The sequence below is a fragment of the Thermobia domestica genome, chromosome 4 (assembly GCF_964235325.1).
Source record: "Thermobia domestica chromosome 4, izTheDome1.hap1.1, whole genome shotgun sequence".
Taxonomy (NCBI): Eukaryota; Metazoa; Arthropoda; class Insecta; order Zygentoma; family Lepismatidae; genus Thermobia; species Thermobia domestica.
In genome coordinates this window covers 265,346,552-265,634,909 of record NC_137457.1, presented here as the reverse complement: position 1 = coordinate 265,634,909, position 288,358 = coordinate 265,346,552, and the positions used below count along the sequence as shown (strand labels likewise).

Here is a 288,358-nt window from a genome sequence, read left to right as displayed (position 1 = left end):
AACATACGAGGTCGTTCTAGTCAATCCGGGACTGTTTAAAAAACAAATAGAACAAATTTGAAAATGAGGAAAATGTTCCTAATGACAGATTACACACCCTTGCAATTACACAACAGGTTATGCGACGATTGTCCAGAATCAGCTGCTCTACGCGCTGAATGTTCTTAGGAGTGACTGCCGTGGGCTGTGATTCACCACGACCGGGATTGTCAGTAATAGAGATACGGCCATCTTTGAAGCGTTTACGCTATTCAAATGTCTTACTGTGACTGAGTGTCTCATCATCGTACTAACGAGGAAGGTCCATAAACCGTGAGAGTTGAATTTTGATGAAAATTTGTGACAAGATTCAGTTCAAGTTGCTAAGTAATGTAGTAATAGTCACTCGATGCGCAAATGCTTCGTTGAGCTGCTACACCGACGCCATCTTGAAATCCAATAGGCAATGTCCAAGAATACTCTTTTGACACAAAAATGAAAAAGCTTTTGATCGATATGACTTCAGTATTGTAAACCTAGGTAGAGCATCTATATGTGGGAGTACTTCCAGTGCATAAACGCCATCTTGAAAGGCGCCATATTGAATCGCAGTCAAATATGATAAATAGCAAGGGGGTCATGTGGGGTATCAAATAGCACTGGAATTTACTCCTGAATCCATTTCCGCAACCAAAGTTTACATATCTGTTTTCACTTCAGAGTTAAGAGGTCTCTTACACACAGGAATATATAAAAAATGTGCGAGTTAGGCTTGTGTTATGAAACACGTTCGTGCGAGCACTTGCAAGATTTTAACTAATGCAGTAGTTAATGCAGTATAATAGCTACTATAGCAATCAAATCTTGAGACTAGTAAGAGAAGTCGTTAATTAAATTGAAATGTCTGTAGTGAAAAATGGAATAGCAGCACTGTAACAAATTATACCTATTTCAAAGTGCGCTATATATATGAGTATATGTGTTGCGATTATGCATAGCATTTAAATTCTGTAATATAAGTTAGTGCAACGGCACATATGACTTTACAAGAATATGTCTTGAAGTTATTAGAAAATTAATAGAAAAATAATAGAAAAATTATTAGAAAAATAATATAAACTGGTGCACATAAGCAAGTATTAACCTACTAACCTTTTGCTCTTCAGTTGTAACGATGGAGATCCAAAACGAAGTGATTAACACACAGCATCATGGAACAGTACAAACACCTAACAAATTCACTTTCGTCACAATCTTCATGACCACAGACACTATTTTTTACTAGTCTCCAGAACATTTGTAAATGAATCAACTATTGCTCCTGTTACGTACCCACATTTCTGCCATGCATATCAAGCATTTCCTTTAGGACTGGCGCACAAAATTGACGATACACAACAGAATGTATTTTCTTTATGAACATTCTGCTATATAACTTGTACACCGAACAAGTGAACACCTGCTACAATTAGTTATTTATCACAGTTTTGATATGAAAACTAATCTTGCCCTTATTATAAGCAAGTGTTTTATCGTTAAAGGTGGAAAGATGCAGATATTTAATTATTTAATATTGTAGGAAAAAGCAAGAAAGAGGCCTGTTTTATGGATAGCAACTTGGTATTGAATCTTGTAATATTTATTGCCGTCCATTTTTAGCAGGTATGTATGTACTCTCTTATCACTAATAGCAGAACAGACACAAGAAAAGTAAATTCTAAGTTTCCGGGAGTATCTTCTTCTAAGAATAGGCTGTGAATTGATAATTTAAATCCACTTCATTGTTCAATGCGGCAGCAATAAATCGATTGTATTTAGGCAAACTGGCAAAAAATACATTAAAGTATTTTAACTTCGTAATATACACTGTGAATTATAGGTTGTCAAGTATGAGTATTGGAAAAGAACGCAATATTCTGCAACAATGATGGTCTTTGCCTAAGGTTTCAAGATTGGAGAAGAAAACTTAACACACTATAACGGACCACGTAAAATTGCCTAAAATAGATTTTTGGCTTGATACAGTTCAACGTCCCACACTTATGCCTGCTACGCTAAAGGAGACGTGGATCTATTGATTATAGTGGAATCCGAACCATTTTGGTCGTTCAAATAATATGCACCAGTTTATATCATTTTCTAATATATATCCGAACAATCCCTTTGGTATTCTCTGCTCGTCAGCACTATTTGGCATGTGTTTCATCGACCAGCAGTCTATTCCATCGCACTTTGGAATAGGTATAATTTGTTACAGTGCTGCTATTCCATTTTCACTACAGACATTTCAATTTAATTAACGATTTCTCTTACTAGTCTCAAGATTTGATTGCTATAGTAGCTATTATACTGCATTAACTACTGCATTAGTTAAAATCTTGCAAGTACTCACACGAACGTGTTTCATAACACAAGCTTAACTCGCACATTTTTATATATTCCTGTGTGTAAGAGACCTCTTAGCTCTAAAGTGAAAATAGATATGTAAACTTTGGTTGCGGAAATAGATTCAGGAGTAAATTCCAGTGCTATTTGATACCCCACATGACCCCCTTGCTATTTATCATATTTGACTGCGATTCAATATGGCGCCTTTCAAGATGGCGTTCATGCACTGGAAGTACTCCCACATATAGATGCTCTACCTAGGTTTACAATATTGAAGTCATATCGATCAAAAGCTTTTTCATTTTTGTGTCAAAAGGGTATTCTTGGACATTGTCTACTGGATTTCAAGATGGCGTCGGTGTAGCAGCTCAACGAAGCATTTGCGCATCGAGTGACTATTCCTACGTTACTTAGTAACTCGAAGTGAATCTTGTCACAAATTTTCATCAAAATTCAACTCTCACGGTTTATGGACCTTCCTCGTAAGCCTGAAGTCTTCTGTAAATTTCAGCAGGTTTTATGCCCTCGTTCACTAAAAATTTCATCACAACACGCTGTTCCACGTAGACGTTCACACTGTTTTCCGTCATCTTGAATAACGGTCTATCCAGAAACGCGGGAAATGAGCGCCGTCTACCAGTAACAGGATACAGGTGCCAGTTTCTACTGCGTTTCTAGCCTAGGCGTCCATTTAAACCTGGAAAGAAAAAAGTCTCGGATTGAGTTGAACGATCCTCGTAAGTTACAAAATGTATTACAACAACCGATATTGTGCAATCAGGTACGGTGCAACTTATTTCTTTCTGGTTTTATCAAATCTCGCGTAAACGCCAATAAGTTAACAACGTGAGTCTCATATTTTATAATCAAAAAATAAGAATATATATTGTATACTAAAATTTTCTTTAAAAATAATAAAATTTATACTATAGGTATGTCATTCATTGAGAAAATGAATCAAGCTCCCTCTTGCTAAGCGGTTAGCGTAAGTGCCTATGGCGTGGGAGACCCACATTCAGTTCCCGGCGGAAGCTCATTTGATTCGGATCCTACATTAAGCTGTAGGTCCACGTCTCGTATAGCCTCGCTTCTGAAAGGTACGCTAAACTGAATCAATCTCAATTTGAGAAAGTGAATCCCGTAGTCTTATGGACTATATTATCTGAAGACGGGCAGAAATCAAGGAGTTACTATGATTGTCTGAAATCCTCAATCGAGAAGTTAACTTCTCAGAATGTTTAATTTCTGGCCATGCTATTGTATTGAGAACAACGAAGAAGCTAAAACGGAAAGACGTAGAAAAACTGGTGAAAAGAAGGATCGATCAAAATAATTCAAAAGAAGATGAAAAACTGGTTAGGACTTTCTGAAAGGCACAAGATAATATGTGTAGAAGGAAAAACAGGGAGGAGAAGAAAACACTAACATGAATATTTCATCATCAAGATAAAATGCCTCGGGGCTGATAATAATGTGGTCAAATAACTCGACAGTAATGACAACATTCCTGATTGATGATTTGTATTCTCTATGTTTTCCGTATTTGATTTATTCTCGCTATTGTTTTGGCAACACTGGTGCCAACAAATAGTACAAACGGCCTTGTTTTGTATTCAAGGTAGGATACCAATCACTAGCGCCAATGACAAACAGGAAAATCAAGATAGGAAATGGATTAAACAAGAAGACTCTTGGACATCGTTTTAGGATTCGCATGGTCAGTTTCAAAATAGCCACACCGCACCACACCTCGGATGAGAAATGAGGAATGTAGAACGTTACAAGATGGCCGATATGAGGGGAAGAAGGAATTAGTTTTCTTGAAACACTTACGTCACAATAGTTGTTACTGCTGTTATCGTTGTTGTTATAACAAAGTTAAAAAAAAAGGAAAAGAAAAGAAAAATCTTGCTCTCAAATAGAGTAAAACATGTTATTAATCCTAGTTGGACAAGTTTTTTTTTTCCATCTCATCTCTTTTGATCATTTTTAGTTTCTGATTTGGAAATACCTATCTATTAGTTATATAGTATCCAGTTGTTTTTAGAATGGTGTTTCGTCGTAACGTAGCTCATGAAGGAATTTTTATGTCATAAAACTGTGATTCTAATTGCTACCTACAAAAGTAAGTCTTCTTCATATTTCTGTCAACTGGAATGTTCAGGACGTCCGTAACAGTTAAAATAAGAAGGAAACGAGTTGAGGGCCATGAGAATAAAGAAGAGTAGAATTATAGCAGTTTTTTTTTTTTTTAAGTGTAATTTGAGGTTTACAAGTATGTGGTAAAATAAAAATTTCTTAGCGCAACCCATTCATTCAGGCACGAATTTAACAATTATAGATAATGTGGGGGGAATCGACATTAAGATGGACGTTTAGAAATGGGAATTCAAATACAAACTGGGACCCAGTTGGCTAAGGATAGAAATTAAGATTCGTCCCTACCTGTAAGTAGTTTGAAGGTGAGCCATTTGATGGCGCAACCATCGCCCAATAGAAATATATTAGAAAATAAAGAAAAGATTCGGCCACAGTAACTACATTATTTACAGCAATAATAAAACCAAACTTAGAACACTAACGTACCTCAACAATTTTTAGTGCATTACGCATGCCAAATTTTGATTTCCTCATTATTTCCATTGTTATGAGCATTCCATTGTTGAAAACGCTGGCCACGATTTCTCAGTCAGTAATTCACCAATGGATGCCAAATCACGCAGACATATGTACTAGTACAATATCTAGTGCATTACGCATGCCAAATTTTGATTTCTTCATTATTTCCATTGTTATGAGCATTCCATTGTTGAAAACGCTGGCCACGATTTCTCAGTCAGTAATTCACCAATGGATGTCAAATCACGCAGACGTATGTACTAGTACAATATCTAGTGCATAACCCATACGAAATTTTGATTTCTTCATTATTTCCATTGTTGTGAGCATTCCATTGTTGGAGAGTTTTTGTCAGTGTGGTATTAAACTTCTAGATTTCATACCATGAGTAATCATTCATCTAAAAAGCTTTTAGTTGGATGATATATGTGGACAATGCCTCGGTTCCTATTGCTGTTATTCCTGGTTCTTTAGACCTGAGTTCCCTATCCCTTAATTTACGTTGATCCTCAATTAACTCAAGGAAAATTATGTGCTTCATAATGAACTGAAATCAGAACTACGTGCATTAAAAGCGTACGTACTAACCATTTCAGAAGCATCTTTATTATTTAAAAAGAACAAAAATTCCGACATCCTCAGCCTATGTGGTTACTTTGTGACTAACAACTGAACTTTGTGGTGAACAACCACCGTTTGGGTGGGTGTTCTCGGGGTTCTCTCGTTTCCTCCCACTTTCTTCATTCCACCATTTCATTCCTTTCTCAGCATCACCGTCTCCTTTAGCCTAGTCGGCATATGCGTGGGACATAAAACTTAAAGATTTCATTTAATTGTTATGACTAACTTTTAAAAAGAGGTAATGTTTTAGATATTTTAAAGAAAATAATAAGAATATTGGACAAATATCTTAAAAGTATAGCGAGAAAATATAACTTATACGATTGAACTTTTACAATATCGATTACGGAAATATTGTTTCTCTCTTTAGTGACTTGCTGCTGAATATAATATGTGAGATTGCTTTAAGAGTCTTCATCCCGGCGAAATTAAAATACCGCTAATTTTACAGTAATTATGTGATATCTTCAAATAGATAAAAGATAATTGAAATATGGAACAAGAGCGCCCTAGACAATATTATTTTGCGTGAGGTACCGTTATCACAAGTCACCTAGTGGCTTTCCGTTTTCAGCTGTTTGGAAACGCGAAAATAAATGCCGATTTTCAAAATGGCTCGAAATCGAAAGCAGATAAGTGAGTCGTGATAACGGTTTCTCATGTAAAATATTATTGTCTAGGGCGCTCTTGTTCCACATTTCGATTATCTTTTATCTATTTGAAGATATCACATAATTACTGTAAAATTAGTGGTATTTTAATTTCGCCGGGATGAAGATTCTTAAAAGGGTTGAGCCTTTGACATACGAGATGACATTAGTCTCTCAAATTGCATGGTTTGTGAGTCGCAGCTTGCAGCGAGTCAGAAAGAAAAACATCATTTGACAGCTGACAGTTGAGGCTAGTAGATGTGTAGAAAGGTTGGAATATCTTAAATCAGTCGTAAAGAATTACAGCGGAGAGATGAGTGAAGCCGCAAAACAGCGCTACATTGTATTTTACACTTTTTTTAAAATTTCGATAAAGGCAATGCTTTGCAGGCCTATTAAGAAATTTGTGTTATATATGGACAAAGATACGTTATCAAAAGCAACAACAGCTAAAAGATGGTTCAGTCGCTTTCCTTCTGGAAAATTTGATGTTCAAAATGCTTCTCGTAGTGGACGATCAATCACAGATAAAATGGATGATATTCTGGTAAAAGTCGAACAACATAGGCAAATAAGCAGACATAATATCGCCAATGACCGAACCATCCATCACTAAACAGTGACCGTACATCGTTCTTGTACCTTTCAGAGTTTTATAATCTTTATTTGGAAAAAAAGTATTTTAAGAAAATTATAATTTGATGCTTCTTATATAGAGATTAATTAATTTTTTGATTTGTTTATGTTAATATTGAATGCAAAATGTAGTAATTAAAATGTCTCCTTCAAAAGGATCTGTAACCTTACAGGATCTTTAGCTTATTATATATATATATATATATATATATATATATATATATATATATATATATATATATATATATATATATATATATATATATATATATATATATATATATATTAGAAAGGCGTACGACTCGGTTAGGAGAGAAACATTATACAACGTCCTTACAGAACTTGGAATACCGAGAAAGCTAATTAGATTAATTAAGATATGTTTAAATGAATCCCAAAGTAAAGTCCGGGTAGGAAAATTTTTGTCCACGAGCTTTCACGTCGAAAATGGCCTGAAACAAGGAGATGCGTTGTCGCCATTATTATTTAACTTCGTTCTGGAATACGCTATAAGGAAAATCAAAAATAGCAACCAGGGCCTAGAATTGAACGGTATTCACCAGGTTATGGCATATGCTGATGACGTAAATTTAATAGGTGATGATAGGAGAACAATAGAAAGAAATGCAGAGATCTTATTAAACGCTTGCAGGGACATAGGTTTAGAAGTAAATGCAGATAAAACTAAATACATGGAAGTGCGTCGGGACCGGAATACAGCAAACTATGGATGCGTTAAAATATTAAATAATACTTTTGATAAAGTGGATAGTTTCAAATACCTAGGATCAATATTAACAGAGGAAAATCATATTCACGGAGAAATTAAATGTCGACTAAAAGCAGGGAATTCGTGTTACTATTCGGTTCAAAATCTCTTGTCGTCGCGAATTCTGTCGAGAAATTTGAAGCTTAAAATATACAAAACGGTAATCATGCCTGTTGTTCTGTATGGCTGCGAAACATGGTCACTTACTCTGAGGGAAGAACATAGACTGAAAGTATTTGAGAACAAGATCCTGAGAAGAATATTCGGACCCAAGAGGAACGGGAATGGGGAATGGCGGAAACTTCATAACGAGGAACTACATAATTTATATGGTTTACCCAACATTGTGAGGGTCGTCAAGTCTAGGAGGCTTAGGTGGGCGGGTCATGTAGCTAGAATGGAAGAAAGTAGAAACGCTTTCAAAGTCTTGACAGGAAGACCAATCGGAAAACGACCATTAGGAAGACCTAGGCGCAGATGGTAGGAGAATATTAAGATGGATCTCGCAGAGATAGGAATACAAAGTAGAAACTGGATGCAGTTAGCTAAGGATAGAAGTCAGTGGAGAGCTTTTGTGAACGCGGCATTGAACCTCCGGGTTCCATAGGCCATAGAGTTAGTTAGAGTTATATATATATATATATATATATATATATATATATATATATATATATATATATATATATATATATATATATATAATAAGCTAAAGATCCTGTAAGGTTACATATCCTTTTGAAGGAGACATTTTAATTTCTACATTTTACAATTTTGTTTCCATCTTTCACTTTCATTTCCATCTTTGATTGGAATATATATATTGTTCCAAGACTTAGAAATGGAATTGAAAGATCAAAATAATTGATAAATAATTATTAATAGTTAATTGATAAATCGTTATACACTGTTAAAATATTCTTTGAAATAATAATAATCATAATTGTTTTTTGTTAACATGTGAATTATATTGGAATTGCGCTGTTCCAATACTTTAGAAGATATAAAAAGCCTAATATAATTTTTAAACATAAACTATTTGGTGAGCAAAACAATATATTCACATAAAAAACTACATACGTCTTACAGTTTCGCCAATTAACACTTTGGCTTCATCTGACACTGTCAGACACTGTACTTAATATAATTTTTTTATATATATCTTCACAGTTATTATCATTCAAGCAGTAAAAACCACGAGAGGCAAATATTTATCTTAAATTTTGAACGTATTTGTAAATAGAGTAAAATCTCTCAATAACAGACACTGATGGGACAAATATTATTTTTCGGTAAATGAGAGGTATTCGTTACAAAGAAGTTATACACATTTAAATTAGCTACAGGTCACATGCTATTTGCGAGTAGCATAGCATATAGTAATACCTTACTCGAAAAAGTAAATATAGCCTACTCAATGTTTGTATTACTAAGGAAGATGTCCAAGCAGGGTGATAGCAAAAATGTTCCTCGATAAAATTTTACAGTAAACTAACAGCTCGAAAAAGCTGCAGGGGAAGATGCCAGTCTCAAAGGAAAAACGAGTGAATATAGCAGGGAAAGAAAGCAATGCCGCATACAATCCTTAGCTACAAGGTTGATCTTTACGTTTAAAGGATGCCATACATCGACGTATTTTTCCGACGTAACGATGAAATTTCATACGCTAGTCTTGTTAGCCCAGATCGAAAATTACGTCAGTGCATGGCTGCCTTAATGAAACCCTTTAGGATTTTCAATCAAAAAATCATTTGTTGTGAACAAAGGAATTTCAACTTCCGATTGTGCTGTGTGATGGTAACCAGGATATTTATTTACGACAGACATTTTATGGAGAAAGGATTTTTTTGTTTGCTGTACTCTATCCCGCAGATTTATTTTCAAATTGCAGAAAGACGTTAAATATTGAGAACTGAAAATAATTCCTGTTCGTTACAAAGAGATTACTAAATCGCTGGAGATAAAACAAACCTGTTCATGTTCGCTTCTATACGTATTACATTTGTACTTACATTGATGTAAGAATTAATAGCAACTTCATGTAATTATATACATTTACAAGGTTTAATAAGAAATTTCTACAAAAGTAAGCACAAACATTCAATCAAATATACGTCCACTTAAAGGAAATTTTTACGCAGAATACAAATTAAGTTACAGAAGTTACTTATATCTGCAACAATGGGTCATACTACAAAATGTGACGTAAAAGAAACACAAATCAGCATTTCCGAATGTTCATTTCGTCACCATACTATCTTACTGTAAGATACGTGCTAGACTATTTAAACAACATCTCAATCGCGACGTGCAGTACCATTCTCCTATCCATTCTCGTTGTGCAGGTGTTCAGGGATTGTGCGGGATTACACAGGTGGAATGTTGAAGTTGTCATACGTGTAGTGAAACATGTCATTTTTGAATTTCAAATTTATACCCTAAAAATTCTGTTTTTTTTTTTTTCTTCCGTAAATGTTTATACTGAGTGCTTTTAGGAGAAAAATCGTGTAACTCATTTACAGTGGATATAGAATGTGGAAAAGATGTGATATAACACCGACAAAACCCAGTAAAATTCGAACATTAACTGAGTTGCAAAACCAATGCTGAAATTGCGCAAGTGCATAAATGCGTAGTAGGTAGGCACTTTGCAAGATTTGGGAAGCATGGTGCATAAAAAGTGGAAGAATTGGAAAATGGAAAAGGCGAATGCTCTCCTAGACAGAACAGTGCATTGCGATGATTGTATCTTGCAGACAGATATCAGTTATCACAAGATCTTGCAACGAATTGGCGGGAAGCATCTATGGAGATTGATCCATAGGTTTGCGTTCCCACAGAGCTGTCATCCGTACACAAATACAACACACAATGTGTGTGCGTTGGAGTAGCGAGCAATGGTGCGAAGTACTGTTCAGTGTTGAGACAAAAATCAACATTTATGGAAATGATTCACGTACCGCATGTCTGCTGAAGCACTTAGTTTTGCGTGTACTGCTAAATAAAACCTCGAAGTCTCATGATTTGGGGATGTTTTTCTTCCAGTGGGCTCAGTAGGATCCACATTTGTGATTGTGATGTTAAAGCACAACAAACACACAAAAACGATTCTGCAAACTAAAATTATGCTTCAGAAAAAAGATTTATTCAACGGTGAACTTCTTATTTTTCAAGACGATTCTACTCTTTGTCATCGTGTGACAGTTATAAAAGACTAGCATCGATTACCTGCTTCGCTGGGTTAAAATGAAAATTTAAATGCACAACTCTATATCTCGAATGTTTGGCACCCGTGAAATATTCTGTTTTCTTTCTTTCTTTCTTTCTTTCTTTTTTTCTTTTCTTTTTTTTTTTTGCATTGATTTAAACGGAATCGGAAAGACCACAGTTCATCTCAGTGATCCCGAAAATGATGAATTCGACACTAATATAGGTCATTTTCGATCAGTTTTATATATCTCCCCCTCCTCTATGTTGCGGAACAGCGTCACAAGTGTCACCGTTCATCTCAGCGACTCCGAAAACTATGAATTCGACACTAATATGCGTCTTTTTTTTAAATCAGTTTTATGTACAGTGAAACCTGTCTTCAGCGGAATCGAGCGGGACTCGCAAAAATTTCCGTTAAAGACAGGTTTCCGCTTAATGGAGATAGACCTTTCCGTTAAAAAAATATATATGCTTATAACGGACATAATGAGAAAATGTATTGATGTACGCAACTTGTTCAATTACAGTACTTTTTCCTTCTACGGATTAATACCCAAAAAACTTAAAATAAACACAAAATATGCTGTGCACACTTTCCTTTATTTTTCAAAATAGTCAAGCAGGATTTTTTGCATACATTGCTACTACTTGGCTGCGGTATACTTCAGGACACAGAAAAGCTTTCTCTGGAATGTTGAAAGTCCTCTGAACTCTTTCCTCCTTGTTTTCACGACACGTGATGGAGATATATAACTTCTGCTTTACCTCAATTCCTTTTTTCCAGAACTTTGTTTTGTCAGTTTTCTTCTCATTTTGGTTGGCTGTCGCTAGTTGCTACACAAGCGGAACAGATGTACGCCTACAAAGAAGACTGACAGCTGACATGCTACGTAGGACTAGCGAAAAATTGTGGGAGCTGAATATGAGTAGTGATTGACGAAGGTCAACACTGCCCATAAATATTTAACAAAAGAACGAAGTATTTATCGCAGACAGTATATGTTTACCCTCTCACAGGACGTTTAAAAATTTTCTAAACGATGTAGTCTGAAACTCAAAATTTTCCGTTAAAGGTTTATTTTGCTTTCCGTTGTCCGCACAACACAGTTTCCGCTTAATGAAGGGACTTTTACATGTCTTTTACTCCAAAATCCATGGGACCATGAAATATTTCCCTTTAAGACAGTTTTCCGTTTAATAAAAGGTCCGTTGAAGGCAGGTTTTATTTATCTTTCCCGTCCCCCAAGTTGCGGTGCTGAATTTGGATTTAATCAGCCTCAGAAGTGTCACTGTTCATGTCAGCGACCCCGGAAACCATATATACTACACTAATACCGGTCTTTTTTGAGCATTTATAAATGTTCCCCCTCTTCTTCCTCCCCTAAGTTGCACCGTTAAAGTGATATGACAACCATCTCAGGTCTCAACCTCAGCTATGACGAAAATTTCATCGAGATCGCTCGGGTGATTGAACAGTGATGAACTTAAAGAGACAGTTACTTTTCTTTTTATATATATATATATATATATATATATATATATATATATATATATATATATATATATATATATATATATATATATATATTCCTCCTCTCCCTCTCCTAAGTTGCACCGTCAAAGTAAAATAATAAAAGTCACCACAGACTTGAACTTCATCTAAGCTGAAAATTTGATCGAGATCGGTATATATATATATCACCCTCCTCTACCCCTTCGCTATGTTCTATGGATTTTAAGAGAAATTGCACTTAATTATGCCAAATATTGTATATTCATAAATACAGTAGGGGGGCCCACATGAGCTTTGGGGGGCGGGCCCCCCTGGTATCGGCGTCCTTGCTTACTTATGCAGGAACTTCTTATTAAATCTTGTAAATGCATAAAATTACATAATCAACCTAAAATTCGAAAAGAAAATAAATATATGTTTTGCCGGACCAAGAAAAATCTGTTTGTGTTATGGAGGTGTCCGTTAAGAGAGTTACAGTGTATTAGTATTTATCAAATAAATACGTCTGTTTGTGTGTGTTTTTTTTAAAGTGCATTTTATTTTTGGTACGTTTTGAACAACCATTTAAACCAGTGATGAAAATTTTATAATGCTTGGGAGTCAATAAGCGGCAGGACAAAACAAGAACTACAGTTGAGAGTCAGCCAAATTAAAAATAAATAGATAAATAACATTAAGCATATGAAACAAACAATTCATAAACCTATTATTATCACACAAATATTAAAACAAAAAATGTTTAATAAACAATAGTAGAACAACAAGCTTTTGATGTGAACAACAAAGTTTGACTTTTTTTTTTTTTTTTTTTTTTACAAGAATTTAATTTTTATTTCAGGGTCAGATGAAAAATACTCGCGGGCTGTCATTTGGCCATCAATGATTTAAGTCATTGCATTTGTAATAACTGTTGAAAATTACATTACTTTTGAAGACCTGAAAGTGAAAGTAAATTTTATGAAAATAATAGTAGAAAATTCTCTGATTTGTAGCTGAATCGAACTGCGATGTTACAACGAAAAGCACTTCCATATACGCCATAGACAGGTAGATAGTATACGAAATCATGCATTTGTTCGTATGTAATTCAAAATAATAGGCTATTTGAATCTTTTTTATTATGACGGCTGAAAAAAGAAATTTAAAAAAAAAACATGCAGGTGCTCCATAAACCCACATCATTTCCCTAACACACGAATAATTTTACGTGTGTCCCAGTTTGTCGCTTTTAGCTGGTATGTTCTACCAACACTGAAAATACTTTTTATTACTTCTTTTTTTATGTAACAGAAAGACGGAACTAGTAGCTATTATGAATGATAACCCTCTACGTGTAAGTGAAAGTTGACAAGATAAGAGAACATGCTTTTTTGTTGCATACTCAACACAGTGATGTTACGTCCAACTTAAGAGGTAAAAAAAAAAAAAAAAAATCTACTCGTGTCTGCCTGATTAGAAGTCGTTGCTGACATATTTTGAATTTTTGGTAAAGTAGCAGAGATAGGAAATACATAATTGCTGTTGTTGCACAATTTGATGCAATGCTTCTTGTATCTTTTCCTTAGAGTAACGGTGCTTATTTTTCCCTCCTTAGCTGATACTAAAATAGGTCTTCAACGTGATTATGATTAAAAGTGAAACCTTTTTCCGTGTTTAGTGATGAATGTTCCTTGATATGACTATACTTCTATTTTTACCGTGCTTTACTTTAAGGAATAATTTTGAGTAAACATTTTATTGTTTGTTTGTTTTAAGCTTTACATCATCTCAAACGCGCGTTTCAGAGACTGATCTAGTTAGTCTAATCTCTTCTTCACAATAAACCGAAAAAAAAAGTCCAAATAAGTTTAAGAGGACATTGATCAACAATTTACGAACATGTTGTACTAGATAAGAGTGAAAAAATCCACCAGAATTCCACAGCACAACACAGCGTAGAAACTCCGTAATTCCAATAGCAAGGAATTCTGCAATATTATGGATGACTTAAGTGATTTCGTCACTTCTGTTCTCAACCTGAGTGCAAGAGTCTATATTTACGGTTCCAAACAATATGTCTGCTACATAAAGAAAGCATAGGCCAGTAGATGTTTCACTTTATTCTCAAGTAAATAAGTTTTCCACTCTTATTTACCTTTGATCTATTTTCTCTCAGAAGTTCCCTCTTTCAGAAACGTAAACAAAAATTGTAGTTTTCTCTCTTTCATTATCATATTTATAAGTCAACCCCAGTTGCGTATTTAGGGTGTGGATACCGGGCTCAAGCCCCCTCCCGAAATCAATTTGTTATATACACAATTTCATTAAAATTTGTCGGCACCCAAAAGGAAAAATATAAATGTTTCTACACCTGATGTGCATATAACTCCCCAAAACAAAATTCTAAATACGCCACTGATCAATCCAATATATAATCATCGTAAGTTTTATACGCAGTTCACGGCTTTGGAACCCAGAAGCAAATAAATAATGAATATTGGTGGAGGTACGTCATGTGTAACCAATTGGTTAGCATCTTCTTTCTTGATTACACTAACCTTAGTAGTTACTGGATAGCATGTACAGGGCTCCCAAACGTCCCGCTTTAACCACAACTGTCCCAGATTTGCATAATCTATCCAGGGGTACCGATTTCTCTGTAAATTTGGGGGGTCCCAATCAGATGCAGAAGGCATAGATATGAGGATTTTAAGACAAATTGCATTCAAATTATGCCAAATATTGTATATTCATAAATGCAATACGGGGACCCACATGAGCTTTGGGGGGCCCGGGCTCCCTCGTTCCCCCCAGGATCAGCGCCTTTGCATCTATCCCCCCAAAAATAATTCAAAAATCCAAATGCTGACGATCAAAAATCTCGCCGAGTGGAAATTTGTCAAGACATTTTTGAAATGTGTGAAAATGATCCTCATTTTTTGGCGATGAAACGTGGATATTCCAGTACTACATTGCCGTCTCCTCGCCCCAAGAAGGCTCGCATGAGCAATTCAAAGATTAAAACCATTGTGCTTTTTGATATAAAAAAAATGTCCAAGTAATTTTGTACCTTCTGGGACAATCGTTAACTCTAAATTTTATGTAGAAATCCACAAGAGACTGAGAGCAAGGATTCGGCTACAGAACAATTGACGACGTCAAAGCAGCTTATGAAATGGCTTGAAATGCACTTCCTGAATAGGCCTTCAAGGATACTCTTGCAAACTGGAAATCCCACTGACAAAGTTGTATTGAGGCAGGACACTATTTCGAAGAATTTTAATGGACATGTATTTTTATGTAAATAAATATACTTCTCATACTTGTAGACTTGGGGACATTACTTTTCGGACAGATCTTGTGAACCTTTTGCCAAAAAATTCTATCAACTGTTGTAAATTTTGTAAAATGTTCTTAGAAAATAAAATGTGTAAGCTCATACATTGAAATTATGTAATTAAGGAATTAGGAGTAAAAGTAATTGAAAAAATGAAATCTTTAAAGTTTTACGTCTCACGGTTATGCCGGCTAGGCTAAAGAAGACGGTGATAATGAGGAATGAATGAAATGATGGGATGAAGAAAGTGGGAGGAAACGGAAGAACGCCGAGAAACCCCACACACACGGTGTTTGTCCACTACAAAGTTCACTTGGCGCGAGCTGGGATCGAACCAGGGATCCCTTGCACCGGAAAGTGAACGCTCTACCACTGAGCCATCGCGACCCCTAAAAGTAATTGATTGAAGGGTATCCAATACAGATGGTAAAGTAAGTAATAATCGTTAAATTGAAACTTTTAGAAACAATATCCTTATAAAATACAGCACCAAAAAGAAAAAAGAATTTTTGTGAGATGGAATGAAGAAATGGAACCAAGACTAGAACCATTGGGAGCAATTTAATGTTTAAGTGACGTGTTTATATTTGACCATAATCTCTAATATCCATGAAAACCATAGCCCTCAACTTTAGGAAGAGTGCCCAATGTTTGTCTGAAAACGAGATGAGAATGATATTTTCAAATTCGAGACGAGATGAGGAAACATGACAATTCTCGTCTCGTTTTCGAGATAATTCGTAAAATTTCTCGAGTCCTATGGGGCAGTGGCGTATTTAGGGGGATTCCGGCTTAACCCCCCCGAAATATTACTTACTGTAGTAAAGTATATGAAATATATTGCAGAATTTTCATATTTTCAGGCAAAGTCCCCCCGAAAGTTAGCAAAGCCCCTCCCGAAACAAAATCGTAAATACGCCACTGCCTATGGGCAACACTAGTTACTTAAATCTTAGATCTCACACACTGTTTCAGTGTTACATGATTCATCGTATAAAAACTTTAAATTGCTAAAATGTTTATACGAACACAATAAAGAACATTTATCAACATTTTAAGATACACAAGTTATTACACAATACGAGGTGTGTTCAAAAAGTATCGAACCTTTGAATTGGCAAAAACACATTTATTGATTTGAAAATCCGAAACACTAATCCCATTCAAACTCATCTCCTTGGTAATGCACATACTTCTCTCAGCGCTTCCGCCATTGTTGGAAACATTTCTGGAATTCAGTTTTTGGAATAGTGAGCAACCATACTGTCGCATTTCGCATGATGTCTTCTCTTGACTCAAATCGAGTTTCTTTTAGTGGCATTTTCAGCTTGGGAAGTAATCAAAAGTCACATGGAGCCATGTCGGGTGAGTAAGGAGCCTCAACACGACACACAGCAATGTTAGATTTGGCGATGAAAGCCTGAATCAAATTTCTCGGACACTCTCTTCATGCCCAAATTCTCGTTAAAAATTGAATGTACTGATCCGATTGAATGGTTTCAGCTTAGGTATCGCCAAACTTTTGGCAAAATTTGATGCAATATCGCTGCACAATTTTTTTCTGTCGTTTTAAAACAGAACTGAAATCCGACGACCGCTCAGTACACGTCTTCACTCATTGACCGATTTTCAGAGACTGACGCTTGCGAGCTTGCGACGACTGGGCATGAGAGTCCCCTCTACATCTACACTGAAGATCTCCCGCGCTTAATTGGGAAAAAATAATGTTCAATATTTTTAGAACATACATCGTACATTCCAATAATAAATATTTTTTAAATTTTGTTAGTAAATTATCGAAGAATTTTGATAATTTATAGATAAAATTTTTAAAATACGGGATAAATTTTATACATAAAGTCACAAAAGGAGATGATAAAATTTTCGAAACGAGACGGGAAATTCTTTCAAAGAATAGAGACGAGACAGAGATTCCTTTAAAAATCGACACATTAGTAAAATTTGCATGTGCCATCATTCTTTTTCGTAAACCACAATTAAATATTTATGCCATCCAATACACCTGTAATAATAATTACATCATACTGTGTGTTGTATAAATATAGATATTTTTTTTATATATATATCTAGCAACATCTTATTCTCCGCCTCCCTGATTCCCTCGGACGGTTGTTGCTGACCTGCTGAAACGTGTATCGCTGTACTGACATGTACAAAAGCATGTATAGCCACATGGTAGCCGGTTATTTATCAGAGAAAGATACGTAGATAAGAGAAAAAAGAAGAAATTTTGGGAACACCCTTATGTGACAGCTTCTGCCGGAAGGTGTACATCACAACACACACACACACAACTATATATATAGATACAAGACAGTAGCAAGCCTGCTTCCAGTCTTTTTTTTTTTATCTTGTTTTTATTTTATTTTCTTTGATGATGTAAACTTTGTACAAAAAAAATGTGGTCCTTGACCGCAGAATGGGTCGATTACATGTTTGAGACGACATATCATGTTAATGGACGGGCACTTCATAAGTTTATATATATTTTTGTGGTTTTCCCTTGTCTTGATTGGCGCCTTCCTTATATTAAAACTTGGAACCAATTCTCATGCACGCACAAAGATGTACATGTGTTATTTATAAATAATATGTGTAACACGCACTTTTAGTAGTATCACTATCACCATCATCATCAACAACTACAACAGGTATATAAGTGTTCTACCATCTGACTACTCACGTGCGTAGTGTGCGGTTTATGATTTCGCCAAATGGAGAATGCCTTTACTGAGTTTATATCTTAATAGCCTTATAGATAATCGTTTCCCCCTCCTAAATAATAAAAAGAACTATTCATAGGTAGGTTTCCATTAATTTAACTCTCGCCTACAATGTTTTTTTTTTAACCTATATACTTTATTCTTATAGTTGGTCATTGTTAATAACTTAAAATCTAACTACGACATTAAATGCAAACCAAACTCTAAGAAAAATAAGATTTATTTTCATTTACGTAAATCAGTTGAACACACGAAATGAATGAGCAGGTTTAATGAGCACACGGCATGAAGATACTGTTTCTTATGTTTAATGATCACATAAGATGAATGGAGATATTTTCTGTAGGTTTGATAAACACACGACACAAATTACATTGTTATTGTAACTTTGATTACCACACAAGATAAAAGACACTCTTTCTATAAGTTTGATGAACGCGCGAAATGAATGACTGTTCCTGTAGGTTTGATGAACACATAACATGAATGACACTGTCCCTGTAAGTTCGATAAACACACAACATGAATGATATCGTTCCTGTTGGTTTTATGAAGACAACATGAATGACCTGTTTCTGTAGATTTGAAGGGCACACAATACGGATTACATTTGTTCCTGTAGGTTTGATGAACACACAAGATGTATGATACTGTTCCTGTAGGTTTGATGAACACACAAGATGAATGACACTGTTCGTGTAGGTTTGATGACCGAATCACGTGAATGACTCTGTTCATGTAGGTTTGATGAACACACAAGATGCATGACACTGTTTCTGGAGGTTTGGTGAACACACAAGATGCATGACACTGTTCCTGGAGGTTTGATGAACACATGATATTGTTTCTATTGGTTTGATGAACACACAAGATGTATGACATTGTTCCTGTAGGTCTGATGAACACAAAAAATGAATGACACTGTTCGTGTAGGTTTGATGACCGCATCACGTGAATAACACTGTTCATGTAGGTTTGATGAACACACAAGATGCATGACACTGTTCCTGGAGATTTGACGAACACACAAGATGCATGACACTGTTTCTGGAGGTTTGATGAACACACAAGATGCATGACACTGTTCCTGGAGGTTTGATGAACACATGATATTGTTCCTATTGGTTTGATGAACACACAAGATGCATGACACTGTTCCTGTAGGTTTGATGAACACACAAGATGAATGACACTGTTCATGTAGGTTTGATGACCGCATCACGTGAATGACTCTGTTCATGTAGGTTTGATGAACACACAAGATGCATGACACTGTTTCTGGAGGTTTGGTGAACACACAAGATGCATGACACTGTTCCTGGAGATTTGATGAACACATGATATTGTTCGTATTGGTTTGATGAACACACAAGATATATGACATTGTTCATGTAGGTTTGATGAACACACAAGATGCATGGCACTGTTCCTGTAGGTTTGATGAAAACACAAAATGTATGACACTGTTCCTGTAGGTTTGATGAACACACAAGATGTATGATACAATTCATGTAGAATTTGATGATCATACAAGGTAAATGACATAGGGTGGGTTTGATGAACATACAACATAGATAACATTATTCAAGTAGATTTCCTCAATTTCTAGTTGGTTTATCAAATACACTAGCTGACTTAGACTGAATTAATTTTGTTACAGATATTTCACCATTGAAGTAATGCATTGGAGGTTTTTTTTCATAGAAAGATTAAAGCAATTTTGAAAGTGTTGAAACGTCAAAGTTATTTCTCTGGCCAGTTAATATTAAATACATGGCACTGAATTCATGTTCACATTCAGTTACAGAAATAGGTGAGATATAAACAGACTAAATAGAAACTGTATTTGTGTTTATAGACGAGAGCAACAAGGAGAAAATATTGGCTGCAAAAGAAGACAAATTTGCTATTGAAGTCATCATAGTGAGTTGATATATATATTCTGAAGAAATATGTCTTTTTAACTATGATTCGATCATATAAAAAGAACACTACGGATACCTTTAGGTTCAGTCTACTGCAAGTATGATACAAATAATAATATGACTTATATCTCTAGAGGCTGGAAAATAATTATTCATAAATTATTATTAGGCACCATGGTGAGGTACGCTAGGAGCCTAGTACGTTAGTAACACGTACATAAAGAGTCTGTCTATTTTTCATTTTTAAACATTTTGTCGAATGGTTCAGGATAAAAGATAGAGAAATTCCGCAATTCTTCTTTCAAACTACGCCTTGTACTTTCTGCCAGTTTAGAAGAGTCTATGCATGATGTTTCTCCTAAAATTTCACACTTTTGACTTAAGATTTGTTTCCTTTAATAACATTCAATTTCAACCTCCTTTTCGCCCTCTTCGACCTTTCACCACATCTTTAATGTCACAATTTATTCTTTAAAAATGTCTTAACCTATTTAGTATTTTCTCTCCCCAACTTATAGTATAGCGCTTGCCTCTCGTATGAGGAGTCCTTAGTTCGATCTCAGTCTATGTGAGTATGAGGTGGACAACATATTGTCTGTGGGTTATCCCGTCTCCTCCCACATGCTCGGTCCACCAATTCACTCATAATCATTCACTTACATTAATCATCTGTCTCATTTAACCTAAAGGGTATAACTGCTGGACATAATAGAAATTTAATTTCATTTCGTATAGTACATTACTACATAAATACAATTTATAATTGTTTTTATCAGAACTAACTGAACCTATGCTCTCTACACAGCGCATGATACACATATGAGCATGAATCTCCTTGTTATTCTTCACATCTGTACTTGTCCCTTTACAGACACAAGTGAAGGACGTCTTGATAAAAATCGGCAAGGGGTATCATAAAGGGGAAATTTTTCTATTATTTTTTCAATATCTCGCACCGTTTACAAAGATTGAGCCTACTTCCGGTTGGAGATTCTAAGGTTATCTAAGGAGAAGGATTTTAAGGAGAAGGAAATGGTTATCCTTCGTTTTTCATAATTTTTCTATGAAACAAACGCCTGAGAGATATACAACCCATGTATACAACTATATTGTGTTGGAATGTATAACTCATAGGAATTGGTGTATTTTAAAAATGTCAACACTTCCAGTGTACGTATTTCTAAAGAAATGTACTAAAGAAATAACGGCTACGCTTTTTTAAAAAAAGAAATATTCAATTAGAACTGGACAATCTACACAAAATTTGAAATCGACCAGCGAAAACGGCACGTTTCTAGTACTTGTGATTTTCGATATCTCATTGTCGAAAGGAATGGAGACAAACACAAACTTTTCATTGAAGACATACATATAAACCCAGCATTTTGTATAGATAATGACAAAATTTATAAACTAAAGTATTATTAATATGATATCATGTGTGACTTCAAAGTTATAAAGAGTATTGTTTTTTCTACAAGTTCTTCACTAGTAGGGATGCGCACGAGACAAGATTTGAGGCTGTCTCGTCTCGAAATTGTGCTGTAAAAGTGATGTCTCGACTCGAAAAATGTATATTTCTCTATTGGAAGAGCTCTGTCTCGACTCGAATTTTGAGAGGAAAACTCTGTCTCGTCTCGTCTCGTGCGCACCCCTATTCAATAGTATTACAAAGTTTGTATCTATTACAAAACAAGTGCCAACCTCGAAATTGTGCTGCAGAAGTGATGTCTCGACTCGAAAAATGTATATTTCTCTATTTGAAGAGCTCTGTCTCGACTCGAATTTTGAGAGGAAAATTCTGTCTCGTCTCGTCTCGTGCGGACCCCTGTTCATTAGTATTACAAGGTTTGTATCTATTACAAAACAAGTGCCAACCTCGAAATTGTGCTGTAAAAGTGATGTCTCGACTCGAAAAATGTATATTTCTCTATTGGAAAAGCTCTGTCTTGACTCGAATTTTCACATGAAAATTCTGTTTCGTCTCGTCACGTGCACATCCCTACAAGGTTTGTATCTATTACAAAACAAGTGCAAAATGTCCTGGTGATTTATTATTATTTATTCTGAACACAGGTAAGTGGACACGGTGGCTCAGTGATAGAAATATCACTTCTAGTGTCAGCGGTCCTTGGTTCGATCCCAGACACTCGAGTTTGTGGTGTTCAGCGTCATATCCATGGGGTTTTTAGAGGTTCTTCCGTTTATTCACACATTCTCATTCCACGATTTTCTCATAATCATTCATTTTCATTAATTATCCCTCTCCCTTAGACTAAAAGGCATAATCGTGGAAAGTTAAAGATGTCATTTTCTTGCTCTGGAATCAAAATGGTGTTTTTGATAGAAAGTCAGTCTTTTCCTGTGTGAAAGAAAACATTATTCCAACACTCGCTTGGTGGAACCGAAGATAAATCTTACAAGAACATGAGTCACAGAGGTCAGCTTTGGAATTCGAACCTATTGTTTTGTAATTGACAAGCAAAAACCATGACTACTCCCCTACTCTGTCGATGAATTGGGCTCCCTCGTTGCTAAGCTGTTAGCGTACACGGCTTTGACATGGGAAACCCGGTTTAGATTCCCGGTGGAAGCTCATGTGGTTCGGATCCCACGTTAAGCTGTAGGTCCATGTCTCATATAGCCTTGATGCTGAAAGGGGCCTTAAACTGAAAATCAAATTAAATTTTTCAGTGAAGTAAGTATTGCAATTCAGCTTTTTTTAAGTTCGTAACGTTATTGGCATGCTTAATAGGCCTTTTAAAAATTCAAGCAAACCCTTATTTTATAAGGACGGGGAAGAAGAAATAGCAGTTTGTAGCACAATCACGTATTCCTGCCAAAGTTGTTTAATTTGTCACATGCAACCACGCTAATTATTCTTGGGATTAAAGAATTTAATTGAAGGTCTTCTCTTGGCGGCCCATCCTTCCCATCATACATCACTCCAAGAATCAAGATTTTTGTTATTATTATTTTTTCTTCTTGTTGTAGTATTCGATTGGATAAGGTATTTAGCGAAGATTGTCTGTAAGTTTAGCTTCTTAAGAAGCCAACTTAGCGAATGAAAATCATGATGAAGGTCCAAAGGTCTTCACGATGCGTGTTGGAAAGGGGATGGAATATGAGTAACCATGCTTTGCATAATCAAAATTTATGACCTTTTGTACTTAGACATTGCAAGATTCTCTTCTGTTACTGAGCATATACTATGCCGTCACTCACTTAAACGTGTTAACCTAGGCCACAGACAGGTTTGACAGTACCCTATCTTACGATTAAAATTAAAGTGAAAATTTTCCAATTTTTTTCATACATTTTTTCTCTCTTAATATGAATACAAATTACGGCAGGAAGGTCTGTAGCCTTCAACTCATTTTTATGTATATTAACAAACACTATTACCGTTGGTTAATTTATAATTACTTGTAAGTAGGGTTGTTAATGATAACGGAACTGAAAATATTTTGGGTTATGCTACCAGAACCTGAATAAGTGTTTTAAATTCATTCTGTTCTGTGAACAGAACCGAAATACATTTCGACATATCGGTTCTGTTCCCGGAATCGAAAAACACAATGTTTTAGATTTCGGTGCAAGAACCTAAATAAAGGTTTTAATTTCGGTACGTTTTTGAATACAGAACCGAAATATATTTTGACGTAACGCTTTAGTTCAGAGTACAGAAAACCACTCTGAACTTTGTTGCGACAAGAGAACTAAAATACATTTATCATTTCGGTTTTGTTCTCAAAACCGAAAACCCAAGTCACATTAAATTATGTTTTTGAAACGGTTTAATTCAAATAGATTTCGTATTAATTCTTTTTCGAATTATTAATAGTGATCCCAGGTAGCGCAGTAATATTCTTCGAATGCTTGTTGAACATTAAAATCAAATTTTCAGAATTGGTCAGTTGGACATTTAAAGAATTTTCGGCGAATGTGGAAAAGTAATATTCAGGAAGCATTCGGAGAATTTTCGCCATCTGTAGGCTACTAAATGCCAGGATAGGTTTGGATATTAGCAACGAAGCGTGTCCCGGTGTCATAGGTTCGGTTCATGATTTCTGGCAAATTTTACCACCTTGTCGGTTTCTAGTTATTTCAGAGTTAAAGTGGGATATCACACTATAAATTAATATAACTGTATGTTATCTCGATTCCATGTCAGAAGAGAATGGACGATTGATTGATTGATTGATTGATTGATTGATTGATTGATTGATTGATTGATTGATGTTTAATAGGAACGTCGGCAGCGTGGCTATTTGTCCCCGTCACGATAAACACCACTGCTCAAAAGAGCCCAGACGAAAGAACAAAGACAAAAAGGTACAAATCAAAAGGGCGCTGGTTAAAACGGCCCCAGATCAAAAGAGACCGGCTCAAAACGTCACCGCATCAAAAATGATCGGATCAAAACGGCCTATGGTCAAAAGGATTTTAAGGAAGTTATCAAAAAGGCAATGTGTGACAAAAGGGCATAGGACCGTGTCAAATGGGCCCCGGTGGAAAAAGTCCTATTTCAGCGGAATCATGGTCAAAAACATACCGCGTTAAAGGAGTAAGAGACTAAAGTATCAAAAACGCCTAAACATATAAAAAGGGCGCGTGTTCTAAGTCCTCCAGAAAGATATTATTTAAATTTCAATTAAATGAAACATTGTCCTTCACTTGAAGTAAAATGTTAATATGAGTTCCCCGTGAAGTTAGAAGAAAATCCGAATATATAATTTATCTCAACCTTATAAACTAGTTTTCTATACTATCGTTTTTCTATAACTAACATATTTAAGATGGGAACCGAACTATGCGATTCAATTAGAAAAAAAAACACCCATTATTCAACTTAGAATAACAGCCGTTTGATGCTATATAAGCGTAATGTCTTGTATTATTGGATTTCTCCCCAAAATTTAGATTCCTCCCAACAAAGAACATCTGGGTGCACTCTTGGATCTTATCACTTTTCGGGCTTTATCCAAGGCTTGATATACCTATTGAAGATTGAACCTGCGAACACAAGTGCAGAAAATAAATGTTAGCCATTTATCAACTACGTACGAAGGGCCACATGGCCTAAAATTCTACGATGTTATTAGTGCTTAACATAAAAAAAATGTTAGTGTGAAACATCATTAGTGTTAGAAAATTTCATGAAAAGTTTAAACATGAAAAGTTCGCCGAAAGTTCGGCTCATTTTTTTAAATTGTCCATTAAAAAATCCCTGTAAAATTACAAACATTTTGGTATATAACATGGCTATATTAAAAATCGAAGTAAATTTATTTTAGTTTCTTTTTTCTCTTTCTAATAGTACATAATTTTCACATTTTTTCAAAAGACGTTACGGAGCGTTACAAGCATGTATTTCAAATTCCAAGCCTATATCATAAACCAGTATGTTTTCGGCAGAAACCTTTAATTTTACATGATGCTGACAACCGAAAACTTAAATTTGACTTGCACAAACAAGTTTATATCATAAACTCACGCATTACCAATACAAAATTAGTCATTTTGTTTAATATTTTTTTCTTTGTGGAAAGCACTGATTCAGTTACAATAATGTGTTTTACGTGTTTATCCATATTATGTATAATGTCAATGTGTGTCAGTCCATCTTGTATCATTAGCATATGGTGCAAATAACTATACTGTATAACACATAGCTAGCTCACAGTCATCACACAATGTTCAGACTAAGTTATTATAAAAATGAGTGTCGCTAATTTTATAAATAAAAGAAAGTAAAAGTTCGGGAAAAGTTGCTTATGAAATGTTCGGAAACGAACTTTCGAAAATGAAAGTTCGCCTGAAAAGTTCGCTCATTTACATCTCTAAACATCATACATAGTTTTCGAAAGAAATGAAGAAGACAAAATATTTAGTAAAAATCTACAAATTGACGCTGAACAGAAACTACGCCCACTTATTAAGATGAACCTGATACTGACTCATTAAGCTTTCCATTGTGACATTGGCAATTTGACAGTACGTAATATTGTTAATAGTCGATATTGCCTAAAATTACGACTGCATCTTAAATTTTGTTTTCTATTTAACCAAAATATTGTCCAAAGATAAGACCTATATCAGTTGATAGAGCACATTGACCTCAACAAAATGAAATGCTTATGGGTAAATTATGATGCGTAGTTTCCGAGAAAATTCATAGAAACCAACTTTTATGGAACTAAAAATAATATGTCGTTTATTGCCAATAATAATTGATAGTTCTACTGGAACAGATTGTTTATAGCAACATCTATGTACTGTAATTATACCTAGGTATATTAAAAAGTACTTTGTTAAATGCCAGATCGTACCTTCCAGACTTTTCCAGTTACATATATTCATATCAGTTACGAAATTACTACTTTAATATCTTGCAACATTTGGTTATACTAATTCGATTTTCACCAGTGTTCATGAATGTTTTCCAAAATTAGAAACCATTAATAAAAATTTACAAAGTATTAAGAATTTTGTCATGCAGGTAGTTAGGATTCCATAATATCCACCATTATAAGTTTTACATCCCACAGCTATGCCGGCTAAGGTAAAGGAGACAGCGATGATGAGAAATGAGTGATCTGGTGGAATGAAGGAAGTGGGACAAAACGGGAGAACCTCGAGAAACCCCCCCACACGGTGTTTGTCCACCACAAAGTTCACTTGGCGCGAGCTGGGATCGAACCCAGTACCCCATGCACCAGAGGCGAATGCTCTACCCCCCCTTTGATTAGTTCAAAAACATGTAGTTTAAAATGTAATTTACATATATTATAATAATATGACAACATAAACATATAAACATTGTGTATTCAAAGCAATAAATTTTTAGAACCATGTTCAGAATAACACAATTGAACTTTATATACACTTTTATATGAACTTTATGACATTAACAAGAAAGACTAACATATCATCTGAGAGGTAGCATCTCCGGCTGAGAACTTCTGCAACAGAATGGGCCATTGTCCATAGAACATCCAGATTTTATCTCGTTAAGTAACCGTCACAAAAATTATTACCCTTTTGGGTAGAAGTAAAAGAAAACTGATTTACAGTGTATTTTTCTACATTTACTTTAATTTCTGAGTTATACTATAGAAATGATTTAATTTTTAGATTCTGATTCACGAGAGAAGTTAATGATGATATGAGCTCCTAAGAAGCAAGTGTTTTTTTTCTGGAAATTGACAAAATGGAAAATGACATTGTAATCTCACGTTTTGATCTTTCTCATTCAGAAAAGAGAAGTCTGTGGGTTCTAAGCTACGACGGGCCTTGCTGGTCTGAAAGTTACATTGCTCCATCTACAATTTTCGGTCGAGCTCCCTTGTGGCTAAGAGGTTAGCGTACGCGTTTTTGACGTCGAAACCTAGTTCGATTGCCCTCGGGCGGTTGAGTGATACGGATAAAACTGGAAAAGGGGGGCCGTTGCCACAGCAACCACTGTTGCCATAACAACGAATCCTGTTACCGCTCGTCAATCTAAAACTGATTGAGGAAAAAGGAAGCTGCAACAAATGTGATGCACAGAATAAGTCGTGAGTGGGAACCCTTCACCCCTGGTGGGGATGTTCATGAAGCTATTAGCTTATGCCTAATTATATTGGAATATAATCTCCATTTCTTAATTTCTTAATTTCGAACATACTAGGTTCGATCGAAAAGAGAAAACCTTTTATCGGACTTCTAAAGAAAATAAAATCAAATAAATACATGACCGTGTTTATTACATATAGAATTCCCAGTCACGACCCCCCTTTCAGTTTTATTAAAAAGAAATTAGAAGAAGGAGAAGAAGATGAAGAAAAGAAAAAGAAGATAGAAGAGGAAAGATGTAAAGTAAGAAGGTGATAAAGGGGAAGCTTTTACTAGATATTTTGAGGAATATGGTAAAGGAAAGTGAATAATTATCTAATTGTGATCATTTCCAATAGCTATTGGGTAAATGTCTGGTATTAGGGTGATCAAAGGTAGACACATGTTAACCCATACATCCCCGATCTAGATCCATTTGACCCCAACTACCGAATTATCCCAATCTAGCTCGGAGATAGATGAGAAAGTTTAATTTTACCGCTTATTCAATATTTCCAGAAGTTTTAGACTAATATTCAATATTTGAAAAATGAACGACGAAGTTGATGGCATGTTAGAAACGACCACAGAAAGAAAAAAAAATAAATCGGAGTATCACATATGTGTCGAAGATTTTGACTTTCACAGTTCTCTCATGATGATCATTCGTTCAGGCTACTTCAGTCCTTTTTACTTCCTTCATAGAGCCAACTTAAGTTAATATTAACATTCAATGAGTTCAATTGATAACTACCAATAATTATAATAAATTACACATGTATGACAAGATAATTGGTGCACTTAATACTAAACCTACATTTCACTCACACACACATTCATACAGGACAATGTATACTTCGGGTTGTATTTGGTTGAATTAAACTAACCTAACTACAATGCTATAGACATTTATTACATTTCAATAGAAGAAGATTTAGTTTGACATAACAGAACAAAAAATTTAATACATGAAAAGAATGTTTCATAAACATGCACAGAAATTCGCTACTTGCAACAAGATCAAATAACACATTTCCCTTTTATATATATATATTAAAAGTTGAATTACATGAAAAGGAATTAAACCAAAGACGAAACAAGAAAAAAGACGAAAAAAAGAAAAAAACTTCAAGGGTCAAGATATATTTAAAATTCAGTGCAATGAATACATATCGTTGCAGGCAAAAGAGAAAAAATAATTGGTTAATCATTCAAAAAAAAAACTTTAGTAATATTTTATTGAGTCTTTGTCTCAATAGGAGACATATCGACAGTTTTATGAGTCTTTGTTCTCACGTCGATAATAGCTCCTTTTTTTTTTTTTTTTTTTCAACTCTCTTTACGCACTGTGGTTTGTGTCCATGAGAGTATTCAATTGGTTTTGTTTTAACTATAGACAACTAACTGCTTCATATCACATATATGTTTATATTTTTCACTTTGTCACTCGACGCACTTGATCTAAAATTTCAAAGTTTGTTAATATTAAAGAAAAATTATCAAATCCAGTCACAGATATTGGGAACATATTTCCATATTCCGGTATTCACATTAACTTATTAAACAGATTTCAGTTCGTTGAATTTAAGATCACTAATTTTTTCCTAGTATAGATCTTGTAGTTAAAAAATTCTAGATACTGAATAGTTTGGTTTCCGATCGTAGGGGAAGGATTTGTTTCATGGTTTACTGATGGAAAGAGTCGTTGGAGGGGCGCACTGTTTCGTAGGTTGCTAATTTCACTCGCAAAGTAAATTTGGGTAAGGATTAGGGTTATTCTTATTTATCTTACGACCCGCTACTTGTTTTATTCACATGCAGTATTTAACATTATATTCCACTCTAATAGTTACAGAAATTAATAACAACTCAACAAAAAGTAATTTATGACAATTTACGCGGTAATACTATATATATCACAAATAGTTAGTTAATACCGGGTGTCAAAAATCTATGGCAACCTAACAAGACCAGGGTAAATATCGAGCCCATTACATGCATACTCATATATATATATATATGTATTCATATTAATCAATACAATAAATTTCACTTTAATATCTATCTTAATATTTCGTCGACGTTTAAATTCTACATAACCATTCATATTCGACAAGTATTCATATTTTATAAATATTTATATTTATTTGGCTCAAAGACAAAACAAAAACCCTGACTATCAAAAATTCACTTTTTTTCCTTCATAAGGTTGCAACATTGTATTTCATATGAATAAACCCGATAATCAATAATCATTTTCAATTTACTAAAGATCCGCGTATATATACAAAAAAAATAGCTGGTGTTATTTAATGACATAAGAGGTGGAAATGCAACAAAATGAGCAGGCACGTAACTTTTAAAACTATGTAAGTACATATATATATGTATATACAAAAAAAAATCAATGTTATTCGAAACTAGTGGGCCCAAACTATTAATACATACACACTATATGACCAATCAATAGAAATAAAAACCAGAAATCAGTTGTCAATGGATATAATTTGTATGATCAATGAATAACCAAGGTTTCTAGGAATCTGAAAGCATAGTGTACCTTCTCGTCAATTTCTCCCGTGGTGGATTGAATATCGCGAAAATGGTCCTGAGTTGTGCTGCAATACCTCCACGAATTGCATCCCTCGATGTCTCAGTTAGTACATACGATCGAAATAAGTGAAATGAATATTGTATGTTTTATGAGTTTCAGAAACCGGGGGGGGGGAGGTTGAAATTTTAAAAAAAAAAATCTCGAAGTAATGAAGACAGAGAGAGATAGAGAAGAAGGAAGACGAAGAAATAGTGGCGCCAAAGACTTAAGTGGGAAATAACTAACGCTACAAAGACAGAAATCGAATTTCGCTCTCAACAAAATCCATAGCCAAAATATTCTTAACATGCCAAAAGGGTGGTCTACTCAAATACGTAGACTCAAGGAACGCCCTGCTGCCAAGGATGCAAGTTCTGTGTCCATCAGATCCCAATCCCACAAGTATTTGGTTGTAAGATTGAAATCCGATCCCCGTATCCGGCCCAAACCAGCAGGTTCCCGGAAATCGTCCGGAAGGTTAGAGTAGGCGTTGATTTAGAATTTCAAGAAAAAAAAAAATCATCCGACCTCTTGGAAACTAGAAGATTCCAGAATAGGGATGAAATTAGAGTAATAGCTAAGGTATCCCTAATTAGTAATTCGCCAAAATTAAAAAAATTAAATAAATAAACTGAATTTTGGATCGGTGATTTCAATTACCGAAACATCACCGATGGCTACCCAGCGCAGACATGCCACCGTCTGGGACGTCGTTAATTTCCCTCATCTAATTAAACTAAGAAAAGACATGAAAAATACTTAAGGGGACTAGGGGTCGACGTCCGGGTACGCTATATTTAGTAGCAGTTAATTTAATCGGATAGTCCGAACTGAGTTATATGAACACTGCACAATAAATAAATAAGGTAAGCAACAAAAAAAAAAATCTCGGAGAGGCTATGAATGTTAAAGGTACAAATGACCAAAACCTGTACTTTTCGATGATCACAGGATATAGCAGTTGGTTTTCTTAATTATCATTTTCTGTCATCCTTTAGAAGTAATTCCCACATGATACTACTCTATCTATTAAAAGGCTTAAGATCTGGGGCTGTTATTATGAGGTACATAAATGCAAAGTAAGACACAATTTCCCAACTACAATTTACTATTCAAGTAGCAAACTCGGTTGGATGAATGCACTGGTGTGGAAGTCAAAACGCGAGAGATTTTTTTTTTTCTTCGTAAACATATTCGTATTTTCACTATATAAAATTCACTAGGCCTATCCATTTAACTATAGGGGTCATCATCTCATTCATATTATATATCATATTATTAACATATCATTACATTCATTCATTATCTACTAATTTTCGCACGAAGTAATATTTTATAAACACCCTATTTCGTACATTTTACACGCAGGCCATACACATATTTACATTACGCAGTAATAAATATATATATATATATAACTATCACAATCTATCACGCTCAAACCACCACACGATCACATTCATCGAACCACGTACTCTTTATTTCGAAGCACCCAAATTGTATTTACCTTGCAGGTTTAAAAAAAATCATACATGTATTTACGGAAAGTTAAATTGTCAATGATTAATCTATTTCTGATTTGTTGATAAAACTGAAGCAACAATGGAATTTTTTACAGCCACGGGAAAAGAGAATTTAATACTACATTTTTAAACAAACAGTAACAGCATATGGGCTTTACTTCTATTAAGAAAATAGGTGTTCTTTATTTCAGCGGATTATTCATTAACTACTGGACCTAGCAAGCTGAAATTTTCAGTACAGTAAGATCTCATGCTATTTTATACGAAGGTATACTCATCCGAACCGAAAACCATGTCCACGGGAAGTAATTTGAGAATAACTGTCCAAAATCAAACAATCTAAATCACTAAGTCATGCGATGTCGTAATGTCAACAAACAATTGACTACCGAAAACTGACGCTATGGCGCTGTAGTGGAGGCATAATTTACCGTGTACTGAAATATATACTTGTACTCATTAATCAGAAATTTAATATTTACTCTGGTTTATTTATGTTAGAAAAATGGTACTAAATTAAAGCATATTTATACACTGTCCAAATCGAGAATTCACACACTCACACAAACCTACTAACTACATACACCACTGTTAGTACTATACATAAAGACAACTAACTAAACTAAACATGCACCATTTAGTTACATGCATGTTGACGAAAATAACCTAACACATTAGATTTAAAATACATTACTCCCTCGTCGATATATACAGTCGGCTCTATTTAATTTAAAGGGGGTCAAAAATGAGAAAGGTAACACTAGGTCTAATTGACCTGACCAATTGTTTACATAATGATTGCCAAAAATTGATGCCCTGGGGGCACCTTAACGAGGTTTGTGGAGGGACCCTTCCCCTGAAAGGGGAAAAGGCCCTAAAACGAACAATAACTAACCCATTCCCCCGCTAGAACCGGTTCAATTTGGAAAAGGGGATAGGAGCCCCTTTTTGTTAGCTTAAGCTGCCATTCCGAAAGTTAACATTGCAACTATGAAACCTACTGTGTACATGCACTTACTGACTAATAAAAAAAAAACACATTTACTATACACACTATAATATATGTACGAAACCAGGTCGTATTGTCCCTAATCCCTAACTGAGTTTTAACAGATCAAAAATCACTTTCCTATATTGTCTATTCTTTGGCTTGGATAACGAGCAATATGGCGTCTGTAAAGCTGGTTCCCATTTCTCCTTTATTTTTTACAGTTCACTTCACGAAAAATGTAAGTTTGTCAGCTCCTAAATCATTATACGGCGTTTATCAATGAAATTAACTGGATATTACCTTGAGATAGTTAGAATTTCCATCCTTTTACCGCAGATATGTAGAAGAAGAAATCACGGGCTGCTCCTCGTAGTGTGTCTTCGATTATTCTGATAATATTGCGCCGAAAAAGCCAGAGGTAGGAGAATTCCTCCAATCAGAACGGAAACTTTAGCCGCGGAAATTACAAAGCAAATAGAAATTTGGCAAATCCAGATATAACCGGATCTGAAAGTGACTATGGACTAGTGAGAGGGGGTGAGGGAAAGATTAGGTACCTGGCCAAAATCTACATTGGTCTGAAATTAAGGAAATTTATATCCAATAACGGAACTATGTTTCGGTATGACGTCAGAATGGTAAACCTTGTAACTATTCAAGTTATATATCCGAAAATGGGTTTTACACTTAATCAAAATATAAATAAATATATTATACAGTGGGAATATGGTTACTAACGAAACCTTTGGGTTCATCATATTTAATTCGAAGTAGAGAGAGTAAATAAATTGTGTAACTAAACCGAAAATGAATTAAAAAAAAATTACTAGGTACAGGGTGCGTAAAAAGAAAATTGCCATTACTTTCAACTGTAATGGTATATTACACGGATTCCACGTTAAGTTGTAAGTTCACGTCTCATATAGAGTCGCTGCTGAAGGGGACGCTACTGAAATAAAATCAAACTATTTTTTTGTTTCCATGTTAAATTTTCATTGTTTGAAAGTTATCATATTTTCACATTGGGATTTTTTTTAAAGTTGTGGGTGATTACTCAACATAAACTTCAAGTGCAATACATACAACGTGCTAAACCTTAAAGAGAGCACATTTTGTTTTTAAATGTATACACACAAACTTACAAGGTGGGAGTTTCATATACCTTCTTCTATTAATCAATTTCATCCCAAAAGCAGTAATCCTGATGGAAGAAACTTTGCTGTACCCACCCTCTCCTATACTTTCTGAATTTTAGTCAATAACTTAAAGATAATGGGAAACATCAAATTTATATATATATATATATATATATATATATATATATATATATATATATATATATATATATATATATATATATATATACCAGGAATCATTTTCAAAATACTATTCATGAGCTAATGGTTGATTTCAAGATTTTTCATACAATGCAGAAAGTTAATTGACCGACGATTTTGACATCGTAAACCACGCCAAACATAACTTTTTTTAAAAAAAAAAGTATAGAGACAATTATTATTAGTTCATTTATAGAAATTTTCAAACACTGGCTCATTCCCTAAATTTTCATCATTCATTTGACTTTTCCAACATTACTACTACTACTACTACTACTACTACTACTACTACTACTACTACTACTACTACTACTACTACTACTACTACTACTACTACTACCACTACTACTACTACTACTACCACTACTACTACTACTACTACTACTACTACCACTACCACTACTACTACTACTACTACTATTACTACTACTACTATTACTACTACTATTACTACTACTACTACTACTACTACTACTACTACTACTAATAATAATAATAATAATAATAATAATAATAATAATAATAATAATAATAATAACTGTGTGACAGTTTCGACAACTAACTGAACATGTTCGCTTCATCAGACTGTCTCATCATAATCAGATATGGTAATCCAGACAGTGTCTGATGAAGAAAATATGTTCACTTAGTTGTCGAAACTGTCACACATTTATTATTATTATTATTATTATTATTATTATTATTATTATTATTATTATTATTATTATTATTATTATTATTATTATCATTTAAATAAACATGCTTTGTTCAGTTATTTATTTTTCTACTTCAAGTTGGTATATCTTCCGTTCCAATATTAATACGAGTCACTGTACAATTGCCCTATTTTTTTCTCTCTCTATACATTATCCCATATAAAAGAAGGCATTTCGTAAAGATCCATCGTCTTACTAATCACTCCAGCAAATGTGAACAACGACGGAAATCTCATTACTTTGCTGTTGCTCCATTACAGTATGTACAACTTTTTTTCCTTGCTGTTTTTTTTTTTTTTTTTTTTTTTTTATAACCATGTAAGAATTATCGTGATTTATGTTTACCCATCGTATAAGAACTCAAACCTTCACTTCCTGAGGGTTGCGTGCTCATGGCCTTGTGTTGTGGAAGTTCTTCTCACGACCAAGAATTCATCTGCATCACGTCAGGAGAGGAAGATCAGGTCAGAGGCCGCCAACGTCCACACGCTTTGGGTGCAAAAGTGCAAAACCTACATTTTATGAAATACGCAACTAAACGCTTTGCATTTACAGTGCTCTTTTACTCCGAAATGCATAAGAAAATGTTAAACTACGCTTCTTTTTAACTTCTTACAAGACAATTAGTAGATAGAAATCATTAACTGAGTTGAAAGATTTTACAATACGGTTACGATCCGTTATTTTTATTTATTTATTTATTTATTTTTAAAGAACACGTTTCTTTCTTGTTTTCAAATACATCAGAAATGTTCTTTTGTAAGTAAAGCAAATACATTCTTGTCCTTTTTAGAATATAAACCAACCAAATGATTTATTTTACAATATCATACTATTTTTCAATAGATTTCTTTCCTATCTCGAAACAGGAATGTTTCATTTGCTTCTGAAAATAATACATGACTTGCTTACTATGCTATCAATAAGCATGGAGAGTCATAGAAAGAGCATGTCTGTACCTCTATGCAAAATCCTTCCATTTAGTACTTTTGGAATAAAATTCCCCCACTAATACCTCACTAAGGAGTGAACTATTGTGAGAAATTTTTCAAATTAATTACAATTAGTAATTCCTAATTAGCGTATACTTCATATGTAGTAAATGTGGCCACGTAGCTCCGTGGTAAAACGCTCACCTATGGTGTGTGAGTAAAATAAATCACCACAAGTTTTATGTATATACAACGTATTATACGAGGGAGAGTCAGAAACTAAGGTTTCAAGGTCGATATTTCTGGACTTTCGTCTGTTATAAAGAAACGAGAAGTGTGTGGTAACTCTAATACATGGAGTTGGCAACTGTGCAGAGTTTCAGTCACCCTCCATCTACGGTGATAGTTGTATGTAAACACAAATGGCAACTCATTTGCAAAACTGATCTCTCGAAGAAATCCGTCCGCTCAGTTATTCGATTTCTGTGGGCGAAACATGTAACCGCAGCTGAAATTCACCGGCAGCGGGTAGAGAGCGGGATCACGGACCTCTCTCCAAGCGACTTTCACCTGTTTCCGCACTTGAAGGAGCACCTAGAAGCAGGGGTACCCATCCCCCCCAAAGCTGATGGCGCACTCCCCCCCCAAAACTAATAATCTCTTCCCTCCTCAAAACTCAAGTCCTCTAAAAACAATTGCCCAGTGTAGCAGTAGTTTTTATAGTACTAGTAATTGTTATTTTTGTTGTTGTTTTTATTTCCTGTAGTAGTATTATAGAATGCTTGTAGTAGTAGTAGGGGCAGTAGTAATTATAAAAATGGCATTACTTTTATTAGTAGTCTTGGTAGTGTACAATACTAAATATGTTCTATAAGGATATTGAAGGGTATAAAAACTTCTATACACTGTGTATGGCACAGGTATACTTTTTTTTACAATTAGTAGTATTATTTTTTTCTTTACAAAATATTGATATAATTCCCTTGTACATGAAAAGTAAGACGCAAGTTACAAGTTATTGAGTTTGATACCAAAAAAAAAAAAAAAATGTTATCCTTGAAATTAGCCTACAAAAAGAAGTGACATCCAACAAAAAACATTCCTGTAAAAGAGCCAAGTACGAGTGGCCTTAAAAAGAATTGAAATCACAAAAATAGGCGCCAAGTTCTGGTGGACAACAGTTACAAACACTCACTGGCTCACTTCAAATTTAGATTTGAAACTTGGCTCAGGCACGTAGCCAGAATTTCGCAATAGGGGGGGTCCGTGACAAATTACTGCGGTTATCACACCAGGGCAGGGGTTCGATCCTTCTAAACTATTTTACTGCAAAGATATATTGGTTTGTTTAGCTAGTATTTCGTAATGTGGGGGTGTGCATGACATGAAATAGTCTGGTTACACACCAGGGGCTCGGTCAATCTAAACTATTTTACTGGCAACATACCCATATTGTTTTGTTAAAACTACTAAATTAGAATATGTTAGTAAGTATTTTAATAAAGAACTATGAAGAATCTCGAGTAAAAGCATATAAAAAGTATTGAAAAATCAATCTTCTTTCAATCTTCTTAAGTTCTCCTGAGAGACTACCTGATCGAATCGATTTATCGATCGTCATTTGTAGTCCATAGGATTATCATGGAGCTAGATGAAATTCGGAATGCTCCGTTATAATAATATCTAATTTCAACTTAACCGTCCCCCCAGTTTCCTCCCCACAAAGCTCCTCATATGAAAGAGTAACCAAACGCTTGCTGTAACTTTATATTTTTAACGCTGATTCTTCTTTTTTCTCGTTTCTTTTTATTTCGTCCTTCCTTAATTTTTTACATTTTTGGTTCCGAAGGGGGGGGTCCGGACCCCCCTGACCCACCCCTTGACTACGTGCCTACTTGGCTGTTGTCTGTATGGTTACCACTAGCTCACAATTATGTCAAACTACTTTATAATTTTCAACAGACAACATAGCCAAGTTTCAAATCTAAATTTGAAAGTGATTTCTTGAGTGTTTGTAACTGTTGTTCACCAGAACTTGGCGCCATCCTTTCATATAGCAACTTGCGCGGTACTTCATTCATAGAGTTTCTAAGCAGGGGGTAGGGGGATTCATTCTCGAGAATTAAAAAAAAAAAATCACATCGTGTTCCAATGTTATTCTGACGACAACAAAATTACTTATTAAAATTCTTCCCCGATTTTTTTTATTCCCCCCAATTTTTTTCTCGATGGCACAACTTGCGCCATTCATCCCTCCTGTGGGCGGCCCTTCTCTCTTAAGACGAACCAACCTTTCCTTTCATACGGCTACTTGCGCGGTACTTCATTCATCGAGTATCGAAGCAGGGGGTACGGGGGTTCACCCCGGAAAATTTTTGAAAATTAGTTCTCAAAATCGTGTTTTAATGCTATTCCGACAGTAAAATTGCTAGTTCGAAAGTAGAGTAAAATCCCCCCCAAAATTTTTCTCAATGGCGCAGCTTGCGCCATACATCCCCCCTGTGGGCGGCCCTGCCTAGAAGGCCGTCACTTCGCTTCAGACGAAAAGGTGAAACACGTAAGAATAGAATTTTTATTAGGAGGGAATCTTCAAACTCACCCCACGATGCGACAGGTGCCTCTACTGATATGGAGACTGTAGGATAATAACATAATGTATGTATTATATGTTGGCTGTATTGGTTGTATGAAGTAATATATACCCATTTCACTGCAGGTTTTGAAACTTACTTTTTGATCACTCCTAGTATTTGATACTATAGAGTTTTTTTTTTATATATATAAAATATTATAGGCATTTTCTTCAGCTTGTTCTATTATACATTATTGAAACATATAATCTATTCTTGGGAGGAAAGGGAGTAGTGTTATTGAGATTTCACTATGTTTATTTCAACATAAAATATTTTATCCAATAAGTTTAAATTAAATTTATTAAAAAAATATTTTCACAAGAAGAACACTTAATAGCAACAATTATAACCTAACACTTATTTAATTTAAAAGTGGTTCTATTTATTATAACTGTCCTGTCTAGCTAAATGAAATAATAGTTAATATAAATTACTCCGAGTGTTATAAATTATGTTCTATGTCTTTCCGAGTGTTTGATTTATTACACTGCTCTGTTAATAAATGCCAATTAACAAATTAAAATTTACTGCAGTTTTAATAACTGTTATAGTATAATAATTGAATTCTCAATGTATTATTATTATTATTATTATTATTATTATTTTTATTATTATTATTATTATTATTATTATTATTATTATTATTATTATTATTATTATTATTATTATTATTATTATTATACAAAATTAAAGGAAGGCAAGAAATGTGTTACAAGGTTCTTGAAATTTTTTCAAACATTTCGAAAAAGTGACAGAAGTTAGTGTACTATTGCTGCCGCTCGCTTGAATAAGTGTTTGTAGTTTAACGTTTGTCAAGTTCTGTTCCTGTGGTCGGGTAGAAAGCGAACATATACTTCTGGGTTTGATATCGGACAGGGATCTAGAATTTTCGATTGTGACCTAACACGATGAGACAAATCGGGGAGCATTTAACAGGGTAGCAAATGATGAGTGATGTAGAGAAAAAGAGATAGGCCCATCGAATTCTGCTCTAGAAAGTGAGGAATATCGGTAATGGAGGCTGATGTGCTGACCACAGACTTCTTCCAACTAAAAACAATCTGGATCTGTGTTTGCGTGTGTATATAGGTAATATGACGGATCAATAAAATCTGACAAGGAAACCGATTCAAGTGTGACACGAAATTGTGAATGAGTTTATGCGCCATCAGGCCCGCAACCAAACACAGAAGATTTGGGGGGGGGGCATGAATAAGATAGAGGGTCAAGTCATTAAAAATTCTCTTACAAATATCTAAATTGTGATTTTTGTATTAATAATAACATTTTGTATTGAGGATTGGAGGGGCCATGAAAAGTTTGACCCCCTCTAGTTGCGGGCCTGTGCGCCATCGAAGCTTTTTTGTGAACAATGAATTTCATTAGAGGGGAAAACCCTCTATCACAACCATTCCGGAGATATAGAGGGATAAGGGGAAAGCTGGAGCTCTGATATTTTGTGGATTTTCGGTTGTGTTGCGAGTGAATATGTCTGACAATTGCATTTAAACGTTAAGAAAGATGCATCAGAGCGAATAAAAGTAGTGTTGAATGTTGAGGTGAGTTGCGTAGCTTTTACCCGGGCCGGAGAAAGGGCTATGAGGAACACACCATTGACACGTAGAACAAAATTGTATGATATTACTTGCAAATATATCATGTCTTTAGTTAGTAGAAAATGAGAAAAGGTTATATGAAAATGTATTAACTATATTGCCAAAGGAACAGAGGCGTTATTATGTGAACAAAAATAGATCATATTCTGTCCAAAAGCGCTATAGAAAAACAAATCACATTTTGACACAGAGCTGGAAGAGACAAGTAGATCTTTTAAATTGCAAACGGCCGCCAGTTTGAAATTTTATTGTTGAATTACGCTGATGTTCCTAATCGCCTAAGGTATTGCAAACACCCATTTTTGTTCTACCTTTCATTTGTATCTGTTGATAATTGCGGAAATTGGATTATTTGGAAAGTTTAAACGACTGTCATTTTCATTTTCTTTTCGCTGGATCGTTCTGATTTTCACTTTCGATTATTATATAGTAAAACGCATTTTTTTTAGGGCATTTTCGATCCGATCGGTTAATAATTGTAGAAATTATAAGTCTTTCGAAATTTTGGACGGCCACCTTTTTTTTACATTTTTCATTCTATTTGACCTAACGATGCTTTTATTCGATTCAGCGTACCAAGAAACCTGTACATAGACACCTTACACGCCTATTTCATGCTACAATGGAACTCCGTTATTTTCGACTTCCCACACCAAAACATTCTTCCCCTAGAATTTTTGTGGACTTTGGTTTTGTAACCCGTACGACTAAGGCAATATATTACTAAGGTGGATTTCTTCATTTTTAAAAGTCCATTTTACTTGTACTATCGCTACATATTCAAAAATTCGCAAAATATCGAAGCCTCTTATTCCTCTATATCTGCGGAACGGTTCAGATCGAGGTGTTTACCCTCTAATGGGTTTAATTGTACACAAAAACACTTTGTCTTCGCATAAACTCGTCCACAATTTTGTATCACACTTGAAACGCTCTCTTCGTGAGTGTGCATGTCGTAAAAGTACAGCTTCCAGATAATCTTTTTTTCCCTGTTTCTTACAGAAAATAGTTGGTGATAAGAGAGACAAGGAGAGTGTATTACGGTACCACAACAGCATGGTGTATACACTGGAGAAAGGAATTTCCATTCTGGAAATGTGCATAAGTTTGAGTTACAAAATCACTGCGGCATTCTTTGCATAGACACATTCCTGTAAGGCATCTCGAAATAAATCAAACACGACACCTCTTCCATTCACGCCTAAAAGATTGGTGTATGATGTACCATGTCTAGAAATAGAATTTTCGTTTTCTTCCCCACGATGATCAACGTTATTTTACCTAGTCAGGGAATTTTTTGTTACTCTGACTAATGAGGAAAATAAATAGGCATTGTTTCAAAGAACAGTGCAACCCCTCATACCGCTTATTTGACCACGGGATATTTGAAATTGATGTTACTACGACGCATCATTTCAAAGTAACTGTGGCCACCCCGGTCTCCCGACTCCACTCCACCAGACTTTTTCTTATGGGGAAATCTGCAATTAGCAGCTTACAATCTCTTTCGCATACTTTGGAAGAACTGCATACGAAGATTCAGTGAACAGTAGAGGTTTTCACGCAACACTTCAGAGCTTGATCAGAAACATAATTAAAATATTGTAGCCTATTGTACAGTATGAACTAGTAAACAGTGGCCATAATTCAACTACGGGTTCGCAACATGAGCAGTTTATTAATTTTTTTTTAATGGCTGTCTTCCTAGACCAGAGGTTCGCTACTTCCTAATTGAAGTACTTTCCAATTGTCACTATCTTGATTCAATCATGAATCGAAGCCAGGATCACGTGAACCAAAGACACGTGCACTGACCACTGAGTTACTTGCTAGTAAAAGGATTTTTTTTCGTAAATTGAAAAAAGCAAGAAAGTGAGATGTGACCCTTCCTTCGAAAATAAAAGGTTGTTCATGTCATTTGCAAACACCCTAGGTTCACACACATGCTTTGTAAGCTTATTTACCAAAGACATTATTCTTTTAAAGGAGATCCTCTTTCGTATGTCGAAGTGTGAAGTGGTGTAACTGTGTCACCTTGTTTTGGAGAAGAGATGAAGATTCACTCCTCCCTTGTTATTCGGATGCCGTGTGTGTGTGTGTGTGTGATCCTCCTCCAGAGAACAGGTTTTGCCTGTCCTGCTTCAAAGAAAGGATTTGGCATGATTGGCATTGTTAAAATTCTTCACCACATAACACACACTCATATATATATATATATATATATATATATATATATATATATATATATATATATATATATATATATATATATATATATATATAATTCTCTTGTTTTCCAGGATGCAAGCTCTTTACTAGAGGAAGAACCATGTGTAGTCAACTACATGTGAGCGAAATCAATATTGTATACATGTATTAATACAGTGCGTATGACCTCGTTAGCCGGTGTTTTCAATTTGACTACCACTTAAGATCAACCTCATGCGAGTTCATGAACTCTGTACCTCACTCAACCTTAAATTTGTTTTATTTCATATTCTCTCGCTAATCTCACTCTTCAATGTCATTACTAACAATGTGGTTCAAGCCCGTAGCTGGGATAGCCAGAGGATTAAGCCTTGCAAACGATCACTTTCAGCATCTTCTGAAACATTCAGTTGTTTGTTTACCTAGATAGATAGAGATTTGTTCCAAAAAAATATGAAGTCAGTGAATTCTTATAGCTTGTATCCTTGCAAGCAAAAGAACGAAAATGTTTCGATTTCGTTGTGGGGCTAAATAGAGCCGTCTAATTGCTTCTCCGGGAGGAGGTTATAGTTATTATTATTATTATTATTATTATTATTATTATTATTATTATTATTATTATTATTATTATTATTATTATTATTATTATTATTATTATTATTATGTCGACTAAAATCAGGGAATTCGTGTTATTATTCGGTTCAAAATCTCTTGTCGTCGCGAATTCTGTCGAGGAATTTGAAGCTTAAAATATACAAAACGATAATCATGCCTATTGTTCTGTATGGTTGCGAAACATGGTCACTTACTCTGAGGGAAGAACATAGACTGAAAGTACTTGAGAACAAGATCCTGAGACGAATATTCGGACCCAAGAGGAACGGGAATGGGGAATGGCGGTAACTTCATAACGAGGAACTACATAAGTTATAATGGTTTACCTAACATTGTTAGGGTCGTCAAGTCTAGGAGGCTTAGGTGGTGGGTCATGTAGCTAGAATGGAAGAAAGTAGAAACGCTTTCAAAGTCTTGACTAGAAGACCAATCGGAAAACGACCATTAGGAAGACCTAGGCGCAGATGGGAGGAGAATATTAAGATGGATCTCGCAGAGATAGGAATACAAAGTAGAAACTGGATGCAGTTAGCTAAGGATAGAAGTCAGTGGAGAGCTTTTGTGAACGCGGCATTGAACCTCCAGGTTCCATAGGCCATAGAGTTATTATTATTATTATTATTATTATTATTATTATTATTATTATTATTATTATTATTATTATTATTATTATTATTATTATTATTATTATTATTATTTTAAACTTGATTGCTCTGCTATTGTGGGACTTGACAACGATCGCTTACGTCGCTGAAAGAGGGATAGATTTAAGCATTTCTGGTTTTCAGGAAATCAAGTGCTTAGTAGGAACACGAATTTTACTTTATTATATTAATATGACTGCTTCAATCTTTGCTTTTCCACTTTCCACGAAAGTTCGAGATGGTTTTGTCTTCTACACTGACAATCAGAAAAAAAAATGTAGGTGGCGTACTTAAAAAGATAGGTTACATGCGTAATTCCTTTAGTTTTTGGACTTAACGTACAGCAGACGTATAACTTGAAACGCATGTTTCATAATACTTCCTGTATAAGTGTTCCATCTATACGTACTTTCCATATGAAACAATGTAGGCGGTCAGGATCTCACATACAAATGAACGTATATAACATATAGCTGACGAAGGTAACATAAGTATATGCATGTGATATACAGAAGACTGTTAGATGTCAGAGCAAGGATCTTATAAATAGAGGATCTGCCCTTACAATAAAATTATGAAGCCATACGTCACAGTTTCGCCACCCCTACTCTGCCCACTCCGCCCAATAGGATCGCAATGTTTTGAGCCAACAAACATGGCGGAAACAAAAGTAGCCAATCAGACGATAACGGAAACGAGAGCAGCCAATCAGACGTGCCGATGCTCGGTTGTTTTTTGGCTTCATTATTTAATAGCATGAAGATATACTGTATATGGGGCAGATCCTCTATTTTATAAGATCCTTATGTCAGACATCCTACAACGGCATAATGCAACATCTAAGGGCAGTGACTATGTAGCATACGGATAACGCATGCACCGTACTGATTTCTGTTAGAAGCAAGAGGATACCGTATATTTGTACAATATACCGCTGTCCGGAGAACGGATTTTTCTCTGTGTACAGGCAGGCGTGCTTTATTTATTTGCTGTAATTACATACTCGTTTTGTAGTTATTTTTTTTTTTTTTAATTTTAAAGGAGCTGTATAAATTATATTAAACTCCCGATTGTTCAAGACGTTGCAAATGCTTTTGTTTTCACAGCTTTTATGTACTGATAAACTAATTGTCTTCTCCTCTCCCCCCACCCCAAAAATGATCTTTTCTAACACTGTCTTAATGTTTTGGTTACGGGACCGATTTAATTACCTAGGTAAATGAGGTCACAGATTCCAGATACACAATGATTGTGTGATTGTGTGAACAAATTCTATGTCTATAATGGAATTGGCATACGAATTGCACCAAGGTAATGTAACTAAAAATAGGGTTCAAGATTTTTTTTTTCAATATCATCTAAAAACTATTTACTGCAAATAATTGTTTATGTGGCAAATATTCAAAGTTCAAAGTTTAGATTTGAGGAAATGTGAATAGCAAAATTCTGTTATCGCAACTTCTATGGATTCTCACAATTTCTTTTACCGTGAAAATGGAACACTAATTCTTGTACAGTACTTGATGCTTTTGAAATGCCTTGAATGTTTGTAATACTAACGTACATCTAAGAAATTAACTACATATTACAGCGCTTTATCATTTCATATGACATAGCAGTCCGAAGTTTTTCAATAAGTCTATTTCATTATTACACACAACAATAAAATTCTTATAGCATGCGTCTTATTTCCCCTTCACCTGTTTCATGTACTCACAATACTTTGATTATTCCTCTATCTACACTGAGAAAAATCCGTTCTCCGGACAGCGGTATATTGTACAAACACACGGAATCCTCTTGCTTACTACAGAAATCAGTACGGAGCATATGTTATCCATTCGCTACATAGGCACTGCCCTTAGATGTTACATCATTCCGTTGCAGGATGTCTGATATCTTAGTCTTCCTTATATTACATACATATATGTATGTTACCTTCGTCAGCTATATGTTATATACGTCCATTTGTGTGAGAGATCTTGATCGCCTATATTGTTTTATACGGAAAGTACGTAGAGATGAAACACTTATACAGAAAGTATTATAAAACATGTGTTTTGAGTTATACTTTTGCTGTACGTTAAGTCCAAAAACTATAGAATTTACAAATGCAACATACGATTTTATGTGCGCCACATACATTTTTTCTCAGTGTATTAGATATGCCACTTGATTTCCTTTTTCCAGTCATTGATCCAACATTTAGGATTCAAAATCTTATCTGGACTAACTTCTATAGCCGAATTCGTCCGAGACTTAAGAGTTCTCATTTACTTCTCAAAAAGGGCGTGCGTGAGTCTTTCGAAAGACGCCCTAATAGGCCAGGTGGAAATAGTCATGATTATGACTTCTTTCAGTTGAATTATCTTGCGGACGCTAACAATTACCATTTATCGGGCGTAGGACTGACATTTAATTGTGCTGGCTTGTACTTACGTGGTTAGTTCAACAATAAATCTACGCATTATTATTTTGCGCAAATCCTCTCCTCTCTCGTCTTTACCCACCTTTACTTCAAAGAACTTTGAACAACTCATCAAAATCTACCATCAAAATCTGAACAAGATTGGATGAATTTCATTGATCACGTTTTGTGAAATGTCTTGAATTCTCTGGCCTAACCTGATCTTCGATGGCCAAACTGGAAACCAAAGCTCTGCATACCATAATATTACACATACATAATAACCTCATTAATGTTTACCTCTGCCAGCATGTCAAATTTAGTCAAAATCGGATAAGTTTCATCAATCACATTTTAGTGAAATTTTATAATTTCTCTGTCCAAACCCTAAAATTGATGGTTTAATAACGCAAGAACCCAAAATCTGCATATCATAATATATATTCATGTGCATTCTAATTTAGTAGAATTCTACTACCTTGGTAAGCTTGGTAAAGTTTGGGTGAGTTATATCAATTCCATTTTAGTGAAATTTCATGATTTCTGTCCGACCCTATATTTGATAGCCAATAACTGACGGACCAAAGACCTGCATATCGTAAATATTTCATATGCATTCTGACTTGGTCGAGTTCTAGAACTTTGGCAAACCTTGAAAAGATTGGATGAGTTATATCGATTATTTTAGTGAAATTTCATGATTTCTGTTCATATTTTAAAATTGATAGCTATAACTCAGGCTCGTTCATAAACGTATATTACCAGCAATTAAACGGGTTGAATTTGTCACTGACAGACTTTCTTTTATTACTCTTAAGGGACGGTGGTGTGATATTATTGTTTTAAATGTACATGCCCCAACTGAAGATAAGGATGACGATATAAAAGACAGTTTTTACGAAGAAGTGGAACGGATATTTGACCAACTCCCGCGATACCATATGAAAATTCTATTAGGGGATTTCAATGCGAAGGTAGGACGAGAGGATATTTTCAAGCCGATTATAGGGAACGAAAGTCTGCATAAGGAAAGTAATGACAATGGTGTTAGACTCGTAAATTTTGCAACATCCAAAAACCTAATCGTGAAGAGTACAAAATTCCCACATCGCGACATTCATAAATACACTTGGACGTCACCAGACGGGAAAACACATAATCAAATTGATCACGTTTTAGTAGATACAAGAAGGCAATCTAGCATAATAGATGTTCGGTCGTTTAGAGGGGCTGATTGTGACACCGACCACTACCTGGTAGCAGCGATAATACGAGAGAGGTTATCGTTGAATAAAGGTAATATTCATTGTCCGAAAACGGAGAGATTCAATTTAAAGAAATTAGAAGAGAGCCAGGTAAGAGAGAAATACCAGATTGAAGTTTCGAATAGATTCTCGGCTTTAGAAGATTCGGAGTGCACTAGTGTTGAGGATACCTGGATTGAAATTAGAGATAGCATTAAAATTTCAGCAAAAGAAAAATTGGGACACGCGGAAATACGTAGGAACAAACCATGGTTCGACCAGGAATGCATAAAACTAGCAGAGAAGAGAAAGCAGGCAAAATTACGCTGGCTACAAAATCCGAATGAAATAACTACACAAAATTTCGCAGATATCAGACGGGAAACTTCCAAAACTTTTAGAACAAAGAAACGCGATTTTCTGAAAGCTAAAATTAAGGGACTTGAAGATAATAGTAAAAATAAAAACATTCGAGACATGTATAAGGGAATCAACGAATTTAAGAAAGGCTATCAACCTCGTGCTTATATATTAAAGAAATCTGACGGTACAGTTCTCACTGACACGGATAGCATCTTAAATAGATGGAAAGATTTCTTTGACGATTTGCTTAACACGCAACCGAAAACTAGTGTGCGTAGAGAAAAGGAGATACACACCGCAGAACCGTACATCCCAGAACCCAACCGAATAGAAGTAGAAACTGCTATAAAGAAATTAAAGAAACACAAATCTCCGGGTGTAGATGAAATTCCGGCTGAGTTAATTTTAGCTGGAGGCGAAAAATTGTGGAACAAGATACACAAACTCATTCTCCTTATCTGGAACAAGGAAGAATTGCCACAAGAGTGGAAAGAATCAATCATTGTTCCAATTCACAAGAAAGGCGACAAAACTGACTGTAATAATTATCGAGGCATCTCTCTTCTGTCAACATCCTATAAAATTCTTTCAAATATTCTGTTAGCAAGACTGACCCCATACGCAGATGAAATTATTGGAGATTATCAATACGGATTTAGATGGAATCGATCAACTATCGACCAAATATTTACCATTCGCCAAATACTCGAAAAAAAGTGGGAATACAATACCCCGGTACATGAACTATTTATTGATTTTAGAAAGGCGTACGACTCGGTTAGGAGAGAAACATTATACAACGTTCTTACAGAACTTGGAATACCGAGAAAGCTAATTAGATTAATTAAGATATGTTTAAATGAATCCCAAAGTAAAGTCCGGGTAGGAAAATTTTTGTCCACGAGCTTTCACGTCGAAAATGGCCTGAAACAAGGAGATGCGTTGTCGCCATTATTATTTAACTTCGTTCTGGAATACGCTATAAGGAAAGTCAAAGATAGCAACCAGGGTCTAGAATTGAACGGTATTCACCAGGTTATGGCATATGCTGATGACGTAAATTTAATAGGTGATGATAGGAGAATAATAGAAAGAAATGCAGAGATCTTATTAAACGCTTGCAGGGACATGGGTTTAGAAGTAAATGCAGAGAAAACTAAATACATGGAAGTGCGTCGGGACCGGAATACAGCAAATTACGGATGCGTTAAAATATTAAATAATACTTTTGATAAAGTGGATAGTTTCAAATACCTAGGATCAATATTAACAGAGGAAAATCATATTCACGGAGAAATTAAATGTCGACTAAAAGCAGGGAATTCGTGTTACTATTCGGTTCAAAATCTCTTATCGTCGCGAATTCTGTCGAGAAATTTGAAGCTTAAAATATACAAAACGGTAATCATGCCTGTTGTTTTGTATGGCTGCGAAACATGGTCACTTACTCTGAGGGAAGAACATAGACTGAAAAAGTATTTGAGAACAAGATCCTGAGACGAATATTCGGACCCAAGAGAAACGGGAATGGGGAATGGTGGAAACTTCATAACGAGGAACTACATAATTTATATGGTTTACCCAACATTGTTAGGGTCGTCAAGTCTAGGAGGCTTAGGTGGGCGGGTCATGTAGCTAGAATGGAAGAAAGTAGAAACGCTTTCAAAGTCTTGACTGGAAGACCAATCGGAAAACGACCATTAGGAGGACCTAGGCGCAGATGGAAGGACAATATTAAGATGGATCTCGCAGAGATTGGAATACAAAGTAGAAACTGGATGCAGTTAGCTAAGGATAGAAGTCAGTGGAGAGCTTTTGTGAACGCGGCATTGAACCTCCGGGTTCCATAGGCCATAGAGTTAGTTAGTTAGTTTTAGCTATAACTCAGGAAAGAAAGATCTGCATACCGTAATTTGTCATATGCATTCTAATTTGATCGAGTTCTACAACCTTGACAAACTTGGTAAAGATTGAATAAGTCGTATCGACTGCATTTTAGTGAAATTCCATTGTTTCTGTCCAAACCCTAAAATTGATGGCCAATAACTCAGGAACCAAAGATCTAGATGTCATAATATTTCATATGGGTTCTAGTTTGGTCGAGTTCTATAATGTTGGCAAGCTTGGACAGATCTGTTTTGTTGAGTTGTTTTGATTACGTAAAAGAAAACTCAAATGAGGGACGAAAATAGACAGAGGTTGCAATGAAGAGCCCTAGCAGCACGTACTTTCAGGTTTTGCAGCGCTTTACTTAATTACACAGTACATTCTTTACGTCTTTTCGGAGGATTTCAAGTGTGACCAAACTGGTAAATTTAACGATTTTGTTCCATAGTTGTCAGAACATCAAATCTTCTGAGATTGTTTTCCTTCTGGCAAACAGAGGATCTTTGGTTATGTTTACAATAATGACTCATTGATACAAATCAAAAAAACAAAAGGGCGTGGAATTTCACACGTAAAAAAAAGAAAAAGAAAACTTCTTTAGACAAATGGCGTTTTGGAAGTAAACATTATTGATTCCGTTTTCTCTAGTAACCTAGTGCACGGGTGTGCAGTCAGCCAAAAATAATGAATTTTTCACTTGTCTCTGTTACTTGCTTTGGCAACTAATAATTAAGGGACGAAACAAAACGTGACCAAAACCCCGTCACGCGTAAAAATAACTAGACGCTTATCGTGTTAGATCGGGGTCAAAAACGAAGAATGAAGAGCCCGTCCATATTATATACATACACTGTAAGAGAAAACTACAAGAAAATTTTATAAAAGTGACCAAGAAATAGCTTCCAGTTGCTTGATTCGGCTTTCATGCAAATCATGTTAATCATATTACGGATTTTTTTTTAAAAAAATAAAAGATGTCTTAATCGTGCTGTTTATTTGGCGCGAATAATGTGTTGCTTTCGTTTGTCTTTCCTCAATTTCTTCCACTATATTTTCACTTCAAATAAGGCAATAAGGATTGCACTTAATATATTCTTTTATAAGCACAAGAGTAGGAATATAATTCTACATTATAAATAGCAAAAATGCACTGAAACGGAAAAAAATAATTCTTGGTTAAGATACTAAAATGAAGAACTTAAACTAAGACTAAAAATGGTGGGCAAGGACCAGTGCCGGATTTAAATTCGATTGGGGTTCTAAACTATTGAAAGGGGTCCTTTATAAATCAAGCTTTAGGGGCTCTTTATACGTCAAACTTTCTTTTTCAGACACAAAATGTCGTTTTTTCAGGTTTGAATATATGCTAAATGCTAATTTATGGACCTAGTGTATATCTAAATGGAAACAAAGGAGCCCATTACAAGCAGGGCTGGGAAACGGGGGCTTCATCATAAGCGGGGCTGGATAACAGGGGCCTCATTACAAATGGGGCTAAGAAATAGAGCCTTATTACTTGCTTCATAAAAGTCTAGTACGTAGCAATACAAAACAACATTATTGTATGTAAGTTTTACCTTATTTGCTTTTTCTTGCTATTTGGAAATTATATTACAATCAGTTTTTCCTTTAAATTTTTTAGGCCTCCAAGCAAGTCTAGCCCTAAGCTATAACTTGTTTAGCTTATATGTAAATCCGGCACTAGCAAGGACACTCATCTCTGGTACGAGGGATCTCTAGATCGATTCCTAATCACGTGATTTTTGCGGTGGACAGAATTGTGCACATTGGTTTTCTTGTCGATTCAGTAGATTCGTGGCATCTTTTCGCCCATATTAATGAGGCAGTTTGGCGATATTTCTGACATGCTAGCACTTGGTAATACACGGCCGGTTGACAGTTTGAGGAATGGATACACCTTTTTTCCCGCATACTAATAACACATAATGTATGCAGGTGCGGCCGGAGGTAACATGACACATAATAAATGGTTTCCGGTCAAAAGAAATGTTAATTGGACAAGCAGAATATAGAAAAAACCTTTTCGGAAATAAAATATGCAGATCACACACGTAGAACAAGGTAATTCATTAATATTCAGCACATGTTACGCGACAGCTGCTGCTGGAGAATATGCTAGAAATTTGGATCGTTGGTATGAGTGAAAGAAAGCACTAGAAGCTTCCAGATCTTTTTTCTAAGCTTATTATTGTTGGAATAGGGGAAAGAACACACTCGAACCTTCTGGAAAGATTTAAGGGCATATAAATACTGATGCATTTGCATGATGTGTACATTTAGAAAGAAGACAGCAGGAACATCAAGTGTTAACTTTGCGAAGAAGATATTTTACTACTAGGAGAGATTGGAAGATTGGTAAGTAATAACGTTGTAGTTTTTTTGTATTATACTTGTTCATTTTTATATGGGAAAGGGACATATTGTAATTGTTGGGAGTATAAGGGGACGGAACTGTTTGGTTTTATCGGGAATTGATTGCGGATTTTCCGGTATTGAAAAAATGATATGACTCGGTGTACTTTTATGGAATTATAACTTGACTAAGATATAGTATAATGTAATATGTAGGGAAGCAACATTAATGATTGCACCGGGAATCGAATGAGTATTCTCCCATTTGGAGAACCGTACGCTAAATTGTATGCTTGCAGTGTGAACTTATTACTTATACATAGCTATGAATTGTGTAAGATATAACACGAAGTGAACAGAATGCGCTCCCGGGAATCGAACCAGGGCTTGTCCACGTGAAAAGCCGTACGATAAACATTTTGCTTAGCAGATATTGTTACTTATATGTAGCTATGAATTGTGTAAGATATAACTGGTATTTAGAAAGTATATGGGAAGTTTTATTGAGTAGGGAGCCATGATACTGCCGGAACTCGAACCAGGGCTATCCCACGTGGAGAACCGTACGCTTGCTTGCACTGTAGACTTTTTTCAGTTATAAATGGTATATTTTACAATCTTATATTGGATAGGTAGTTAACAGAATGCGCCCCGGGAATCGAACAATGACTCTTTTACATGCAAAGCCAATATGGTTGAGCGTTAGTGTTACGTTGAATATTATATTTTGTAATTTGAAAAGTCGTAATACGGTAACTAAATGCATTTTTTTTTCTTTTTTGTTTTAGGTGCTGAAGCAAATAAGTGATAGAATCGAGAAAAAAGCAGAGAGCACGAAAGACGTGGATTTCAATTGGATTATCACTTAAACAGAGATAAACTATTATTCGGTAAGTATTATTATTATTATTATTATTATTATTATTATTATTATTATTATTATTTTCAAAATTTTGTTTGTTTTCAGGTTTTTTAGTCATTGTATACATATATTGATTGCACTTTTTTTGTCTTGTATTTTACAGAAAAAAATGGAGTTTTACTTTGAGGAATTTAACGTGATTGATGAAACCATTTTCCAGGGAAGACTGAGAGGCTTGGATAGTGCTGAACGTGTTTTACAGACTTGGCAACAAGTAGTGGACCTGCAAGCAGCAGGGTATGTTGGATCGTCTGAAATTGTAAGTGATCTACTATCGCTTTTGTACCTATATTATAAAAATAATCAATATATCATTCTGAATAATGTTCGCTCAGCAGCGGATATTATAGAGCTTTTTGACCACGGATTTTTCCGTGAAGATCGACTGTATGATGCGGCATTTATGTCATATTTAAATTATATGGCCTCTGAGAAGGGGCAGTTAGAGCGAGTGAGTGACAAAAGTGTATCCGCGTTCTTTTCATTTACGGGAAATCGAGAAAATGTTCATTCAGAACATAATGATGATGATGATGATGATGACTTATTACATATTGATTGGGCACTATTAAATGAAATTAATTTGGATGAACCAGTAGAAATTCAAAATTCCGAAACTGACTTTACAGAGATGTTGTGGCAAAAATTACAAGAAATTGAGGAAGAAAATGCGCGTGTTGATCGTCTGAATAATGCACATTATTCAGAAGATATGCGGCCCACAACTTCTCAGCACCCTCCATTGCGAGGGTATGGAGGGAATGAAAGAGAGTGTAATATGTTTGAAATTGTGGGGAGAAATGTGAGAGAGTACCCGCGTTTCAATATGAAAGGGGTGGAAATTATTGTAAAACCAACGGTACAACATATAATTACAAATCCCATGGATTATATTACGTCCATGATGGATTATGCGCTCTCTACCGTTTTGAGGGATACACGACCCCACGATTTTGTTGGTTTAAGAATAAATTCCGACCGAGATCTCCTGAATAAAGAAGTGTTTGTTCCATGGAGAAAACGTCAAAATTTGAATACCGATGTGGTTCTTAAAACGGTGGAAAACGTATTAAATAGCAATGAATCATTTCTTTTAGGAAATCAATTAGAATTTCGGTTTGACATCGTTGATGGATTACACGGACAGGGTATACCTAAACGCGCAGCGGTAAGAAAATATGCAGAAATGAGTATTTTTTTCAAGGATCATGTGGTGGCCACAAAGGCTAGTGATTTTCTTTGTCTGCCAAAATCCATAGTATATTGGATTACGAAACATGAAGAGAGTAAGCAGGCTTTATACAATATGACCCTGCCTACACGCAAAACCTGGGAAAATAAAGCACAACAATTGTGTAACGATGCGAAAATGTACGTTGAACGGAAACAGGGATTTGATTTGGAAGATGTAGTTGCTTTTCAAAATTATTTAGTGAAAAAGAATTATCAAATTGTAGTATATGAATTACCTGAAGATTCCAGAACACCTGTGGTACGCTACCCGGGAATAAATGCAGAAAAAAAAGATATTTATTCTGTATCAGAGAGGGGATACTGTGGGCCATTTCCAGCCCATTAAGAATATTAATTCATTTATGGGTAAGAGGAATTTTTGCTTTTCGTGCTTGGAAGGATTTTATGAAACACGTGCGGCTCACCAATGTCAGATGAGATGTTCGTACTGTGAACATTTTCATAGTAAAGAAACTAACGCGAAACTAGTACATTGCACACAATGTAATAGAAACTTTGCTGAAGGCATTTGCTTTAATAACCATTTAACACTAAATAAAGTAAAGAAATCCACATGTGATTACGTGAAATTGTGTAACGCATGTGGTGTAATTTATGATGTGAGAAAAAGAAAATCAGCTCATGTATGCGGCGACTACTATTGTAGTCTTTGTAAAGTGCACGTAACTGTTGGCCATCGATGTTTCGTTCAAAAGTGTAAACTAAAACGCACTGAACGATTTTTGTACATTATATTTGATGTGGAAACCATGCTATTAGCACCAAATGAGAAAGGTGAACGGGAGCATGCCGTAAATTTATGTTGTTGTTTGAATGTATGTTTCCACTGCATAAATACAGGAGTAGATAGTTTGTGTTTCAAGTGCGGAGATAAAATATCCGGGAACCGTATGTTTTCTTTCACAACCATGGAGGCGTTTATTGAACATGTGCTTATGGAAAGGCCAGAGTATCAGATTATTGTGGCACTTGCTCACAATAATTCGCGATATGATGGCCTATTTTGTGTGCGCACACTTATTGAGAAACAAAAAATAACTCCACATGTTCTTATGCACGGTCAAAAGATATTTCAAATTAGTATTAGTAATCGTTTTTATTTTCGGGACACTTTTCTTTATCTTGGTGTAAAATTATCCAAATTACCGAAAACCTTAGGATTGAATGTTGAATTGAGAAAAGGAGATTTTCCATACCTCTTTAATACAGAGGAACATCAAAATTATGTTGGAGAATGGCCGGCATTGCATTATTATGACCCAGACTCACGTAGTACGGCAGACCGGGCAGAACTTATGCTGTGGCATGAAGAGCGAGTACGGAATGGTGATATTTTTGATTTTCAGAAAGAATTGTTGGAGTACTGCCGGAACGATGTGCGTATATTGGCGGAGGCAGTAATTAAATTTACCTCCATGATTGAAGAGAAAACAAATGGTATTCAATGTTTTATTTCCAGCACGACGATCGCTAGTCTAGCAATGTTGACGTACCGGTGTCATCACCTGATTGAAAACACAATTCCAGTTATTCCTCCAAACGGGTTCCAACTTACTCAACAACAGAGTATTAAAGCATTAAAATGGTTGAAGTATATGGAACATGTAACAAAGAGATCTATTGTTACTTCGAATAATGCGTTGGAGGAACGGTTTGGCAGATATAAAGTCGATGGTTTTGACGCTAAAACAAACACTATATATCAGTTCATGGGATGTTACTGGCATTCCTGTAAAAGCTGTTATAAAGATAATAGAAATAGCATTTTATGCAAAGAAAATGGTGCGTACAACACTTTTGAAAAGAGATACGAACAAACAGTGCACTGCCGCAACTATTTGAAAAAATTAGGTTATAATTTAATAGAAATTTGGGAATGTGAATGGGATGCAATGGTAAAACGTGATAAACATATACAGAAGATCCTCGAACAACGGTGCAAACATATTCGTGATCCTCTCATTCCGAAATCTGCCTATCAAGGAGGTAGAACAGAAAATTTTAAGTTATATGTAGATTGTGCAGAGGACGAATACGTAGTTTACGTAGATGTCACCTCGCTTTATCCCGCAACAATGTGTAAACGAGGCATGCCTGTGAATGTACCTAAAGTACACAATGGCCCCAATTTCCCCAATGTGCGAAACATTCAAGGACTTGTAAAATGCAGTGTTCTTCCACCCTCCGATTTATATTTTCCAATCCTCCCTTATGTTACGGGAGGAAGATTAATCTTTGGATTGTGTAAATCGTGCATGGATGAACAAAATGATGATGAATGTACGCACATAGATCTTGAACGTATCATTACCGGTACGTTTTGTACCCCCGAACTGCACAAAGCATTAGACAATGGGTATGAGCTAATTGAAATTCATGAAATATGGGAGTTTGATTTATTAGTCCCGGAAAAAGATGTTTGTGAAGGATTATTTGGGTCATATGTGAAATCCTTTTTACAAATGAAACAAGAAGCTTCAGGCTTTCCTGCAGAATGCACTACAAAAGAAGAGCAGGAAAAGTACATTCAAGAATATTTCAGGCATGAGGGAATACAGTTAAATTATGAGAACATAGAATATAATCCAGGCCTGCGCAGTACAGCGAAACTGTTTTTGAATTCACTGTACGGGAAATGGGGACAAAGAACAGACCTTTCACAGTGCACAATGGTTGATACAGCAGAAGATTTTTTAAAAATTTTAACAGATCCTAAATATGAAATTCAAGCTGTAACACCAGTTGGTGAAACTCATTTAATTGTTCAATATAAAGACTGTGAGAGTGAAAATATCCCATTAGCATTTTCAAATGTTGTGCTGGCAGCATTTATAACATCATGGGCACGACTGTGGTTGTATGATCTACTAACAAGTGTTGGAGAACAGAATGTAATCTATTGCGATACGGACAGTATCATGTTTATACAAAGAAAAGATGAGCAACTCCCATTAAAATTAAGTTCGTATTTGGGTGGGTTAACAAATGAAGTTCCCGAAGGTTGGGAAATACGTAAAGTAATAGCATTAGGTGCAAAGAATTACGCCTACGCTTTACGCAATGCTAGTGGGGAAATGAAATATGTGTATAAAATACGTGGAATAACATTAAATCACAGAACAAGTGATAAAATTAATTTTGATAGTTTTTATGATTTAGTGACGGGGAATCGGGAGGCAACTGTAATCGAAATGCCATCCAAAATTGTTCGAAAACCAGATTTGCGCATCTTTTCTCGAAGAGAACTAAAGACACATCGAATGGTGACCAGTAAACGCAGACGAATAGACGCTGACAATGTGACTGACGTACCAAAAAGTGTTACTGTTCCGTATGGCTATAGATCTCATAAATGATTGGCCAGAGACTCGTTTTTTGGGGAATAAAAAGCAGAGTTTCTATCACATTGTGTCATTTGCAACAAAGATGTTACGTTTTAAACATCCGTGCACTATTCTCATAGCCGGCCCTTCCCGTGCTGGTAAAACTCACTTTGTGAATCGATTAATCAAAGAAAGAAATGATATGTTTAATGTTTCCTTTAAAGAAATTGTATGGTGTTATGGCGCAGTTATACCAAACTTGGACGTTGATGCAAAAATACGTTTTCTGGAAGGAATCCCCGATATAAATACTTTTGATATAAGTGAAAATTCATTACTCATATTAGATGATTTAATGTCAGAAACAAATGACGATGTGGCCAAATTATTTACCAAGTACGCTCACCACAAGAAATTAACCGTAATATTTATTGTTCAAAATTTATTTCCAAAAAACCGGCATGCTCGAGATATTAGTTTAAATGCACATTATATAGTGGTATTTAAGAATCCACGTGATAAGTTACAAATTGAATATTTAGCAAGACAAATTATGCCTCGTGAAAGCAAACAACTCGTGAATGTCTTTGAGGAAATTACACAAAAACCGCACACGTATTTATTGTTTGACCTTACACAACAAACACATGATGCCCTACGACTGAGAACAAATATATTTCCCGGAGAAATAATGCATGTGTACAGTAGTGTTAAAAACGCGGCCACACCGTTTTATGTTTAGTTAGCATCAAGATGTTGAAGGTAAAACATCATTACAATACGCTCTGCACGCTTGCGAAATGCAAGCCATCCGATCGGAAAGTTATTCTTCAAAACGCACCGGGTGATTTGATTCGTACCATATCACAAGTAGCAAAAAATACTATAAAAGGAAATATCCCCATATCATTAATTCAGAAGCAAAGGCTCCGTAGACATAAGAAGATCTTACGTGCTCTCTCCTCAAAACTTTCTCTTAAAAAGAAAAAGAAATTATTACTACAGAAAGGTGGTGCATTACTTCCATTAATTCTCGGGCCACTCATTGGTGCCTTAGCCTCAACAATTTTTGGAAGATAACATGTCGGAATTACGTAAAATGCTATTAGTTCCAGAAAATGCACTTCATAGAATACAATCTAATTTAAAGACGCATGAAGCATATCAATCAAGACTAGATAAAGATATGAGCGAAATCTTACAACGTACAGATTTGAGTAGAGAACAAAAATGGAAATTGTATCAGCAAGTATTACATCAATATTTACATTATAAATCGAGTCCCACACCGGAAAATCCTATTGCCCTACCCATTGTTGACTCAGAAAATGCAAGTAGTCGTACAGATAGTGGTATTTTAACTCTTGTACCCGATATATTACAATCAGTACCAAAAACACTTCGAAGGAAAACGGATTTATTACTTAAACAACTCATTAATTCACAGAAAATCTCGTGGGATCAAACAGGTACAGTAACTATCGATGGAAATATCATTCCCGGTTCCAATATTATCGATTTAGTAAATGATGTCGTTCGTACACGAAAATATTCAACACAACCAGTAGGATTACAGCCATTTAAAACGTTATTGGATGATATTAATGTTCCTCGGGAGTTTATTAGTTCACGTACACCAGGACCGCCTTCACCTGCTTTTACAACCCCGAAAGTGACTGGCAGTAAAATTCGAAAACGGCATTCTTCTTCGACTGCAGTATCTCCCGCAATTGCAGCTAACGTATTTCGGTATTGGAAAGAATATAAAATGTAAATAAGAAATGACAAAATTATCAAAAATCTATTACAAGTATTCAGATCCTGCATCTTTATCCAGTGTTAGTACATTAGAACGTAAAACAAAATTATCCCGAGAGAAAATTAAAAAATGGTTAGCATCACAAGATGCATATACAATGCACGCTCCAATACGAAAAACATTTCCAAGGAAACAATATTATGTTAGTGGTCCTAATGAAACATTACAATGCGATTTGGCGGACATGCAAAATATTGCAAAGTATAATGACGGATATCGCTATATTTTATGTGCAATTGACATTTTTTCGCGGTACTTGTATTGCATTCCTGTGAAAACAAAGAAAGGGCCTGAAATGGCTAATGCAATAACTTCAATTTTAAACCAAGTGCCATTACTGGTTCACGTTCAAACTGATTTAGGGTCAGAATTTTATAATCGCCATGTAAAGAAAGTGTTTAAAGATTTTGGGATTAATCATTATAGTGTACATTCGGAAATGAAATGTGCGTTAGTAGAAAGAGTAATTCGTACCATTAAAAGTAAAATATATCGTTATTTTACTGCAGAAAATACGTATCGGTACATTGATGTGTTGGATCAAATTGTACACAATTATAATCATAGTTATCATTCAACTATTAAAATGGCACCCGCAGAAGTAAATGATTCAAATATCAATCAAGTGTGGAATACGCTGTACGGAAAGACTGTACACAAGAAGAAATTAACTTGTAAATTTCAAGCAGGAGATTATGTTCGTATTACTAAATATAAACATAAGCTTGAAAAAGGATATTTGCCCAATTGGTCTCGAGAAATATTTCTCGTTGATAAATGTATAAAATCAAATCCTGAACTTATAAATTAAAAGACTGGAATGGTGATGAAATTAAAGGAATATTTTATGCTGAAGAATTACAAAAAATATTTCTAAGCTCAAACAAGACCTATTTAATTGAAAAAGTTCTTCAACGTAAGAAGGGGTGGGTTTTCGTAAAATGGTTAGGCTACCCAGAAAGTATGAATTCGTGGATTCGAGTATCTAGTATTCAGTCTGCATAATGAATTCGTCATTGAAACACGGTTTTTACGTGACGTTACCTTCCAATGCAAGTAGTACACTTTTTGATAATACAACATCCTCATTTCGAGTAAAACTTGCAAGGGCCATAGATTTAACGGACGGAGAGTGGGTTGTGGGCTTAACACAAATTAATATACCGTGGAGTTTTTATAATGTTGGTCCGGGTGAACAAATTACAATCGATACATTTATTGATGGTGAATATATTCGATATCCTGTTAAAGTAACAGAGGGATATTATGCATCCATTAAAGCCATCTTAAATCTAATTCCCGAGAAAGTACGTATAATAAAATATAATTATTTTAAGAATCAAGTGTATATTCAACATTCCTTCCGGTCACGTGATCGGTGTATTCTAGACATAACAAAAGGTTTACAACATATACTCGGTTTTATGAATGAAAATTCAAATTTTTATAATTCAGTGGTGTATATAAAAGATCAACATAGGGAACAATTTCTGGCTCCTCAGGGAAAATATCCCTGTAACCTTGATTATAATATTCCAACAGAAGTTAACGTATGTGTGGATATTGTAAAACAACAAGAAGAAATTGGACCTTTACTTCGTAAAATTAGTATATTTTACGAGCGGTATGGACGAATCAAAAATATTTTATTTCATAACCCGCAGTACGTGAAAGTTGAAAAGAAATATTTTGATACGATAGAAGTAAACTTAAAAGATGAACTCGGTATAAACTTACCATTTCGTTTTGGAACTTCGAACTTGACACTTCACTTTAAACGAAAATGATTTCTGAAAGCATCGAAGACAGTTTCTACATTACACTGGTTTCAAATGCAAGTACAGACGTTTATCCTAAAAATAGTCCAACCCATTTCATTAATAATTTGAAAAATACTGTACGTTTAACAGATACGGATTGGTGTGTCGGATTAAGTGAAATACATATTCCTTTAACGTGTCATAATGTCACCGAAGATGAAAATATCGTTTGGTACAAATTAGAAGGTCATGAAATTATGAAAAGTAAAATTACTCCTGGATATTATGCAAACATTGAACACATACTGGAAGAATTAAATAAAGTTTCAGAATTTATACGATTTAACGCTTCCAATATTATTCATGTTACTTCTGAACCAAACGTTGAATTTATAACACTTTCACCTACTTTGGCTATACAACTAGGTTTTCATGAAAAAAATGATCTCATTATTCAAAAACAGGGATTTAAACAACCATACTTAGATATTGGATATCCTTTTCAAATTTTTGTGTATACTGATCTTATTGAATATCAATTGGTGGGAGATACGCAAGCTCCCTTACTACGTATTGCAACTGTTGGCAATATGACTTATGGAAAAGTTCAAACGTTACGATATCAAGATATTCACTATATACCACTCTCTAAATTTTGCTTTAACAGTGTTGAAATACTACTAAAGGACCACGCAGGACGAAATTTACCATTTCGTTCCGGGACATTGACAGTGACACTTCATTTTAAACGTTCTCCTGGAAAATGAAAAAGCAACATACGTATTATCAGCGGGGACGTGGCCTTCCCTTCTTTTCAGGTCCAGTTTATCAACGGGGTCATGGGATTGGTAGTTTCTTTAAAGGTTTATTTCGTTTTGCATTGCCTTTATTAAAACAAGGTGCCAAAGCTGTAGGCCGGCAAGCGTTACAAACAGGAATACAAGTTGCAGGTGATGTACTAGAAGACCGTCCATTTAAAGAATCCGTTCGTGCTCGCGTAGAAGAAGCTGGAGAAACATTAAAAACTAAAGCTGCAAATAAACTTAGTCAGTTGTTAACCGGTAGTGGTAAGAGACGTCCACGAAAACGTAAGGCTCCTGCTATTGTACAATTCGGTCCTCCGGTCAAACGTAATCGAAAATATTCCGGTGATATATTTAGTTAATCATGGCTTTACTCAGTGGAAGTAGTCCTGAATGTTGTACAAGTGAACTTGATTTGTTTACTATTCCAATGACTCAAACTGCTATTGAGTCATCTTCCACTGTTGAATATCGTCCGGTTTCTACTTTATCGTCAGAAGGACCAATTGAATTTGTTGTACCTGGTGAAACTGGTGATTTTATTCACACTGCATACTTGTATCTCTATGTAAAATGTAAAATTACAAAAAACGATAATACAAATTTAGTTGCGGCGGATATTGTTGCACCTGTAAATAATTTTCTTCATTCGTTATTTAGTCAAGTTGATGTTTTATTAAACGATAAATTAATTAGTTCATCATCTGGTTCATATCCGTACCGTGCTTATATCGAAACATTATTAAATTATGGTAGTGATGCCGCTCGAACCCATTTAACTGGGGGATTATGGTATAAAGATACTGCAAACCAATTTAATGTATTAGGTAATGCAAATACTGGATTTACAAATCGTGCCCAGTATGTTAGAAATAGTGCATCATTCGATATGTATGGCCGTATCCATGCTGATATTGCCGGTGTGGGATGTATGCTTCCTAATAAAGTAAGCTTACGTGTAAAATTACATCGTACAAAAGATACGTTTTGTTTAATGTCTGCTGAAAATACAGCATATAAAGTCAAACTTGAAGACGTAACACTTCACGTGCGGCGTCTAGATATTGCTGCCGACTTAGCTATGCAAATCAATGCTGGCATGGAACACATTCCGGCCAGCATACCTCTTACTCGTGTTGAAACTCGTACCTATACCATTCCCGCAGAAGTAAGTTCATATAATCTCGATAATTTATTTTTGGGTAAAGTACCAAAAGGTGTTGTTATAGGTTTTGTATCAAACGCTGCATTTAATGGTCAACCACATGTAAATCCTTTTGAATTTCAACATTTTAACGTTAATAAACTGCAATTACAAGTTGGTTCAAAATCATTTCCACCGACACCCCTCACTCCTAATTTTGAAAATGGATTATATGTTCAAACATATTCCACTCTGTTTTCCGGTACCGGTATATATTATCAAGATCATTCACATACAATTTCCCGTGAAGAATTTCGACATGGATACACTTTGTACCCGTTCATTCTATCTCCAACAGGAACATTAGATGATTCTACGTGGGATGTCATACGTGATTCCCCTGTCAATTTAAAATTATCATTTTCTCAACCTCTACAAAATTCCATTACATGTATTGTGTACGCTCAATTTGACTCTCTCATTCAAATCGATAAAGACAGGAATGTATATACTGATCATACAATGTAAAATTTCGTCATTTGAGTGCCATGAGGGTTATTGTTCACTTCTCCGCGTTCAACGATAATGATGATCATATTATTATTAAGGAACTTGCAATTGTAAATCCTGATATCCCCTTTGTACAAAGCTGGATTTTAAACCACCATATCCATTACATGAATTACGTGTGCCGCTCATACTTTCGAATAAACATCTAGTACAACATGATTATGGTATTGACTGGTACAATGGCGATGTAGATTACTCATTGTTACCTACTATATTGAAACAATATTGTGCTAATACCTGTACCTTGTATACTTATGGTAAAACACGTCAGGACTATCTGCAGCAACTATTGGAACGGACTGTTGTGAATTTAGAAGATTTACAGTGCCCAAAAGCGTCTTCCTTGGGATTTCATGTTTACTCTTGTGCTTATTTAAAACATAGATTTGGACAATTTAAGTGTTGTGTGCGTGAAGCTTTATTATATGCCGAATACTTAAAAGTCTATGGTTATGTTTTATACGTAAATCCAAATAGTGCAACGTATGTTCCATCAAAAATAAAACAAGAGGAGGAAAGTAAGGATGAAATAGACTAATAAACATGTATAGTGATCAATTATTACAAGTGTTACTAAAGGACTGTATTACCGGTGCACATGTGACTGGAATTTATCCCATTGATCGTTTACCTATACTTGTTCAACACCCTGTAGGACTGATTATTAATTTGGACAAGTCTGATTTACCTGGTAGCCATTGGGTAGCGATCTATATCAATAACAATAAACATGGATACTATTTTGATTCTCTGGCACAGGGTGTGCCTAAACTAATTCAACAGTTCCTACAAAGGAATTGTAAACTCTATTTTGTAAATACTGTACAAGTTCAAGATAATCATTCTATCATGTGTGGATATTTTGTATTATATTTTCTATATTATATGATACGTGGTGTTTCATTTGACAAATGTATTGCAATGTTTAATCATAAAAAATTAAAAAATAATGATAAGCTTGTCAAAAAACATGTAGAAAACATAATGAAAAAGAAAAAAAGTAGATGTTTGTAGATTTTTAGAAATAAATAAATACCAATTTTTTAAAACTTTTATATTTTTATTTCTCCATAAAATATATCTTCCTTACAATAATTTTAAGATTACAATGAAAACATTAAACTTGCTATGCCCTTAGTAAGGGTTGTGGATCGCTCATTTTTCCACCAATAATTCAATTGTTGTGCATTTCGATATGCACATGCCGATTTTGATTCTACTTGCTTATGAAATGAACAAATTTCATTACAAACGGTACCTTGTAATTCTGCTAATGGTGGACAACCTTTTCTTTCCAGATCCACAACGTTTGCTAACGCAAAGATTTTCTTTATCCAAATGGATTTTTCCCCACCTTTACAAAGGAAAGTTGCATCTAATGCACAAAATTCATACATAATATTCCGAATATGTGATACGAGATAGCCAGTCTTACTAGACCATGACAAGCCATGCAAGTGGTTTGTAAGCCAATCGATTTGTTTTTGGCAACCTATTGGTAAATCGTTAAATTCGCATGGTACTTTTACTAAACAATGAAAATTTAAAGTATCATCACACGCAGTAAGACAAAATTCACGTATCACAAATTCATTCGGGGAAATCTTAAATCCCTGTATGTCTACAATATACATTTTATGGCAAACTGAAATTTCACACGAACGTTCCATGACAACTGGAATAAGTTGTCCAATAAATTCAGTATTTTTTAAACATTCACCAGTTTTTAACATAAAGTTTGTGATTGAAATTTCACGATGCCGTTCATGAAAAATTTCAAAGAGTTCTACTAAAGTCTTATCATTCAACAAGTGCTTTTCAAGAAAAGTTCCAGGATTATGCTGCATACCACTTATTCCATTTGAGCGTAAGTATACACTTATCGTTTCTAACACACAATTTTCACTAATGTTTTGTCCACAATTCTCACTATCACAATACATGATTACTAATAAAAGGAAATCAAACAATTAAACAATTTACCATATGTCCACGTATTTCCCATAATCTTTTTCTAGTAAAATTTTTAATAGAATGGGTCTGTATTCAAAGTCCCACACAAGATCTCGGAAACGTTCAATGAAATTCCATATCATCGCAAAAGGCTGTCCATGCTTTTTTCTGTAAATTGATAATAATTCTTCACGAACTTCAAATTTCGTTATGGTTTCTATAGCTTTCCGTTCAAGAGATTCCGTATCCAACACCAAACAATCATGTGTCCATTGACTGCCGTCTCCGAACCCGCAAGCAAAACAAATACAAATATCGTCTGGTTTCCAGTATATTATACAGTCTTTTATACAATCCAATGATGTACGTTCCACAGTACACTCACATGGCAAATTCAAAAATTCTTCCAACTCCCAATTCTCTACCGGGGAATTACTCACTGTTGGTGAAGGTGTAGGGGGATATTCTTCTATTTCATGATCCACATCAAGTAACGGGAAAACTTCTGTTTCCAGTGGCGGAGATTGCGGGCTCACCACCGGGTGGGATAAAAATTCTGTTCCCGGTAATACATCCAAGTTGGCCGGGGCAACTTCTGTTTCCAGTGGCGGAAAGTGCGGGCTCACCAGCGGTTGGGATAAAAATTCTGTTCCCGGTAATACATCCAAGTTGGTCGGGGTAACTTCTGTTTCCAGTGGTGGAAAGTGCAGGCTCACCAGCGGTTGGGATGAAAATTCTGTTCCCGGTAATACATCCAAGTTGGTCGGGGTAACTTCTGTTTCCAGTGGTGGAGGTTGCGGGCTCACCACCGGTTGCAATGTCCCCGGCAAAGATGATAATTCTGCGAGATCACTTTCACCTCTTGTACTAAGATCCAACGGTTTCATTGAATCCATGCTTTAAAACCAATCTATAACTCCTTTTCACTAAAAAACACTGGCTATTTAATATGCTTCGTCCATCACGTGATATCCCATTCCGACGATCCAAATTTCTAGAATGTTCTACAGCAGCAGTTGTCGCGTTACATGTGCTGCATATTAATGATTTACCTTGTTCTACATGTGTGATCTGCATATTTTATTTCCGAAAAGGTCTTTTCTGTATTCTGCTTGTCCCATTAACATTTCTTTTAACCGGAAACATTTATTATATGTCATGTTACCTCGTTCATTTACAACCTCAGGCCGCAGGTGTATACATTATGTGTCATTAGTATGCGTAAAAGGGTGTATCCATTTTTCACACTGTCAACCGGCCGTGTATTACCAAGTGCTAGCATGTCAGAAATATCGCCAAACTGCCTCATTAATATGGGCGAAAAGATGCCACGAATCTACTCGATTCTCCCGTTTCCTCCCACATTCTGGACCGAATTTACCACTACGCCTGGGGCTAGGGGCGCACGTTAGACAAAAATTTAATAAGCAAGACCGAAAAATTGCAAAAAAAAAAAAAAAAAAAACTTGAACAATAATAAAAATTATTATGTATTTTGTTGGAAAGCAAACCCTTGGTGATGGGTCAATATCAGCTATTAATAATATTGAAAAATGTTATGATAGGCAGGGTTTGAGAGCCTGTGATCATTATCAGTTGATATTCTTGTTTATTAGTTACAAGATAGATTACTACTTTTGGCCATTATCGTTAGAGAGTTATACTCTTAAATAAAAGTAGTAGATATTATATCTACTGTTATATATATTAAGGTTGTAAATGTGGAATTTTAAACTTCTGTTTCATAATACTCCTTCTGTTTCATTTACTTTTTATTTTAGTCTGAATAACTGAATATATTTATTGTATTTATTGTATATATATTCCTATTGTATATATATGTATGTTCCTACTGTATTAATATATGTATTAATTATATTTATTGTATATAATGGATCTGAAAAGGTGTCATACATATTCCTATTGTATATATATTTATATTCCTACTGTCATACATATTCCTATTGTATATATATTTATGTTCCTACTGTCATACAAATTACTTATATTTATTGTATATAGTGGAACTGAAAATGTATTATTATATTTATGTTCGTACTGTCATACAAATTCCTATTGTATATATATTTATGTTCCTACTGTCATACAAATTAATTATATTTATTGTATATAATGAATCTGAAAATGTATTATTATATTTATGTTCCTACTGTCATACATATTCCTATTGTATATATATTTATGTTCTTACTGTCATACAAATTAATTATATTTATTGTATATAATGGATCTGAAAAGGTATTATTATATTCATGTTCCTACAGTGACAGTCATACATATTCCTATTGTATATATATTTATGTTCCTACTGTCATACAAATTAATTATATTTATTGTATATAATGGATCTGAAAAGGTATTATTATAAACAATGATTGTATTTCTTGTAATCAAGATAATTAATTTGTATGACAGTAGGGACATAAATTGCATCAATCAAAACAATTTTCCTATTCGTTTTAGTAGTATTTTTAGTGTTTGAATATTCATACTATTACGGACGAAAATTCAAAACAAATTTCTCTTATTATTACACTTGTGCATATTTTACAAAATAAAGCTAATCATTATTTTGACTGTAATTTTACTTTTTTGAAGCCTAAATTTGTAACAATTCAAATAATTCTTTGCAGCAGATTTAAAATGAAAATTATTTAAAATTTATACAAAAAAGTTGAAATAAAGGCATCATCAGGAGTAAAAGTGAGGGGGGAACGCGTGGGATGTCGTCCCCCCACTTCCAGAAAATATCTGTGGCGTCCCCCCGATTTCTGAAAAAATACAATGGACAAAGATAGGAATGGGGGACGGCTTGACGTTAGATGTTCCCCTACCTTTTCAGATCCATTTTTACTCCTGGGCATCATAATACAAGTTTATTTATTTATTTATTTATTTATTTATTTATTTATTCCCATTGTGTTAAAATTTTATATGTCGTAGTGCGATTCGTGAAAAGCGGTAATCACCTTTCGGACCAGGGGCGGAAAACAACATTAAATCTGACCCTGCCTACATTCTCATTCGACCAGTTTTTTCATTAATCATTTATTCTCTTTAGTCTGAAGGAGACGTAAAACTAGATATTTAATTTAATCTCTCATTTAGAAGACGAAAATCATTAGGTGCCATTTAATGTTTAAGTGCAATTTCTATTATCCGCCATTATAGATATTCTCTTAATTGTGGACATGTGATAAGCATATCGCATAAAGGATGGGTTTTGTTGATTATACTGGGTTACAGCGAAACACTTCTCTAATATTCATTAAAACAGTCCTAAACCTCAGGAACAGCACCCAATTCTTTCAATCTAATTATCAGTCTGATTTCTTCATTTTACACTGCTATAATTTTACAAACCTACTGTTTTAAAAAATGTTTTCACGGTTATTATTTATTGATCTGATTCATTAGTTTGTGTAGTTCGCAACCAATGGGTACATTTCCTGTTTGAAGGTTGAACCAGTCAGACAATGGATTACTGATGTATTTCCCCTTTACTGTTCACAATACCTTTCCATTTTCCTCTCACTGTTCACAATACGTTCCCAATGTTCAGACAGTTTTTGGATGCATATACGCCATCAATGAAATTTTGTACCATCTCTTGAGATGAAACAATACTATAGATTGCAACCATTATCAAATTGGAAAAAGAGCCCACAGATATTAACTTATTGTATCTATTAAAATCTGTGTACATTTTTTACGGTATCTATGTGTAAATAGTATGTGCTAAAATAATATCTGAGTAAGTGTAGTAGTAATGTTTTTGTTTTTGAGCTGTTTTGTCAGTCAAAGCTTAAAAATGCTTTTAAAACTAGTTGCGACTTGTAAACACAAGAGAATACACTAACTTCCATTGAAATATTGTTAAACATTTTTTTGCTTCATGATACGATATTTATAATGACGAGTCAAATGAAAATGAGCCAAATTGATGTTGATAAGAAAAACATCATGTAGCATACCAAAGAGAAATGTACAAAGTAATTGTTCTGCAATTGATGATTAGTAATATGAACGTCACAGTTAGCAGAAATCAAACAGTAATAGATATAGTTTGCCACGTAACAGAGTATGCTTTTTCATATTAGGTACATAAATATTATTATTATTATTATTATTATTATTATTATTATTATTATTATTATTATTATTATTATTATTATTATTATTATTATTATTATTATTATTATTTCCAGTAGAATAAGAACTATCAAGTGCATCAGGTTGGGAACCTAAATCCAATTTTGTCAATTTCTCGAAAAGTGTGCATGATAATTTGAGTGGCTCACGAGAACATAATTGCAAGCGTCATTTCCAGTGAAATTGAGTTATTAGATGGAATGGGTCTGGACCGAAACACAGAATAGTAGGTACGTAGTTTAGTAGAAACAGCCAATTTTCGTCGCATATGACAATCCTGTTTCAGGAAATGCACATCACACTGATTTTGCAGAAGTTTTCGTAACGCATCCACTCTCCGTCTCCTTTGTGGTTAACTCGTGTGGCAGAATGTGGTAACTCCGTGATTACGTGAAGTTTCCCCGAGTTCATGAAGCTGACGCACTCCAATGGGCTGGAACATACCGAGTTGATTTGACAATCGTCGTGTGCTAGTGGATAGATTTTCCTCTATGGCGTGTCGTATCACCTCAGAATCTATTACTCTGAGGCGGTCGTACATTGGCTGATCTTTGGCATTTTTACAACCTGAACGAACTTTCTGGAACCAACAAGCTAATGTGCTTTGGTTGACTGTATCTGTCCAAGATCGAACCCATACATCAACAGCTCACGTGTCAGATGATGTTGAGTATTCATTGTCACTACCATTAAAAGCTGACTGAATGGATGAAGTGTTAAATAGCTCGTGTTGACCTTGTGCTATGGTCGATATACGCACGACGTATATACGCACCTGCTGTTTAGATTATAGAAATATTGCAAGATTTATGACTGACCCTTTTATTATTGGCCTATGGAAAACGACAAATTGACCTTGGAAGACGATGCATTAACAACGCATCATCGGCTGAAATGAACGCCATATGGTTGGCCACAGTTCATCACTAAAATAGTGATGAAGTTAGCTAGCAAACAGAAGGAATTACTAAACTCAACTCTCTATAAACATACCACATTGACTTGACACCCTGTCTTCCGTTTCAGGCGCTGCTATCGGCTGAAGGAATTCCACTTTCTTTCGTTGAGGCTCTCTCGCTTAGCAGCTGCTGAACCCTTATTGGCTCAACGCGTGGGTGTGTCGGGGTGTGAGCTTTAGTTCGCATTTTTGCCACGGCTCAAGACGATGCATTAACATATTTTGGCAGCACAATAGCACTACAGCCCATGAAGGACTGATGATTAGGCAAACTGTACATATTCAACTAGGTCATGCGTGATCAGCAGTTCGGCTGCCGGATGCCATTATTTCTGGTTTTCTGAATCGGAGTTCTCTACCTCTTAACTCAATTCTCTTTTCAATTGCCTCATTATAGACTACTGAGTCAAGACCGGAAAATGTTAATGTTCCCAGCAGGAATAGAAAAAGAGAATGCACACCGAAATCAGGTCCTCTAAGATCTCGACAAAATAGAACTGGAGTTATATACATATTAAAATGAACATTAACTTTCTTTTGGATGCTCTCTATTTGCACTCGGAGAAAGTAAATTTTGATACATATACGATTGAGAAAGCTTAAAAAGACAAAGAATGCAGTACATAACTAATTTACTTAACTCTTATGTAGAATTAAAAATAGAAATCCTAGGAAGATTTTTTTTTTTTTTTTTTTTTACATAACAAGCTTGATTTTTGTGATAAATTATACACAATACAACATTTGCAAGCAAACCCAATTCATTTCTGGCATCACTGTACTAAACTGACAGAAGCTTCAGCCAAGTCATCCTCCCCCACCACTGCTATGAAATTGTTTTTTTTTTTTTTTTTATTGAAATATAAAATATTATTACTACCAGTGGCGTATTTAGGGAAGTCTTTCGGGCTTAAACCCCTCCCCGAAATTTTATTTACTATGTTAAAGTAAATGAAATATCTTGCAGAATTTTCTTATTTACAGGACTAAAGTTAGCAAAGCCCCGCGAAACAAAATCGTAAATACGCCACTGATTACTACTCACATACATTATCTGGCTTCACTACTTCGAAATTCTCCATAAACAACATTCTTGTAAGCCTACTTTCAATATTTACATCTTATAAATTTGTTAAGATTACTTATCCTGTTTCTTATCTCTGCTTATTATTTCTTCTTCTATTTTCAGTTCCACGAAACCCGCAGGACACGCCCGTAATTATGAAGACACTAAATCTGTCTCTGAATGAAGCATCATCTACATATCTTTATTGCTATCAGCAAATGGAATAAAAACATGCCACTGTTTCATTGAATCTTCAGTTACGCATTAATTTTATCAAGAATTCCTTGCCTCGCCTGTGCTGCCTCCTATAGCTGAACGAATGAATTAAAAAAATAAATTGAAGGAAAAAGAAGAGTAGCGAAGATATTTCTGGGCTGAAATCAACGAAGCGTTCTTTCTTAACGGTAACACGAAGAAAAACATAGGTAATTACACGGGTCTACTTGAGGTACTCATTTGTTTTATGATTATTACGAACCGCCCCATGATTCCATGTAGGTTTTCGGGCTTGTAGAACTGGTTAACGCCAATGTTTGTCGCACATGGTTTTTCTCTCTGCAATGTTTGCCATCGGACAACGATTGTGTACTAGACACTGTTGTACAGCATATGAAAGCAATATAAGACTTATCGGGCAATAATATTGAACATTGCTGGTTTTCTGAAGGCTGAAAATTTGCTCTTGGTTAATTTTTTACGAGTTTACCTCGACGCCAATAATGACGCTATATATGATGTGGACCTATAGAGCAGCGTTTCCCAACCGATGTGTCGCGGCATACTGGTGTGCCGCGAGGAAATCGAAACGAATTATTAATTCTATAGCAATCAGATTGCAAGACAAAGGAAAAATGTATATTTGTATTTCACATTACTATGAACCTCTACTATGAATCTACTATTTTAAGTTTCATACCGTGTTACTTTTCTGTACATTTTTAATATTGAAAAAAGTATTTGTTATCATTGTTATGACTATTATTGCTTCTTTATTGCTGCAAACTATTTCGTAACTTGAAATTTTAAAATATCATTCAATCCTTTCGACAAAACAAACATGCATTGCATACAAATTACCTACATTTGTGTTCTAAAACTAAAAGAGATTTGTTTGTTCGTACGTTATTTAGTGATCTTTCTTCATGAAAGGTTGGATACAGTTTTCGGAAAAGAAAGTGTATTTTTAAAAACGTGAGTCCTATATGTCACTGCAATTGTTTTCTATTTTTAAATTAGAATGAAAAATAAGCATAATGATTTACAACGGGGTAAAACCAGTGATCGAGCATTCTTCTCTGTGAGGAGGAGGTCAGTAATCACAGAAAAAAATATCACGATATTTTATATTTATAATAATAATAATAATAATAATAATAATAATAATAATAATAATAATAATAATAATATCTATGAGTGTGCCGCGAGAATTCAAGTTACACCTGTAGTGTGCCCCAAATTGAAAAAGGTTGGGAAACGCTGCTATAGAGTAAAGCGAAATGCGTTGTTCTTATTTGTCCATCTCACGATTATGCACCGAGGCCAAAGGAGACACTGTAATAATAGTAGAATAAAGAAAGGCGGAAGGAATGGAAGAACCCCGACAAAACTCACAGACACTGTGTTTGTCCACCACAAAGCCCAGTTGGTGGAAGATGGAATTGCAGCAGAGACCCCATTCGCCAGAAAGTAGCTAAGCGCTCTGCCACTGAACCACAACACGCAATTTGAAAAACAATATTTCTGTTCTCTTGAATCCAGTGTTTTTTTTTTTTTTTTTAAGATATTTCCGGGAAGGGATGAGCACTGGTGCCAATTTATGTATAACTTTTGTGGAGAGAGAGAGACAAGGGCGCAACCACGCAGGGTTCACCGGATATGAATTTTTGCTGTCGAAATCGGTTTTTGAAAAATTCGAAAACCGGTTTTTGAAAAAAGTGAAATTTCATAAAACCGAAATATCGGTTTTGAAAACCGCATTTGCGGCTTCGGTTTTGAAAACCGCTTTTGCAGTTTCGGTTTTGAAAACTGCTTTTGCGGTTTCGGTTTCCAAAACCGCATATGCGGTTTCGGTTTTGAAAACCGCATATGCGATGTCACTTTCCAAAACCGCATTTGCGGTTTTCGGTTTTCAGAAAACCGGTTTTCTCAAAAACCGAAAATGTCACAAAAATTCGACAGCACTAATCCAGACCGCCCTGAAACTTCTTAGCTCGACATTCATTTGTAGATTTTCTTAATAAAGCTATATTTATGTAGCTGAGATATGCTTGATCCAGCATAAAGATTTGGTTTTACACTCTTCATCTATGCTTTTTCTTCTTTTAAAAACAATCTATTTCTATATTCATTTCTGGGAATATAGGTGGCAGTACATTACAATTACTTACTGCCTTTAGGGGTTGAATAACACCATTTCAATACTACATAAAGGTACTACGGTATCTTGTAGTATTGGACCCCCCCAAAAAAACTTCGGACCCCTCCCAATAAAAATTTTTGTGTGCACCCTTGGAGAGAGGGATTCAGGTTTGCCAGATATATTCTAAAATTACATCAATCAGGATTTCAGTAGGAATTGTAGGGCCGAAAGTCCCCTTGACCCTCCAGGTTTGGCACCTACGAGGGAGGAGAAACCAAAAGCATTTCGATGTTGATCGCCATTCCTTCTTCTCGGAGATTCAAAAATTTGTATTGTGATTATATGTCATTCTTGTATAGATCATCCTTTAACAAACAGAGTATAAGTATAGCTGCTTAAATTTTGTTTTCTCCCCCTTAGACAAAATTTCTAGAAGAAAGCCTGTCTGGATATTTCCGTCTGTAAAGAAACGAAACTATCGCTGGGGGTGAATATATGGCCATGTACTACAGAATATGCGGTACTGTATGTGAGGTAATTTTATCCTTAACCACATGTCATTCCCCCAGTAAAAATCCCTTAATACCCACACTGATTGTACTAAAAATAAAAGTAATGCAGTAAGAACATGTAACATCATTATTAAGGTCCTGCAGAGACTTAAAAGATTGTATTGTTAGTGCGTCCGTCCGTTACTCCGCACGATAACTCGAAGGGATGCGATTTTTTAGTTATGTTTTTTGACAATAGATAGTTAGAGCAATTGAAGGGTTGGATACAAGAACCAAATAAGTCCACTTTTAGAACTTTTACTACAGTTACCTACTTCTTGCTCTAACTTCACGATGAAAACTGTATGTAGGTACCTCCTTCCTTTGCATCATAACACTGAATATAATCATCGGATCAACATGATTTTTTGCACACAATGTAGACTGATGTTTTCCTACTACAACGTGTGAAAATCTCAAATTCGCTTTTAAAAAATGGACCTACCTGGTTCTTGTATCCACCCCTTCAATTATGACGGTCGAGTTCGTTAATTGGGTCAATCCATTAATAATTAGCAGGTAACTAAAACTAACTAACTAACTAACTAAGTCTATATGGCCTATGGAACCCGGAGGTTCAATGCCGCTTAAAACGCATTGAAATACAGTTGAGCTTGAGTATAACGACACCAATGGGACCTAAAAAATAGTGTCGTATTAAACAAGAGTTGCTGTAACCGAGATGTGTAATTTTAGCATCAGGCAGTGAGGGCTAATGTAAGAGTTGCAGCGTTGCGCAATGACCAAAGTATTATAAGAAGAAAATATTAGCAGCAGCAGTAGTAGTAAAGAACAGAAAAAGTACTTCTTAATACACCCTTATAACCTTTAAATAACATATTGTTTTACTTCTATAACCGTTTGTTCCGTTAATCCATTTTTAAAAAACGAAAAACAATCCGTCACAGAGTCTCTAATTTATGTGTTGCAGCGAGCACACAACGACCAGATTTATACAGCGCGAGAATTGGAGCGAATGTTGTCTTCTTTCCCCTTTCTCAGTAGTTAAAGGCTCTGGTCGTTGCAGTGCTTCTGCAACACAGCACGATTTCCAGTGAACGAGAAGGATTTTCGCGTTTGTTCAGGTTTCTGAATTTTATTTCACTACCAATTAACAAATGAAATTTATTTTTATGAATTCATATTTTTTTTTTTTTTAATTACGGGTCTATACTGAAGCAAACCAATATAGTGACAATTAAAAAAATGTGATTGCAAAATTACAAAATAAGAAAGAAAATATATAGTAGAGCAGAAAACAAATGAAAGTAAACAGGCATTTACAAGTTAATTTTTAGCTTATATAGATAATGAAGGTTTCTCGTACGGTAATTTGAGAACCAAATATTAATAAGTAAATATATAAAATTCCCCCTCTATGGATACTATTTTAGTACATATATATTTCTTTTATAAAATAAGTGTATTTTATATTCTTGATAACTTTCTACATAAAACTGTATGATGGGAAACGTCACATTGAATTTCGGACCAGTTAACAATGCTCTGGGGCGCAGCCACGAAGGGGGGTCCACCGGGTCCGGACCTCACAAAAATTTCGAAACTCGATAACATTTGTAGACTTTCTTAACAATCTATACTTGTTTAACAGAGAAATAATTGATGTACGCTAAATATTTTATTTTACCCTTCATAATGTACTTTCCTTATAAAAATTATCGTTCTATCATTTTTTCTAAAATATAGGTAACAGTAATTAAGAAATACTTATTGTCTTTTCGGGTGCAGAATAATACAGGTTCGATATTACAAAGACGTATTGGACCCCTCCCAGCAAACATTTCTGGGTGCAGAACTGGCAATGGTGTTTGTTTTGACTTTTGGCTTCCGTTACATTCTGATCCTACTTTTGTCGAGTTTCAAAGATTGCTTTCCAGAACATATGACATTGGTAAGCATTGTTTCGCCTCATGTAGAAGTATAGTGTTCATCGTGCGTTGCTTACAATCAAGACGGATGATTTGGAATGTAGTTTTTCTTTTACGCACGTGTGTGTGTGTGTGTGTGTGTGTGTGTGACATTCGAGATTCATATACCTCTTTTGTATCAGCATTTTTTATTTTAGTTATTAGATTTACTTGTATTGTGTGTGCTCTAATTCTGTAAATAACCTACAAATTCTGAATTAATTCTATATCATTTCTGAAATTTACTTACAAAAAAAAAAAAAAAAGCAATTTGCCCAGTTCTCTACTGAGAAAAACTTGCAATTAAGGTTTAGACAAAATAAGCAAAGGGCAATTCAGGAGAGTGTTCGAAAAAAAAATCCGGTTTAAATTCATAGGATCTTATGGCAATAATTTTATTTGTACTAGATATACTTCCACAATTTATTTTAAATTTTCCTACATAAACTGAATAAAGCGTGTTCAATCTACATTTTTTTTATAACGCTAATCTCTGCCATGAACTGTCTTCAGCCTACTCTGCAGAGGAATTTGGATCACTGTCAGCGATTGGGTTTACAAGAATGAATTGTTCGCAATAATTTAGAAAAAATATTTGGTGTATCTACAAAGCTTATGAAATTAATATTAACTGTACCTATGACGTCAAGAAAAGAAGAAAGGCTTTTTCTATATATATTGAAAAGAATTGACACTTTCAAGGAATTGAATGTCCCAAGAAAGGTTATCACCACTGCTTACCTATGCTTTCCATCGAAAAAGACATGACAATAAGAATGCCAGAGTTCAACCAGCATGTATTTGGCAGATTTGCTCCAATCAAGGAGAGGAGAATGAACTTACTAATTAGATAAGGTGACTAATCGGATAAAATGTTTTGCATCATTATTTTTTATTTTTTAAAATATAATTTTATTTAATTACACATGTCACATTTGTATTTAAAGTTATGCTAATTAGTCACTGAGTCCAGTTTATATCTTCCGTCTCTCTCCGATCGTTCATACTGCAACACCCGAAACCAGAATCCATCGGCCGCCACTGGCATCAGGCATCGTAGATTAGGTATATAAGCACTCGATCAAGCCTATATTGAAGATTCAAATTTAAGATATGTTGTATACTAGTTTGATGCATTTGTACATGTTGTGCAAAGCATGGTAGGAAATCACTTGTGATATAAGGAATTAGTTGGTCCCACTGAATGTTTGAGCCAATTACTGCAAGTTGCTGTAACAATTTCAACTGTATGTAGGAAACTCATTTCTTGTTTTAATAGTCTCAAATAGTGACGAGCGCTAGATCTTGGTCTTGCAGTCTTTGCAAGAGTCTTGCATGCAAGACCAAGACAAGACCAAGACCAAGACCAAGATTCTTGCGCAAGAGTCTTGCACAAGTACCGGCTCAGTGGTAGAGCGTTCACGTTTGGAGCTGGGGTCCCTGGTTCGATCCCAGCTTGCACCATGTGAGCTTTTTGGTGGAAAGAGACCGTGTGCGTAGGTTTTATCGGGGTTTTCCCGTTTCCTCGTACTTCCTTCATTCCACCATTTCTCATCATCATCATCTCTCTTAGCCTCAGTGCATAATCGTGACACGTAAAACTAGGTATTACATCATTTCAAAACATATTAATTGTGCTCTTCTAAAAGTAAAGAGAAATGTAGTATTGAAAATCGGTAATTTCGTACACCATAGGTGCCGACTATATGGATATGGCCTTGGTTCCAAGGATCAAGTATCCGTTAGAAATTTTTAATGTGTGCTCAAAAAAATAATTTCGAAATAACATTTTCATGACATTGACAAAAATTTGTGTATGTGACCGCAAGTTTGATTTCATGGGCGGGTGCTTATACGTTGAATAATTGTTTATCAATATAACTTTTAGCCTCCTCAGGTATATGACACACGAGGATTGAGCGATATAACATTAGGCTATACAACAATAAATAATCCATATTCATAAGTGAGAGTGATTTTGTAGTTATTTCAAATAACTTGGAGTTTGATGCTGTGTTTTTGTATTTGTAATATAGGTCAAAAGTATTTGTATAAGTTGAATTTACACAAAAGATATGGACAGTTGAGTCGTTTTCAGTTTTTACTCAAGTTGCACTAAAATATTAAGAGGTTTGATTATAATCGTTATTATTTTAATTTTTTTCTCTCTTTTTTGGCCAATTTTGCTAACATATCATCATAGCTATTCTGCCATTATTGGCAGGTCACTTGTTGCAAGTACTTTATTTTAGTTGTGTGAGGCCATGTTTGTTAACAATTTGTTAATGTGAGTAATTTTATACATTTTATTTTCATAATGATTTTGCATCTCTTCGCCCATTTCTCAACTTTTTTTTCCCCTTGAAATGGTCCAGACTCATCACGAGGAGGTGGCTGCAATTCGAGTTCCACCCACACCCTACACAACTCTCCAATCAATTAGGGTACGCTAATTTATGTTGATTTAGTCAAGGATGTTGTCTTAAATTCATATTTTTAAAATTAAATTTTGGCATTGTGAGTCTTGAGAGCAAAGTTGCTCTATAGCCATCTCTGTTTTCTTGTCCGCACACTTGTCCTGCAGACTCTGTAACAAGTTTGACATCTTTCGACTTCCTGAGTATGGAATGTAAAATTTAAGAAGTCAAACTCATGAGCAGATTTGTCATGCATAAATAATAAAATAGTTTATGTTGTCAAACTTTCGAGCACTGGAGGGGGCGACAGCTTACATTTTCTCCAATCTATCAGCTCACTGTAGTCCCTGACATCAAAATTTATTGAAGGTGTCATAAAAGTTCTAATAGAGCATTTCAGACAGGGCAGTGCGCTCCAGATGTGGCTATAAGAGATCCTGGACCTCTCAGTTACTTGCGATGGCTGACATGTGCAAACCGGGTCTTACGATTGTACATTTCTCAAACAAATCGTCCAAACGAACTCAAAATGCTTGTAAACTACATTATAAAGACATATGCTCTTGTCTGATTCGACATAGAAAGATATCAGTCAGTGAAATATGGACTTAAACGTATTTTGAAGGTAGTTCAAACAATTAGACATTTGCTAAACAACATTAAAAGAATCATCCATCCTGTGATTGAAGAGAATCGCGTTCTTCTGTTATCCAGAAACCATATTGTTGGCTATGACAGTGGATGAGGGACAATACGTAAGAGAGTTGGGTTACAGAAGAGTGCTAAAGGCAAGAAATCAAGATGCGAAGGGGAAAAGGGTTTGACTTTTTAAATTTAAATTTTCCATACCGTACTCAGGAAATTGAAAGATGTGTCAAACTTGTTACAGAGTCTGCAGGAAAAGTGTGCGGACAAGAAAACAGAGCACATTAGCTCTGAAGACTCACTATGCAAAAATTTAATTTAAAAAATCTGAATTTAAGACAACGTCCTTGACTAAATCAACATAAATTAGCGTACCCTAATTGATTGGAGAGTTGTATAGGGTGTGGGCGGAACTCGAATTGCAGCCACCTCCTCGTGATGAGTCCTGGGCCATTTCAAGGGGGGAAAAAAGTTGAGAAATGGGCGAAGAGCTGCAAAATCATTATGAAAATAAAATGTATAAAATTACTCACATTAACAAATTATTAACAAACATGGCCTCACAGAACTAAAATAAAGTACTTGGCCGTTATAGAAATGAAAAAAAGTACTCTGTATATTTCTTGCGTAAAGGTAAGTTTTGGTGTTTTTTTTATCATTTTTTTTCAAACTTTAGGCCTTTGCGAACTGAATATCCAAAATGTGATTATTTTCGTTATTTTTCCATTGATTAGCACACAAATACGCAACTTTAGAGTCCTATTAGAATTCGATACTAGAAAATCTGAGTTTTTCGCATAAAGATAAATTTGGGTGTTTTTGTCTTTTTTTTTTTTTTTTTTTCAATTTAGGCCGTTTACGCGAACTGAAGATTCAAAGTGTGATTTTTTTCCGTTATTTTTGCATTGATTAGCATGCGAATACGCAACTTTTGAGCCCTGTTAGAATTCGATACTCGAAAATTTGATTTTTTCGCTCCACCCGAATATATATACACATTTAGCACATAAAAATCTTTCTGCAATTTGAAAATAAATCTTCAATTAGTTCCTTCAACTAATCCTTTACTTACAAGCAAATTTTAATTTCAAATGAAAATAAAATAAATTCTTTCAGTTTAACATTCCATAATTATGTCCTTTAGGCTAAGGGAGGTTATGATTAAGACAAGTGAATGATGATGGAAGAATTGATGGAATAATAATAATATGGGAGGAAATAGGAAAACCCCCGAGAAAACCCACAGACACGATGTTGTCCACCACAAACATAGTTAATCACGGATCGAACCAAGAACCCACTTACCAGAAATAAATTCGCTACCACTGAGCCACCGTCAAAACTAGTGTTTCGTAGGATTACTCATTTGTAGATTTTCCCCAAGAAATTCAGAAAGTGTCATTATTTAGTTATACCTATGTGATTCAGTATTTACTAAAATCTGGTAAAGACCGGAAATAGGATCACGCGAAGAACAATCTTACACAAGACCCACTAGCAAAATTTTAATAATACAGGACAATGAATTTTTTTGCTGTAAGAAAAGCTACATATCCTTTATCATGGGCAACCAACAGTTCATCATCGCTGTACAGGTTGCATAGAAAATAGGGAATATCCTAGATTTTAAATGATACAGTACGTTAGAATTACCGTTATCCTTGGAGATGTTAACGAATTAATTCCATTAACGAACCTGGCTGAGATTACCTTTCTAGCTATCTATTGCTAAAAACCGGAACTAAAAAAAAATCTCTTTCGTTCAAGAATTATCATATGAAGTAAGATTTTTTGGTTTGAAGATAATAATAATCTAAGGCGTAATCCTCAAATAATCTTTGATGTTGTTGATTGGTTACTTTTAATAAAGTTAGAAAGCGATTTAAGGGACTTTTCATAGAGGTATGACTTGCTCTTGAGGATAAAATTCATGCGTAATCGCTAATACTCTCGTCTTTAGTGCGAATGGACCCGGGTTCGATTCCCGGTGTGAACACTTGGACGAAAAAGTGTAAAAGGTTTCTCATGCCAGCCATTCTGAGTGAGGTCCTCATTCACACCGGGCAAATGCTAGGATGATACCTAACATATAGGTCCCAAGCCGTTTCCTTCTTTCCCTTTCCTCGAAGAGTATGATTGCCGAGGGACATATCATCCCTCATCCGTGACGGGCTAACATGGCCATAGATGCCGAAAGCCTAGAAATCTAATTCCTAATCCTAATCCTAGTGACATGCTAACGTGGCCATAGATGCCGAAAGCCCAGAAATCTAATTCCTAATCCTAATCCTAGTGACATGCTAACGTGGCCATAGATGCCGAAGGCCCAGAAATCTAATTCCTAATCCTAATCCTAGTGACGGGCTAACATGGCCATAGATGCCGAAAGCCCAGAAATCTAATTCCTAATCCTAATCCTAGTGACGGGCGAACATGGCCATAGATGCCGAAAGCCCAGAAATCTAATTCCTAAACCTAATCCTAGTGACGGGCTAACATGGCCATAGATTCCGAAAATCCAGAAATCTAATTCCTAATTCTCATCCTAGTGACGGGCTAACATGGCCATAGATGCCGAAAGCCCAGAAATTTAATTCCTAATTCTAATTCTAAAATTATTACATAAGAACTATATTTTGCAGTTCATACCCATATAAACATTTTTTCAGTGATATTTCAGTCTCTTTCTTGGAAAGGAGGGATGGGTGGGATATTTCTCGTCTCCTAATACTTCTAATATTATGTAATGAATAGAATATTACAATATTAGCCTATATTTACTTTTATAAATAGTGTATTTACAATATACTGTATGCAATAATCGCATAACCTGTGAGCAGCGTAAATTTGAATAATCTCTCTGAAATGAACAAACAGTAATGCTCTATTGGTGTCCGTTATTGAGAGATTTACTGTGTTGCAGTCAACCAAAAACTAAAGTTTAAGAGTTAATCATCATTTTGGGCTATGTCTCATTAATTATACTGTCTTCAGTCTTCAGTAACTATACTGTTGCTAGTGTCATAACGAAATCCTTGATTAGTACATAGCTGATTCGGTTTCAATTTCATCTTAATGGGTTATGGTACAACACAATTTTTTAAGTTTCAGAAAGAAATCGTTTGTAGGTCAATGAATAAAGATTTAAGAAAAAGACTCATAAAATGCTTCATATGGAGTATTTTGCTATATGAGGCAGAAACATGGACATTCATTACACAAAAATTATGAAAAGCGACTGGATGCTTTCGAAATGTGGATATGGAGAAGAATGGAGAGAATTAGTTGGATCGAGAGCAAATGAATGAGACGGTGTTAGGAATGGTGGAGAAAAAAGAACAGTTTTAGATATTATTAAGAAGAGGAGGAGAAACTGGATGGGACATTGGCTAAGAAAAAACTGTATCATGAGAGACGTGCTAGAGAGTATGGTGGCAGGAAAGAGAGGGAGGGGGCGAAGGAGACTTCAATTGATGAACGATACCAAAATAGAGAAGTCCTACTTGAAAACGAAGCGATTAACGTAAAGACCGTGGATCATGGAAGCTTGAGAGTTGGGTAATTGGCCTACCAATAATGGCAGAATTTCTGATGATGATGATGATGATTTTCTCAAAAACTACGCATAATGATTTACACTCATCTACATCATTTCGTTCAGATAAGTGAGATCGATCGATTGTTATGGGTTTCATCTTTGAACATTCTTTTCTCGTTAAATGCTAATGATATTGTCGAGTTTACACTGTAAACATTTCAAAACGAGAAGGGAAAGAAAAGAAAAGAAAAAGACTATATTTTTTCCAAGTGGAAATTTATGTCAACATGACGCTTTTATTAACAATTGACATATTTGTCACCAAATCGTGACCAGACATTCGCCTTCGTGAGAATGTTTACATAGGTAAAAAAAAAGCAAGAAAGAAAAGACTGTGAATATAGGATATGTCTCATTTTCCATCTGTTAACTCTTATGTGGATATAGTTACGTTTAATCATGCAATTCTGACTGAAAAAAAAATAGAAGGAAAGAATCATGACATGTTATATTCATATAAATTATGCTACTTTTTAATTTTCATTTTTTTTAAAAAAAATCTTTCGTCACACATTCTCAAATACAAATCCATAAACATCTATCCTTTCTAATTTATTTCGTTCTGTTCAGAGTCCTTGAATATACGCATTTAGTAGAAAAAACTTTTGAGGATTTAGTATTATTATTATTATTATTAGGGATACATTTAACATTCTTGCTACCCCAGGTTATTAAAAATAATGCCGGTCTGTGTCGATATCAAATATCGGCTCTATTTCTCACGAGTCTAGCGATGGCCAATTCTGGAATTTTTTTACCATCCGGAATCCGAAAATTGAAATCGGAAAAATTACGGAGTTCAGAAAAATTTTGGATTTCGAAAAAATCCGAAATTCGGAAAAATTCCGGAATTTAGAAAAGTTCTGGAAAATTCCGGACTTCAGAAAAATTCCGGATTTCGGAAAAAATCCGTAATTTTTCCAAATTTCAGAATTTTTCCGAAATTCGGAAAGTGAAATTTCTGATTCAGAAAGATAACTTTTCCGGAATCTGCATTCCGGAAAATTTTGGCCATCCCTACACGAGACTCAATACGAGAAGTTTATTTTCAAATTCAAGAGACGAGACAAACAACATGACAATTCTCGTCTCGTTTTCGAGACAAAAACCGAAACAAGAGGAAAAAAATCTCGAGTTTCGTGAACAACACTAGTTCACCCAAGTTTTGGATCTCAAACACTGTTTTAGTGTTACCTACATGGTTCGTACAAAAAAAGATATATATTGATAAAGAAATTACATGAATACAATAAAGAGCATTTTTCAATGTTTAATGAGAAGCAAGTTATTACACAATACACTCCAATAATAACTATGGTTTACATCTTGTTATATCATACCCTTCGTTGACCTCTCGCGATGCAGAAGGGTGCTGATAACTTGAAGGTAAAGTTAAGAAGAAATTCAGGGCATAAATTTTAAAAATTCGAGACGACATGAGAAAAGCTACAAATATGCTCCTGATGGCTCTGGCGGACGAGAATAGGGATGCGCACGAGGCGAGTCGAGACAGGATTTTCCTGACAAAATTCGAGTCGAGACACGGCTCTTCCAATAGAAAAATAGACATTTTTCGAGTCGAGACATCACTTTTACAGCACATTTTCGAGACGAGACAGCCACAAATCTTGTCTCGTGCGCATCCCTAGACGAGAATGTTCTACGGTGGCTTTGGATATGAATTCTGATAATGCGAAAGTGTACTTGATTAAGGGTGAGGTCGAAATTTTGCATGCTATGAATAACAGTTACAGATTCCATTTCGTTCAGTGCATCTTGGTATCAATTCCAATTTGCTTGTGGAACTTAATAAAGTTGTTTTTTTGAAGTTGTATTTGGAGATTCAGAAATTCGGAAATCCAATTGTATCAAAACTGAAGTGGAGCACGGTTGGTGGCATCAAAAATCTGAGTATGATTACAAATTATCTGGTCTAGACATTTGGCTATTTTTTCATTTATTAGTGATCGAAAATACTGTAATTCTATAGGTTTATTTAGTCTGCTATATATAGTAGCAAAAAAGTCATTCATGACACAGTTACGGAAATAGAAATGGACATTTTTGTATTTATGCAGACTTAGGCTGGAGGATGGATGCAACGTGGAAATTTATTTGGTATCCCAATCAGTGATGATTTCAGGGGGTACTCTGGGGGAATTTTCAACCAGAGCCACGAAATTCTCCCTCATAACCTGCCGAGTTCAATTTGGATTCCTAATATTTTCGTAATACTACTTTTCACTTCCAGTGTATTGAAATCCCCTTCCCCGAAGAGAATCGGAAATTATTACTGATCCTAATTACTCGGCTACCCGTCACATTAAATAAGATAAATAAGGGATGTTCTGCATTGTTTAACATGTTAAATAATGCTGTACGTTTCATACGGTAAAAGCATGGATACATTCTTTTACAAGTAATAGTTGTTAGTTTCTGCTCACTTGAATGAGTTTTAAAAAGTGAGAGAAAGAAAGAGGAAAGAAAAAAATGAGTACAGTACTCGAAGCTTCAATGAATTTTCAACGAAGCCGCTAACATATAACAAATCTACACTTCACATTATAAAAAGTTCCATTTTGCGCCGCTAGATTGCAGAATCGCTCTACTTACTTTCTAAACAGTAACCATGAATGTCCTGCCATCTAGCGAGAAGCACGACACGGAGGCAATACATTCTGCTTTCTGTAGCGTATTATTAATAAATATTATTTATTTATTTATTTTTTAAAAAAGGCTATCTTTTGCGTAACAAACTGCTAAAAAATTAAATTTAGATAGCTATTTATAATTTTTGTATTGCATTTTCGGCATCGAGGAAACATAATTTATTGCTACTATATTTTGCCGTTTTACGTGGAGAAATAACAATAAAAACAAACAAGTATGATAATGAAATCAAAGTAGATAGATTAGTTTATTTGGAGTTTATCTTCCTGTTCAGAACCGAGGCTATATTTGACGTAGACCTATAGTTTAACATTGATATTCAAGCAGCGGCATCCCGTGTGCTTGGGTTTGCTCGGGGTTCTCCCGTTTCCTCCCACTTTCTTCATTCCACCATTTCATTCATTTCTCATTATCACCGTCTCCTTTAGCCTAACCGGCATAACCGTGGGACGTAAAACTCAAAGATTTCATTTCATTTTTCAAGCAGCGGCATCGATTTCTGATAACTTTGGGGAGGCAACGATCAGGTTTGTTTGTTTCACACTGACGCAAATCCCGGGGGAGATGAGGGGGACATACCCCCTCAATCTTGGAACAGGGGGAACGCTCCCCCCAATAATCCGATTTGAATTTTTTTTAAGGGAGAAATGTAATGATTTGTGTTCGACTGCCACTTCATCGACATCACCTGATATAATATATATATATATATATATATATATATATATATATATATATATATATATATATATATATATATATATATATATATATATATATATATATATATATATATATATATATATATATATATATATATACAATAGGTACTTCTCAGAAATTAGATTCATCTGCCTTTATATTAAACTCATCTCCCGTCTCCCCCTGAATGACTCAAATATGCCCACCTGCAATGTTGAAAACAACTTTGCTCCCCAGATCCTCAACAGCATTGTTTTTCAACTTCAAAAATATTTTGAATATCGCTTAAAAAAAAAAAAAAAGTCTTACCCTCCCCCCTCCCAATGTTGAAGACAGATTTGCGCCGCTGTTGTTTCATTGTCACATATCCAAGCAAAGATCCAAGTGAATATATCTAGATTCTGGTGGGCCAATTAGTGATAAGCGGCAGTAAATAGCGGCATACGAAAAGCAGATAGGTGAATTGTGGTAATGGTACTATATGTAAAATCGTATTATCTAGTTCACTACGTTTCTGCTTTTCGAATATTTTTATTTGTTTTGAAGATATTACAGAAAAACTCTAAACTTAGCGGTAGTTTAATTTCGCTGTAGCGAAGACCCTGAATATTCGTCCAAATAGTAGACATCAGTCAGGTGTCCCATTTCATGTCCCAAGTAGGCCCATCTATTGACACGAAATTAAATTATTCTCTTGAATGTTTCAATCAACCAGCGTTCTGAAGAGCTGTTAAAGTAGTTTATGCACATTTAGCAGTAGTTTATCCAGAGTTTATAGTTGGGAAGGTGTTTATTTTTTTTTTTTGGGGGGGGGAGAGGTATAAGCTTCCTATCTTTTGAATATATATTTCTTCGAATGATGAGGTGTTTCTGATGTATAATCGGGAAAGATGTTGGAAAATTTGAGAGGTGGTGAGGATGCCAAAATGGATGTTATTTGAAATAGTATTTAAAGAAAATAAGGCAATTAATTACTAATATGTAAAGTTTTATTGATTGAATTTTGTGAGAAATTACAACATAGTAAAATTATACACTTACAGAATTTTTTTCGAAAAAAAAATATATATATAATTTCGTTTCAAAACACAATGACATTGAAGAACAGAAAAGAAAACATACCACAAGTCAATATATAGGTAACTTAGAAAGTAATTAACATTTTCAAGGTAGTGTTCTGTTCTTAAAATTTTGCTTATATTAACATGGAGGAGGTAGCTTCTTTTATTACGCACTATAAGAGTATTTCACTGTACAATTCTACTGCATAAAATTAAAACAAATATGTTTAAATAAATCAGCATTACTTTCGGTTTATTCTTCCAGTATTCATAGCTTGAATCATAATCAAATCATTCCATCTTCTAACCATTTCTGCTTAACCATACTGTGGAGGCTGTGGAGGCTGTGGATGCTGTGGTTGTCCACCAAAGCTACTGCTTCCTCCTTGAGGGGAGGCGCTACTATAGCGGTTCGATGGTGGGAATCCGTAAGCTCCATGACCATATGGGCTGTAAGGGGTATTATAGGCTCCATAAGGTCCAGTGGCGGCAGCCGCACCAGGGTAACCGCATTGGCAACCGTGTTGTTGACTGTATTGATTGTATGGGTTATACGCCGCTGGAAAGATTAAACATAACATCCACAATAAGAAATTTAGTAATAATATGTAATGAAGAACCTAAGTACATACTCAAGTTATAAGTTTTGCCAAGAGTAGCCATTTCTGGTACGTGCTAAGTCACTACATACATTTAGATTTTGAAGTTCTCTAAGTTGTTGCTAGACATACCTACGTAGTGATTGCTAGCCGAATTATTCGTTATAAAGATTTATGCTAAAGAGATCATTATCAAAATGAGCGGTAGTTATATAAAGTTGGACGGGATATCCAAGACTTTTATAGCTGTTCTGTATAATGATTTTTTTTAATGAAACTTTTTTTATTCATTCATAATGGCGTAAAGTTACAGCAAAATCTCCCTTATATTTTCACCAACTTCAAAAAAAGTAGATGATTTTCAATTCGAAATGAAAATAAAATGACATGTTTAAGTTTAACGTCCCACTATTATGCCCCTTAGGATAAGGGAGATGATTATTAAGGAAAGTGAATGGTGACGGAAGAATTGGTGGAATGAGAAAGTGGGAGGAAACGGGAGTATTATCCCGGGAAAACCCACGGACACCGTGTAACTTACTTTGCCGGAGACCGAATCAGGGACTCTATGCATCAGACGTAAGTTTTCTACCATTGAGCCACCTTGTTCCCCACATTCTCAATTCGAGTTAGACTATGAAACATCTCAACGGGTATAGCGTGAAAACCGTAATTAATCTATAATATATGTATGTGCAGGCATAATTTTGACAAAGATAAACCGATGGGTTTTTTTGGGGGGGAGGGGTAATTTTGTTTGAAAGAGTATATATTGCTAGTGGGTTTATGTAAACTTCACGAGGATCTAACAATAGTCTTTGGAGCAAGACGATGAAACTCCTCAACGGCTGTCAGTAATTTTCTGTATAATCCTGCACAGCATAGGTACATCAGTTTTGTTGATTTACCTTTTGAAAGAGCATGCTTTCCAAGGATGTTATAAAATAGAGGATCTGCTCATACGTATCTTCATCATATGAACTCAATGAAGTTAAAAAAACAACCGAGCATCGTCTGAGCCGGCACGTCTGATTGGCTACTCTCGTTTCCGTCATGATTGTTGGCTCGGAACATTGCGATTTTAGTGGCTCGGAGTGGGCAGAGTAGGTGTGGCGAAGCTGTGACGTATGGCTTCACGATTTTGTTGTATGGGCAGAACCTCTATTTTATAACATCCTTGATGCTTTCACAGTGATTTCACATAAATTTTATGAGGATCTAACAATAGTCTTCGGAGCTAGATCACGAAACTCTTCAGCGGGTAACAATATTAATATCGTGATTTCGGTGTCTGCATGTTCACGTGTAATTTAAACATAGATGTACCGATTTTCATAATTCGTTTTTAGTTTCAGAGTATAGTTTCTCGTGGGTTCCGTATAAATTTTATTAGGATCTGAGACAGACTTTGAGGCTACACCATGAGACTCTCAAACAGCTGATAGTGTTAATACCGCATGTATGTTCAGGTATAATTTTCTAATTCGTACACCAATATTTAAATATATATTTGTATATTACTGTAATTGTACTGTGTAATTTGTATATACAAATATACGTAATATAGGGTCATTCAGGGAGATCTCGACACTTTTAAGGTCTGGCAAATCTAGTGATCATACACGCACGCGAGAAGAAATATTCTAGATTAGTGACAAGTTGCATATGCAGAGGAGTTAATTTTGCCTGTTGCAAAAAAAGCAGAAGCCTCTAAAATAGGTGCATACAGCTTTCTTTAAGAAAAAATATCCATGTTATAAGTTTCAGTAAGTCAAAAATAAGGTACAACTGTAATATATGTTAATGAAAGGAAGCAAAGGATTGGTATTATGATAGAGGCTGTGTATCAGGCTGACACACATTGCTTGTTACAGTGACAACTTGTATCAGCTTTTGTTGATCAATGCATTTAGGGGATAAGTCGACAGTGATTGTGGGGAGATTTCGACATGTAGTTCCTTTGTTATAAGGAAAGTCATCAGACAAACGGACTACCATCTGGTTCATCTAAATGTAATCATAGGTTTAGGTTACATAACAAACACGCTTTCTCAGCTTCTGGATCATTTAGTCCGGTATAAGCCTAACGGTAAAGTATCTTTGATTTCAGATTAGCACAGTAAATGTGTCAAAGAGCCTGATATATTAAAGAAGGCCTCTAATGTTCCCATTACACAGTACTCAATATTGTCAATCCTTACTGTATCTTTTTTCCGCAGTTTGAAAAACAATTTCAACTTATCTTACGGCAACTTTGTTCGTGGGAACCCTGGCAAAATGTTGTGAAAGAAGACTATGAGAAAGTCAGTTTTAGTTAGAAGAAATCAGCCTCTATTGGATTTCTCGAATATGAATTTCGAAAATCATTGTGTTAAATTGTGATTTTCGATTATTGATTATTATGCGTAGCGAAATATTGAAAGCAATATGTTGCAAAACAGGTTGAAAACAAAGTTTGTTATTAACAAATATACATTGTTTCAATGTTATTGTATTTCAACTTAGTTATAATGAATTGCAGCAAAATTTGCAAATAAGTCATATGTAGATAGTAGAAACCTTACATCTAGTATTTCATTACGTTTTATGTTTGTTGTAAAGGACACTGTTTTCAAAGATGTGAAGGATTTCATTGTTTATATAGAGTCAACATCTATCAAAGTAAGTGTCGAGTTCTCTCGCAAGACTTCCAAAATCTACTTATTCGCACCATTCCGTTTATGTGTTCTTCCATTTGCAATACTACATCCAAGAGGAAGATTTTGTGTTTTATAGCTAGGGCAAGGATTATTGTCAAGTAATATCGCTTTTACAGAATAAAATTATCGTAATTTTCAGAGTAGTGTCGCGTTGTTTCTTAACGTGAAGAAATGTCCCTAAATGGCCCTATATATATTCTGTATATTTGTCCACGCATGATTCGTAGGCCGATCTATTTTATAGGAAGTAGGGACGCGCAAGAGACGACTCAAGTCGAGATTTAGGACTGTCTCGACTCGTCTCGAATTTCGAGTCGAGACAAAATATACGAATAATAATACTGTATATAATTAAAAACAACATGTAGGAAATTTGCAACATTCTTATTAACTTGTAGCAGAGCTCACAAGTTATGACAAGAAGCAAATGACGCTTGGGCAAGTCAACAGATAGTTGATGGGGCACCATTTTTCTGTTTTTTAAGCTGACCGACTTTGAGGCAGGGCCATAACTTGTGGGGGGTAGGAGGGGCAACTGACTGGGGCATGGCAGTGAAAATGAAATCTTTAAACTTTACGTCCCACGATTATAGTGGCTAGGCTAAAGGAGACGGTAATGATGAGAAATGAATGAACTGGTGGAATGAAGAAAGTGGGAGGAAACGGGAGAACCCCGAGAAAACTCACGCACACGGTGTTTGTCCACCACAACTCACCCAAAGAGTAAACTACCCCTTGTGGATATTCTCATGGAAGTGATTTATGCATAAGAATAATAATGAAATATTTATTTATGAAATATGAACAAAATGAATTGAGTTGTTTTTGAGATAATCATTTGAAAAAAGGCCATCAAGAATAAAATATCCGTCGTATGTTTTTAAAGAACAAATGAGTTATGCAATATTGTCAGGATAGTAATGAAATATTTATTTACGAAATATGAGGAAAATCGTCTGAAGTCGTTTTTGACGAAATCGTCCGAAGAAAACTCTCACCCAAAAATAAAATATCTCTGATAGAGCTTTCCAAGTCAAGTGATTGCCAGGTTATTGATTAAATTTTTATTTGTAAAGTATCAACAAAGTCGCCAGGGTGGTGTTGGAAAGAATCATCCTCAAAAAGATCACCCCCAAGGATAAACTACCCCTTTGTAGATTTTTCAGGTCATAAGTTATGCCATATTGTCTAGTTACTAATGAAATATTTATTTATGAAATGTGAAGAAAATCGCATGAGTCATTTTTCTAAAAATCTCGTTTTAAAAACTCATCCCCGAGAATAAACAACCCTCGTACATTTTTTCAGCACAAATGAGTTATGCTATATTGTCAGGCTATTAATGAAATATTTATTTATGAAATAAAAAGAAAATCTCATGAGTCATTTTTGAGAAAATCGTACGTAGAAAAACTCACCCCAAGAATAAACTACCCCTTCTTTACTTTTCCAGAGATATGACTTATGTTACATGATGGGGTTATTTTTGGAAATTTGAGTTGTGATATATTAACAAAATCGATAGAAACGTTTTTTGAAAAATCACAATTTTTAATTTTTACCCTTAAGTAAAGTATTTTTAGGGGTAGGAAGAAAATTTGAAAAATCCTTCTGGAGCACCATATAAAAACCTTAAGTTTAAAATTAGGTTGATACATGGGCGTCGATTTCCCTGTAACTTTGAGGAGTCCCATTCAGACGTGTATTTAGTTGCAGACGAGGGTTTAAGAAGGCATATATGAGAATTTTAAGACAAATTGAATTCAAATTATGCCAAATATTGTGAATTCATAAAAAAATGCATATAACAATAAAAATACATATAAAAACACATATTCATAAAAATACGTGGGTGCCCACATGAAAATTAGGGACCTTTCCTTGGATCGGCGCCCTTGGATTGAGATATGTGGAACGGTATGACCTCTAGGTGAGTGTATACCAAATAAATTAATCTGTTGAGTGGTAGATCATATCTGTTGTTTAATTTTCTCTAACACTGACATGCAAACTCCTAGCAAAGATAAGCACAAACTCCTAACAGTATCATGAGCTCCTTCGTGGCTAAGCGGTTAGCGTACGCGCCTTTGGCGTGGGAGACCCGGGTTCGATTCCCGGCGGGAGCTCATGTGGTTCGGATTCCACGTTAATCAGTAGGTCCACGTCTCATATAGCCTCGCTGCTGAACGGGACGTAAAAACTCAAAATCACCTCACCTCCTAATAATATCACATAATACGTACGAGTAAACTGAAACTTACCCAATGCTGGATTATATCCTTGGAGAGAGTTATAACTTGCTGGCTTATCTTTACCAAACACCTGAGCATCCACAGTGGAGAGGGCAAAGATTGCTAAAACAACGATAATCTGCAAAAGAAAGAAATAATTATTATTATTATAGTGACGACAGTACCTAATGGTAAAATTGAAAGATAATTTTTATTGTAAAACAATATTACATTGAGAGGGCCGCGGTGGCTCAGTGGTAGAGCGTTCACTTCTGGTGCGTGGGGTCCCTGGTTCGAGCACAGCTCGCCCCAAGTGGACTTTGTGGTGGACAAACACCGTGTGCGAGGGTTTTCTCGGGGTTCTCTCGTTTCCTCCCACTTTCTTCATTCTACCATTTCATTCATTACTCATCATCACCGTCTCCTTTAGCCTAACCGGCATATCCGTGGGACGTAAAACTCAAAGATTTCATTTTATTTTTCATTTTAATATTACATTGAATTGAATTAGCTAGCACTCGTCGCGTCGCCATGCATTTGTGTCGAATCATACAGTTCTTACCTTTCGGCAACGACACCGCAATATAATAACTACTTGGGAAATAACAGAAAACGGAAAACTAATTATAAAACTCTTTTTTCTTTTTTTAAAATAGTTGCAATTTAATATTGACAATAACGGAATTATTGACAATATTAAATTAGTTTTAAACACATTTACTTCGTAAAGTTTCTTATTGAAACTAAGTTAGAATTGAGTACGAATTTCAACTACGGGGTTTGCAATTTCGAATCCGTTAAATAACTAGATTTTTTTTAAGATTAGTTAGTTGAATTGCAAAAATAAAAATGAAATGAGATATTTAAGATTTCATGATCTCCCAATTTCACCGCTGGTACATGTGGCAATACTAGGAGAAAGAAAAGCAGTATGCTTGGGAGAGAGAGAGGTGATACACTGTCGGCGATATTGGTTAGTTTTTTAAACGGTGTGAGCATCTTTAATACCTGCACCGTTCTCACCACAAAATTAAGATATGGTATTATTTGATATTCTTAATTCTACCCATAACGAGCACCTCGAATTACCTTACACTGTAGTAAAAAAATAACTTCCTCACTTAAAAAAAAAAGGAGAATCTGTAGGCTCTATAGCAGGCCCTAATGATACTCCATTACTCTCCACAGCTTATCTCTCACTTTTCAATTCGTGACTGCAGTTGAAAACTTTTCTGGAACTAGAATAATTATATGACAAAAGTTCCAGTAGTAAGATCGTATCCATGAACAAATGTGAAAGAGATTAGTTATTTAAAAAGCAAACTTATGACAGTGTCTTCTTGATAGACTTAAAATGCTGTTATATCCAATATAGATTAAACTTAAGAATTTCGTAGGTTAGAATTCAGGCTCTCAATAACTATCTCTGGGCAGGGTTCTTTTGGGGTAGTTGGCATGGTTATCTTATTTATTTTAAAGGGAAATCTTAAAACTTCATAACTCAACATAGAAAATGATGCAAAGTACTTTATGAAAATACTGTGAAGAAAGAACTTAAAAAGTTACGTTAGAAACTTTAATTTAGTTTTGTAGATTTTTGTTTTCAAACCTGTTTTAAAAAAATCGGTTAAAGAAAAATTGCTATAATATTTCATTTTATTTCATTGCTAAGTTCTGAGTACTCACTTTTATTGAACTCACATTAATGTGACCTCGTTCATTGGATATTTCTTTGAATAATGGTTACTTATAATTACGATGGACGCCCTTTTTCTAGAATGTAATAATAACTTTTTAAAACTGCCACAATTCAATCATCTGAGTTTAATGAGCATTGAACATGAAATATTACAAAACATTAAAATGAAATGAAATCTTTGAGTTTTACGTCCCACGATTATGCCAGTTAGGCTAAAGGAGACGGTGATGATGAGTAATGAATGAAATGGTAGAATGAAGAAAGTGGGGAGAACCCCGAGAAAACCCACGTACACGGTGTTTGTCCACCACAAAGTTCACTTGGCGGGGACTGGGATCGAACCCGGGACCCTAGCACCAGAGGTGACAAAACATTAAGCTGGAAAACCTAATACATGATTTTGCCATATTATAATGTAGAAAAGTACTTTTAAAGCTAATGTTACTTGTGTTGCGAGGATGCGTGTGGGTAGGCAGGAATGATTTCTCGTTATTTTTTGTTTTGAATATTACCTTTCACATTCACCAATAGAATTACATGGAATTTTAAAATCCATAAGTAAATTGTTATTATTATTGAACATTGTGAAATACAATATTTTTTACTTATCCCGGCTGGGCTCCAAGTTGTTAATTTGGCCCTGGATTTTGGGCATTGCCTTACAGAATAGTTGTGCTAATTATACATTAATAATATGTATCGTTCTTCGTAATCTACACTGAGAAAAAAAGGACTAGGATTTCCGTGTGGATACATCGTATTTACGCGGGTGCGCTCCTTAAGTAATGTAATTTCATGTATAGAAGTACAGCAAGTGGGAACACCATGCCAAGACTGGAGTTCGGCGTCGAACTAGACTCGCTGTAATTGGATAATTTTATTCACATGATTGGTTTTGCGTTAAAAACTATTACTCTCGTAAGGTAGGGAGTCACAGATTTAGAAAGAAGCAGGAGGGAACAATCGTAGGAAGGTGGTAACAACATTATATACGTAAGTTACCATCGTCGGAATGGGTATGGCGTTAATTCTAGATTTGAAATGGTGGTCCCCCAATACAAAATTTTCGCTGGACGGTGGTGTAGACAGTACTACGGATGAAACAACATTACTTAATGAGGTGACGCGCGTAACCTGGTAAAAACAGCATTTACATGCCGACTGGAGTATGCATTTCTCTCAGTGTAGGTATTCCGTAAATATGGAACGCCAAATAAATAATTAAAGCAGTAAATCGAATTATAATTTTACAGCTGTAGTATCTATGCACTCTGGTAGATAGTTTAGAATACTGGTTCTCAATCGGTATATGTCGCGACACACTGGTGTGTCACGCAGTCCCTCAAGGTGTGTCTCGAAATTTTAGAATTTAAAAATCATGAAGAATATAATAATAATTAGTTAAAATCGAGACAGATTGTACCAGTCAACACCTCCAGTGGCAACAATAATGCTCAGTGCAACATGGAGTCATTATAAAAAGTAACAGGCAAGAGCGCCCATCAGGGGGGGACAAGGTGGGGCGCTCCCCCTAGAGGAAATTGTGCTTCGGAAAATTGAATACCCAATAGATATTTTAGAATAGTGACAGCAAAATTTGAGACTACATTTGAAATGTCGCTTATACTTGGCTCCCCTTGGAAACCACAACATGGGCGCCCTTGGTAACAGATTTCACTATTATAATATATATTATTATTATTATTTATAATAAAAATATCAAACAAGTGTGTCGCGATCGATGTACTGGGCATTCAGTAAAATATATATCGTTAGTCAAAAAAGGTTGAGAACCACTGGTTTAAAATATCACTCATTTCAATATCATGTTATTATAAACAATTAACACTTCTTTGCTACTCTGTAGGTCGCATAGAAACTAGGGGAATGTTTTAAACGAGATGACGTGAAATCTTTCAGTTTTACGTCCCACAAATATCTCAGCTAGGCCAAAGGAGATTCTGACTATGAAAAATGAATGCAATAGTGCAATGAATAAACTGGGAGGAAACGGGAGAGCCTCGAGAAAACCCATGAACACGGTGTTTGTCCACCACAAAGTCCACTTGGGGCGAGCTGTGCTCGAACTAGGGACTCCACGCACCAGACATAAACGCTCTACTATTGAGCCACTGTGGGTCCCTTACTTTAAACGGGATGTGGGTAGCAACCGTTAACGACCTAGTTATCCAGATTAACATCCACTAACAAACTCGTCCGAAATAATTGCTCCAACTGTCTATTACAATAAATAAATAAATAAATAATCAAATTTCGCTTTCGTTCAAGAGTTATTGTGCTTAATAAATGGATGGACGTAATAGTATCTTATAACAGCCGCTGGGAATCTAATAAATATGCAATAGTGTAAGTCTTGTTGAAGTCAAAATATTAATGATTCTCATTTAACGTATAAACCATACTCTATATCACTCACCGAAAAGTTGGCAACCGTGCATCAAAACTTTTATTTTATTATTATACAAGTTGTTCCTCCGAGCTTTCGGCTCGTTGTACACTGGTTAAAATGGCGCTTAATTAAAAACACTAATTGTTTACGTTTAATAAATTTATTTATTTATTTTTGAGTTTGCCTACAAACCACCCGAAATTCCATACCAATTTATGCAATTTTACAAGATCTTCTTTATACAAACAAGGATATTTGATTTTATAGTTTGGCGTTCTTTCAGCAGCGAGGCTATATGAGACGTGGACCTACAGCTTAATACGGGATCCGAAGCCACATGAGCTCCTGCCGGGAACCAAATGTGGTTCTTACACGCCAAAGGCACGTATGCTAAAAGATTAGGCACGAAGTATTTCTACAAGAAAGGTGATATTACAGGTAGTTGCATCTATTAGCGTCAGGCGTGCAAGTGATAGCGCAGGTATGCGACATCTAGTAGCTCAGATAAGCAAGTGTGAGCGCAGGTAGCGACATTTAATAGCGTGACGCACAGACTGAAACTTTGACGTATATTATTAGGATTTCTAAATTTTGTGTCAAACTGTATCAAGCAGACTAAAAGTATTGATTTAAAAAAAAAAATAAAATTTCTTTGTTTCATGGGTTTTATAAAAAAAAACAAAATTCATAATTTTTGACTGGTTTTATCCTATTACAGGGTGTTTCATAATGAATATCAGGATATTAAGGCTCTCTACTATTTAGTACAATAAATTTACAATTGTAAATAATACATAAAATGAAAGAACAACTCAAGTAGTTTTATACACACGCTTGCGCATGCAGTTTCCTCTGTCTGCCGTTAGAAAGCGATAGTAGCAAAGATGGCGACTAATAGGCAGAAAGAGATAATGAAAATGTAACTGGTGCTTCTTATCTTGATGCGCAACAACTATGGCTGTTTCTTCAATTGAAAGAAGGTTAACCAGAGAACTTCATTTGGCAGCAAGATGGTGTGGCTACCTCACTGGCATAACGAAGTACACGATTGGTTAAACGACGTTGTTCCCGCCCGCTGGATTGCCCACAGGGGACTGAATGACAGAGCTTGTTTCGCATGGCCTCCACGTTCACCAGATCTGAAGCCATGCGATTTTCATCTTTGGGGATTCATAAAGGATCATGAATATGTGCCTCCGCTACCAGCTCATCTACCTGACTTAAGCAAGAGGATTGAAGCAGTTGTTGCAACAATTACTCCAAACACATTGATCAAGATTTGGGAAGAACTCGCCTATCGACTTGATATGTGCCGTGTGACGAATGGTGTTCACATTGATTTGTGGTGGACAAACACCGTGTGCGTGGGTTTTCCGGGGTCCTCCCGTTTCCTCCCTCTTTCTTCATTCCACCATTTCATTCATCTCTCATCATCACCGTCTCCTTTAGCCTAACCGGCATAATCGTGGGACGTAAAACTCAAAAATTTCATTTCATTTTTTCACATTGAACACTTGTAGCAAAAACTCTTTAAGTTACATTTTTATATTTGAAGTATTATTTGTAATTGTACGTTACATGTAATAAATACTACAAAGCCCTCAAACCTCGATATTCATTTTGAAACACCCTGTATTTACGTTAGCTTCAAGTCTATTGCGTGATCTGTTATATGTTGATATTAATATTTATATACGGTTTGTAGTAAGATATTAATATTTATATACGTGATAGAAACACTCCAAGGTAAATTCCATAACTCTGACGTCTGACGTAAAGAAAATTTACTACTAGCATGGAATAAGTGTATGTGACAGTCATGTAGACACTAAAACAAAATATTGCTTGATCTTGTCTTAAACCCTTCATGTCTGACAAATAGCACACCAGTAGCAATGTTTAGTTCACTGTTTCACAAGTAATGTTTCACGAAAGATTTAAATGATTAATTCCTACGAAGATTTACTAGTTTCTAGTAAATCTACTAGTTTTTTTTAAGAGTAAATTTACTAGTTTTTCATACCTAGGTAGTTGATACGCATTTCACTTCTTATTTATTGTATCACTTAGGCAGACTTTCTTTCTTTGTTTTTTTCTTTTTCCTATTTTTTTTAACTGTCTGATAGGAGACAAAATAAAAATGTGAGAGAGCTGCATTGGAATGTGGACACTATTGGCTACTTAAGGATGTGTAATGCACAACAACCACATATAATAGCAATTAAATTTATCTTAGCTAAAGAGAGGTGGAGGATAAAGCCACCCCGCAAGCAGGGGCTTCGTTTGAGAAGGGCAGGGGAAAATTATCCCTCCTGAGTTTCAAAAGTCCATCCTTTTTAATCGAATATATACTAACATAGTAATAAAATATCGAAACTCTAATGTCGATGGATCACTTTGCCCCCCTCTCCGTGGCAAAATCTGACATGATGCTACTGCCCGCAAATATGCATGAAAGTAACATTGCACTTAAGTGTTAACTACGTGTAAATTCTTTTCAATTTCCAGTGTATTTAGTTAAAAGTCATTTCAATTTTCAAATAAGTTAGGTTTAGCACCTAAAATTGTGTTGCACTATAGTCCTTCCCGCCCGTTCAAGAACTTCCACTTCGGCTATCTTTATCACACACCCCCTTCAAATACCAATTTGACAGAGAATGAGTGAATGCCGGTAATGTACTGTATATGAACAACCAGGAGTACGTTGTTACACAAATCGCTTAATCGGTAGATGTTTTAGCAACTGCGCCACGATGACTTTAGAATAAATAAAAGCCAAAGAAGGAATGAGCGAGTTCCGACCCAAAAATTACACCATTAAATGTTCGTAGATGAATCTAAATACTTATTTTATACTGTTAGAGGCGTTGTGGTAAGTGTAAAGACTCGACTGTGAGTAAAACTTTCTTTTCAATGTATTTTGTAAGGAGCGCCAACATTTATAATAATTGAATCCACTTGAAGAGATAAATAATCAAACTTTGTCCAAAGACCAGAATCAATAATTAGAGATTAATCCGTGCGTTTATTATTATTATTTTCTTTTATTCATTGTACAGAGCATTTAATTTTATCTTCAGAAGCATAGCATGCTTCCAACGATAAAATTCTCCCTCAATTGTGGGGGGCGCGGTGGCTCAGTGGTAGAGCGCTCACCTCCGGTGCTTGGGGTCCCTTGTTCGATCCCAGCTCGCGCCGTGTGGACTTTGTGGTGGACAAACACCGTGCTCGTGGGGTTTCTCAGGGTTCTCCCGTTTCCTCCCACTTTCTTCATTTCACTCATTTCTCATTATCACCGTCTCCTTTAGCCTAACCGGCATAATCGTGGAACGTTAAACTTAAAAAATTCATTTTTTCTCTCTCAACTGTGCAAGCAATTTGCCAATTTAAAACTACTAGTATTGATACGCAGTAATAAAATGCATAGTGGTTATTTTTGTTGAAATGTTGTCTTCAAGAATATTTTACAAAGTTATGAGATCAAAACTATAAAGTATTGCACCAATGTACGGTAAGTAGAGAAACGAAAAATACTTACAGCTGTCTTGAAGGCCATGGTTTTATTCTTCAACCTTAAGGTAAGAGGAGAGTAAGTACTATATTCGAAGATGTTAAGAAAACTTGTATCAACATTAATGACTTCGCGTATTTATATACGTGAAAAAATTTGCTACTACTATTACAAAAGTGCAATTACTTGGAATTGTTTATTTTTTTCTTTTCCAGGGATTCTCCCAAAAGTTTTAGCTCGTCTGTGTGTTAATTTCTTCCGGATACATAAGATTAATATCCATTTATTTAAAATTAGTTTATTTTTCATAGAAATAAGAAAAAAAAAAATATAAGAAAAGCAGAATCTAAGATGCTTCTTCTGATCGTGTTCTGGGAAATTACTTCAAAGTACCAATCCCCTAAATCGACACCCATTCTTCATGGACAGTAAAGGAAGAAGAAAAAGAAAGAAAAGAAAAAAACACATTATCAACAAATGTTGCCAGTGCACGGAACAAGATTTTTTGAATATGTTTTTTAAAGTTATTATTATTATCAAACCTTAACGATCTGAGGCTAAACGAGGGGGTGAGGATGTAATGAATGATAATGGTGGAATGAAGGAAGTGGGAGGAAACAGAAGAACCCACGCACACGGTATTTCTCTATCTCAAAGTTCACTTGACGAGAGCTGGAATCGAAGCAGGAACCCCATGCACCAGAGATGGACGCTCTATCACTAACCCCTTAAAATTGTTTTTTATACATATTATATAAATGCGATGGGATTATAAGACACTACGATTTGGAATATGCACAAGGACCTTATTCTTTAATGGTTTGCGTCAATGCAATTCAAAATTTGTTTTACTTTCTGATGTTCGCTATCACATACCAGTACTTATTTTGCGATGTTACATCAGTAACGAAAATTTTGCGTTTAGGAATCATCTACCCTTCTCAATAATTTTTTTCACATCTATATTTACCACTAATGAAGTTCTTAACAGGTATTTTGCGCTTCAGCGCGAAGATTGGAGACCCATGTAAAATTAAGCAATCGGTATCGAAAGACGTATTTAAAAATGAATAAATTTCTGCGGGCGACACGAATAAATATTGATGAATATGAGAGAAAATAAAAAAAAATGCGTATGTTCCATAGAACAATGGGCGGTATCCATTGCAGCAGATGTTAAAAGTTTTTATTTATTTATTTATTTATTATTTTTCTAATAATCTTTTGGAAAAAGGTTTGCGACGAGAGATTACGCTCATTCGGTACGGAGTGAAGAGAGTGTCTACCCACACTATTTATGGTCACCATCAAGAGTCACCGTATAAGGCCAGATTACTCTTTTAGCAGACCCATGAAGTGCTTATAAGGGACTTAGGAAGAAATCGCCTGCACTGTGTTTCCCCAGTATCGTTTTTCACTCAGCTCTTGCGGTCAGCGGCCTCCGTAAGAAGTAAGGGCCAGCATCATATGCGATGATGGCACCGAGCGTTATAAGGCAAGCCCGTCTCTCACTTGGATAACATAGCCCAAGTTAGATATGACCACAGTCCGGCAAAGTCCAATCCGAAACAAGAAACCCTGGGATGGCCTGGGGCCTTCAATCCTGGCCCCGCTTACCTTCTCGTAGTTCAACGAGCGTTTAGAGGTACCAAACATACGCTCAAGCAATCACCTCCTGGACCCCAAAATTGGTGCAGGTGCACCACCGACATAAGACTCACGTTTTGTACTAGTATATTAGTAGACAATCGATTAAAATATGTTTTCCTCCAACTCTTGGGAGTAATTGCCCCCTTCTGTCCCCTAAATAACGCCCCTGCCCAAAACACGTCTTACTCATCCATTTGGGAGGTATCCCAAAGGCTTTCCTCCAACGGTATGGATGACAGGGGTCTAACCCCTGTTTAACTTATTTTCCTGAAGAGATATGCCGTACACAGAGAAAAATCCATTCTCCGGACAGCGGTATATTGTACAAATATACGGTATCCTCTTACTTACTATAGAAATCAGTACGGAGCATACCTTATTCGTATGCTACATAGGCACTGCCTTTAGATGTTACATCAAGCCGTTGCAGGATGTCTGATATCTAACAGTTTTCCGTATATCACATGCATATACTTATGTTACCTTCGTCAGCTATATGTTACATACGTCCATTTTTATGTGAGATCCTGACCGCCTACATTGTTTCATACAGAAAGTACGTATAGATGGAACACTTATACAGAAAGTATTATAAAACATGCATTTTCAGTTATACGTCTGCTGTACGTTAAGTCCAAAAACTACAGGAATTACGCATGTAACCTATTTTTTTTTTTTTTTAATTACAATTTTTTCTCAGTGTACATTTCCAGTGCGATTTCAAAGTTTGGCCACTGCAATCACCTGTAGTGAGACATCTTCAAACTCAAATTTTAACTAGCTCAGAATTTTGTCCAATTTTGTCCAACCAAGGAGAAATTTTGTACCATTCAAATAAACGAGGGAGGGTCATTTCAAAATTTCGGTCACTTCGATCACCTGTAGTGCCACATCTCCAGGTGATCGAAGTGGGCAAATTTTCAAATGGTCCTTCCTCTTTTATTTGAATGATACAACATTTTTCTTGGTTGGACAAAAATGAGCAAAAATTGGAGAAAATTCTGAGCAAGCAAAATTCTGAGCAAAATTCTCAGTGAATTTGAAGTTATCGCACTACAAGTGATCGAAATGGCCAAATTTTGAAATGACCCTCTCTCGTTTATTTAAATAGTAAAAAAAAATTTCTAGGGTAGACAAAAATGGACAAAAATTGGACGAAATTTTGAGCTAATTAAAATTAAAATTAGATATCGCACTGCAACTAAATGGACCCACCTAATGAAAGTAACTCATCACACCTATAGTAGGTGCCAAAACGTTTTTCTTCAGCCACATATCTTTAATACAGAATTTAAAAATCTTTTAGGCATTTCAGACCATAGCGTTTTGTTTAGGCTTTCTTTTCTGAGATTTAAGAAACAGGCTAGAAAATTTAGTCTGGAGGGGCAAAATCAAAAGAATGCTGCACTGGGATACTATTTGCTGAAGGACATGATGTCCTTAAGAGTTATCTGTTATTCCAGTTTATTTTAGTTTTGGAGGGGGCAGTTGATTAACTCTGGAGGTGCAAAACTTTCCTGGAATAACGATTGGAACATTGGTAACAGGGCACGGAACAAGTAATGGAAGGAAATTTAGCCCCCTTGGCTACGAACATGTAACAAATTCGAGAAAAAATGATTGTTTGCAAGTTCTGGTAACCCTGCGAAAGCATCGTAAATCTCGTGATAACTTTAACACTGAAAGTGACCAAGTGACCCCTTCCGTAAATAACCTGTTTATAATGCAATCACCGAATTTCAGCCTTGAAAACGGAAAGAAAGAAAAAGTCTCATTAGGGAAGAGATTTCTGCATTGTAAAAAGATCATCTTTTCCAACAAAAGAAAGGAACCCATGGCCAATCACGACTCGGACAATACGTCGCCTCTAACGATAATTAAGTGCACCTTATCTAATGGGAATTATTTGCGAGAGTAAGATGGCTCTAGATGCGTGTTGTTCATTCAAGGAATATACAGCAGTTATGACTTTTAAAGTTACATAGACGCTTATCAAATGTAAATCTCTTTTTAATTTACACAATTACTCACTTCCTTTGGCGAATGCAACCCACGAAGAATTATACTTGATCAGGGGATGCACGTTCAAGTGGATAATAGTATATGAGTCCAGCAATAAAGCTGACATATTTTTTTCTGTCTTTCTACATGGAATTTGCTAGTTATTAACTGAAGTAGCTTCCCAACTGCTTCATAATACTAAACTACACTGAAAAATATGTGTCTCCCCTGGGGAGTCGAACTCATGGTAATAAACTTATCCTTTTTCCTCCGCCAAAGATTGAGGCGCGACATGTAAGGTTTTTTTTTTTTCTTCTTTACTTGTAGTTCTTTGATTTGCTTTTATTGTCGATCGTTTGTTGCTATCTTCCAAATTAAAGCTCTATCCGGGTGTTAATTCCAGGGTGATAAAGCTAGGAATTGTCAGATTTCTGAAGTCAAAAGGAATAAACTTTCTCTTTTCACCAATAAACTATTCTACGAAATGAAATTAAATTAAATTTTTGAGTTTTACGTCCCTCGGTTATGGCGGTTAGGCTAAAGGAGACGGTGACGATGAGAAATGAGTGAAATGGTAGAATGAAGAAAGTGGGAAGAAATGGGAGAACTCCGAGGAATCCCACGCACACGGTGTTTGTCTGCCACAAAGTCCACTTGGCACGAGCTCGGTTCGAACCAGGAACCCCAAGCACCAGAAGTGAACGCTCTACCAGTGAGCCACCGCGGCCCCACTGTTCTACGATTGACCCTATTATATTATATTTAAAAAAATCTTTAAAACAGAATAACAAAGGTAATATAGAAAGAACTCAGCAAAAGAACGAAGGTTTCATTTTACTCGTACTTTTTGATGCAGCTTGTTTGATTAAACCCTTCTCTCTAAAACTTATTACAGCTTATGTTGTGGCACACAAACATGTTTCAGATACATATCAGGATCACCACCACTTAGTTCACAATTTGTACAAGTTTGAAGTTTCTGGTTTTATTGTATTGAGTCTATTTCTAGTATTTATCCACAGAGAGTTTCTTTTTAAAAATATTCTCCCACATTCGATGTTGCAGTTGAATATGGAAAAATTATGGAGGCTATTATTATTATTATTATTATTATTATTATTATTATTATTATTATTATTATTATTATTATTATTATTATTATTATTATTATTATTATTATTATTTATAGAAGTTTAGCGTTCCTTTGCAGCAGCAAGATTATATATATGAGACGTGGAAATGCATTTTAAAGTGGAATCCGAACCTAAAAATGAATTAGAACCATCAATTTTACAGTGCGAATTTGACAATGCTTTGGAGAAAATGCAACATGGTAAAGCCCCAGGAATAGATCAAATATCAATGGAAATGATTAAGAATCTCGGAATAGCAACAAAGAAGAAATTATTTAATCTTATTAATGAAATGTACATCTCGGGAAAAATAGCAAGAGACTTCGAGAAAAGCATATTGGTGCCCATCCATAAGAGAAGAGATGCACGGAAATGCGAAGAACACAGAACGTTAAGTTTGCTTTCCCATGCATCAAAAATACTGTGCAAAATTGTCGCACAAAGAATAGAAGGAAAAATCGAAGAACGGCTATCCGAGGACCAGTTTGGATTCAGGAGGAAAAGAGGAAGAAGAGAAGCAATACTGAGTCTACGATTGATCATGGAACAACACATAAGAATAAACATAGCAATTGTGATAGCATTTGTAGATATAGAGAAGGCTTTTGACAACGTAGATTAGAATATCATGTACAGAGCACTGAAGAATCCGAAACTGAATTACAGACAGAAGAATAATATACCAACTTTATAGGAACCAGACAGCTCTTATAGGAAGGGATCAGAAGGAAGCAAGAATAAATAAAGAAGTAAGGCAAGGATGTGGACTTTCACCTCTCCTGTTCAACGTCTATATAGAAACTTTATTTTAAAAAAAAAATCTTTGATAAAAACAAGAAAGGCGTAAAAATAAATGGCCAGGTTTTCAGTATAATAAGGTTTGCTGATGGCATAGCATTAATAGCGGAGAACGGTGAGGACATGCAGGAAGCACTTTCAAACTTGAACGACCAACTGGAAAAAACATGCAAAATGAAGATAAATAAGAAGAAAACCAAAGTGATAAAATGCACAAGAGCAGAACACGAAAAGGCAAACGTATGGCTAGATGGAGAGAAAATCGAAGACGTTAAGACGTTCCTCTATTTAAGAAGACAAATATCCTCAGAAGTGAAAAAGACGTTAAGTTCCAGAATAGCGCAGGCTAAACAAGCATTAAATAGGAAAAAAGGACTACTAACATCAAGAAATATGTCGTTGGAGGTTCGTAAACGATTTATTAAGACCCTGGTATGGAGCGTGGCGCTTTACGGATCAGAGATGAGGACATTGAGAAAAGCTGAAATATGCAAGCTGGAAGCATTTGAAATGTAGTGTTGGTGCATAATGATGCACATATCATGGACCGAAAGGAAAAGGAATGAAGACGTACTAAGGGAAGCTAACGAAGGACGACAGATCATGAAGATAATAGGAAAAAGAAGAAACAGCATGCGTGGCCATCTTATTCGGCACTCCGATTGAATCACCGTGCTGATAGAAGGAAGGGTAGAAGGAAAACCAGGAAGAGGAAGACCAAGGATAGAATATCTAGACGCAGTTAAGAAGAAGAGGCCTTATCAAAGTATAAAACAGCTCTCTCAAGCGAGAGAAAAAGTTTTAAAATGTCAATGTTGCCCACCAACCTATGGTTGAGGTGAACAAGAAGACCAGCGCGAATCGAATCCAGAACCACGCACATCAAAGGGGTGGGCTATTTTAAAATTTTTGAAGTTTGTAAAAGAACGTTCCTTAAAAATGAGCAGAGACTTTTTTTACCTTTGATGTCACTTGCTTTAACCTCTCAGATCTCCCTAACCAAACAATATCCATCATAGGATTCAATAAATTTTTAACAATAATTATTTTTAAGTCATAAATGAGAACAAAACACCGTCAAGCTTACTTATAAACGAGGGCATCGATTTTTTTTTTCTTTTCAAAATATGACGGTTGGGCTAAAAGCCGAGAATCTGACAACACTAAGCAAAACTCCAGACTTGACCAACCGCGCCTCAGGAGCTGAGATAAATTGCGAATACATGTCACCCTTGTGCAGGACACAACTTTTAGCAAGTGTTGTACCAATATAACCGCTTCCATTTTTCCCGAACTTTTTTTTTCTGAAAGAAAGCCTGAACGTATACTACTTAAAAAGCTATATAGATAATACACATTTCATGTAGTATGCTGATTTCCAGTTCTCAATACTCCGAAGTCCTAACATTACGGTACTTAAAAATAATAATAAAAATAATTTGCAAGTTTGAATTGGGTGGTACTCCTCTTTCAGAAATGAAATGAAAGCAGTAATAATGGGTAGCCTGGGATGATTCGTTTGAACCCAGTCATATTTAACTTTTTCTCTCTCTCTCTTCAGTATGAATAAAGACCGGTATAGAAAATTTGAGTCAGTAAAGTGAATAATCAATATTTGAGTTAAAGTTGAAAGTTTCAGTTAATAAAATTACGCTTTCTGATGGGGAAAGGTGTCGATCACATTGTCATAATCTGGGTTTTTCAAAATATCACTTCCGATTCAAAGAAGAGAAAAGTAGTATGAACGATAATGAATTGGAAAGAGAAGAAGGAAGACATGTCTTAATTAATTGCAATGATGAAAATGAACGGTCTCCCGAACTGTTGAATGCAAAGGTTTGGGATGCGCACGAGACAAGATTTGTGGCTGTCTCGACTCGAAAAATGTATATTTCCGTATTGGAAGAGCCGTGTCTCGACTCGAATTTTTTCAGGAAAATCCTGTCTCGACTTGTCTCGTGCGCATCAGTGTTGCCAACAGGTTGATATAAAAGTCACTAAATGGGAGATGAAATGACTTCCATATTGGGTGAAAAGTCGCTAAAAAAAAATATTCGTGCAATTTTTTATATATAGGTCTCTCTCTCACACTGTGTGTGTGTGTGTGTGATCAATTCAAGCCATAATACTATCTACGCTACAAAAACGTAGATGAATCATATGTAACTAAGAATAATTTTAATTTCACTTTTAATACAATATATTATATTTTTGACTTTATATAAAAATGAGTTTAGAAAAACGAATAAAAGTAAAAGTCTACAAAGAAAAATCTTACACAGTTCACTTTTACTCTCCCTTCTATAGTTAATAAGCTTGCTATCGCTAATGTATTATTTGTGCCTCTAAACGAAAGCACATTAACTAAAGAACATTAAAGCAGGTACCCGTCAGCTAAAGGACATTAAAGATTAGTGTTGGTTCCCATTATTGGGTAAGAGATAATAGCAATCAAAGCGGGAATATGGAGTTAAATGCTACCTGCGCTAAGTCAAATAAGCAAAAAGAAAATAAACATACTGAACTGATTCAAGCTAATAATACTTGATTACAGGACAAGTTGTTCGCAGCACAAAATGTCGCTAGATTTGTAAGAAAGTCCCCAAATTGTCATTCAAAAATCACCAAAAAAGTCGCTAATCGGAAAAATTATTTTTCGTCGCTTTCCTGGAAGTCGAATCCCCTAGATTTAGCGACTTTTCCCCAAAATTGGCAACACTGGTGCGCATCCCTAACAGAGTTGGACAGAAACGAACGCAAGCTTATATCTAAGTATATATATGTTTGCCGAATCCTTTTGCTAAATCATGGATTTAATTCATTGAATGTTTTTCTAGGGGGAAAAATCTGGCAAACTTAGTAACAGGTGACAGCGTAGGTGAATACATTTTTAAAATAATGTTTTATCTAGATCAGGACTATAACGTAAACATAAACTCATAACTAAAATAGGAAGCACAGGGGCTCAGTGGTAGAGCGCTTATCTTTGGCGCGTGGGGTCCCTGGTTCGATCCCCGGTAACATTGTGTTCATGGGTTTGCTTGGGGTACTCCCACTTTCTCATTTCGCCAATTCATCCATCATCATTCACTTGTTTTAATCATCGTCTCCCTTAGCCTAAAGTGCATAATCGTAGGACGTTGAACTCAAATATTTCATAACTAAAATGTTTATTATCTGTTTCTAAGCAAACAGATTTTTATTACTTGCATATAATAATAATAATAATAATAATAATAATAATAATAATAATAATAATAATAATAATAATAATAATAATAATAATAATAATAATAATAAACTGTTATACTCGCATGCGAGTGCACTATAAATCTCTGAAATTTCCAGAACTAAAGTATGAAAAAAAAAGATGGTCTTACAAACTTTGCCGCTCCAAACTGTGGCTCATATTAAAATGGAAAATGGTAGAAATATATTATTTAAGGGCGCCGATCCTGGGGGCCCCCTCCCCAAAGCTCATGTGGGCTCCCTATTGTATTTATGAATATACAATATTTGGCATAATTTGAATGCAATTTGTCTTAAAATCCTTACATATATACCTTCTGCATCTGAATGAGTCCCCCCCCCAATATTTACAGAGAAATCGGCGCCCTTGTTCTGGGTTGGATAGAGGAACAACGACCAAGACGGAATCTCCTTTTGGACGCTGAGTCCATATCAAGAAACAACTTTTCGCTAAATCATACATTACCTGCCTTGATCAGAGCCGTTACTAGGGAGGGGCAAGCGGGACAATGAACCGGAGTCTCCCGCCGTAAAGGCTCCGAAGAACCCAGTCGTACTTACAATAATTTTGACTTTGAGAATTGAATAAAGGATAATATCTTTTTTTTTAAAAAAAAAAAAAAGGAAAAAAAAAAAGAGTGGTTTAGTAGTAATCTGAATCAATTGTCATGGGTACTGCAGTCTTCTCTATTTCTATCCGAAAGGAGAAGTGACCCTCGATGAGATGAAATCGGCTTTGGGTTATTCAATCAAGAATTCCCTTCGTTTCTTTCGGAAATATAATTTCGAACAACTCTTCAATCGCTATTCTCTCTCTCTTTTTTTCACTTTTCCGCCTTTGTCTTCTTTCTTTACTGCTTCATCTTTCCTTCTCATTCTCATACGGAGAGAACTAGAAATTACTGCAGCAAGGGGCCCCAAGTGGAGACATCCCTACAGATCCAACTGGGGAACATAAAAATCAATTCAAGAGAGCGTTATTGTTATGCAGGGGTGTAGCCACGGGGGTCCATAAGGGCTAGGCCCCCTAAATGATTTCCTGCCCCCCCTCCAAATGAACAGCTTTAAAAACATCATCGTAAGATTTACCTCGCTTCAGTAATTTAAAAATAACAAAGTTTACATATAAATAATAATTTACGGTAAAACAGTATGGAAAAATACTATTTTACCATACTGATCGAAATGAGTATGGTATCTCTTCCTTACACCGATCGGAAAATAGTAGGCCTACAGTATACTTCTCTGTGACAGCAGATTACACAATTTACTGCAATTTATATTTAACAGTTTGAATACAAACATTTTACAAGGTACTATAAACAGGGCCGTAACTTGTGGGGGGCAGGAAGGCAGGGGATAACTGCCCACTCAGGGAAACTCCTCGCTGTTCGACGGGGACCTATTTTAAGACAAAATTTTCTTACTCAATATACGATATGAACATTAAACTAAAAGTGAAGCATCAAATAGGTTCACTACATTACATAAACAAAACAGCACATAAAAGTTAAAAAAAACAAAAATGAGTCGTGGGCCCATGTCAGTAAAAAAAAATGTCTACTATTAGAGGTCCTAGTAATAATATTTATTCGCATAGCTTTGGGAATAATCAATATTGTCTCCTTAATTAATTTGGCATGTATGGAACGGGCTCAGGGGCGTAACTAACGGCCCCGCAGTCCTTGCCGAAAGGGCCCCACAGGCTCTGGGGGCCTATAAAGAGTAAGAGAAAGATGGAAAAAGAGGGCCGAAGGACTAGAAAAACTTTTTCTAGGGGGCCCAAATACGCGTATTAATGCATGCCCCCCCTCCAGGAAAATATCAAAGTTACGGCGCTGACTGTAAATATAAAGGTAACCAAGAAAGATTTGTCGCTTTTTCACTCACCGCCTTCGAACATCAATATGTCACCTAAGACGTACCTGGAAGATCAAAATTAATCTCCATCAGCATCGATGATCTTCTGCCAACGTTCTGGGTGGCCATGGATTAGGTGCCGTGAAGCGAAGAAGGTATCAAGTGCATTTTGCACCTCTACTAGGGATTTCAACTGCGTCCTCTAGGGTGATTGTCCAAAGAATGATACAGGTGATCATCGGACGGTGAAATGTCCGGAGAGTATGGTGGATGAAATAGTGTTCCATCCAAGGCGTAGAATGGTGTTCCGGGTCATCCTAGCCACTTGAGGTTTAGCGTTGTCCTTTGCGATTCAGAAGTGCTGGCTCGAGAGTTTTGGGTTTTTCTAGAACATGGCTCAACTGCTAACAGTACAGAGTCCCATTGATGCTCTGACCAGCTTGTAGCAGTTCCTGATGATGCACGATGCCGCGAGCAGTCCACTAAAACACAGTAGGACCTTCTTCTGGTGCAATGCTGGTTTCGGATGTTTTTAAACCGGTTCATGGTATGCTTACCAATGACGACGGGGCCGTGGAGTTTCGTACAGGACTTCAACAGCCTGTACAGAAATGGCTCCTTCCTCAGACGAAACAGCAAAGAAACACAGGTGTCTGTTCGCGTTGTCTTCTGGCCCGGAGTCAACTCATGTGGGACTCTCGACTCAACTTGTCGTGGTTCCCAAGTTGATGGAGGTGCTGCCGAATGGTTTCTTCACTCATACTTAATTGTAGTCCTAGTTCTGCACATGTATGGCCACTGTTCGCCTCAATTGCTATGTACATGTGTTGGTTTTCCGGTACGTGGTGCGTCTTCTAGTGTTTCGTCACCGTCATTAAACATGTTGAACCACCGCTGCACTGTCCGCGTAGTCACGACACCCTCACCAAAGGCCTAACATACCTTCTGCTCCACTGTAGCGGCGTTTGACCCCAGTTTGAATTCGTACAGCATACAGGCCCTTATGATGCTCTTTGGAGGTTCCATGTTCACTCTGTCCTTACGCAAGTTCACAGTGTAACTGAACTGCCACAACCAGGTAGTATGTTGGATATACCCACACCAATAACTGACCTTCGCCTTATCTTCATTCGCATTCAACTCGGGGTGAGAGGGGCCAATTGAACAAAGACCTCTTCAAAAAGCGACAGAACTTTCTTGGTTACCTTTGTACTACAATAAAACAATAGCACCTAACTAATTAGTAAGTATATTATATTTTTATATGCTGTAGCTAGTATTTTAAAAAACTTTTTTTATCAAATGGAAAATTTGGAGAAAAACGTTTTTATTCAGTTTTCAGTTGGGATTTAATTCCCTCTTTTTATTGCTACTTGGTGTAAAGCAGGAAGTGAGATATACCGGTTAATAAAATAATTATGTTTTTAGTTACGAATAATACATAAATATTTTTTCAGGAAATCTTAAAGAAATTAAAGGCAATTTCAAAGAAAATCAGTCTTTATGTATAAAGATAACCAAGAAAGTTCTGTCGCTTTTTGTGGAGATATGTGTTCCATTGGTCCTCACACCGTGAGTTGAATGAGAAAGGAGATAAGGCGAAGGTCAGTTTTGGTGTGGGTATATCCAACATACTACCTGGTTGTGGCAGTTCAGTTACACCGTGAACTTGCGTAAGGAAGAGTGAACAAGGGACCTCCAAAAGGCGTCATAAGGGTGTGTACGCTGTACGAGTTTAAACTGGAGTCAAACGCCGCTGTGGGGGGCGGAAGAAGGCCTTTGGTGAGGGTGTCGTGACTACGCGGACAGTTCAGCTGTAGTTTAACAAGTTTAAAGACGGTGACGAAGCACTAGAAGACGCACCATGTGCCGGAAAACCAACACATGTACAAAATGAAGATCTACAGGCAGCAATTGAGGCGAACAGTGGTCAGCTATACGAGGAACTGGGACTACAATTCCGTGTGAGTGTAGAAACCATTCGGCAGCACCTCCATCAACTGGGGAAACACTATAAGTTGAGTCGAGGGTCCCACATGATTTGACTCCGGGCCAGAAGACAACGCGAGCAGACACCTATGTTTCTTTGCTGTTTCGTCTGAGGAAGGGGTCATTTCTGGACAAGGTGTTGACATGTGATAAGAAATGGGTCCTGTACGAAGCTCCACGGCTCCGTCATCATTGGTAAGCATACCATGAACCGGTTCCAAAACATCCGAAACCAGCATTGCACCAGAAGAAGGCCCTCCTGTGTTTTAGTGGACTGCTCGCGGCATTGTGCACCGGGAACTGATACCAGCTAGTCAGAGCATCAATACAACTGTGTACTGTCAGCACTTGAGCCGTATTCTAGAAAAACTCAAAACTCTCGAGCCAGCACTCCTGTTACAGGACAACGCTAAGCCCCACATTACTAGGATGACCCCGGACACCATTGCATCCGCCTAGGATGGGAAACACTATAGTATACTATAGTATACTTCCCGGACATTGCACCATCCGATTATCACCTGCTCCATTCTTTGGTTAATCACCGTAGAGGACGCCAGTTGAAATCCCTAGTAGAGGTGCAAAATGCACCTAATAAAAGATTGTCGATGCTGATGGGGACTATTTTTTTTATCTTCCGGGTACGTCTTAGCCCCAGGTGGCATATCGATGTTCGAAGGTGGTGGGTGACTTTTATAGATAGGGTGACTTTTTCTGTGTACAAGGATTTAAATTGAAATAGTTATGCACGAATGTATATTCTAATGTTTGGTCCGAGGCAATAGTTCTTGGTTAAACATGATAAAAACTAGCTGGAATATAATTTATGGAGAAAAATCCATAAGAGCAAATAAATAGATAAAAAATAATAATAAATAAATGAAATAATAAAAATAAGCCAAAAACAATGTTTTTAGTATTCCGGAACTAAACCAAAATTTTCCGGTTTCTTGAGGCCTCAAAAACACTAACTGAAACACTTTTTTTTTGTTTTGTACATTGCAGTTGCCCCCCTTAAAAAACGACGGGCCCCTCCTACATGAACCTGCTGGCTACACCCCTGCTGGCTTCTAACTTCGACTGTTAATCCCTACCAGCGAACAAGTGCAGAGGGTTGGTTCTGCAACTAAAATGTGAAACATCAATGTTACCAACCGGCTAACTTGTAATTAATCCAGGGATGTAGCCAGCAGGTTTGTGTAGGGGGGGCCCGTCGTTTTTGAGGGGGGGCCAGCTACAATGTACAAAGCCAAAAAAAGTATTGCTGCTAGTCTGCAAAACTAAAAACACTATTTTAGCTTATTATTATTATTATTATTATTATTATTATTATTATTATTATTATTATTATTATTATTATTATTATTATTATTATTATTATACATAAATTATATTCAATATAGTTTTTATTATGCTTAATCCAGAACTACTGCCCGGGACCAAACGCTATACTTTTGTGCATAACTATAAAAGTAACCAAGAAAGTTCTGACCCTTTTCGTGGAGGTCTGTGTTCAATTGGACCTCACATCGTGAGTTGAATGCGAGTGGAGATAAGGCGAAAGTCAGTTGTTGTTGTAGGTATATCCAACATACTACCTGGTTGTGGCAATTCAGACACACCGTGAACTTGCATAAAGACAGAGGGAACATGGGACTTCCACAGAGCGTCATAGGAGCATGTATGCTGAACGAGTTCAAATGGAGGTCAAACGCCGCTGTAGCGGGACAGAAGATATGCCAGGCCTTTGGTGAGGGTGTCGTGATGACACAGACATTGCAGCGATGGTTTAACAAGTTTAAGGACGATGACGAAACACCCGAAAACACCACGTGCCAGAAGACCAACACATGTACAAAGAGGAACTGGGACTACAATTCAGGGTGTGGAGAAACCATTCGGCAGCACATTTATTAACTTGTGAAGCACTACAAGTTGGGTCGATGGGTCTCTCATATTTTGACTCCGGGTCAGAAGGCAACGCGGCAGTCGCCTGTGTTTATTTGCTGTTTCGGAGTCATTTCTGGACAGGGCGTTAACATGTGATAAAAAGTGTGTCCTATACGAAACTCCACGGCGTCGTCATCATTGGTTAGTGTCCCATGAACCGATTTCAAAACAACCGAAACCAGCACTGTACCAGAAGAAGGTCCTTCTATGTATTTGGTGCATCGTGCATCGGGAACTGCTACCAGCTGGTCAGAGTATCAATGCAACTGTGTAATGTCAGCAGTTGAGCTGTGCTCAACAAAAACTCAAAACTCTGGAGCCATCACTTCTGAATTGCAAATGTGTCCTCGTTTACGGGACAACGCTAAGTCCCACGTGGCTAGGATGACTCAGGACACCATTTTTCGCCTTGGATGGGAAACAATATTGCAACCACTATATTCCCAGCGTATTGCACCGTCCGATTATCATCTGTTCCATTCTTTGGACAATCGCATTAGAGGACGCCATTTCAAATCCCTAGTAAAAGTCCAAAATGCACCTGATACTTTCTTCGTTTCACGCCCACCACGTTCTACCGCGATGGATTCCATGGCCTTCCAGAACGTTTTCAGAAGGTCGTCGATGCTGATGGGGACTATTTTTCATCTTCCGGGTTAGGTGACATATCGATGTTCGAAGGCGGTGGGTGAAAAAGCAACAACACGTTTCTTGGTTACCTTTATATTAAAATTTAAGACATTGTATACAGAACCTATCTACACAAGATTGATTTTCTTTGAAATTTCACTTAATTTCTTTACGGTTTCCTGACAAATATACTTATTTATTATTCGTGACTAAAAAAAACATAATTATTTTATTACACTGACGAGGAAACGGTCTTAAGTGTAAACAACCGATTTGGCTGGGGTCCGGATATGTGTTACGGGAGATCAAAGTAGGAGACACGTATTTTGGCGTTTGGGCCCATACGCAGAATCTTCCGAAATTTGGGACCCCAAAGTGGCCCTACATGCTATAACTAGGAAGCGAATGACGTTACTTGTACACAACCGATTTGGCTGGGGTCCGGATATGTATTACAGGAGACCAAGGTAGGAGGCACGTATTTTGGCGTTTGGGCCCATACATGAAATTTCCAAAATACGGGGGCCCAAACTGGCCCTACATGCTATAACTAGGAAGCGAATGACGTTACTTGTATACAACCGATTCGGCTGGGGTCTGGATGTGTGTTACGGGAGACCAAGGTAGGAGACACGTAATTTGGTGTTTGGGCCCATATGCAGAAATTTCCGAAATACGGGGCCCCAAAGTGGCCCTACATGCCATAACTAGGAAGCGAATGACGTTACTGGTACAGAATGTTGGCTTGGGTTGGAATGTTATAATATATCCAGAAGTATGAGACTTGTGTTTGTTGTTAGGTCCCACAAAAAGAAATGTCGAATGTACAGGGTCCGATATTGCTAGATTTTCAATAAGGCCATGAAGTTGGCGTATGTGGTACCCATGCGATTCTGAACAGATGTTCAGCTGGCACGAGCCATCGAGGGGGATCTGCTGACCACAAGGGTGTCAATGGAGCGAAAGAATGTTTGCGTTTTTCACTTGTATTTCTAACTTCATGGCCTTATTGAAAATCTAGCAATATCGAACCCTGTACATTCGACATTTCTTTTTGTGGGACCTAACAACAAACACAAGTCCCATACTTTTGGATATATTATAACATATTCCAACCCAAGCCAACATTCTGTACCAGTAACGTCATTCGCTCCCTAGTTATGGAATGTAGGGCCAGTTTGGGGCCCCGTATTTCGGAAATTTCTGCGTATGCGCCCAAACGCAAAATTACGTGTCTCCTACCTTGGTCTCCCGTAACACACATCCGGACCCCAGCCAAATCGGTTGTGTACAAGTTACGTCATTCGCTTCCTAGTTATAGCATGTAGGGCCACTTTGGGGCCCCGTATTTCGGAAATTTCTGCGTATGGGCCCAAACGCCAAAATGCGTGTCTCTTACTTTGGTCTCCCGTAACACATATCCCGACCCCAGCCAAATCGGTTGTTTACATTTAAGACCGTTTCCTCGTGAGTAGAAATAAAAGAGAGAGCGAATGAAACCCAAATTGAATAAAAGCATTGTTTCTCACCAAATTTTCCATCCTCTATGTCTTTTAAAACACTTGTTAAAGCATATAAAAATACACTGTACTTACAAATCAGTTTAGTACTTTGTTTTATGGCTGTATTTGTAGTACCTTGTTAAAACGTTTGTCTTCAAACTGTCAAATATAAATCGCAGTAAATTGTGTAATCTGCTGTCACAAAAAGTATCCTATTTTTCGATCGGTATAAGGAAGAAATACTATACTATTTTTCGATCGGTATGGAAAAACAATATTTCTCCATACTATTTTACCATAAATTATTAATTGTCAATAAACTTTGTTACTTTTAAATGAATGAAGCGAGATAATTTTACTATAATGTTTTAAAAGTTGGTCATTTGGGGGGGCCAGGAAACCATTTGGGGGGGCCCGGCCCCGATGGGCCCCCCCTTGGCTACACCCCTGAATTAATCTATCACAGTTCTTGCTGTCTTGTTTACCACTTTACGCATATGTTCAAGTTAAGATATATACACTTTCAAAAGTTTTGGAAGTTATTTCCAGAACATTTTAAGTCACAGGTTGCTCCTGTTTTAAAACGAAATCGAATAATTTTTAGACAATCTGCTTAATGTACAGTACAAGCTCACTGAATTGTCAATTACTTTATGCTATGTTGTTTTTTGCATTGGTAATTTCCATGCATATATTGCTATCCATGACTACAGGAATGGTGAACTATTCCTACCTTCAATAACTACTCTGTATATATTTTATGGTGCAAACAGATTAGGCTGCTTAGAACATCTAAACTGCAACTTTGAAAAATCGTTGAATACATTGCAGCAATGATACTCTTCGGTCCTCTGTCCCACTGCACTTGCCCAATAACTCTGGTAAACACAACACCAGTGCCCCAGCCCAAATCAGCACTGCTATCCTGGTCAGGTAATATACCTTTAAAATAACTCGCTGTTTGGAGGGACCAATAAGTATCTACTGTACCGGTACCAACTCCGTTATTGGTGGAAAAAGGTAGGAATATGTTGTTGCATCTGGCCCCAAAGAGATTTGTTAACATCATTGGCTCTAATACAATTGACACATAGACAGACGGACGGACATAGCCGTCCTATAAAGCTTTACATACTCATGCATAGCATGATCTATAGAACTAATAGGCAAAAGGCAAACCATCAATAAATAGTACCTTCACGTAAGGAAAGGAAATCCTTGAACACGTGCAATGAATACCCAAGTGGCTATTCTTTTTGTTTCAATATTGACTTTCAAATAAGCAGCCATATTGGATTACAGAAACCACAGGCAAATCTAAATATCTACTGTTGAAACAGGATGTTTGGAAATTCAAATGAGAAGCGGAAAAAATACCTGTTGAAATTCAAGCAGTTGTTGACTCAGCTAAATTTATTATTTCTTTAACTCTTCAAATAGCAAGATGTTGTCAGCAAAACACTACAACTACAACACAAAACAGGAAATGCATGAAATTTTAAATTTTTATGCTAATATAAATTACGATTTCGTTGTATAATTTTGATGTTTATGTGGATTATTACGTCACTGTTGTCACAGATTATTTCATTAAAGTGCAAACAAAAATTGAACCGTACGAAGTATTTCTTTGAGGGCCACATGTAAACGCTCAACCATTTTCAAAAATATAGCTTCAATTCACCCTTGTAGTCGCTTGCTCTTTTGCAAATTTAGGAAGTGGACTATAAAAATATTAGGTGAGTATACTAGCTATACGTCTTATTGCATCCCGAAGGAGGCTCAATGGCAGAGTGTTCGTCTCTGGTGTGAAGGGATCACTGGTTCAATCCCGGTAATGTGAGTGTGTGTGTGAGTGATGGATAACATTTTGTCTGTATGCTTTCTCGGGGTTCCTCCATTTCCTCTCACATTCTGGGCGGCACGGTGGCTCAGTGGTAGAGCGTTTATCTATTGTGTGTAGGGTTCGTGGTTCGATTTCTGGCCAAGTAAGTTTGTGGTGGACAATATCCGTGTCTGTAGGCTTCGTTGGAGCATTCCCGTTTTTTTCCCAAAATTCTCATTCTTCCATAATCATTTTCTTGCCTTAATCATTCGTCTCCCTTAGCCTAAAGGGCATAATGGGGAAAGGTTATCCTCCCACATTCTAATTTCACAAATTATTCCATAATTATTCACTTTCATTAATCATCCATTTCATTTAGCTAAAAACTTGGCTCTGAAACACAACAAAAATGCAGAAATTTGATAGCGTCGAAATGATCCCACACCTAGCATATAGTCCTGATCTTGCTCCTTCGGATTACTACCTGTTTCAGTCCATGGTGCACTTCCTGAAATCACGATGTTTCACCAACCAGTAGGAGGTGGAAACAGAACTTCTCTTCTCTAAGGGGAAGACGACATTGGCAGAAAGGTGACTATAGAAATTCAACACGAGGAGCTATACTTTAAATATTAACCTGTTTTCATTGGACTGTAATAAATACAGGTATGTTGTGTACCAGAATATTGCAAGACTTATTACTTAACCTTATTAATAATGATGCCTTGTAATTCAGAAATATTTCCAAACTGCATTGCTGGAGTTGTTTTGGTTGTTTAGCGCCTCTTTTCAGTACCGAGGCTACATAAGGTGTGGCAGGCCCATAGGCATCCCAAAAATGTAGGGGGCGGTAGACGTTAGAGGGGACCGATCCAACCATATTAGATATAGTTCATCACCTTATTAGACCTATAGTTAATTTGCATGACTACCGTGAGAATTTTAGGGGAGTCAGTAAAAAGTTAAGGGGGCGGCCCCCTGTGGATACGGGCCTGAGGTGTGGAGCTATAGTTTAAGGTGGGATCAGAGTCACTGTAATGCGTTCAAGCTTCAAGGCTTTCTTACCGGGAGTCGAACCCGCGATCGCCTTAACTACTTTTTTCTCCGCAACCGGGACATGTCTCTCTTTGGTCATCCAGTTAAACTCTTTCCTACTTAATCCACTATGACAAGGAAAAGCACACAGACACTCTAAGAACAGTTTTTTTAAAAAAAATCCCATCATCTTCAACAGAGACTCGAATCCTCAGTTGATTAGGTCTCATAATCCGAACCTCAACGCCCGAGACCATCCGGCTGTTGCCACTGTCTGTAACTTGACAAGATTGGTTAAAATTGTTGCTAGGTTTAAGAAATATTGAAATACCACTTATTGGATCGTTCTTCTCTTTTGTATATAGTAGAATAAGTCTTTGTCTATAATTTTAAGGCTTATTACAGTAGAGAAAAAGGTTAAAATAAAAACGCATAATCAACTTTTAAAAGAATGAATAATCGTAGAGCATTATTGCAGATTTTAGACCCCCCCCCCAAAAAAAAATCATCAAAATTTACATCCAATGAACCTAATAAAAATCTCCCTACACATCACTAGATAAAAAGAAGGCATAAGGCACTGACCTGAAATCGGCTTTCTTTTTTCTTTTTAGGAAATGAAATTCTATTTTTAAATAAAGGAGATAAAATTGGAAACATTTCTTGCACATATTTATTTGATCTTTTAGGGTTATTGTAAAAAAAATATAATGAAATAAATAAATCATATATATATGTATATATATATATATATATATATATATATATATATATATATATATATATATATATATATATATATATATATATATATATATATATATAATAGAAATTTACTTCGTGTGTAGGACCTCAAACGTTTTAGCTGCTAAATACAATATCTCTTGTAATTTTGCATTGTTTTGGTTTCAGAAGCAATAAAACAACAAAAAAATAATAATTTTCTTCATATTGAAATTCATACTAGGAATTTTCTTTTTAACGAGAATATTCATTTGTTCTCTGGAAACAGCTAAATTAGGACAACGCCCCATTTGCACGATTCAATTATTATGCGTTGTTGCGTGTGCGAAAGGTTTAAAATGGTATTTTTCTTCTTGTTTGCTGAAAGAGATGAAAAGAAAGGGAAGTTGCAAAAATATACTGAATTCAGCAAATGACCACTTTCGGTTGATGATGATACTTATCCTTGTTACTGACAACAACTACTTTCTATTTCTGTAATTTGATAATTTGAAAATGATGCAATATATTTGTTTATTTAACTGACCACCTATTACAGTGCTAAGTTTTGATGTTAGCCTTCAAGAAAAAAAAAATGTATAGTGTAATGCGCCGCTAAACTAAACTTGAACCTAGCGCGTTACAAGATTTTGAAAAGTGACAGTTCGATCTGTACCTCCGGATGTTGAAGCGGGATTTGGTCCGTATCATATGATCTTAAAACTTAAAGTCTAAGAAAACTTTTCCTAATCGATAGTAGTAAACAACCGAATTGATCTCATATATATTTTACAGCTTGCTAGATACGAAAACGTAAGTTTGTGTTTGTGATCGGTAATTTAGATTTAAAAAAAATGCGTCTGTAAATTAATTAAAGCCTCGGATCGACATTCCAAATTCCATCTCTATCGTAGTAATATTTTCTTTGATACCAATATGCAGTTATGAAGATAGGTGAGAAACAATATTTTGTGATTTTAATTACCGGTATATCGAATGTTTGACGTTAGTTTTGAAACAAACCATATAAAATCTAATGTTATTTAATATAATGAAATATAAATTATTTTAATGTAGTGAAATGGTATACTATGATAGTGGATGTATAATGGATATTGAAAGATAATAATAGTAATAATACTTAAGAAATATGTGCTAGTGTAGAATATAATATAGAGAAAGAGCTGTTCAAAATTAGAAGGAATTCGATTAAAGAAAAAATCATTCATATGTTTTCGTATGCACCTATACTACCTATAATCGGATTGATAATTCATTTGACTTCATGCTTAGGTTGACTATCTTTTCGCTGGTTAAGTCCCAAAGTTGGTCGATGATATTTCCTAGCAGGCTGGTAGCCAGCCCAAAAATGTAGGGGGAGGGGGGCGATACAACCGCATTATAGTTCATCACCATATTATAGTTGATTTGCAAGCCTACCGTGAAACTTTTAGGGGGTCAAACCCTTTAGAGGATAAATGCCGCCAATTATCAAGGGTAGCCTATGTATCAAATGGTGTAATCCTGTACTTTATTGTTTGGGTTTCTCATCAACACACCGAACCTCCAAATTTCTTTTATAATGGTGAAACACGTATCAGTGGAAGTAGGTGTATTTCAATAGTTTCTGCGACAAAATAATAAACATTCTTTATTTTTTAAAATAAAATCTTTAGATTTAGATTTTGACGCCCGCAACCAGCCACAGACGTTGGGGGTGGGGGAATAAATAGCATAGGGGGCCAAGTGATTAAAAATTCTCTTAAAGTGTTTTTGTATTAATAATAGCATTTTGTATTGAGGTCCGGAATGGCCATGAAAAGTTTAGAAGGGGCCAGGCTTCCTCTAGCCCCCTCTAGTTGCGGCTTGTCTGGAGACCTAGAGACTTGGAAAATGCACAAAGTGTCATAGGCCTACCCAGTATTATACACACAGGGAGATTTGGAAAATGCAATCTCCCCAAAACCTTGTAGGTACTAAATCATTCGGTTCATACTCAGGGGCGTACGCAAATGGGTGCGGTATTTTAAGCCTCTTCTGAAAAAAGATTTAAAATTTACCATAATAAAATATGCACGAAAATCCTGAAACTGTATAAGCACGAATCTTTTCCTCTTAATGAAATTCTGCATACCCTGACAGTGTTGAATTCAGAATTTTGCACAGAGGAAGAGGGGACAATAAAAATTTAAGGGGTACATTAAAAAAAATACTTCCGGATTTGTCCGGCAACGTCATTCTAACTCAAATTTTTCCGAAGAATTTTCTTAGTCCCGAATGAAGGAATGCTTAAAAAGTACAACGGAAAACCCTCACATTACACCTCCATGTGAGAGACTATCTTTTTCGATTATTTGCTTTCCTCCCTTGCTCCCAACAGTGCAAGAAAGCTCTAAAACAGCACATCCCGAAGCTTACGCAATACATTAGTATGTGAAGAATGAATCAGGATGATGAAGGTTAATTTGAACCTTGTGCGAGTCTGTTTTATTTTGTTTACCAAGAACTTTCTATAGTGCTTCACCTCCCAACCTTTTTATTTCAACATTTCATGCCAATCCTAGCTCTCCTTCCTCTCTCCGTGCTATATTTATAAAAAAAAAAAATGACCTCCCTAACTAACATTGTAAAGCGTTTGTGTGCATCTGCATCTAATTTTCAAGTTTTTATTTAACTTCGACTTTATACGAGAACGCGGTTTTATAGAAAAATTAGGTTGGGCAAAAGAAACTAATTTTCTTTTTTTAAAAAAATAATATTTGCTTTTAAGACTCTTTTTAACCAGAAAAAATATTCAATGCATGTATATATATATTCTAGGGGGTCTGAGTCCCCTCTTGAACATGCCTGAATACTGCTTACTGACCTCATCTTATTTTTGTCAGTCAGACAATAAAAGCATGAATTTGTATGGACAAATGGTAAGGAGCATTCCTTTGATGTGAGTTTTTAAGCGTCCTTCTGTTTTGAAAATGTTACATGAAACAAAACAAGCGTACTTGGAGAGTAAGTAGATTCTTTTCTCCTACTCAAAACCGTATGACATAATCAAGTGAAAATTTTCATCGGTAGGTACGGCTTTCGTTTCGCACTTGTTCATGTGAGTGTTTTGCTCTGGCCCTAGAATTAGCAGTGCCCACTTCTCTGTTCCAGCCAAGGTGTTCTGCTTCTGCCTTCTGCTATGAGTTGCGTTGGTATAGTGTCAAACCTATTTTTTCAATGCGCAAAGTTGAGAAGTTCAAAGCTAATAAGGAAAGTATGGATCTTGCAAGAAAGACGCATGTCTCAGGCTTTTTTGCTGGAAGAATACAAAAAGGCTTTACAATTATGCAAATGTGAGTGTTTCAGAAGGTAACATAGAATGGTTTATAATCTGATCCTCGAGTAATTGGCAACGTTCTAGAATGCCGGGCCGCACATATAGTTGAAGGTGGTAGACTAACCAGGTTGTTTTTTCTTTATCAAAGCTCAACACTCAATTCACATAGTAGTGTTAAACAAGCAATAGTGAGTAAAGGTGAGTTAGTACCCAGGTTGATTACTTTCTTTGTTACGACTCAATTGGGATGCGGTCCAGGATTCTTGCCGAATAATATCAAGTATGTACAAATTCTATTTATGACTTTGCCACAGTTTCTCGTTTGTTACTATATTAAAAAAAATAATAAAAATAATGCAAATTGCGTTTAATTTTAGAAGAACATTTGTGAGAACAAATTAACTCCAGAAATATTTATTTTAGAGTTTCGCGTTCTCGGTATTCTGCCCTTGGACCCATGCCCTGGACGGGATTCGAACTTGTTATAGTAAAATAAAATTTTATATTTCACTACGGCAATAATATATTAACGACTGAGTTGTTAGAAGGCTTTAATTTCGTATAGATTAAAAGTATGGGAGCACATTTATATAAAGAAACCTGGAAATACTTGTAGTATTTCTTCGTGAAGTAGTGTCCTCATAATCTCTCATATTCTTACTTGACACATGCCAATACCCGCTCGAAGTAGGTAAAGTTGATGGGGGCCCCCCATAAAGGGATATAATCTAGTATCCCTCCCAATCCATTGACAGCTCCGGAGTCGGTACTGCGATTTATAGTGAGCCGTTGTAAATGATCTCGTTTATGCGTATACCCACCATCGCTGACGCGTCTGGTCTCTACGGACGAACCTCCTCGCTGACTGCTCAGGACCCCCTGCTGGTTTCCCGCCCTGACTTGGTTAGATAACATTCTTGCCTTTTAGTAGTCATCAGGCCCGTATCCAAGGGGGGCCAGGCCCTCTCTGAACTTTTACCGGCCCCCTAAAATTTTCACGGTATGCTTGCAAATGAACTATAATATGTTTGGATCCCCCCCTTACATTTTTGGACGCTGCCGGCCTAGTGGCCATCCACCACAAATTGATTTGTGTTCTATGCGCTGTATTTATACTCATCTCAATTTCAAATAATGAGCTCTAATCACTACTATCATGAGCTAGAGTCACTGTCAAGTATTTTGAAGGAGAAACTTAATAATACCTCATCAAGAATTGTTTATGGGCATTTATTCCGAAATTGGTCGTCCGCCTGATTTTCGACAAAAAGCATAATAACAGCTAAGAAAACTTAAAAATCATCAATTTTTAGTACCGCTTTAGAATAGTATAACGGAGTAGGATAGGGTAGAGTAGAGTAAGATAGGATAAGGTGGAGATAAATAGAGTAGGATAGGATCGACTTAGCTTAGAATTAAGGAAGTTTGGACCCATTTTGCTAAAATTAATAACTAGTGTAATTTTTCGTCTCTTTGTGAGAATACTAAATATACCGTCTCTGCACACTGCAGCCATGTTCAAAATACAAATGCTAGTTACTTCCCCATTATCCAGCTATATGGTCACCTAGCGCCAAGTAGTTCCCTACGTTTGCCAAATAATTCCATGTTTATAACCGCTTATAAAAAGAAATAGAGTATAAAACTTCCACTCTTCTTACATATTATCAAGCACACAAACGAGCAAATCATCCATTTCTACTCGATAAATTTTCAAAATTTTCGTTGAAACGGACGACCAACCTTGGAACTTAACCCTGTTCATGCCTGTCCACTAACTATATTGATTTAAGTGCAAGTTAGGAATAGTCCGTCAAATTAAATAAATAAATAAATAAAAATGCTTTCCTTACTTTAAGTGATTCCCTAAGAACTTTAGGTTATTATTACTCTGGCGCATGCCCAAATAGTTCCGTACAGATCAATAATCTGCGTGCAAGTTGATGTGCCCTGGAAATGATCACGTTCCATCCTATTATATGTAATTATTTCGATATGAAATTTAGTATTAGTGGACAAACACCGTGTGCGTGGGTTTTTTTCGGGGTTTCTCCCGTTTCCTCCCACTTTCTTCATTCCACCATTTCATTCATGTCTCATAATCACCGTCTCATTTAGCCTAACCGTCATAATCGTGGGACGTAAAGCTTAAAGATTTCATTTCATTTTCATTTTAGTATTAGTGGCTTAGATATTATTTCTTAGATTAGGAGTTCCATTCATAGGTGCATATTAACTTTACGAGAATGTCCCCTTACGGGTATAAATACGTTTCCGGGTATAAATACATGTATCATAGGAACAACTTTGCAAAAATGCACAAAGGTGCTGTGCTAGGTATACTCTGTTCACTATCCTCTTATACAGTTTCAGAAACTCAAAGGCATGGTCCCTTCCCCCCAAAAACCGCAAAACAGCACTCAAATAACGTCAGCGGACAACTCTCCCGATGGCAAAACCGATCTATCAATGCCTGTACGACGTTGCCTTATGTCTTTTCAAATTTTCAAGAAAGGGATGGTCAGTTACTATTTTTCCTTTTTTTTTTTTTTTTTTTTTTTAAATTCACAACACACTTTTCTTTCACTTTCCCGTAACTCAGATAAAGTAAACATTTTCCTGGAAACTAGAGCAATGTAACACAATAAGCATAAATGTCTCCCTTGAACACTGATTAAATACTATAGCAATAGAATATAAGCGTTATATAAATAGCAACTATTGACTATAGGAAAACCTAATGAACGTACTGTAATAGACGCACTCTCCAATGTTGATAAACACTGAAGCCTATTGTGTAACACAGTTCGAATACTATTACCAATATAATAAGAAATATGTCTGATATAGTGGTGTTCACGAGTCGACACGAGAAATAGTCTCTCCTTATCTCAATTTTGTAAGTCACATCTCGTCTCTTCTCGAAGAATTTTTTCCTCTAGTTTCGATTATCGAAAAAGATGTCCTCGTCTCGTTTCATTTTGTAAATTCACATACAAAATTTATGACCTGACTTTTTAGATTTTCAAACTATGCTATGCATAAGTGTCGGATCACAGTCAAAACAATAGGAGATATCGAGATGCGGATTTTGCAATCCATTCAGCACCCCAGAAACAGGTCGTGGCTTCTCCATTAACCCTCTATTCAAATCAGAAGTAATTAAAAATAATCATTTCGGGTTTCAATATTTATCGCCATAGAACAAAAATAGTAATAGACAGCGAGGAACAGTTTTCTGCAATCGGTTCATGATCTCAGGAGTATATATATATATAATCACAACCTGCAACACTCTATAGTACTTCAGCTTTCAATAATAATTTTCATAGAGCAAGAGCTGGAAAAGATATTGAGAAGCACTTCTTTTGCAATCTATTCAGCGTCCCAAGAATAGATTCTATACCCTCCCTTAATCCTCTATTCAAACTGTAAATGATCCAAATTAACGATTTTTGGTTTCAACATTTCGCCGCTGAACAAAAACAGTAAGGAATAGTGAGAAATGTTTTATATATATGGACTCAGGAACAGGTTCTTTCTTTGATATTATTCCTCTATTACATCCAGTAGAGTAACACTCAAACCATATTTATCATTGGAGTATATGGCGTAAGACTTGCGTGTCTATAAAAATGATAAATGTTCTACACTGTGTTCGTACAATCATTCTATCAACTTATGCTTTTATGTTATGATTCATGTATCAATAAAATAAAGTTTGAGAACTAAGACTGGGATAAACTAGAGTTGCCCGCCAGACTCGTGAAATTTATCGTCTCGTCTCGATAATGAGACGAGAATGGTCATTTTTCTAATCTCGTCTCGAATTTAAGAGATATTTCTCATCTCGGGAGCAACACTAGTCTAATACTATATATCCTAACAATAAATTACGCTTAATTACCCGTGTAGGAAAGACATTGAATTAAAGCAACACTAGGAAAAACTAGGAACTAGTGAAAAAATATAAAATAAAAAAGTTCCAGTAGCATTTGGCTGAAATATAAATTAGAAATGAACATCTGCGTGAATTCATGTTATTGTGCTTTTGTTATTATTATGAAGGTTTATTTCCTGGTTTTGCACAATTCCAATTGCTTGTTTCTTAAAGTCATTACGGATTCACTAGTTAATAAAAGAATCATATGTGCTTATTTAAAATCTACTTACGGAATCTGTAGGACAAACGTAATACTTCAATATGGATAATTATTATTATCAATCGCTAACCACTTCTCTATATATTAGCAGTTTTGCAACCGTTTCCTCGTATACAAAATTCTTAGGTATTATGTTTTAATGTAGGTTTTTTTTTTTTTTTTAAGAAAAAGACCTCTAGAAATAACACAAAAGGGAAAATGTGGCAGCAATAGATCTGCCACCCTCACTGTCTTTCCTTCGACCAACCACAAATAAGCCCCCATACTAAGTTTTGTGACATCCTACACCACCCGCGGTGTGTCGGCATCGGACAGCAACTGCATACCAGGATAGGGGACGTACTATATCAAATAAGAGCGAGAATGCTGTCTAACCGAGTCAGGTCAGAACGCAATGAGAATCCGCGCAGGAGTGTATCCATTGGGAGCAGGCGCGTCAGCGACAGAGGGTATGCGCATAATTGAAGATAGTGCAACAAACGCTTAATATCACACTCATTCATTTTTATCTTATTAGTCCTTGTAATGGTTTGACAGTAGTAACAGTCGTGTAAACATAAAATACTGGTTTCCTACGTTATGCAGAAATTCTCCAACAGTGAATATCTAGACAATCCTCTTTTATGTGCATTCATTCATTTTAAGAGTTAAATTATCATTTGTGTGAGGTACTATCTATAACCAGTTCCCAGATTTGTATTGTGTCTGCAAAGTTATATGCCATTAGTACGACTACTTCTGATAAAAGCATGCACCAATGTGTGCTAGGTAGTCACTGCAAGCTAAGATTGCTTCTATTTGAATAGAAGTCTGAAAGAACCGCACAGTTGCGAGGGTGCATCCTTAGGGAGCAGGTACGTTAAGGAAGGTGGGTACACATAAAAGACAAGTACGAAAATGACTTACCATCCTGTGGTAGATGTTCATTTCAAGCTAGTTTTGCATAGTAATGAACCGCACTTTTTAATGTTGTTTCTTTGTCACAGATAATTTACTTTTTACCCGCGTTCATAATTAAGTTCCTTACTCATTACTCTTCCTTCCTAAATTAATAGCATTTTATCTGTAAATTTTGATACGAAGTGTATCCATATTTTTAATCTGAACTTTTCGGCGAGAAAACGATGCTTCATTCATAGCTTATAAGTTATGACCTGGAGTAATGATTGTGGTTAGGCGAACCAGTACTAGTCTTGTTCGCTCGATTACATTACATTCAGTTCAGTGTTCTCATCAACCTGGAAATACTGGAAAACCTGTAAGTCATGGAATTTTAAGTACTGATTTTTATTTTCTCTCTCTTACCCGGCTATTTGGTAGTGGATATTTTATAAAATAAATTATTCTGTTTTGCAGAGTTTCTCTACCTATACACATCACATTATATATCCATCCGAAGTAGATGAGGAACCCCTTGTTTGGGCTTTTTTATATTATACGTAGTTGTTTCATAAATACTGTCAGAGGTTTGGAAATTAAACAGAAACATAATGTTGACGATGTATTGATATTCTTTTGAAAGATGATACATGAAGAGCACTAATCAGTTTTCAAAATGTCCATCTTGAGTCTGGATGCAGAGCTGGAGTGTGGCGGGCCACTCATCAGTGGAATAACGAACAGCGTCGATGCGAAAGTGGTGGGCTGCCATGACCAGGGTGCACTTGAATGAGTCCATATTAGGGTGTCTTTTCTTGCAGGCCATTGATTGAGACACTGGCTGTAGTTTATAGTCGAGTAGGTTCAGATCCACGTTGCTAGAAGGACAGTCTGTTGTGGACATGAAGTCTGGAATATTGACTAGTAATCATTTCCTGTGTTAACAGTGCGTTGAGCACGGGAACAAAATACTGTGGTTGGAAAACATGGTAGTACTCAGTAGTTTCACAATGGGCTTCAACACTGTGGTTTGGGACCTTGAAAACACGTTCAACAGTTTGCACTGATGATGCGCACACATGGTCATTTTGAGCATTAAAGGGCTGCTCAAATGTGAACAACTTCTCGTCGGAAAAGAGAATTGCCCTCTTTCACCACTCTTTTGTGGCGTAACGTATCAGTCAGGAAGTGACCTGTACATTGTTTGTCTCCCACCACGCTACCTGTCATTGACACTTCTCGTTTCATTGTAATGGTGGATGGTGCGGTACATAAATCGTTCACTGATTTGCAGGGGTTTCAGAATGGTGAAGATCCATGGCATACTCACCTTGTGTGGCGTTATAAGGGTAACACGATTTCCGTAGTTATACCACTTCATCATCGCACGTTCCCCACGGCCACGCCTTTCATCATGGAATGAACAGTCCAGGGACTCGCTTCGCCCATGATACACAGATGGCAGCACTCATTCATACCCAATATAATCAAACGGCGGTAAAGATCTCTTGACAATACTTATAAAATAACTCGGTATATAGACATGGTAATTTATAAATTGTAACCTGTAAGTTAAGTAATTCGTGCTCGCCAAGTAAGTAAGGACCTCGCATTATGTATAGGTTAAGTTTAAGGAAGGTACCACTAACTGTTACATAAACACTCCGGGTCTTTTGTCCTTATGTTATCATAGAAACGCAAACTAACTTCTACGAGATTGTTACTAGGAGTGCGTCTACAGGAGTTGAGCGCGTTGGCGATTATTATTGTGGATTCAATTAGTGGATCTTATTTCATAGTTATATCCTTATTTTTTATTAATGCTAGAAATTTTTCACTCTTATAGTTCTTCGCTTCTACCACATATATTTCTTGTGCCCCCCTTTAAGCGTATCTACATATTTCTGACTATCATTACAAATAAACGTTTTTTATACACACACACACACACACACACACATGCATCTCTGATTAGGTAGTTGCTTTTGTGTACAGTTTTAATGAGCAAATCTGTTGCAAACTTGGAATCTATTCCTACATACACACACACACAACTTAAAGTACCATGGAACTCTCTAGCTTTTAGCGACTGCCACATATAAGGAAAGAAATAAGACAAACAGGTTCTTTGAATCATTTTAGCCTTAAGCGGATTTTTGCCCTGATAGATTGGTTTGTGAGTAGTACCGTACTCTGGTACAGCGGTATAGCCAGCAAGTTGTTCCTAGCGGGGGAGAGAAAGAGTTTATGTGTGTCAGTGTGAGTGAGAGTTACATTCTAAAAGTGAATCAGGGATCTTCTTTCAGAGTACGAAAACTAATAAATCACCATATATCTATATGCATATATATGGAGAAAAGAAACATTGAAACTGGAATAAAATAGCGTATGAGAGACTCTAAGGACAATAATTTAACCAAGCGGTTTCAGGACTTTCTGAATACCTAAATGAGTCTGAGCATTCCATAAAACAAACCAATATTTGTACAAAACTTCTTCAGTTATAGGAAGACAAGTATGTGAATCTCTTTCAATTACAACCAAGCACTCTAAATTAAACCTGAATAAAGAAAGCCCTGACACACAATGGGACTACAACATATATTATAAGCATACAATAGATTCTTGTTTGCTATAGCAAACAATATAATCAGAATACGTAGTGTTACTGCATCGAAATTTCCACAGCATTTCAGTCAATAAACTTCACAAAACATTTATCTAGTATAACTTTGAAAACACTGTTGTTTCAAAATCCTGATGCTGATATTTTTAACCATGATAAATTGTTCAGTGTATTTTATTTTATTTTTTGAGTTTAACATCCCATATTTATGTACCGAGACTAACGGGGACAGTGAAGATGAGATAGATGATAATAGTGGAATGACGAAAGTCGGGGGAAACAGGAGAACCCCGAGAACCCCCCCCCCACACGGTATTTGACCTGCACAAGCCCACTTGGTGGTGAACTGGGATCGAACCAGAGACCCTACGCACCAGAGGCGTTCCGTGTGCAGTTGTCAATTCTAAGAAGAGGAAGAAGGGCACACAAATCTATAAATTTCTACCTTAAGTCATTTTTCTCAAACGCAAGAAAAAGAAGAAGAAGAACTAAGAAGCATTGAAAAAGAAATTCAGAGATTAGTATTGCGTAAGTGAACAATGAGGTTTGCGAAATACTGTAGAAAAATAATACCTCAAGACGCAGCGCACAAGTAACAATATTTGTTCTCTTTTATAGCATTACTAAGAACATTTTGAAAAGCAATATATTTAATTTTTAAAAAATCCTAAAATGTTGGTGAGTGTATCTTCTCGACAGTATTCTGTAATTTTCATAAATCATGTTCTTTCTGATAGGTTGAAAGTTGTACTGAAATCATTGTGCATACAGGGAAGCGTGTGTCAAAACAAAGTATTAATCTTTTAACAGGTGGTGATTCATTTGGAAAATATTACAGTACAAAAATAATGTGCATCGTATCCGTCCTGGGGCCACCGAAGGAATATGTTCCAAACTCATATTTTGGTAGCATATACACTGGTTAGATACGTGACGGAAATATACAGCCCATAATTGCGGGAGTGGAAGCAAATTCTAAGAGTGGCATTCAGAGACCTCTGGGACAATCTTTGGAACTGTTTATATTTGCTTTACTAAATGCTAGTACTTCAGCAGAATATGTCAAGCTTTGTTGAGCCAAAATGTATAAATTTTATTGATATATTTCGGGCAGCCATCGTCGGTTAAGCGTCGAAGATAGCTGGCCAGCTTATATAAACTGCCTTAAGACTAAAAATTTCATGGCAAAAGTGCAGATTTTGTGTTTAGGCATGAAAACGTTACATATATCATTGCATTTGTCTTGAAGATTTGAATCTATTTCAGTCACTTCCGTACATGTCCAGATTACAGACACACTTGGGTTTAGCCATGAAAACGTTATCAAATATACACGATATTATATATAATTGCTTTCGTCTTGAAGAGCTGAATGCACTGACTCATTTCCGGACATGTCTGGAAGTGGCTGCAATGGATTCCACTCTTCAAGACGAATACAATTATATATATATATATATATATATATATATATATATATATATATATATATATATATATATATATATATATATACATACACATAATAGGTGCGTATCACATTTATTTACTAAAAGATGTGTTAGACAATAGAATTTTAACGTGTACTACAAATTTCAAATCGGACAGGGGCGTCATTTCAGACTTCGCTTGAGGGGGGCAAGAACAACACAAACATAAGACTTTCACGTTTTGTACTAGTGTATTAGTAGACAACCGATTAAAGTATATGTATTCGTCAAACTCTTGGGGGGGAGCAATTGCCCCCTCCTGCCCTCCCTAAATGACGCCCCTGAAATCGGAATGACTTATTATTCAAGAAACCTTTTTATGTTTGGGGCCAAAGCGTAGCTTATTTGAAATTTGTAACACCGTGTATTTAGACAACTTAAGGATGAATTTTATTATTATTATTATTATTATTATTAGGATAATAAATGAAATAATTAATTTTATTTGGATATTTTTGACATCACACCACAAGCTATCAGGACTCGAAATGATTTTAATTATAAGAATCTACTAAATCGTAATGACATAGAATCTTAACCATTATGAATATCTAACATCGCAAATAGAAGTAATACTCACTGGTACTTTAGTTTTGATGATTTTCAATTGATTTTTTTAAAATATGCTAACTTAATTCCAACTCCCCAGTTTGCTCTCCGTACTAAACCAGCAGAATCCCTTTCCGGGATCCAGACACTTCCTGGTTGTAGCATAGTGCTTAGATCAGGTTTCCTTATGAAATGCCTTACTTCGTTATTTCTGTATGGGAAAACTTCCTATAGCTGTGATATGATGCCTACGTTATCTATTACTTTTTTAAAAAACAAATAGTTTGAATATCTCTTCCTTGTTTTACAATAAACAAAATAAATTCACAAAATACATGTTAGGGTTTACAATATTGCGTGCGTTACATATCATGCCACGACGTAAACTTTCATACTCAGTAATCCTACAGGTAAATTAGTTTTTCCTCTTTCTTCCAATCAGACCACACTATTACTTTCACATCGGTTAATATGTTATTTTAAATATTATTGAAGTGACCTTTTGCCATTTGACACACCCTGCACCATTCGAATACCAGTTATTCGATGGTGGTTGCCATAAACGTGGAAATTGAATAACAAAATTGTTATTTGCCTGGAATGCATACTTTTACTTATGGTCAGATATATATATTTCATTTTTATACTATTCTGTGGGTGGCCAGATAATGTTCGAGGAATAGCATGAAAGCGAAATATAGTTAAGGGGGCGCGGTGGCTCAGTGGTAGAGCGTTCACCTCCGGTGCTTGGGGTCCCTGGTTCGATCCCAGCTCGCGCCATGTGGACTTTGTGGTGGACAAACACAGTGTTCGTGGTTTTTCTCGGGTTCTCCCGTTTCCTCCCACTTTCTTCATTCCACCATTTCACTCATCTCTCATCATCACCGTCTCCTTTAGCCTAACCGGCATAATCGTGGGACGTAAAATCTACAGATTTCATTTCGAAATGTAGTTGAGGATAAATTATACAATATTATTGATGAAAAAAAAATGTCCAAAGATGAGCTCATACAAATCAATAGATCTTATTGGGTTGAACAGGATGATATGCATGAGTGTAAAATTTCATTTGAGTAGTTTTCGAAAAAAAAAATGGTTTGTAAATCTAAAGCTTAATGCTATAAGTGGCATGCTTCTGGTACAGAATGAATTTTTAGATTTAAAAATAACTCGAAAACTACGCATAAGGTTTGATACGTATTTTCCGTTGAACGTTAATAATATTGTAGAATCAACAATCCTTATCGTAGATTAACGGATTTAATGTGAACTTTCGGTAAATTTATGACTTAACATTACAATGCATGGACATTTTTGCGATATAATTGCCATTTTAAAAATTAATTTTGTGTTTCATTTTGCCACAACTGCCGGCCTTTAAGTAATAACATACATTGCTAGTTGGTCCTTCACTCATACGTGAAATGGCGATCACTCTATTAGATCAATCAAAAGTCAATAGGTGATCTAGGTTAGAATCCTGATTGATTCTCACCTTAGTTTAAGTAGGTGATTTTTCAATGACATTGAAGCGTCTCTTTAGCAATCCCTTGAGACTGGCAGAATTGATTACAATGATGAGAGGGATCAATTAATGGCTTTTCCGTGAGATTGAATAACGCATAAGCACTCCAGAAGAAAATGTATAAGTGATCGTTTAGACCTGTGTAATTCAGCCAAGGTTAAGCGATTTTTAATAATAGAATGTTGAAAGAATACACTCCTCGTCTCAAGGCAAAACTTACAAATTATTGATTCAAGATTGAAAAATTCACTTTTTTGTCGAAAGAGAAGCCTTAATTGGAAATTAATCATGCCTCAAAATCGTAAACAGACCCTTGCTACGAAACATAATCTGGCGAGGACTATATGCAACGCTAGTATTAATATATTTGGAAACCCCTCTGGAATTGGAAACATGTCAGAGTTGGCAACGGTCATGTCGCCCTGACCATTAGGGCAAACCCCGTACTGCGAGAGAAGCAGTAGAACGATAATATGCACGGGACTGAGTAGACGCTCCTCCTCATCATCGTAGGTATTTTGTCATAAGCAGGTAACTTGCCGCAACTGAGAAGCTTCAATACTCCACGGTCTTCTGTTAACCTCTTCATCCTCACCTACGATTTTTCTGTTTTGATATCGTCCATCAGGTGAAACCTCCTTCACTCCTCCTCTCTTTTCCTGCCACCATACCCTCCAGCACGTCCCTCATGATACAATTCCTTCTTAGCCAATGTCCCAACCAGTTTCTCTTCTTCTTCTCAATAATATCTAAAACTATTTTTAATCCCCCCACCAGTTCTAACACACTTTAATTTCTTTTCCAGTCGACCCAACTAATTCTCTCCGTTCTTCTCCACACCCACATTTCGAAAGCTTCCAGTCGTTTTTCATCATTTTTGCGTAACGTCCATGTTTCTGTCCCATACAGTACAGTACTCCACACGAAGCATTTTATGAGTCTTTTCTTCAACTCTTTGTTCGAGGTCCCACGAAACAAGACTTTTTATTCCTTCTAAAGGCTTCTTTCGCCATTCTTATCCTTGCTTTTATTTCACGTTCCACTTTATTTCACGTTTATATCATCACTAATAATATTACCCAAGTATCGAAAACTAGTCAATTGTTCTATTTTCTTCCCTCCTATTTCTATATTTGAAACAGACCACTCGTTTCAATCAACATTACTTTTGACTTTCTAACATTTATTTTCATCCCATATTCTTCACAGCTCTTCCTCAAGTTTTCTAACATCTTATTGATCTTCTTTTCAGATCCTGCCACAAGTACCATATCATCTGCAAACCCTACATTTAATCATTCTACCTTCTTTATTATGTGGAGTCTTTTTCACTATCTCTTCTAGATAGATATTAAATAATGTTAGAGTTGAGACAGTATCCCCATCGAGCTCCCCTTCCAGTTGCACTTTCTTCTACATTTCCTCCCCTGTTGTAATACTTACTTTTTGGGTCATATATGTTATGAGTTCTCGATTTTTCCATTCTAACCTAACCTTTCTTAGAACCCCCAGCAATTCTCAATTCACGCGATCAGAAACTTTTTCTAAATCAATAAATACAACATACACATATTTCCCTTTTTTCTATAGACCTTTCACTGATCATCCTTAATAATCCAATTGTATCTCTTGTGTCCTTACCTCTCCTGAACCCGAACTGTTCCTCTTTAACTTTTTCATATGTTCTTCCATAGAACCTTCTGTTCGGTATTCGAAGCAAAATTTTCGCTGCATGAGATATTTGACTAATAATTTTATAACCCTCACATCTCTCTGGATTCGATTTCTAGCCATTGGTATCATGATCGTCTTCAGAAAGTCTTTGGGCCACTCTCATGTTTCATATATTTCATTGCAGAGCCGAAACTATGTCTTTCCCTTATTTCCCTTATTCTTGATGAATTTGATTACTATATTATCTGTCCCGGTTGCATTTCCATTCCTAATCTCGGCTATAGCTTTTCCAAAATAATCCCGAAGAATACTAAATTTTTTTTATCATCCTTGCGTGCTTTATTTTCTACTTAAACATGTAGGCACGCAGTCCTACTCTCATATAAGTCCTCAACATATTTTCACGCGTAGCTTTACCGGAGTTTGAGTCCGGCCGGAGTCAAAGCTCGGTTCAGCTGAAAACGTTATAGATGCAAGGATTCGTCTGTTGGGCCGCCTAAATATTACTTCACCTCCTACTTCACTCCAAGATCGACCCCTTTCCGAACGGATTCTAGGGCTTTGGAGAAAGGAAAGTCTTAAAAGTGGAATTTAAAGAAAATGTAAATGCTAAATAAAATATCTTGCTCAGTCTTCTTTCACATACTGCATGGCTGAAATATAATCACGCTAATGCTATTCGATTGGGATAGCGTAGCTGACCATCTCTCAAAAGCAAGTGAATTCTTAGAGATTTAAAAATTCAGTTGCTGCTTGATCCAATTTTAAACTTTGCTAAAAGTATTTTTAAAAATTATAATAAAACCTAGTATTTAAATGAGTGATTTGGGTGAATGGCGTTAGTCATAGTCAGCTCAACTATCTCCAAAAACACTAATACTATCGAGTCAAAAAAATAAATAAATAAAGGATTACTCAGCTAGCAAAGGCAAAGAAGTTACAGTTGTTTTACATAAATGACAACATTTAGGAATTTGATAACGGAAATAAACTTTTAATGACTAAAGAGAAATTTGAATGTGAATATTAAATGAGTTAACAATAATTTTAATTTCCTCTTTCTTGAAACAACAACAAAACAAAGAAATTTAAAGCTAAAAAATATGATTACATAACAGGAATTTTGTTGTAGAAATAATTATTGTGATTTTGAAAATGGTAATAATTACATTCTTGCAATCTTTTTGTCTTATTTGCAAAGAAGGATGAATATTTTATTTTGTTTTAGTACAAGAATATTATTTAAATACATTCACAATATCAAGCATTAAAAATCCTTTTTGACACCTTATTGAATTAAATTTACTTTGATCGACCTTTTACGAGATAGCACATTGATACACAGATAATCGAGTTACACGTAAAATGATTTATTTCAAACGAATACCATTTATTTTAAAAAGAAATATATTAAAAAGAGAAAAATGATGAAAGGGGAAAAATACGTGAGTAATTTAGAGGTTGTGGATACCTCTGAATTTCTATGCAGTCAAGACTTGCTAAGTGAGCAAAAGCTCTAAAATATATTAGGGATAGATAGAATAGAAGTGCACTTACAAAGTTTAAAATAGGTAACGTTAAATTTGTATATGATCATATAAGTAAATACATCTACACTTACATATATATATATATATATATATATATATATATATGCAAAGCACTCGATACACAAAACTACGTATAATAACACACACAGAAATATTTATACTTGTAAATAAAAATATTGAAGTTTCTTTATTACTTGGTGATATTTATAATATCGACATTTATTTAATGAAAATTGACTCGTACACAATCTTTCGTGAACTTAGTCCTGGTAATAGGCTTAACGTTGTATTTTCCTAACAGTAAAAAGATAATTGTTATGAATACATCTGATTTGATGTCTGATAATGATATAAATCATACGATATTAATTGCTACTCTGATTATAACAATCTTACAATTAGATGAACTGACCATGGTATTGATTTTAAGTCATCAATGGCATGAATGAAATGAGTGATAAATAAGGGAGCGGTTTTACAACATTTGTGAATATTATTTTACAAATGGTCTCAATTTTACGAAATACATATCTGGTATTTAAATTATAGCCACTAGCAACCCTAAATCATTAGAACACCGATGTAAGTAACAACTTAATTTGATCAAAAAAGTATTGTTTTTATTATTATTAAAATTTGGTCATCTGCACAGTTTTTATTAATGGTGAAAATAAAGTTTTAATTTCGCCCACACAGCGCAAAAATAAGAGTCATTTCTTCCGGGAACTAAATATACATTATTGATAAGTCTCCAAAGTGACGAATGTTGAAATTAAAGTTCATTAGGATTCCCCCAACACAGAAGCAATGGACAGAGGCAGCAAAAGGTAATGAAATGGATGATAACCACAGTGGCCATGGAACCGTGATCCATCGTACATCCAACAATCTGATTATTACTAAAAGATTTAAACAGCCTACCTCAGTTTTCGTGTGTGAAAATCCTCGATCTTTTACTTCACTGACACACTCTGGAGATTGGATAAAGAGGCTGGGGGCTGAGTCCTCTCCTTCCCTCTGCGACAAGCAAGCCGTAAGTTCTGGTACTGACATCTCGTTGAAGCTTACTCGCCAAGCCATGCTACTACACGCCAATACATTGTCCAACACACACATCTTCGAAATGAGAGAGAATCTAGATAATAAAGGACGTTCGGCACATTGACGACGACGGCACTACGGTCGACAAATTTATCTATGCATGATGATATTTAAAATGATACAGAAACAAACAAACAAACAAAAAAAATTACGAACGAATAGAAGGCGCTATCCACAGTGGTGTCTATTCCAGTTCTATCGTACAACTGCCTTAGTTTTTAAAATTTTGTCTTTCTCACTCTTCTGTTAATTATTAAATTTGTGTGTGTGTGCGTGTGTAGTTCGTTAAGATGGCAAGGATTTCTTCGGCACCCGAGAACAATAAATTATCCTAGTGACATCAAGGGTCCCTGTTCGATGCTGAGCGCGATGACCACTGCCTAGTCTCGCAAAAGAAAACGTGGACAAAAAAAATATATAATAATAATAATAATAATAATAATAATAATAATAATAATAATAATAATAATAATAATACTTCCAAATTTAAACAAAAATAGAAAAACAAAAAATACAAATTTTTATTTAACAATGTAGATACAATTGTGGGAGGTGACGACTGTCATAATATTCTTTCCATCTTCCTAAGACTTCAATTCTCTCGCTGACTACCATCCCATTCTTATTTTCTTCTGTCATCGTAACACCCTCTTGTTTCCTCCAAAGTTCCATAGATTTCACCTCCTTGTGCATTTCCTCATATTTCCCAACTCTTCTCTCTCTTCGCATTTTCATTTGTAAAACTCTTCTGTTGTTCTGTCTGTTTCTCTTCGTAACTCGTTGTTTAACTTGCTGTACATCTTTCTGCTCTCTTGTGTATCAGCCTGTTTCCACGTCTTCCTTTTCCTCATTTTCTGCAACATCTGTTCTGTAACTCATGGTTTCTTAACCCTTTTGTGTTCGCAGTAACCTACTAATTCTTGTGCTGCCTGCTGTATGCAAAGTTGAGTAGACGGTAGTAGTGTAAAATCGGTGACGTCGCTGATTTCCAAGGAGGTAAAGTTGTTAGCGCTACGTTATGTGTTGTGAGCGTAACGAAAGTGGTAAGTGTTGGCTGTAACGTGAGAAGTATTGTCCAAGCTGATGACAGCCTACAAAACTCACGACAAAACCACATCATTTCGTCGGTCAAAACCTCTCAGTGACAGGTTCTGCCGAGTATTAAAGCGGATTTTCACAGAAGCATCGTGGGTGGAACTGAAGTAGAACCTTCGTAAGCTTGTATCGATAATCATAGTCCGCTACGAGGTACTTGAAATGGACATAACGAGATAGAACTACAAGGGTGAAACCACCGATAAGAGACTCAACGCTCTAGCACGGCGTCAATGGTGCTGCAAACATGCAACGTGGACTGCCCATGACTGGAAACTTGTTGAATGGTTGGATAAGTCATCATTCATCATATTTCAAACTACAGCCCGTGTTTTTGTGTGGTAGAAGCCCAAAGAACCGTGGGATCCGCATTATCTCCGCTAATCACGAAACATAGTAGCATATCTCTGATGCTTTGGACCGTAATATCCTGTGCTTATGCTTACCGGTTACGTCACTCTCCGTAATTTTGTCGTCATTTTAAGGGACATGTGCATCCTATAGTCTAGATGTTGTTTCCGGAAAATGACTACAAGGATTATAATGCGCACAGTCACATAGGTGAAGCGGTTGTAGGTCAGTTTGAGGAACATTGGAATAAAATTGAACTCTGCGCTGTCTACCCAATTCCGGAACCTGAAAATAATAGAACGTCTCTAGTCCGTTTCGGAGGGACTAATCCGGCTAAAATTTCTGCCTCCGTGCTCTCTCATGGAATTAAGTGATGCAGTTATGGTTGCCAGGTTTTTCAGAGAGAGAAAGAAAGGAAGATTTTATGATCTTTTTTTGGGGGAGGGGAAAAGATGGTATATCGAACCAAGTATATTCCACAAATCTTCGTTCCCTTGTAATCGTATATTAAGAAAGGCTTTGCATCTCTTAACAGTTCTACATCTTTTTTTCTATCTGTACAAATATTGTTGCATTACACACTGAAATTCACAAACATTTGAAGTTTGGTATTATTAGTTCACAGTAGGGTGTCCCCGCGTGTCGTAGTTGCTAACGCTCTCGTCTTTGGTACAAGCAGTCTCAGGTTTAATTCCCGGTGGGGACACTCGGTTGAAAGGTGTAAAAGCTTTTTCAGGTCAGCCATCCTGGGTGAGGTTTTCCTTATTCACCCAGGCAAATGCCGGGATGGTACCTAACATACATGTCCCAAGCCGCTTCCTTCCTTCCCTTTCGTTGGATAGTGTCATCACTGAGAAACGTCATCTCATACGTGACGGGCTGACATGACCATATATGCCGAAAGCCCAGAAATTTAATTCCTAATCCGGTTTCTCAGTGGCTTCTGTTGCTGATATCAGTATATCACGATCGATCGAAATTTCGATAAGATCGATACAGTGTCAACAGATGAAGGCTAGGATGTGTAAACCAAATTATTCTTAATAATAAGGTTTGTGCGCTGGTTAGATAGAAGATAAAAACGCAACCTGTTGCATTTTCTCTCTGAATACTGAGTTACAACATTGAGTTACGTTCTTAATAGTCTATCAGAAATCATTTGCTCTAATTTAATATATATTAATTAAATTATATATTAAACTAGAATTGGGACTTAAACGACATCGGAAGTGTCACTATTCATCTTAGCGACCCCAAAAACTATGGATTCAACATTAATATCGGTCATTTTCCACCATTTTTATAGATCTTCCCCTTCCCTCTTCCCTAAGTTGTACTGTCCAAGTGAAATAATAAAAACCATCCCAGGCCCGAACCTCATCTGTGTTGAAAATTTTATCGAGATCGATCGGGTGGTTCAGGAGTTAATAAGTCACAAACATAATCACCTTCATTTTTGTATATATAGATCCCTGCAAATACGTGTATAATACTAATGTTTCAGAAGTCACCGGTACCAGCGAAACGAACGCACCACTAGTACTTAAAGGAGTATTCGTATACTTCAACTTCCTTTTTACACTTCCTTTCACCGATAACGGAGGATGGTAAAACATGGATATTTAGATAGAGAACATATTAGTTCCTGTGCAATTCCTTAAACCTCTTGGGATAGGTCCTAAGTTAGGGAGTTTTGGAAAATGATTTTTCGAATTTTCAATAGATCATAACTCTGAAAGGAGGCATTTTTCGGCCCATGTTTATTAGAACTTTTTTCTTTCATTTCGTGTAAGGAATTGCCTCCCAAAGTTTGTCGGTGGAGTTACCTACCACCCTGTATATATATATCTGGTTTGCAAAAATTGGAGCATTGTGTGAGGAAGTGTATTGACTTTTGGGTGTAGTATGTAGAATAGCTATAAAATTTCATCATTCCATGTGCATTCCTGAGTTCGGCTACGAACTTTTCAGGAGCCCCTCGTACTTTCCGACGGTTAATGTTCTTCGTACCGTAAGTACTAAAACTATATTGCAAACCTAATAACTGTAATAATATTTAACGCCTCTTTAAATTTAGCAGAAAAAATTATGTAGAACTCCCTAAGTGGATTCCAATCACTATAGTATTTATCATACACGTTTAATAAATGCATAGGTTGACCGTATACATAAATAAGTTTGTTAAACGTAATAAAGATTATGTGGAATTCCCAATGAATGTGACTGACAATTTCAGTCCTCGCGGTGAAATATCGGACACTCCCGTTTTCACATTATTTGGATTTGTTTGTACGTTTTAATTTGTTAGATTAGTTTGAGTTGGAATATCTAAGGAAAGCCAGTGGCTGAATATATACAAAGTTAATAACGGCAAGAATCCTTATAGTAAACTGCAATTATTAACTCTAGTAATCATTGCTTCTAGGCAAGTTCGTAAGTATAACTAGGGAGAAAGAAGAAGAATGAAAACAAACAATTATATCTCGTATATTAAAGGCAATGCAATTATTGTAGATCAACACCAAGATAAGAAGAGGAAAAAACATATATGTAGACAAAAAGACGGTAGATGTTGTATAAGAGTTTGATTATCTATGAAGTGTTCCTGAGAAAAATAACGGATGTCTCGCGAAAGTAGAAAGAAGTATAGTACAGTGAAACCTCCCTTAACGGACACCTCTATAATACGGACAGATTTTTTGTCCCGGCAAAAATATTTAATATATGTTCTCTTACGGAACAAAACCCTCCCTTTTACGGACACACTCAGATACGGACGCGGACAGTCCTTTTTTACCCCCAAACGTTTCAATAACATCTTCATAACGGACAGGAATTATTCTTGTTTCTGCGATATTTGACAGTAGACAGAAAAATCTTTTCCCCATAAGTGTATCTATCATCAAACAGAACAACTTCAAGCTGAACTTGAAATGCTTCTTTTTTTCTGCCCGCAATAAACTGTTTTCTGGTGGAAATCCTAGGAAATCCTAGAAATAAGCACTAACACTGATGCTGGATTAGTCGTATGGTCAAGAATTCTATGCGGATCTTCCCTTCCCTAACAAATTTAGTGCTTTTTCCTCTGGGCCTTGCATCTTTCCCGACAATTTCATAGATAACAAAAGAAACATTGTTTATTTTGCGATAACATTTTTCAACGAGCAGTTTTCTCTCTTGCTTTTTTGGAAAAGCAAAATTTTTCTTTTGTACAAATTGGTGTGTCAAACAGTTGAACAGTGAAAGAAATTTGCCATTAATCGCGGTGAAATAGAAGTTCTCCAATTGATCCAACAATTGCAAGCAAATTTCGAACAAAAACTAGTGTCCGTAGGATGTACACGGCAGACAACTACTGCAGACTTTTCCCCAAGAAGTTTGGTGAGTTTCTTCTCCACATTTTCAGTATTTAATAATAATATTGCATACTTTTTTATAGCTATTTTTACTTCTAATATAGGCGGTAAGTGAATTAATGGATTTTTTACAGGGTGATGACATGTCCTTAAGAAAATTACCATACACGCATTATCATTTGCAGTATACGAACATATTAACACATTCCCCAACAATAACATTATTTAACAGAAATGAATTTCTCCTTCATCCGTCCCAGTAACTCAAATACGTACTAAATAGAGTATTTTTGTATTGAATTTTACGTATTTACGCTCATACATAATGTATTTAGTGTATATTACTGCATGCAATTACCGTTGAGAAAATTATTTTTTTGTATCTCTCTGTAACGGACACCTCTCATTAACGGACAAAAATTCCCGTCCCACTGGTGTCCGTTATTCAGAGGTTTCACTGTACTAGCAAAATTTGCTTTGCTTTGCAACCCAAAAGAAATCATCTGCTGAACGACCACGTTGGCATTGAAACAAAATAGTAGTTCCTAAAAGCCTTTGTGTATAATGAATTAACCTATGGATATGATATATGAGCATTAGGAAAAACACAGGAACTAGACTTGAGGCGTTGGAGATGTGGTTATGGAGAAGATTCACAAAGTCCAGTTGGACAGAAATGAAAAACAACCAAATAGTGCTGAATAAAATAAAAGAAAATAAATATCATAAAGAGAAGGTTTCTTAAATTCATAGAATATTTAATTAGGCACACTACTTTCGTGCAGAAAATCTTAGAAGGAAAAATATTGGACAAATAAACTAAAGGATGACCAAGATCTTATCTAGAAAACGTGATCAGTTTTCCAGTTACATAATAGATGAAACGGACAGCTTTTAAAAAAAATAGTTTGTGGTACGACAAGAGTTTGTCTTTAGATCATGAAATGGAATAAAGAAATACCACAGCGAACTCAGATTTCATATTAAGCAGATATGTAGTAAAACGTGACACTGTAATTAGGAGTGTCCAACACGACTTTATGAGAAATTGACCATAGCTAGCACCAGTAATAAAATCGACAAAATTAAAATACATTGAAAAAAAACTGTTAACTTCAGTTTCTTAAATTTTTTAGTACACTAGGTCTGTGGCTAAATAACTAACCCGCGACTGAGTACCGAAAGAGAAAGTTGTTGAATCTCAAAAAGAAAATTGCACCTTCACACCATGATATTTTCTTCTATCCCCGGTCGTATTCATGGTAATTCTCTTTAATAATTGCATGTAAGATGTCGTCTGAGACTCGATAAATAATCCATTCACAGTTCGGAAAAGTACAGACCAGTATACTTGTTTTCACGAATCTCTTCGTAACTGTATTACTTTTCTAGTCTGATTGGACTTCGGCCTCTTCCATGAGGGGAGGAGGGGTAATAATACTGTAATTTTATTTGAAACTTGGCCCAGTTATTTGAATCATTCTTCTGGACATTTTTACTGTTCCCAGCTGGACGAACATTTTAGATTTTATACCAGTACGTATTTTACACTGCAGACACACTGTTATTAGTAGCGTCTGGAAATTTAAGTGGTGTAATCATTCGTCTTTTTCTTCCAAATCACCTTATCACTTAAGTTCTACCTACTCTAGTAACTCCCCAACTCGCATTCTGATTGGTCTACCATATGTAAAAGTTCCTTACTACTGTTCTTAAGAAAATAAACAGAATATACTAAATTCTGTTATTATATTTTAAATTGAATATATTATTATTACTAATAGTAGCTAAATAAATATTAAGTAACGGACCTTTATTTCCCTCTGTGTTCCTCTGTCATTGACAAGCAAAGCTTGTTCTGTCGTCACAACTACAGATCTATATCTGTCCAGACTTTTTCTTGTGCCCAGTAACGCATCAAACGATATTCGGTTTTGTTTCATTAATGTTTTCACATTAATGAAAGATATAAAATTACCTTATTTGAGAAAAAAAAGGAAAAATTTCGTCTCAAGATTGATGTAAAATAAAATCTAATATATAACATAGTTGTCTTTTACAATATAATAGGGTAGTTTGGAATAGATTTCATTTTCAGGTAATGACTGACCCGTCATTGATGCGTAGCCTTTCAGATATGAAGACTGTCCAGGAGGAAACCAGACTTTCATTAAATTGAAACTGACCTTGACTTTCTGCTTACCAGCACCGCATAGTAGGATTCTTCCCAAGCATTTTAACGATAATTGCACCATCCTACTTTGTGTCATTGTAAGACTGCGTGAGTTGGAGTAAAATAGTATTTCGTCCTTATTGCGATTTTGTGAGATTTTGGAAAAACAGAGAGAGAGAGAGAGAGAGAGAGAGTGAGAGAGTGAGTGTGTGTGTGTGAGAGAGAGAGAGAGAGAGTGAGTGAGTGAGAGAGAGAGAGAGAGTGAGTGAGTGTGTCTGTGTGTGTGTGTGTGTGTGTGTGTGTGTGTGTGTGTGTGCGCATCAAATTTTGTTTCAAATTCGACAAAACATTTACAAAAACTTCGAAAATGTTGCAGGAAGTGTACGTGGAAGAATGTATGAGCCGAACCAAGTATTATAAGTGGATTTAGCATTTTAAAGTTGGAAGGACATCCATCGAAGACAAGGGAAAAAAACTGGACGTCGATGAACTTCATGTGATCACGTGAATCGTGCGTATGAAGACGATAGTTGATTGGAAAACACCATTACAGAAGATGAGACTTGGATCTATGGCTGTGACGTTGAAACAAAGGCATAGTCATCCAATGAATGAGAAAATCTTCGACAAGGTCCAAAGAAAGCATGCCAAAATCGTTCAAACGTTAAATTGATGCTTACTGTTTTCTTTGATTTTTGTAGTGGGAGTATGAATATTCCCACGTGGTCAAACCATTACCAAAATGTATTATTTAAAACTATGGGGTGTTTGAGGGATGTTGTGAGAAAGAAGAGGCCGGAAGGTTAAAAAAGGAACATACTGTTAGTCATTTGGCGCTCTTCATTAGAGAGTTTCTGGCGAAGAACAATATGACTGCTGTACCTCAACTACCATACTCACCATTTGATATCCATTTGACACGTGCGGACTTCTTCCTATCCCCAAGTTTAAATCCACCCTGAAAGGTTCCCGTTTCCAATCCATAGAAGAGAGGACAAAAAATTCGCCACGAGACCTCTAGACTATTCCAAAGGTGAGTTCCAGCACTGGAAGACATGAAGAAACAATATTAGTAGTGGAACGAGCTATTTTGAAGGAATAATAACTTTCACAAACGGTAAGTATTTAGGAAGTTCAGTTTCTTTTGGACAATCCTTGTAATTCAAATGTATTGCTTTCTATGTGTACGATTTTTACTGTATCAATTATGCGTTTCATTTGAAATAGTCTTCGGATAATCCTGAAATTCCATTTTCATTGTTTTAGAATTCCTGCTGTGTTCTTTAATTTTACCTTTGCATTGTGGTTTGGGCTTATTTTATCCCCCCCATCGTGATTTCGTTCACGGCTGCTTCCACATGCGGATTTCAAATGCTGTAGCGTTATGTTTGCCTCAATTCTATGGTATAGAAAAGGGTAAGATGTAATTTATTTACTTTCTACATGTGAGATATGAAAGAACTGGGTCGGTCCATTTTGCACCTCATTCTGTAGGAAGTGTTACTACATTGAAACTGAAAGACATAATTTTCATTATTTTTATCTAATTACATTTTTAAAAATAAATATCAGTGAACGATGGGAAAATTTTGTGTTACAATTGTTAATCTAGCTATGTAATGTCAATGTAAAACTAATGTTTTGTGTAATTTTTAGAATATAGCTGGGTACAAAATGGACTTCAATCATATTTATTTGCTATTGTACACAGTAAAGTGACGGTTAATTTGAATAGTCTTTTTGTCATGCCTATTAAGATTTATTTTAAGATTGGGGGCCGCGGTGGCTCAGTGGTAGAGTGTTCACCTCTGGTGTTTGGGGTCCCTGGTTCAAACTCTGCTCCCGCCAAGTGAACTTTGTGGTAGACAAACACCGTGTGCGTGGATTTTCTCGTGTCTCTCCCGTTTCCTCCCACTTTCTTCATTCCATAATTTCATTCATCTCTCATCATCACCGTCTCCTTTAGCCTAACCGGCATAACCGTGGGACGTAAAACTCAAATTTCATTTCATTTTTTTCTCATGGGATGGAAGTAGAAACTTTACGAATATTTAATAGGTGTAATTAGAAAGGATTTAAGTATGTTTTGTTCCTAATTTAAAAATATATTTTGTATATTTTTTTTTCTTTCTGCAGCAAAGAAGCTCCCACCTGACGTAAATGTAAGAGGCGTTTTTGCATGTAACGAACTGGATTTGAGAGAGATCGATGTCTATGGCTTCGACTATGACTACACGCTATCTTCCTACAAGTCGTCAATGGATTACTTATTATATAATCTTGGAAGGGATAACCTAGTGAATAATTATAAGGTAACGTATTGCTTTGGAATATGTAAGGTATTTGGCTATAAGTTGCATCTATGTTATCCTGTTGGGTTATTCATATGTCATTACTTTGCTGTTTTGTCAACTTTCCGAATTAATGTTATGAACTCATTTCAATATATTCGTTGAAACATCGATATAATCAAGAGAATCTTTTAACACATATACAGGGTTCCTAATGATCAGAGAAGTCAGAGAAAATTGTGCAGGTCAGGGAAGCACAAGGAAAAAGACTGGAAATCATTGAAATTTTATAAAATGTATTTTTTCTAACATTAATTATGCACCAATTTCAGAGTAGCCAACCATTATAATACCTATTTTGTTTTTATTGCTGTTTTTTCTTCTGCATGCAATTTTGTTTTTATTGCTGTTTAATTTATCTTCTACATTTTTTTTTTTTTTTTATGGGAGGTAAGTGGTGTATATGTATGAAAAACTGATTACTATTTGTCTCTGTAGAATAAGTGTTCTCATATATTCACCGTAGTGTGATTCACCGTTGTTTATTCCTTATTTATATGTCAACATCATCCAACACTTTCCGTGAAAGTCAGGTAATTTCCTGCCAAAGATCAGGGAAAGAAAGGGAAATAGATTTCTCCAGATCAGTAGGAGCCCTGATATAGTACTAAGTATTACCATAAATCTGTAGCTCAGTGCGCTCATCTCTGGCGCGAGAGGTCTTTGGATCTATCCGAGGCCATGTGAGTTTGTGGTGAATATCTTGTCCGTGGGTTTTCTCGGAGTTCTCTCATTTCCTTCAACATTATCATTTCATAATCATTTACATTCGTTAATTATCAGTCTCCGTTAGCTTAAGGGACATAATCGTGGGACGTGAAACTAGAAATTTCATTTTCATTTGTCGAGTGGTTTTCAGGAGTTAAAAATGTATGAAGTTGTAAGCGGCGGATATTGATATATAATTAAGTTTAGCGCGTTTGTATTTAACATGTATATTTTATACTATTACGGCATGTTCCTTAGTGGTTCGTACGCGTGGTGTTATAAATAAAGACTGTTACTTTGGACATTACTGAATAATTATTACGATTGACTGATAGGCTTAAGTAATAGGGCTCTATTATACACTGTACTTAAGAGGCCTCATCCCGGCGAAATTAAAATACCGCTAAGTTTACAGTAATTGTGTGATATTTTCAAACAGATAAAAGATAATTGAAATGTGGAAGAAGAGCGCCCTAGACAATATTATTTTGCGTGAGATACCGTTATCACAAGTCACCTAGTGGCTTTCCGTTTTCAACTGTTTAGAACCGCGAAAATAAATGACGATTTTCAATATGGTTCGAAGTCGAAAGCACATAAGTGAGTCGTAATAACGGTATCTCATGTAAAATGATATTGTGTAGGGCGCTCTTGTTCCACATTTCGATTATCTTTTATCTATTTGAAGATATCACATAATTACTGTAAAATTAGCGGTATTTTAATTTCGCCGAGATGAAGACTCTTAAGTTTGTTAAATTGCTGATGCAACCACTAATTTTGATACCATGGCTATTTGCACGAGGCTTAGTACTTAGAACACATATTATAACTATATGCAAGAGAGAGACGACCTAAACACTCTAATAATTCTATAGTTTCTAGTAAGGTATAAACCATATTTTGTCGTACGGAAGTAAATAATAATAACAATAATTTGTTTTTAAATGTAGGATACCTAAAAATGTTTCGAGAAAAGGTAACATAAAGCTATCCTATATTGAGCGTACTAGTATAGGATAGTGGAAAATATGTAACGATCCAATTTCGTAAATTGACGAAGTAATTTACGACCATGACGAAGAAGCATAAATAGCTTGGTTTTAAGGTTGTACGAACCTCGAAAAAAAAAAAAAAAAATTTTTTTTTTTTTAGAGAAATCAGAAACTTCTAATGTCGGAACTTCATCAGCAAGTGGGAAAAGATCATTTTCATGATCGGTCACGTGCACAAAATATTCACAGAATCTTTGCTTGATTGAATGAAAGAAAAAGCATTAATTTCAAGGGAAGTGCACTATCAAGGTTTTTTTTTTAACCTCATCATTGTTTATTGTGCATATGAAATAGTACAAGATAATATTCTAAGAAGAGAGATGAAATCTGCAGAGAAAGGTATCAGGAAATAGAGAAACTGTGCTGTTAGTAGAATATTAAGTATTTGACACAGTAAATAAAAGAGTACTTTTACAAAATAATTCGTCCAGCGTTATGTGAAACTAATGGGGGAAAAAACCATCTTGTATTGCATTGCTTAGTAAATACTCTGTTATGTGACGTGCATAAATATCTACTCCAATGGTATCCTGAATAATTATTATGTTTTATTTATCTATTATTAACGTAAAATTATGTAGGCGCATGAAAAGATGGTTCAAATTAACAAGAAATTGGTTTCTCACTAATATATCCTCCCGTAAGAAAACTAAATACTCTTCAGGAGTATTGGAACAAGCTAGTTTCGTCTTTAGTGGTAAAGTAAAGTAACAAGGATGAAAAGTGATAAGAGAAATATGATGTGGGAACAGGAATACATACCACCAAATGAGAACGTAACGTTAAAAAATAGGTACTGCAAAGAATAAGCAAAGCACAGTGGAAGAAAGGAAGAAATTACTATGAAAGAAACGTGGTATCTATGCTACGTCACTGCTGCCAGAACCAAAATGTACCTTTGGTGTGTATTTTGGTTGCAGTACCTATTTTTTCACGTTACCATTGATTTGGTAAGTGTTTCTGTTCCCATACCATATTTTTTCTCTTATTCGTTTTTATCGCTGTTACCTTATCACTGAAGAGTCAATCCATTCTAAGTGATCAGGCATGTGCCGCTCGACCATCTCCAAAAAATATAATTTTTTCATTAATGTTTAACCCATATTAGGGTACTTCAAAACCACAATTAATTATTTTTTTACAACATCCCATTGCGACACAACGGCTGCTGCCATTTTTTTTTTTCTATTTTAGTCGTTTACGATGTTTTGAATATCTCAGTATGTATTTGTCCTACCAAGTTGAAAATTTGTGGACGTCTCCAACTCGTGCAGAGCTAAAACTTTGATCTCTTAACATTTTTGCCTAAAACCACTTAAAGGGGGTGAAATCAGGCTTTACAGTAGCAACATTTTTGGATATTGAAGACATGTTTGGGAAGAGGAAACAACTGACGTAGAGGCCTGAATTTGCGTGTTCATGTAGTCCGGGGTCATAATTTAATACATAAAAATTTACAGACCTGTAGCTCCTCCCAAAGACCTGAAAAAAAATAATCGTAAAGTTGGGGAATTATGCGAACTTAGCATGTTTCACTGTCCAATATCTCCAATGGGTCCGGATGAAAAAGTCTGAAATTTTGAGAATAGTTAGTCCTTTAGTATATCATAACACACAACAAAGTGCGTTTTGTGTTTTTGAGCAGAAGGGAGTCAAAGTATTAAGTAATGACATACTCTAGGAGGTGTTTTGTTCATAAATTCAACTGGAAATTTGTTGTTGTGAAGTAAAACAAAGTAGGATGAGTGGTTAGTCCAGTCAAGGCTCTCAAACTTGTTTCTTTCCTCTAGTTGTAACACTGTCTTATCATACCCACAGCAGCTCTGGTGAAGAATGCCGCTAACAGCAGAAGGCGAGGAAAATCAAAATGACAAAAAAGTCCATAAGTACTCCTTGCTCTTGCTTGCTATATCAATGATATTCAATCATGTTTATTCTTGTTTTAGCTGTCAACTCATGCAGGAGACTGTTGTCCTTTCGTTTGATCTACATTCCCAAGTCAGTGAACACACCCGCTGTGAACACTGACTGCGGAATGTAGATCAAACGAAAGGACAACTGTCTCCTGCATGAGTTGACAGTTAAAACAACAATAAACATGATTCAATATCATTGATATAACAAGCAGCAAGAGCAAGGAGTACTTACGGACTTTTTTGGTCAAGTGTGCAGCGTGACTTTCCTCGCCTTCTGCTGATAGCGGCATTCTTCACCAGTGCTGCTGTGAGTGTGATACGACTGTGTTACTAGAGGAAAGAAACGAGCTTGAGAGCATTGACTGGATTAACCATTCATCCTACTTTATTTTACTTCATAACAACAAATTTCCAGTTGAATTTATGAAAAAATCACCTCCTAGAGTATGACATCATTACTTAATACTTTGATCCCTTTCTGCTCAAAAACACAAAACGCTCTTTGTTGTGTGTTATGGTATACTAAAGGACTAACTATTCCCAAAATTTCAGATTTTTCATCCAGGCTCATTGGAAATATTGGACAGTGAAACATGCTAAATTGGCATAATTCCCCAACTTTACGATTTTTTTACAAACCTTTTGGAGGAGCTATATGCCTGTAAATTTTTGTGTATTAACTTATGATCCCGGACTACATGCACACATAAATTCAGACCTCTACATCAGTTGTTTCCTTTTCCCAAACATATTTTCAATGTCCAAAAATGTTGCTACTGTAGACCCTGATTTCAACCCCTTCAAATAGTTTTAGGCAAAAATATTAAGAGATCAAAGTTTTAGCTTTGCACGAGTTGGAGACGTCCAGCAATTTTCAATTTGGTAGGACAAATACATGCTGAGATATTCAAAACAACGTAAACGCCTAAAATCGAAAAAAAAAAAAATAGAAAAAAAAACGCAAAATGGCGACAGCCGCTGCGTCACCATGGGATGTTGTAAAATATAATTAATTGTGGTTTTTGAAGTACCCTGATATAGGTTAAACATTCATGAAAAAATTAGATTTTTTTAAAAAGGTCGAGCGGCAATTTTTCTTTTTTCTCGATCACATTACATGAATTGACCCTGAAGACGTGACTAGCTTGTTCCGATACTTCTGGAGAATATTTAGTTTTCCCGTGGAAGGATATACTGGTAAGTAACCAATGTTTTATTAATTATCATTAATATACTTTAACTGCAATATAGCGATCTGCAAGCGTATTTAATAAAGACATTTCTAGAAGATAATTAGAAAGTTTAGAGCATTATATTCTTTAAAATTTCTGAAGCAATATTGTTGACGTCGAATTGTAGATATTCACGTAACCTTGTTATACTATCAGCCAACATGCCATGTAGCAAATAAACGAATGTTTCAACCTTTGGCCAAATAATACAATTTTCGTTCTCTTTGACTGAGGGAAACAAAAATGGAACACGACGAAAGAATTGTGTACGAAAAAGATTGCAAGTAAGGATGCGCATTAGAAGTAAAGCAAAATCAAAGTTGGAGCAAAAAAAAAGTTTGTCTTCTCCTTGTTCTCTTTGTGTAGTTTACTGAGAAAGAAGCAGCAATCTATAACGTCACAGAGCATCCAGTTAGAAATGACTGGTACAGACGAACAATCATTATTGTTATTACGGTTAAAAATGTTCTAATTAAAGAAAAATTGAATGTAATTAATCAGTTTTCCCCTTATGTAATCTATATATATAAAAATGAAAGTGACTATGTTTGTGACTTGATAATTCTTGAACCACCCGACCAATCTCGATCAAATTTTCAATATAGATGAGGTTTGGGCCTGGAATGATTTTTATCATTTCACTTTGACGGTGCAACTTAGGGAAGGGGGACGGATGGATATATATATATATATATATATATATATATATATATATATATATATGTATATAAAACTTAATAACTCCTGACCACCCCACAGTGATCCCAGTTACCCTAAAGCGCGGACAAAATTATTTTCTGCTACATTTCGTGTTCTGGTTAAATATGTTCTAATTCATTACTTGTAGTACGAGATAAAAACCACGTGAAACCACATAATGAGATACTTACAAGTGCATAAAATCTCAGTAGAAGATAGGCATACCTGTTTAACTTAGTCACTGTCATCGCTGTCAGTTTCAGGGGTAGATGGTTTCTTCTGTGGCTGGGTTGCTGGATTTAAAAGACCAATGACCTCTTGAGGAAGATTTCGTCTTTTTAGTTTCATCCGTAGTTGCAACTTTAGTGAGGAAATCATGGGGTTTGATGTTTTTAAGAGACAATATTTGATATCAATATTGCTTATGTCAATGATGTTAATATTTGTTGCCTCTCTTGAAGTTTTCCAGGAGTTTGTTTATTCCTGGCCTCTTGTGCTTCTTTGACATCTGTCCTATGGGGAACACTGCTTGACATCTGTCCTATGGGGAACACTGCTTGACATCTGTCATATGGGGAGCACTGCTTGACATCTGTCCTATGGGGAGCACTGCTTGATATCTGTCCTATGGGGAGCACTGCTTGACATCTGTTCTGTGGGGAAACAATGGCTGCACCGTGAAGTAGAACTTTGAAGACAGAGGCGGGCATATAATACCAAGAATATAGGGAAACGAAAAACTTGGCTGTTTCTTTACAGTAATTATTAAACGTGTCAACTTTGATGGAAAATACACTTGATAATGGCATAATATAACACTGAACTTGTGAATCAATTCACGATCTATTCCAGTAATTTCAGCTGATCTTTTTCAAAAAATGTCCTGGCGGCATTATCGTCATTTGAAAAACCACTTCCTCCAGATTTTAGTTGGTCAACAATGATATCTTGATCTCTTTAGAAGTATTTTTCTGGATTGTTTTCGTCTGTGAACTATTTCTTTACGTGTGTTTTCTCTTACTTGCCACTACTTGACCTCCAGTCTATATGAAACATGAAGTAAACATTCAAAAAATCTTATCCAAGTATGGAGAGTGGAAAATTCAAACCTGAATGTGAATGTATCTATATATTTTCCTGTCAGAATATCCAATTAGTTTATTTTCGGGGTAGCTCCGCAAATATAGCAAATTCTGGGTGGATGTTGAAGCTATAGCACTGCATATTTTTCCATCTACCATCGTTAATGGAAGCTGATGTTCTACTTGTATTATTTTGCCATTAATTGCATGTTCAGTTTTACTGAGATTCTTAATTTGCCGTCCGAAGTTGGAAGCTCCTTTTCTCACGAGGTTCTGGGACTCTTAGAAACTGAAATTTAATAGATCGACAAAAGTATGTGGAAGATGGTTTAAGATTGCGCCATATTACTGTTTGTTCAAGTTGGTCATTCGTGAAGTATAGTTGTAGTGGGACTAATGACGTCAAAAATATGTCGTTATCTGAAGTCATCTTTTTCTGCCCCTTGCTTGTAGTGTGACTGGCCACTACTCCCATCAAATACCCACTTGGACAAAAGTATCAGTGATTCTAGATAGTTTCTTGGGATTTGGTCCAATACTGGCTCTTGCACTTGTAGCATTCGATGTGTAGTATGATTTAGTAAATCTTGAAGATTAACTTCAGAGTGTTCTGACGAAGTTAAATTTTAGTAAATAACACCACTTTTTAGCAACCAGAATTCTTCTATATGATGGATAAATGTCAATATTTAGATTTTTCGCCCCTTGCCTATGCAAAAGATATGAATATTTTGTTTCACCTGCCTCGAGGAACAGAGCTAATGCGTTATCTTCTGTGTAGCTCCTAATAGAGCGGTTTTTCGAAAGAGACTGCCAAGCTCTCATAGGCCATTTCTGCATTTTGTCAATTAGTTTTGCAGAGTCTATGTTGCCATTTTCTCTTTGCCTCGTAACTGCTGCAAATGTTAAAGATTCTGTACTGTACTTACGGATTCGTACTTACATCGTCCACAGTTTTCGATCCCTTCGATTTAACAGTTCTCTCATTAAAGTCCGCTCGTGGTCGTCCTCTCTTAGAAGTAGAAGATGATGGAATTTCAACAATTATTTTGGAAGTAAAGTCTTCGTCCAACTACTTTGCATTATTTTTCAGAAATGTCTGTGAATTCCTACCCCCCTTGTCCAGTTGGCGAAATAACTCACTACAAAATCGCAAAATATCCTTGTCCGCTTCTTGTCTGAATCTTCTATCCCTGTTTCTTGTATTACGGGGTTTAACAATAATGCCTTTTGTTCCTTTCTCCCATCTGAATGTAATTTTCAAATGCTGTCGCAATGTTTCTCGTCGGCATCGATATTCTATATTCAACCTCAGTACAGGAAAATTTACTTTAATATATTGCTGCAATACTTAATTTTGAACAAAGACAGTTTGTATTCAATTGGAAACGGAGTATAACACCCGTACTTCATAAAAATCGATAGAAATGACTTTGTTTGTTACTACCGAGTTCATCTCGTTTTCTGTTTCATTTGGCATAGGTAGATACTATTTACAGTATTATTTAAAACCGCAATTTGTTTTCTAGGAGATAAATCTAGAAGAATCACAGAGTATATAACAGTAAATTTCAGCATCGGGAAACACCGGGAAAATTTTATAGCTCTGCGTAAGTACAAGAATAGGACTTCAAATTAAATTAGACACGTTGCTATGTACAGTGGAGTCTCTTTAATTCGAAGTCCAAGGGGACAAGAAAAAAAATCGAATTATCCAAAATTAGAATTAACCCAAAACTCTCATTTTAAAGTAAAATCAAGGGAACAAAATAACTGTACTGTATATGAAAAACTAATTAACATGCAATGTACCTTACGTATAAAGCACCACATTTTCATAAAGAATTAGAATAGGCGCCGCGATGCGACAGTCTGCATAATGCACGCTAATAGATCACAAAGGAATCTGCTTACCTTTTTGTCACTGTTTTAGTTTAGTTAAAAAGAATTGCACAAATATCTCGTTCTTGCAAGTCATTTGCTAGTGAAGGACGGGGTTCAAGGTCATTGACATTTCTACAGAAGGGATGGACACTTCCAGGTTATTGAGGAGGTGGAAAGATGTGTACCAACCATCTTCTGCCGGATTCTCTATAAGGGAGGGAGTCGAGCTGAGCTGGTATCAACAAAATTTCTCTTTCCCGTGGTCGCTTCTGGATAAGATAACAGATAAATAATAATAATAATAATAATAATAAAAACAGTTGAAATTACATTGTTCTATTTGCAATTTATCGAACACTGCAAATTTTTTTACTGTAAATACTTCGAATTATCCAAACAGGAAGTTCAAATGTTCGATTTACCCACGATTTTTTTTTTTACCATTGTTTTTAATACAGTTTTCAAGGGGAATAAGCTTTTGTTCGAATTATCCAATAATTCGAATTATCAAAGTTCGAATTAAAAAGAGTCCGCTGTATTAACTCATCCAGAACCAATTGTATACCTTAAAATGTATTGCTTTATGGATTTAACAAGAGAAAATATACAAGTCAATTCACATAATACGTTGCTTGCCAGAAATAATAACCACAGATGACAATATCTTGTATTGAAACAATGGATATTTTACCACACTAACGCTGCAGAGCAAACCACACACACACACACACAACCTACTAGTTCCAGCTGTCAGCGCCCTCTGGTAAGAGACTTATCTCTCAATGGTGGTTTTATTATTGTCACACATACTAGAGAAAATTGAGGATATTCATACTTTAAAAATTACAATTTTGTCCCGGTTTTGGGCCTGTTAGAACCACTGTGATCCAACCGATCTCGATCAAATTCTCAGCATGGATGAGGTTCGGGTCTGGGATGGTTTATATCATTTCACTTTGACGGTGCAACTTAGGGGAGGGGGAAATACATAAAAATGATCTAAAATGACCAATATTAGTACCGAATCCGTAGTTTTCGGGGTCGTGAGATGAACAGTGACACTTCTGATGCTGTTTAAATCCAAATTCAGCCACAATAGTAATATTTAATACTTATTTATATGTTTTCTTGGTTTCTATTGGTTTGATTTTTTTTTAACCCAACGAAGTTTGTAATTGACGCTAGTAATTCTTAAAAGTAATAAGCAAAATTTTAATAAACCATATATCATATAATGTAAACCGTAAGATTAGCAACCCTGCTTGTAACGTTAAATCAATCGAGGCAAGTGACAATGATTGCTAGAATGCAACTAAGTGAGAGAAGAGGAAGATTCTACAGACTTTATTCTTAAGACGACAGTTGAATGAATGAGTTGAAAAAGAAATACATTTCAGAAAAACCTCAACCGTTTGTCACTGGGTGGAAAAATAAATACATTATAGCAACTTGTTCCATTTTCCACTCATACGTTTCAGCAGATCTCAGTATATAGAAGCTAAAATTAAGAAATATGTGCCTTGTTCCTCTCACAGGGTGTAGGGATTTATAAAGAACAAAATAATTATCTCAGTTTAGCTTTCTTATTTGGTAAAATATGTATCTTTTTCAACTCGCTCATTCAATTCTGAAGTAATGTAGCTATAAGGAACGCCAGTATAATGAAATGTTGAGAATTTCAAAATTACTTTTACGCTTTTTCTCTAATATGTGTTATAACATTTCATTGCAACAAATTTCGAACATTCAGTGTAACAATTGAAAATTTCTTCCTTTTGCCTACATCTAACTTTTATTTTTTTAAAAGATAATTGAAATTCATCCTGTTTTATAATACACTAATAACAAAATTGTGGGACACATTATGAGTGCTTAAAATTTTTGTATGAACACCCTTGTGGCTATATGTTTAACTTATGCATATGTGGCACAGGTGACCCGGGCTCGATTCCTTGTAAGAGCTCGTGTGGTTCGGGTCGCTGTAGGTCTATGTCTTATATAGGCTCGATGCTGAACAGAACACTAAATTCTAAATCAACCAACCAATACATCCTTCCAAGGATGAGGTGGAAATGGAAGAAATGGCTCAGAGTGGTTGGCACAGTTTGACTCCTGTGAAGGCAACGAACGTGACACACAGTCTTGAAATTTTTTTTTCTGTTACGAAGTGATGTGACAGAATCTGCGTTAAATTCAAGTGTGGTATTTTGAATGGTCTTTTATGTCTGCGAGTGTTCAGAAGAAAATCAAATGAAAGTCCAGAACACAATATAAAAATTTGGTAAGGTGAAAAATTTCAGAAATACTCATACAGTTACTGTACATCATATTACTTCGTGTATATATCACCATATCCTCTAATCTAGTAAATATTAAGCTTTGTTGTAGTAAATTTACGCTGAAATAATGTAGATTCTGCAGTTGATATAACAACAGGCAAATTCTTGAGAATTGAATTATTTCAGTATAACAAAATTTTACTGTATAAGAAAGCACCATCGGAAGCATATTCTCATATTTTCTCTATAGCCTGTATAACTAGCAATCAAAAACTGTTCAATTTTTCATTATTTACTTATTTATTTATTTATTTACTTTCGACAGTATCCTGAAGAAATATGTAAGCTGGAGTATATTCCTGATTTTGCTGTCCGAGGGCTGCATTACGACATCGAGAAGGGTTTACTAATGAAAATTGATACCTTTCTTCAAATCCAGTTTGGAAGTGTTTATCGAGGTCGAACTCCTGTCCCAGATAAAGAAGTATTAAAACTTTACAAGCATCGAACTTTACCTCTGGCTTATGTGGAATCTGAAATGCGGAACGGACAGGTAAATTTTCAAACTTTATATTTCACTGTCTATAAGTTCAAACTTTCGTCAAATCAGAAAAATAACATTCTTCAGACAAATTATTATTTATTCAAATGTCATTTTCAGCATTTACCTGGTGTAACTGAGGAAAACTAAACTGTAGTAATGGCTAATTTCAGCGGTACTAGTGACGTAACCTGTCATAAATATAACGCATGAAGGATTTACGAAGTATTTTCGAGTGTGACGGTATCACGATACAAGTGTGACCGAAAAAATTGTTGAAACTTAACGAGGTTAGCAAGTGTTTATTAGTTGAAAAGGATGACAAGCTATAAGGTTAAGTTTATTTGGTTGGGGGTTAGTTCTGAGAATATTCCTAAGATGGACTGAGGAAAAGAAGAGAAGGTCAGGATACGAATGGCAAATTCTATCGCTGCCAGTCAAAAAGTGTCCTATACATATATACGGTAGTTTAGCATATAGATTTACAGTACATAAGCATTCTTTCTTAGAATTATGTTATCTCAAACATCTTATAACATGCTATCACTGATTAAAATATTATAGGAGCGATATTGAAACTTTAATAATTAAATTTGTATTGAGAGTTTATTTCCAGATTCACTATTTCATAGGTAACTTCCCTTAGGATCTTATCATTTAAAAAAGAAAGAAAAGTACTACATATTTTAATTCACAATTATATAGTAAAACTGAAAAACTGACTTTCTTTTAATAAACTTTTTTTTATTTTTTATCATTATATATACACAGGGCTGCCCAAAGTAGGTATACAGTCTCGTACCGTCACTGCATTTTATATAATTTCTTATTGTCATCTATAGTTCCTTTATTATTTGTTCTTAATGTTTTTTACTTATATCTTAAGCTCGGAACAGCGAGCAAATAAATCTATAAGCTAGAATATTATACCTGATCAATACAGGGGAGTATATCTACTTTAGGGCCACCCTGTATTGTTTTTCCTATGAAAAACTCAATCGGAACCCGCAGCGTGGGACGAATTACACGGAAAGCACGTTTTAAAATGTGACGTTCCTTATTTCTTCTGGCATGCCCTTTTATATTTCCAAACTATGTTATACATTAAGTGTCGGAAGTCTTATAGAACGTCTTTGTCTGTCTGTCGACAGGTATCAGAGCAAAAAAACGGTGAGAGATACTGAGATACGATTTTTTGGAATCGATTTAGCGTTTCAAGAATAGGTTCCATCTCTTTCATTAACTCTCTATTCAAGCTGGAAGTAGTTCAGATCAACCATTTCCGGTTTCAACGCTTATTCACCATAGAACAAAAAAGAAATAGATAGCGACAAGCGGTTTTCTGCAATCGATTCGGTCTTAAGAGTACATACATACTATCAAACCCACAACATTCTACCAAAACCGGAAGTGGTTGAAATTTAATACTTCTTTCGATTTCAATACTGATTTCCGGAGAGCATAAACTGTAAAAGATACCGAGATGCAGTTTTTTTGCCTCCGATTCAGTTTTACAAGAGTAAATTCTATCTCCTACCTCAACCGTCTATTCAAACCGGAAGTGGTTCAAATTAACGATTTTCGGTTTCAGTCTTTATCTCCATAGAATGATAAGGCATAGCGAGTAATGGCATTTTGATATTGAGTCAGCGTCCGAGGAAAAGATTTTATCTTTGATCATATTAATCTATTGTAACCTGTAGCTATAGATGTACTACTACTTGAAGTTTGAGGATTGAATTATCATAGTTTGGAATTCTACTGTAGATTCATACTGCCAAACGAAACTCACTTGTTTATTCACTGTATTGTGTTCCAAATGTATATTAAATGTCTCATGCATTAACAAAATGTTTGATCATTATTGGTTTGTGAGACGATGCCTTTCTTTAGAAATTCCTGTAGCAGTTTTATAGATTTCTTATTTGAGTAGTGGTAAACAAGTAAAATTTCGTGTGGAGGGCAATAATTTTTATAGCAAATAAGAGTTGGAGAGTTAGAAAGGTTATGTTTCCATATGTAAATGGTAGTCTATAACCTTAACGTGTAAGATGGGTTGCATAACACCGATTTACAATTTATCCGTTCGACCCAGCTAATTTTCTTCATTCTTCTCCACACACACGTGTCGAAAGCTTCGAGTCGTTTTTCATCATTTTTGGGTAATGTCTATGTTTTAACCCCATACAGAACAATACTCCACACGAAGCATTTTATGAGTCCTTTTCTTAACTCTTTATTCAAGGTCGCACAAAATAGTAATTTTTTTCCTCCTAAAGGCTTATTTCGCCATTCCTATCCTTGCTTTTATTTCACGTTTACACTTCATATCATCACTAATAATACTACCCAGGTATTGAAAACTGTTCATCTGTTCTATTTTCTCCCTTCCTACTTGTATATTTGACACCGACCCCTTCGTTTCATTCATCTTGCCTTTTGTCTTTGTAACATTTATTTTCGTTCCATATTCTTCACAGCTTTTCCTCAAGTTTTCCAACATCTTATTGATTTTCTTTTCAGGTTCCGCAACAAGCGCCATATCATCTGCAAACCGTATACATATAATCATTCTATCTCCTACCGAACAGGGGCGGATCCCAATCGCCCCCCCCCCCCAGAAGAGGAAGTTTTCTTATTTTATATATATAAATAAAACCCATCCCAAATTTTGGAGCCCTTAAAAGTAGCAGTATGACAACCCCCCTCCCCAGAAGTCGGTCCTGGATCCGCCCCTGCTACCGAAATACCTTCTTCATTATGTAGGCTCTTTTTCACTATCTCTCGTAGATAGATATTAAATAATGTAGGCAAGAGAGAGTATCCCTGTCGAACTTCCTTTCCAGTTACACTCTTTTCTGTCGTTTCCTCCCCTATTCTAACACTTACTTCTTGGTTAATCTTAAGTTAGTTTCTTATGAGTCTTAGATCTTCCCTTCCAACAGTGTAATAAGAGCACGTAAATATCAGTCGATTGACAATACTATTCCGGCTACATGTTGATTAGCTGATTTTAAAGTAGTGAATACTATAGTATTATAGTAATATATGTATCTCTTAAACAAGACACTCAAAGGTTAGTATATTATAAAAGTATAGGGTCTTCAAGTTTATCTCATGATAAATTTGACTTCTGTCCATGTTCGATGGAAGCCAAATTATGAAAGAAAGATTCTAATTGAAGGTTAAATCAAATTTAAATTTGAGTTCGGGTTCGCCAAAAATTCGTTATAGAGTGTATGCACATTGAATTTGCATAGAAGTTTTCTGTCAAACAAGATGAAGCTTGTCACGTGATTTTTTGGCTGAGTAAAATAAGTTAGGGTTCGGGTCCACGAGGTTCGAACGTCGAATATCCAACCCTAATGTTAACGAAAACAATAATAATTTAAATTCGATTTAATCCTATTTCTCCGCAGTATCTTTAGTGCTTTGGAGAGGTAGGAACGTAATTAAGTAGAAATAATTCACAATTAGTATAATATACCTTCCACAATACTTCAGAAAGTGCATAACTGAAAAAGGAAAACGTTTCTCTAATTTGGCTTTGCAGACTTTCACTCTCGTATATAATTAATTCAAACAGAGAAAGTGTAAACAAAATAATAATAATAATAATAATAATAATAATAATAATAATAATAATAATAATAATAATAATAATAATGAAAATTCGATAACAAAATACTCATCTGGCTTTCATTTGAATATTGGGCCGCGGTGGCTCAGTGGTAGAGCGTTCACCTCTGGTGCTTGGGGTCCCGGGTTCGATCCCAGCCCCCGCCAAGTGAACTTTGTGGTGGACAAACACCGTGTGCGTGGGTTTTCTCGGGGTTCTCCCGTTTCCTCCCACTTTCTTCATTCCACCATTTCATTCATCACTCATCATCACCGTCTCCTTTAGCCTAACCGGCATAACCGTGGTACGTAAAACTTGAAGATTTCATTTCATTTGAATATTAACATCTTATGAGCTAGATTCCCATGGAACAATTGTAGCGTTACTCCAAAATTTTCTGTTCTACTTAAATTAGGGTGGGAGGTGGTTTACATTTAATCTAATAAAAAGATAATACTGAATTTGAGTAACACTGGTAGAATTTTTAGTTTATAAAAAGAATAACGTGTAATAAAATCTGACGAAAATATCAAAATTCACATATTAAGTAATAAAAGTATGACATGCTTGTTCTATTGGACCTTCACTGCATCATTCTGAGATTAAATTACTACTAATAATAATAATGGACAGTAATGAATTTGATATATTGATGTTAAAATTAGCTTTCTGACTCTGGAAGATTTCAAATTTACATATTAGTGTTCATGTAAGCCTCCCAGATCGATAAGGGCATGTATAAGTTAATGATATAAAACAGCATTTCTGAGCCAAATCACTTTTGTGTAATTAAGGTTGGTGTAAACAGATAAGTTTTGCCAATAGATGCCACTACAGTCCTCGTATCTCTCTCTCTTGTATTTTTTATCTTTCACGAAAATTCACGATTTTTCTTACAAATTTCAACTTACAGACTTCAAATGTTTACAGAAGGGACTTCATAAGCTATCAAAGGCAACAATCCGTGCCGATTTTTTATTTAGAATTTTCTTCATTGTTGAAACATTTCCATTGTTAAAGGTTTGGGTATCCATTTTAACAATCAAGCCATTTCAATAATAAAGAAAATTCTAAATAAAAAATCGGCACGGATTGTTGCCTTCAATAGGTTATGAAGTTCCTTCTCTAAAAATTTGAAGTCTGAAGGTTGAAATTTGTAAGAGAAATCGTGGAAGATAAAAAATACATGTGAGAGCACTAAGAATGTAGTGACATCTGTCGGCAAAGCTTGTCCCTTTAAACCAACCTTAACATGCATAATTTTAGCAAATTTTAGTCTACATGCAATTACTATAATTTTATCTGACAATTTGGAACACGTTTGTTGAAGTATACGTATTGTTTACATTGATAATACAAATTACTGAATGTTTGCAGAAATCTCAAGTTAGTTAAAAGATAGAAAGTTTCTTTTAAAAAAAATTACAAAAGGGACGTAAAAGTTTTAAAGAAGTAATTTAAGAATAATAAGATAAAATATTTACTAATTGAATTTAATGGATCATAACCTTTAATTTTGAAGTGTTTAAAAGAAGAACTAATGGTGAAAAACGAATGTAATTAATGCACATTTGGGATTTATAATATCTGTATTATCTCCAATTATTTGCTCTATATGTACAATTGCAGTTGCTAATAAAAACAAGAGAATCACATGATAAACACCGTCATAAGACCACACAGCGTTCGAATACATAAAAACATAGAATTCAATAAACAGAAAATATGCAAACTATACGTTCATATCGATCTTTCTTGGTCAGTGTTTATTTACAATAGATTTCCGCTTATCTAAATACTTTAGGTCTTACACACCCATTTTTCTGGTTACTCCTAATGAAAATCTAAACCCTATGTTAGAAAATATGAAACGCTGCATACTCTTGCGTGTCATCATTGCGAAACATCTTCAATACATAGGTTAATAAACCTTCTTTTTTATTGAATAATTTCCGTGTGAGCATTCTGTAGGCAAAATAAAGGAATATTAAGATGAATCCAATAACTCATTACTACTGATCTATCTTCTTTTCCGCTAACATTTGGGCAACTCTACATATGAAGTATTTCTGAATCAGATATTATAAGTTATTCTATTTAAAAAAAAAAAAAAAAAAAAAAAAAAAAGCTACCAATATTCATACGAAGATTCTGAGATTACACGTTACTACATGGAATTCAAAGCGAACTTCCTAGATATACAAACTAATGATTCAATATTCTATATAAATTTTAATGAACTAGGAACCATATGAAACTACAGACTTTTTCACACATATACTACACACATGCCTATAAATATTGAGTGTATAGTCGAAAACATATTTATATGAACAAAAAGTTTATGCTTAAACTTCTCTACATAAAATCACACACGTATAAGGTATATACAACGTTGTCATTCATCTATATATATATATATATATATATATATATATATATATATATATATAGGGTGCTTCAAAGAAACACCGACAACGTTTGGGAGGTGATTCCTGACAAAAGGTATAGACCATCGTGGGTGCACAAATGGTTTCTTTCGGAGTTATAGGCTGCCGAAAACAAGACAAAAATGGACTTCAAAGGTCCATAGCTCCAAAACTATGAGACCTACCGTAGTCGGGTCAAGACTTCACTTAGGAACTAGTATGTTTCCTATCCAAATATCCAAGTGTCAGAATCCTGTGGTACTTCCGGAACAAGTTTTATAGAGGTAGTTGGAGAGTACTTCAGATTATATGGCCGTAGCCAAACTCCCTCTATAAAAATTGCTTCGTGAGTACCTTAGGATTCTGAAACACCCTGTACATATATATATGAAGATTCAAAGTTGTAGGTTGTCTGTTTTTCTAAATAGCTACAGAGGTTTTTTGTTAATGATAATTTTATAAATAAACGAGATCTACCACGATGGAAGGGAAATTTGGCCATGGAGAGGGGATGCAATCTGCCGAAACAGTTTATTATCGCAAGTGAACACCAAAATTAAAATAAAGTTTCAGTTCTACCTTTCCGAAGTCTTTATTGCCGTGTCCTGTACGTTCGGTTTTCTGACGGTGGAACTCCGATAACTACCGCACGATTTGCAGACCACTTTTCAACTCCAGGCCAGGGGCGACGCCTTGCGTCTAACTTCTCTGATTGCGGGGCGGAGTTTGGTTCTCGAACTACTCCCTCGGGCTGGTGGAATCTTATGTGATTCAAATTCTAGTCTCCCAATGATTACTTTAAACGGCAGTAAACAATTTTTCAACAACCAATCAACAAAGATTCCAGATAGTGTATCTGATTTTAATAATACCGGAGTTCAATATTTAACTTGATATAATGAGCTATCTATTTTTTTTTTTATATATTTTCCTGGATGTTATATAGAGAACCACCAGGTCAGCAGTTGTAAACACTGTTAAATGGTTAAAAGATAAAGGTACTGATGTAGATGACAGTTCATTGTTTAATGAAATAGTTCAGATCAATAACTAATGTCTTAAATAAGATTGAAAAAACAAACAATTTCGGAGTTAACTCCTGGCACATATTTTTTAAAAAATAAAGAATTGTGCTTACTCATTTGATACAATTTATAGAGAATTCTTTAGCATAGCACAGTACCATTTCTCACTTGTAGCACACAATATAATACACTGTGTGTGAGTTTTCACTGTTATTTCTTCACAGTGCACAGTTTACTACTAAGAGCATCATTTACTACACATTAATATGTAACGTTGCAACTGTTACAGCATGGTATCAGCCGTCCTGATTATCATGTACTCTAGTTTTCCTCAGTTACTCTAGGTGAATGTCTGAATGATGGTACCTTAGGAGTTACGGTGGGTCAGAAGTAAGATTTTTATCTTTGAAGCACAGTGTTTTGTGTTCACACTCAAGGGTTTTGTGGTGGATAAGTATCATGTATTAAGTTTTGTAGGATTGCTTCTTCCGTTTCTTCATACTATCATTTCATCAATTACAGCATATTTTGTAACTACTCATTTCCACTTATTATTGTATCCGTGGAACGTTAATTTAAGATTGTTCTTTACGCTCCGTTCCTCCCACTTTTAAATTTAATTAACAACGAAAACACAGCTGATGGTACCAATAATATACCAGATATTTGAGATAAAAGGATCAGTGCTTGAAAATCACAAACTTAGCAAGATAACAAAATGTCAGAGGTTTCAACGAGTGGGGCGCTGCGTGCCCCCATGACTTGCTATCGTGAGGCACCTGGATCACTCGAAAACTTTAAAAAGCAAGATACGAACAAATAACTTGATATATTATTTGATCACTCGAAAACTTTAAAAGCAAGATATGAACGAGTAATTTGATATATTATTAAAAAGATAGTGCAAAAGCAGACAACTTTCCTAGGAAATAGTTTTTCGAATGGAGATATGTTTCAAAAATAACCACCATTGAATTGTGAATTATTGCACAGTCAGATAAAATTCACAGTTTAGTGTTGGCCATTTCGTAAAAAGTGCCCCATAAGAAAATCTATTTCCTACAGTAGCTGCTTGTTTTCCATGAGCTTTTCAATGATGTATGACATGATATACCTTTCCATTTAAAATGTTCTTGCGATCCCTCAGAGTCTCATGGCAGAAGACCCTGTGGGGCAAGTATTAATCGATCCACCTTTTGGCATCCTTTTATCTCCAGTCTTTAGTGATCTACAACCACAAGAAATTTTATCTGAAAGACCTGCTGTAGTCTTCTAGCACTTACTGGACTTACTAACGTGCACTAATAGATAGCTTCAGGTTTTCCTTACAGCCCAGCTTTCTGAAAACGCAAATTTATCAAGTAATACTTTTTGAACTATAGCTCTATGCAATTCTTGAAGCATCTTTTAATATATTTGATAGCATTTTAAAAGTATTAAATGGTTGACTTTCCAAAGTTACGTTGTTCTTTGCTATTGCGTTATTTTTAAAAATATTAAGTAGCCTACTTTCCAGGTTTATATTGTTTAATGCTGTAATTTTGAAAGTTATACGGGGTGGTCCAAAAGTCACGAAGGGGTTATAACTGTGAATAACTTTTTTTTTTATTCATCATTAGTTTCCATTGATATTTCACAGACTTAAAGATCAAGGATGGGAGATTGTTTACTGTTATGTGTGAAATAAAATCTCAGGTTGATATCCGCCATTATGGGCCTGACATACAGGCCTTGTGTAGCATGATTCATGACAGACAAATTGTCAGTTTCGGGGCAGTGAAAACCTACGCTATGCATGAGCTTGAACTGCATCCTATGAAGTGCACTGTGTGGTGTAATAATGACGTCAGAAACGTCATTGTGGCATATTTCTTTGAAGTTGAAGCCATTTCAGAAACAGTGACTGGTGATCGATATCGAATTGAGACTATTGTGCATCCTGCAGTGAAGAATATGCCTGATATATATATGGTTTCAACAAGATGGAGCCACAGCACACACGAAAAGGGCTTCCGAGAACTATTTTAGGCCGTCGCATTATCTCGAGAAACACTGACGTAAACTGGCCCTCCCGCTTGCCTGACCTCACTCCCCTTGATTATTTTCTTTATGGCTATGTGAAGGACAAAGTGTATATGAACAAACCACATACAATACAGCAGTTCGAGGACAATATTCGGGCACCCAGACTAGAAGTGTTGACCTCTGTCATGAATCATGGGCTATACAGGGTTCGTACCTGAGGTTATATTCCACACATAAGTGTAAACAATCTCCTATCCTTGGTCTTTAAGTCTGTAAAATATCATGGAAACTAATGATAAATAAAAAAAAAAAGTTATTCACAATTATAACCCCTTCGTGACCTGTAGCCCCCCCTGTAAATGGCCTTCTTCCCTAAAGTATAATGATATTGCTATTGCGTTATTTTAGAAGTATGAAATGTCCTACTTTTCAAAGTTATATCATTCACTGTTATTGCATTGTGTATAAATCACCAGGAATAAGTGGTCAGGAGCGTAGCTAGGAACCTTAAGAGATCCTAAAAATTAATGTCTGAATGAAATATTAACTGACTGTAGTTTTTTTTTTTTTTTTTTTTTCAGTTAGCCTCTAAAAACTACCATTTTTTGTTGATCGTGATCACAATTTTAAAACTGTGTATGTTATTTCTGTTAGTTTGGTATATCAGTTAGTTTGGTATACATATTATTCTTAGAGATTTTTCGTATCACTCTTTCACGATGTACCAGTCTGTTCCAAAGTTTTGCATGTTTTAATTATTTATGATTATGTAAATTATTAATGTTTTTGTAAAACGCATGGGAATAATCCAAAGTAAAATAAGTTTGTGTATGTAACGGAAGTTATTATTAGAGCCCGGATTTCTAAGCCAAATACTTATTTTTACCACATTTCTAAAGCTATAAAGAAATGTTGCACATTGTAGTATACACCATGGCAAGCAATTTTGACCATGATTGATGGTGTTTAAAATACTTATTTAGGATATATATATATATATATATATATATATATATATCATATGGCCGTATTTAGCACCCTGCCCCTTCATTGTAAAGATACACTATCTAACATGAGAAGCTAATAGAGAAAATAGCAACATTTTCCGAAACTTTCTGCCATCATGTTTTCGTTTGGGGCTTAAAGAGAGCAGAGCTTAGCAAAAGCAATAGTTTAACTCGATTTTCTAAAAGTTAAAGGAGAAAGATTCACCAAGCAAAAGAATATAACATTTGTCAAGTAGGGAAGAAAACAGAAGCCAGAAAGAGAGAACATTTTTTCCTGCATAACACTTGTGACCCCCTTTAAAATACTTCCCTCCGTTCTATGCATCAGCGTTGTCAGGGGTAAAGCATATGTCACTTTGACGAGTTTGTGTGATTGGTTATTGTGGTAGTTATTGGTACACCCCCCCCCTCAGACAAGCTGGATCCGGCCCTATATATATATATATATATATATATATATATATATATATATATATATATATATTGCTTACTAAGATCTTCAGATTATTTTAAGATTACTTATTTTAAGATCTTCAGTTAAAATTTCATATTTTACTCACATATATTACATTAAAAAATATTACTCTCGTATACATTGCCGTTATTACGACTGATTCCATATTTTCCATATTACATCCATAACTACTTCTCCAAACTACCCGATTGTATAAAACAATTTGAAGTTCATAATAATTTCTTACAACATTCACTTTCTCGTGGTAGAATAGGTGTCTATCGGTTACGAAAGTCACGAATGTCACGAAAAAGTCACAAAATCAGAAAACGGTCACGGAAGTCACGAAAAAGTCACGAAATTTAGCTTTTGGGTCACGATTTTTTTTTTTAAATGTACAAATGGAAGTACATATTGGAAAATTTTGTTTTATAAAACGTCAAAATTCACCACCAAAAATGTCTATGGTCGTCTTTACACGCTACCAAATCGGCCTAATTTGCACCCAAATTCGCTCTTGAGAATGTTAGGAAATTGTGTGATTTATTAAAGAAAAGGTCATGAAAAAGTCACGAAATTTTATTTTGGAATTTTAGTAGACACGCTGTAGAAGAAATTTCAGTAATATTGTCTTCAGAGAGTTATGGTAGTGTTAAAACTGCATTCGAAAACAGTGCAAAATTTCTAGAAAACTTGCCGGTGAAGAAACCGATATTGAAGAAAAATTCATCGAAGAAGAAGTATTGTATTGCTTTCCGCTGCCCTTGTGATGTCAAGCAACTCGTAGAGCGAACATTTTCACTGTACAAATCATTTCAGTGACAGACGCAAGAGCTTCATTCAAGAAAATCTCAGGATGACCTTATATATTGTAAACCTTCTAGGATTTCACCAAAACAAAAAAATATTTCCTTTTGATTTTCGTGAATTTGTTTTCGCTTATTTTGATGTTTATTTTTTCAATTTATTCTGAATATTTGCGTGCTTGTTTTGTTGTTTGTTTGTGCTTATAAATCCTGGCTCTAGTTATTATAGTATACATCACGTCATTTTTAGTAAGCGTTTGGTTTAGCAGTAAAGTCACCTTGCTGCTTTTGTTAAAGACACTTTAAAATAGTACGAAAATGAAGTAAATGTTTTGAAGATGATTTTACTTTATATTTCAGGAAATATATAATTTGTTGATATCTGTTATTAACTGTAGAAAGAGAAATATAAAATAGTAAGGAAGATAATAGCTATACACTAAAACGTAACTACTTCGTGATATTTTTTATGCTTGGTTGATTGTTTCTTCAAAAATCTCTGTAGATATTTTTGTATTAGACAACTTTTACATTTCGTATTATAAAGAAGTATCTATTTGTTAATAAAAATTCTCGTGCCCTAAAACATCAAAAAGACAAAATCTGTGAACAGTTTCGAGGCATTCTTCACTTCTTCTTTGCCGCATCGTAAAGAAGACTAAGTACTACATAAATCACATGATGCCGTTAGTATAATGTTTATACTTTCGTTTTCAAAGGATTGTTCGAAACTGTGGATTTTAAAATCAGATTGAATTTATAACGATACAAGAAGAAGAATTTGGTTTTGATATATATCATAATCTGATCTTAAGTTGTTCATCGTTTTGAAATATCTGGTTCTGAAAAAGAGAATATGAAACTAGTTGAATTCTAAGGACATAACAAGTTGGTTCATTGTTTCTATGTACAGATTCTTATCACACAGTAAACACTTCTTAAGTATTTAAATGTTCTAAGTATATTAGAATATCGTCAGTGCGCTGAGTGTTTGCTAAAGGATTTTTCATTACACAAAATCGGGAGAGAAGAAAATCTTACTATCAGGTTTTAAACTCATCTCATTGTTTCTAATCTATAAGGTGAACGAATAGAGAATTTAATACATTGTATCTTACTGTATAGCAGTAGGTTTCCTTTAGATGCACCGAGGAAAATATAAGGAATGTCTCGATCAAATTATTATGTATTTTGGATGTTTTAAGTTACGAGAATTTATTTGCATTCCTACACACGTGTCACTTAGTAATTTTACACCCCATTGAGTTTGAAAATTCTTCGTTTTCTATGTTTCTAGTATTGTGTGAAAGATGTAATGAGTCTGTAAAACATTAAAACTTTTTTTTTTTTTTTTTTTTTTAAGAAAGTAAATTTTCATTTTGAAAGTCAAAAGCAATTCATTTAACTTAGTTCCTAAATTTTCATGATAGTATCATTAAGAGGCTCTTTAAAGATAAAACTTGACTGTACAATTTCATAAAAGTGGAATCAACTAATCATTCATTAATTCTACAGAGGCTGATCCATTTCCTTTTGAACAACTGGTACACACCAATACTTGTCAAGCTGAGTTTACAGAGCAGCAAAACTATACGGTTATTTGTGTCAATCTTTCAGCTGTTGTGTAACAGAGTAAAGGTATTATAAGGGCTTGGGTGGTTTATTTTTGGAAAGGGCACGTCATAGCTCATTCCCATGCAAATTTTAATATTTTCTGCATAGTAGAACAGTCCTATTAAAATTATTTTGTAATAGGACGGGGCGTTGTTTGTACTGTAATTAGTCTTTAGCACAGCAGCTCTCTTCCACAACCCACATCACCAACGAAATCGCATTCAAAGAGGGCATCAGTGAAACTCATAAGACCTGTACCGAAGAAAAGGCAGAATATGGTAGCTTGTGGATGCCTATAAGAATCCATTACCATAACGTGTTACGGCCAAACGGTTACAAGTGGTCCAATCAGCAGTGAATCATACAGTCCTTCACAAATTAAGGCTGCAAACTATCTGCAAAGCCCGCGTGAATGTGTTAAACAGCACGGAATGTCGCGTAGCAAAAGAACGAGTACAGAAGACTGCATGAGCGCCACCTAGCTGGTGACCTTGTGAAATTTGTTATACAAATAGATAAAACATAGATCTAAGTGACCATTGTAACATCTACAGAGGTATTACATGGCCTAGTGTGTCAATACAGAAAAATTTTTCGAAAAGTTAATGCTTGTTACGAGTTTTACAAAGAAAAACTCAAGGCTGATAATGTCGAAAAATGTCAAAATCAAAATCAAGTACGTGTGATATCCCCAGTTTACATAGACGAAATACCACCATTATATGGCGATAATACCCATCGTTTGGAACTGCACTAGGACAAAGCTTCAAATCACACGGTCAAGACATCGCTGTCCTTCTGCAGACACATGGCAGCTGCAGCTGCTATCCATGGTATTCCGTTCGAGGATATTTCCATTAAGAGTCCAGATGTTAATTTCATAGATTGCTTTGGTTTTGGACTTCTCAAACAACTTCTTTCAATACGTCGGATTCGCGTGGTAACTATCCTCTGTAAAGTCTGCAAGGAGTATACTCCAGTTAGTGCTGCAATAAGTGTGCTGCAGTGGAGACTGCAATATCATGCAATAGTACAAACCGGTTGCCATTACATCGAACATGATTGATAGTGGGAGTGTGGAATCTGTTAGGTAAGCAACAGCTTCAGTTTGTTCGGATAAAGACGGATCAGCCTCTGTAGAACTTCCTCGTAGCTAAGTGATTTTTGCCTTTGAGTGAGAGAACGTATTCAATTCCTCGTGGGAATACATGTAGTTCGGATTTCGTATTAAGCTGTAGTCCGTGTTTTATAGACGCTTGAGTCTGAAAAAAATGTCTTGAAGAAATCAAAAATGATAGTAATAGTAGTTCTAAACAAGCTATTCGGCATGTCAATCTACTTAAGATTATATTACACATATTATCTTCTTTACTTTGACCATTGTTAATTTTTCACTTGTGTTTCCGATTTCTTGCTTTTCGAAGCAAGTAGCAAAATATGTATGTTGATAGATGTAATGTTGCAGTTAGTAATGCACATCCTTTTATTCATGAATGCAATTATGACGAGGTGCTTTTTTCTTTCGGAAGAGGTACAATGAGAAGGTGAGACGGACATTTTGTTTTTCCGTCATGTAAATGTTGTGGTGTTCTGTTCATGCTGTGTGGAAGATTGCTTGATATATAGATTAGTTACTTGAAGCTTATATTTTTTGTTTGCTTGTGTTTATTTGTTTGGATTATAACACCTCTTCAATGCTGCGCTACAAAAGATGGTTTTATCTTTATGGTAGCAAAGTTCACATTGTTCAAAAGTTAGAAATTCTACCTCTCTCATTTATACAAGGTCCATTCAATAAATAACCAGCGGAAAAGTTGTTAAAAAAAAAAATACAAAACTTCGACAAAGCTTGTGCTGCTTTGTTATTTATTTGGTGGTCTCCTAGAACTATTGTCAGATGTTCCTTGCACACCTGCCTCGTGAATAGGATGCTAGGAATCAGTGAAGCAAGGTGGCGACACCCTTGCAGATTTGCGCCAACGTCTAGCAGCGGAGTGTCTTTAGATTTCTGTAAGCTGAAGGGTTGAAACCAATTGAAATTCACCGTCGGATGGCAATGCAATATAATGAAAGTTCCTTGAGTCGAACACAAGTGTACGAGTGAGCAGATTTGTTGAAACGGGGTGTAACAAGTGTTGAAGATTCGCCACGCCAGGACGCTTTGTCTGTGTAGTCAAATGTTTTGGAACCCACCTCTCACACACTTTCTTGAACATCAGTACGTCATGCCGTCATGAACAATATGGTGGGCTGATCCGACACTAATGTTCGTCTTTGCTGCAATACCACTCACCGTAATATCCTGTTTCCCCATATAAACTCACCAACTCTCCATGCTGCTCCACGTTGGTGCAAACCTGCAAGGGTACCGCCATCTTGTTTCATTGATTTCCAGCATTCTGTTCGCGAGGCAGGCGTGCCAGGCTCATCTGATAACATAAAGGTAACCAAGAAAGTACTGCCCCCGTCAGCATCGACGACCTTCTGCCAACGTTTTGGATGGCAATAGATTCCATCGCGGTAGAATTTCGTGGGCCGTGAGGCGAAGAAGGAAGTGCATTTTGCACCTCTACTAGGGATTTGAACTGGCGTCCTCTAAGGTGATTGTCCAAGAAATGGAACATGTGATAATCGGACGGTGCAATGTCCGGGTAGTATGGCAGATGCAATAGTATTTTCCATTCAAGGCATAGAATGGTGTCCTGGCTCATCCTAGCCATGTGGGACTTGGCATTGGTGGGCCGAATGGATGTCCTGTAACAGGACCCCTTTGCGATTCAGAAGTGCTGGGTCCAGTTTTGAATTTTACTTAAACACTGCTCAACTGCTGACAGTACACAGTTGCATTAATGCTCTGACCAGCTGGTAGCAGTCCTCAATGCACGATGCCGCGAGCAATCCACCAAACACACATGAGGACCTTTTTCTGGTACAGTGCTGTTTTCGGCTGTTTTGGAACCGGTCCTGGGATGCTAACCAATGATGATGGCGCCGTGGAGCTTCGTACAGGACCCACTTCTCATCACATGTCAACACCCTGTCCAGGAATGGCTCCTTCCTCAGACAAGACAGCAAAGAAGCACAGGTGTCTGCTCGCGTTGCCTTCTGGCCTGGAGTCAAATCGTGTGGGACCCATAGACCCAACTTGTAGTGCGTCCCAAGTTGATGAAGGTGCTGCCGAATGTTTTTTCCACTCACAATGAATTGTAGTCCCAGTTCCTCACATGTCTGGCCACTGTTTGCTTCAATTGCTGCCTGCTGATCTTCATTTTGTACATGTGTTGGTCTTCTGGCACGTAGTACGTCTTCGAGTGTTTCGTCACCGTCCTTAAACTTGTTAAACCACCGCTGCACTGTCCGCGTAGTCACGACACCTTCATCAAAGGCCTGGCATATGTTCTGCCCCGCTGCAGCGGTGTTTGACCCCAGTTTGAACACGTATAGCAAACACGCCCTTATGACGCGCTGTGAAGGTCCCATGTTCACTCTGTCCTTACGCAAGTTCACGGTATAACTGGACTGTCACAACCAGGTAATATGTTGGATATACCCACACCAACAATTGATCTTTACCTTATCTCCATTCGCTTCGCATTCAACTCACGGTGTGAGGACCGATGGAACACAGACTTCCACAAAAAGCGACAGAACTTTCCACTGAGTTTTGTATTTTTTATACAACTTTCCCGGTTATTTATTGAATGGACCTTGTAGTAAACTAGAAGAACAAGCCTAAGGAGCAAATATAAATTAAAATGAAAACTGAGACGGATGATTGATGAAAGAGAATGATTGAAAAAGAATTGGTGGAACGAAAGTGTAGGAGGACACTGAAGAACACTGAGAAAATTCCACGAACACAATGTTATCCACTTCAGACTCATGTAGGTTCGGATGTTGCCAGCTACCCCTCACACCAGAAGTGAGTGTTCCACTGAGCTACCAGGAGGATACGAGAAACCTAGCTCTGAGAAAGGCAGTAGTGACAGGAAAACAAGAAAATCAATGTAAAAAAAAAAAAAAAAAACTGTTTTCACCTTGCATCTTGAACATAATAATGATAACCTCAGGTAGTTTCAGCACTCCTCTGGCCTCTTGATCAATATATATTCTACTACTAGACTGTTCATTAAAATATGGTTATAGTTTCTTTCCATCCGTAAAGATCTGTATAGGATCTTTCCATCGATAGAAAACCTTTGTAAAGAGAAAAAAGTTAGTTCAATTCACATTGTTGTGAAAATTATTTTGGTTAATGATGTAAACATTAGATCACATGGAAGGTAAATTATAAGCCAGTGACGTGTTTTACATCTGGTAACCAAATAATCTTCACAAATTGTGGATTAAACTAACTACTATTTACCTTTACAAAGGTTTTATGTAAAGCATGGATTTTTACGAATGGACAGAATTCATAATCATGTTTTAATGTGCAATGTAGAAGGTACATTGATAATAGGGAAGTCCTGAAACCGTAAGTTGTTGTGATTATCATGTCCAGGATGCAAGATAAGAACAGGCTTTTCGAATACGAAGTATACATCCAATAGCTTCCATAACTAAGAACATCAATCAATGGTTTTGTAGATTTCACTACTTGTAGATCAGTGATTATATGTACAGTGTCAACACCTCTACACCTTTCTCCTGCCTGTCATCTTTTCTTCCTTGCGTATTCTTTTCATCATACCACAGCTGTGACGATAAAGGATGCTCCAATGTTTTTTCAGGGTAGGCAAATGCCAGGATGGTACCTACCAAAATAGGCCCTGATCGATACCTTCCCAAAATCCTTTCCATTCTTGTTGTTGTTGTTGTTAGATATCTAATATAAAATGGCCTCTGAGCTGTATCTAATGATTGTTAAATAAATAAATATAGCTTAATGATTTTGTATGTCACCATTCGTGGATCCATGACTATACATTGACTATACTTCTCTACACATTTCTCTTGCCTGCCCTCCGCTCCTTTCTATCATGTTTCCATGTTGCAGCTCTTATTGTAAAGGATACTCGAAGAATAACGTCAATGATTTTGTAAATTCACTACTTGTGGATTCGCGAGTTCTTGTATACTGGCAGTATTCCCCTCCACCCTTTTCCCGTTTTACTGTTTTCCCTCTTTGCCTATTCTGTTTCCGAATCGCAGCTCCTACCATAAACAATGGCGTAACAAGAACATCAGTGTAATTCAATAAAGTTGATAATTCACCCATATTTATTTTATTGAGCTAAAGTTTCAAAGGCATTTGACTGCCATTATAAGCAGAATTGTATTAATTTCGAAAACATTTGTGTAATCGTTTTCTGTTATAATTTTGTTACATTTGTGTCTTTCAACATGTTACAATCAAATATTGTTAAAATTTTTAAATTTATAACTTTGACCGCTTTATCATCATTATTTCTTTTTCTTCACTTTATTATTATTATTATTATTATTATTATTATTATTATTATTATTATTAGTAGTAGTAGTAGTAGTAGTAGTAGTAGTAGTAGTAGTAGTAGTAGTAGTAGTAGTAGTAGTAGTAGTAGTAGTAGTAGTAGTAGTAGTAGTAGTAGTAGTAGTAGTAGTAGTAGTAGTAGTAGTAGTAGTAGTAGTAGTAGTAGTAGTAGTAGTAGTAGTAGTAGTAGTAGTAGTAGTAGTAGTAGTAGTAGTAGTAGTAGTAGTAGTAGTAGTAGTAGTAGTAGTAGTAGTAGTAGTAGTAGTAGTAGTAGTAGTAGTAGTAGTAGTAGTAGTAGTAGTAGTAGTAGTAGTAGTAGTAGTAGTAGTAGTAGTATTGTAATAATTAGATTAGATTTAAGTTTAGCGTTCTTTCAGCAGGGAGGCTGTATGATACGAGACCTACATCTTAACATGGAATCCGAATTACATGAGCTCCGACTGGGAATCGAACAATAATTATTATTATACGAGGGCCGATCAGAAAGTAAGGTTACAAAGCCTGCAGTGAAACATGTATATATTATTTCATACAACCAATACAGCCAACAGGTAGTGCATACATTAAGTTATTTTTCGACATAGTCTTTATATCGGTTGAAGCACCAGATTCCCTCGTAGTAAAAATCGTGTCGTTGCGTGTTCAGCCACAGTATCACGAGATGTTTTACCTCCTCGTCTGAAGTGAAGCGACGGCCTCTTAGGTGTTCCTTCAAGTGCAGGAACATCAGATGCCATAACGAGATCCTTCTATTGTCCTGAATCAGATCCTCCATGCGAGCTTTCAAATCTGTTGATGCCGTGTGGGGTCGGCCGCTTCGCTCCTCATTTGAGACGTTTTTTGTTCGAGCCGCAAACTTTCGACATCATTCTGCGACATGTTGACGAGACATTACAGTCTCTTCATAAACTTCTACCAGCTGCCGGTGAATTTGAGCCGCGGTTACATGTTTCGCTCACAGAAATCGAATAACTGAGCCGACTTCTTCGCGAGACCAGTTTTCCAAACGAGTCACTATTTGTGTTTACCCATAACTAGCACCGTAGGTGACTGGTTGAAACTGCACAGTTGCCAACTTCATGTATTAAAATTATCTTACACTTCTCATTTCTCTATAACAGACAAAACTCCAGAAATATCGACCTTGTAACTTTAGTTTCTGATCCTTCCTCGTAATAAATAACGATATTATTATTTCTCAAAATCTTATCTTGTACCCCTAACGTCCTTTCGTGTTTGTTATAATCCTCACAATATTTTGATCCTCTCTGGAATCATTCTCAAGCGCAGACATGATGCTAGCCGGATTTTTTTTTTTTTTTTTTTTTTTTTTTTTTTTACATTATTGTATATCTTCAAAACGTGTAAACAGAAAAATGGGCACCAAGTGTTCCACGGTATACTTCTGTAATTCTAATCACCGCTTCTGAGTATTTGTGCAAACAAACCTTTTGCCCTAACTTCTGTCACTTCTTTTTGCCCACCGTAAGTTATTTAAACCTATTTACAGGCTATAAAATAATGGAGTAAATATCACTCATCCTTTGTGCTCTCAGAGCGCTGAAAATCAGCTGAATAATTTTTGTTTTAAACCACTTTTATACATAATAAATATACTCCATGGTTCTGGATAATCACAATAACATTTTTAAACAATTTCTGACCAGAACAAAATGAATTATTTAATAACGATACGATTTTTGTTACAGTTTCAAGGACCTAACGTCCTCTTCATCAGACATTGAGAAAAGACAGATAACAGCAAATCTTATATCTTCCTCAGCCGTTAGTTAGCACTTGATCCTTTCACCTTTGTTACTATAATTAACAGTCTTTTTCTTGATTTTAACATTGACACTTATCAATTTTTGGTTTAATTTTGTATTTTAGTGTAATAAGTTGTATTAATTATAATAGTCCGTAGATATGGAAGTTTGCGTGCTATGCACTGTGAGCATCAGCTGTAGTCAGATTGTAGGTGAAATAATATGTGTGAAAGTGGAGGATTTCATCATAAAGAAATTGGGAGACAAACATCATTATTGAAGTGGCAACGTTGATCTTCATAACCAGTACACCGAAACCATAATTTGAGACATTTTCGTGAATAGAAAAGAAATTATAATTAGTTCACTTATAAAACTAAAATACAAAATCAAAATAATAATCCATAGTATCAATGTTAAAATCAATAATTATAGTAACAAAGGAGTAAGGATTAAATATGAATATTGTATAAAAGTGATTTAGAACATAAAAATTACTTAATTTACATTTTCACCGCTCTGAGTGTGCAAAGGATAAGTGACATTTATTTCATTATTTTATGAGCCCGTAAATAGGTTTAAATAACTTAACAGTGGTGGACAAAAAGAAGTTACAGGTAAGAGATTTGTTTGCACAAATACTCAGAAGTAAAAATAGAATTACAGAAGTATTCCGTGGAACATTTGGTGCCCATTTTTCTGTTTACACGTTTCGAAGATACATAATACTGTAAATTAAAATAATAGAATACCACTCATTCTAGCTTTGAAACTTCTTGTATAAATTAACAGGCAAATTCTGACCAAAGCATATATTAACTAATAAATAATAGCGTTACAGTTTCGGCAAATTAACTTTGCCTTCATCAGACACATTGTGAAATACAATTTCTAAGATTATAGTTGATATACTTCTTAAAATGAGAGGTCATTCCATGAACCAATCATATTCATCCTTTCCTTTAACAATTTTTAATTAATACATAATGCAACTGTTAATGATCAACTTTCACTTAAGAGCTAAACTTTTAATTGACACACCTGTGTATGAATAACTTTCACTTTTGAAAAACATAAACTTTTAATTGTCTATCCGCTGTTCAATACATCTGTTTTTACCTCTTCTTTCTTCTCTGTTTTATCCAATATCTTTTATCCAACATGATGTATGGAGAAAGATATTGGATATTGCAACGTAACGTTATATAATATTCTTTACACTTATACAACGTTGAAGATAAAGACAGTCAGATGCCTTTGAAACGTTAGTTCTAATGAAGTAAAACACAAATAGAATATAAAAATTACTTATTGAATTACAAACATCTTCGTGAAAATCATGTGAAATATATAGAGAACATCAGTGGTTTTGCAAGTTCTTACACTCGTGGATCCGTGACTAGTTGTACACTGGCAAGACTTTTTTATACCTTTTCTTCCCTTTGGCTTATGTCTCGTCCTCCCTTTGGCTATTATATGTCTGTGTCATAAGTTTGGCAATAAATTATTCTTCAACAAATATATCAGTGGCTTTCGCAAATTCACCACTCTTAGATCTATGATTAGTTGTACACTGTCAACACTTTTCGCCTGCTCCCCTCCATTGTTTTCTTTCTCTGGATTGTTGTTCTGATCGTAAAGATTGCTCCACCAAAAACATCAAATAATTGGAAATAATTGCAGGAGTATTAATAATAGCCAGAAGATTTCAGATCCAGGTTACCCTGTTACGAATCCAGTAAGAATCGGGTACCCAGTTCCTGAATCGAATACCTGCATATCGGGCACCCGGATCCATTATTACCCGGTATCTGGGTATTTCAGAATCCGCTTCTGGTCATCCCTATAGCGTATAACCTGGTAACACAGATGAAACAGCTGTTTGGACTGATAAAATATTTTATAGAATTATCGTACAGATGGCGTTAGCATAAAGAAAAACAATAACGACTATTAACTTGGGTAATGAACTGAAGTTTGTATTTATTCTTTAAAATTAAAGTGTTAAAAGTTCGATTATGAAACCCAAAATGATAAGTTTACCATAATAAGATTATTTTAGAAATATGACTAATTTCACAGTGGCGTCATCTGTATGACAATTCTGTCAAATACTTGAAGCTTGCACACACTGTCCAAATACTAGTTATGTATCTAGGTTGAGTGTAGTGCTAGACAACATACAACTTCTTACTTCCTGCAATCTTATTTCTACTACATATGGACGCACTGCTGCCTATTAATAGTTTTCCTACTTGTATGAAACAACCTTTAAGAAAATATATAACATACATATGAAACAATCTTTTAAGATTTGGGCACATCCAAACCACATGGATTCATTCATTTAAATGGAATGCCGATGTAGTATTCAATTCGCAACATTAGCACCAGTTGTAGTAAAAGTTCCTTTGGTTTCAAGCGAACAGTTTTAGTTTAGAAAACACAAAATATGCTGTTATGCTATCTAAATAAATTCACTAACAATTTATACGGAAAGACAAGAAATATTTGCTAATAAAACTCTTGGAATATATTTTCCAATGTTAATCTTGTAGTATTCATAGTATTCTGAAATAATTTCCGATATTTCAGATACATTTAGCGAGGATCCTTTCTCAAGTTCCCCAGCCGTTCAAATCATATTATGCAGTAAAATCTTCACATGCTTAGTGTTTCAACATCAATTGAAGTTTTTCACTTTGTATAAATGGTATATTGTCACTTCGTATTAATATACCAACTTATACAAAGTGAAAAATTTCTGCTGATATTGAAACACTAAACCTACTTCTGGCGTAGTATCAAAAAGCCATTGTTCGCTATCTTCTACTGTATTTGCTCTATGGAGTTCAATATTAAAACCAAAAGTAGTAATAAGTTTCTATCATTTCCGGTTTTAATGAAACGTTAAGGGTGGAAATGGAATCGACTCTAGACGCTGAATCGATTGAAAAAACTGCTTCTCGATACTTATTAGCATATTTTGGAAGTCTTACAAGCAAAATATGATGTGATATTTTTTAAGAAAAAAGGATTTGACCAAAGATGATTAGTGATGTGGAAGTCAAAATACAATCTTTGTAGTCATTGTATTATTAATGAAATTCCTTGTAGTAGTTTTTTTTTTTTCTCGCAAAATACCTGAGAAGTAAAACCAAGTCATTTACATAATTTCACTTAACCACTGTTCTATAAACGCCCTATTCCAATGATAAGAGTGTGAATTTGACAAACCTCGATACCAGTTACTTCGAGAAAGATGTATGGAAACGAACAGCACAATGAAGTCACTGGGTAAAAGAGATGGAGAAATTCGTAATGTGGAAAAACGAAAAAATGAAATTCTGTGAAATAATGATTTCGTGTAGTGCTTTGTAAATTAGTTGAATAAGCTTGCCAACTCTACTGTATATATCTTCGTTAAAATATGAGGTTCTTAGTCTCTTTAGTTTGTTTTATTTACTAACCCAATCACTGTTTCTTCTCCTTCGAAGACATACTTAGGTAGTTCAGTGATAGAGCGTTCGTCTCTGGTGCGTGGGGTCCCTGATTCGATCCCAGTTCGCGCCAAGTGGGCTTTATGGTGGACATACACCATGTGCGTGGGCTTTCTTAGGGTTCTTCCGTTTCCTTCCACTTTCTGTATTCCACTATTTCATTCATTTCTCATGATCACCATCTGTTTTAGCCTTGACGGCATAATCCTGGGACGTAAAACTGAAAGATTTTAGTTCATTTAAATTTTGAAGACGTGTCTGTAGTCCAAAGAAGTTTTCAGTGACTACATGTATTTTTCTGATACGATTTAGTGCTCCAATGCAATCTTACAAGCAGGAACCACAGACATGTTTAAAGAAACTGTTGCAACAGCCCTTAGGAGGCCAGAGCCTATTAGCCGGCTTGTAGTATTCATCCCTTTGGGGTGATGTGTGACCAGCACATTGTCTCTCCTCGGTCATTAATGCTGGATTTCTAGATTAGAGTTCACTACTTCGTTCTTTCAAGTAGCTGCCCAATTGTCTTCACGAAGCTGGGTGGACTCCGCGATGCCAACACCATCTGGCAAATACAAACGGTCAGCCATCTTTCCTCTGACCAAACCTGCCACTGTTTGACTTTGCTGATCTCACAAGAAGTTGTATTCCAGTGTGGTTAAAGTGTTGGCTACTGAAAATACAGGATGTACCAGAAGTAGTGACCAGTACATTTCGAGTGATCAGTACATTTTTATTATAAACAAGAATGACATGAAACAAAATTGTAGGTACAGAGAAATAATGTGAACATCTAGTGCTTTACAGTATCTAATCCCTATTCTCCATTTGGAGGTCCACCTGGCGGCCATTAACATCGATGCATGCCTGTATCCGGAGACGCACATTTCTGTACGCATCTCGTCACACATCTGAACTGGAATATTGTTGAAGAACTTTGGTGGTCATGTTTAGTCTCCCCATTTGAATTTTCAGGACGCCAGTACACACAGTTGACGGTTCACTGACCCTGATACATGGAACTTTGCCTCATTCGTCCAGGCCATATGGTTCTCGAAGTCGGGACTTTCCTCCACCGTCCGCACTTACCACTCAGCAAACTCGATACGGCGATCGAATCGTCCTCATTGAGTGCACGCAGCAGGTGATGATGATCTTGAGAATCCTGGCAACCGATGACTTCAGGATATTCAGGGTGGGGGACAACCGTGGAATCGATTTCGACTTCTGCGGTGACCTTTCAAGTTTCGCTTGTATCTGAACCGTATTTGCGGAATTGTTGACGGACCTAAGCCTACCCGGCCTTTTGGCATCAATTACACTATCAGTAGTATCGAAGGCTTTGTTTACCCTTGTTACTATCTTCCGCTTGGCGCAGAATCACCGTACATCGTCTTCATTCTTTGCTGGACTTCCGTAACGTTGTGTGTCTCAGAAAATAGGCGAACGCATTGGACACGTTTCTCAAGCGTTAGGCGAACCGCTATCTTATGGTCTTGCGAACTGAAAAAAAAACAGGAAAAACACCATTACATCATAACACAAACAAAACAAGAAATAAACAAACATCAGTCATACAATCTAACCTACTGCACCTAACAAGTGAGTCACTACTTCTGGGACACCCTGTATATACACCACACGGTATCAAGTACATTATAATGATTAAACTATAATAAATCACTATAATACTCATTCCTGAAGATGGTAAATTGTCCTGAAGACTGTAAAGTTGGCAAGAGTTATTAGGATTATTAATACACAGAACCTCAGTAAATGTAAGCTTATTAAGATGGAATAACATCCTTTTATTTATTTTTATTTTTTTAAACACAGGATTGATGATTTATAATAGAAATATAATTACCTATATTTCTAATATAAATCATCAATCCTGTGTTTAAAAAAAATAAAAATAAATAAAAGGATGTTATTCCATCTTACTTTATGAACGAGGTTGTATTTACTTTAATGCAAGTTATAAAGCACAGTACATGAATTAAAATAATAATAATAAATATCCATTATAAGTTGTGGGACCCAATTCATTTTCGGATCAGTGTTTTTCGGAACTGAAGAATACATGTATCGTGATCACATTATTTCTTTCAATGAAAAAACTAAGCATCATTGCAGTTTGCATGTAATATGACAAACTGGAACCTTTTACACCATTTTGTAGACATTGTTTAGGGAATACAGGGCATGATTTAACATTTTGCTAAGTAGTTTTGTAGTCGTTTGCAATTTTTTTTATTTTAATATTTTCATACACTGTTCATAGTACTAGTTTTTTAAAAAAAACTTTTTTAACATCTCTGTAAGTAACACGTATTGTGTCTTGTGTATAAGTCATTGTTTGTGTTGTGGCGTAATTAATTAAATTAGCTTTTTTTTTTTTAAAAAAAAAAAAGTGGTAATGTGCTAGTGAGATTATTTATTTGCTATAGTTTTACAAAAATAATTTTGTATAATTATATTATCTTCTGATGAGTTTGTTGTTGGTAAGGCTGCGACGTTGCGGATATTCAATTTGTTGACTATCCATATACGGAATCCAAATGGCCATTTTAAGTTCATTTCTGTATAGCTGAATGGTTAACACATGTTTGTTTGCGTATTGTTGCGACTTCAATTCTGAATACAGGCTCCGATTTTTTATTTATTTATTATTCAGAAATTTCTGGAAATTGTTTGAATTAATAGGTAGCAAATTCCGGTCTTGAAAGCCAAAATTTAATATTGTTGGGAACTGATCTGTTTGCTGACTACACATCATTCAATTGAACTTGTGTCACCTGGGCCAATGTACTGTAGTCTTTCTTGGAGTATAGCCCGAAGTTCCACTAAAAAGTGGCCATCTTAAAGAATACATGTATTTTCTGTTATTGATTGTAACACACTAATTTCTAATACAGTATGCAATTACACAGGCCTGCGAAACTGATGTTTTTTTGAAAGATATAAGAGAAGTTTTCATTGAGTTGTATGTGATTTGGTGTGCTGATTTCGAAAATGATCTCCATTTTTGTCCATCGCGTCAGGATTTTTTATAAAATCGATATCGATATTTTTTGCGAAAATCCTATTTGAAAAGGAATTCTCTCGAACAATGTTGCATGTACTATCTGGCAATAGTGTTTTTTATCCATTGAAATCTATGAATAATAAGCGATTCTTGGTGAGGTAAATTGATTTGTCAGCAGTCGATTTATGATAGGGTAAATGGATGAAAACTATTGTTGACAGATAGCCTCTCGTCGAGAGAAAAGCACTAAATTCCCTTGAGTTTAAACTCATCGCCATCTTTTGGGATAGCCTTCACAAACCGCTTCATTACACTTAATTTTATATGCAAAGGGGGTAACAACACTTTTTTCTTTTAAATCAACTAAGCTGTTCCGAATCAATTCTTTGTCCCTGGTTCAAGAGTTTGTCTTTTTGGTCAGTCTTTTTCACCCAGTGGTGAGTCTTATCACGGCTGTCCTACTCACAAATGAAAGATGGAAATTTTGTATATCAGCCTTGTTGACCAAGAAGCGTGGAGATTACTTTCAAATTACTTCCAGATCCCTTTCAAAACACGTTTTACGGTAAGTGTTCATACAAATCTAAGTAAAATTAAATTTTTCAAGAAAACGTGATGTGATGGACATTTTACATTATTTTGTTTTAAATCAGCATCAAAAACTACATTAAGTTCAGCTATCACTTCTCGTGTATTTTTTTACCCTCGCAGGCCTGTGTGATCTGTGTACTCGTTTCTAATTATGTATATACTCGTAAAATGATAAAACGTCATTTTATTAATTTAAGATTCATCTCATAGCATCTGTCAGTAAATATCTATGTACTAGTTCGTATCTTATAAATAATATATAGCAAAAATTACTTGTGTAGTATATATAAAAAAAAAAAAAAAAAACAAGTAGTAGTTTTACAGTATACACTTCTTGAAACAGTTTAATTGACAATTTAGTTTTGTTTTAGCGTTGTATTTCACGGATAGATTAGTATTTTGCGTCCTGAACTTTATACTAACCCGCTAACCTCAACAGCATTGCAGTTAGTCTGTCAAGCATTAATAATATCCGTAATTACAATCATACGAATACATGAGTATTCGATTTTTGATTGTCCATATCTTGGGATCAATTGGATGGATCATCACCATCAGCGAACTTGATTCCTGACTTTCTGACTTTCTACATCTTAAACCAAAATTGATAGTGAGATTTTGTGTCTTCTGGACGGACACACGGACAGAGTAAATATACACGTATATAAGGGAATTTTGATACATCAAACTCCTTAAAGATATATTGCACATAACAAATACTTAACTTAAAAGTTTGCCATTCGCACACTAAGATTTAAATAATGTAATTTCATAATGATAAATACCTACTTAGACAGCTTAGTTCATAAGATTATTTTTTAACATCTGCTCGCACAACAGATAGATCATTTTATTCTTTAGAACGACAGGTATGTGAGTCATATGTCATGTCTAGAATGGAAAAATAGGTTTTTAATGGTAGTTTGGAAATAAGTCTTGTTATGACATTACATGATCGTGACATAAAGACTTAACCTAAGTTGCGTTCCATATAAATTTTTGTTGGTAATAATTCCGACATTGTGGTCTCCAAATTTTAATTTTGCCCTTTATTTAAGTGGGTAATTAAAATGAATAGAATTTTACCTGGAAAGATTTTTTTAAATATATGTAAGATGGTAGATAGTTATCTGGAAATATAAAGTTTTGCTGTATTTTGGTAGACATCTGTCAGCCTTGATCGCAAACATAAGATAAGGTGGTTCTATTAATTAATTAATTAATTAGAATGAAAAGACAGAGAACGAAAATGGAGACATTAACTTCTCCATTAAAAAAATTGTGTAATCCCTGAGTGATTTGCGATGAAGATGACTGATAATATTCAGTGTTGGCAATAAATACCACTGTAGTTATTTAGTAAAGATATTCACATTTTGTGTAAATTTTATTGTTCAAGTTTGATTTTGGATGTTCCATTTTAATAATAATTTATTCAAAAACATCCTTTTCCGTGTTTATTTTTCTCAATAAATATGAAGTATTAATAATGATAGCCAAATAATAAATAACTTTCAGCAAAGACATTAGATAAAATATTTGTAACTTTATTGGTTAATTAGAATTCACACAATAAAAGTGAGCATGATAATTGGAAACTGAATATAGACATTAGATAAAATATTTGTAACTTTATTGGTTAATTAGAATTCACACAATAAAAATGAGCATGATAGTTGGAAACTGAATATAGACATTAGATAAAATATTTGTAACTTTATTGGTTAATTAGAATTCACACAATAAAAGTGAGCATGATAGTTGGAAACTGAATATAGACATTAGATAAAATATTTGTAACTTTATTGGTTAATTAGAATTCACACAATAAAAGTGAGCATGATAGTTGGAAACTGAATATAGACATTAGATAAAATATTTGTAACTTTATTGGTTAATTAGAATTCACACAATAAAAGTGAGCATGATAGTTGGAAACTGAATATAGACATTAGATAAAATATTTGTAACTTTATTGGTTAATTAGAATTCACACAATAAAAGTGAGCATGATAGTTGGAAACTGAATATCCTACAGTCATGTCCAATAGACATCGTTCATGAGGATTAATAATTTTCTCTGTGTAAAATATTAAATATTTATTTAACTAGCATTTTCTTTCAATCAGTAATCAAGGCTGACAATTTGCAGCAAAAATATTGATAACATATCTTGTACTTTATCTTCAGTACGTATAACGAAGACTTGTTTTTCTATTTATCTTAATCAAATGACATAAATATTATATTCTGTTTCAGGCTGGAAAGAAGAAGATGGTTCAATTAGCAGATTTGTTTTCTGTGCCTGAAATATGCCTTCTTTGTAATATAGCAGAATATTTTGAATGCAATGGAATAGATTACCACCCAGAAATTCTATTCCGGGATGTTAAGGTGAGTGCGCTATATTTTGCCATAATACAATACTCAGATGGAATCTTTTATAGGTCTTGGATTTAGGTTATATTGGTAAAGCAAAAACGAAGTTTGTAGTAGTGTGTGCTGTATGTGATATTGCTATAAGAGATTCTTACTTTTTTGAATTCAAGAGAGTTTGTTTCAGGTTAGTTTGAATACAATTAGTAGTAAGATAAGATTTATTGTGGGAATGTCTAAAATAAAATTATATTGCTTGGATTGTTTTATGCTCAGGTGCGTAAACAGTCGAATTACTCGTTCAGGATAAATTAATAATAAAACTACACTATGTGCCTTTATATTTATTCAGTGAAATATTTTAAGAACTATTCTGTTCCCCTTCACCTGTTCATGAAAAGCTAACACCAATACATAATAATCAAATTAAGTACATGTTTCACCGTGCATCATAACAGTTAAAGGAAACAGAGGACTTCGTGAACTATTTCACTGGACAAGTATGCAAGCATAAAAACTCAGTTTTATTATTAAGTTAATACAGGGTGTCCACCAGTCTGGAAAACATGGAAAACCTGTAAAAGTCGGAATTTTATAATTTCTGGAAATTTCAGGGAATCTTCTGTATATTCTGGAAATTTTTGGTAAGTTTAGGTTTATTTCGTTGATTTTACATTTTATGTGCACAATATTTGGAAAACAACTTTTCGCTGCAGCATAAGTCATCATACAATGAAGGATTTCTGAAAGGAGTTGGCAACCCGTGCGTCTGGAGCTCATGGTTTCTGATCTCGACGTTAAAAAATGATCCTCATGTCCCATGGTGTAGCTAGGCTATTGCAACCGATGTCCCCCAATAAAGTCCTAAATAACACTTGTTCTGATCTTGTTGATTTTAATGTAGCTATAAGTTAGAGCCTAATGCGTATGGCTAACTCTAATTTACTTGGGGCGTTCAGAAATGATTGGCACTACAATTAATTTGTTTTCACAGGAACCATTTATTGAACAAACGATTTCAGTTTATTTTAGAGGTTTTCCCCGGCAATGTCTATGCACCTTTGCCACCGTTCTGGAAGCTTCCTTATTTGTGTAGCAAACCATTATTTGGGGGTATCCCTCTGCCACTGGCGGACAAATGCGTGGAGTTCATGTTTTGTGTTGAACTTTTTACCTCTCATGTCCTCTTTCATTGTATCGAATAAAGCATAGTCGCTAGGAGCCAGATCCGGCGAATATGGAGGATGCGGCAGTACACTAAACCCTAGTTCATGCACTGTGGCAATTGTTTGGCGACTGACATGTGGCCGTGCATTGTCGTGTTGGAGAAGAACGCCACGGCCCCATTTTCCTTGTTGGCGTTGTTGGATGCGTCGGCGGAGTCTATGCAGTGAACTGCAGTAGCTCTCACTGTCGATGGACGTATTGGGAGGGAGCCATTCCACCAGCAGTATCTCTTCCTGATCCCAGAAAACGGTCGCCATTTGTTTCCGCACAAATAGTCCCATCCATGCCTTCTTGGGACGAGTGCTTCCAGTATGCCTCCATTCCATGGACTGGCGTTTCTTTTCTGAAGTCTCGTAGAGGAACCAAGTTTCGTCAACGGTGACCAGACGCTCAAAGAACTCGGTCGGATTTTCACTGTACTGTTGCATCAACTGCTGGCAAATCTCCACATGCTTTTGTTTCTGTGCAACGGTGAGGTCATGAGGTACCCATTGTGCACACACCTTGTGCAGCTTCAAATCCTCATAAATGATAGTGTAGAGGGAACCCCGTGATAGACCTGTTTCTTTCTCTAGTTCATCAAACGTGATTCTTCTGTGCTCCATTATCAAATCATTCACTCGCGCGGCATTGCTTGGTCTGCCTGCAATTGCAGGATACCCAGTGCTTTTGTTTTTTGCAGCACTGTCTTTGCTTTCTTTGAATTCGGATACCCAACGAAACACGGATCTGCGACTTGGTAGTGTGTCCCCACATACGGCTAATAATCTGTTGTGGATGTCTGAAGTATTCACTCCTTCCCTCCAGAGAAACCACACTGTCCACCGTTGCCCATGTGTGCCTGCTTCCATGCTGTCATTTCGCTGTCCACCAGCGTCCTGGGAAGTTGGAACAACTGCTGCTACAATGTGCTACCTACGGAAAGAAACAAAACCATTTAATGGGGGTTTGATAGTACTATAGTCTATCTTAATTCATACATCAACATACATTTCAAACTGCTACTTGGCACCAGTTATAGGGAGAAGTGCCAATCATTATTGAATGAACTAAATATATTATAGTGCGTACCTGCAGTCATTAGATTTAAAACTCCTATTCTATTTCCTCCATATTCCAATTTCGTGCAGTTTGGCGTTCCGCGTGTCTTTTGCTATGTTTATTATTATTTTGCAAGTAATTTTTGTGAATATCTTTGGTATGCTTGTAACTTTTTAATAGCAAGTGCTCAAATTTTATAGAAAACATAAATGTAGTAGACAGAGCTCAGCGATTATTACCACACGTGAAGAAGTTTGTCAATTCAGTTTCAGGCAGTAATCGAGAACCATCTTGTGATAACTTTAAAATTGTTATATCATGTCTGAAAGATTCTTTGCTTGGAGCTAAATTAGCTTTCCTCCAGACTGTTGCTGCAAACATTCAGCCTCTTCTTACGAAATTTCACTCGGACTCATCAATGTTTCCTTTTCTTTATGGCGAAATACCTAAACTTCTGAAGTCCCTTGTGATTAGATTTGTGATCCGTTGTGATTGAAGCAGTAAGTTCTGAAGACCTGATGAATGTTTGCCTAAAAGATAGTAGTAAGGATTTGTATTCGGCTAAGCAGGTTAATGTTGGATTTGCAAAACGTACAGCATTAAAATCAGAGCAGTTATCTGAATTGGATATCCTTCGTTTTCGAAGGGATTGTTTGCATATTCAATGAATTTTGTACTCAAGATTCAGTTATCACAAGAATGAAGAATTTTGACGTGACTAAGGATCGTTTAGATCATTTGTGGTTCTTCATTCTTGACAACACTAACACCTAGTGTTATGATTAGTGGTGGGCACAAAAACCGGTTTTTCGGTTTTCTTCAAAACCGGTTCGGTTTTTCACCTGGTCCGGTTTTGGTTTTCTTCAAAACCGATTCCGTTTTTTTTTTCAAAATTTGTTCTATTTCTGACCAGAATGGTGTTTCGTTGTTCTCCGGAAACCGAATCCATTTCCACAGAAATAGTTTTATGTGTTTTCGAAAAGTTTTCACCGAAACCAGTTTCGGTGAAAAACCGAACCGGTTTGGAGAAAACCGAAATGTCGGTTTTTTGGCTTTCGGTTTTTATAAAATACGGTTTTGCCCATCCCTAGTTATGATACGGAAACGTTTCTGTTGAACGCAGTTTTTCATCGAATAAAGAGTTTCTTATGAATAATCTAAACGTAGAGTCTTTAGTTTCGCACTGAATAGTACATAACGCTGTCACGTTCCACGGAAGTGTTCAGACAATGCCAATCTCAAAATAATTAATTCATGCGGCAAGAAATGCAAATACCGAATGGAAAGAGGCTCTCAGACGGAAGCAGACAACAACTGAGGCAGAGAAAAATTGTTAGAAAGAAAGAAAGCAGCTGCAGAGTTGGAAGAACTGAAGAAAAAGAAGGAAAAAAATCTTTGAGAAGGCAGCAAAAGAAATCAACGAAGTTGATGAGCACATGAAAAATCTTAACAGAAAATCTAGTAACGTGATCATAATTGGAAATCTCATGTAGATTTTAGTATTCTAGTTATAAAAATATTCTACATAAAAATACTAAATATAGAATACTTTTATAATGTAGAATACTGAAATCTATATGATACTGAATGTTTGTCAGTATTTGTATCTTGCAACAACATTCTTGTTAGTATCCATGTATCTGTGTATATGGTCGTGTTTGTATAAACCGTACTTCATGTTGTGGAATAATAAAAAATCTAATAGAAGTAAATCACTTGAATAGTGCAGTTAATGTAACTGAGTGTACCTCACAAGTACGTGGTGTGAAAGGTAAAATTTTTATACGCATTTTTGTGTATTATTATGTATGTTTTGTCATACACACTTTGTGTATTTGAAGAAAAATATATATTATTTGTATTGAAACAAGGAGCGGAGAGAGGTGGCTATAAGGGAATATGGGAGACAATCGAAAAATACATTGTATTTAACAATACTATTCTTGTCAGGGATAAATAGATACTTATTTAAGCGTTGTTCATATTTTTATAACAGCTATCGCAACTAAGAGAACAGATATTATAAAACCACAAGTATTTAGAGAATAGTGGTTACTTAACTTCACTAAAATATAGTTTGGAAAATTTTCTGTTTTGGTCCGGAAAACCTGGAAAAGTCAGGGAATTTTATTTGTCTGAAATAGTAGACACCTTGTAATAATAATAATGTGCCAGTCTTCTTCTTGCTATGCTTGCTTTTAGGAATTACTTTCAATCTATGCGTTCCCGATGATCGTTTCGATAGTTTTTATATTAGCGTTTTTAAGGTATGTAAACACATTATATTCTCAGTGTGTGATATAATCAGAGTAATTGTACGTGTCATTTTACTAGGATATGCTCTCTTTTCGGTACCTATGTCCAATCAGATTTCTTAACACACACACAGTGAATAAATGAATTACTGGACCGCGACTCGAACCCAGGATCTTCGGCATATCATGCCAATGCGTTAACCACTTCGCTACCGAATCCGCTTCCCAGAATAACACAAACATTCTTGGACTCCCGAAATCGGTGCTCTCCACTCAGACCACATGACAGATCTAGTGGTTAACGCATCGACACGGTATGCCGAAGATCCTAGGTTCGAGTCTCGAACCAGTTATTCACTTGTTCACTCTTTGTATATTATTGAATTCGCACCTATAGAGGATCTGGTAGGTAAAAAATTCGGCTGTCAATATATAAATTATCTTTTCTCCAGGTTTTGTAACAAAATTCAGTTTTTAGAATAAAATGAAATATTTCAGTTGAACGCCCCACAATTGTGCCTTTTATTCTAAGGGAGACTATGATTAAGGCAAGTGAATGATGATGGAAGAATTGATCAAATGGGAAAGTGGGAGGAAACAGGAGTACCCCTAGAAAACCCCGATATTGTCCACCATTCAGCTTTTACACTGTCAACATATGGTATGCATTATGGTAAACCTTATACAACAGCTGTGTCCATCCTCTATCTGTCGACAGGTATCAAGGCAAAAAGAGTAAGAGATACCGGGAAGCATTTTATTTTTGGAGTCGATTCAATGTGTCTGGTATTGCATCCCCTCCTTTAATTCTCTATTCACGCTTGAAGCGGTAGAAAACAAACATTTCGGAACAAATCAACAAATAACTGAAAAGCCTTTCTAGTTAGTTAAATATATCAATACAATCTACACTTCAATGCCAGAGAAGCAAAGGTAATGTTATGAAGATTCGTTGTTAAACATACGAGGCACTAGCTTTTTGGTGGTCCTTTCTAGAAATGATCACAAGAAAAAGAAAAAAAAAAACATAATAATTAGAAAGCCAATGCATTTGCCGCCAAATTGATTTCTTGAGGAGACTAAACTTAATCTTATAGGTCTGGCCCTTCTTGTTTTTTCTTGTTTTTTTTCTGTTTTTTATTGTTGATAAGTTTCGTTGCTCTGACGTGAATCATCATCTTCTGTAAATGCAAGAGCTTGTGGTAGCTCGTTGATTTATTATACTTTTTTTTTTTTTTTTAAAAAAATAAAGTTCAAAAACTGTTTTGTTGATTACAAAAGATTGATTGTTTTGAAACCAGTTTTGAAGGAAGATCTCTATAATGGTGCATATTTTAAAACTGTAAGTAAGATTCTAACTTAACCGAGTTCGCTGTTTATATCTTTATTTATTATTATTATTTTTTTTAAAAAAAACAAGAAATTAGGTAACAATCTGTTGAAAGTTAACGGGTGGCGTGATTTTTTTTTTTCTCGTCTACTAGGTCCTTTGTATTGGCCTTGTCGTTTTCAGGATTCCGTTCAGAGCTGTCACCCGGTGATGCACTCAATTGTGGAATCTAATGCGTCCGAGTATTTGGAAGAAAACAAAGAATTAGTCACGTTCTTTGATAGACTAATTAAGGCAGGGAAGAAGCTTTTCCTGGTCACAAACAGTCCTTTCAACTTTGTGTAAGTAAGTTACGAATGAATTGCATGAACTACAGTCCATACTAATCCATCTATTTCATTACAAAGCATGATCGCTGTTATACTTTTTCTGGGGTATGCATGTATAATGTTCTAAGGTTTGGTTGGTAAGTAATATTTACATTCAAAGTGTGGTGTTCGTGATTTGGAACCCCATTGTTTTCGCATGCCCGGTTAACATAGTTTAGATACGTAGTATGCAGCATGAGCAGGTAGCGTCCCTCTTAATTTTGTGTGTTAATTTTTGCACTTGGGCTGCAATATCTGTGGTATACCGTATTAATATATTTGCATGTTTCATTTGAACACACAGTGCGTAGGGTTTCGAATTCTGTCCTATGTTATGGAGGCTGCGGTGGTTCAGTGGTAGAGCGCTGACTTCTGGTGCATGGGGTCCTTAGTTCGATCCTAACTCGCGCCAAGTGAACTCTGTGGTGGACAAACACCATGTGCGTGGGTTTTCTTGGGGTTCTCCCGTTCCCTTCCACTTTCTTTCATTCCACTATTTCATTCATTTCTCATCATCACCGTCCCCTTTAGCTTAGCCAGCATAACCATGGTACGTAAAACTTGAAAGATTTCATTTCTATCCTATGTTGTCATGTTAGCGTTTATTTGGTCAGATACAACTATTCTTGCTTTCATTATCATTAATATGAAGTCGTCCTTAACAGAAATTTATTTTTAGATAGAAAAAAAATCATAGTTAATTTTCTTCAATATAACCTCAAAATGCAGTACAAGAAGCTTCAAACTTACTCTCTCAAGTAAATATATCAACTAACAGAAATTGTATTTTATATATAAACAGACTTCATATATATATATATATATATATATATATATATATATATATATATATATATATATATTCATTTATTAATACGTGGTTACTTCACCGTTCATACATAGTTAATGTGAATTGTAGTCTGTGCGCACATGACTGGAGTTGGTTTCAATAGATATATTTTCATTGAAACTTCAGACTCTTCGTTAAATGTTATAATGAAGCCTCAAATGTCTTATTAATGGGGAGAGTTCTTCACATGGAGAGAATACATTTCATTTCGCGGCATCGGAAGTGTCACTGTTTGTCTCAGCGACCCCGAAAACTATAGATTAGACACTAATATGGACCATTTTCGATCATATATATATATATATATATATATATATATATATATATATATCCTCCGGAAGTTGCGGGGCTCCTAAAACTATGCATTTGACACTTAACATCGGTCATTTTTCGATCATTCTCCCTCACCCCTTCCCCTAAACTGCACTGTCAAAGTGAAATGGTAAAAATCATCCCCGGCTCGAACCTCATCTGTGTTGAAAATTTGATTAAGATGGGTCGAGTGGTTCAAGATTTATTAAGTTGCAAACATAGTCACTTTCAATTTTATATTTATATATATAGATTAAAAGTTTCATCTTCCTGTTCCGTGGATTGTTTTATCACTCCCGATATTTCCCTCACATTTCTTCTGCGGACTTCGTCTGGCAAACAAATTACTTATGCAGTTAAGTTCATCTTCTCTTTAAATTGTACTTAAAATTATTTTTAAAATATGCATTTGCACTGAAAACATTGAAAAATATTGCTGACTACCACTACAAACACCATGTAAAATGAGCTTGTCGTTTAACGCTTTCAAACTTTTTTTTTTCTAATCGTTAAAAAGAAAGTATTTCTGTATTTCAGGGAGTTAAAAAGATATGTAAATAACACAAAGGAGCAAAAAAATCCTTGAAAATGTTTTTATTTACATTTTACAGCATATCCATTCCAATGTAGGGCTCAAAATACTTATTTATGTAAATTCTTAAAGCAGTATTGTTCTTGAACAAAACAGATGTACAATGCATTTTTAGCAATAAATATGGATTTTTATATATATATATAGTATCCTGCCATTTTTCATCTAGAAACTTCTTTCTTTTAATCTAATGCTGGCAAATGGTTGGTTGAATCTTGAGAAAGTCTGATATTTCGTATAACTTGTAATCAAATAAAGCCCTTTGAAAGAACTAATTTTTACTTTATTTGTATATTTGATGACTTACCTGACTTCAGGGCAGCCAGGCTGGTAATTCCAATCATACTTACACAAAAATCCGATATATATTGTAGAAAGTAATCAATTGGATAAATCTCATTTGCTGATAACTGAAATTAATCCTAGTCATTTGGTGGAATATTCAAATCTAGAGGAACAAACGGTTTCTTTCTCAATCAGATATCCTTTTTGTCAGAAAAAATTAATTCAGCTAGTTTGTTATTTAACGTTTTGCGTTAACAGCTGCTGCTGTTGCTTCTTCGTCACTTGTGACGTCCTTTCCATGATGTCTATATTCTGACCATTTGTGGCTAATATCACCTGAAATATGATGGAGAGGATAAGTATGAAATTGCCGAGAGTAAAGATAATTAAAGAAAATTAAAACGACTCCCATGTGAATTATAGAAATAACTTAGACATACAATAGTACAGAAGCAATAATGCAATTAGTTACCAAGAAACACGAAACTTTCTCTAATCATTGTCTTACGAAAATTCTGGTGCTGTCAATGTAGCGTTAATTAGCATCTAGCTATTGAAAATTTTTCTACTTTCCTTCGTGTCGTTTGTTATATAGAATGAAGTTATAATGCAACGCGTTATGAGAAAAAATAAATTTTTCTGTAATCACCTCTTGAAAATTTGTAGTTCTGCCTTCTGTTTCAGTAGGCTAAATTAACATATAAGTGAGAACATTCCTAAAGATGGTAACTTTACTGCGTATTTTTTTTTTTTTTTTTTTTTTTTTTAAACTTACGTTGAATATTGATGGTCTATGATTGTCATAGAATATAAGTTGTAATTGAGTGTCATGAAATGCTTTCAATTACTCTTCGTTCGAACGAAAAACTAATAAGTACGAAATATGTATTGCTGAATAGGGATTTTTAATGAAGCCATTATCAACTTTTTCAAGCATATAGATTTCAGTGTGACCAACTACCGGAGCAAATAAAGTCTGAAAATTGCTAAGACAAATAAATAAAATAAATAAATGTATATATTTTGCCATCTTCGTTTGTATAGATTTAATTCGTAAGGTTGCAATTTGCTTCCCTATACTAAGGGGCTATCCGGTTGCAATGATGTGAACAGACTTTGGGGGAAATAGCTGAAATTCAGCTCAAATGTAGAAGAGACTACGTAGATTCTATATTCAAAAAAAAAAAAAAAAAAAAAATCCTAGAATGGATGGAACATAGTAAAAAAAGCACGAAACATTAACATTAATTCAATGGAAAATCAATGAAAAACAAATAATTCCTCCGCTTATCTCAAAAATGAAGAGGGAAATGGCTGAAAATCAGCTTAAATATAGAACAGACTATGTAGATTCTACATTCAAAAAAGAAATTGTCCTAAAATCACGTAACATAAACACTAAAGTCAATGGAAAATCAATGAAACAAATGAATTCGCCCACATATCTCAAAAACTATGATGGTTGATGAAAGCTTAAAGAGCTTAAAAGCGAAGTGTAACACGTAAGGTAAATAAGGGATAGAACATTGTCAAAAGTCAAATTGTTTGAGTAAAATCAATAATAATGATAAAGTATATGCATCTGCGAATTACTCAGGGCACCCCATGTGAAGGTTACGTGCTTGAAATCTCACATCTGGATTTGAAATATCGAGACTCGATTTAGCACGCAACGTGACTTTTGACCGGTATACGGACAAAATCTCGCCGGCCAAAACCTCGCGGGACAAAATCTCGCCGGCCAAAACCTCGCGGGACAAAATCTCGCCGGGCCAAAACCTCGCGTGGCCAAAACCTCGCCGCCCAAAACCTCGCGTGACAAAATCTCGCCGGGCCAAAACCTCGCCGCCCAAAACCTCGCGGGACAAAATCTCGCGTGGCCAAAACCTCGCCGCCCAAAATCTCGCCGGGACAAAACCTCGCCGCGAATGAAACTTTTCTTTAAAATTTACCCAATGTGTTTCCTAATATGCAATTCCACATTACAAATAATAATAATATACAAAACATCGTGTGCGTGGGCTTTCTCGGGTTATTCCCGTTTCCTCCCACTTTCTTTATTCGATCATTTCCTTCATCCTGGTCATCTACGTCTCCTTTAACCTATAGGACATAATCAAGGGACGTCGTAAAAACTCATATATTATTTCATACTTTCATAAATATTATTAGATTTTTGTTAAAATTTTAAGTTTTTGGATGTTCCAAAGTTCACGAAACTAACCTCGTTAGTTGTCATTACTTTCCATATGCAGACTTTCTTTCCCTATAACCAGTTTAAAAACATCCTGTCGCCCTACCTTCACATTGAAATCCTCTAATACAGAAATATAATTTTCATATGGTATCGCGGGACTTGGTCAAATACCCGTGATACTTCTTCTGAAACAGCGTCTTTTATACCGTCATCCTTATCATCTGTTGGAACATTTACATTTTGGTCAGGCGAGATTTTGTTTATGGCAATATTTTGGGGCGTGAGGTTTTGTTCCGGCGAGGTTTTGGCCCGCGAGGTTTTGGGCGGCGAGGTTTTGGCCAGGCGGGGTTTTGGCCTTGCGAGATTTTGTCCCGCGAGGTTTTGGGCGGCGAGGTTTTGGCCAGGCGAGGTTTCGGCCTGGCGAGATTTTGGGCCGCGAGGTTTTGGTCCGCGAGGTTCTGGCCGCGAGGTTTTGTACCCAAACCCTTTTGACCTGATACGTGACAATCTGGTTCTTGTGGCAAACTGGATAGGCCTTTACATATCCTCGTTTAAAAATAGTGATTGTATGATAAATATAAAATTTTCTTGCGGTTTATGAAGTATTCACTAAATACATCCATGAAATATAAACACTATGTCTGAAAGACAAGGCTTCAGCAATCGAGAAAAATTTATCGTCGAGTCCGTCTATTCAGTGGCGGCTGTTGAAAGCAGTAATACAAAGGAAGAGTTGTATGTTATTCGCGGCTAAGTGATTATCGCCCGTGCTTCCTGTGTTCGGGGTTTCTTCTGTGGGGTGGGGAAAGAGATACTTACCTTGGATAAAGTTCCGAGTAATTGTTCGGCTTCTTGTACTGAAGAAGGGCGTTAAAGCTTAATACTTAATTGAAATAACACAAAACGATCAAACTGATCTTTATACAGAAATTCTTGCTCCAAATAATTCGAAAACTGCACAAATCAAAGTTTTTTTTTCTTCTTTTTCGTCAAATAACTTGTATAGTTGATGAAGACATACGTTGAGAATAGACACACAAAGTGAAAAAGAAATCTGAGAGTTTGCATGCACGGAAATAGCTTTGCCGGTAGGTATAGCTTTATAACATTTTAGAATTTAGCTAGTATTAGCTCTCGGAAATGTAGAATGAACACGCAGAAATTGTTTGACTTTACTGAAATCTTCCGCTTCATTTCATTTGTTTTTTAATGTGTAGATAGGTACTAATAAGTATTTAACACAAGTTTCTAATTGATTATCTGCATCTAATTGAAAGCATATTGATGAGTTCTAGAAGAAAGTTTTCTCAATAGCAATGACATAATTAAAGCGAAAAAAAATGTATGGATCATTACATATTAAATTTAATTTTTAAATATGAAAGACATTGAAAGTAAAGTATCTAAAAGCAAAATCGTTCTTATTGTGTGGGCGTGTGCAAATGTTGTACTAACCAGCATGCGTGGACATAAATTAGAAGGTTTCGTAAATGGAGACTTGAGAAAAATGTTAGAAGTGAAAAGGAAGGTCCAAATCAGTAAAATCTGAATACGAGAAGTAAGGATGAATTCCATAATATACTAACTAACTAACTCTAAGCTTAAAAGACGGAAAATTAATACCTCAAAATCGGATTCCGTTTCTGTTTCAAGTTGATTCAATCAAGGTGTTATTACTTATCTCTCGAATGTTCTGGGGCCGCGGTGGCTCATCGTTCACCTCTGGTGCATGGGGTCCCGGGCTCAAACCCTGCTCCCGCCAAGTGAACTTTGTGGTGGACAAACACCGTGTGCGTGGGTTTCCTCGGGGTTCTTCCGTTTCCTCCCACTTTCTTCATTCCACCATATCATTCATTTCTCTTCTTCACCGTCTCCTTTAGCCTTGCCGGCATAACCATGGGACCTTAAACTCAAAAATTTCATTTTTTCTCTATAATGTTCTATTTTATATTCTCTTTACTACAATTTCCTCGTTATCTACCCAGACACTATTCCTACAGGCTTCTCAATGCTTCTCTGTGTGGTCTCCTCGTACCAGCAACTGTCCTGCCCAGTTTAGACTCTATCTTATCATCCTAGATGAATGAAAATAACGATAGTTTATGTACGTGAACAAAAAATGCTTTTATTTGAGAAATTAGCCTTATTTATGTATTTCGACATGTACACTCATGTCCAAAATTATCGTCGCATGTCTATAAATATGTTTTTCTAAGAGTATAATTTGATAACGAATCCGACCGGTATTTCTTATAATGATAGTATGTGTATAATCGGGAAAGACATGTATGTGGCAATTCATGTCAAAAGAGCAGTAAATAAGAACAATAAAACGAAAATAAAACTTTCTTGTCAATTTAGCAACATTTTGTTTTATTTCTTCTAATTTTCGTATTTGTAATTCTTTTTCTATGAAATTTACCACAAATATACATTTCAAGATTATACACATAGTATCAGTATTAAAAGTACCCTACAAAATCATTATCAAATTATATTCTTAAAAGAAGACAGTTATAGATATGCGACAATCATTTTGGACATGAGTGTACTTGTATTTTTTAGAGTTTGTTTATGAGAGTTACAAAAGTTCTAAGCCTATCTCTACTTATGAACAGAGCAGCAGAGAGTTTATGGATAATGTTACTTTTCATCATAGTCTTCCCAAAAGTCACCATATTTTGCCCATTGATGTTCAAGTGCGTTAATGCCGCTTGTAAAAGATGATTTGTCGAAGGCGTGTAAAATTTCATCTACAGCATGCATGGCGTCATCGTCAGTGTCAAAAGGAGTACCTTCCAACTTGTTTTTGAGCTTTGGAAAAAGAGGAAAGTCAGAAGATGCCAATTTAGACGAGTAAGATGGAGAATCTGTAGCCGCAATCGTGAATTCCTGCCATTGCAATGACTGACTTGTAGCTAGCGGCATTGTCTTGATGGAGAAGTACACCTGCTGTCAGTTTCCCACAACACTTCTGCCGAAAAATCACGCAACTGTCATAAAAGACCAGCATAGTACTCCCCAGTCACCGTTCGTCCCTTTAGAAGATAATTCACCATCACTATTGCTTCCGAATCCCAGGAAGCTGTAGCCATCACTTTTTCAGGTGAGGGCGCTAACTTATTCTTCTAATGGGGGGAGTGAGGGATGTTTGCAATGCTTGAAACTTTGGTTGGTAATTGTGGATCCAGGTTTCATGTACTGTTATGAATCGATGCAAAAGGCATCTGGATTTGCCCGAAAGAGATGAAGATTGTCCCTTAAAATGTTGCGTCTGATGAGCTTTTGATCAAATGTAAAAAGTTTTGGCATCTATCTCGCGGAAACCTTGCTCATTCCTTGGTGCTGGCTGATAATTCGGTCAACGCTTTCAGTAGATAAATCCACTGCCTCAGCAATCTGCCTAATGGCCATTCGTTGATCATTCATGATGATTTTATGCACTTTGTCGATGTTCTCTTCGGTTAGTGCCTCCACAGGCCTTAATCGAGTGTCATCTTCAATGCAGGTTGTTCCCCCTCTTAAATTCTGCTGCCCATTTCTTCACTGTGGCATATAAAGAAGCCTATCACCTAAAGTGGCAACCGTGTTGGTGTGGATTTCCTGAGGCTTTAAACCTTTCTTGTGGAGATATTCAATAACAGCTCTCGCCTTCAATTTCTCCATATACTTTTCTGGACCTCTAACAACAATAAATTAGATATTAACACCAAATTTGGTATGACATCGGAAGATTCAATAAATATGACCTAAAAGTATTTTTCTAATATTTCTTGGTTAGGCTTAGAATTTGTGTAATAATCCTCGTATAATGACGATGCTTTAAATAATGAAAGTTTAGGATGAGTTCCCAAAATGTCACAAATAAATGGAAGTTTAGGTATGTTCGTCCTTGATAGGTGTTGTAAAGTAGAGAACCTTTAGATGTTCGTCCTTAAAGATTGTAAAATGATAAGCAGAAGTGTGGAATTCCAAGTGGTGTGATGGACACACTGAAATACAATATAAAATATTGTATTCGAGAAGGTGCACATAATAAACTACTTATGATGGAAGTACTTGTGTTATGTAACCTGATGTGAAATCATAGTATGATTGTGTACGTATATAATGTGAGGCCCATAAAAATGAAAACTCAGTTTACTGTATTTGCTTAACGATATTTTGGATGTGTATGTTTTGGAAGTCTAAGTTAGATGGTAAAAGTTTATGTTAAGCAATTTGGTAAGTCGAATGGATATTGCGTTATGCAAAAGTACGGTACAGGTTAACTGAAAAAGGAAAGTGATACAGCAACAAAGCAGCTATTTTAAAAGGTAATAATTTTCTTTTCCCATAACAGTAGCATTTAATTCTAAATGTATATTATGAAGTTCCTTATTGTATTGCACGTGTTCATACCAGCAAATATTTAATATGCATATTAAGATTGAGATTCTTAAAATAGAAGGGATACACATCTCTTGGATTTTTAAGAAATGTATCTAGATCTAGTTGCAAGTCTTGGGAGAAAAGAATTGGGTAGGCTAAGAATGACACCAGTGAAAAGTTACTGTTGTATATGGGAATTATAACCACCCAGATTGGATTGACTTAATACAGGATAGTCCTTTTAAGAGAATATTTAGAGGATAATATAAGGTTTGTCTTTGGGATCGGATCCAATTACTCTGATTGGATTGACTTGACACAGGATAGACTTCTTAGAGGATAATATAAAGTTTGACTTTGGGATCGGATCCAATTAGTCTGATTGGATTGACATAAAAGGATAAACTTGTAAGAGGATAATGTAAAGTTTGACTTCGGGATCAGATCCAATTACTATGATTGGATCGATATAGGATAAGCTTTTTAAAGGATAATATAAAGTTTGTCTTTGGGATCGGATCCAGTTACATTCCTTGGATTTACCTGACAAGGATTGTTACGACCTGCTTTTGGTAAAAAGCAAATCGTATCATTGAAATCAATCTTAAATATGCTTATTGTTAGGTATGAGTTCGTTTATCTTGGCGCGTTTAATTATGACCTGCACTTAATATGTTATTTATTTGGTGTTTGTATAATGTTGACCTCTGTTAACTAAAAGCTGTTTACTTGTGTGTCATTAATGTTGACCTGCGCTAAATGACTATAGAAGTAAATTCTAAGTATAGTGCTAACATATTCAAACCAATGTACGCAAATTCCATATACATTTTATGTCATTCGAGTAAATAGTCCATGGCTTCAATTGAACGAATTTATTTATACTCCATGAGATTTCGTATTACCATAATTATACTGTTTGTGACAATAGAAGAAGTGCAGTTAAGAGGAATATGAATTAATGAACATAGTTCGTCGTCTGGCCCGGAAAATCTAATTTTTAACCTCAAAAGGAATATATTTGGACTCAATCTGATAAAAGTTGATTTCGATATTAACAGTGTTTTTTGGAAATTTTAAAGGGCCAAGCGTATGATGAAGGTAATATAAATTTAGATTCAGGGGAAGAAAGTCAACAGTCAGAAGAAATGAAGATCGTCGTCTTTGGTAATGTTTTAGAAAGGACCTGTTTCTAATAATTTTAATTTCGTAAAATTAAACTAGAAATTCTTCACTATAAATTCTTCATTAGATGTGTTCCTTTGGAAGTTTAAAGGACGTATGTGGTGCTACTATGGCTAATTAAGTTACATTCGCGGTCGCACATATCTGGGCAGACTATAAAAGGGGACATGTCTAAATTGTTGCTTCTTAATTGATAGGCCTAAATGTCCTATTACTGAATTATAATAAGATGTCGCGATATATATAATCTAGCAAGACCAAGTCAATATAATCATGCGGAGAAAGTAACTAACATAGCACACAAGCTGTTACATATTTAAATTATTTCAATAGAATAAAGATATTTACCAAACCATTGTTAGGTCGAGTTAATAGTTCGCATTTGCAGCTCGTTTCGTTGGAGTAGTTTTTTTTCAACTCAAGTATTGATAATTTGTTATTAATCAGTTATGAAATCGAATTTTAACATTAAACTAAGAAAATATCACATCTTCTTATTTGACTTTTAATGATATGTATACGAGGATGATTCATAGGATCTATGCACTGGTTCTCCAACCTAGAATTAAGTGTTAAGGGGGATAAGATCTTAAGATAAATCGAGTCGGGACTTCTTTTATCAATGATAAATAGGTTAAGTTAGCTAGGTTAGGTATAGTATAGGTATAGCGTTTTAGACTAGGGAGGTTAGTTATTAATTGTGTTACTTTTGTGTTAATCTTATATACTAAAAGGGTGACGAGGAGATATGAATTGTGATAATAATATGGAAAATAGGTAAAGTTGAGACAGAGAGAAATGTAATGATAATCAAAAGTGAATGTGCATATATTGTTCCTGTTGAGAATGTGCACATATTGTTTCTGGCGAATGGCGATAATAACATTATGTTGGAAGCAGTGTAAGTAAGTTATTCTTATTTAAAAAAATCGACATTCCTGTGTTGCTGAGCTCTCATTATTGTAAAGCTTTATGATCTAAAAAGAGAGTAATATAAAATGTATTTTGTGTTGTTGTCATAAATTGACGAGGGATGTTCCTGATTGTTCAGTCATAAAAGAAATAAACATGGAAAACCAGGCATAGATTCCAGCGTATGATATAGAGATATTTATAAATTGAATAAATAAGCGTGTATTGGAAACAGAAAGTATTTATTAGACAGATTAGCTACATAACTGAAAATTATTATAAATTGTTACTGTGATTCATGGTAAAGCTATGTATTAAATCTTTAATCATGGATATAAATTATCCATGGTTTTGTAAATTTGCTAATTAAGTTCGTTGTTATAAGCTGCATCATGCATCTGAAAAATAATAAACGCCAAAAGCTATAGATTTTCAGAGATATGCTTTATTTCCATTTAAACGAATAATAATATAGACTAGAAATAATAATATATATACATATAAGCATTTTGTTCACTTAATAGCATAGTATGTAAGATACGCTGAGGTTTCTTGTTCGGAGTGGCACTGCTGCAAGTTTCTGGAATACTTATTTATAAATTTGAATAAATAACCGTTGCGCTTAAAACAATTTAGACTTTAAAATCGTAAATTAAAATTTTTGAGTATGTTTTAAAAAGGATGGCTAAAATAGCCAGAATTGTTTAGTTTAAATAAATGCGCCAAAATGAGTGCGTTTTAGGATAATATAAGATTTTTAGAGGAAATATTGAGTTGATCTTTGGGATGAAAATTATAACGATTCTGGTTGAATTGACGCAGGATAGGTATTATTAGCAGTGAATGTTCAAGCTTTTTAATGTATAGAGTGAGTTAGTTGCCATTTCTTAAATATACTTTACTTAATTCGTCATTATCTTAACCTCTTTGTTGTATAACGTAAAAATCAATCGTATTTGTGATTTCCATAAATAGAAAAGCAAAGTTATGTATCTACCTAGTTGGTATTTCTTCCGCTAAGTTGAAAAAGCAGAGTGACTAAAAGTTTGCTGATTCAATAAATGGAAACGTTTTGTTGTTCTTCTTTTCATTACCAAAATTACATTTATTATTTGAGTTATTAGAATTATCCAGTACAAGAACAATGAATTCCACAGCACGTCTATTGCACGAGGAATGTAAAAGTAATTAAATCTGTATCCAAACTTTGAAGTAAACCTTTTGGAAGAAAAACTGGAAGTGCATGCCAGTATTTTAAAATTATTATAAAATATATTCGTTGATTAGAGCGAGATACTTTCAGCAGGTCTGGCGAGTTAAAGAAGTGCTTATTTGATGATCTTGCAATATATTCCAGTTTGATAAAGGGGTTTGAATTTTATGCAATACTTCATGCAGCGAGCTGAGTTGTGATTTCTCTTATTCTGCACAGTCGTAGTACAAATTATTTTATTTGTACAATCCGCAGCAGAAAACCTGCAACATGAGGATGTAAGTTTATTGTGAAACTACGCCTAACAGCACAGGGAATGAACATAACGTCTAAGTGGAACGAATCATGCCAGGATAAACCTCGGCCTCCTCCCGTGCACACTTATTTTGGAGCAAAAGACTTCGTCATTTCACAATAAACTTATATGCTCGTGTTGCAGGTTTTTTGCCGCGGATTGTACAATCTGAGTTATAGAAACGTTACTTAGAGTATTGAGAACCCTCAGATTCTTTGTTGGTGGTTTTATTATAGTTGTTTAGTGTGGAGCAAAAGTATATATCATGCGACAACAGTTCGTAAATACAGGTGTGCTAATAAGCTTTTAATTACACATAATTTTCATTCTCTAGTTCTAGTTTTAGTTATCTCCCTTTCGGGAGATTTATAAAGAAAGTCCCGGCCTTATAGCCCAGTGGACTGCTTCACTAAATTTGTTTTAATTATTTTTGAAAACGTAGATTTGTTTAAAATGGCGCGTTCGAATTCGCCTGTTCTAAGTAAATTTGTTTTCACATTATTTGTAAAATTACTTGGGAGTTAGAGGCTCACGACATATAAAAAAGGTGTAATAATATATAAAAATTGTAAAGAAACTAAATTTTGTCAAACTTTAAAATTATGTATAAATTCACAATTGCACAATTGAAAGAGCATGACACTCCATGTGTAAAGATGTCCGTCGCCATCTACTGGCTCCTTTCATTCTCTTGTTGAGGTATTTCACAGCTGTCTCATAGACCCATTGTTATTAGTAGTTATGGAATCGCTACACGAAAGAACAATGCATTATTATTGTGAAAACTTACTACAAATGTTGGACAACTTTCATGGAAACAATTTACAAATTACGTGGCATACAGGAATTGACCATCGAAATCATGCCAGTTGACATTCTGCGATTTCTTCGAATTTTTGTAATATTTTCATGCCTATGTTAACAAATCAACTACAGTTCGTCAGTTAAAGATCCAGATTGGATGTATCGTTGCAGAAATTGAGCCGCAATTATGCGAAAATATAATCAAAAGCTTCGGCAAAAAAAAAGTAGGTATACCCACATCAGATAATGTTTTCTTCATTTAATCGCAATATATATATTTAGTTCCATGTCCATCGTGCATCCATCCTAAATTCCCGTACTGATATGTCGTTTCCACTTAAAACCTTTTAAAACACACTCGGGGATTTTTATGTGTGTGTGGCCTTTGTTGAATACAAATTCTTGCATAAATTCGACAAGTATTATGCAAAAGTTTAGTTAATCAATGGTTTGAATGTTTATACTATTTTTTTAAGACTTCTTCTAAACAACAGATAACCCCTAATAAACAATCTGATTAAACAGAAGTGAACTACATCTAATATTTTATTCTGAAGATATTGACTAGAAGTTCTGTAGAGTGATATTTGTTCTTGGTCATAGCTATATAACAATATGTGTACGAACTTGGCAATTATTGCTTCATACTTTCATGTAAATAAAGGAAAAAAGCTGGTAAAAGCTTGTCTTGTTCAACTAAACTAAAAACAGCCTTAATTATTAATGCACCAGTAAATTACTACATTGTAATTTTTTTTTCCTATAGGAATAAAGGAATGGAATTCCTTGTAGGGCCGGATTGGACAGATCTATTTGATGTAATCATTGTACGAGCAAGGAAACCGCGTTTTTTCACAGAAGAATCAAGACCCTTCAGGATATATGACAAACAGAGTAAAATGCGATTATGGGATAGGGTAACACAACTCCAAAAAGGAGTTATATATTATGAGGTACGTATGCTTAATTATTTTATTTATTTTTTATTTATTTATTTATTATTCTTTTATTTATTTATTTATTTTTATAAATCTATTATAGCACGTAGAAAGTTAAAACAGTGTCTGAAAGACGATGTGATACGATTTCAGTTAAATAAAACGTCTTGGTTTTTCATTATTGTAAGCACTTGAAGAGCATTTTTATATATAAACTCAAAAAATGCCGTGCTCTTCTTTACTGCATCAAAGATTTATCGAAGAAGCCCCAATCGTCATAAGTTTGCTCCTCCTTTGTTAGTAGCACTATCACATTAACGTAACAACTGACCTTTTCTTTATTTTATTATTATTATTATTATTATTATTATTATTATTATTATTATTATTATTATTATTATTACATTGGAAAGTAAAATGGTTACAGCACGAATATCTTCAAGAAATGGTTATATCAAGTTGAAATGAAATTAAATCTCTAAGTTAACGTTCTACGGTTATGCCCTTTAGGCTAAGGGAGATGATGATGATGAAAGAATTGGTGGAATGAGAAAATGGGAGGAAACAGGAGTACCCCGGGAAGACCCCACGGACACGATGTTTTCCATACAAACTTACTTGGCCGCGGATCGAATCTGGGACCCCACGTGCCATAAGTAAGCCGATGAGCCACCGTGCCACCCATATCAAGTTGAAATATCGATCAAAACTGACAATACCAAGACAAAGGAAACGAATAGGCATGAATGTATTTCATTCGGTCTCAAATTACTGAAAGTTCTCAGGAACATTTCACGTGACATTAGTGTCCCCAAAGCAGAGGGGAAAAAAATAATCAGAATTCAAAAGTTCTAATCTAATGGATATGGCAAGTGTCTATCAAGTACGTGGAGTGCCTTTGTAGACATAACGAATAGGAACTCACATATTAGACTAAAAGAATATAGCCATGATGCTAAATAGTCCGATGGCGTAGATCTTCCAAATCACCTAAAAGATATGAAACACAACATTGATAAAGTTCAAATTATTACAAAGTATTCATTGTCCATAGAAGGAAAGTACATAGATGGGAACTTTTTCATTCAAACGTAGTAATCAAAAGTAAATTACAACATGGGCATGTTGTGAGTAGAAGTTAGAATATCATAATACAGTAATCACAAAAGAAGCAGCATTACAGAACAACATACTGTGAAATAAACTCAAAATTGTTGTTTACATAGTTGTTAGTAGTTAATCTCTATTAATGACCCCCCTTTTTTTCTTATCTACAGTGTCTAATGAAGGAAGTGAAATCGGCCAAAGTATCATTGACTCATAAATTCGTAACACAGTAGAGAAAACCATCTTTTATAAAAGAACACAATCCTTTTTCCTTTTAGAATTCCCTTGTAAACACCAGAACTATAACCTTTCTACATTTTTGTAGCAACTCCATTATATTGAAGTGTGTTATATAATGATGAAATTTGTATTCCAGGGTACAGTGAAACAACTGCAAGATATGACAGGATGGAAAGGACAACAAGTATTATATTTTGGAGATCATCCTTACAGTGACCTTGCGGATGTTACTTTGGAACATGGGTGGAGGACAGGAGCAATTATTAGGGAACTAGGTGTAAGTAATATCAGTTTCTTCCCCTTTCAATTTGTACAGTGCAGCTAATAGTCCAGTCAATAAAGGGGAAAAATAAAGGGTTTTGTCGGGATTAATTAGTGAAAAGGTGAAACCTTGCCAGTTATTACAACATCGTAAGGGGAGTATTTCCTCAAAAGTCTCCAACCCTCCCCGTTTTGCTTTCCTTCCCACGGCCCTAACCATGCAAATTTGCATATTTACATTGAAATGTCAATAACTTGATTACGCCAGCTCGTATCAGTATGATTTTCTAAAGTTACGTTCTTTAAATTATGTCCTTAATGTGTTTTTAGCTAAAGTAAGTATATATGGCGCTATTGAAATAAATTACTGAAAAAGTAGATTTTTCAATATAATGTTCAACATTTTTATTATTATTACTAAAAACCTGATAACGCTGCAACAAAATGTTTCAAATAAAACTTTTAGCTTGTTTTATTAGCTTTAAAATGAAATACGTATTAATAGGCTTATAGGAATGGGAACGATATCCAGTGAGTCATCCTGCCGGGCCTGCTAGGCGCACACTGTACCCCACCTTTGACACTGTCTACTTTCATGCGTCAGTTTCAGTGGGAGATTTATGAAGTTAGTATGTTCTAAGTGATTTTGTGCAGTGGAAGTGAGAAGTACTTAGTGAATATCTAGTAGGTTCTTTTTATTTTTTGTATGGTTTTTGGTTTATAATTTGAAATGTAGGTATATATTAGTATGCCTTTAATATTCTGATTTGTTATATTTAACTAGAACATAGCATTTTATTTACTTGCTCATAATCAATTTAAATTTTTATCTTTTAAAAAATCTGCAGACAAGTTTACGTTAGGTTTAACTGGAAAATAGCAGTTTTCAAGCGCAAGGCAAACGGTCAATCCATCTGAAGTGGTCCAAAGATTGGGAAAATGGTTGCTCGACCATCTCCGAAAATTATATAAATTGAAGTGTGATGAACCTTGTGTATGAGAAAATCAAAAACATCATTTACGTTGTTGTATGTACAGTCCGCAGCAAAAAAACCTACAACATGAGCATGTAAGTTTATTGTGAAACGACGAAGTCTTTTGCTCCAAAATAAGTGTGCAGGGGAGGACGCCGAGGTTTCAACTGATGTGATTTGTACCACTTAGACGTTATGTTGATTCCCTGCGCTGTTAGGCGTAGTTTCAAATAAACTTACATGATCATGTTGCAGGTTTTTTGCTGCGTACTGTACAAGTGTTCCTGATTGGCGGTCATCTTTGATGTCGGTGGAATGCCATTTTTTGCATTTGCAAGCGTTTACGAAAACTACAGTTGCTCAGGATGTACGTATCAGACGAACTCCAAACAAAAACGAATGTTTAGAGGAGAGACTGAGGTACACGGAAAACATATACTCTTGCTTCTAAATAAATATGCAGGATTGCAAACCAATACATGAAATCACTAGAAAAAGTACGGAAAATTACACTTTTAAAGAGGCTGTAATTTGAAATGGAATAAAATGGGGGCTTCGTAAGTTTTATGCTGAACACTATTGCATGTAAACAACCTGTAGAAATATCTACAGCTATGATACTACTGGCATCGTAGATTTAAGGGGGACCGAAAGTTGAAGTTTGTGATTTTGATGCCATATTTAGGGCGTAATACCTCAGAAGGGCCAAGTGCTAAAAATTGCTGCTTAGGCCACAAAATAATTCTGTATGTGCATGAACTATTGCAATAATAATAATAATAATAATGACTGATATTACATGAAGAAAAAGTTAGGTCATGCTGAAAACGCGGAGAAAGCAGGTGTGTGACGATGGTCGTAGCCCGGAAAAATTTAAATGTTTTTATATGTTTCATGCTAGATTTCAAAAACTACGCATGGTTCAACAATTAGGCCCGCTTTTGTTTGTGTTCAGTTATACAAAAGCTTATAAGTGGCATTCGTTCCACCTTTTTAGCTCCATTATAATTGCCAAGTCTATATGGTGAGGGGGTTAGCTCCCCTTTGCACCCACGACACCCATCGTCGAATTGGACCGCGGTATTAAGGCACTTAATGTATCAGCAAAGTATCATTGAAATCCAATTCCAGTTACGGAAGTTAATATGTTCACAAGGTTGCGTTAGACCTATCTATCCTATCCTGCTGAAAATGGCGTACTTGTGGAAAATATTTAAAATCATTGTTGTTTCCTTTCTCTTCTATAAAGCATTATAACAATAGCTTTTAGTAGTTGTAATTGCAAGTCTCGCAATTACACGATTTAAGCAGTGTTGCAAACTTCAGCAATGTTTGATATATTGATGGTGGTTCGTGATGATGTTATCACAGTACAACGTACATTATTTTGCATTTGAAGCACCTACTGATTGTTTCCAGTACAGGACATGACGGGGGGGGGATCAGTGGTAGAGCGTTCACCTCCGGTGCTTCAGGTCCCTGGTTCGATCCCAGCTCGCACCGTGTGGACTATGAGGTGGTTCGTGGGTTTCCTCGGGGTTCTCCCGTTTCCTCCCACTTTCTTCATTCCACCATTTCATTCATTTCTCATTATCACTGTCACCTTTAGCCTAACCGGCATAAACGTGGGACGTTAAACTTAAAGATTTCATTTCATTTTTCCAGGACATGACGGGTCCATAGGTAGTGGATAATGGAACGGCATTTTTCCAGGACATGACGGGTCCATAGGTAGTGGATAATGGAACGGCTCTGATCTAAGTTAGGAATAATTCCCCGAACCAAAATTGGCCATATTAATTAGCAATAATACAAGTAATAAAATATAATAACCAAAATTTGTAATAACCATTATAAATATAAATAAAATATTAACTTATGTGCATATATGTACGTATGTATATATATTTTAAAGCTAAGAGTTATATTTCGTTCCGTTTGCCATATTTTCCTGGGATATTAGAAGGGTAAGAGTGCTGTTACTGGATTCGATTCTCCGAAAATATCTCATTTGTATTGTCAAACAGGAAATATTTTTCCCCTCGTAATTCTACGTATTGTAACGAAATTTGGCACATACATTATATATAAAAAATAGTATTTTTCAAGGTAGCTTATATTTAGGCACCTGTAACCGGTATCGCTTCAGGGGTCCCCAAATTTCAAAAAAGGGATTTTTGAAGGGAAATTTTCATATTTATTCCAAAATCTTTTTCTTTTGTACATTATAAACACATACGCATGGTATCAGTTAAAATCTTGTTTCATTCTGGAAAGAATGACATATTAACCATGATAGTTGGATTTATTTGGAAACTTATTTTATATGTGTGTTCCACTTTTCCTTATATATGAAATTCGGTATTATCAAGCAGGATTGAGAAAGATTATATAGAAGTCACTTGCTTATAGACAGTAGATATTAGTTCTGTATTGATTACTCTCTCTCTCTCTCTCTCTCTCTTTCCATATGTGATTTTTTCATGTGTTTGGTTTTTCTAACCTTAGCTGCCATGTGACTTGTATATTTTACAATTTTTGTGTCGGGTAAGATGAAAGAGTAGTTAGCTGCTAATAGCGCTCTTTAGATAGCTTTCACTTTATAGTAACTTATCAATACTACGGATACTTATCAATTTAATGAAAGCATATGATGTTGCAAACACATCAGATTACCGGGTTCGCAATGGTGAGGCAACGACCGTAGCATTGGCCTGTTGGAGGTAAAGTGTTAAAGCAAATTCCTTACTGCGCCAGGAGCAGTAGAACAGCAGTGTTTAGCGCTGAGCAGACGGTAATAGTGTAAAATGGGCGACCTCTCTTTTTTAAAGAGGGAAAATTGTTGGTGCTTGGTTATGTGGTGCGAACGTAAGGAAGGTGGCAAGTGTGTTCAGTGTATCACGAGGAACACTATCCAAAGTAATGACGCCCTACAAAGCTCGCGGCAAAACCTCATCAGGAAAGAAAGATGATGGTCGGAAGAAAACCTCTAATGCAAGTTCCGCCGAGCATTGAAGCGGATTGCCACTCATCAGAACCATCGTGTGACTGCGTTGCAAGTGACGGATGAACTCTTGCAGCTCCCACAGCCTGTGTCGACTATCACAGTCGGCGAGTTATATGAATGATATAAGGTACAAGGTCGGTTTTGCCCGGGAGAAACGAGATCGTAACGCTTTAGTACTACGCCAGTGGTGACGCACTGCTGATGACTGGAAACGTGTGACATGGTTGGATGAGTCACCGCTCATCTTGTTTCAAACCACGATCCACGTTTGTGTGTGGCGGACGCTCCAAGGAAGGATATGATCCGCAGTGTCTTCGCCCAAGCGTGAAACATGGAGGTGGCTCTGTGCTGCTGTTGGCTGCAATATATTGGGTTTTAGTGGGTCCTGTCCTGACGCTTCGACACGTGACTCGCTGTGATACTGTCGCCATTTTAAGGGATTATATGCATTTTGTGCTCCAAATATTGTTTTCAGGAAATTATCCCATATTTTAGAATCCTAATACGTGCATTCATATAGCTGGAGATGTTGCGGCGTGGTTTGTGAAATGTCGAGATGAAGGCGAACACCTCCCGTGACCTACCTAAGTCTCAGACCTGAATATAATTGAACATCAACGTTCCGTTTTGGAGACACGAATCCGGCGCAGATTTCCGCCATTCTCCTTACTACCATTCGCGACCTCTGTGACTCAATTCCTCGTCGCATCATAGCTGTTCTGAGGGCAATAGGTGGTCCAATGACACATTATCTGGTAAGTTTTAGCTTTTATAGGTGTTGCCATTAAATTGATAAGGATCTGTATGTAATTATATAGTAACTATATAATTATACTGCTTGTACTTTCGTCTCTTTTTGGTAATATCCATTCAAAATTCCCCATATGCTCTGAAGTAATTGATAAGTAACAAATAGAGGGAAATGTATAGATTGCTGCTGTACAGACTTTATATTCTATTCCATGTACATTTCTATTTTTATTTATTTATTTATTGTAAGGTTTAGAACAATAATTTCTAAATTTTCTATTCCTATTTTTTCGCTTCTAATTTTGATTCCTAAATAATCCTTGCGTTTTTCAAGCTCCAGCTCTGTGAGTTTTTCTAAAAAGCTTATTCTGTACAATGTTCTAATGGCAGAGTAGTTGCTGGATTGTTATTTTTTTCTTTTCTTAAAAAAAAAATGTATTTAAAGGGTGTAATGTAAGCCAGATGTGAAGACCTATTTAATAAATATTCTCAGTAGGTACTAATTTTCTGTTGTAAATTATTATTGTAGATTGTTCAAAAAATCATCTTCAATGTCAAATTTTTTGCTACAAAATGTTTGGAAGTTAATTACCCAGGAAGAAATATTGAAAATATTTACGCTAATTTTGTGAGGTATAACGATTTCAATGGTTTTTGTTCTTTCGTATGTAATGAATACATATACATCCTATCTACATTAAAACTTTCTTTGTTTCCTCTGTGTAGACAATACTGACAACTATCAATGAAATCTTGACGTTGAAGCTTATTTTCTGAATAATCTATAATAACAATTTACAAGACAAAGTGATTAACTTTCGAATTTATTTGTATTTGAAGTGTTTATTTATGTTATTTGTTTATTGTAGCATGAGATTGAAACCCTAAACTCCGAAGAATTCAAATTTAATTTAAACTGGCTGACTATGCTTACTCAGTTAATCGAAGATTACCAGAGCTATGATGACTCAGAGTCCAAGCCTATAATTGCTAAATGGACTAAGGAACGTGATGAATTGAGGTAAGGCTCTTTAATGGTATCTAGAATTATTTCTGATAGTATTGATTTGTAAAGCTTACATTGTAGATTAATATTTAACTGTCATATTTTTTCTGTAAAGTAGATATTTGGTTGTCCAGGAACAACAAGAGTTGTTGTACAGTCCATGTGGTTTGAGTTATTGAATACTGACTTAAATAGTGATAGAAAGTATGGCTGTTCAGAGAGTAGACTGGGCAGCGTAGTGGGATGAGACGGAGACCCAGGTTGATACCACGTCCCGATCTAGCGGTTTTTCTTTTTAATTGTAAATTATTATTGAATTCACACCTATATGAAAATTGATATGAGATAAAATCAATTATTTATCAATTTATCACATATAGTTTTAAAATAATTTTACCCTGTTACATGTTAGTATACTCGTATCCTAGATACAGCGACAGCATCCGACATACTCAACTAGTACGGGGAGTACACATCTTAAACAGCACTTCGTGTTGCACGATGACCTTCCAATCCTACCAGACGCACAGCGTAACCTTCCTGAGCGTCAGTGTGAGCTTTGTCATAGACTGGAGATTCTCCTCGGTTCAACCACTATATTTGTCACACATTATTGTCGTTGGTTATCCACTTCTCGTCAGTTGTGACCAACCACTTCAGAAATAGCTCGAGTTCTTTACGTTTCAGTAGAGATTCGCAGATAGAATTCGATGGAATAAATATTTTTAAGTCAGAACATGTAGCACCCAAATGTCGAACTTCATTTTGTAGCCATCTTTCTCCAAATGGTTTAATGCTTGTTTGGTTATGAATGTTTAGGTCATTAGAGATGTTATGACTTACAGTCCGGTCTTGCTTGACTTTTGCTAGAATATCGTCTAGTTTTGCTGTAACTGCAAGAAGCATCTTGACCATCGAAATTTCTAGAACGAAAGGTAACTGAACCACCTTTTGACTGTTGCTTCTGAGAACGTATCTTTCCCATCAATTTCTTCACAGGCCTCTGCAGCATTTGCGTTTTATCGAAATATACGGTAGATTTGGAGAAAGTTTAGTCATCTTCATGGCGCAATACCTTACGTCTAATTATATAAGAATTCCAACACATTTAGCATATCTATTAGCTTCGATTGTCAGTTGTCCAATTATATTAGACCTTACCCGCTACGACTCATATACTTTGAGATTTGGGACACTACCTCCTATCTCATGCTCTCCTATCTGATGGTTGACTACTGTTTAGACTATCTGATATATATAAATAGTAAATCAGTAAACGTACGTGTGCTTGCAATCTACGGAACTTACCCGATTTTGTCCAAAATTGGCATTCAGCTAGATTTTCTTAAATGGCTTAATATGCATGTGAAATATTTTATTTTCTTGTGCAGACCTTTTGTTCCCGAGTTATGGGCTATCAAAGTTGATCGAGTTTTGCGAAAAGTTGACTATCTTCGTCGTCGTCGAAATCGCTGTGTGCAGTTAGCACATTATTGTGTTTTCAGCTCGTTATTGTTAGATTTCCTAATTACAAATGTTAGGGTGATGATAATAATATATATTGGTATCAGGAAATTACAGGTACAGAGTCCAATTACAATTTCCAAAAAGTAATATACGGATTGACAATACAAACAAAAAGAAGCACGCATAAAATCAAGACCATAATGCATAAGAAAATTTAAATACAAAGATACGTTAACTAATATAAAGAATAATAATTAGAATAAAAATACAACCAAAATAAATCATACAAAGAAGACAATAGAATGACAATAAAAACGTATTAATACCCAACAATACAAGGAAAGGAGAACAAAATTATAACAAATGATAGGTAATGAATTGTCTCTGAATAGAAAGAAAATCAGCAGTAAAAAAATCAATTATATGTGAATAATTGTTAATACTTGTCAAATATTTATATGCTGGGACATCAATAAGAATAGGATTACATTTAAAGATTTTGAAGTTCCTTATTGACATGTTAGGAACATGAAGATTAACAGCCCCTACTATTGGTGAGTTGCCCATCAGAACATTATGATGAAGTTTCAGATCAAATAAGGTTGCACGTTCCGATAATTTAAGTAAGCCAAGAAGGTGCCTAAATGTCGTCATGAGATTTCTTTGATAACAATTTACATTTCCATCGTAACCATGAGAAAAACGTCTTCAATGTCTTTTTGTAAATATTGGGCATCTTTATGCCAAATACTCGTTCAATATTTCAAATGGCTTCTTAAATGCGTAATATAGCATTAAACAGGTTTTTGAAAGAGGAGGAATCTTTAGAAACCCATGTGATTATTCCTAAATTCTGTCTAGCTTTAGAAACTATACATTAAAGATGTTTGTTAAATAACAATTTAGAATCAAAATAATAATAATAATGATAATAATAAAAGTCAAATTTTTGCTTAAAAAAGTACTACTGGATATTTAGAATAAGAACGAGGAAAAAGTACATGGAACTAACCTGTGTAATGTACAGTTATATTAAAGATTTGCTAAAATTAGTGAAGGGCTAATTTTATCCGTAATTGGGAAGCTTACTTCGCTTCTGTAAGTAAGTAAGTAAGTAAGTAAGTAAAAAAAAAAAAAAACTTTGTGATGTACTGTATAAGGAATGGTCGAATTTCCTGAATTTCCTCTTAATGTTTTTTACTGTGTCTTTTCAGATGTAAGACAAAACGTGTTTTCAACGAGCAATTCGGTAGTGTTTTCAGAACTCACCATAACCCTAGTTACTTCTCAAGACGGCTTTTTAAGTTTGCAGATATTTATACATCCAACATAACAAACCTTTTGGGATACTCAGTTAGTCATACATTTTATCCTCGGCGTGGGGTTATGCCACATGAGTATATTTCATTGTTTGTGTGAAAGAAAAAAATAAAATACTCAGAATCTGAAGGTAAGTGAATTTTTACTTTTTTAATATTGAATTTATTTGTTTGTTTAAATCCGATTTAAACTACTCGCTGAGCAAAACAATACCTTTATTGTAAAGAAATATTAACGTCTAACAGTTTCGTCAAATATCCCCTTGGCTACATCATCATCATCATAGGTATTCTGCCTTTATTGACAGGTCACTTGCCGCAGCTGAGAAGCTTCCATGCTCCACGGTCCTCCGCTAACTTCTTCGTCTTCGCGTATGATCTTTCTGTTTTTATATCATTCATTAATTGTAGTCTCCTTCGCCCCCTCCCTCTCTTTCCCGCCACCATACCTTCTAGGACGTCCCTCATGATACAATCTCTTCTTAGGCAATGTCCCAACCAGTTTCTCTTCCTCTTCCTAATAATATCTAAAAGTGTTCTTTTCTCACCCACCATTTCTAACACTCTGTTTTCATTTCATTTCATTTATTTGCCTGTTTCATTAGCTTACAAAGCATGAGAAATTCTCATGTAAGCATTACAGTTGTCAGAAAGAAAAAAAAAAAACATATACAATATTGTCAAGTACCAGAAGTATACATCATGCAATCTTTCTAAAAATACAAAACCACATAATTAGGTAACTGTTTCTACCACACCAGGCATGTACTCACGGGTAAGTATCTGTTTCCAACTCTTCAGTTAATGAGTCATTTAAATATTCTTTAATTGTGTAATAGCACTTTTCAGTGAGTAGATTATATAAAGTCTTACCAAGAATGGAAACATTGGTCATATTTTTCAAGTACAGAGGAAGTTTATTATACAATCTGACACAATTCATGTACACGGTTTTGCTTATATTAGCATATTTTTGATGCATCACAAATATGTCACTACCTTGTCTTGTATTATGGCTATGAACATTTTTATTAAAGATAAAAAGATTCTTGTTTTTCACAGTAAAAAGAATAGATTTATAGATGTATAAGCTGGGGAGTGTTAAAATTTTTGCTTCTATGAAAACCTTTTTACATGACGATTTTGTGGGTAACCCAAAAATTATTCTAATCGCTTTCTTTTGCAATCGGAAAGTGCTTAAACTATTTTCAGCAGATCCCCAGTGTATTATGCCGAAGTTAATTAATGAATTAAACTTGGCGTAGTCTCTCATTCGTTTTCCGCTCGACCCAACTAATTCTTTCCATTCTTCTCCACACCCACATTTCGAAGGCTTCCAGTCGATTTTCGTCACCTTTACGTAATGTCCACGTTTCCGCCCCATACAGTATAACACTCCACACGAAGCATTTTATGAGTCTTTTTCTCAACTCTTTGTTCAAGGTCCCACAAAACAGACTTTTCTTTCTTTTAAAGGCTTCTTTCGCCATTCCTATCCTTGCTTTTATTTCACGTTCGCACTTCATGTCATTACTAAGAATACTACCCAGGTATCGAAAACTATTCACTTGTTCTATTTTCTCCCCTCCTACTTTTATATTTGACACAGACCCCTTCGTTCAGACACTATAAATACATAGGTAATGACAGATTATGTATATAAGAAATAGCGAAACAATCCCTGAATTCTGATTGGCTACCACAAGCTACTTCAGCCAATCCCCTTCAATCACAAAACCAGAATATAAAACAAACAAAATTCACTAATTCCCTTCTCCTCCCCTCCACCCCCTGTTGACACCATATACATACATACCTATTTTAGAAAATAACCTTTACAAATAACTCTTAAATATGAATACTAAATAAATAAATAAATAATACTAAAATTTACTTAATACCTGTACAGTTAACATATTCAATCTTTAACTCTCCTTAACAATTTATTCTACTGTTTATGAATTGTAAGTCCTGAATTGCAGTTCATGATCCTCCTATCACCTTCTATTCCAATAAAATCACGCTTCTTTTCATTTTCCCACTAACCTTCTTTCCTCTTGGCCCATCACTTTCACTTCACTCCAATTAATTGAAGCCAAGTGAATAGTTGAGTTGAGTTGATTTTAACGTCCCTTTCAGCAGCGAGGTAGTTTAAATCTAATTTAAGTCAACTAAAATCAAAGCTTGTACAACGGAAAATATTACAGTTGTTTGTTTGTTTGTATGACTTCCAAAGTATGCATAAGTACTGAGGCTATGTGCGTCTGTTGACAGATAACAAAGCAAGAACGGTAAGAAATATCGAGAACTGGCGTTTCTTTTGGAATCGATTCAGCGTCCCAAGAATGCGTTCCATCTAATACATTAACCTTCGCACTACTTAGGTATTTTTGGAACGCGGATTATCAGGGGGGGGGGGTATTTTGTACCCACCTGTTAAGATTAAATATATATCTCGCAAGAGAAACAAATTAGAAACACAGCCAAACCAAGAAAAGGCGGGATACAGTTATTTATTATACGGTCATCTGGAAGTGATATTTGTAATCTCCTACCAAGAGGGGAGTAAAGTAGCAAACTTATGAAACACACTAGCGTTCAATTTGTAACATCGTAAGGTATACGCTTTAGTTAAACATGTTGAGCAATAACATGTTTTTTTTACAATTTTAAAGAAACAATTAGAAGAGTAATTACGAAAAATATACTGTGATGGGTACTAAGTACTCCCCTCCCCCCGTTGGTAGTGCGAGGGTTAACCCTCTATTGAAACCGGAAGTGATAAAAATTAGTAATTTCCAATATCAACGTTGATCGCTATGGAACAGAAACGGTAATAGAAGCGACAGGCGATTTTCTGAAGTCGATTCGGCATCTCAGTGAAAGCTAATACCTTCACCTTGATCTCTCCACTAAAACCGGAAGTGGATAAAATTTGCTAGTTCTTCCGGTTTCAAAATTGCTACCTATAGAGCAGAAATAGTAAGAGATAACAAGAAGCATTTTCTGGCATCAATTCAGCGTCTGAAAGTAAGGTACCATCTCTACCTTTGTGTATCTACTAAAACTATAAGTGGTATAAATTTACTACTACTTCCGGTTTCAGTGTTGATCTCCATAATTAAAAATAACGTCTGACCAAAGCAAAAAAACTTTTAATAAATACAAGTGTTATAGTTTCGGCAATGTATCATTGTCTTCGTCAGACATATTATGAAGTAAAATCTAAACGCTACGGTTTATATATCAAAGAAAATGTGAGGAGGTCTTTTCTTTATTTTTTTAAAAAAAATGAAATCCTTTTTTTTTTATTTTTAACAATTTTTAATTGTATACAGATCTCAACTTTTATTGATAAAACTACCTTTTTTTAAGAATATAAACTTTTAATTTGCACACCTTCAGCTAGAAATACAAATTGCCGAGCAAAGCGACGTTTATTTAAAAGTAATAAATGTGTAACAGTTTCGCCAACTAACTAAACATATTGGCTTCATCACACTAACAAACAAACGGGAGTTTCCTAGTTCTGAACGCTGATTGGCTGGTCAGAACGGACGGATAATAGAAGTTGTTAACAATGAAACTAAATACCATAAATCCCTTTCCCTCCCTGGTCCGGTAAAAAATTAAGTTACAAAAGTTTTTCCAATAACTTACCCCATTGTAAGTCAATTTTAAGTCCTGTACTCCAATTCATAACAAAGTTTTCTTCTTTTTTTTAATAAATTTGGCTTCTTTTCACTTCCTTATTAACGCCCTTTGTTCCAGTTCTAACGCTTCAATTTCGCACCAATTAATATTATGCCCCGTGTCCCTCACGTGCGTAAAAATGTCATTTCAAATTTTGCCACTACATAGACCCTCTGGGCCTTACGCATAGTGTTTTTGACGTAAGATTAGCGTCATACTAAAGGCCTGACTACTGCAGGAAACATATGTTAGTGAAACTCTTTAGTATGACACTAATCACGAAGCAGAACGACTCTGCATAAGGTCCTCTATGTCTTTATCTTTCAAACAAAATTACCCTTTGCCTCAGCTTCCACACTTTCGTTTATACTATGCAATCTCTGTTAAGTTGTCTTTTTTTGTGTCTGTCTGTCTCAGTTGTAAAGATGTAAATAGACATATGATTTGCAGTAATTCTCTTATCTCGATTCAGCTGTCCTCAAATTTTATGCTTTAGGCAGTAGTACTTACGACACAGGCAGCGAAGCTCTGATCGTACATAAATAGATGTCAGTCTGTTCGCGGTTTGAATAACACACCATGTTTTAGTTGAGCACAGCCATTTGTTCTGTTCAATACTTGCAGCACAATGACCATACTTCTGTACTATAACATCTTGAACACACGCACCACCTGCGTGTGTGAACCGAGCAACTACGTATTGAACACCAGCACCATCGCTAGCTCTTCTAGACCGCCATCCCTAAACTTATTGGTTTTCGATATCTACCGCTTCGAACTTACTGTTCCCATGCTTTCGGCCCTCGCTAACACTACCAATATGCCCAATATGCTATATGTCCATAGAACCATTATTGCTTATCTCGGTGCCAGGAGTCACCTCCCGACGTTTGTTATATTAATTAAGTTACACTCTGTATATTCATTATAGTTATGTTCGAGGAAGTAATGATTTGTTTGTTTATTTAAGTTTCGCAGTCCTTTCAGCAACGAGATTATCTGAGACATGGATTTATATTTAAGGTGGAAGCCGAACCATCATAACGGGATCAAATTATTTGGTTCTTTCCCAGGGGAAATCGAACCCGAGACTGTGTGGACCAAAGCGAAGATATAAATAATAATTGACATGATATGATTAATATAATTTTGTCATAGTGTGTAAATCTAAGATAATCTACTGTTATTTTTAAAATTCATGATTAAAAACAAGGGATTCCCACTTAAAATTTTAAAATTACCCCCGTACCCCTGAAGGGGGTGGGGATAGGGGGTTCCGTTTGGTATCATTGGATAGCTTTTTCAAAACTATTTAACACATGATATTTTTGTTTTGCTGATCTCTATATTTCGCAAGATATTGAACCGTTCCGGGACTTTTTCCGCTCCGCACCCTGTATATAGAGTTAAAAATGCCAAATTGAAAAAATTAAATTCTGTGACTGCTGTTGATCAGTACTATACAGTACTACTTACCCTGAAAAGGAGAACTTGCACTTTTGAGTTAAACAATTGAAAAGTTTGCCATACATTAAACCAGCTTCTGTTACCACATTCACGTATTGGTCTCATGAAATCAAAATCTAGTCTTATTTGACATTGCATTTTAATTCTGCATTAGGATGAGTAACAGACATAGCTTTCAAACATATTAAAGGTTACGAAATATATGTGCAGGTTCCAAAACATATTACAGGTTCGCAAAACATACCACTTCTGTGCACCCTACTTAGAATTAATATTAGCCATTCGATGAACTAAAAATAAGTTCAACTGTATCAGTATCTTCTTTTGATATTGAGAAATGGCTTCCTGTTGAACCAGTAGAAATTTACACTACACAACCTTTAAAGCACTCGAATTAGAAGTGAGCGCTGGTGGTGGTGTTGCTGTTTTGCAAATATCCAGCAGCCGGTCCATTTGGTAACATAAAGTTTACGACGATTTCATTTAACTCACAACTGATATCTATAACCTCTGCAAACCATTAGCCACAGCCATACACACAGACCGTAAACATCCTTCTTTGTAGGTTGTAAATCTAAATATTCTCATGTCATTTCTAAGATATTGGTTATACAAATGAAATTTCTTCTTTCTTGCTCTTTGGAGTTTGTACAATACAAGTTCGCCCATCACTATGAGTCCAGACATGTGACTTCTGAATTCCTTTCACAGGGGTAGTTTGATTGAATCATTCTTTTGTTTTCTGCTGGCGAAATTCGACTTCCTCGTTGGACACAGGATGAAGACTGCTGATGTGTATGACTTCACGACTTTTGTAAAATTTTCGGCATCCTGAATTGCAACTGTCCTTAAGCTGGAAAGATTATATTTTGTTGCGTGCTGCTTCAGGAAGCTCCGTTGACCATGCTAAGCACCTTTTCTTGATCAGGAGCACTGTATTCCCACTCCATTAGCACAAGCGACTTCATCAATTCAAACAGTTGGTAACAATTTTTGAAATGAATAGAGGCACCATAAGAAATAATAATCTTTTCTGCTTGTGACTTCAGCTGTTGAAGAATTTTGCATATTGCCAACAATACATGTGCTGAGTCATGTCCTCTATCATTACATAACTACAACATTTCGGGTCTTGGTTTGAAAATACGTATGAGACTCCTGTAAAAATTAAAACTTGATCATTACTCCAGTGATACCCTTGTACTTCTTGTGGCAGAATCACATATCAGTTCTCAGCAAAATTGCAATGAAGCACCAAACATAGTAGTTTATCTTCTTTCATTCTTTTACTTCTGCAATGTGTTGCAGTTTCTTCAGATGTTGGTGTGTTACTGCTTTCGCTGACTATTCCAAGTTCGTCAATAGAAGTGTCTGGGAACCTGAAAAGAGATCCTTCTGACCGTGGAGATAGGTTAAAATAGCAGGGACTCACGTGTGATAAGTATAGCGGATGCTTCAAGTCCTCTCAAGACTACCTGGCCAACAGTTAGGTTACTGTACTTGTTGCAGTTTCTCGTTCAAGTTGAGACACACAGCTTGATGACTAAGCTCAACTTATACGGATACCTCCGTGACAGTCTTATAATGATCAGTTTCAAGAAGACCTCACACTAACTCCACCTACATCTCCACAACAGACAGACGAACACTACAAATCCAGTTTACTGGCTTCTGCCGACTGTGAACGAAATGCCTTGACCCATCGTCTAGCTGGTTAGCGCATTGTTCCTAAGCCCTTCCTGCAACCCTTCATAACATTGACGTGCAGTTTGGTCACAAACTAGTTGTATTTGTATCCAAGAACGCTGCTTTAGGATACTTCACACAACACCACATTTACTAACTTTCTTGACTGTTTTCTGGTACTATTCTCCCTGACAGTGATGCAAACTATCATTTTCCAAACCCTTCTCACATACAATCATCCGTACACTTCCCTCCCAACAGTGTTGCCACACTTTATTTACAATTCACGTACATCGCATTCTTGTAATTTTCTTCTCAAGCTTATTTATTTCCCTTCCTTTTCCTGTAAAAAGTCCTGTAATCTGCATACTTTGTAACAGTACGTGTTTTGTAGTGACAACCACATATTTTCAATAGAAGTAATTTGTAACTAAAACACAGCTTATAGTTTAATCATTACAACAATTGTGCGTATACTAATGTGACACTTTATAGTGAGATTTGTGATATGGGGCTTGTCGCTACTGTAAGTTGAAGAAAATTATATAATGCTACCAATATAAACTCTACAAAAATCATTAAAACTCTAGTGCTGCGAAAGTATTGAGGCGAATATCGTGTAATAAGCGGCGCAAAAACAAAGCGCCTTTAGGAATAATTGACACAAAAGTTTCTCCCCGACTTCAGCTGATCTATTTTTCTTTATCTTTGCAGTTTGGGCAGCAGAAGAATTAGATGATCGTTGTGAAGCTTGCCGGAATTTCAGAAGAATATTTATGTATAGAAATTTATAGGATGCTATTTTTGTAGTATTATTGGTAGGATCTCTGTATTTTGTCATATGAAATTTAAGTTATTAAAACGATTGTTATTGATGTAATTAGAATATTTTGCTAGGAATAGAGTATTTTTCTTACTGTGATATTTTTTTGAAGTAGTGCCACTTTTTGGTTGCATAGTTTGATGAACAAATAATAGTGCGTGTATGAGAACAGATCTGATCTAATATATGTACGGTTAGCTTAAGTATTTTTGTGAGCAGGTAAACACCTAGCATTACCTTTTATTCTCGTTATACATATATGTAGAAAAAATTTCTTCATCAGGATAATAAGGTAAAGTACAAATTAAAACCAAGAAATAAATTAATTTTGAAAATAAAAATTAAAAGGATTGAACAAGAACAATCATTTGGACAAGAATCATATCTATAAACACAGGGGCAGATCCAGGGGGGCGATCGCCCCCTCCTCCAGAAGAGGAAACTTTCTTATTTTATATATATAAATAAAACCCATCCCAAAGTTTGGAGCCCTTAAAAGTAGCAGTATGACAACCCACCGTTTTCCCCCCCCAGAAGTCGGTCCTGGATCCGATCCTGTATAAACAACTATCTTGCTGCTAATAAGCAGCGTTCTCGCCATTTTGTATGGTAAATTAGTGTTTGACCCCGGCATATTTGTATTTTATCCACATCTCATATAAGCTCAGTGCCGGAAAGGATCACTAAACCTCAAATTAAACTATATTGAAAATCCATATTGATTTATTTATTTAACTTACAGACATGATTTTGTTGTCATTTTATAGAAAAATACATCATGTTGTTTACTTTATACCTAAAGAGGTTCAATGTGACATCCATTGGTAATGTTGCACAAATCCCATCTGAAGTCTCACTTGCTCTACAACGTCTTCAGACATACAGGGACGACCTGAAGATTTGTTATGTCTTACCGAATATCCAGTTTCAATAAAACACTTACGCCACTGATAAACAGTAGGCCTACTGATAGGATCTTTACCATGCTTTGTACGAAAATTGCGTTGCACAGTTGTCGCAGACTTGGATTCTCCAAGCCAAAAACACACAGCTAGCAAGCTCGGGACCAATAGAGGCAACCATCTTTGCTGCGACTGCCACTAGTGCTTGTAGTGGCTTGTTTCTGAACTAGTGTACTACGTGAGTCAAAACTTCATATATTTTGCTACAAAATGACATCAAAATCATGTCTGTAATATAAATGAATAAATCAATATGAGTTTTGAAAGTTGTAAAGTCCTTCTTGATACATCCTATATATATATATAAAATATATAGTAAAACCTCTCTAAAGCGGACAGCCGTGGGAAATCAAAAATTGTCCGTTATAGAGAGGTGTCTTAGAGAGGTTTCAATATTTTCTTACCTAAATTAGTAAACAAGGTAATATGCAATTAGAAAAAAAAAAAAAAAAAACATTTTTGTATGAATCATGATTTATGAATACTACCAAAATGTTAGTGTACCTGCATTATCCTCCGCCATCCAATACTCGATGTTCGATGCACAACATACAAATAAGATGTTATAATTCTGTGCACTTTATATTTATTACTACTTACTACGTTCTCAGTATGTCGCTTTAATTTGTGGGTGAATTGCAGTCCAGTAATGTCTTTTTTGATACTATATGCGTGTTCGCGGGCAAAAAATACCGAACTTGTCTCCTGCTTGGTTAGAGATTCCAGCGGGACAGTAGAATCATGTGTCATCCCAAACAACGAGCAACTGTCAATCACTTTTGATTCTAAAACAGGTTGGGTGGAAGTGAAATGCGAGCAAAGAATATGAGGGTGTTGTTAAACAGACACGCTTCGTCTAGGTTGCTGAGCAGATAGTTGAGGAGGCAAAATGTTGTCACAATACTTCCTTGGTGACACATGTATGAATTACTAAAATATATATTTTTACAGTATATTTCAACTTCTTTCTAGAGAAAGTATCCGTAATACGGATGTAAATAGTACCTATAAAAGATAGAAAAGACTGTCCGTGTCCGTACTAGTGTATGTCTGCTTTAGAGATGTTTGCCAATATGTCTTTTTCCTATTACAGTGTTTGGGGATTACAAAATATGTCCGTTACGGGAGGTGTCCGCTTTATAGAGGTGTCAGTTAGTAGAGGTTTCACTGTATATATATATATATATATATATATATATATATATATATATATATATATATATATATATATATATATATATATATAAATAATATGTAATAAAACGGTAAACGGTGGCTCAGTGGTAGAGAGTGCGATCATCTCTGTTTGCGAAGGCTCTCTGGCATGTAAGTTTGTAGTGGACGGCATCGTGTCCGTGGGTTTTCTCAGAGTTTTTCCTTAGCCTAGCATAGCGTGGATTGCTAAACTAAAAATTTCATTTCATTCTTTTTTCTCCTTTGTTCCTACTTCTGAGTTTTATTTTGTATTTTACCTTAGTATCCAAGTAGAGGGGAAGTGTGTCCGAAATATTGGAAGCTTTTCTTCTCTTTCTAGTGGGTAACAGAAGAAATGAGAGATTTCAATTGTTTTATATATAACCATAGTTTGATTAATGAAAAACAATAAAAACTGATATTAAAAACAGATTTGAAAAAGTAATACTCAGGAACTCTATGATAATGATATTTCTAGATATCTATGATAATGAAATTTATGATAATGATTCTAATATATCAGGACTTGTGAAGGCCTGAATGGTAGGTAGCTAAGCTACAAATTTTCTGATTAATATTTATAGTCTTTATATATATTTAAAACTGTTTGAGAATATTTATTACAGAATTAAGTTCAAAAATCTTTATATTTAAGTTGTTAGCGTAAATAATGTCCCTGATTTCGTTTGCATGTTGTTTAAAGTGTAATGTGTGGTGTATTGAAACATATATCATAAAAAGAAAAACTCGCCAATTTTCTCCTCATTTCTTTTCAAATGTTTTGAGTACACCAGTTTGATACCCTTGAAAAATGTCGGTGACAGGAGGAGAGCGTGTATGTTGCATCCTTGAGTTCGATACAAGACCAGTAATCACTGTTCAAAGACATTTCCGTATACGATGTCAAGGAAGTACTAAGTGAAAAGGCAGTAGGCTACGTGAGTGGTATTCCAAATTTATAACAAATGGATGTCTCTGTAAGAAAAAGTCCACAAGACGCTTATGTTCTCGACAAAACCGTTGAGCGCGTTAACAAAGTCCCAGAAAATCGACTGTAAAAGCGGGCAGAGAGCCTGGTATACCACAACGGATAGAGTAGAAAGTCCTGCGGAAACTCTTGGATATGAAGCCATATCATTTCCAGATGCATTTAGCTGTCCTAGCAATACTTACGCGATAAGCTCCGACGTATGTGGATAATATTGGACTTCCGTGTGGATGTGTGCATGTGACCAGAGGAGAGCATACTAAGCACCTTTACCCTCGAGCATTTTTTTTTCTAGGGTAATGAAAATTTGAGAGGTGATAGGAATTTAATTGAATTAGCGCAGGGTATAAAATTCGATGGTGATCGTTTCTTTCTGTGGCGGTGAACCTGAAGGTTCTTGAAGCTGTAGGGTCGGTGACTTAATGTAATGATAATTAACATGAGTTTTGTATGCTACAATTCCGTACTCATATCAGTTTTACGAAAGTTGTCTCCGTCAGTGCTGCTCAAACTGTTAAGTACTGCAGAAGTTTTAAGTGTTCTCGCAACAGGCGACTTACCATACATTTGTTGTTGGTAAGAATATGAGTGAAGCAACATACGAGATGCTACCCCGTCACCTCGCTGAATTGTGGCGGTAGTGAGCAAGGACACAAATTTCCGATCAAGTTGATGGACATCAGGACAACGTTCGTAGTAATAGAATGAAGAATATTGACAAATATGAAATTAATCTGCTTCAATCGACAGATGCCAAATAAAGTCGCTTGAGTTGCTTTCTTAATGTGTTCAGAGTGGAATCATAACCAAGGAAAGATGTGATAGATCATCTTCAAGATCACCTCAGAGCATTATCCTGGTGTAACAATCTCATCGACAATGTGCACGCATTTTATACTTGTACAAATATTTTCAAGTCTTAGGAACGATAATAAAATGGAAAGTTTACGTAGAAACATTGGTATTAAATTGTAAACTCGTTTTCTTGAGTGTAATGTAATGTTTTCGTTGTAATGAAAAACAGTTTTCTTGTTATTCATTGAAGTCATAAGTGGGGTTGAAAATTAATATGGAAAAGACTGAGGTAATGTTCAACAACTTCACAAGGAAGTCAAGGATTGAAGTCGAAAATGCGGAATTAGAAAAAGTGAATACCTACGTCTATCTGGGACAGAAGATATCCACCACAGAAGACCACCATCAACATATCCGACATATTATCCTGGAGTGCATTTGGCAGGAACAGCTTCATATTGAAAAGTCAAATGCCAATATGTTTAAAGCATAAATTTTTTTGTGAATATATTCTCTCTTTTGACAGATACGTGAGCTCTAACAAAATCAGACTTTCGCCGCTTGCAGACTATACAGCTGAGTATTCAGAGATCTATGTTAGGAATTCCGCGCAAAGATAGGGAAAAAGGCTCACACGAATCAGAAAAATGACAAGAATGACGGATATTACATAAAAATAAGGCCTTGAACTGGGGGTAAGCTGGATACACTGCAAAAAGAAATGATAATCAATGGTAAAAAGCAGTTTTTTGATACCGAGAGACAAGAAGCGAATTTAGGAAACTTCCTCATACAGGATGGTCTGACGAAATCAAGAAGAACTGGGATGTAACGTGAAAGAGAGTTGCCGAAGATAAATGGCCGTGTAGAAGAATTTGAAGTGCGTGAATAATTACTTCGAGACTTGTAAATTGAACTGAGTGTGGTTTGTATGGGACATACACGCCATACACGCAAGGCGTGTTGATTATTGACTGGAAAGCCGTAAGGAAAGAGACCTTTCAGTAGGCTAACAAGGAGATAAGAAAATAATTGAAAGTAAAATCTGATACAGGTGGATAATTGTATAATCCTAACTCGAATAAATTAGTAAGATAGGAACCATTGATGAGGGTTTGTTTCTGTGGCGTTGAACGTACGTTTCTTAAGCGTAGATCAGTTCGTTTGATGGGTTTATTGATTGTTCGTTTCACATTCTTGTAAAATGTAGCGTACAGGGCTGAAACATTTCAGATTAAATTAAAAATTTTATATTTTTTCTTCTAATACGTATTAAGTGAACTTTGGAGATATATGGGACAATGCACTCACCTCTTTCATGTACAGTCCGCAGCAAAAAAAAAACCTGCAACATGATCGTGTAAGTTTATTGTGAAACTACGCCTAACAGCGTAGGGAATGAACATAATATCTAAGTGGCACGAATCACTCCAGAGAAACCTCAGCGTCCTACCTTGAACACTTATTTTGGAGCAAAAGACTTCGTTGTTTCAGAATAAACTTACATGCTTATATTGCAGTTTTTTTTTTTTTTTTTTTTTTTTTCTGCGGACTGTACCTTGGATGCATTTGCTTGAAAGAATTTGAACAGCTTTCTCGGTTTTCATTCTCCTCAGGCAAACAATATTACGAAGCTGCCGAAATTTTTGGAAGCCAACGTTATCCAGGGCGCAAAAAAAAAAAAAGCGTTAAATAAAATAAGATCCAACCAAACCCATTACTTATTGTTACTAATGTGTGTTAAAGTGTTGGCAATATATATCATTGTCTTTATCAGGCACGTTATCTTGTATATGTGTGTGATGGAGGTAATGAAATATTGCCGAAACTAAGAAGGGTGATCAGAAAGTAAGGTTACATAGTCTGCAGTGAAACGTGTATATATCATTTCATACAACCAATACAGCCAACAGATAGTACATACATTAGGTTATTTTTCGACATAGTCTCCATATCGGTTGAGGCACTTGTCGTATCATGGGATGAGTTTGAATATTCTTTCCTGATAAAAAATCCTGTCCTCGCGTGTTCAGCCACATTGTCACAAAGTGTGTTACCTCCTCGTCTGAAGCGAAGCGACAGCCTCCTAGGTGCTCCTTCAAGGGCGGAAACAGGTTAAAGTCGCTTGGAGTAAGGTCCGGGCTGTAGGGAGGGTGATCGATGATGTCCCAGTGAAACTGCTGCAACAGCATGGTGGTTTTCTGAGCTGTATGCGAGCGCACGTTGTCGTGAAGGAAGATGATGCCCTCGGTGAGAAGTCTCTCCGCAAACCTCTACCAGCTGCTGGTGAATTTCAGCCGCGGTTATATGTTTCGCCCACAGAGATTGGATAACTGAGCGGACTTCTTCGTGAGACCAATTTCCAAACGAGTCGCCATTTTTGTTTACCTACAACTAGCTCCGTAGGTGGCGGGTGGCTAAAACTTTTCGCAGTTGCCAACTTCATGTATTAAAATTACCGCACACTCCTCATTCCTCTATAACAGACGAAACTCCAGAAATGTCGGCCTTGTAACATTAGTTTCTGATCCTCCCACGTATATCACGGATTAATAATAAGTGGTGGATTTGGTCAGGTTTTATTTGCATTTACTTTGTACGTAGTTCCAAAGCTAAAGTCAGCAGTATTCACTTGAAAGAAGTGAGTTCATGGATTTATTTTAACAAAAATTATATTAAACGCTGACATTATTATACTTTTTGAGACATGCATTTTAATTTAGCTTTTTTTTTTTTTTTTTTTTTTTTCAACCAATGGGGAAAGTGTTGTGAAACGTTTTATGATATTTATTGCCAACGAAAAAGTACAAGCTCTGTACCGGTATATCTTAGTGTCACTGCCGATTTACATACACATATCTATGTATACGTCTACCTTATGTAGTGTAAGGTAATTATAAAGTAAGAGGGGCAGTGATAGCCCAGTGGAAGAGCGGTTATCTCTGTGCGTGGGATCCCTGGTTCGATCTCAGCTTGCGCCAAGTGAGTTTGGGGTTGTGGGTTGAGGTTCTCGCGTTTCCTCCCACTTTCTTCATTCCACCATTTCGTTCATTATCATCATCACCGCCTCCCTTATCTTCGGAGCGCAATTTTGCACACTCATTGTGTACATAACTACGTACTTTTCGAAAAAAATCAGATCCCTACGTGAACCCAGGCCCGGGCCAAAGGGGACACAAAAATTTTGATTTTTTTTTTTTTTTTTTGAAAATTTGAATTTTTTCAAAAATTTTGAACTCGCGTTTTTCCCTGGTTTTACCGTTTCTAGTGTATAACACGCACAAGCGAGTGGTACCGTTGGAAAGTATGCTGTATTCTGAAGGAAAAATATATATATATATTTATGAACCATGATTCTACGACAAATAGTAAGGAAGCAGTAGCGGTTTGACTAAAAGTCTAAATTTTACCTCAAAAAGTGGAAATGCTTAAAGCGATAAGGAATCTCAGCAAGAATTCCTCTACGAAACAAGTTTATCAAGAGATCAGTTTTCAGGCTTTCCAATTTTAGAACCGTTGCACCAAAAGAGCCAAATGGTTTCATTAAATGATTTTTATCGTCATGTGAGTGAGTTAACCTGTTGAAAAAGGCTATACAATAAGTGGCAGAAATTGATCGAAAAACACTTTTAAAAAAAAACTCAATAAACAAAGTGGGTACACACTATCACTTCAAAAATTGCATTAAAATTAGTCGACCGATATAAAAGCTACCCGTCGTTTTAAGCTCTCATGATGAGCGTTCAACATTGCTCTCTGTGGCTTTCAGGTAATACGTCGTTTATTTTTGGTTCTAAACCGACGATCCTATCGCCAGTATATTGAGAGTTAACATTTATCCTGACTCTGGGGAGGCCAACGATAGGACCAGCGAAACGATGGTTGGTCTGAAACCATAAATAGACGACGTATCGATTTCAAAATTCTAATTTTAAAAAAAGAGGGAGTTGTATATACCCATTTTCGCAAGTTTATCGTACAATCACGTTTAAAAATGTTAAATCATCTCCTAGTGTTTAATAGAGCTTTACCGTAACTTTTAAACATAAAAATAGATTTAAAATCTTGGAGTGAAGATCTTTGAGAGACCGTCAAGTAACATCTTTGCAATTGGTAAATCCATAGTTTATTTACACAGAGTTTTCAGATTTAAAGTAAGGATTGAATTATCTGTAGATCACGTATCGAATGCATTTGTAGTTATAATTAACAAAAGTTTATAGTTATAGTAAAAAAAAAAAAAAAGTGTTTGGTACAAATTCAGAGGTTAATTTTCAACTACAATTGCTATTGTAGGTTTCGTCGGGCCTTATGCATTAATGGGTAGGGAATTTTAGATTTGCTGTGTTGAATTAAAATAATATGGTTCGATAATCAATTACTTGAATTTAAAAATTAGTTCTGTTGATGGATGCTGTAGTCCTGCTTTTTTATTTTAATTTCGTTTGTTGATTTGTGTGTATGTATTTAAAGATAAGTTTCATTATTTGAAAGTGTGTTCATTGCTTTGTTTTGTTTAAGTTGTGTAACTAAATTCGAGAGTAAATTTCTGTCAATGAATTGTCTATTATTAGTAATTGTATTTGTTTAAAGATTTTAGATTTACTCAATTCGTCCATTCTGTAGTCTTGTTTGTTGGTTTTACACATTTTTTGAAATTACGTATTGCTGCATAATGTGTACAAATAAATCAAATTCTGTTTAATCAGACACGTGATATTATCAGTTAAGTTGTTGCAAAGTATTAAACATTGAACAACACTATGTTAGCTCTGGTGAATGTATCTGTGTGCCGTCTTTATTTCTTAACCTATTGATGTGCATGGGGAACTATTTTTTTGTTTTCTTTGAAATAAACGGTGATATTAATCGAGTGATACTAGCAGAAGTGCTTGGCTTCGCACGGAAAGAATAATGTTTATACACAGTATTTGAAAATAAAGAACTGAATATAACAACTACTAACGCCTTGAGCATTTTCCCTTTCGATTCCCAGGCCGGCTGACATGTACGGTTTTGATTAAACTTAAGCGTCAACGGGAGTGTAATCAATCGGCTTAGCGACCCCAAAAACTATGGATTCGACACTAATCTCGGTCATTTTGAACATTTTATTTTCATTCCCCATGCCGATGTGGGACTGACCTTGGACTTAAACTGCATTGGAAATGTCATTATTCACCTTAGTGACTTAGAAATTTATGAATTCGACACCAATATAGGTTGTTTTCGTTTATGTTTGCATGTCAGCTCTTTTCTCTTTAAGGGTGCTAAGGGTGTCTTATTCCCACAGTATTTTTCTTTTCCGGATAATAAGTCATAATGTGCGTATGTCTACTTATTTTTAGAAATGAGTTTGCATACCGAGTTCCATCTTCCAAATATAAAGACTTCGTGAGATATTCTATTTTTTTGCATAAAGGTAGAATGCAATGATGTGAACAGATTTTGGAGGAGATGGCTGAAATTCAGCTCAAATGTAGAAGAGAGTATGTAAATTCTATATTCGAAAAGCAAATTGTTCTAGAATGGATGGAACATAGTAAAAAAGCACGAAACATTAACACTAATGTCAATGGAAAATTAATGAAAAAAATTAAATCGTCCACATATCTTTAAAACTATAATAAGGAGATGGCTAATTGAAAGCTTATTGCAAAGTCAAAATGAACAGCTTAAAAACGATGTATAAAGGTAAATATGAATAGAACATTGTCAAAAGTCAAATTGTTTCAATAAAATCAATAATAATGATAAAGTATATGCATCTTTTTCGAATTACTTAGGGCGCCCCATGCGAAGGTTACGTGCTTGAAATATCTCACATCTTGATTTGGAATCTCCAAACTCGATTTAGCACGCAATGTGATTTTTGACGTGATCACATGACACTATCTGGTCCTTATGGCAAACCGAATAGGCCCTTTTAAACCATCATTTCCCCTTCACGCTTAGGATATGTGTCAAAAGGTTCGAAATAGCTTTCGGTTTCTTCGATACAGTTACTTAGAAGTATGCAGAGCCAACGTTGTGGGTTTGTATACCGGACAAACATACAAATAAAGAAACATATATCTTTATATGTAAGATTACTGATTTCGTCTTCAAATCTATTTAAATGTTCCGTACTTCGTGAAAATTAAACTTAGTTGTACATAATTTTAACATTTACTTACTTAACCACTCCTCTTCTACCTTGCAATGTTAAGGTATAATTTTAATATTTAATAAAAAAAAATAATTAATATTAAAATTATGTATAATGCAAATTCATTTTTAAAAAGCAACGGGCATTTAAGTAGACATGAAGAAAAGAATCTGTAAAATTACATATTTAAAATTTCAATTAATTTCAAAGAAACAAACAAACGAATATAATAATTCCCTATATAAATCAGCGAGTTAAAAAATAAAGATAGCATAGGTACTTAGCGACGTTGAATCCAGGAAGAGTAGAAGTTTTATCGTTATGCATGATTAAAAAAAAAAAGTATGAAAGTTATTGTAAGATTGCTAAATATCTTTAAAGGCTGAACATGCGGTTTGAATCCAACGTTTATCTGTGGATACTTGGCTCATTGAGCATCAGGATTAAATTGGCACACAATGTAACATTGTTGCTTTTAAATCTAAGGGTATGTTCCGAAATTACTTTTAACATGGATAAACGAAGAAAGAGAAAAAATGTGAGCATTATATATGTGTTGTGTTGAGTGCATAGTCAAAAACTATGCGTACTCAAAAACTATCAAATTTCGTGAATATAATGACTTAGAATTCTTGATTCCTACAAAATAATCTGTAGTAAATATAAAATATTGTGTTTGGTTGAAAGGAATTTGTCTTATAACGGCTTATGTATCTTATTTGTAACTTTTATTTTATTTATTTCACAATGCAACTTATGAGATTATCATCATTATTTAATCGATATACAGATCCATATAACAAATTAACTAGTTTTTCATAGTCTAGTAAAATAAATAACATCATCATTGAAAAGAAGTATGTAATTTAAAATTATATGTTGACATGAATTCCAAATTTCTTATAGCAGATAAGTCTCAATTTGTTAAAACTGAACAATATTATTTTAAGAAAATTGCACAGCTCAGTTTAAAACAAGAACCTAAAATGTCTGAAATGCGTCATAAATAAGAAAAGTTTTCTGATTGTTTGGAACATACTATAAGCTGTAATGTGGATGTGGATCTCACGGAAAGCTGTAAAATGTGGCCGGAGGCTCAGTGATAAAGTGTTCACGTCCTGTACGAAAGATCTTAAGTTCAATTCTAGTTCATGTGAGCTTGAGGTCATGTGTCTTGATTTTTCCGCGATTTTTCCCTTCCCCCCAGTTTGTCACCAATTATTCCATATTCATTCCCTTACATTCATCGTCCGTCACATGTAGCCTACAGGACTAATCTCTGTGCATTAACACTATCAACAAAATAGTTATAGCTTACATTTGTAATACAAGTATCAGATTATTCCTTTACAAAATTCATGAGTAAATCGCGAGTCAAAACTTGTTATAGGATATCGTGAAATGTACTTTATAATTTCATCGTAATATGGTGTGAGACTTGTGATGGGCATAGAAAGGTAAAGTTGATTTTATGTGGTGCACTGACTCATTTTATTCTGTTCAAGTCACTTTCACATGCGCACACTAGGTGCCACGTACAGTGTTTAATCGGCATTCCAATTCTGTCAAACCCTTTGTAGCATGTCACAGTCACCTGTGGCAAAGCGTTAGTTATTCTGCACTTCAAATCATCAATATCAATAATAGGCGTTCTCGACACATTATGTCTTTGACATAACTTCTTCGAAAAGTTCAGGAGTGTATTGTCACACAACCTAGGGAGGGGGGGTTCACACAATTGGACCATCCCTCTCAATCCTGACTTGTAAGATCCAATGTGCTTCATCCTCTTGCCGAAGGAGTACACGTGTATGCAGTAATTTAATTGTGGTATCAGGTACAGATCCAGCATGTCAAGATAATTTACAGCATTAACTTTTCCTTCGAAAAGGAAAAAAAAAATCGTGTGTAAAAATCGTTAACTTTTCCTGTGCAGGCACCGTTTTTCCTAATTATATTGCTCTTGTCATCTGGAAAAAAACAAGGTTATTCATTACCAAACAGAAAAAAGTACTTTTTGAGTTGGTGCATCACACAAAACTGACTTTGCCTCTCTGTCAGTCGCAAATCTAGCCATACTACATTGAAGTTGTTGTTCACGATTGGTGCATGGGGTCCCCGGTTCGATACGAGCTTGCGCTAAATGGGCTTTGTGGTGGACAAACACCGTGTGCGTAGGTTTTCTCGGAGTTCTCCCGTTTCCTCCCATTTCTTCATTCCATCATTTCATTCATTTCTCACCATCACCGTCTCCTTTAGCGTAGCCGGCAAACCGTGGGATGTAACACTTCAGATTTCATTTCATTTCACAGTGAAGTTGTAAAGTACCTGTGGGACATCCTGCACATTATTTCCCATTATGGAATAATCTGTAAAACTGTGTGTAAGCAGAATGAAATGGTTGTAAACAGTTCTCATTTTAGAAGATATCTTTGGACAATAAGAATAAACAATAATAATGTAGCACCAAAAATTTTTTTGTAATAGTATTGTTCAAGAAAGATTTCTTGAACACTTTCCTTTTTTAATGTTAGTTCTATGTAGTTAGAAGATTCTTTTGATGGTCAAGTTTTTTGAATCTTGAACAAAATATGAAAGCAAGTTTTATCTCGTATAATCTGCCGACAAATGCAAGGTGGATTTTTTTTTTTTTTTTTTTTTTTACAGTAATGCTTTTGTTGTGAGACCATATAAAAGGTAGTCTGTTCCGTATTTTTTCTGAAAATACAAGTCTCTCATTGTAGTTCACTGTACTGGTTAAAATATAGTTTTGTAACGTGCTGTTGGAAAAATAAATGTGCTACCGTTAGATCAAATATTTCATTGTTTTAATTTCTTTTATTGTGTAGTTTACCTTCTTATTTTGTGGTGATGTCAAGGGAAAGAGTAAGTAATACTCGAAATTTTGAAATCGTGAATTCCGTGTTTGGTTCTAAAATGTATACTGTCATGAATGTCATGATAAAGTAAACGAGATTTTAAAATACATTAAGGTTAGTTTAAAGGGACTAGCTTTGCTGATAGATGTCACTACAGTCTTCGTATCTCTTGCATGTATTTTTTTACCTTTCACAAAAATTGACGATTTCTCTTACAAATTTCAACCTAGAGATTTCAAATTTTTCGAGAAGAAACTTCATAACCCATCGAAGACAACAATCCGTGCCGATTTTTTACTTAGAATTTTCTTCATTGTTGAAATGACTTTGTTTGTTGAAAGGGATATCCAAACCTTTAACAATATAACTCTTTGAAAAATGAAGAAAATTCTAAATAAGAAATCGGCACGGATTGTTGGCTTCGATATATTATTAAGTTCCTTCTCCAAAAATTTGAAGTCTCTAGGTTGAAATTTGTAAGAGAAATTGTAAATTTTCGTGAAAGGTAAAAAATACATGAGAGAGATACGAAAACTCTAGTGACATCTATTGGCAAAACTTGTCCCTTTACACCAACCTTAAGGAAACCCGGTGGCTCAGTCGTAGAGCGCTTACGTCTGATGCGTTGGAACATTGGTTCGATTCCCAGCCAAGTGTGATGGACAACGTTGTGCCCGTAAGTTTTCTCTTGGTACTCCCGTTTCCTCCCACTTTCTCATTCCATCAATTCTTCCATTATCATTCACTTGCCTAAATCGTCCACCTCCCTTAGCCTAACAGGCATAATTGTGGGACGTTAAACTGAATGATTTCATTTTCTGATAGAGATGGCACTGTGTAGGGTTGCACATGATCAACCCATAGATCAGACCTTCAGAATGTAGCAATTACCTATGCTTTTCTGCAATAAACTGTTTTGAGACTGTGCAAGAGTAATCTTATTTAATTCTTATGATAACAAAAACAGTGTTATAAGGAGTCATTTCGTGCCAGTATTCACAAAAGTGTCTATATTAAATCGCAAACTTCGCGTTACGTTAACGCAAATCGTTACGGAATGCGCCCGTAAGGCTTTATAACAGGTTTGAATGCAGTTTGACCAATTTCGTGTCGAATTGAGTTGAGCTTTGTGTTTACGTCATAATACACCATCGTTATGAAAGTCACTAGACCTACATGGGGTAAAAACGATGAACGCGGCTTGAATCTGGTGTAGTTGACGGGCGCGAAAATCTGGGGAAAAAGTACTAAAATTTTATCTGCTCCCGTTTCACCCTATTCATGACATTTTACGATATTAATATCTTATTAGAAGGTTTCCGGCAGGTCGTCCTCCCCTGTGGGTGGGGGAGTGAACCCCCACATTCTTGAAGGAACCTCAAACTCTAAATATTTTACGGTCAAAATTCGATACAAACTGTGCAAACCACGTACACTCCCAACTTTGACTTTACAATTCCAAACTGAAAATCCTGGCGGAATCCCTGCTTAGTTGTCGTATTATAACTCACTGTGAAAACACTAAAGTAACACAAGTATGACAAATATAGAGGATGTCGGGTGAAAACAATAAATAATGTGAAATGAACTTATTGAGAAAATCGAGTTTTAATTCCTTAATAACCTACTGTTTAAACGAATCACCAAATGTGTAATAGTGTGTACTGTGGTCATTTATTATTATTATTTTAGTTAGAGGCGGCGATCCGACTTCACTTATCTCCCACTTCCGCTCTTGCAAATACCACTGTTGAACAAGAAAGGGCAGAGAAAGTTACCAGAAACAGTGAAGTTTTCGTACATTGCCAAATTTTCATGAGATTCCTTTTTCTCTCCCAAATGTATTTATGAGAAAAGAAGAGAAGAAGAAAAGTACTCGATTTGTTGGTGAACGTACTAGAACACTAAAATATTATAAAAGGTACTAGATCTAGTACGAAAGTACTAGATCTAGTACGAAAGTACTAGCGGTGGTCACCCTGCATGTAAGATCAACCTTCACAGTATAGACAGCAGTAGTGGTTCGTGGTCTGTAGAAGCACCGGTTGCAATGTTGCAGTATCAAAGGTATCTAGTTACACGCAAGTGTACCTCCCCCAGCACTCTTGAATCTTATCCAAAAAATATTCAGGAAATATGAAGAGGAAAGTCCTTTTAAGCTCCATTTGTATATTTATTGATTAAAGTGTATTCTCTAATATTGATTTAATATATATTATTTTCTTTTTTTCAAACAACCACTATCAATGTACGTTTATACTCTATTTATATACAAAGCTTCTACGTTCATGTTATTGAACAAGAGATTAATCGAATATATAGTATGTGCTGTAAACCATAAATGATATCGTTAACCCAAAAAGATGAAAAAAAAAAAAAAGCAAGAAAATTGCATATATTCATGCACGCAGTTAAACAAAATTATTTAATTAAGTAAACTATGCATTTTTTTTTTTTTTTTTTTTAATGAAAGGTCTGTCTTCGTTCTTTTCGAGCTTCAAATTTTTCTATGGCTTCATTGAAATCTGAAATGCTGCTCGCCAAGTTTTTCTAAATAGAAAGCATCGCTACTGCAAATATTTTCCGCTTTATTTTCTTTAAGGTAGAGAAACACCTCTCCTCCGACAATATGCATTTTGTTAGCATTTCTTTGTATGAATATAAGAGACAGAAAGTTCATTTGTACTACTACGTATTTTTATCTGCTGTTCTATTATAAAGAAGCATGAAATATAAGATTTCTTTCCTTCGAAAATGAAAAAAATAATAGTTTAACATTCCAGCAATTTAGGCTAAAGAAGACATGAGTATTGAAAGTGAATGATTTGAAATTATTTTTTTATGCTCTCCGCCGGAAATCGAACATGGGATTATGTGCACGAGCGACACACAGCTAGGAATTAGACCGGTGGTAAGACATTCTCTTCTTCGAGTCTCGATCGCCCCCCTTCCCAGAATAGGATATTTTTAATTTTAAAAATCTATCCCAAGAATTTTTACCTTTGTATTATAAATGTAAAATAGAATCTATTGACTTCGAACGACCGCCCTCTCCCAAACATTCAGCCTGGATCCGCCCCTGCTACCACCAGACGCATATTTGTTCTTTGCGAGTTTCTGTTTGGTAAATAACTTCTTTCTTCAAAGCGTCTATATCTCACTCAATCTATCAATTAAGTCAAGCTTTGCCAAGCGGAGGAATTCGTAACTAGTACAGAAGCTGACTATATACCAGTTGCAAACGAAGTAGCAACTGGAAGAGCGCAATACGGAAGGATAGCAGCGATGCAAGAATAAATCCACTTCCTCATGTTAAAAGAGATAGGAGCTCACTGCCATATGCTCAATGTTACTGCTTCCAGTGGCAACGCTTGATGCCACTGGATTTGTATATCACTCTCTTTCTTTCAGGTTTTTTTTAGAAATGCATCAATACTATTTTGCGCTCAAGAGCAAAGATTTATATTTTACTGATACACTACTTTAATATTTAAAAATATCTTTAGTATTAAAAAAATATCCAGTTGCACAACCGTGCAACATATAGTACCAGCCGCCGCTGATAGACAGTGATGCCAACTTGAAATATTATATAATCCCACCTCGAGAGGAAGAAATCCCATTTTGATCATGAATTTCCCATGTTATACTAATTACAAAATTAAAATAATAATAATAATAATAATAATAATAATAACGAAAACGCATGTATGTATGTTGCGCATACTACCCTTAAATTTCGATCTTCTATATTTATCAAGTAGTTGATGAGTAACTATTTTTCTTAATTGAAAGAAACAGTTGAAAATGTTGGCTAGAACAAGTACATTTTGTCGTCAGCATTTAATATTTGTATAATTTCTTTATTATCATTTTGTAATAAAGGATACTAGAAATATTCTTCCATTATTTTGTGTAGAACGTTTTCAAAGTTTGTTCTTTCTCATTTTGCATTTTACTTTTTCCCGTTAATTATTTTCTTTGTATTTAAAAGGTATCAGCACAATTTACATTTATTGGATTTTTTTTTATTATTTATTATCATTGTTAGAATCACAAGTTACTTCTGCACTGGCATGCATTTTCCGGTAAGAAAATTTGACAGTTAATAGTGATTTCAAGATTACTGAGAAGTCATAGGTCCATTTCCGCCTATACAGAATTTTGTTGCTATTGATGAAAAATACGATATTTGCTACCAATTGCCACGAAAATTCCCTTTTCGAGAAATTAATGTAAAAAAAAAAAAAAAAAACTCACAAAATGGGATTTTTTTCCCCACGGGTTGGAATCACTGAGTATAAATCTTTCTTCGCCATGCTATATTTCCTCCAAAACACTTGAGTCACAGGATCATGCCATTTGTCCCGGCGTCATCTTCAGTTCTAATATTATTTTTCAATTTAAACTTACTTTCAATTAGCATGGTTTCCTCTGCACAAACAATTCAATTTCAGTTTCATAATGTAGCCTCAGTATGGTTAATCGAGTTGGTGGAATCACAATGTGATCGTTACCATGACAACTGACGAAACATGGTATAGTTCATGAATTGTTGTTTTGGGCGTCTATATATCGAAATGAAATACAGGGACTAGGGTCTAGATGTGCAAATTACTCAAAATCTAGCAGCGGTAATTTTCTATTTTGGCTCAAATTAATGTCTTTACTTACATCAAACCACCATTTAAATAACACGTTTCCAGCTATTAGGCATAAATGTAATTTTTTTCCACTTGCAAGAAAAATTGCTTTAAGGCTGGTTGGTTCCTATAATTTTCGATGGAAGGCTTAAAATTACGTGAGTGCCCAAGATGAACATTTTTATCTTTCTTGTTATTCAACTGTCATTTTCTGATTGTCTTCGTTGTGATTTTTCTACTTGTCTCGATTTGGACATGTTTTCCGATTATGGTGAAAAAAAAATCATTTTTCATTGATTTTAGCAAATATTGAGTATAAACAAAATTGTTCTGTGTATTTTACTATAATTTTTCTTTTAAATATAATTGTCAATAACTCAGGGACCAACGGTCTGTATAAGAAAATATTTTTCGTGCATACGAAGCAAGTCAAGGTTTACCTTTATGCCGAGTTTGGTCAAGATCAGATGAATTCTCTAGATCGTGTAAAATATGAGGGTAATTCTAGAAGTTTTCGACCTGACAGTTAAATATCGTGCTACTGTTCTTGGCATAGTACTATCTATGGAAGAAATAATTGACCAATTTCAACTTTCTAGCTGTGTCAATTCAAGTTATGCCGGCTTGTCTAAAGAAGACGGTGATGAGAAATGAATGAAATGGTGGAATGAAGAAAGTGGGAGGACATGGGAGAACCCCGAGAAAAACTACGCGCATGGTGTTTGTCTACTACAAAACTCACTTGGCGCGAGCTGGGATCGTACCATAAACCCCATGCACAAAAGGTGAAACCTCTACCACTGAGCCACCACAGCCCCCTAGGAAGTCATTTGAATCAGTTGCTGTGCGTTGGGTTTGCATAGTGCATGACAATACTCCAGTCCACATGGCTGTTGTTGCCAAGGCTGCAATGAAAAAAAAAGATGTGGCTTCGAGTCGATTCACCGCCCATCCTACAATCCAAATTTAGCAGTCCGTCTTGGTAACAACAGCCATGTGAACTCCATCTCTCTAGTAACCTTAGTGGACTGGAACAAGGTCATCCAGGATGCAACGTTAACACACAGCGACTGATTCAAACGACTGCGTCCAACGAATTGACACAGCTGGACGGTTGAAACTGATTTATTATTTATTCCATTGATGCCAGTGTGCACCATGAACGGCTTATTACCACTGGAGTGATATTTCAGTTTCGGACCTGGAACTTTTGGAAATACCCTCGCATACTGTCCTTATGATTGATTTTCCTTTAGAAAAATGAAATCAAGGACGAAAATTGACATTTGTACTACTTAGTTTCTAGTATCTTCATTCTTGTATTGACACAGGAAGGTAACAGCTTCGACTCGTGGATGAGATCTCTCACTCATACGTGAATTAATAAAGCTGCCAACTTTTCTTTTGATGTTGTATATCTTATTGGGAAATGAATTTAAAAATAAAAACAGGCCAACAATGAAATATTGAAAATTTTATTGGTCTTTAAAGGTCTCAACCTACAACCTTTAATCATTTAAGGTTAATTAGTCATTTTTCTGTTGTAATTAAATTTTACAAGGTCAAATTCGTATTATTAACAGAGACTGTATGTAGTCATGCATAAAATACGTATAAAATAATATTACGTAATATCGATCATCAACCTGAGAGATCTTTTTTGTCTTCTTTTATTTGACCTTGATAAGAACACAAGAATTATTATTTGATCTCAGTTTGAGAAGACATAGACAACTACCACTTCTTTAAAACAGAAAATTAATTGTCTGAATCAAATAAATATTGATCCATAGTCACTATTCACGTCTGACTGATAAAATTATTTGAATGCAAATCTTTTTGAATGACGTTATACACTTCATAATTATTAGTGTTATCTATGAGGAGACTTAGAAGTGTAAAGTTGTTGGGTACATCTAGCTCTTACGGGAATAATTCTTAGTATCAATGTACATTGTTTCAAGACAATGCAATCCTGAATAAAACATGATATATCCCAGTCATGCCCTCTAGGTTAAAGAAGACAAGTGAGAAATAAACTCTGCTGAACATAATGAAGAGGATTATGCTAAACTTACGTATATAGGATATTAGATAACCACCGTTAAGACGTAAACGGATTTACTCCATTAAAGAACTTAGCCGAGATAATGGCTCTGGCTATCTGTTGCAAAAATAAACAAACAAAAAAATTCGCTTATATACGAGGTGTGTTCAGAAAGTATCGAACCTTATTTTTCCCGCGTAAACCAATGAAGCGCAGAAGACTCTTCAATGTAAATGTAGAGGGGACACTCATGCGCAGTCGTGCATTTTTTCCCGTCCGCAGAAGCGTCAGGCACAAGCAGTCGGCCAATGAATGGAGACATCGCATTTGTGTGTGTGTGTGTGTTTTAAATGTCAGAAAAACTTGAGAAGCGATATTGCATCAAATTTTGTCAAAATCTCGGTGATACCCAACCCGAAACCATTCAGTCGGATCAGTACATTCAATTTTGAATGAGAATTTGGACATGAGGAGAATATCCGCGAAATTTGATTCAGGTTTTCATCGCCAAATCCAGCATTGCTGTGTGTCGTGTTGAGGCTTCCTACTCACCCGACATGGCTCCGTGTGACTTTTGGTTATTTCCCAAACTGAAAATACCACTAAAAGGGATCCAATTTGAGTCAAGAGAAAAAACATTATACAGAATGCGTCTGCACGGTTGCTTACCATTCCAAAAAACTGCGTTCCAGAAGTATTTCCAAAAATGGCGGGAGCACTGAGAGAAGTGTGCGCATTACCAAGGAGACTACTTTGAAGGGGATTAGTGTTTCGGATTTCCAATTCAATAAATGTGTTTTTGTCAACCAAATGTTCGATATTTTTCAACATACCTCGTATGTATGGAATATAGATTACCACGATTAAAATCACTGATACCCAGTAAAGTATTAACGGATTGAGTCCGTTAACAAACTTGACTGAGATAATCGTTCTAGCCTATCTATTACAAAAGCAGAATTCAAAATTTCGCTTACATGTGTGGGATATAGATAGCCGCGTAGGATGTTAACGGATGTTACCGTAAGATGTTAACGGATTGACTCCGTTAAAGAACTCAACCCCTAGATAATCGCTCTAGCTATCAACTACAAATAAAATTTAAGTAAAAACAATATAAAACTTCGCTTACATGTATGGGATATAGATAGCTACCGTTAAATTCTCCTGTTACCCGTTAATAGAGACGGGGTTGACACCATTAACAAATTCGGCCGAGATAATCGTTCTTCCTTATCTACGAGGGGGACCCAAAAATAACCGGAACCGTATCCTGCGTATCGTATCAGGGGCGCCCGAAGAAAATTTTCTAGGGAGGGGCCATCTCTATGGTTGTTATATTACGTCTGGTATTCCTGGTGTTTAATATATTTGGTTTTCCATATTACGTATACATTTTCGTGAGCCAGAGGTTGGCCCGATCCTCACGCTGCCCTCTCTTTCGGCCGCCCATGCATCTTATACTTGTAGTACGAGGTTGTGCCGGTTGAGCGCTGTGGGAGGACTTCTCCTGAGCCAGTATGCCAAGTGGCGTCAACCGACACCGATATGTGTGGTTTCTCTGGCAGTTCTCATTGCGAAAAGCCACATGTTTTCATTACCCTCGATTACGTATATACCCACCGTCACTGACGCGCTTGGTCCCTTCGGACGCATCCCCGCGTTAACGCGCGTGCTCGTGAACCTCGCTCTACCCTGACTCAGTTAGATAACATCTGTGCTCGTCAGTGTCCACCTAGCAGAGATTGATGTGTATATTTTGCACTGTCGTTTTTATGCCACACATCCAGACGCTGTATTTATACATAAATTGTAAAACAATTTTAAATTTTCAACAATTACTTCTGGTGGCCTTGAATTTCATCTATGATAAGTGGGTTAATATCATGTCGCCAAATGTAAATCTGTTGGAGGACAATAAGAAGAAAATTATTTAAGGTTAGTGTAAAGAGACAAGTTTTGCCGATAGATGGCACTACAGTCTTCGTATCTCTCCCATGTATTTTTTACCTTTCAAAAAATTTACAATTTCTCTTACAAAATTCAACCTAGAGACTTCAAATTTTTGAGAAGGAACTTCATAACCTATTAAAGGGAACAACCTGTGCTGATTTTTTATTTAGAATTTTCTTCATTGTTGAAACAGTTCCATTGTTAAAGGTTTGGATACCCATTTCAACAATCAAGCCATTTCAACAATGAAGAAAATTTAAAATTAAAAAATCGGCACGGATTATTGCCTTAGATAGATTTTATGAAGTTCCTTTTCTACAAATTTGAAGTCTGTAGGTTGAAATTTGTAAGAGAAATCGTGAAAGGTAAAAAATACATGGGAAAGATACGAAGACTGTAGTGCCATCTATCAGCAAAACTTCTCTTTAAACCAAACTTAAAGAATTAATTTTGCAGTAACTATTTCGAGTGGCTTGTTTAAACTTGACCTGCACGTGGTTAAAACTCAGAAACTATTTCCTTTTGCGTAAACACCACTGCATTGTAACCAAGCCGAATATTTACAATGACTTCTTTCTCCTTCCTAATTATTGCTTTTTCCTGTCATCTGTTGACTTTTTACAAGTATGTGACTGGACATAACCGGTACGCGTGATAATGCACATACGAGTTCGCCATGAAAGACTTTTCAAGTGGTTTTTCATCTTTGGAGTATCAACTGTTAAGTAACTGAAGAGGAAATAGTGTTTATCTTTATACATCTATATGAAGCTTACAATGATGAAACAGCAACAGCCAAATGTATCAGTTTTATTCTTGACTGTTATCACGAGGTGATCACGATAATGTCATTGAGCAGTCTGGAAACATTTTCTTTGTCAGAATGTTAAAGGCATTTTTTTTTCAAATGATGTAATTTCTAAAATGTCTTCTAGGTCACTGGGAATACCAGAATTACTTATATGCATAATACAAACATGACCTTGCATGTTTTATTTTAGAATTAGTAAAATATCTTCTCTGTTCCCATGAGAAATGATTAGTTTGCCATCTTACAAGAAAATTCCGACTGAAAATAGTTTTTATTGGTATTGTAAAAGGCGAAAGCCATCAGTGGTGCCTTCTCTGTTACCACACTTACTGCCAGTAAACAAATAACCCTAACTAACTCTAACTCTATGGCCTATGGAACCCGGAGGTTCAGTGCCGCGTTCACAAAAGCTCTCCACTGACTTCTATCCTTAGCTAATTGCATCCAGTTTCTACTTTGTATTCCTATCTCTGCGAGATCCATCTTAATATTGTCCTCCCATCTGCGCCTAGGTCTTCCTAATGGTCGTTTTCCTATGGGTCTACCAGTCAAGACTTTGAAAGCGTTTCTACTTTCTTCCATTCTAGCTACATGACCTGCCCACCTAAGCCTCCTAGACTTGACGACCCTAACAATGTTGGGTAAACCGTATAAACTATGTAGTTCCTCGTTATGAAGCTTCCGCCATTCCCCATTCTCGTTCCTCTTGGGTCCGAATATTCTTCTCAGGATCCTGTTCTCAAATACTTTCAGTCCATGTTCTTCCCTCAGAGTAAGCGACCATGTTTCACAACCATACAGAACAACAGGCATGATTATCGTTTTATATATTTTAAGCTTCAAATTCCTCGACAGAATTCGCGACGACAAGAGATTTTGAACCGAATAGTAACACGAATTCCCTGCTTTTAGTCGACATTTAATTTCTTCGTGAATAAGTAAACAAATAACCACATGAGAATATTCACAAAAGAAGACATCAAAATGTTCTCCTTGCTTTGGGGCCGATTAAATATTGACTTACCGATATGTGATCGCAACGCATCTTCGCTATCAATTTACGACAAACAATGAGGCCGATTGAATATCGTCTTGGCTTGTCTTGATCCTCTTTCAAGGATTAAAGTTTTAGAGTCGCAGCTTAATCCAGCCAAGATGGACTATATCACTGATAATTATTTTAAAATAAAAAATGTTTCACAAAATGGCCTATCCAATATGGACGATTAGACGGTCAACAGTTCAGAAGCGTCATTTAGGGGGGGCAGGAGGGGACAATTGCCCCCTCCAACTGTTTGAATAATACATATACTTTAATCACTAATATACTAGTACAAAACGTAAAAGTCTTATGTCAATGGTGCTCTTGCCCCACTTAAGGTTGGTTTAAAGGGACAAGTTTTGTCGATAGATGGCAGTACATTCTTCGTATCTCTTCCATGTATTTTTTACCTTTCACGAAAATTCACGATTTCTCTTGCAAATTTCAACCTACAGACTTCAAATTTTTAGAAAAGTAACTTCATAATCTATCGAAGGCAACAATCCGTGTCGATTTTTTTTAGAATTTTCTTGATTGTTGAAATGGATATCCAAATTTGTAACAATGGAACTGTTTCAACAATGAAAATTCTAAATAAAAAATCGGCACGGATTGTTTCCTTTAATAGGTAATGAAGTTCCTTCTCTAAAAATTTGAAGTGTCTACATTGAAATTTGTAAAAGAAATTGTAAATTTTCGTGAAAGGTAAAAAATACCTGGGAGAGATACGAAGAATGTAATGACATCTATCGGCAAAACCTGTCCCTTTACACTAACCTTAAGCGAAGTCTAAAATGATGCACCTGCAACAGTTAACTTGTTTTTCAACTTATGTATAGAAGGAAGAAAAATGGCGCCAAACATACAGTAACATATATACATACATATTTGTAACACAGTAAAGATTGTAATAAAATGGAAAATGTACTAAAGTAAAAATTGTTTAATTATAAAAAATGAATAGGCTAAATATCGATATTCCGAACCTTTACGATCACAATCTAGCATAATTTTTCTTTTCGTTTACGAGGTGTTTGCGATTTTTGGTATATCAATTTATCTGCATGTTATCAAGCTGTAGACAGTTATTTGGACATGCATAAAAAAAATAAAAAAAAAAAAAACTAGCAGTCTAGAATGTATTGAAGTATTATTTGAATCAAGAAAATTAACGTACATAAAATACTTTTATGAATTGTCCCCGATATTCATAATCTGCACGATCTTTGGAACGTTGTGTTCCTTATCAGGGCCGTAACTTGTGGGGGCAGGGGGCAACTGCCCCCCAGGGAAGCTTCCGGCCGTCCGAGGGAGGCTTGCTTACTCCATATACGATAGGAACATGAAATTATAAACGAAGCATCAAGCAGGTGCACTACATTACATAAACAAAACAGCACACAAAAGTTCAATAAAACAAAAATGAGTCGTGGGCCCATTTCAGCACAGTCTTCGGAAGACTGTGGAAAAGCAAACAGTTTAGTATAACATTTGTTTTGATTTTGGGCAAGCCTGTTTCAATAGCATTACCACAAGCTAATATAATGTGAATTAGTAGAATAATTCTGAGTAATTCTACAGGGTATGTGCGATGTTAAAAGTTGCACTTTCAAACACTGTAAAGTAAATAATTTCAACACCTATCGTATCACAAATGATGCTCAGTGCCCTCCATCCTTTTCCACATACCTTTATAAACAGCGGCATAAGGATGTACGTACAGCATGTAACATCTTTAAGGCGATGGATGCACACTCACCGATTTTGTAGGCCCCTCTGTATTGTACATTGACTCTTCACATTTTTCTTATTTAATGTATAGTTCGCGGGATATTAGCTTGTAACACTCAATTTGATTCACCCTATATGTATATGTATAGGACTTATACACGAACGAACATTACTCGGCAGGGAAGGAAACTCGCTTTGCTGCCACTTTATTCATATACAGCAAGAATGCACCTGTATGATTCGAACGGACTTGGTACTAATATTCACCCCATAACTAAACAATGAATAGTTACGTATCTATTACCAAGCACTGCCTGCTCAACTTTTGACACGACATTTGGGCGTGTAGCCGTTAAGGGATAGACTTGGGTCATCTTGTAGACTTGTAAGATTATATGTGAATTCTCTCTCCCTGCATTTCAATATATCATAAGATGGACATTCCTCACCATACAGGTACAACTAGTGGCGGCGATTCGACGTTAAAAGTGGGGGGGCAAGACATGATCTGAATATTTGTATACCAATGTTAATGTTAATATACAAATTTCCCTGGTTGAAACTACATACATTAATAGGCCATTTCAGAAAAGTGGGGGGGCAACTGCCCCCCTTTGCCCCCACTAATCGCCGCCCATGGGTACAACTTCTTCATGTATCGTTCGTGCCAGTTTTCCTTGAAGATAGAGGAATTTAATCTCAGATCGTCATACGATTTTGTTCAACATGCTGCCACTACCTAGTTTTCTGGCTGTAACATCAATTCAACAGAATCTGTAAAGACACAAATTTGTCCACACATTAATGAGATGCCAATCTATCATTGTGTGAATTTTTCACATTACTAGCACATCTCTGTCATGGTAGCCATATAGTAAAAGCTTTCTGGGCTCCTCTCCTAATGGCTTAGTGCTACGGCACTTTTTTTTTTTTTTACTTGTTTTCTTTGAAGCAGTATTAATCCGAAAATTGCGTCAAATGTTGTATGAAATCCCGAAATTACATACAACTGAGCACCGAACATGTTTAATCTTAGTGCGAGTGAGGCTCTGATATAATGCGTGATGTTAAATACTGTATAATTGTGTCTAAATAGCTTTAGAGGTGTTCGGACATCGCAGTCGCAAACAATAAATATAACCTTTCTTCCTCTCTCCCATTTTTAACCGCTTTGAAAAATAAAAGCCAAATCTCAATTCAGTGGGTATTTTCAGACACCCTTGACTTAGGTGCACTGATTTTGATTAGTCTTTTTTCCCGTATAGATTCCCCGTGTAGATTTCTTTAGGATCTGATGGTAATATTTGAAGCTTCGAAACTCTTCAACGGATAGTAGGTTAATTAGGACATTGTAACATGCCTATAGGCAACCATACATTGTTTAACATGATTGTAGTTGCATAACATCATAGGGGTTGTACTACAAAGTTTCGGAACACTTTCATAGTGCCGCTCTGTGCAAAAGAAAAAAAAAAGTCGTGTATCGTATAAATGACTTTTTATCAAAACTACAATTATGCTATAAAAAAAGGGAATACATGTCTATAAAATAAGGGAAAATGTGTTTTTGACAATTCTACTCTTAAAGAAGGAAAGAGGTGATATTTCTGTAATACCGTACTCAATGTTCTCTTTCTTCAATCAGAAAGTTGCGAATGTTAGGATACGCTGAAGTTGATGTGAAATTCGGTATATAAACCTTTACTTTAAAATAAGAGAGCAGGCGTTTCTTCGTATTCGAAAATTGTGTTCCTAAAGAGGAAAGTTGAAAAATATTGAAGTCCTCCTGTTTTTATTAAGTAAATGACCAATGTGAGTATTCGATTAAGTAGGAGGTGTGAAATGTTGTATAAAAACTTTTAATTAAAAATGACTGTTTCAGCGTTTTCGAAAATTTCAGCCTTATCGGGAAAATATTCAAAATTTTATTTCTGTGTTCAGAAGATGGCCAGTGCAGGTATTTGCTGAAATGGGCGTGTAAACTTTGGTTTACAGGGTGTCCGAGAAGTCCTTCCCTGATTACAGAAATTGATAACTCAGGCTAGAAATAAGATAGAAATATGAAACTGGTGTTGAATTGTTTACAAACTATAAAAGTTTTGGTCACATCAGTACACTTCCACATGAGCACCCTTGGTAGCACGTAGCACATCTAGGCGACTGCCGCACAGCCTCCACCGTGTCTGCTGAGGTTCTTGGTTGACCAGACCTCGGAAGGTCAGCAACCGACCCTGTGTTCTTGAACTTCCATACCAGGCTTTAATGCTCTTGACATCAGGTGGAGTCCTCCCAAATGTTGTCTGGAACTGTCTCTGCACCGTGGTTGGTGATCGTGTCTCATGGTACCACAGGACACACTGTGCCTTCTCCTAGTTGGTTGGCATGGCTTCTTGGACTTCTTACTTACGTACTACAAACCTAAAACAAAAAAAAATTGAGACTTAGTAAAACAGAACAAACCTAACACAGACAAAAACTTTTATAATTTGTAAACAATTCAACACCAGTTTCATATTTCTATCTTATTTCTAGCCTGAGTTATCAATTTCTGTAATCAGGGAAGGACTTCTCGGACACCCTGTATTATCTCTTCCTTAAATATGATTGAATACATGTTCCAAAATATTCGAAAATTCCACTTTTCAAGGGAAAGGGAAGCAATTTCTATCATATGCGAATTTCCTGTTTTATGTTCATTGCACCGCATTCTCCTCGTTTGAAGAACAGCTATATTTCTGCTAGTTTCAATAACAAAAGTTCATATTAACAATTGTTTTCAATAATGTATACTCTATACATTAAAGGACATAATACATACAAGGACGGAATGGTGGCTTAGTGGTAGAGCTTTCAATTCTTTTGCAAGAGGTTCGTGGTTCGATCCCAGATCATGCTAATTTGTGATGGACAGCATCGTGTCCATAGGTTTTCTCCTGTTTCCTCTAACATTCTCATTCCACCAATTCTTTCATAATCATTCATTTTCACTAATACTCGTCTCCTTTAAACTAAAGGGAATAAACGTGTGACGTAAAACTGAAATTCTATTTAATTTAGTAACACACAATAAATATAAAACAAAGGGATACACGGCTGGGAACAGGGACGTACGCAGGGGGTGGGTCCTGGGGGTTTGGACCCCCCGAAATTTCGGTTTTTGTGCAAATTTAGCCTAATTTTAGGGGCAATTTTCGGAGTTTTAATATAAAGTACCCTCATATTGTTTGGATCTCCTCAAAATAAATTCCTGCGTACGCTACTGGCTGAGAATATTTAATTATCAGCACCACAACCCCTACAATTTTGTATTGGCGGCACACAACACCGTTTCTTGTGGGATATATGGAGTAAAATATTTTAAGTTAACTATATTGAAAATATTTTGTACAAGTAAATTCTATACGCTTTCATTATCTTATTTTCTCATACAATAATATTGGCCAAACGAGAAGAGATAATACCGGAGAAACTACATATCTATATCATTACTTAAATATTATTATTATAACTGAAGTACTATTGTATTGAAATATCACGGCATACAACTATTAGTTTTAATTACCGAAATGAGATAAAAATTAAAGTTTGTTTTCAAAAGGTTAACTGTTAAGTTTACGCATTCTGCATCTTTTTAAAGCAATAAACACTGGCAGATAGCTGTTTCTGACTGAATAATTTCTTCGAAATAATTTTAAAAATAGAAAAGATTTTCGGGACGCTCGAATCGAGTCGAGATTTTTACGAACAGTCTCGTCTCGACTCGAAAATTCGAGTCGAGATAGGCTTCTCTCGAATTCCACAAAGCGTGTCTCGATTCGAATCTCGTTTTCAAGTCGAAATTCGAGACATGTCTCGACTGGTGCGCATCCCTAGCTGCCTGTCGCCGACTAGTTTTCTGGCTGTAACATCAATTCAATAAAACCTATATAAAAAAAAAAAAACATATATTAGAAAATGGCAATCTATCATAGTGCAAATGTTTACATGACTAGCACATCTCTATCATGGTATGAGGGTAATAACTACCTGGTCTTTTTTGGTATGTTTAAATTGTATTGTGGTCATGGGTGGATACATGAATAAAAACATGTTTAACTCGAATAGTTTAGCAAGTTTGTGTTTCTATAGTGATGAACTTTCGGGTTCTTGTGCAGTAGCGACATTTCAGAATTTGATAGGCCAGGGAGAGGAGGGGCATGATTGTCACAAACATATGGGTTTCACGTTTTTTACTAGCATACTAGTATACATTTTTTAAAAAAGTATGCGTTTGTCAAACTCAGATAAAGCAATTGCCCCTCCTGCCCCTTCTGAAATAACGTTCCTGTTCTTAAGCTAATTGAAATTTTGCTCATTCTGTTAAAAAAAAAAAAAAAAAAAAAGAGTCCAGATTCTATATACAAGTACAACAAAGGCGCCCGAAGAAAATTTTCTAGGAAGGGGCATCTCCTTCGTTGCTATATTACGTATACACTTTCTTGAGCCAAGGGGGGCACCCTGCCCTCCCCTTCGGGCGCCCATGAAGTACATTTTTTTTTTAAATAATAGCATTTTTAAAATTAAAAATGTTCAAGTTATTTCTAAAATATTTATTTCAATTTATGTAGTTTTCTTATATTACAGTGAGGTAGATTATAACAGTTGTATTCGAAATATCTCACGTGATGAGCACTTGGGTTTTTGATGGATCTTGCCAAAGAATATCCTGAACTTTTAGACCATGAGTAATTAATTTGATGAAATTCTGTTGAAAGTCGCCAACAATATCACGTGATTTCCTCTGTAGAATTGACCTAAAAATCTTAATATATAAACAAATACAATAATGACCTGGTCAGCAGTTTCATCCTTTTGGTACTATGATTCTGTAGCACTTGATAGCTAAGTGATGGAAGGATTGTAATATTGCAAAACTTAATGTTGTAATTATTTTATAACATGGCTTTTGATCATGGTTAGTAATATCCAGTGGTGAAGGATGTTTATTTTTTTCATAGATACTGAAAAATAAACAAACAAGAAATATATCTATCATGAATGATTTTACGACGGATAAAGATGAAGTGATTTATTTTGTTCCAATGTTGATTCGTGATATTTAGAGCAATCCAAAAGCATAAATAAATAAGTAAATAAAATTGTACCGACACTTTTAGACATACAGTTGCTACCCTGAAATTAATTTTGGTTATCCAAGGATGCAGATAAAACTAATTTTAAAAAGCATAATTAAAAGAAAGTGTAGAATAAGCACATAATATGTAAAATACAGCATTTTTTTTGGAAAATAACTCCCGGTTTATTATTATTATTATTATTATTATTATTATTATTATTATTATTATTATTATTATTATTATTATTATTATTATTTTACCTTTTGGATTTTAATTTTAGATTTGGGCTTGGAAAGTTTCTTAAACGTTACTCGATCTTCAGCTTCCTCCCTTCCTCTTTAAACTCCCAATATATTTTTTTCTATTCTTTAAATGATCGACCAGTTATGTTCTTTCTATTCCTCGATTTCCTTCCACCCTTCCTTCTATAGCACTATGAAGAAGACAATTTTTTCACAAGAAGTGTCCAATCTAATTGGCCTTCCAACGAATGATGGTGCCTAGAAGCGTCCTCATCTCTACTAACCGTTTTAAAATGTCTTCGTCTGTTACCCTCTCCATCCATTTGATCTTTTCCATCTTCCTCCAACACCACATTTCGAAGGTCTCTAAATATTTCATCTCTAATTTCCGTAATGTCCAAGTCTCTGAAACACACAGTCCAATACTCCATATATAGCACTTGACCAACTTCTTCCGTAGTCCAATATTAAGCCTGCTAGTTAAGAGTGATCTTTTCTTGTTAAATGCTTCTTTGTCTATGGCAATTCTCTTTAATGGAGTGTTTCTCGTCAAAATATTTCTCAGATACTTGAAATTATCGAGCTGAAGTTCTCTTCAAGTTCTTATCAAGAGATAAATTTATTGTTAAAGGCCTAAGTCTTGTTTCTGGCAAGAATGAAACATCCATGTCTCCACCAGGAATCGCACCCGGGACCGCTCTCACCAAAGAGGAGAGCGTTAACGACTACACTTCGTGGAGTCATTGCTTTCTTAGTATTGTAGTGTGTCCTTTTGTATAACGTCATAATATATCACACATTTATTTAACTGTCACAAAAACAAATAAATTACTTTATGACACTAGTAAACATTTGAGATAGTTAGATTTTAGTTAAGCTTGCATTTCAGCAGCAGGGCTATATGAGACGTGAACCTACAGCTTGACCGGGATCAGAATTATGAGCTCCCGCCGGGAATCAAACCCGAGTCTCCCACGCCAAATGCAGGTACACTATCCATATAGCACAAGGGAGCTCATAACAGCATTGAATTTATTATTATTATTATTAACGAAAAGTAATTCAGCTCCATGTCAATAAATAACAATTAAAAATACCCTGTTTGCTGCATTTTTCATAAAGTATTTCTATCCTAATGAAAATGCATGCAATGAATCAGCGGTTTGTCGTAATTGTCATACTGGACCAAACGCGCAGGAAGAAATTTTTATTGCAATGAGTCCAACACAGTACTACAAGATACTACGTCTATGTAGTTCTGAACCAGTGTTATTCAACACCTGAAATTGCGATAAGTAGTTGCTAAATATTGTCGTCATACACTATGTGATCAAAAGTATCCGGACAACCCCCAAAACATATGTTTTTCATATTAGATGTATTGTGCTGCCACCTAATGCCAGGTACTCATCAGCGACCTCAGTGGTCATTAGACATCGTGAGAAAGCAGAATGGGGCGCTCCGCGGAACTCACGAACTTCGAACGTGGTCAGGTGATTGTGTGTCACTTGTGTCAGAAGTTTGTACGCGAGATTTCCACACTCCTAAACACTCCTAGGTCTACTGTGTCTGATGTGATAGTGAAGTGGAAACGTGAAGGGACACGTACAGCACAAAAGCGTACAGGCCGACCTCGTCTGTTGACTGACAGAGACCGCCGACAGTTGAAGAGGGTCGTAAAATGTAATAGGCAGACATCTATCCAGAATCATCACACAGGAACTCCAAACTGTATCAGGATCCACTCCAAGTATTATGGCAGTTATGCGTGAAGTGAGAAAACTTGGATTTCATGGTCGAGCGGCTGCTCATAAGCCATATATCACGCAAGTAAATGCCAAACGACCCCTCGCTTGGTGTAAGGAGCGTAAACATTGGGCGATTGAACAGTGGAAAAACATTGTGTGCAATGACGAATCACGGTGTGGCGATCCGATGGCAGGGTGTGGGTATGGCGAATGCCTGGTGAACGTCATCTGTCAGCGTATGTAGAGCCAACAGTAAAATTCGGAGATGGTGGTGTTATGGTGTGGTCGTGTTTTTCTTGGAGAAGGCGTTGTTTTGCGTAGCACCCTCGCAGCGCAGGCCTACATTGATGTTTTAAGCACCTTCGTGCTTCCTACTGTTGAAGAGCAATTCGGGGATGGCGATTGCATCTTTCAGCACGATCGAGCATCTGTTCATACTGCACGGCCTGTGGCAGAGTGGTTACAAGACCATAACATCCTTGTAATGGACTGTCCTGCACAGAGTCCTGACTTGAATCCTATAGAACACCTTTGGGATGTTTTGGAATGCCGACTTCGTGCCAGGCTTCACCGACCTACATCGATACCTCTCCTCAGTTCAGCACTCCGTGAAGAATGGGCTGCCATTCCCCAAGAAACTTTCCAGCACCTGATTGAAAGTATGCCTGCGACAGTGGAAGCTGTCATCAAAGTTAAGGGTGGGCCAACACCATATTGAATTCCAGCAGTACCGATGGAGGGCGTCACGAACTTGTAAGTCTTTTTCAGCCAGGTGTCCGGATACTTTGGATCACATAGTGTACATTCTCAGGACAAAATGATAGAACTAAATTGCTATTATAAGAAAAGAAGAAGTATAAATGAAGTATAAGATCAACTCTTTATATTTACATCAATCAGTTTTATTAAGAAAGTATACAAATGTATGTCGAATAAGGAGGTTTAGAGAGGGGTCCAGCGTTAGTGCGCTCCAAGCGTTAGTGCGCTACGGTCCAGAACGTCTATATTTCATGCAATTTAACTCTTCAATGCACCGTGTAGCTGGTTAGCTACACACTTAGTTCTTGTGTATAAAACTCACCATAGTTGTTTCTTTTCGTAAGTGCATTTTGTCGCAGCTTGTATACATTCCGCTTTTGCAAGTGCTACAAGAAAACGTCGCTAGGCCTCCGAAAAACTGAATTTTCTTTCATTACAAAACTTTTTTTGTGAACTAATAGTTATAACTTACCTTTTAGTTATTTTACAATAAAATAAATAAACGTCTAATATGTGTGTATATTTGAAAGAAATTTTTAACATTTAATATTGCCATAACTAAAAAAAAAATTAAAAAAACGCTAACCACAAAGTAGATATTGTGACATAGGTTCGGAGTGTAATTTGCATTATGTAGTTAAATAGCTACAAACAATTAATAATAAATTATTAACCTAAATTTTGGTTCTAGGGTTTTAAATTTGTTTTCCTATAATTTACAACAAAATTCTACTCATGGTATTTTTTTAATCATGCATTTAAGGGTTAACAGAAAAGAAATTTATAATATATAGCAGAATTACAAAATAAAGCAACTTCTCTTATCAGCAGTAAAAGTGTCAAACGATCATTAGAGTCACACGTAAACTGTCAATGGTCAAATCATGCAATTGTTACCAAGTGCCAGCTGTCATTGTCATCAGGAAGTACCCAAATAATATTACAATGACAACTGGTTCTTCCTAGAATAATGACAAAGGTGGGTTTTGCTTCTACGCAAATTATAATACAGTCATACAATGTGGCCATTATTTAATCGAAGTTAGCTTGGGTTCGCTATACTTAATCGAACTCGCGCTCACTATTTCAACGAAGTCCTTGTTAATTCAGATTCGCACCCACTCGAGTTCAGCGTGACCACCCATCAAAAATATTTCGTACTAATCTATGCAGTAAAAAGTACTAGATCTGGCGGGGGGAAGTATACTAGAATTTTATCTGCTCCCCTTTCACCCTATTTATGAAATTTTACGATATTAATATCTTATTAGAAGGTTTCCGGCAGCTCCCTCTTCCCTTTGGGATAGGGAATGACCCCCACATTCTTGAAAGAGCCCCCAACTCTATTTTTTTTAACACTCAAAATTCGATACAAACCATGCAACCACTTAAACAAACCCTCTCAAATTTAACTTCACATCCCCAAACTAAATATCCTGGCGGAGTCCGTGCTTAATTGTCGTATTAGAACTCTCTGTAAAATCATTAAAGTAACACAAGTATGACAAATATAGGGGATGTTGGGAGAAAACAAGAAATATCATAAAATAGGCTTATTGAGAAAATCGAGTTTTAATTCCTTAATAGCCTACTGTATAAAGGAATCACCAAATATATCATATTGTTTACTGTGGTCATTTATTAGTTGAAGAAGGCGACCAGACAGCACCTATGTCTCACTTCCGCTCTTTTAAATACCACTGTTGAAAAAACAGGCAGAAAAAAAGTGGACAGTGAACCAGGAACAATGAAATTTTCGTACATTGCCAATTTTCATGAGATTCCTTTTTCTCTCCCTCATGTATTTATGAGAAAAAAAGAGGAGGAGAAAAATACTAGATTTGTTGGTGAACGTACTAGAACACTAAAATATTATAAAAGGTACTAGATCTAGTACGAAAGTACTAGTGGTGGTTACACTGCTCGAGTTCAAGCTTCATCTCGCCCTCATTAATCCTTATAGGACTCGCACTCACTAAGGTTCGACGCCATGCAAGTAACCACTTCAAATTTTATTTATCAAATAAAGATCACAGGGGGAAAATGAGGTATGTCAAGAAATGGTCGAAAATGAGTTACCAGGAGAATAATGTAGCCTGAAAGGTGTAGTTTGCATGGGCTATATCCTACAATAAGAAGAAGGTTAGTCACTACGAAATTTAATACTAAAGATTTCTCCTACAAGAGGAGAAGTAGGTAAGTCAGTGGAAAACAGGGCAATTGTGTATAATTATATATATAAAGAAACTGATTTGCCTCCTTTTTCCCCTGTAGTCTTCAAATGAAATTCAATTTAGTGAATTTTAACTCATTTTTGCGTAAAATGATCAAGTTTCTTGCTAGATGCACAAACCATCTCCTAGGGCGTTTTCATATTCTAAGAATTTAAAACTCAAGTACCGCATTATTGCACCTTAGCAAGCATCAAGGGCGTGAGTCCAGTTGCACTTTCAAAGAATAGCTGCACCAAGATACGAAACGCTAACTGCGAACATAAACAAACAATAAAAGAGGCCCGAATCTACAGAGTGGCTAGTTGGGCTTGGCACTTCTTGGAATCACCTTCAACTCCCACTTCAGAAATTTTCAGATATTTGATTAGATAAATATATATAATTTTAGTCAAGTATGTAAGATGAAAAGAATCTACAGCTCTGTTACATATTGTATAAATAGTAAATAGGTATACAGTTGTGTGGTGTACCTTGATGCCTGTCATTCTCTCCTCAATATTAATTTCTGCCACATGAGCTGGCCCCATGGTCACATGGGCACGATATCATTTAATGAGGCACGCATTCGCTCGTTCATAGTCTCATTGAGGCTTACAGTCGCTCATACTCACACTCGTTGAGATTCATTGGACCGGTTGAGGTGGAGGCCGATTGAACCCTAGAGCCAGGCTTGCGAGTACCGACATTTTTCGCTTTGAGTATTGTAAAGTACCCAAAATCCTAACATGTATTTTATAAATTTATTTTGTTTATTCTTAAACAAGGAAGCAATATTCAAACGTTTGGTAAGAAAATAAAAATAGATAACGTAGGCATCACATCACAGTTAAAGGAAGTTTTCCTATATGAAAATAACAAACTAAGGCATTTCATTAAAAAAAAAACTGTGCTATACTCTACGCTACAACCAGGAAGCATCTGAATCCCGGAAAGTGGTTGTGCTGGTTAAATACGAAGAGTGGACTCGAGAGTTGGTTACTTCCAAGGAACAGATAGTTACAAGAATATCTAACATCCACAAACATTGTTCTCATAGAAAATACTAAATCCACACTGCAAAATTTAGAAAACCTAACAGCATCTAAGCGAAACTCCATCCTATTTCATAAAACTATCTTGTAAACCAAGACAGATGAAGTGATTATGGGAAGGTAATAATAATAATAGTGATACACAGTGTTCGAAGTTAAATGTTTATCTATATACCATACCAGTTCTGTCTTTCGGGAGTGCCATTTGGGGCTTCGGGGGGAAGGGGATCAATTGCTCCAACTGAGTTCCACATTTTGTATACATCTTAACCCATAAGATAATAATATACCAATGGAAAACCTGAAAATCTACTGACATTTAGAGTTCCCCTCTCCCAAAGCAAAATCTAAAATGACTGCTGCTGTACTGTCACTGTTCTATATACTGTGCTGTCACTAGGGAATTGGATTATCACTATTATTATAAAATGCTGTTTCAAGTAGCAGATCAATTCTCAGACACTACGGTCGTCAGGTAATCTCTTTGTCTTGGCGCAGTAGTTTTACAAGTAATATATGCGTAAAGAGTATATATTTGTGACACTGTTAGGAAGAGAAAACTAACAATCTGCAAGCTAACAAAGGATGTTGCTACATATTACATTACATAAATAATTTCTTCCAGCAAAACTGTAAATTTTAATTGGTAACTAACGGCATACTTTTTATCGCCACGAAAGTTAATTTTTCTATTTTTTTTCGAAAACTACGCGTGCGAATTGTCCTCAAGCATGTTATTTTGTACAGCTTAACCCAATCTATCTACTGATATGAGTATATGTCTTATACAATTTTCTGGATGTTTCTGTTTGGGAATAATGGGAATCACGCATATTTTTAAAAGAAGACTGTTTCTTTATTGTTTGTTTGTTTCAACAATCTGAACTTTATTCAACAGATTATAATGGAGAAAGATAATTCCTATAGTTAGAAAGAGTTGAGTTAAGTTTGTTTAGCGTCCCTTTCAGCAGCAAGGCTATATGAGACGTGGACATACAGTTTAACGTTGAATCCGAACCACATAAGCTCCCGCCAGGAATCGAACTCGGATCTCCCATGCCAAAGGCGCGTACACTACCTGCTTAGCCACGAGGGAGCTCAGAAACTATTTGTTTCTATCTTTATTCTATTATGTTGCTATTATGCGATTACTGATTATCTTAATTACCTTGAAATGCAGGAAATGAGGATCAACGTAGTTGTCATTTTTTTTCGGTGTAAGTGCCTTTTGGTAAATGTGAACCGTATCTTACGCGAACACAAGACAAAAAAAAAAAAAAAAAAAAAAAAAAAGTTCGTAGTATAGAATGTATAGCTGATATTACAATTAAAATAATTACTTTAGTTTGATTTTCCATAGTAATACCCAATATCTCCTTCTCCTATAATAATAATAATAATAATAATAATAATAATAATAATAATAATAATAATAATAATAATAATAATAATAATAATAATAATAATAATAATAATATCTTGATTTGAACTCTATTTTGTAATGTTTCAAAGAGTAAAATCAATCAATGATACTTTTAAACAAGGCGACGTAAAACCATGCGTGAAGAATATGCATAACACATGTTCAACATCTGTAGAAAGAGTACATACTATATAGGTTAAAGTTAATTGAGAACGAAGTCTGATTTATATGATAACATCATGAATTGAAAACGAATCTTGACTCATATGATCTAGTTTTCTCAAGTTCAAGGATTTCGTACTATGTAAACTATTACTTATGTAACCTCATGTATGTTGTGTAGGCGCAGTGTTTCTCTCCATTATGTAAGGAGATACTATAAGAACCCTCTATCACTTACTCATAAAATGATCATTACTATTAATAATTATGTAACAACATATTCTGTTTCTACTTTGATTAATCAGTCAATAACCTAGACTGAATGGATATTTGATGCGAAGAATCTTGCATGTTTCAAATGTGTGTATGTATGTAAACAAAGTGCACTCTGCCCTTCAATGAATGGCATATGAGCATGTGCTCAGAAGGAGTCGATCAACAATTTCAAAAACAAAAGAAAAAATCCGTGGCACTTCTATCGTTTGTTTTTCATCTATAAGAATTATCTCTGTAGATTAATTATGAGCTTCGTGATAGTAATAACAAATGAGTTTCGTATCATAGTGTAAATTTACGGTAGACTTCCAACTCAATTCAATTGGATAAATTTGTAATTATGCTAACTGAGTTTTATACTAACTTGAGGGTACTGAATCCAGCGTAACCTGTCCGTCCATGGACTAACGAGAAAAGTGATCTCAAAGTTGAGATGTTTATATTTATTTATGCCTCTTATTTGAGATCGTTTTTCTAGGAATCACTTGGACGCGTATATTTAAAAAATATTTCCATTTGATTTAACGTCTTCAAATTAGTACAAAAAGTGCAATTAGAAATATATTCAAGAATGGGCACTTTCAGCATTGGGATAAACTTTATTTCAAAGATCCCAAATTTGATGTCATTTATCTCACGACCCCATGGAAAGATATATATTTCAAAACAGCTTCATTAGATTAAGCATCCTCAAATTAAAATGAAAAGTGTAATCCATCCAACCGTGGATACATTTTTACAAAAGTACTAGTGACGTGATCGTTGTTCTTTACCAATATTTCCGTTGTCAGTATTGAACGTCAAGAAAGCAAAAACGGTAATAAATAGTGTAAAGTGATTTTATCTTTACCCGTAACCGGAAATGGTAAAAAATTTACTAGTATTTCCGGTTTTAATGTTGATCACCGTACAAGAAAAACGGAACAGATATTGACAAGTGGATTTTTCGAATGAAAAAAAAATGAAATATTTAAGTTTCACGTCCCATGGTTATTCCGACTAGGCTAAAGGAGACGGTGATAATGAGAAATACATGAAGATGATGGAATTGACAGTGGGAGGAAACGGTAGTACTCCGAGAAAACCCACATACATGGTGTTTGTCCACATGCGCGCCGACCACGTGGGTGCTCCGGGGCTGCGCCACCTAAAGATTTTCAGTTTGAACCCGGGTTTGAAGCTGTTTCTCTTGCGTTTAAGTCACCATGTTACCGGTAGAGCAGCCCCAACTTATCCTTATAGTACCGGTATATTTTACTTTATCACAGCATAGCCCTTTATGACAGTGTTCATAAAAGATTTTAACTAAAAATAAATCAATCAAATATCGAGACTTCCCTGAAAACATATAGGCTAACACGTCCCGTCATTGATATGCACCCACAGAAATTTTGGAAAGTCTGCGCCGTTGTTTGTCCACCACAAAACGCACTTGGCGCGAGCTGGAATAGACCCAAGGACCCCATGCTCCAGAGATGAACGCTCTACCACTGAGCCACCGCGGCCTCCATTTTTGAACTGTATTCAACATCTCAAGACAAGATACCGTCTCCAGCTGCAATGCTCTAGTAACGCTGGAAGTGAAAGTTACTATTACTTACTTTCAGTTTGAACCCAATATGTCACAAATCAGCCGCTTCCGGTTTAAAAATTGATTAGCAAAGAACAAAAACGGTAATAAATATGAGAAGAATCAAATTAAAAACAGCAGATATTTCCCCCCACTATTTTACTGCAGGGAGATATTTGCTTCTATGTACATTATTTGTTTACATAGTCCTCCCAGTCCAATGCACTTACGACATCGGATAGAAAGTTAATCGATACCGCATAAGAGCAAACATTATGGTTGACGCTGTAACCACTATTGCATCGCCGATTGGAAGTCTTTATCACACTTGACCTCGCAAGTTACTCCTTTAATGGACGATAAGGAAATCTGATGGTGCCAAATCTGGTGAGTATGACGGATGTAGGAGGCACTTGAAGCGTAGATCTCGATGGTTCTCATGATTACATGAGCAGAATAAGGACGGGCGTTATTAAGTTGAAGCAAAACACTACACTCAGCAATCCCTTTCATTTTGTGCGTATTACTGACTCCAAATGGTTCTTGAGAAGGTCGAAGTAGGTGGCACTAGTCACTGTGGTATCTGGGGGCATGTAGCATTCCAGAATAGAACCATTGTTATCTCAGAGTAAATTCAACATGACTTTCCCTACAGAAGGCTGGCTGCAAAACTTCTTTGGTTTCGACGAAGAAGAATGTTCGCAATTCTTTGCTTGCACGTTTCGTCTACAGTTGAAAATGGTGCGTTCAACTTTCATTCCCTTCACAATGTGAGCTAGAAAATTCTTATCCTCCTCTTCATAATATCTCAGCAGTTCTTGATACGTGTCAACTCGACAATCTTTCAGTTCCTGTGTCAGCTATTGAGGAACCCACGTCAGCGTGCCGTGTGTGACCCGCCCTTCATATTGAGGACCAATACCGGTGACGAAACTTGATTGTACGACCCTGAGACAAAGCAAATGTCTTCATAGTAGAACAGATCATCTCCACGATCGAAAAAGGGCGAGGCAGGCCTGCAGCTTGAGCAAGTGCATGCTCATCGTGTTTTCAACATTTGTAGCATTGTGCATCACGAATTCGTCCCCAGTAGATAGACTGTTAATAGCGAGTTCTATTGACAGGTTTTAAAGTGTCTGAGGAAGGACATGCGGTAAAAGCGACCAAATCTGTGGCGCGCAAAAAACCCTGTCATCGTGCTCTTCTTATACCCTAGTTTCTCAACAGAAACAAGATGATCACACTTCTGCGCCCATCCTATTCCTCAGATTTGGCTCTTGCGGACTTCGTCATCTTCCCGAAGTTTAAGATTCAGCTCAAAGATCGACGTTTGAACGTCATTGCAGAGATACAGCGCAAATCGCAGAAAGTGCTTGACATGCTTCGGAAAGAAGACTTTCGGCACACATTTCAGCAATGGTAGAAACGCCGGGAGCGCTAAATTGTTGTACAAGGTCAAGGTGACTATTTTGAAGATGATAGTGTGTAAACGTAGATAAATAAAATACTTTCTTGTAAACAGAATTAGTCTCGAAACTTTTTTGATACCGTCTCATATATAGGTACCAAGTAGGGAACAACATAGCTAACAACATCTAGTAGTTTGTGTGTGAATTATTAGAGTCGTGACAGAGAGACTAAGATGTCTTGCTTTCTCCTACCAAAGATTAACTATTTAATAAATAAGCCTATGAATTTGCAATATATAGTTTCGATTTCCATAACTTCATATTTCATTTACTTTTCTGTTCATGTTAATATTTTGCTTCTATCAAGTCCAGAGTGTAAACATACGATTAACTAAAAAAAAAGGAATTTGATAAGTTAAATAACGCTCTATATAACTGTAGGTAAATTGGACTTATATACTTGTCGTTTACACAATTAATAAGTACTGGACTGATTTCTGAGTTGGTGATGTCATGTAATAACCAGATACTTACGAGAAATTTTTATTCCCATAACAGTAAAAGCTGTTTATTTATAGATATAACCGTAGAATAGTGTTGAATAACTTTCTTTAAGGATAAGTTTTTTTTTAGGAGCAGGGACTAACTTTTTAATTTACTTAAAAGCACTGTATCTCTATAGGGAAAATCTTTTTTTTTTTTTTAAGTAGGTCTATACAAGTATGTAGTATATTTGTTATATTTAATACATGAAGTTATAGGAAACATATATAATATTTGCAGGTAAACTGCGAAGTCAACGGCGTGGATTTGTATTTCGGTCAAACGTACAAATATTCATTCATGGTACTAGCTGAAATACCCTTTTTTTCGCATGGGAGGATAAGATTAAAGGTGAAGAAATATGTGAAATACAAGGGACGTTCAATTTATAACCGGAATGTTTTCAGGTGTTGCTGTGCGCAGCTTGGTATCCGTTCCATCCTGTGATAGGGTAGTCCTGACACTTTTCTGTGACAACGGGCAGTTGAGAAGATAGAACCTTAGAGAACGGCGATAAACGATAGCAACAAGCCTGGTAGTGTGAAGCTGGCTGCCCCAGTATAGCAGCTCTGCATCACCAAATTCCTCCTGAAGGAAGTCATGAAACGTACTGAAATCTTCAGAAGATTAAGTGCGCACTATGGCGAAGAAACTCTCAGTCGAAGTACGAGTAGTGTTTAAAATTTAAGGCAGGAAGAAAATCCGTTTTCAACGTGGCCTGTACTCCATGCCGAGCTACTGTAGTCAACGAAACCAACATTCGTCATGTGGACCAGTCCATTCTAAGTAATCGACGCATCAGTGTGAGAGATTTCGGTGCGAAAATAAACATCAGCGTGTGAAGGTGGACACGATCATCCACAAACACGTGCACTTCCGGAAAATCACAGCCAAATGCATCCCCAAAATGCTAACGTTCAACCAGAAACAGTTTAGGGAAAACGTCTCGTCTCAGCAACTGCCGATTTCAGAGAGATGACGAAAGCTTCCTTGCAAAGATAATTACCTGCGATGAGAGCTGGGTGCATCATTACACTACAAAGTTAAAGCACCCCATCTTGGATGTGGAGTCGTACAGACTCACTGCCGCCGAAAAAATTGAAAGGCACAAGCGTTCGCTTGCAAAGTGATGCTAACGGTATTCCGGGACAAAGACAGTGTAATATACTAATTTCCTGGCACACGGGGCCACAATCAATGCGGTGTACTACAGCAACCTCCTTCGGAACAAAGTCAAAGAGGCTTTGAGAAGAAAACGACCACAGACGGTGAAGGATGGCGTCATCATCCTGCATGCCAACGCACGTCCTCATACGGCCACGACAACGGGCCTAGCTATCACTAAAGTTGGTTGGGAGATTCTAGACCATCCCCGTATAGCCCCGATCTGACGCCTTGCTACATGTTTTCTTCTTCTTTTTTTCTCACGAAGCATTTGGCAGGACAAAAATTCCACACCGACGACGTATTCAAAACATGTGTGCTGAAATGGCTGAAGAATCGTCCCAAAGAATTCTTCGCCGGCAGGGATATGGACACTCCCACACCATGGGACAAATGTGTGTGTGTGTACATGGGGAGTGCCTTGATAAGGAACAGTAATTGATTTGCATGTTGTCTTCTCTATGTAACAGAAAAAATATATTTCGGTTATAACTTGAAAGATCCTCGTAAATAAATAAGGAAGAACAACACCTTGGGCGTTGCCCCTATCAATATCAGTGAAATATATAAATACGAGGAGCAACGCCTTTGACAGTTCCCTGACAGCTGCCATGTCTCTTCTTGGCTAAACTTGGGCTCAAATGTCATCAACTAGCAGCGATCTCAAAAACTATGGATTTGACACTAATATCGGTCGTTTTGAACATTTTATATTTCACACCTCTCAATCTGTCATGATGACGGGGGTCCAAGTTTGACTTAAATGGAATAGGGAGTGTTTACTGTTCGTCTCAGCCACCCCAAAAATTATGAATTAGATACTAATATAGGTCATTATCGATTATTTTTGGATTAAGAGATCCAATATATTTCAATCAAGAATTTTCTTGCACGCCTTACAGTATATCTGGAAAACTACATATAGTTTATTGTACGCCATGAACCCAAATTATCAAGTAACTCAGTTTGATGTGCTTATTCTGTAGAAAAAAAAAGAAAACTCGATTTAGGGACTGTTCAAAAATTTTGTGGCTCCTGATCCAAAAACTAATTATTATTGGCCACGGTATAATCTTTTGATGCATTTCTTTTGATCATTCCTAAAATTCTTGTTACGGTAAATATTACTTATTTCACAGACCTCTCTAGTAATTGCCTTACTCGCACAGTATTTTCCCAGATTGTAAGTCATGTATGTTTGCAACTTGTTTTTAAAATTGCGTTGACATACTGAGTTTCATCTTCGTAACATGAAAAATTCGTGACTTTTTTTTTTTTTTTTTTTTACATAAACTTTAAACTACATTTTCCCATTTGAACGCCCTCTTACCCTCTTAGTATTCGAACTAAAAAGTTATAATATATAGTCTACGGCAGAGGCGCACCCACGTGGCGGTTAATCGGGTCCGGACTCCCCCCCCCTACAATTTCGTAATTCGACATACATTTGTTCATTTTCTTGATGAAACTGTACATGTTTAGCAGAGAAATTATTCATTACCATAAGTATTTGATGTTACACTTCATCGGCAGCCTTTCTTTTCTTATCAGAACGTTTCAGTTCTATTATTTTTCGAGAAGATAGCTGCAGCTCTTAATCGTCACTTCTTGTCTTTATGAGTGGAAAATAACACCCAGACCTCCTTCCCCGAAACATTGGATTCCTCTCAATAAAAATTTCTGGGTGCAAGCCTGGCTTACGGTCTCTTCCAAACTATGATCTCTTCGATAAAATCATTTTGATTTGTGGATTTTATACCGGACAAACTTTCACACACACAAAGAAACATTCATTTTTATATATGGCTCAGTTACACTGCCATCTATAGGTAAATACCGCAAACATCTTTTCTATTTGTTTCTGATCAGTGCTGCCAGCTAGATTGTACTGAAGGCTTCATTCAAATTAATTTTTGGATCAGTCAGATGACAGTGTTACCCAATTTTACTGTTGAAAGTGCATTAAACGATTTATTTTGCAATGTCAAAATAATCGCAAAATAGATAACCTTCGAGCAGTCACGATGCGATAAATGTTTCTGTAAGGAATTGCCAATAAAATTTATCGTGGTGAATCATGAATGATGCAGCGATCGGTCAGTATGAGCTAAAGTAGTAGTGTAACTAAGCATGCATAAACCTCTCCAACGAAAGTGTCAAAAGAGCCCCAAAACATTGATGAAGACATGGTAGTTTATACAGCAACAGAAAACATGTGTTTCATTTGTCAGTCTTGCTCGTTTTATATATATATATATATATATATATATATATATATATATATATATATATATATATATATATATATATATATATATATATATATATATATATATATATATATATATATATATATATAAAATGCACGCTATTATTGAACTTCCAAACTATGCTGTGCGTTAGTGTCAGAAGCATTATAGAATGATTTTGTCCGTCTGTCCATCCAACTGTCGACACGTACTAAAGCAAAACGGTAGCAGATATCGATATACGGTTTTTTGTGATCGATTTAGCGTCTCAAGGTTAGCTTTCATCCTCTTCGTTAAGAGTCATTTCCATATTCCACTAAAACTCCCCCACAGCTGTATTGAAAATTGACATCGGCTAATCAACGTAACTTTTCGTACTGAAGAAAAAGATACCTTAATCATCAATGTGAATCATCAATGTGAACTTTTTAGTTCGAAAACTACCGCATGTTGAATTTAACACTAGAGTATATGGCCAGAAGTACCTTTCTCGATTTTAAAAGAACGGTAAGAGATAGAAACGCCGTTCTTAGAAAGTTTCCAAGAGACAATATGAAGGCACATCTAATGGTACTAGAGCAAGTTTCCAAAAAGTTCAAGAAACATTGCTTAAATCGGGATGGAATTTGCTGCAAAACCAGTTCTAACATTAACACAAAAACCAGATAAGACAATTTGATGCATCATTTTCTTGAAACATACGGTTGAAAAAATATTGTACAGTAAAAACAATTGTGAGGTGGAAAAGTAAGCTTTTAAATTAACAAAGATTTATGGATGGTACCGAGTCTGAGACTAGTCTCGATCTCGTCTCGGACTCGACGCCATCCCTAATATAGGCCTTATATCTGGAGAACCACATATAGTGTAGCCAAACCCAAACGATTACTTAACTCAGTATGATGTACTTATTCCGTAAAAAGTACGAAAACTCGATTTAGGGTCCGTTCAAAAATTTTGTGACCCCTGACTCAAAAACTAATTATTGGCTAAGACAGGAGCGGATCCAGGACGGACTTCTGGGGGGGGGGGAGTGCGGTAAGTTGTAATATTGCTACTTAGAGCTATCTTTAAGAGCTCCGAACTCTGTTTTATTTATATATAAAATAAGAAAATTTCCTCTTCTGGGGAGACGATCGCCCCCGATCGCCCCCCTAGATCCGCCACTGGGCTAAGATAGCAATCTTTCGATGCATTTTTTGGACCATTCCTAAAATTCTTGGTCAAAATCGAAATCTTTTGATCCATTTTTTTTTTGGATCATTCCTAAAATTCTTGTTTGTGTAGATAACATACGTCTACTTTCAAAGAGGTTCAGTAAATTCGATCCTGATTTAAGCAATGTTCCGAAACTTTCCGAAAGCCCATTCTAGTACCATTAGATGTGCCTTGATATTGTCTGTTGGAAATGTATGGATATTGTATGGTGATATACTTACATAGTTTGAAAAGTTACGTGCCTGCTCTATTTGTTGTATTTCCACCTTTTATGTCAACTTATTAAATAACACCAACTATTTCTTTATACGCAGATTTTAGTAAATTGAGAATTATTATTGATTATCGGGTTTACATATAAAGTTCAATGTTGCAACCTTATGAGGAAAAAAAGAATTTTGTTAGTCAGGGTTTTTGTTTATTTTGAGCCAAGCAAGTGTGAATACTTGTTGAATATAAAAAGGTTATGTAGAATTTAAATGTCGACGAAATACTAAGATGGATATTAAAGTGAAATTTATTATATTGAGTAATATGAATATATATATATATATATATATATATATATATATATATATGCGAGTATGTATGTAAAGGGCTCGGTATTTACCCTGGTTGTTTTAGGTTGCCATAGATTTTTGACACCCGACATTGATCAATTATTTGTGATGTAAAGTATTACCCCGTAACTCGTAGTAAATGACACCTTACTGATTTGTTAGTAATGTTTGTAACTATTCAATTCTTTAATACTATGTCAAATGTTGCATGTAAATGGAACAAGTAACAGGTCGTAAGAAAACAAAACCCTAATCCTTATCCAAATTTATTTTGCGAGATCATAGTGAAATCAGTAAACTTCGAAACAGTGCGCCCCGCCAACGAATCCTTCTATCAGTAAACTATGAAACAAATCCTTCCCCTACGATTGGAAACCTAACTATTTGTCGTTCGTCAGTTTCGTGACTAAAATCTCTTGACCCCACGATCTATACTAGAAATAGAAATTCAGTGATCTTAATTTGAACTGATTTTGGTTAATAATTTAGTAATGTGAATACGGGACCTAGATAGGTCCAAAGACCTAATTCCATTGAAATATCATATAGTATTATGGAAATATGTTCCCAATGTCTGACTGGATTCGATAATTTTTCTTTAATCTGAATTAACTTTGAAATTTTATACCAAGTGCGTCAAGTGACGAAATGAAAATGTTATGTATAATATGAAGAAACTAATTTATTTGTCTGTAGTTAAAACAAAAACGACTAAATACTGTCATGGACACCAATCACAGTGCGTAAAGAGAGTTGAAAAAGGAGTTACTATCGACGTGAGAACAAAGACTCATAAAATTGTCGAAATTTCTCCTCTTGGGACAGAGACTCAATAAAATGCTACCAAGGTGTTTTTTTAAAAGATTAATTAACCAATTATATTTTTTCTTTCTTTTCTTTTTCACCATGATATGTATTCATTGTACTGAATCTTAAATATGTTTAATGTTGACCTTTGATTTTTCTCCCTCTTTTGTCTTTCTTTTGTCAATTTTTTTAATGTAATCCAATTTTTTAATATCTCTAAAAGAGAAATGTGTTATTTGATATTGTTGAAAGTAACAGATTTCTGTGCATGCCTATGTATTATTATTAATATAAATTTTTTTATTCATGTATCAAACTTTTTCTGTTATGTCAAACTAAGTTTTCTTTTCTTGAAATGTAATAAATGTCTATAGAAATGTAGTTAGGTTAGTTTAATTCAATTAAATACAACCTGAAGTATACATTGTCCTGTATGAATGTGAGTGTGAGTGGAATGTAGATTTAGTATTAAGCGCACCAATTATTTTGACATATATGTGTGACTTACTACAAATAATGGTAGTTGGCAGTGACTTACTACAATTAATGGTAGTTGGCAATTAAAGTCTTTGAATGTCAATACTAACTTAATTTAAGTTGGCTCTATGAAGGAAGCGAAAAGGACCGAAGTAATCTGAACGAATGATCATCATAGGAGAACTTCGAGAGTCAAAATTTTCGACAAATAGATGTGTTACTCTGATTTTTTTTCTGTGGTCGATTCTAACATGCTATCAACTTTGTCATTTATCTTTCAAATGTTGGATACTAGTCGAGAACTTTCGGAAATATTGAATAAACTGTTAAATCAAACTTTCTCATCTATCTCAGATCTGGATTGGGATAATTCGGTAGTTGGGGTTACATGGATCTAGGTCTGGGAAGTATGGGTTGACATGTGTCTACCTTTGATCACCTTAATACCAAACATTCACCCAATAGCTATTGGAAATGATCCCAATTCGATAATTATTCACTCTCCTTTACCATATTTCTTAAAAATATCCAGTAACAGTTTCCCTCTTTCTCACCTTCTTACTTTCCCTCTTTTCTCTTCTATCCTATCTTCCTTTTCCTTTCTTCATCATCTTCTTCTCCTATTGTGAATAAAACTGAAAAGGGGGTCGTGACTGGGAATTCTATATGTAATAAACACGGTCCTGTATTTATTTTATTTTATTTTATTTTCTTCAGAAGTCCGATAAAAAGTTTTCTCATTTCGATCGAACCTATTATGTTCGAAATTAAGAAATGGATAGTATATTCCAATATAATTAGACATAAGCCTATAGCTTCATGAATATCCCCACCAGGGGTGAAGGGTTCCCAGTCACGACTTATTCCATGCATCTCATTTGCACGATACAGGGTTTCCCAACCCTCATTTGTTACAGAGCTTTCTTTTTCTTTTTTTCTTCTTTCTTGTCCTTTTCAAGGTACTCCTCCATAGGACCATAAACACCCATCGTAGAGGACAAATAACATAAAGAACTCGAAGATTTCCTTTTTGGCAATGTTTTACCCATCCAATGGAACGGAACGAACTGAGACCCTCAAATCTTCAGTGATACATATTTAGGAGCTGTAGACTCCTCCAAAATTTTTAGTTACTGGGAAATTCTCAGATGTAAGTGGGTGGATCAATGCCTCCTCCCAAATGTTGTGGGTGGCTCATGCGTTGGCGTCAGCAGCACATAAACTTTGGGGGAACAGCCTAACGGGGGTACTGAGATGTATAGAATATTCCTACAAAAGCGGGAGTCTGGGGATCCTGCCCCGGCATTAGTGCTGTATCGCGGGACCAATTTCAAAATCGAAAAAAGTACAAAAATGTACTGCATTCGGTTATATTTGGTTGGATTACATTAAGTTACGTTAGATTACGTTACATTAGGGGTGCAGTTTTACTATACAGATCCATAGTAGTAGTAGTAGTAGTAGTAGTAGTAGTAGTAGTATGAACGGGTTAGAAACCCCTTAGGGTTGGTTGGGTTCTGCTCTCGACTTGAAATGGGCAAATTAAAGACTTGCCCAAATTCTTGTGTACATTTTACAATCTACATATGTCACAGTTTTAACATACACAAGCCATTTCGACACTGCTTTTCGCGCCACTATATCATAACAAGTGTACCCCTCCGCGAAACTGTTCATCCGCCTCCATATACAGTTCCGTTTACAACATCAAAAACATCCAACAAATACAATCACTTAACTCTTACTATTCCCCTTACCACACTTTCACTCATTCTTCGTCAAAAACTTAACCCCTTCCTGCATAACTTGTTTCTTTTAGCGAAAAAACAAATAATCAGTATTGGAAATCCTCATATGGGAACTTGAAAAATGAATTAAAACTTGAATTTTAGATTTTTCACTTAAATCAAAAACATCCAACAAATACAATCACTTAACTCTTACTATTCCCCTTACCACACTTTCACTCATTCTTCGTCACAAACTTAACCCCTTCCTGCATAACTTGTTTCTTTTAGCAAAAAAACAAATAATCAGTATTGGAAATCCTCATATGGGAACTTGAAAAATGAATTAAAACTTGAATTTTAAATTTTTCACTTAAATCAAAAACATCCAACAAATACAATCACTTAACTCTTACTATTCCCCTTACCACACTTTCACTCATTCTTCGTCACAAACTTAACCCCTTCCTGCATAACTTGTTTCTTTTAGCAAAAAAAAAAACAAATAATCAGTATTGGAAATCCTCATATGGGAACTTGAAAAATGAATTAAAACTTGAATTTTAGATTTTCACTTAATTCCGACGAGAAATAGCTAAGTGCCATATATGACACACTTACAACTCACAAAGAACATGCCAGATGACGCCAAAATATCTTATTCATACACGTCAATATCTGACACAGCAGAGAGCAGAGAAAACAGTCATTTGATGCCTTTGATAAATCACGAAAAAGCTAAAGTGAAAAAAGGGTATGTGCCATATATGGCACGGCATGCGGTAAGGGGTTTCTCCAATTGACCCGGCAAATTTCCTAAAATTGGTCCGGCGATACAGAACTTAACCCCCAGCCCCGGAAAATTTTTTAAAAGTAACCTACATTGCACTTTAAAGCACTTTTGACCTTTGATAGTCTAGTTTTTTTTTTTTGGAGGGGGAGGTAAATGTGATACTATAAATAAAAACACACATTCTACTGCTTATTCAAACAGTAAAATTCAACCATGTTTTGCATTTTTAGTTAAATGATACCAAGTGTATGTCAAAAACAAAATAATGATAAAAGGTAGTATGAAGTTAATTTCAGAAACTTTAAGTTTTGAAACCAAGTTTTAGGCCTACAAGTCTACAATGAATGTAAATGAGGCTCAACAATGTAGGAGTTCAAAAATTAGTTGAAAACTGTCTTTTTAAAAACTCGCTTTGCTGCTCGCTATCTAAACAAAAACAGTTGTTACTTTACAGTTAACTCTACCTTCACCCTCATAGGGTCAAAAACTGATTGCCTTTTTCACATTTGGAAACAAATATTTGCGTTACCGTTTTCATATCCACTTTGTGTAAGATTGTTTTAGCAACCTGCTACATGGTTGAGCCTGTTTTGGGTCATAGTTAACCTGAGGTACTTGAAATGATGGAGGAATGGAAATGGTTTTACAGATATTGGGGGGGACACGTTCGCAGTGTCTCCGGTGGGATTGATGCCCCAGGACTCACGTGACTCCCAACAGCCAATCAGAGCTACATGTACTGAACGTTGGCAAATACTACTACATAATATATTTACATTATGCAATATTAGTAATACCACACTACCAATTTGCACGAAAAAATTTCGCCAACAATAATTATTCTAATGACTTTCTAACCCGCCGTCGCACGCGCCGCGGAGTCACACTCCGCGGATCTCCGCAGATAGAGAAATTTTAGCTTTCTTAGAACTGTTAAGAGTTTGTGCTATAAAATATACGTGAGCAATTGTCAAGAACGTTGCGAAGAAAATTTTAAACAATTTAATATCGATTAGCCTAAATGTTGAAGTGGAAAATGAAGTAGGCGAGGATGATAAAGGATTTAGTATTCTTCGGGATGAGTTTGAAAAGGCTATATCTGAGATTAGGAATGGAAAGGCAACAGGAATAGATAACATACCAATTGAATTCATTAAAAATATAGGAGACAAGGGAAAGAAAGAATTGTGGCGACTATGCAATGAAATATATGAAACAGGAGAATGGCCAAGAGACTTTCTGAAAACGATCATGATACCGATGGCTAAGAAATCGAACCCAAAGAGATGTGAGGATTATAGAACTATTAGTCTCATATCTCATGCAGCTAAAATTCTGCTCCGAATACTGAACAGAAGGTTATATGGAAGAACAAATAAAGATGTTGAGGAAGAGCAGTTCGGGTTCAGAAGAGGCAAGGGCACAAGAGATGCTATTGGATTATTAAGGGTGATCGGTGAAAGATTTATAGAAAAAGGGAAAGAGGTGTATGTTGTATTTATTGATCTAGAAAAGGCTTTTGACCGCGTGAATTGGGAATTGTTGTTGGGAGTTCTAACAAAGATAGGGTTGGAATGGAAAGATAGAAGACTCATAAGAAACTTATACATGAACCAACAAGTAAGTGTTAGGATAGGGGAAGAACTGACGGAAGAGAGTGCAATTGGAAGGGGAGTTCGACAAGGATGCTGCCTCTCGCCAACACTATTTAATGTCTATCTAGAAGAGATAGTGAAAAAGAGCCTACATGATGATGATGGCATTTCGGTAGGAGGTAGAATGATTAGATGCATAAGATTTGCAGACGATATGGCCCTTGTTGCAGAATCTGAAAAGAAAATCAATAAAATGTTAGAAAAAATGAGAAGGGGCTTTGAAGAATATGGGATGAAAATAAATGTTAGAAAGACAAAAGCCATGGTGATTGGAACGAAGGGGTCTGTGTCAAATATAAAAGTAGGAGGGGAGAAAATAGAACAAGTGAATAGTTTTCGATACCTGGGTAGTGTTCTTAGTAATGACATGAAATGCGAACGTGAAATAAAAGTAAGGATAGGAATGGCGAAAGAAGCCTTTAAAAGAAAGAAAAGTCTGTTCTGTGGGACCTTGAACAAAGAGTTGAGAAAAAGACTCATAAAATGCTTCGTGTGGAGTGTTGTGCTGTATGGGGCGGAAACGTGGACATTGCGTAAGGGTGACGAAAATTGACTGGAAGTCTTCGAAATGTGGGTGTGGAGAAGAATGGAAAGAGTTAGTTGGGTCGAGCGGAAAACGAATGAGAGAGTGTTAGAAATGGTGGGTGAGAAAAGAACACTTTTAGATATTATTAGGAAGAGGAAGAGAAACTGGTTGGGACATTGCCTAAGAAGAGATTGTATCATGAGGGACGTCCTAGAGGGTATGGTGGCGGGAAAGAGAGGGAGGGGGCGAAGGAGACTACAATTAATGGATGATATTAAAACAGAAAGATCATACGCGAAGACGAAAAGGTTAGCGGAGGATCGTGGAGCATGGAAGCTTCTCAGCTGCGGCAAGTGACCTGCCAATAAAGGCAGAATACCTATGATGATGAATATCACTTAAAAACAAAATCACACAATTAAAATTAAGATAAATAAGTATTGCGGAGTGAGACTCCACGCGTCCCTCACAGGCCACTGGAAACTATACCGGAAGAAGAGACAGTATAATTGCACACAGTATTAAAGCACTGAATGTGCATACGTGGGCGCAATTTACTGTCATTGTCACTTAAAATGTTTTTGGGAATATATATATATATATATATATATATATATATATATATATATATATATATATCAAGTGTTGGAATAAGTATATTGCAAGCAATACTTCCCTAGTGGCTTGTATGACCCTGTGTGTGTCCAGTGGCTTCTATGACCGATTTTGTTATGTGGCAACATTTCCAAACCCAAAGTCCAAAAGCACCTATTAAGAAGCTTATCGCGGTATCGTAAGGATATGAATGGCACATTGCCAATTCACAAGTCAGCGGAAACCTCAAAACAGACAAAAATAATGCATTATCATTCTTTCTATCCTTGATAGATGGCAGCAGTAAAAGGGTTAACTTTTTTTTTTTTTTTTTGTATATAGACTATAAAATCTATAACAATTTTATGATCACCCAGTAGAAGAAAGATGTAGAGCGTCCTTACATAATCACTACAAAGTAATCAGTTGATGCATATGATAACAGTATTTTTTAATTTGAAGCGAACATTAAGAAAGATAATTCATTTAAGATATTTATCCACCTTTCCATCATAAACATTGACATTCACGTACTGGTAACATTGAAATTTTTCGCCTAGCAACTGCATCCCGAATTGAATATGAATTGTCATATTATGAATCATGTGAACAAAGTGTGATTTCGTTTTCTCAAAAACTGCAAATGTTAATAATAAGTGACACTAGAAGATGAAATTATGCAGGTTCACCTGTACTTTCGCTTTTAATAACAACTGAAGGTTAATAAGAAGGAAGGTCACGCTAGGTTGCGTAAAATTAACATAGAAAATGAATGAAAACGTCGACTCCATCCATGACTAAGAGATAACGCCCAGGTGACTAGGGTGAAGTGTGGGTTTTCAAAATGTAATATTCCTTTTTTATTCATTAAGAATGTTGCAGACAACGACTCCTTACAGCAATTGCTGTTTTAAGTGAAACTGTTCTACGGTCATTGACATAATCCAACCTATACTGAATATTTTCCCATTGCCGTTAACAAGTTCAACATTACAAAATTGAAACTAATTATCAAAGTTTTCCAAAAACTAAAGAATCATTGTGGATGATCCAGGTATATACCGGTATTTACTCTATAATAATGGCAGGGCCTCATTCTGTAGCGATTTGCGTTAACGCAACACAAAATTTGCGTTTTAGTTTATAATATTCGAAATCATACCGATTTTGCGATGTGACTCGAATTGGAAATTTCGTGTAAGAAATCCAACATAATTTTCGCAATGTGTGCTCTTGCACTATCCTGTATAAACCATAGTGTGTTGATAGGCAAAGCAGTAGCAAACAGCTGTGGAACAAAATTTTTCATAGTATGTTAAAATACTGCTAACTGTTTACCCTCTGTTTCAGAAAGAAAGATCCAATCAGTAATCCTCGGAGTATGATGTTATTTTTCATGAAGCAGTCGTGAATTCTCGTTAGCCTACAAGCGCACATTTTGTCTGCTAACTACACCATCCAAATTAAAGTGTGCTTCATCAGAAACGAAACGTTGTTAAGAGTTTGTCGGTTATCCTCAACCCAACGAACAAACATTAGTCTTTGTTGTTTGGTCATGTGTGAGTTCTTGCACAACGTGATCTTGTACATATACATATGTACTGCTTCGATGTCAAGTGATCCAAGTCCAAAAAATGGGCAAATGCCCTTATTTGCTTCTATACACTAGTACCTTTTTAAAAAGAATTTTGTAAACAGTAAGTTATAAGATCGTTTGTTACCAACATAATAGAGATATGAATTGTTCATGAGGTGCTGAACTTCCTCTCCATGGAAAATTTCAATTTCGGACTTAGCCCACTTGACATCCAAGCGACCCATATGGAGGTCAGTTTTCAAACTCTCGTGAACAGAGCATCTGGTAATTCCCATTGTACTACTGCCTTTCTCACTTTGCCGGAACTCCTCTATTTTGCAACTCTTACTGCTTCGTGGGACCGCGGTGGCTCAGTGGTAGAGCGTTCACCTCTGGTGCTTGGGGTCCCGGGTTCGATCCCAGCCCCCGCCAAGTGAACTTTGTGGTGGACAAGCACCGTGTGCGTGGGTTTTCTCGGAGTTTTCCCGTTTCCTCCCACTTTATTCATTCCACAATTTCATTCATTACTCATCATCACCGTCTCCTTTAGCCTAACCGGCATAACCATGGGACGTAAAACTCAAAGATTTCTTACTGCTTCGATATTCTGTAGGGATCTCGATTGAGTCCTCATACCATGTTAATTTTGTAGTAAGGAGTTCGCAGACTACAATCGTAAATAACGCGCACCCTAACCTAACCTAACCGAAATACATTTAAAAAATGCAAAAAAATATTAGAAATGTATTAACCACTTGAGAAAATTCTTCAACAATGCCTGCATCTTCTAAGATGAGAAACACAAAAAGATATGCACTTCTAGTACGGCGAAATGCTAAAGAAACCACCGACGGTGAGTTATGGGTCACTTCGGTAACACAATAGAAGGTGCCGGGGACATCAAAAGATACATCTGTTAGTGAAAGAAGAAAGAACACTTTCACTGAAGACTTGATCATTGGAAGCATCTCCATCGTCAGTACTATCACTATCACTAGCATCTTGTAAGCATGTATTACTTTGTTGATCATAGTATGGGACACGAGGCACATCACTAGTTATCTGAATTAACTCACGCTAGAATGGACAATCATTGGAGAGAACATGCGAAGACTCCTGGATTCTGAGATTACGAAGAACATCCACATTCAGCTCTTGTGCAAGATATAAGAACAACACCCAAGGATCCTAAGAAAACCATCAAATGTCTTCTGGTTGCAGATCTAATTGCAGAACTAGATCTGCAAGACGATCGTGGAGTCCTCGTGAGCGTTTTGTAGGTCATCTAAGGGATTAGCGGGCGCTTTCTCATTGGAAGTGACGTCCAGAAGTCCAAAACATTATCTGGACTTCGAATCAATAGAGATACCCACGCGCGCTTCACCCGCTCCTCAGTTTGCTCTTCACCAGTTCCAACTGAGCTCTCTCCTCCGTGTTTCCAGGTTTGTTTTTTATTCCCCTGGACATCAGATAGAGGCTCCTTATTGATGGTGGGCAGTCTAAGGATCGAGCAGGTCGCTTATGAGGCCAGAATCTACTTTATTGAGAACACTATGTACATGGGACACTTTACATGATTGAAGATTATGCAGAATGTGAGCAATTGGTATGAAGTAGTAAACTCTACAGATCTTTTTGTTTAAGAAACATACTACAGCTTCATTATCCACATATAAATGGACTGGACTTCAATAGTACAATATGGTGAAGGCAGCTGCCGTGAATTTCATTGCAAAAAATGGTAAAGGTCCAAGATCAGTCCATTGAAATTGAATGTTGCCCTGACTATCCACTACAGTTAATCACGTAGGAGTTAGCTTCAGAGAAACATTGCACATAATCAACAGAAGACGGCCAAATATGGGCCGGTTGAGATTTCACATTATACAAAGCAGCGTACACATAATAAAATAACTTCTGATGAAAAAAAACCGTAGAATAAACTAGTGGAAAACACATGTTGGTGACCGGTGTGGCCAGACGATATAATCTGCCAAGATCTAGTGCGTATGCTTTTGCTTAAACAGCAAATTCTGAGGACAAGTTTTTATTATCTTAAGGTATCGATCATCAATATCTATTGATTACGTAAAAGATGAATACCTAAGTACAACAACTGTTTAGTAGGAGTTAAACATGACTTCTCGCAATTGATGGCCCACGTTGTGTTTTTTAACCTTTAAGGCTTGCAACAAGTTACGCTGAGATGCAATGAGCAATATGCCATCATAGTAGACGAGAAATTTGGGTAATGTGGAGATTCATGTCCTGGGTGAGGAATCTTTGCATAATGAGGGGGTGTAAGGTCCACCTCATAGGCAAGAGTGTGAAACGAAACAAACGGTTGATACTTGATACCAAAGTAGGTACTGGTGTACAAGACAAGATTAACATGCTAGAAGCCTTGACTTGAATCTAGTTTTAAAAACATGTCTTGAGGAGTTTGGTCTATTGTTTCAGAATAGGAGTCTCAATAGCTGCGAAAATAGTAAGGGAAAGAACACAATGCATTTGAAAGATTTTACAACCTTACCAAGCCACTGACAGAAGAGGAATTTACATATGAAGCCACTGACGGAAGAGAAATTTAGAAATGTTGCTGTAGAACTTAACAATAAGTGGAATTTTCCCTATTGTATTGGAGTCCTTGACGGGAAACATATTCGCATTAAGTGTCCTCCTAATTTCGAGTCTATGTTTTACAATTACAAACAATCATTTCTCAATCGTTTTACAAGCAGCTCGTGATGCTAGATAAAAAATCACTATGATCGATTAGGAGGTTACGGAATGCAAAGTGATGCGGTAACATTTCGTGCTTCTAATCTGAGAAAGCCACCAGAGAGAAATGCCTTCAATAAGAAATTCAAAAGAACAAATCAATCATCTATCAAAATATGAAATTCAGAATAGTATTTAAGATTTTTCTACTACTAGTTTCTAATTATATTTGTTTTTTTTTTTTTTTGTTTTTTTTTACCATTCTTCGTGACCACCATGTACTGCTATCGAGACTCCTAAGAGTTCGACCCCAGGTTGAGAAACTCCACTTATATTCTATGTTAATTGTGAAGACGTCAAACAACAGAACCGAGAACCGTCGACGATCCGTTCTTTCATAGAGAAACCGTTCTGAAATGTTTTATTTCTCTCTACTCGGAGATGTTTCTCTAACCTAAGTGAAAGATATAGGAATATTAAGGACCTTAGTATTTCCAAAACTTACAGGTAAAAGTGGTCTTTTGGGACGAAAGCGTATTGCATAAGTACTTAGTTTATGCAGGGAACATACATATAATGTATGTAATAGTAAAGAAATAATCAAAGAAATGAACGGTATTTACGGTGCAATCCTCCGTAAGAAAAAAAAAAAACACATTGTATACTGTTCTACTTTTTTTCTACTCGTATGTATTCCTTATATTCAGTGGTCTCCTCCCCTCTTGTCCATGACGCACCCCCCTCAATTGTCTATCCGTAGGTGTTCTTCCATAAAAAAAAAAAACCTTTTCGATTAATTTTTACACACCCTCAAACATATTTATATAGATTTTTAACCCTCCCAAATATTTCAATGACGCAGTTTGAGTCATAGCCCCCTCCTTGTGGGCATCTCTGTTATATTTAAGTTCGCAAATTGAGTTAATTCAAAAAATAAGAGCATGTTAAAGATAGTCATATGTAGGTAGAAAACACATTATTGAATTGTAAACTTACAAAGAGCATGAGAAAGTACAATTCTACTCCAAACACAACCTGTAGAGACTACCTATCAAAAGTTTGTCATACATGTGTTCTTTCCCGCACATACTCACCGTTACTTTGTGCCAGTTCCATACGAATTCATTTCTGCAAGGGTCTACTAGCTTCGCTTTGTCCTGAACCACATAGAAATCTTGTTTGTATTGGTTAACGACACAGTACTTTTTTCCATTCTCGTGTGTATACGAATAAACACACAGAAATTAATGTATTCCTTTCACATGAATAATATTTGAAAAATTGCATTTATAGCCATAACGGTTATGCCTACCTGAAGTTAATCTAAGTCGATTTTTTTTAACGTCTTACAATTATGCTCCAAGGTTAAAGGAAACGGTGACGATGCCATGGATAATACTGGTGGAATGACGAAAGTGGAAGAAAACAGAACTTCAAGAAAAATCACGCACACGGTTTTTGTGAATCACAAAACTCACTTGGCGGGAGCTGGGATCGAACAAGGACCCCACGCACCAGAGGTGAGCGCTCTACTACTGAGCCAACACGGCTCAATCTGCGCCGATAAGTCTGACGACGGCTGCCTACAAAAAACGGTTTTTGAAGGTGCCAACAGTGCTGTTCATAAAACGAGAAACGCATTCGTAATTCGACACGAAAATAGAACCATTACAATTCTCGTCTCGAACTCGAGATGAGAGTCGGGACGAGGCAAGAAATTTCCTGAATCTCGTGGTCAATATTACTTATACCTGAAAGAGGCCAGATGTTTAATGTGTATATTTGTATTTCGTATTTGCTTTCTAAAAGTCAGTTGCTGGTAGTACGTTTGGGTATAAACATTAATCTGCCTGATGTGGGGCGTTCAGAGCACAAGAGAATCAAGTCCAGTTACTGGAGTTGTAAGAAAAGAGACAAAGTTTTTACGATACACTTAATTACATGGAAAAGTTGTTCGTTTATTTATTTATCTATGTAAATAAAAATCAAAGTGACTAAGTTTGTCACTTAATAACTCTTGAATCATTCGACCCACCTCTATTAAATTTTCAACCTAGAGAGGTTAGGGCCTGTTTTTATCATTTCACTTTTACGGTGTAACTGAAGG

At 35.7% G+C, this 288,358-nt stretch overlaps 2 protein-coding genes across 4 annotated transcripts; one reads left to right on the top strand and one right to left on the bottom strand.

Moving 5' to 3' along the window:
• Positions 1 to 87,736: 87,736 nt before the first annotated feature.
• On the bottom strand, positions 87,737 to 148,104 carry LOC145684048 (uncharacterized). Of its 2 annotated transcripts, none has more exons than XM_081755879.1 (3): positions 147,967 to 148,104; positions 93,281 to 93,389; positions 87,737 to 88,280 (listed from the first exon to the last, which is right to left on the bottom strand). In XM_081755879.1, exons 1-3 carry the CDS (start codon positions 148,048 to 148,050, stop codon positions 88,039 to 88,041), a joined length of 435 nt encoding a protein of 144 aa, XP_081612005.1. In that variant the 5' UTR covers positions 148,051 to 148,104; the 3' UTR covers positions 87,737 to 88,038. The 2 variants fall into 2 exon arrangements, with proteins under 2 accessions (XP_081612005.1, XP_081612006.1); XM_081755880.1 differs by lacking the exon at positions 147,967 to 148,104 and adding an exon at positions 100,898 to 100,960.
• On the top strand, positions 124,305 to 228,947 carry Nt5c (5' nucleotidase C). Of its 2 annotated transcripts, XM_081755877.1 has the most exons (11): positions 124,305 to 124,550; positions 149,203 to 149,378; positions 160,598 to 160,825; positions 175,322 to 175,336; positions 190,386 to 190,520; positions 196,539 to 196,696; positions 210,506 to 210,692; positions 212,161 to 212,301; positions 217,886 to 218,037; positions 220,704 to 220,939; positions 228,369 to 228,947. In XM_081755877.1, exons 1-10 carry the CDS (start codon positions 124,397 to 124,399, stop codon positions 220,906 to 220,908), a joined length of 1,551 nt encoding a protein of 516 aa, XP_081612003.1. In that variant the 5' UTR covers positions 124,305 to 124,396; the 3' UTR covers positions 220,909 to 220,939; positions 228,369 to 228,947. The 2 variants fall into 2 exon arrangements, with proteins under 2 accessions (XP_081612003.1, XP_081612004.1); XM_081755878.1 differs by lacking the exon at positions 175,322 to 175,336 and having other exon boundaries at positions 124,307 to 124,550.
• Positions 228,948 to 288,358: the final 59,411 nt, after the last annotated feature.

Coding starts and splice junctions, on each gene's coding strand:
- Nt5c (XM_081755877.1), top strand. CDS start 124,397: ATGAGTTGCGTTGGTATAGTGTCAAACCTATTTTTTCAATGCGCAAAG. Junction 149,379..160,597: donor ACCTAGTGAATAATTATAAG/GTAACGTATTGC, acceptor TACTTTCGACAG/TATCCTGAAGAAATATGTAA. Junction 190,521..196,538: donor TTCTATTCCGGGATGTTAAG/GTGAGTGCGCTA, acceptor TGTCGTTTTCAG/GATTCCGTTCAGAGCTGTCA.
- LOC145684048 (XM_081755879.1), bottom strand. CDS start 148,050: ATGGATTGGAAACGGGAACCTTTCAGGGTGGATTTAAACTTGGGGATA. Junction 93,390..147,966: donor TGTCAAATGGATATCAAATG/GTGAGTATGGTA, acceptor TTTCTTTTGCAG/ATTATCGTTGTTTTAGCAAT. Junction 88,281..93,280: donor AGGATATAATCCAGCATTGG/GTAAGTTTCAGT, acceptor TAATCTTTCCAG/CGGCGTATAACCCATACAAT.